The sequence below is a fragment of the Sciurus vulgaris genome (genome assembly GCF_902686455.1).
Source record: "Sciurus vulgaris genome assembly, chromosome: 7".
NCBI classification, from domain to species: domain Eukaryota; kingdom Metazoa; phylum Chordata; class Mammalia; order Rodentia; family Sciuridae; genus Sciurus; species Sciurus vulgaris.
In genome coordinates, this window is record NC_136467.1 from 52,953,264 (window position 1) to 53,214,425 (window position 261,162).

Below are 261,162 nucleotides of genomic sequence, written 5' to 3' on the forward strand. Positions count from 1 at the left end.
TACCTAACAACCCTCCTCCCATTTTATTCAACTATTGACTGCGAGCCTTTGATATCAAGAAAGATAGCAATGGCCACTGGTCCATGGTGAGATGAGCATGTGATTGGATTCTTTCCAAGAAGATGTGAGGGGACATCAACTGGAGAATTCTGCTCCTGATGAGAAGCTATAGGAATGTGAAGGAGAAAGTTCCTTTTCACCCAGCCATCCCTGGTCCCTCCCTCCACTCCTCGCCCCATCATTTTCAGCCTACGAACGCTGTGATGTTTATGGTGTGGAACCACATTGCAACCATGAGGGGGTGAGTCCTCAGGTGAGGAGCCACCCTGCCGTGGATGGTAAAGCAGGAGGACAGAAAGATCCTTGTCTTGATGACCCCACCAAGGTGAGCCAGGGCCAGCAACTGCCTCTCCCTAGACTTCTGGTTATATGAGAGCAATAAATCCCCTTTGTTTTAGAACCTAACTGGTCTCTTATTGTTGGGCTGTTTCAGTTGTTTCCAGCATTTCATTATTTTACATGACACCAAGGCAAAAACACAGCCACATTTTTGCACGCATCCATGATTATTTCCTCGTAGATGTTCATGGAAATGAAATTGCTGAGTCTAAATGGTTAGTACAAAGTCAAGTTTCCAGAAAAGTCGTAAGAATTTGCAATCCCTTTAGAGTAGTGTGTGAAAGAGCACATCCCCCGTCTTTGAACATATACAATATTTTGCCAGTTTAACAGTTTCAGAAAAGATTTTCCCCTTCTACTTTAGCTTGCTTTTCATGAGATACTACTGAGGTGACAAACTTTGTCAATTGTTCATAGACATTTGTGTTTTGGTCTTGTGACATGCCTATTCCAGCATTTCTTCAGGACCAAATTTCTTAAAGAGGGGTACGTTTGGCCTTGTATATCCGCAGATTCAACAACCACAGATCAAAAATATATTTTATAATTGCACCTATTCTGAACAGTGTAGGCTTTTTTTCTTGTCATTATTCCCCAAACAATACAACATAACAACTGTTCACATAGCATCTGCATTATATTAGGTATTATGAATAACTGAGAGATGCCTTAAAGTATACAGGAGAACCTAGATAGGTTCCATGAAACTACTATGCCATTTTAAACAAGGGACTTGAGTAAAGGCAGATTCTGGTATCCATGAGGGACTGGAGCCAGTTCCTGACACTGAGGATGACTCTCTGCTTCCACTTTCTCATCAAATCATGGAGTCCTTTTCCTGATCTTCTTTCTCTAGACCTTTGGGTAGCACAGTATTTGACACCATTTATCACTTCCTCCCCTAAATCATCCTTCTCTTGACTTCCAAGATCTTATATCTTCCTGGTTTTCTCTTTCTCTCCCTGCTGTTCCTTATCAGTATAAGGAACTCTACCCTGACCCTTGTGTCCCAGTCCTGGACCCTCTCTGATGGTGATCTCATTCATTCTCCATGACTTTAATTAACACACTAATTACCATATCTGTATCTCCAAACCTCTGAGCTCCAGACTCATTCATTCAACTGACAGTGCCATCTCTACTTGGATGTATCTCAGGACTCTCAAATTTATCAGGTTCTAAAACAAACATGATTTCTCCCAGTTCTTCTCCCAGATTTCACTATATTGGAAAATGTCACCACCATTTTCAGAACTATAGATCAGAAATGTGAGGGTCATTCCTGATTGTTCTCTGGCCTTCCACTCATAAACAAATTCTGTTGTTTCTCTTTCCAAAACATACCTTGATCCTCTTACTTCTCTCCATCTCCTCTTTAAACCTCAGTCCAAGTTAATTTCACCATACCTAGCCTAAACCACCACTACAACTTCCCTTTTGGTCCTCCAACTTCCAGTCCTCCTCTTCAACCTCTGTATTAGTCAGCTTTTTGTCACTGTTACCAAAATACCCAACAAGAACTCCTTAGAGGAGGAAATTTTTGTTTTGGGTCCATGGTTTCAGAAGTTCAGTGCATGGTCAGCCAATTCCATGCTGAGGTGAGGCAGAACATCGTGGCGGAAAGGAGCAGCGGAGGAAAGCTGTCAGCCAGGAAGGAGAGAGAGAGAGAGAGAGAGAGAGAGAGAGAGAGAGAGAGAGAGAGAGAGAGAGAGAGAGAAGCAAGGAACAAAATATGTACCCCAAAGCATGTCCCCAGTGACCTGTTTCCTCCTGTCATTTCCCACCTGCCTACAGTTACCACCCAGTAATCCATTATTCAATTAATCCATTAAATGAATTAATCCACTGATTATGTTATAGTTCTCAAAATCAAATCATTTCACCTCTGAAATTTCTGTGTCGCCACATGAGCTTTTGGGTGGACACCTCATATCCAAGCCATAAAAGCCTCCCTCCATACCACCCTGCCTGCCCTCTCCCTTGCAGTACTGGCTTCTTTTCTGTTTTCTGTTTCATTAAATGTCTTGCCACTCCTCCCACCTGGTTAAGTTAGCAAGCTGCTTCTTGCACTAAAAGATCTAGTTTATATGCCACTCTTTATAGAGGACTTCCGAGCCCTTTATAGAGGACTTCTGTTAAAGTACTGCCCCTCTGTCTTAATGGTTATTCTGCTCTGATTGGTCTCTTCATAACATATATGACAGTTTATAATTTCATATTTATTTGTCTCTTTATTGCAGTACTGGTGGGTTGAACTCAGGGGTGTTTTATCACTGAGCTACATCTCCAGCCCTTTCTATTTTTATTTCTATTTTGAGAAAGTGTCTCACTAAGTTGCCCAGATCAACCTAGAACTTGCCTCAGCCTCAACCTCTTGAGTCTCTGGGATTACAGGTATGTGCCACTTCAGTTGGCTATATATTTGTCTCTTGTCAATCATGTCTCACCTATTAGACTCTAAGATCCAGGAAAGAGCACAATACATCATTTTATTTGTTAGCATATATCCAATGACTAGCACAACATCTCCCATATAACAGGCTCTTAAAAAATATTGGTTGAATAAGAGATAAATGAATATTTTATCTAGTTTCATTTTATTGGTGTTTTAGTATTTCCTTGTTGACTTTCAAGAAATTTGAGCACACTTTAAATATTAACTATATTAATACTTCCTTTTTTCATTTTTTCTTTGCAGTGTTTTTGGCCTATAGATGTTTTTACTTTTGCGTACTCAATTTTATCCTTTCTTCTACAATTCAATCTGAGGTATCAAGCTTCAGTGGACTTATTCATTTTAAGAACTGAAAAATATTCATTATCATATTCTTCTATCTGGAATTTCAGTACTTTTATTTATTTATACTTCAATCTTATATTCATATAGGATTTCTTATATGACATGATGCAAGATATAACTTATCTAAATAATATTTACTTGATATTCCCTTCATTTATGGCTTTTTTTGAAATGATACATGTAATATATATTACATGCTTATAAATATTTGGTTGTATTCTAATAATCTTCAAATTGTTCCTTTTACTTGTGTTTATTCCTGAATCAATAACACTTGATTTTGTTAACTGTTAAGGCCAATACTCATTGTCTACACTCAAGATTTCAAAAAATTTTACCTCTTCTTATTCATGTTTTTTCCTTCCAGATAAATTTAAAAGAAAAAAAAAGTCTCAGTAGAATTTGAATTGAAATTGCATTTGATTTATAGTTTAATTTGGGGAAATTGAAATCCTAACATTATTAAGTCTTCCCTCCCAGGAACATAGTCTATCTCTCCATTTAATTCTTTTTAATTTATGATTTTCAGTAAAAGTGTGTGGTTTTTACAAATAGATTCCACTCTTTTCAGGTTAACATGATAGACCCAGCCAGTTCCTGCTTCACCTAATGCCCCTGACATTTCCATTTACTTGCCAGGGGCAACTTAGTGGGCATTCCTGCCCCTGTCTGGAGAAATTTTCTGACCCTTGGACCCACTCAGCTTCCCAACAGGACAATCTGGAAATCTGGACTTTATATTCCCCAAGACAATGGTAGCAGGGTCGGGTATAATGGTTAATTTTATGTCAATTTGACTGAGACATGGGGTGCCCAAATTAAATAATATTTCTAAACATGTCTGTGATGGTGCTTCCAAATGAGATTAGCATTTGAATCAGTGGACTGAGTCAAGTACATTTTTCTCCTGAATGTAGCTGGGCATCATCCAATCCATTGAGGGCCTGAATAGAACAAAAAGGCAAAGGAAGGGGACATTCTCTCTCTGCCTGACTGCTTGAGTTGGGACTTCAGTCTTCTGCTCTTGACTGGGACTCACACTTTCAGAACCTCTGGTTCTGAGAACTATGTGACCTGCTCTCCTGAGTCTCCAACTTGCAGAGAACTCATATTCCTCAGTCTCCATATCTGCATGTTCCAGTCTCTATAATAACTCATGTGATTGACAGATATGTACATATGCTCTCTCTCTCTCTCTCTCTCTCTCTCTCTTTTTTTTTCCCTTAAATGGAATGGCCAGTACAGAGCAGGTGCTCTTTTTTTTTTAAATATTTTTAAAATATTTCTTTTTAGTCATCAATGGATCTTTTATTTCATTTATTTATATGTGGAGATGAGCATCAAAGCCAGGACCTCAAACATACCAAGCAAGTGCTCTACCACTGAGACACAACTCCAGCCCCTATATATTCTTTTTTTATAACATATGTATATGTTCTTTTTTGAGGGAGAGAGAGAGATAGAGATACATGTATATGTATGTATGTTCATATACATATATATGAAAATATATATATACTTATTCATATTTATATAATTGCATATCTTATAAGTACTGTTTCTGTGGACTGCCCTGGTTAATATATTGAGTAAACAACCAACTTCTTTGGGCTTCTTTTGGGATGACTCTGAGGTCTACTCACAGTGTCTCCCAGAGTGCACCCAGTTGAGTGGTGTGCCCTACTCTCCCTCCGTTGACTTCTTTTCTTCCCCTTATTCTCAGACTGGGTTACCTGGGATTCTCTTTCAATAAACAAATCTAACACTCCTCCTTGTCTCAGGGTCAGGTACTAGGGGAACCCAAACCAAGACATAAATCCTACTTATTTTTTATGGTTACTATAAATAGAACTTTTAAAAATTTCTAACTAGATATATAAGAAAGTTACTGATTTTTTTCCCTATGGAAGAGATATACCTTATATGCATATAACAACATATTCAAACACAAGTTCTTAGCATGCAAAAATTAAAATTGTTAAATAGTTTTACATATATACCCTTACCTGCAGCAAATTATTGAATATCTTATACATCTGAACAGACAGAGCATCTAGAGTTGTGTACACTCCCATATATATATAGTGTGTATATATATATATATATATATATATATATATATATACACACACACACACACACTACATGTCAGGGACAATTGGGAATTTTCAAGGGTGATTTTGGCTCTGTACAATTTTCACTGCATTCACTGTATTTAGAACCTAACCTAAATGTCTGTGGAAATCATCTCCCACACTGAATTATCTGTTAGTTTTAATAATATTTCAATTGATTCTCTTGGTTTCAGGTAGACAATTACATTAACAGAAAATAATAAAACTTGAGTCTCTTTTTCATCATTTTTACATATGGCTTCTTCTTTTGGTCTTATTGAATTTGCTAGTATTTTCAGAACAATGTTAAGTATTAGTGGTGAGATGAATGTCCTTGTCCAATTTCAGATTTGAACAGAAATAAATAGAATTCTTCTGTTTTTATTGGGAAAGAGAAAGAGGAAGAGTTTAGGGAACAAACACAGCTTCTTAAAAGGAAACTTCTTTTAAAAATGATAAATTAAATGCAGGATGGAATAAATTTTAGTTTTACCCCAGTTTGAATTATTATATTATTTTTTTTTTTTAGTAAACCATTCTTGGTAAACTTGATTTTCTTGACCTAAAATGAGCTTAATTTATATAAACTCATTAGAAAGTTGAAGTCTATTTGAGATCTTCTCTGGCTGCTTTATTTCCATTACGATTTTGATTTCATGGGTCATATGAAGAAGCACTGATTCCTCAGATTATCTAGGACTTTAAACATTTAGGGCATTTAAGTTTGAATTGTAAGCTAAAAAATTAAACCTGCAAAACGTAACAGAGATCTGGGGTTCCATACCCACACTTGCCAAATTCATACACCTCAGGTCGTTTTTTCTACTCTTATTCTTGGTTCTGGTAGTCATAAACAAATAGGTGTATATGTATGTATACAAACAAATATATTTTCACATAGATACATTTCACAAATACACCTATGTGATTTCATCTTGGACTTAGTAAGATATTTCCATATCTATCTCATACATGTTTTCTTATGTTCAAGGTGGTCAGATATGTTTTTATACATGAACAAAATGAAGTATAAAAAAAGAACAATTTCAGCATTTTCATAATCATAAAAGATTGGAAATGTCTTAAATGTTTATCAATAGGTGCTTAAATAAATTGATGTACTTGTATTGTGCCTTAAAATAGACTTAATTTCTTTGGATCTGATAGAAGAGTTCACCCCTCTCCTCCATCTTCCACTTTAGTGCAGCTCACTTAGAACCTGCCTTCAGTAAATTGGAGAAAATAGGGAGTGAGGAAATAAGGTGCACAGAAGGATTTTCAAAGTATAGCCATGAGGAATAAAGCTTGAACATTTCTGAGGGATGGAAATTACATTTAAGATTTCTCAAAGAAGTTTTGCCCTTCACGTACTACCAACAAATGGATGCAGACTTAAAATCAGTACCATCTGACAAGCACCATGGCAAAACATTCTTCGCCCTCTTAGAATCTGCCTTGATAAGGACTGCTGGGTTTAAACAAAACAATATGCTGGCCAAGTTAGTAAAGCAATAACCAAAACAAAATTTATAGGAGGATAGCTGATGTTATTTAAGTTTATTTTAAAAAGTATCTTATGTTTTTATATTCTATATCTATGCAAAGTGTAAACTCTACTTTGCATCTGTGTGAATTGCATATCTATACTGTCTCCCAGAGCGCTGTTTAATTTTACCCATTTCCCAATGTGTTACATGAGGAGATACTCACCCAAACCATTTTCTCTCCTTCCTAGGAACCCACAAGATGCATTTCCAGGCTCCCTTGCATATAGGTGTGGCCATGTGACTAGTTCTGACCAATAGAATTTAAGCAGAAATAATGTGTGTCAAAGTCTGATCCCCAAAACCTGCCATGCAATTCTCTCTCTTCCCTTATTTCCCAGTTGTGTGAACAGAATCCACTGAAATCCTGGTTGAAGAGGGCCTGGGCCTCTGAATCACTTTGTGAACAGTTGCCTATCAAAAACCCAATTTGTCTGCGCTATGACTTGAGAGAGAAATAGATGTTGTATGTAAAGCCATAGGAATCTGGGGATGATGTGTTAAAGCAGTTGGTATTTCTTAAAACACAAAGGTCTGTATATCTGATCCAATTTTTAAATTCTCAATACATAATTCTTGACTCACTCTGGGAAAAGTGTCTAACACTGATCATTTGGCTATAGCTGGGCTGCAATGTTGCAGGATCCCTTCATACAGATGTGGCTCAGGAGTCACTCCTGAGCATTGGGAGCTATTTGTCACAGGGACAAGGAGTCCTGTGAACTGGGAAACCCCAACAAGAATGCCTCCTACATGAGGAAGTATAAAAAAGAAAAGAAACGAAGACTGACAGAACCTCTCATGCCAACCCTCGGGAGTGGGGAGAAAGGGTAAAAATTCCATCAATCTTCCCATTCATAGGAAGCTTCACATCCCTATAAGACCTGTTGTAAATCCTGACATTCACTCTCAGAGACATTTAACCCTCCCTGGGGAAACATAGATAAAATAAAAGTTAAAAGGCCATTCTAACATGTTTGAACATGTTTGAACACTACATTCAAACAGATATTGTGTACCTTGCTAAGAACATAAGGGTGAGACCGAGCCTGTCATCCTCTTGGCAAGGAACAGAATCATGCCTGGAAAGGAAGAAATTCCTGTTTAATAAGTAGCAACACTCAGTCATGGAACACTCGGTATCAGGTGAACAATTTCAATGGACATTTGTCATTTAAAAAATTCTGGCATAGGATCTCATTTCTCTTCCTTTTCAGGAGAGTTCTGCCATCTCAGTTGAGTGGGGGCAAGGATTCATCATTTTCCACAGAAGCTGAAGGAACAAAACTCCTCTCCTACTCCTCTACCTCCTGCTCCCAACTCCCTCCCACTCTAGTTCATATCTGGGGTATGTCAGCCTAGTGGGTGTTGCCAACAAGGAATCTGGGTCTTCAACAGGTGAGACTAGGACGAAGAGAGCTTAGAATGCTCATCCAGTGGTGTTATCCCTTGACAGCAGCAGAAGTCTCTGGCAGTGTGCAGGCCCCTGTAGAGGTATCCTAACCAGTTCTCACATGTGGCCCTGGTCCAGTTCCTGTTTATTGCTTATTCTCTGAGCTTAACTCCCAGTCTTCTGAGTCAGTCAATCGCCTTCCAATAAATTCCTTTTCTGCTTGAATGAGACATAGTAAGTTTGTTTTTTTTTTTTTAAGTAATTTTTATATTTGTTCTAATTTGTTGTACGTGACAGTAGAATGCATGTTGGTAGATCATACATAAATGGAGTGTAATCTCTCATTTTTCTGATTATACATATGATAGGATCACATCAGTCATGCAGTCGTATATGTACTCGAGGTAATGTCTGTTTCACTCAACTATCATTCCTACCCCCATACCCCTTACCCTCCCTTCACTCCCCTCTACCTAATTTTAATGCTCGTGACCAAGAACTTTGACTGATAAAATAATTTCCCCTTCCTTCTGTTTATTTTTACTGTTGACAAACTGACAGAATATTTGAATTCTTGAAAGTAGCAAGATACATGTTATAAGATCCATGTCTCATGCAGATGAAGATCACTCAATTAAAATTTGAGATACCTTTCCTTTTTCTTTAGGACTATCTGAATTATAATATCTGAATTACCAAAGATGATCAAGCCTAACCAACTTGTCCCTGCAAACAGGAGAGTCCCAAGGCAGAGTCTCAAAGACCATCACTGCATAGAGTGGAACCCCAAATAAAGAAGAGCAAGGAATCCAGGGTGAGTGGTATGGCTGCTTAAGATGTAAATGAAAAGGACAGGTCACTTTATGATGGAAGAGCCTCCCTTCCTACAATCCTTTAGAAAGGAGGTCTGTTTGAAGCTAACTCTATGACATTAGAAGGGGTTCCATCTAGATCATCAAGGTTGACTCAGTCCCATTCCCAGACACTTGAATCTCCCCAGATAATAATCCAGGCCTCCCTTAGTAAGTTGGGTAAAGACTCAGAAACAACTATCTTCACTCAGTATACCCCTGTTTGTGGGGACAAGTTGGTTAGGCCTGATCATCTTTGGTGGAACTGAGCCCAACTTTTTGCCACCCCCGTGGGAAGACACTAGAGCCACATTGCAAAGCCAACAGGTGTTTGTGTTTGTCTGTTTTTGCTTTTTGTTGGTTTTGTTTTATTTTGAGCTAATAGAGCTCCAAGAGTATGCCATTGATAATTCAGATATAGGCTTCACTGACCCTGGCTACTTGGTACCACCCCTTTCGAAAGGGAGGAGCAGAGAAGAAGAGAAAGAAAAAAGGAAAAAAAAATTGTAGCAGCAAAGGAAGAAACAAGTTTAAAATTAGTTTTATTGTTTCTTCTAATCACATAATAAATGTACAATTCAAAGAAGTAGAGAAAATTTAAAAATAAAACAAAATAAAGTTGACTTACATTCTGACAAATTGGAGAAAATCATTGTTAGAAATTTTAAGTATGAAAAGCTAGGCACAGTGGCACATGCCTATAATCCCAGCAACTCAGGAGGCTGAAGCAGGAGGACCATAAGTTTGAGGCCAGCCTTAGCAACTTAACAAGGACCTAAGCAATATAGAAAGACTATGTTTCAAAATAAAAAATAAAAAGGATTGGGATGTGGTTCAGTGGTTAAGAGTCCCTGGGTTCAATCCCCAGTACAAAAAAAGGGGGAAAAAAAAAAAAAAGAAATTTTCTGTATGTACTTCTTTCATATTTTTACTATTACAATTTTGAAATATAAATGAGTTTTAAAGTGATGGAGATATGAATGTATATGCACTGTACACATACATACATACATAAATATAATACTAATTCATTGTTAATTTTTTCTTAATTTATGGTGAAAATCCACATAAGTCAATCAATATCATAATCATTTTTATAGCTATATTCTAAAACAATTTGTACATCAAAGCTTACATTAATGGACTTTTTCCAATGTTTCACTATTATAAAGGATATTCTCATTTTTCCAATAATGGGTACAACTTTGCAAATTTATTCCATTCTTTCCTAGAAGTAGAACTGCTGGGTAAAGGTATATACTTCATAACAGTATTTTCACCAATGTTATGAAATTGCTCTCCAGAAATGTACCAATTCATACTCACACTACTAGAGTGTAGGAATCCATCTCCCGCATCTTTTTGTGTTCCATCAATTAGGCAGTTGAAAAAAACTATCTTCACATGGTTTTGCATACAAGTGAAGTTGACTCTCCTACTGCATCCACCAGCTATTTTGACATGCATTTCCCTTGCACATATTTTTCAGTTGGAGTGCTGATTTTTATTTTCTTCATTTGTAAGAACTCTGTATCAAGGGTTCTTAGGTGTGTCGTGTGTTACTATTGAGTTGACACTTAAGATTAAAACTAAAATGATAAGACAAAACTAATAATAAATTTAAAATAAGAAAAATATTACTTTGAAAGCAAGAGAAATTCAGGTGAGACAAAATTAAGATAGAACAGAAGGAAGAAATTTTGGGTGGTGGTACATGCCTGGGAATCGAGCTACTCAGGAAGCGGAGACAGGAGGATTACAAGTTTGAAGGCAGCATGGGCAACTTAGAGAGACCATCTTGAAATAAAAATTTCAAAAAATTTTTGAAAGGAAATTACCCCAGGAAAGTACCCCAGTGGCAGAAACTTGGAGCTTGATCCCCAACGCTACAAAAATAAATAAATAAATAATAATCAAATGAAAGAGAAATGTCTATGTATAATAGAAACTTCCCATAAGAAAACAAAACTGGGACTTGTTAAGGACAACATGACTTGCTTGGGTAGGTCAGGGTAGTGTCTTGGATCTTTAATCAAATTCTCTGTAGGGACCTGCAGAGCAGATCAAAATGGGCAATAGGACCAAAATCTTTTGCAGGGCTCTCTACACTTGTCCAGACTATTAGCAACTTCCCCCCAAGGAGGCCAAATCCACTTAAAGCTACACTTAAGAAGAGCAGCAGATAAAAAGGAAGGTAAGAAAAGGATTACAAAACACAGAAGGAAGTCTTCATGGGAGCTGATTCATCTGTCAATTTAATCATATTGTCTTTTCTCTTTGTTCACTAATTAGATCAATAAGCTGTTAGAGTTGCAGATGCTAAAAAGTGACTCTTCTTGAAGAAACTATAAACAACAGAACAACTTACTGTCTACTCCAGATTTCATGAAAGGATAGATTGACCTGAACGCGGAATTCCAAGGTCTCTATCTAGGAGTGATTTTTCTTAGAGTACATGGAGGTTTATATTTAAAATGAAAAAAGGTGTGTATCAATTACTTCCATGTTCATTTAGTTTTCACAGAAAGAATGTGAGATCAGTTTTGTTATTTCCTGTATTTTATGGAAGGGGGCATGAAAATTCAGAAGGAGAAATGACCTGCCTCATCAATGTGTTCCCAACAGTGCCCCATGGAGACGAAATCAGAGAGAACTCTACACCGGAGTTGTTCAATAAAAATGTAATGCAAGTCACATGTTATTTTGAATACTGTTCTAGCTACATTTATAAAGTCAAAGAAGGGCAGGGAGTGCAGCTCAGTGATAGACCAGTAGGTAGCATGAGCAAGGCCCTGAGTTTGATCCCCAGAACCCCAGAAACACAAAAGAAGAAGAAGGAAGAAGAGGAGGAGGAGGAGAAATATTAAACATAAAACTTTTTAATTTAGCATTATATATCTAACTCTTATAACTTAAACATGAAGTCAATATAAAAATATTTTACATTCCATTTCCCCATGCTAAATATTTGAAATTGAATGTTTTATACTTACCTTCTATTTCAATTTATGAGTACTGAAGTTTCACGTACTTAACAGCCCCCGTATCCAGTGGCTAGTACATTAGATAGTCCAGTTCTTTATCAGTGGTTCTCAAGGTGTAGTACCCAGACCAGTGGCAGCAACAACATAACCTGGCAACTTGTTAGAAGTGCAATCCTTCAGCCCCATCTCAAATTTACTGAATCAGAACCTCTGGGAGTATGGTTAGCAATCTGTGTTTTAACAGCCTCTTCAGGCAGTTTTAATACATGCTCAACTTTGATAACCATTATTCTAGGCAACTGCCTCTCCATTCTAATCTAAATAAATCTAGGACAGGAATGGCAGGCTATCCCTTCTCTCAAGATAAACAATTCTTGGATAGATGAAGTTGGCTTTCTCTGGATGGAAATATACCAGTCCCAGCTATGATTCTGTTTCATGGGACTATGGAACAAAATATCAGACACTCGATTTAAATGTACTTTGATTTATCATTTTGCTTAAAGAGCAAGGGGGGAAAGTTCCAGTAATTACATATACTATTATACTGAGTTAGTTGCTAAACTCCTCATTTCCTCAGTTTCTTCATTTACAAAATGGGGATTATTTAATAAATGTTAGTAATTTGTTTCAAAAAAGTAGGGTGGACAAAAAGAAAAAAGTCAGTAAAAGCGACTGATGTTTTTAAACTACAGTAAAAAAAAAATAGTGGGCAGGAAAGGTAATATTATAGATTTTTAATTTAGAAGCTGAGGCTGATTCACTTATATTTCTTAGAACATTAGATTTGCTGGGAGTGAAGGGTAGGGTTCTTGCCAAAATCATTAAGGAGAATGATCCTGAGCATGCCTTAAAGCAGAACTTTCAGTAAACAGGAATTACCTATAAAGAAAATCAGGAAGCCAAAGTGTTTCTTTTTATGAAGTTACATCCTGCCATAGAAAAGCTGGATAGGAAATAAAGACTGATGCACTTCCAACTGTATACTAAACCGGCAATTATTTCATCAAGGAAAATCTGAGCAAAAACTTAGACTGGTTGTTAGGGGTGTGTGTGTGTGTGTGTGTGTGTGTGTGTGTCCACACATATATATCAAGGGTGGGGGGTGGAATAAGGGGTTTGAAAGTCATAAGAAACCGAGGACAACCAATGGCTAGAATTACAGTGATTTTGAGGGAAAATGTACAAAGAGATCATTACTCTGTGATTTGGAGTTCCTTACTGGCTGCCCAGCCCTTTCATTTCAGTATTCCTCCAGACAATTTGCTCAAAGAGAAATAAATATGTGTGTTTAGGAAAGTAGGAGACTGATAAAATAATAATATTTCCCTCTTCTTTTTCTCCTGGTTACTTGTTGGACGGTTCCAGGGTTCTTTTTAGTCTTTCCAGGGTTCTGTGATGAGGTTCTACTTTGCTCCGCACAGTTTTTCTTTTTCTTTTCTTTTCTTTTAGTTTCACTGGAGGATACATTGCTATCACCACCCTAACCCTTTCCATCTTATCCTACTACCCTCAAATAAAAAAGACAAAATAGCCCTTTATGAGGCAGGATCCCATGGTATGGGGAAAGGCAAATACCAATTTCTAGTAGTAGCTGCAACCTACCGCAAAACAGAAACTGCAGTTCATGCGCTCCCTTCTTTCTCTCGCCCTATCCCACCAACTCACAACTCCACACAATCCTTAACACACACACACACACACACACACACACACACACACACACGCGTCCTCCTCCATCCTAGCATCCTCTCGCACACCCATACACTGCACGCACGCCAGGATGCCCGCTGCCACAGTAACGCTCAACCCACTCGGCGGCACCACCCATGGCCGTCCAGCCCCCGTCCCACCCACCAATGGTTGAGGCCCACACCTCCCAAGAGGCCCTTGGATAGGGCAGAGCGACTTGCCACTCTCCGGTCGCGTCCCGCCCCCTCCTCGCTCCCCTCGGGAGCTGGAGGGGCCCGAGCATCAGCGAGAGTAGCTGCAAGCAGCCGCGGCGGCGGCGGCTCGTCGTTGCAGTTGCGCCATCTGTCAAGAGCTGAGCCGGCGGGGAGGGGGCTGCCGCGGGAGAGGAGGAGGGGTCGCCGCGAGCCCGAGGCCGCCGAGACCCGCCCGCCGGTCGGCCGCGAGAGCAGAGGCGAGGCTGCGCTCCAAGACCGGCGTCCACCGCTGTCCCGGCGCACGGCGCTTCTCCCCGCGCACCGAGCACTCTCCGGGCGCACACAAAGCCGCGGCTCGCGCCAGGGAGGGATCCGGCGGCCAGGCCGGGGACACCCCGGCGCCGCCCCCTCGGCGATCTCGGAGGGCCCACCGGCTCCCGGGCCGGCGGCGGAGCTACTGGACCTGCCTCGGCCGCGCCGTAGGAGGGCGGAGAGAGGACCATGTGAATGGGCTTCGGAGCTTGAGCGCTGCACAGGTAAGCGGCCGGGGATGCGCCTCTGGAGGCCGCGGGGATGCTGCGGAGACGCCCGGCCGCCGGCGCCCCCGCACAGGGCGGCCCCCGCCGCTGGGGCCCCACGCTGCAGTCGCTTGGCCACCGCCGCCTCCGGGGCACCCCGCGGGGCTGCGGGCGAGTTGGCAGCGCTTGGGGTCTTCCCGCCGCTCTGTCGCAGGACACCTTTGTGGGGTGCGGCCCCGAGGTAGCGCAAGGATGGGGGGCTCATTTCCTTGCCTGCTAGCCCGCGCCGGGCGAGAATAGGAATTGGCTTGGGGGCGAGGCTGGCCCAGACTCCGCCCCCGCCCTCCTTTTGGGGCCCCCCCGTGGGGACTGGGGCTGTGTGTGTTGTTTTAATGTCAGGGATGATGTAATCACTTAATAATTGATGCCCCGTGCTGCTTCCCTCCCCACCCAACCCCTGCCCCACTCCTCCACCTCTGGGCCTCCTCCCTCGGCGGCCGTCGCCTTCCCCAGCGCATCCTACTGCCTATTTCTGGCACCTCCCTTGCACTTCCCCCATCCTCCCCTTCACTCTTCCTGTGCCACCACCCACCCACCCTTCCCCTTTCCCCTATGTCGGAGCCTTCCCTCCTCTTCCTCTGTCCCCCGCCCTTGCTGCTCCCTTAAGCTCCTTTCTCCTCCCTTCCCAGTTCACTCGCTGAATTTCCTCTCCACTTCCCCAAATCGATGGCTGTTTTTGTTTGGTCTCCTCCTCTGTCTTATCTCTGCGGCTACAGGCGGAGGGGGACTGGGCCAGAAGAGGCCACCGAGCTTGGGCCCAGGAGGTATTTGCTGGGACACTCAGGGAAGAGGCATAATCAAATCACCCTTCTAGCCTCTCCTTCCCCCAATAAATCACAGAGACTCGCTGTGTGTGTGTGTGTGTGTGTGTGTGTGTGACACAAAGAGCCCTTTCAGTGCATGGCAGGAGACACACAAAGTACCCAAGGATAGGCTCCATGCTTCTTGTTTCTTTTCCCTGGGGTTTCCTTTTCTTTCCTACCAAGCAGTTGATCTCTCAGTCTTTCCTGCCACATTTACCAAAAAATGAAAGGCCCCTAGATGCCCGGTGGCAGGTGCCGGCATTTTGCTGTGTTCATAGACCCAGTAGTGTTGACTGGCAGCTGCTATGTTTCTTAGATTTAAGGGGGAAATTACTCCAGCTGTTTTAAGAGTTTACTTTTAAGGTAACCTCCCCACTCCTTCATTTTACCCCCTCTCTTTTGTGGGATAGGTATGAGTTGGGATAGAATAAATTGGTGTGGGTTCAAAAGAATTTTGTTTCTGAATTAGAATTAAATTGGTGTTTGAGAATAGTGAGAAAACCTGATTTGTTTCTTCTATCTAGTCTAAGGCCTCTTTGCTGGAGTCCTTCGAAATGCAATCTGGTCTGCCCAATGAAGCTGTTACACTTTTTATTTAAATAAGTAACTGGGGACATGGATAATACAGCATTGAATTGGCACTTACAAAACCATGGAGACTGTCTTGTCTGCTTCACAGTAGCCTTCAGATGCCCACACTCTTCCTCTTACCACCCAAGCAACTACAGTACTTTCCATCCTTTGTGCAGTCTTCCTCCCCCAGTCTCTACCCCCTGGGCACTGTGCTTTCAAATGAAAAAACTCACAGACTTTTAGAGGAAGTGGTTTAACTATCTGAGACTTAGGAGCACTTAGTTATGAACAGGAGATGTAGAACTCTGAACCCTGGACTGTCTGATGTTGCTCTTAAAGTAGAAGCGTTAATGAAAAATTTGGGCTTGATGTTCTTTTATAAGCCGGTGACATGCGCTCAATCAGTAATGTCAAAACTTATGTTGGGCCTGTTAATTCCTAAGAGCAGGGCTCCTCAACTATTACAAGTAACAAAACAGTCTCAAGTTTGTTCTTAAAGAATTTTATTAGAAGAGTTGTTATGATTCATTAAACATTTACTTCTGTGCTTTCTAAGGACGTTCATGGTGGAACTTTTTACATAAAAAAAGCAATAGGGTTAATGAGTGTACTGTAAAAACAAAGTCTTGTTTGTTTGATGCCAGACCCAGAAAGGAAAGTCAGTGCACAATAAACTTGTACTCTGTTGACCAAGTTAAAGAGACTTAATGATAAGTTTGTGAACAAATGCACACTCTACTTTCCCCTCAGTTTGGAGTCTCCAACCTCATCTGACTTGCTTAAAATTCTCTTTAACTTTTAGGGTCCATCACAAATAGGGTCCATCACAAATGTCATCTTCCCTCTGACGACTTCATTAATTCTTTTCCAAGCAATTTTGTTTTCAAATATCAGCAGCAGGCATTATGTTTGTCATGCTGCTTCTACCATTAATTTGGTTAGTACATTGAGAAAAGGAAACTAACCTTATTTGTCTCATTTCCTACCAAATGTTACGTTAGTAGGTAGTCCAGTGGTTTCATTTAACAATCAACAAATATGAGTTAGATCCTTGGTATGTACTCAACACCTATTTTAATTAGGATAATGTTAGCAAATGGATAATGTAACAAATGGATCTGCAAACATATAATAGTTCAAAAGCAATATGCATTTATTCTTGTTTATGTAATAGTCCAAAATGGGTGTTTCTGGTCAATGGCTTTCTTCCATGTAGTAATTCTGGGTCCCACACCCCTATCTTGTAGCTGCACAATTACCTGGCTTTTCATGTTTCAGTTGACTGGGCAAAAGAGTGAGGGGATGTGCTCACTTTTAAAATGTCTTGACCTAGAGATGGCCCACATCACTTCCATGTACAGTCTTTACATGAGGACTATGTGTGTGGCCACATTAATTGCATGGGACCCTGAGAAATGTAGGTAAGCCATGTGCCCAGAAAAAAAGACAAGAAATGTATTTTTGATGAACAGCTCTGCCAAACACTACTACTTAACAAGGCATATCCACTGCCCCCAAGAAATTTGTAGGCTGATGGTAATTAAATTAAATGGAAGTCTAAGAGCCGACACCCTTTATATGCTTTTGTTCTTTTGATTTTGTAAGTTCAGATATTTTCATCTTATATTTCTGAAATCTTGCTTTTTGTCATGTTTTAAGGGACCACTTCTCACTCAGTAATCCCTATCATACAGCCCATCTGTTGCTTCCTGTGTTGACTTTGATGTGGTTTACTCCAGAAGCACCTTCTTTGGCCTAGTTCTTTGTCTGGTGATTTTATAGACTTCCACAGTGGCTAGTAGGATCCTTAGAAATCACAGAACTACCTTCTCTTTATCTCCTTAAGAGGAAATTAAGCAGACTAGGAGAGGTGAAGCTAGGCTCTACCACTGGGACACACAGCTTCTTAAGAGAAGGCCAGAGGCTCAGCCAGCCCAGCTCTTCAGCTCCACCTGGTCTCTTCCATCAGCCACTGTCCTGTCTTTGAGCCCTGTGTATTCCATGGAAGTTGTGAGCTTCCAGACCTTCAGGAGCAGGGGAACCTGCTAGTGTTCTGGATAGTCCCTGTTCTCCACAGGTCTCCCAATTATTGGAACATTTCTGAATTCTGTCCATGCCAGTAATCATAGTTAATAATGCTCTTTCTTTCTTTCTTTCTTTTTCTGGCTTTGAACACTTAGTTTTATTCATCTATTCTGCAAACATTAGCCTAATGTGTTATTTTGTGCAAGACAGTGGGGGTGGGCTGTGGAAATGAATACTCCTGCTGTCCTTGCTCTTCAGAAGCTCACAGTGTACTAGAAGAGATAAAAAATAATAAATAATAGCTAACATTTATTGATAATTTACTGTATGTCATGTACTGCTTAAGTTCTAATCTTAACAATATTGATATGAAGTGGTTTCACTTATAATCCCTGTTTTACAAATGGGCATCTGAAGCAAGTTTCAGTAACTTATTAGTAACTAACCCAAGATCATGTAGCTACTAAGTACTGGAGTCAGGATAAGGCTCAATTAGTTTGATTCCAAAGCCCTTCCACCAAGCCACTGGGCAATTCAAAATACTACATATGTTTACCGTCGTGGTAGTAATTAAACATGTATCACAAGGAGGGTGGTGATGGTTAGCATACGTTGGAAACTGAGACTTCTGATTGATGGGAAACAAAACTTTATATCTAATAAAATATCCATTCCCTACCTTCCTTACTTCCATTCAGACCCTCATCTGTTACTCATTTGGGAAACAAAAAATAAAATTTGAAAATGGAAAAGCAGAGTATGTTGATACTGGAAATAATTTCACTCTCCGTGCTTCTTTATTTTAATCTGAGTCTTTCTTTATAGGGCCTTCTATTTAGATAAGTGTGTATGAGTTGGTGAATTGTCTGCATATACCATTTGCCAGACATTGAACTAGTGCTTTAGGAGCAAAAGGGGGGTGATCCTACCCCAAGAAACTTATCCACTGGCTCAGCTGAGAAAGGAAGAAGTCTCTGACCACTGTTATAAATGCTGATTCTAGGGATACACACACAGGACGCAAGAGAGCATGCAGAAGGGATCATAAACCCAGCAAAGAGGTGGGGCAACCAGACAATGAAGGCTGGAGGAAGAGGTGTCTGGGAGTAGGAGTTGGTTGGTTAAATGTGGGAAGGCCACTCCTCCAGAAAGAACAACCCAGAAGGTGAGCACAGACCTTTGAGGATGCTGCAGTTCAGGGCCCAATGGAGTGATTCAGAGATAAAGGAAGAAGACTTGGCTGGAGGAGCAATTGTGAAGATTCTTATAAGTACTCATGAATGTCATTTAAGAGTTATAAGTGGAGATGTGACTTTGACCTGATTTGGATTTTATAAGTGTCACTGGGCCATAGTGTTTGGGCCTTTGGTCAAAAGCAGACCGATTGATGCAGGGAGAGTAGTTACTAGAAACTCAGATGAACTATAGGTGTGGGTCAAAATGGAAGGGATGAAGTGGGGATAGGTGGAGAAAGACAGTTAAAGTAGTTGAGACAGGATATGGAGGTAGACAGAAAAGGGGTCTTGGGAAATGAGGTGGAGAGACAAGGGAGACAGATGGTACAGTAACAGTGCAAAGGGAAGATGTCTTCACAGACACTTTGGACTTGCAGGTGGAGGTGTCTCCTAGGCTGTTACATACATGGATCTGGAGTAAGGGAAGAGGTGAATTCAAATATAAATTTGTTAATAGTAAGTTACAGATCCTTGAAGCCATGGATGTGGCTTGGGTAAGGTCACCCAGGGAGAGTACATCGAGTATAAAGAGCAGACAGGGCCAGAGTGAGCCCAGGAATGCAGGAGGAGCGCAGGCCCTGAGTAGGAGAGGTACAGAGTGTTGGACAGGCCTGGGGGAGTTTGTATCCAGGGCAGCAGACACAATAAAGAATGAAAAGTGCTGTTGGATTTAGCACCAACAATTTCTGAACCTGAGCAGAGTAGCATTAGCGGGATGGAAGTAAATCTAAAACTCTGCTGCTCCCCAGTCCAGGTAGCAGTACATATCAAAACCTGCAGAACATAGAATTGTGAGGGACTCTTGCAGAGGTTTTCAAGAGCCCATGTCGTAGGACCCAGAATCTTAGATATCATATAGTCCAACATGTAAAATGATTTGCTTGTGAGAAGAAATGAGATACAGAGTGTTCAAGTGACTTGTTCAAGATGGCAAAGTCATCAGGTTTGGAGTCTTTTAGCTCAGGTGAGAGGTGAGGTTAAGATCATGGAGTTGGGGCAGGGTCCAGGTTTGACACTTTAAAACTGTGTGAGCTGGCCCAAGTTACCTAATCTCTCTGTGCCTACCCTTCTTCATCTTTAAAATGGTGAGTAGGAACTACTATGAGAAGTCAATAGTTGATCAGTATAAAGCACTCAGAATAGTGTTCCCCATGAGGAAAAGCAATGCATTTGCTTGCTGTGGTAATTATGTACATGCATGTATACAGACGCGCGCACACACACACACACACACACACACACACACACACACACACATATCTATCCTTTAGGGAAGGGAGGATGATATGTTTTGTGTGCATATAAGGAAATTTCGAGTAATTTAGAAAGACATTTGGGTGATTGTCATTTCTGGAGCAAGAATTTTTAGGGAAGGTAGGAACTTCATTTATATGATATGATTGAAAATAGCATTTTTAGTAAGTCTTCTTAAGAAATACTGAATCTTCTGTATTCTTGAGAATAGAAACAGGAAAGCACTCTGAAGTCAGCCCTTTAAAAAGAGTTTCTTTGTTTTAGTCAGACAACCAGAATTTTAACCTATTTACAGTTAAGTCCCTTGAGATTGACTTCACAATGTATCCTGACTTTCTAAAGGTAGAGTGAATTACAGAGTAGGAAAAAAACATGGGTTATGACTGCTGTATACTTGATTGCTGCAAAAAAAGTGATTTGGTTATTTAGAGGAATATAATCATTTTTTTGAGTGTTTCTGATTCAACAAATCTAATTTTTAGCTACTAAAACATGTAAGTAGCCTGAACAGTATTATCCAGATGGACTCGAGTGACATGCAGTATAGACAATTTAGGAATAAGTGACACTCCGGACTTGATTAGAACGCAGTAATCCTAGAAGGATATAAATTGAACTGGATTTATGGCCTAATAAAAACGTGGGAAGCAAAGATAATGCTTACTGACTCATGAAACTTTAACAATGTTTGTAAGACTCCAAGTTGTCGTAATATTTGGATGAGAGCACTTCCCATTTGTCTCCGCCTGCTTCCGAGTGGCCTGCTCTGTGCCTTGCTCTGAATGGAAGGCTGTATTGTGTCTTCTTAGGTATTCTGAGGAAGCAGACTTCATCATGTGCTCTGCCTTGGCAAGCCCATGACCTCAAGCAGCACCTTGCTGGACTGGGCAAATATATATTGAGCACCTATTAACTGTAAGCTTTTGGGAGAAATAAAATAAAATTCATCATTGGGGCTGCGACTGTGGCCCAGTGGTAGAGTGCTTGCCTTGCATGCATGAGGCACTGGGTTCACTCCTCAGCACTACGTAAAAATAAATAAAATAAAGGTATTGTGTCCATCTATAACTGAAAGTTCTAGCCTGTTGATTAATTTTGTTCAGAAAGCTTTTTTGAGGGCTGCGTGTTTCTGGCTTTGTTTCCCCCTATCTCTAATGGTGTCAAAAAGTACACAGTGTAACATCTACTTGCCCATCCCTAAATACACCATACCAATATCAACACTTACCTTTTATTGAACCCCGGAGGCTTATGAGTGCTTTACATACACTAATTTACTAAATCATAACAACTCTGTGGCAGGCGTAGTATTGTTATTCCCATTAGTCACAGGAGGAGACTGAGGCTCAGAGCTGTGAAGTGACTTACCTATCGTCACACAGCTGTAACTAGATCACTCAGCTTGCTCCTGCTTTTTGCTCAGAAATGGAATGCCCCATTCCCTGCTTCCTTGCCTTTGCTTTGCACAGCTAGCTGTATGTTGTACGTTGGGGGGTTCAAAGCCACCTCTGTTCCACTACAACTCCACTCCAGACTTGCCTCCTGGGGAGCCCTCCCTTCACTCCCCATTCCGTGCTCTCAGAGTGCTGAGGTTCCCCTCGTCATCACACTCATCACAGCCTGACTTGTCAAGCAGAGGGAGTCAGCCAGGGCCTGGGGGGTGCTAGCTTTTTACACTGATTTGTGAGCTCTAGAAATCAGTAACTCTGTCTTACCTGTGGTTGACTTGCCCACACCCAGCATTAGGCCATGAGGACTATCTTTATTATTCTCATTGAAAAAATGAGAAAACTGAAGCATAGAGGTTGATTTAGTCAGGGTCACACAGCCAGTATGCTACAGAGTAGGGATCTGAACCCAGGTAGTCAGCTCCAGCATCTAAGCTCTTCAGTCTAAATTCGTTCCAGCTCTCAAAAGAGATTGTGAACTGCGAGGGCAAGATGGTACCCAGCAGCTCCTAGCGCAGAACCTTATAGATCGTGCATGGTAAACTCGGTCCTCTTGTTCTTTCATTCACCCTGGCAGATTGGAAAATGAACATATGGAACCAGGTCTCGTCTCCTGATAAGGGCAGGGGTTGCATGGGAACCTGAGGATCTGCAATGTGAATTCCCAGGCCTCGTTCTGGTTTTAGTAGGGATGGGGCAGGCAGGGTGGAACACTTTGAAATCTTTTCAATGAGGATAGAATCACGAGGAGGCAGCTTCTGGAAGACAGGGAATGAAGCAGGCAGAGGGAGTTCTAGCCACAAGCCATGGGAGCAGGCAGAAGAGAAGTAAAAATCAACTAGCTGGAGTCAGAGGGAGCCCGCAGCCTGCCACAGGAAGACCTCTTAATGTCTTTTAAATATTTGCAAGTACCTGCGCCTTTTGAATGTGCTGGTGGGATTTTATCTGAGGAATTCAAACACTTTCATTTTCTACAGAGCTTCCATCTTTGAGGTACCCAAAAATAGTAGGCTTTTCAGGAGTTGTGTAAGAATTCCATCTGCTTTATATTGAAAAGTAGGCCTTTAATGGAAAATTAAAATTGAGCCAGATCTCCTTCCCCACAACAAAGCCCAGGGAACTTTTCCCATGCCTTCTTTTAATCTCCAGAAAATGTTACTGAATCTGTATTTCTGTGAAATCCTGCCCAGTTTAAGCTCTACTGAAAAGGCAAATAAGCACCAAGTTCTTTCATTTCCACACGTGTTGTTTCTATTTAGAAGCAATAGCAATTTCAAATATTGTCACTTGTGAAATTTGATTTTTGATTTGATTTTATTTTAATTCCAGCCCATATATGGTGTGATGTGTTCCCCATAGTCAGACACATACATATTCACAGGGATACTTGAAAAAGTTCTGATTTCTGTTAATGGTTTCTCTGGTTGCTCTCTCAGAGTTTGGAAGGTATCACCTTGTATTGTCTAGTTTATTTTCTAACCTGGAAATACAAACACAGTGCCTCATTGTTTTCATATCTAAAACTCTGGAGCTGAGTTATCAGTGAACTGTAACATTCTAACATTGTCTAGCCTTTATCATTGTCTCCTCCCTGAAAATGTCCTTGCATGACTGTCTTGTACACCTTTGCTGGATCCTTGTTCTCTTGATGTTCTCTTGATAGGCTGTGCCCTTCAGCCTCTCCCAAGGCTTGCAAATAATAGTTGCTTCACTTTTTCCCATACTTTCTAGATTGAGTGAGGAGGCGTTGATCCGTGTCGAAATGGAGATACTGGCTGATGTACATAGTGATTCTTTTGCCTTTGCCTTTACTAACACAATAAATAGAAGCAGAAAGACCAGATTCCAGAACCAGGCCTTCTGTGCCTTCCCCAGTCTCCACATCCTTCCCCAGTCACACCTGCTCACCTCATCTATCACCACATGAACACTTAATTAGTTGGATATCCACCTGCTACCTCATGAATATGAAATAAGTGTTCTGGTCTTTCTTTTCCTTTCCTGGAATCCCCTAATCCTTCGTTTCCCTTAGAATTCTATCCATTTGTCAAGGCCGCACTCGAATCTCAGTTGTCTCCTTCTCTTTCATTAGATATTTGTATCTCTCCATTGCTTCTAGTAAATGATGATTTGCATTAGTAGTTAATCCTGATAGGAGAAAGCCAAGCTTCAGAAAGTTTTATGACTTGCCCAAGTTCATACATTCGGTAACTGATTTAGCTGAGACTCGAAATCCATATTTATGGGTCCTGCCTTCTCAGGAAACTGAGACTCAGCCCCATGTGTGCCAAATATTGTTTGCAGTGCCACCTTTCTGTCTGTCCACCTGTAACATGTGGACAGACAGTGTAGTGTCAATTCCAAGGTAGGTATGCTGGGCATCTGGATGCTAGGATGTCATCTGCTTAAACATTGAGCTTCTCTATCTTCTGGTGGCTGCAGATTTACTTCCTACTGACCCACATGATTTAGGGTTGGTCATTGTCCTAGACCATTTTAGGAACTACCATTGTATCTTGGAATGGTTTGTGTTTAAAGGTCTTTCGTTCAGAATCTTAATCTTTTTTGTTAAAAATCTAAAGTGATCAGAAAAGTAGTTACTTCTTTGCCCTCTGCTGTCAGATTTACAGCAATACAATTTTAACCAAAAAAAGAAGTTACTCATAATGCAGAATGATTCAAAATCTGGATGACCTCAAAAGAGTACAAGAGTGAATGGTGGGAGAGAGGAGTAGCTGAAGGGGCTGCTGGTATTGAGGCAGAGAAAGCTTATTATGCCCCCACCCATTTCTAGACCTCTGAAAGCACTGTTCACTGAGCCCTCAGCTAGACAGAGCACAACCTGGCTGTGGGATTGCCTTTCTCTCCATGCATTAATGGTGTTTGCTTTGTGGTATGATCTGAAGAATATCCCAGACTTAAGGTCCCCCATCCTGTAAAGTAAGGATTTGACTCTGCAGTCCAACTCCCGCTTTTCTTTGCATATCTTTCAAAAGAATAATAGAAAATAAGCTTTATAGCATGTTTTCCATGGTTGGGGCAGGGACTACTCCAGTCATTTCTGTAACAAAAGACATTTCAACACAAGGGGTGATGTTTGTTAAGCATTTGTTACACAGCTCCTCAGCTTCCTGGGCACAGCATGCTGGGATTCTTCACTAATGACTTTCCCTGGCTGGTCCTCACCTGCATGCCAGGTTCAGTACACTGGGATGGAGACCAGCTGTGGATGCAGGCCAGCCACTGTAGCAAAAGGAAGGAGGCAGGGTACCTGGTGTTTCTCTTTTTTGAAATGCTATTTCGATCTTTGGGAAGTGGCGATAAGGTGATTTTCCTTGCTTAACAGAGCACTGTCTATGATTTAAATGCCCCGCTGGCCCCCTCACTACCACCACAACCACTGCCTTAAATGTAGATCATACATTGCTCTGACTAAAGTACACTTTCCCCTTTGCTAGTACATCATGTTGCCACTTCATGTATTTACCCAGCTTGTTCATGTGTAGATACTTTTGTGCATGTCAGTGTCAATATTGTCCATTTTTAGCACTAGGCTCCTAGACGTCTATGTAATACTAAATTAAGTTATACACTTTTTCAATGCTTGTTGATTATGAGTCTAAGCTTCCAAGTTGGGAGGTCTTACGTGTGTTTTCAGTAGTACTTCTAGGAGGAGATGCATCCCTAGAAAACCTACCTTAGGTCTTCTGTATTGATGGATCCTCAAAGTCATGGTTTAAAATTCAGATTTTGGTTGCATGTAATGTTTCAATCCTACTTAATGTTCCACCACCTTGGTTGAAAATGTAATGAGTCTACCTTTTTATCTTGCCTCTAAGTTAGGGTAAAAGCATAGATAAAATAATATACTACACTTCACCCTTCTTTTCATGAAAGTGTAATGACCATGTAATTCCCACCATCTTATAGTCAGTATTCAGCAGATTTTTGATTTCAGGTTCCAAGAGTTGGAGGTAATTTTCTTAGGGGCTGAGAATTACTTAACAAAGACCATCAAAGGGTGGCTGAGAATAATCTGTAAAGACTATGGTGGAACAAACAGAAGCAGATCTTCTGTGGATACAAGTAGCTCCTGGGAAAGGGATGGGTTCTGCTTGTTTTATTCAGAAATACGATCCAAGCAGGATTGGCACTTGGAAAATTGCAGCCCCCAAAGCTATCTAGCTATACCTCAGCCCAACATGCCATACAGAAAGGGCATAGTACATGAAAGTGTTGGAGTTCCTGATCTGGGGCATCTAAGGCATGCCCCATTGCCTTCCCTGATCCTCACACCTCCAGCTGTGACAGAAGTTCTGTGTTCATTGGATGAAGCTCCCTGGCCAGTCCTCACAACGGAGATCTCATGTAGCTGAGCTCCATAACTGTAACCAGAGTTAGGATCCCCCTAAAGCACCTGGGCTCCAGTGCCCCACTATGCCACCCTGAGCCACTAGAGAGGAAGGTTTTTGGTGAAGTAGGAGAGAGAGATGGTATAATGGACAGAAGGGGCTTAGAGCTTCTAGAAAAGGTCCAAACAAGCACTAAACTATAGGATAGGGTGTTCATAGATGGATAAAATATATTTTGGATTGAGACCTCATTAGAATTTTTGCAGGTTTTTAATGGTTCCCCTTAGCCCAGTGTGATGATTTTGCCTGGTAATTCTTGTCTCTTGAGAATGGAAAATCTGACCTTGTAGTGACATAGGGTAAAGAATTGGCTCAAATAATCAAGTGTATAGGATGTTCTCAAAGACTAAAAAAAAATATCAGCTGAATCAGCTGAAAGTGTTGGGATGAAGACCAGATAGCCCCTGTGTAAGATAAGGTAAAGAAGGACTAGGTGATAGATAAGAAAGAATCTGAGGTCTCAGGGATGTGATGAGTGAACATAGCAGGTTTGGAAGAGAAGAGACAAAGATGACAAGACCCCTGAATGAGGAAGCTCCACTGGGGAGTATCTGTAGGGATCAAGGACACCCGATGTAAAGAAATCAAGAATGGAAAGCCATCAGTCCCTTTTGCCCTTAGTTAAACATGCATAAATGATGTCTTCTGGAAGAAGGACATGTCAGCCTGTGGCTGATTTATGGTTTTTTAAATCCTCGATGAATGTTCTGGACCTCAGAGACCTTGCATCATGAGCAGCTGGTTTAGTGGGAATAATATTTTGAACTGGTATTCAATTTACTTTCCCTTCCTCCTAATTCTTATCACCCAGGGAGTCTCCCCCATTGAGGTTAAGGATTCCACGGGGAGATCAGAACAAGGCCAGGGACAAAGAAGGCATTGTTTAGCTTTTGACATTCAAAATAGGCCCTTCAAGCATATTTCAGAGACCAGAGTTAGCCCAGGCCTTCATTTAAGAGACAGGCTTTGTTAGAAGAAAAATGACTTCTGGATTCCAAGGAACCAGATCCCCGAAAGGGATGGCATGTCTTGCACACTAAGCTGTGCAGGAGGGAGGCTGCAGGATAGTTTCTCTTTGTCCAGGAAGGAGAGAAGCCCTTCCTGGATTAGGGGAGGAACTTGCAGAAATTCTAGAATTAAGAAATGGAAAGGGGAGGAGTCACTGAAATCCAATGCCCCAGTCCCTGGACTTCAGCTTGAGGGACCAGTGAGATGTTAGGAGCCCCAGGAGGCTGGAGGAAGTCCCAAAAGCATAGGGCACTTGTACCCCTCATCCTTGTCAGGAACTCTGGAAGGAAACCACTTTGCAATGCACCTTGCTGTGGGACATTTATAGGCATGGTGTTCCCTCTCAATTCCTCAAAGCCTGTATATGGCATAGGGGAAATCTCAGCAGTCCTGTTTGTCACCTTGGCGAATATGGAGCCAGGGATCAGAATGGAGAGGGCATGGAAGGAAGCATGCTGACCTCACCAGTGGAGACCAGCGGGGGTCATGGCCCCAGATATGCTGAACCCTGATGAGGAGGTGACCAGTTATATCAGTAGAGTTGGCCTACACCCAGAGACAGTGGGACAACACATCTCACACAGGCCATTGAGGGCTTGGAGGGCAGCAGTTGGGCCAGACCTTCAGGCCATCATTGCCTGGTCTGTAATTGTCCCTCTAAGGAGAAGGGAAAGGGAAAGGAACGGCCCTGAGGGGCATTTGGAAGTGAGTAATTTGACTACTTGCCAGAAGCAACTGAGGTTTTAATTCTGAAAACACTAAGTTATCTGGAAATAGCAATATTGTTTTTCTACTATAAGCAGTGTAAGGAAATCTCACGGAACCACGCAGGACATGGGAAATCACATAAGGTTGTTTATTAAGCAAACAGAGTATCTCCCTGCAGGGTAAGAGAGAAAATGAGAGGAAAAGAGAAAGGAAGGAGAAAGGGTGCGCATGCTAGAGAGAGTGTGAAAGCCAGGAGGATAGAGAAAGTGAGGAGGACCGACAGAAGGATGGGAAAAGATGGCAGGGAAGCTGTAGTAAACAGTTGAATTCCGCTGGGCTAACAGGGGACCAATAATGGAGAAGGATACTTGCAAGCTGACTGATGAACCAATAGCTAGCTAGGATGTTCACAGATTGACAGTGGTTGGGAGGCGGGCAAAATGGCTGCACCTGAAAGGGTGGGGGAGCAGCTTTATACATTACAAGCAGGAGCACAGTGATCATAATCAAGTTGAATTCAACCATTAAGAAATAAAGTCACATCTTTTACACGTAGTGGAGTAGGAAGTGTACATTTGGGCTGCATCTGGGCTATATTTCTGTTTGGGGGCAGATTTACTTATACTTTTCCTTTGAGTAGTTCATGGTATAGTTTACCTGCATAAAGCTTATTTTGGACAAGATGTGAGACATTCTGTCCTCTCAAAAGGCAAAGTCCCCACCGGATATTTCAAAGAGTATTGTAGAGATACTGGTGGGGATTCTGGCTGCCCATTGTTTGCCAGTGGCAGTTGTTTCTAGTACTCTGGAAGGAAGGACCTCGGTTGCCTGGAGGCCTCAGGTCACTGGAAAGCATTAGAGCTTCAGGCCTTTATCAGTGAACTTGCTGCCTTGCTAGAGGCCAGAGAAGAAATTTTACTGTGTGGAATTCTTCATTTCCTTATTTTAAAGGTAACATAGTGAAGTCTAGAAATCATGCCCCTAACTTCAAGGGGAAATGCTCTTTGTTTTTATTCAATTTCCATGTACTAAATAAAGCACCAGTTTATGAAAGGATTCATTTCCAAGTATAATTCATACATACTTACCAGAACACTCAAATGAGAGAGGGGAAAACTCTTTTTAATTACATTTCATCTCTCTCTGACATTCATACAAGGATGATGCTACATTTAAGAAGATGTCTTTCAAAACCTACTGTTCCTGGAAATACCTAGTAATTTTGGAAGGGAAATCTTTAGGCCTGCTTTCAAAGTATTCCTTGGCTGGGGGTGTGGTGGGGAGCTGCCTATTGAGACACTGTTGATATATTTTCCTACCAGAAGATTACCGTGATACTGAGCAAATCTCAAAACATAAATGCAGCTCGTGTTTTCCTTGTCTGTCAGTGGTAATCAAGAGAGGTGGAATTAATTTAAATCAGGAAGAGTTCCTAAATAGATAAAATAATAGAATTTTTAAAAATACTCATGTATTAACTGGCAGATTTTTCAAAAAATACTTCTGTTAAATACTTCTATTCAAAATCTATTTAAAATCAAAATTTCTAAAACTTAAAAACATGTTATATACATTAGAGGAAAAAAATGTTCTTAGTATCAGCTAAGCATTAGCAAAAACATAAGATAGTAATTATTTTTTGCTACATATTCATTCACTCAGTACAGTTTTTTAGCCTTATCTCTAGTACCCACATCACCAATAATGTTTTATGAAGAATAAACTGTTTTTAATTTTCTTATAAAGTTGTCTGTGATCCCTTCAGAGTTGTTTAAAGTTAGTATTTGAAGTTAATACCTTCAGTTGACTTTTATGTGTATACCACAGTATTTCTAATTGAGAAAGTAGCTCTGTCTGCAGGTACAAGGTCCCTGGTAAGCTCAGAACAGTTTTACTAAATGGGGGCTCTTCCCAGACAATTTTTTTTTTTTACATGGAAATGTGTAAATATTTTTGCCCATGTATTTTCACAGGTCTTTCCCCCTCATTGAGAATTCTTATCTTCAACCAATGTTTTTACAAGACAAAACTTAGGAAATAAGTTGCTCTATGATCCTTTTGAATGTTTTGTCAGGTTTAGATGATATAAAATCATGGGTTTTCTCAATTTCACACCATTCTGGTACAGATCATAAATGCATCCAATTAAAACTAGGAGCTCCATCAAAAAGTTGTCATGAGTCAAGATATTACAAAACATCATAGTATAATTTCAGAATTAAATCTCGGATAGTATTCAAGTTCTCATCATTTAATGTGTTCAGTTCCTCCTTCCTTTGCTTTCATTGGGATGAATTTCAACATCTTCTGCTCACAAGCCTTATTTTCAACAACTGCAAAGGCTTCAAAAGCTAGACTATTTTGGTGCTTCATTCACTGCTTTGATCAAAGATTTTCAACTGGTTTGGAACAGAATGCCCCCAAACTTCAGAAGACTTGCCTATCATAGTGTTAGGGCACGCCCAGGTCGATTTAGAGAGTGGTTTTTCAAACACTTCTTACAACCCCGGTGAGGATGACAGGTGGCAAAAGGGAGGCATGTCCTGCTGTGCTGAAGTGATTTTTGCATTCAACATTGACTGTCTCAAAAATTTTGTAGTTCAGTTTTTCTAACTGGGCATATATAATACAGATTGTCAATTTCTATGTCTACAATTTTTATTTTGTGTTTGAGAGTATATAGCCACTTGTTTGAAAGTAGTTATGAATTATGCATGTGTCACCCCAAATTCTGTCACTTTCTGCTCCATAAGTTTCTTGAGAAATAAAAACATTATTTTTAGCATCACAAAATTTATATCTGTATCATCACTGCAAAAACAAGTCATTTCATCTCCTGTGTTGACCTTTGTACAATTTACAGCAGCGTTTACAATAACAGGAGATGTTTCACCTGTGACGGAATAAACTTCTCCAAACTTTCTTTTGATCCCAAGAAATAGATGGAGAAAAACCCTATTGTTTGAATTAAATGATTTTGTTTAAAGCACCTGATAATTCTAACATAAAACTGGAATCATCGAGCTGTTGATAAAATTTTTTCTTCTACTAATGAAGCTGATACACTAAAGATATCACTTCACTTTATACACACACACACACACACACACACACAAACACACACACACACAACACACATTTACATATAAACCCTGTCAAAAATAATTAAATCAATTTATGTGATACTGAGTATTGAACTTAGGGGTGCTTTCTTTTAACTGAGCTAAATCCCCAGCCCTGTTTTTTTTTTTTTTTTTTTTTTTTTTTTTTTTTTTTTTGAAAATTTTTAGACAGGGTCTCACTAAATTGGGGAGGCTGGGCCTCAAACTTACAATCCTCCTGCTTCAGCCTTCTGAGTCACTGGTATTACAAGCATGCACCACCATTGCACCTGATGGAAGAGTAGAATCAATTAAGAACAAGTCATTTGGTCTAAGAGTAATATCCCTCCAAGTGCTAATATAGTGAACCTTCTGCAGCTTCATGTGTCAAGTCATTATCAGCACAGTCTTAATATAATAACTATTCACATTTGCCAGTGCCTCTTTAACAGATTTGTGACTTGTGGTTTATGTCATCAGGGACACCCCTGTGGCTCCCATAGTGGATAGTAAATATCAACAAGAATTTTATGCTAATTAACATCCATCATCAACTTTCTTGAAAAACAAAATTGGGTTCTGTGGTGTGACTTGCCTAGCAGCACCAAAAAACCAAAAGGGATATTGCAAAAATAAAATAATATAACCATTCAATAAATAACAAAGGCACTATATGGAGGGCATTCAGGCAATTCCTTAAAAGATCTTCAGCAGGTCTGTTTCCTGCAAATATTCCATGTGCACCTTTCATGTGTAGCATACTGTGTTTTCCTTTCACACATCTGACTTGGTGTTCTGTACCTCTCAGGCTCATCATGGGTCACAGCACAGTGACAACTAATACATGGGAGGGGCGGCAGCATGAAATATTTCTCTCATTAAGCAAACTAGTGTCATTAGCTCTCCTAGATTGCTCATGTTCAAGTGCTCCTGGTTTTTTATTGGTGAGCAGCCTGTGTGTTGCCATTGAAAGAGAGGTGTCATGCCAAGATTGGAAAAGGACGGAAAAAAAGATGGACTGTCATCGATCATCTTTCATATTTAATCACATGCTAAGGTGAATTCCCTTTGCTATAGAGTTGTCTCACTGGTGTGCAAGACCATAGCAGAAGTTGAGCTGCAAAGAGATTACAAAACTCAGTCCTGGTGTGTGTTCATGCAACTAATAGTAACACTTGGTTTACAAAGTGAAACATCTTGGACAAATGCTTACTCTGACAGACTGCTGGGGCAGCAGGGGGGGATGAGCACTGTCACAGACAAGGGAAGGTGTACACTCATCCTAGTTAGACGTCACTGCTCCATCTGCTGTATGTCATCTGGACTGTACTGGTCCTGTAACCTTACTGCCCTGTCCTTCTCTGCTCTTGACCCATCCAATTCTACTTCCCACAATTGCCAAGTGAACTTTTAAAAATGTATCTAGATTACATCACTTCCCTTGGTATCTTCCTATTGCTCTTGAAATCAAGTCTGGTTCTCCACCATGACTCAGGAAGCCCTTTATGCCCTTGCCTTTGGCCATCTGTCCCATTCTGAATATCAAGCTTCCAGAGACAGTTACCTGGCTATTTTCTGTCACTCTGGCTCAGGATAGTTGCTCAGTATGGTTCCTTGATGAAATGAATGTGACTTACTTAGAGTTGAAAAGAGGGAGTATCTTGCTAATTTCCAGGACTAAGGAAATTTGGGCCCTAAATATCATGTCTATCTCTGATCACAAAGTTAGAGAGCACAATGTATTCCAGGACCAGATCTTCTCCATTAGCAGAGGTCTCGTGATGCACACAAACATTCTGATTCCAGTCTCCCAGCCCCTCCTCACCACATGGAAGGAAGCGTGAATTATAGGGAGTCTATTGTTTTCATCAGCATTAGATCAGAGACTTTGGTTTAAGCACACGTGGCCTACATAACTTGGTAAGGTGTTCCTCTGGATGATTGGGGGAAACTGAAACGCAAAAGCGCTCAGGGACATAGGGCAGTGGTGGTAAAGGATTACTTTGAAGTCACGATTTTGAGACCCTGTGTTCTGGCACAACGGCTTTCTGTTGCTTCTCTTTTCAAAACATGCTACTGCTCAGTTTTATCATGAATGCCTTTCCAAGGACAGTAAATGGTTTTACACACTATGACATCGTTTCCATGGCAACTAATGTATTTCGGCAAAGAGAGACTGTGAGAGAAGTAGGCTAAAAAGGACAAATACAGAAATGGCACAGTGTAAAATGTGGGGCAGTGTGTGTTATAGTAAAGATTTCTCATTTTTTCTTCTCCCACCCCTTTCCTTTTTCTGACTTCTTGTTTAGAAAAACCTGAATAACTGGATCCTGGCTTCTTAACTCCAATAAAATTTTTACTGCACCAGCACTGTTTAGTATTTTGCTGACACAATTTTTTTTGGGTGGCACTTGGGGTTTTTGTCTATTTGCTTTAATGTGATAATCATGCAGTGAATGCACGTATAATTTCATCTCTCTTAAAGATATGCTCTCTTTACCCCTGCTCTCCTCTGGCTAGTACCCCACTTCTCTACTGCTCTTTACCGCGGTGCTTTTTGATAGGATCATTACTTTACCTATCTCCATACAGTATTTGACAGCAATTGAAGCCATTCTAGGCAGACTTTCACTCCTCTCTTTGATCCAGGATCACCATTTGTCACTCCTCGTTGTCTAAGTCTACTACAGTTTACCTCTTTTTAAAATTTTTTTAAAAGAGGTTAACGTGCACGAGTATACTTTTAAATATTTCTGCAAAGCACCAAGTCCTATACATGTCAACCCTGGTTTTAAAAAAAAGGGGGGGGGGACTCCTTACCCCTCTGTGAATTGAAATTTATTTACCTTATCTTGCTATATGACAATAAAAACTTTTATGTTCCTAAATAACCCCCTAAGGGTTGAGCAATCAGTTTCTTGTTTAACAGAAAGAGAAACCAAGGCATTATGACTTACAAGGCATATTTAAAAAATGTAAACTAACAGCTTTTAAGAGGGCACTTTTATATAAAAACCGGGGTTTCCAGCTTCTCTTGAAAAAAAATGGCAGGTTTGGCAAAATTCAGTGTGCCTTCTGTAGTGACAGCAGTCTGCCCAGGCAGTGCGTGACTGTCCTCTTGGAAGGGGGCTGGGCTCTTCAGCTGTCCTGCCCCAGCTTACCTGCTTTGCTTTCACTCATGTTATCTCCCTGACCCCTGTGGGTTTTTTGATCTGTGGCCCTTGCTGCACCCTTTCCCACTCAGTCACCAAACTCCTAAGTCACAAAGCTGGAGAGAGAACTTGGTTTCCCAGCCAACTGCTTCCTCCCTGGCTGTGGATCAGAATTCTCTTTTTAGAGAATACTTCAGAGGTCAGTGGTGAGGGGCATCATTAGGTGGTAGAGTCTTCATTTCATCCCTTCCTAATTAAAATAAGCCCTGCAGTGAAGGGCGCTGGTTGTCTCTGTCAGAAGCTGTGTGCGCTTTGCACTGTGGCATGCTAGACAGAGGTGCAGGCAATAAATCTTACATTTATGTGTGCAGAGAAACACTGGCTAAAAAGGAAAAGCTCTGGCATAACATAGGTTTCATGTCTCATAAGTTTTCAGTGAATATATACTACCTTTTAAGGAGGCAAAGTGAATATTTATGTCATTAAGAAAGAGAGCACAGAGCTGGGGATATAGCTCAGTTGGTAGAGTGCTTGCCTTGCAAGCACAAGGCCCTGGGTTCAATCCCCAGCACCGGGGAAAAAAAAAGAGCACATAGAGCAATGACTGAGCCCTGTGCCACCCTCCCTGTGTGGGAGACACAAGGACATCCCCCACCACCTTTGCTGTCCTTTACCAGACTCCACTCTCCCCTGGATGACAGTGTGCTAAGGATGCCCCTGGGGTGGCATTGTTTTACACAGGCCTTTGTCATGCCCTGCATTCACCACTGTTTTGAACACACACTTACTGCTTCACCTGGGCTAGGGGTGGGTGAGACAGGAGAAGATAGTTGCCCCCATCTCTGACTTTGTGGACTCAGGAGAATGAGTTAGTCTGAGGCCAGGATGAATGGGGAGAGGAAAATGCCTTTTTCCTGGGGAAACAGGGCAACAAGAAATGTCCCACAACAAAGAGCCTTGTCTGAGCTGGGCTCTGTCTCTGGGGCCTGACCCAGCTGCGGGGCACACAGGCGATCGTGGTGACCTTGAACGTGGATGGTCCCACACACTGCATGCCTGTCTGCAGCTGCACTGGCCTCGGGGAGCCCACTGTGAAAGTGGGCCTGTTCCTGGGCTTTCAGGCAGAGAGCCAGGGGCCTCCCCTTCACCAGAGAGCATTGAGGAGCTTCTGTGTATGCTCTGTATGTGTCTTAGCTTTCTTTGGAATTATAGCAGCGTCTGGCCCTGCCTGGTCTTTTTTGTGCTTTGGATCCTAAGTTAAGAATAACTGAAGGAACACTTACTTGTCCCTGTTGACAGGCTTGATATGAAAGTTGCTATCAAATGGCTATTTTATCCTCATTCACCACGTACAGTTCTGAGGTTCAATTTCACTTTAGTTGCAATTGAATAGAGCTATGATCCCTGGGACAAAAAGAAACCATTCAGATGTAACTATGTGAAGACAAAGATGTGTCCAGTAACATGCAGATGTTTTTTGGCAGGTCAATGAATACTTTAAATCTTTTGTAAGTAATAAAAGAGGTTGAGTTTAGAATAGAGAATATACTACAGCAAGAGGAAGGCATAGCTCATTTTCTTTTCATCTCCCATTTTTAAACAATCAAGCAAAAACCTGAACAGTGATTTAAATCTGGAATTCATGTATGATCTGTGATTATGACCATGTTGTATTGAATATCAATGTCTCAATCACATTTTTTAAATAACAAGAATTGCTGGTTAATATTAAAAATAATAACAAAATTTCCAGATTTGATCTGTCATTTAATTTTATTTTATTTTATTTTTATTTTTTTGCTGTGCTGGGGATTGAACCAAGGGCCTTATGCTTGTGAGGCAGGCACTCTACCAACTGAGCTATCTCCCCAGCCCGCTATAATTTAATTTGAAGCTAAACATCCAGGATTGAACTTGAGGAAGAAGGTCATCTTCTGGTTAAGGGCCGTGTTGTGTGTGGGATGTGGTCACACTCTGCATTTATACGCTTCCTCGTAATACAGGAAGGAGTGGGCTCCGTTTGACTTAGTGTAGACTCATTAGCTATCTGTCACTGCCCCTTGTCAACCCTTCACTCACCCATCAGCAGAGAAAGCACCAGCCCCTGCATGTTGTAGGCACAGCACTCAGGGCCATCCTGGTCACTGGGAAGCTAGCAGTCTAACAGGGAGGTGGTGAAACAGGCCCCGCATAAAGTACAGGAAGAACATAGCAGAGAGGAAAGCTAATTCTGTAGACAAGTGTGGGCAAAGAAAACAGTGAAAAGATGATTGTGAACTGGGACTGAAGGCTGATGAGGAGAAAATTATACTTACCCAGCAGGGTTGGCGAGATCGGAATGACAGCACTTAGGCATATGCTGGAGGCTGCATCTCTTTTCCTGCCCCTCGGTGAGATAGAGACAGATTGAAAATATAGAGATTGAAAATATAGCGGTACCATACAAAAGTTTGCTCCTACCTCTGACAACTTCTCAGCTGGCATATACCTTTGCCACAATCTGACCTGTGCTTAGCCACTTCTCTGTCCTGTAGCACTACCAAGCCAGTTGCCATTCACTGGACATGTGGCCATTGCTCCTTTGACCATCTGGTTGTCCCTCTGCCTGTACTGTCCTGTTATTGGGTTCGTGGGCCCGTGTACTGTGGGCACTTAGGAGAGCAGGGAAACTGGAGGAATGACTATATCAAATGAGAATTCAAAGTTGTGACTTCCCAGTTTTTATTTTTAGAGCACTTGTATCTTCCCCCAAAATGGGGGGAGGGGGGGGTCTGATCTAAATAGTTGGAACTAATTCATTTTTGTCCTTTGGCTTCAATTCCTGCAGTTGACCAAACATTTGCAGCACTTATGATCAGCCTTTCCACTGGGGTATCTGGGTCATGTTAGTTGTTTGTCAAAGAAAACATTAGCAGGAAGAATAAAAGCATGAAAAATGTTCTAATGTCCCAAAACCCAGAGTTGAACATGAAGGCAACTCTTTGTAATGTCTGTATAACCGCACGTGCAAGACTGTCTGCAGACACGTGCACACAGTGAGTTGGAGGGGCCTCCAGATGTGAAAACTAAAACTTGGATTGTCCAAGAATCAGATTTAGAATATAGATAAATCAGGAAAATGGGTCAATTTTTTGAAGAAATTATTTTTTTAAATGCAATTCATTTAAATAAAAACTGTTTCACTTAAACATTTGATAGCCAGAACTTACTTATTCTCAATTTTTCAGAACATAACTTTTATTTAAGAAAGGTAAGTGGTTTTCTTTTTGTTGTTGCTGTTGGTTTGGTTCTAGGGATTGAACCCAGGGCTGCTTACCCACAGAGCAACATCCACAGCCCTTTTTTTTATATTTTATTTAGAGACAAGGTCTCAAGGCTGGAGAGAGAGCTCAGTTGGTAGAGTGCTTGCCTCACAAGCAGGAGGCCCTGGGTTCAATCCCCAGCACCAAAAAAAAAAAAAAAAAAAAACAAAGACAATGCATACATTGTCTTTGTTGGTTAACTCCAACTGTTTAGTATGTCTCACCAAGTTGCTCAGGGTTTTGCTAAGGTGCTGAAGCTGTCTTTGAACTCATGATTTTCCTGCTTCAGCCTCCTGAGCTGCTGGTGTGCACAACCACGCCCAGCACACCCAGCACTATGCGTGGTTTTCAAGGCCACTGCCACTCTTCATTCCAAATGGTGTTACCATGTAAATTTTACTTTTAGGAAATTCATTTTATCCATTCTTATCCTCTTTCAAACAATGGGACTGGTGCCTGAAAATATCTCAAGCAGTCTTGCTTGGAAGTTGTTTGTGTTAAGGCTGTGGCGTCCCTCTTCAGGTTTGTGGCTACGGAATGATGCATACATTGTCTTTGTTGGTTAACTCCATCTGTTTAGTATGCCTGAAAAAGAAATTGGATGATGCTGTATACACAAATGGAGAATAAGACTGTGCAGTGGTGAGCCAGCAGCTCCAAATGGCCTTCCAGTTTTCCTACTGATATCAGTAGCTGAAGTACTATGGAGCAAAGGCTCATTCCTTCAGAGCCCATTGAGAATTGGGCACCCTGACTTGTTGCAATACTGCCATATGCCTGAGATATGCAATATGCAAGTTTCTTTTCTACCCTGGAAAAGGGTAAAGATTCTTCAAGGGTTTTTTTCTGTAGCAGATGAAGGAATCTTCCACTTTGCAAATAGAATACTTTTTGTCATGACCTATAAATCAGAACAGCTCTTCTAACCTATATTAGAATGTTTGAGAATGGGAGTCAAACTTCCACAGTAAGTATGTTCCCTTTGGTGAAAAGTTCTCAGTGCTGAATTGCCCTTCTCTGGTTATAGGGAGGCAAATTAAAATTTCTGAACAAAGAGAACTTCGGTGTTTTAAAACACAACAGTGTCTAGCACTCTGGTGGGTTAGCCAGAAGAAAGGTCATATGTTGTGGTGTCTCCTTGGTTAGGGCAAGACAGCATGTCTCAGAAGCCAGAAGAGGTGGGTTGCTAAGGTACGGCTTTAGTGGCATGCTTATTAGCACATTCTCTCCCTCCAGCCTCCATAGTGGTCTCTTGCTTGTCTGTAACAAGTTCACAATTTGAATACCCATCTTAGAAAACAATACATGAGTCTCTAATTCTCTTCCCCATGGTCATTTTTATTCCCTTCATTCTGAGTCATCTTTGATTAAACTAAACAAAGATATTACTGTTAATTATATGTCTTTTCAAACAGTGTAAAAATTCTCATGTATGTGTCAGGGGTTGCTTTTGATGAGGATAGTAATTTATAATGGGGGTGTTTTAAACCATGGACCAGGAAGAAAAATGCTGAGAATCATACTGAAAAGTACTTAAGCATCTCTACTAAGTCAGGAGAAATTGTTTCTGCCTTTTTAAAATCTCAGGTTCTCCAACTCAAACTTCACACTTTGCCTTCATATAATTGTTGTCAACATAACTCCATACAACCATTTGTATTATTCCCATTAGATATTTTATTAAAATTGAAGTTTTATTGAAACAGCTAAAATTTCAAATGATAAATTGATGTACCATAATATTGGCAGGTTGTAGGCAAAGTGCATAAACAAACTGGAAATCTGCCATCCTGCCCCTGGCACTTTAAAGATGATGTGAAGTGGGCATGGGTATCCTCAGAATCTGCTCAGCCTTGCCAGGGGGCTGGCATAAAGTTCTAAGAAATCCTGGGCTGGAGTTCCGTGGACAAGCTGGTACTGGTTGGTGGGTTGACAAACCTCCAGCAGAAGGGAACCCCACCTGTGGGAAACAGGCCATCTCAAGAAGGCCGGTGTGACAATAAGGTCTACCTACAGCAAGACAGGAAGTGGGGCATATATGGGCCCTTTCAGAGAGATTTAAGTCAAGAGGTAAGTTGAGTAAGACCTTAAAAGACTTGTTTTTAATGTGCCCACCATGGACAACTTATGGAGACCCTGAAGAAGGCACATAGGCACACTTGTGTACACACTCAGGGATTCCTTCCTTGTTTTCCCTGCCTCCAGAGAGTTGAACTCTCATCCTGGCTTCCTTTGGTGGTGTGGGGCCAGCAGGTCTTTGCAGTTTCAGGCAGGTGTTTGTGGCAACTGTGACTTAGCAACAATTGTGTGAATGAGAAAAAATTCATGGGCAATTTGGTAGTCTGCAACAAATGGAAATTCTGTGGTGGTGCTTTGTGGGTGGTTTACAGGAGCAGAGTGCTTGATTTTCTTCTGATGTCTCACTATTCGTTTTTTCTCCTTCTACAGTTTTTTGAAGAAGCAGGATGCTGCTCTAGACGTGGAAAAAGTAAGTTGACACATTTTGCACCAAAGGCATGTGCCTTGTGAGTTAAGAAGCGTCTCCTGTGGCAACTTAGGTCAAAGTTCACTTTCATCTTGGGGTTGCAGTGAAGTGCCTAAGTTTCTAAGAGAGAAGTTGAGTTGGGGATGGAACTGGTACATGAAATAGAAAGAAAATCTTTGTTCACTTCAATTCTGGTAATTTTGAAAACATATTTATCTATAAATTAGGTCTCTCCACACCCAAAATAGAATGGAACAGCTGTGTTCCATGGCTGTTGACTTGGGGCTGATGAGGGATAGGGAGTACTTTGTCTTCAGACTGGTTAAGGGACTTCCCTTTAGTCCAGTCATGGTTATATTTTCTTTCAATCTCAGATGGCTACTGCTTACCTCTGCCTTAGTGGTACCTTTAAATTGTGGTCACCGTGTAACAGGTCATTTTTTGCTTAACATTTTTGGTGCCTACTGAGTGTTAGACACCGTACTGGACTCTGTTGAGGCAAAAATGAATGTGACAGACAATTACTTTGTAATCATGATACCATCCAATAGAGCTATGCAGATGGGGCTCAGGAAGCTCAGGCTGAGGGCTGGGCTATCCAGAAAGCTCCTTGATGGAGGACTTGAGTGAATGAGCCATGTACTCATCTCTGCTTGCACTTCTTTCATCTCCTAGGCTCCTCAGATTCCTCAGAAAGGCTGACTCGACAGAGGTCTCAGTGGCTACCCAGGGAGTCCTTTCTACCCAGCCACATTGCTTGGGGTGTCATTTTTAGCTTTCTGAGTTACATTCCTCTTTTCCCTGGCCCCTCATGGGCTGACACTTTATCATGGGGTTATTTCTCATTTTGAATTTGAACACAAGAGAGGTTCTTCTCCCTGAACTAGAGCCATTCTGAATGCAGCCAATATAGCTTTAAGTTGAGGAGCATATTGTTTTGTAATAATTATGAGCAGCCCCTGACCTTTGACTGCCTGCAGGCTTCTAGTGTCTACAGAATGGCCTACCCTCTACTTTGAGTCATGGGTTTTTCAGCTCAAACAAACCAGGGGAACTTAGGGAAATAGACAGACTCTTGTCCTGATAAGACAGAGAGAGCCTTTTCAGAATCTCTGTGCAATTAGATTTTGCCCATGAAGGTCAGAGGTTGCAAAGGCTCTGCCCCATGGGAGATCAGCACTGTGACCTTCCTGGGATAGCCCAAGCCCACAGCAGGCTGGGGCATCCAGGTGCCAGGCACCACCTCAGGGCCGTATAGCAGAGAGCAGCTGGGACACCTGGCAGTGACAGTCCAGGAAACAGCTGGTGTTACCCAGGCTGCACAGCTTACCCTGCCTTGTCCAGCTCAGCCAGAATGAATCCTACACCCACAGGAAGGTTAATCTGGGTCCCCAGTACCAGGCCAAAGCCAGGAAAACAGTAGGGCTCAGTAAATGGGATGGGGGCCTGATTGGAAGAAGTTAAACCCTTGCTTCACTTGTGCTGTGAACTTGCTGTAAGACCTTAGGCAAATCATTTCTCCTCTCTGATCCTCATTTTTCTCATCAGGAAAGTGGTCCCTTTTTTCAGGTCCAAGTAAAATTATTCATTTTTTTAACTTGGAAACACAAACCACCACATTTTTTTTTTTTTTTTTTTTTTTTTTTTTTTTTTTTTGGTTTACTGGCTTGGGTCTTGTACCAAATGGAAAAAGGGCCAGTGGCCACCAATTTAAAGAGAATTTGATAAGGCCGGCTATGGAGCAGGAGCTCTGGGAAGGTAGAGTTTCACCAGCTCTACCTCCTGCTGCAACACTGGTAGCAACGAGTGTCCAGCAAAGGAGGGACAGGTGTGACTGACCCTGTCCCGTGGGTATTTGTAAGTACTGGGGGAGTTCAAAATAAGGGAAGCTAAGGAAGGGGTGAAATGTTTCTTGGGAAGAAAAGTGAACTTTGAGCTGCCTGTAAAGGCCTCTGCCTGCTTCCTCTCAGTCAAGCAGTTAGTGACCTGAAAAACACTTGACCATCTTAGGGGCATTCTCTGTTTGAAAAGCTCTGATCCAGAATCTTTATCTAATGTGAATAGAAGGCTATTGAGCATTATGTACCAACTCTTTTTCACAATGTATACCTGCCATAATTTGAATCTCATATAGGAGTGCTTCTGTTGTACGATACCTGTTGGCCAGCCCAAGTGAGAAAAAGCACTGACATCATTGTGTTTTTTAAATGGATTCTTGCATTTCCTGTTATGGTTGAACATTTTTGTAATGACAGAACTTATGCAAAGGGGCTGTATTTGACATGTCAAAGCTCAAACATAAATCAGCACAGTTCTAAATTACTCAGTATCTATTGTTTATTGAAGTAGTGCTTTGTATGTGTTACACTTACCTATTATAACAATCATTGAGGAAACCTTGTCCCTTGCCATGAGTTGCTGGAGGTATTGCAGTTGTAGCTAGGATTCTAATCAGATGTTTTCCCCATACTCCACCTTCCCTTGGAATTGACAGAATGTTTGAAACAATGTATTTGTGCACCCTCTTCTAAAAAGTTTTACCACTAAGTAATGACAAAGCAGTGTCACTTTCTAGACATATCTTCCTTGACGTTTCCCCCTTAGCCTGAATGTGGTTGCCCTATTACTATGTAGTTCTTAAAGTTGACATTGGGGTTGTATGGTTGTATAGTTATTTGTACAATATCTGTCTCATAGCTCTGTTCCCTGTTGAACTTAAGCTTTGTCAGCTCAGAATCCTTATCTGTGCTAATCCTAGCAGACCCTCTAAAATGTTGACCACAGACATGAATGAATGACACGTGACTAAATTAGGGGTGATGAGAGCCACTGAATCCACTTTGGTATGTGGCAAAGTAAAAAATCTCATTTTACACCTTGGAAACCCTGATTTCTTTTCTCCATCTAGGGATTTTATCTGTGAAAACTGTGCTTGTTAATAGCATTATATGGAGATAAGATAATCACTCCTTAACTTTCTCTCCAAAAGTACAAAATTTCAAGCAAATGAAGAGATAATTCTTAAAAATGAAGAAATATGGGCCAATAAAGAGTTCAGAGATAAAAGAGGGAGAAATCTTAAGGGCACAAAGGAAATATTAAATCTTTTTTTTTTTTTTTTGTACTGAATCTTCTAGAATTCTTAAGGGATACAGTCTGAATATGGTCCCCATAAATCACTGCTTGAATGTACAAAGTATATCTTCTAAAAGCAAAATCCATATTCTTTTGAATTATGAAGAATATGTAATTGAGTTATGTCAGAAGAACAAAAATGTACTTTTTTGTATAAAAAGCTGATTAAATTGAGTCATCCTATTTAGTAATTTAAATTATGATTTAAATGGATTTGATTAAAAAGACATCTACTTTGGTCATTACTACTCTCAAAGGACTGAAGAGAGAGGTTTGATTTTCATGTGTCCAGGATGGCCTTTGTTTAGTGTGATTAAAAGTGCTTGCCATGAGAGTCCCTTGTCATTTCTGCAGTTTCAGTGTGACCAAGAATTCTTGTATTGCCATTCCAACTGTTCACAGGGTTTTAGACAGCTGCATTCAGGCCACAAATATGGCCACAAATACTGCTGCCTAGTTGATAGACACAGAGGTCTTCCAAAACAAAACCTGTCATTTAGAAAGAAAAATAAACAGAAAAATTACCTTCTGTTTTAGAAATGTTTCATTTTCCTCTGAGTGAATCCTTCAAAATGTATTTGTCTGTACACATGAAATGTACATTGCAGGTTGCTCCATTTTCCAGTTGTGGTTTGGTTTTAATCTGAAGTCCTAAGAGAAGTGATAAAAAGTAACCTAGAATCTTAATAGTGGGGCTAATAGTCTTATGGGGGGGGGGAGGATACGTAGTTCTAAAGAGTTGAAGGTTTGAAATTTGAGCCTGAGTGTGGAATTAAGCTTTAAAGTCACACATATATGATTCCTACACAGTTGGGCAAGAGGTTGAAAAATTAATTCTACGTATAAGTTTTTCCTTTTGTAGGGGAAATGGGATTCCCTGGGGGTCTGGAGGTCGGTGCATTTATATGGATTTATCCAAAAGCTTCAGAATGCTGCTTGTAGTTGGCATGAGGATGTGTCTCCAGTGTGAATGGGGGAGGAGGGTGGTTTGGGGGTGCACCACCTGCCTGTGTATTCTGATTGCTTTAGGGAGGTGTGAGAGAGAGAAAGGGAAGTTGAGGAAGGAAGAACAGCTGACTGCCACCTGTGTTATCATTCTCCTTCTGATGGGGAGTAAGGGACACTGGGTACTTGTGGTACCTTCTGATGACTAGGAACTGGAGAGGGCAGCTCCTGAGAGCAGGTGAGAGTTGTCTTATAGATTCCCTGATGCATGTGCCTAGGGACTGTAGGAGGTCAGGTTCACATTTGTTTTCCATGCCCCTATCCCAACCTCACACCCAGACTGAATGGCAGGATGATGACTGAGCAATGGAAGGACCCAGCCTCAGTATATAACTGAGTAAGGGCCACATTTTATACAGTCCACATTCCCAGCCACTGGGTTCAGGAAAAGGGAATGGCTTTGGGTTGGGAAAGAGAGAGCATGAGCTAGAAGGAAGGAGCATGCTTAGAGTTCTGTTTTAGACTCAAAGGCAGACATTTTTAGTCATGGACCAAAAATAGTTGTTATGCATCACCCATATTAACTGACCAACTTTCTTTTACATAAATCTCTGGATTGTAAAAGTGCTACTGTCTAAGAAGAAAAAACATGCCCTCTGCCAATTTGAATTTTTTAAGATAATAAAAGGTTCCTCTTTCTAAACATTATAAACTCAGGCAGATATTGATGACAGTTGGAAAAGCTACAAATAAAAATGTTGCCCTTATGAGTCAAGGAAAGAGCTGAAAATTTTGGTGTGGATTGTTGAGTCTTTGATACAGAATAGTTCATTCATTCATTCTTCAAATGTTAAGGAACACCAGTGGCCACATGTTGCCTTAACCACTTGCCCCATTTTGCACACAAGGAGGATGAAGCTGGACAGAAGTGAAATGATTTACTCAAGGACTGACTCTAGGAAGCAGCCAGATCCCAAAGTACTACTCAGACTCCACACATTCTTCTCTTGCCACTTCACAGTGGATGTTCTCCTGCACCGATACTTAGCAGAGCAGAAGACCAATGAATCATTATTAGCCTGTGTAATTTAGCTGGCCTTTTTATACACATCTTTTTGTTTGTTTGTTTGTTTGTTTTGTTTTATTTTGTTTTGTTTGTTTTTGCTTTTGTTTTTTTCTTCACTGAATTTAAAAGAACTTCTCCCTTATTTGTGACTTTTAAAGTAGTAATCATGATATTTTTCAAGAAGCAATTAGAACCTCAGTCAGGAATCATCTCTTTAAACCTGACCTAGCCCTGTGAGATGTTCCCCACTGCTGATGGTATGAGAGGATTTTCCAGGGATGACATTCTTTAGAAAACAGGAGTAGGAGAAGCCTGTGGGATACTCATTCTCTTTTGGGGGCTGTTCCCAGGCGTGGGGATCATTTTGTTACATTCTTTATCTTAGTAGCATTCGTCATTCCAGAAGACAAGAGCTGGGTATAGCCAGGAGTGAGACGGGAGAGACACTGGCCTTGTTACAGTAGAGAATTGAGAGAAGCCTCACCTACATTGTATCATTTGCTTTACAAGGAAGCTTTCTTCTGTAGCTGGGAGTTTCTGTGTGATTTGTTTCTGCAGCCAGGCCTGCTGGGTAGAGGTTGGCATCATTTGGTCATCTGCCTTGCATAGACTTATTGTCTGCTGAAATCACATGTGAAGGAAAGATTATTAATAAAATACATGGATGAATGACTTAAACCACAGTTTTGTCACTGCCCCTGAAAACTTTTAAAAGAAGAGTTGCCCTTGTTCTGAGATTGATATGACATAAAATACACAAAAATTCAACCTTTTCCCTTAAAGAAGGTTATTATTGCCCACTTTAAGACCACAACAAATTTTTATTTAAGCAGTAGATCTCCTTTTACATTTGCTGTGGCTGCCATAACAAATTACCACAAGCTTGGTGGCTTAAGACAACTGAGATTTCTTCCTTCACAACTTTAAGAGCAGAGGTCCAATGTCAAGGTGTCAGTAGGGCTGCACCACCTCTGAGGCTTCGGGATGAATTCATTCCTTCCTCCTTCACTCTGACCGCATTGCTCCAGTCTCTGCTTCTGCCTTCACATTGTCTTCACCCCATCTGTCTCTGTCACATCTCCTTCTGCATCCCCCTCATAGGGACATCTGTGATGGTTTTGGAGTCTGCTAGATAATCCAGAATAAATTCTTCTCTTAAGATCTGAACTTTATTACATTTTGCTACATTAAGTATTATCTACAGGTTGCAGGGATTAGATAGTGAATGTCATTGGAGGGGAAGTTGCTGTTCACCATGCCTTCCATTTAAGAATTTCTATCTTTTTCTTTTGCTAAAATATAAAGCTTGTGACTACTTATTCCATACATTACTTCTGTCAATTTAGTTTTCTTGAAAGTGGGTACTTGTAAGATCTAAAAATTGATCTTTTCTCCCAGGCCTCAGAACAGGTTAAGGCCCTGCTGGTCTTCTTTCTTCAATTGAGATTAATGTAAAGAAAAGAAATCCTGGGCCCTTAGAGCTGGGAGTGGCCTTTGAACTTATACCCTCTCAGTCTTAGGGGGAAACTGAGGCTGAAGATGCAGGGTCACCCCAGTCAGGAGCAGAGATAAGACAAGCACTTCCTACTCCAGTGCAGCCGTCTCTCCTCTGCTGCCCCAGACCTGTAAGCTGTCTCTTGCACAAGCCTCTAGGTCATCATTCTTTTGAGAGCCCTTCAGTACCTGAAAACCTCACCTTGAAAATCCTCCTTTCCTAGGCCAACAGCCCTGCTTCTTACAGCTTCCTTACCTCAGCTAATGTCAGGCTTGTGGTCATTCTGGTCAATTCCTCTTTGATACATTCCTCTTTGAAACCATGGCACTGGGACATGGACACAACACTTCAGAGATGGTTTGACAAGAGCAGAGTGAGGGGTCATTACTAGGTCTCATGAGACGCGCATATTCTCTGCATCAGTATGTGCTATACCAGTGCAGACCAAGGTTGCACTTCTAACTTAGTCACCCTGTCACATCTTCAGCTTGTGTAGAGCTTGTGTTTGATGGAAAAAAAACCTTAGGAATTCTTAAATACAAATTGTTTTATATGCATTCTCTTTCCATTTGCTTCACAGAATATGTGAAGCTGTGTTGGTAGCAGAATGGGATCAACTTGGACTTAGGATGGAGTCCAGACAGGGGTGAAGAGAAGAAATAGCATATGAGCTAGGACATACTCATGGGGGTGGTTTCAGCAGCAGTGGTATATAAGAGGCAGTTTGGATGGTCTGGGGAGGTATAGCACCAGGGAATCTCTTCTACAGATGGCCTTCTAGATGGACAGATATTTGGCAGCAGAATTGTCTGGCTGAGCCAGTCCTGGGCCAGCTGTGGTGAGTGTAGGTATATAGGGACTCCAGTCAGGAAGCTAATCCAGAGTTGAATCCAGCATAACCAGCTCCAGAGTCAACTACTACAGTGACCTGGAGTCCAAGAGAGTAAAACGAAACCCTGGTCAAAGTCAGAGTCATAAAATTGATGCAGTTCTGAATATTTATGGCCTAGAGCCTTATCTATGGCCTAAAGCCCAGGAAAGGGGTTCACTGGTAGAGCTTGTAAGCAGGGTGAGTTGTCCCACCTGAGCAGCTTGGAGAATTTGAGGCAGATGATGATACTGTCCTAATGTGCACACATACCCATGCACACATACAAGAGGTTTTTTACAATTAAAAGCAGGATTTTATCACTTTTATGTGTGTCTTTTATTTGATACTGTGTGTGTCGTTCTGATCAGTTGTGGCTATCATTCTAGCCTATTGAAATTTTTTGGAATCTCTGTTCTTCCAATTAATACATTTGTGAACTCTAAGGACATCTTGATAAAAAACATTACTTGAGGAAAAACGAATGTGCAAAACCCTGAACCAAGGACCTACCTCAGGTCAGTGTTTCTCTTCTGCATTGTTGGTGCCCTTGGCCATTTAGTCAATTCCAAGTCTATCAAACTGAATTATCACTTGGCCCAGATTTTTTTTTTTTTTTTTTTTTTTTTTTTTTGTACTGGGGATTGAACCCAGGGGTGTTTAACCACTGAGCCACATCTCCCAGCCTTTTTTATTTTTCATTTTGAGATATGGTCTCACTAAATTGCTCAGGGTCTCCCTAAGTTGCTGAGGCTGGCTTTGAACTTATGTGTGATCCTCCTGCCTCGGCCTCCTGAGCAGCTGGGATTACAAGCGTGCCACCACTGTGCATGGCCCCGAATAGATTTTTGAGTGACTATCCAATGCTTTGCTGACATCAGGGTATTCTACCTCTATGATCTGTCACTCTGATAGTCCTGTGAAAATGCCCTGAGATGGGGCAGTAACATGGGGAGGGCAAGCTGGCTACTTCTTTGAGCACTGAAGTAGCTGGATGTTCTCAGTGGTGTCAGTAGGTTTAAATCCTAAGCCCCTCTTTCTGTAACATACCCACATGCAAGCCAATGGGTGATTTTTTTTTTTTTTTTTTAAGGAGGGGCTTGAATTCTATATTCAGTTGCAGAGTACTAGTCTGTTTTTTTTTTTTTTTTTGTTTTTTTTTTTTTTTTTTTTTTGCGGTGCTGGGGATTAGAACTCAGGGCCTTGTGCTTGCGAGGCAAGCACTCTACCGACTGAGCTATCTCCCCAGCCCTAGTCTGTGTTTTAACAGTTCACCTCTACTAAAGACTGATTCCTTATGTGTAGTCTGTGGAAAACTGCCCCCACTATCAGGCAAACATAGCTCCTTCCTGGAAGAGGTAGGGGTGTTCATTAAATTGTGAAATGTGCCACTGCTGAATAGAGTCAGAGTGTAGAGTGAAAAGAAAGGAAGCAAGAATATCCATGTGAATCATTTTTGTTAACAGTGGAGACAGAACAGCTTGTTTACATGATCCCTCCAAGTAAGACGGCAAGAGAAGAGTTTCAGAGTCAAACGTGAGGCAGGGTGATGTCCTGGGAAGGTGTGTGGACCCAGGGGCTTCAGGAAGTCCTGACTGGCATTGAAGAGCTGTATGAGGTTGGCTGTGGAAGAAGCAGATGATCAGCAGGTATAAATCCGACCGTGATGAGTGTTGAAAGAGGAGAGTGTGGAGGGTCGTGAAACTGACACAGGGGGACTCCAAGCAGGACATGCCAGTGAGGGGAGAAAATCATAATCGCTTCCAAACTCTGTTGGAGGCCCCCCCTTTCCATGGGCAGTCCAGGCGGGGATTGGTAACTTCCAGCTTTGCTGTGGGGTAGACTTAACAGTTCATGGAAGAACATGCCAGAAGAAAGGTTCCTTTCCCCATCCTAGTTTTTTTTGTTGCTCTGTTAACAGAGATTTAGTGTTGCTATAGTAATTTAGGACAAACAATACCTTTGTGTGGGGAAGATTTTTTTTCCCATCTTTAGAATAGTCTAAAAAGGTAGTCTGAAAGGTAGTCTTCTGGGCTAGGGAAAACAGTAATTAAAAAATAAATAACTGCCACTTTGCCTATTACGCTGTTATCATATGAAGGAAAACCATTATTTTCTCTCTCATGAAAGTACTTGATATACATCCCAGTGTTGCTTATTGTAAAAAAGTATATTTGATAATTAATGGGGAAAGACACTGAGTAGCCCTGAGGTATTGAAAATGACTTAGAAGTTGTTATGGTGATCCATAGTGAGGTTTTAGGTGGGGAGGACTCGCAGGTAAAATATCAAGAGACCTTTTTTCATATATGGTCCATAAATTGGTAGAACAAAACACTTAGAGTTACCATGATATTTGCTATATCTTCTCATAATTGATATTAATTAATATTGACTACCAGCCAATCAAATAACTTTTTTATTATTCAGTTTCTACAGTGGCCATGAGGAAAATATAATTAGGTTTTTGTTTTCTAGATGGTACTATTTTATAATAACAAATCTTGCACAATGTTGTTTCAAAGAAAAAAACCAAAAAGTTTCCAAAACAACCATTTCAGACCCAACAGTGCCAAATGCATCAGTTCAGGAAAGAGCACTTCTTCTTGGTTGGAAAACAGTTTCTCTTTATTTTCTTTGGGAACGTGAAGCCCAGATCCAAGTCTGAGGCCTGTTTGCATGTAAATTTTAGGTAGCCGTCATTCCACCCCTGACATTTAGCCTTGACTACCCATTCCCTATTGCAGTTCAGAAGTAAGACACGAGATTTCTGCTTCCTCTTATATCAGTATATCCCTGTTATCATCGAGACTGTTCTCCATCTGAATGGGAGGAATTGGCCAACTCAGATGCCTTTCTCCTTTTTTTTTTTTTTTTCCTTTCCTTTCCTCATAGAAGGTCCCCGAGTCCAGATTTTGTCACCTTTTGCTTTGGAATTTGCCTGGTATTTCAGACTTGTCTTTCAACTTTTCTGTTTTCTGAATTCAGAATTCTCCACTGGTGGCATCCTAACCTGGCCCAGTGACAGTAGCACAGGGTCTTCTTTTGGGGCTGAGTTTCACATACGCTTCACAATGTCTCATTACCTCTGCATAAGCCTTTTCTTATTTCTCTTGTAATTTTTTCTCACATTCATTCTTCACTTTAGCATGCATGATTTTTTGATTTTTGTGGTTTTTTTTTTTTTTTTTTTTTGATCAGTGAAAATAGACTCATTAGGATGAAAATGGAGATGTGCTGTTCTGTTTTCATGTTATGATGCAGATGGTCTGAAAGAAAATTCAAATCACCCACATCCAAATCTCTAGGGCAGTAGTTATAATTTATGTGTTCACAAGTAGTGTATTAAATTGGGGAGAAATTTTGAAGTAAACTATTTGCTAAATTCATTTACTTTTTTTCTTTTGGGATTGAGAATTGAACACAGAGGTGCTTTACCATAAACTCTATCCCTAGTCCTTTTTTAAAATTTTTGAGAAAGGTTGCTAAGTAGCTGAGGCCGAACTTGAACTTGTGATCCTCCTGCCTCAGCCTCCTAAGTCTCTGAGATTGTACATACCCACCATTGTGCCTGGCTTCATTTGCTTTTGAAATCACTTAAGAATTTTAATTTTTGAGTAGGAGATAGGAGTTTTTTGAATAATCATTTTTGAAATAGAATAAATCCAATGAGAACTCTTACTTTGCCTATTCCTAACTGAGAGTAGAACAGGAAAAAAAAAAAAAAAAAAAAAAAACCTCTGAGTTTACTCTTATGAAAAAGGTTGGGGAAAAGATGGAGAATTGAGCCAAGGCTGAGTCTGAGTCTGAAAGATAGGTGGGTCTAAGACTTCCTATAGGAAGGAAGAGGGATGGTTTGGGAAGTCAGTAGTAATGGGCTGCTACCTGCAGAGACAGTGGTAGCAGGAATGCAGTGGACAAGCTTGACAGGCTTCTTGTGAGCAGAGGCTACCCTGGGGCTGGTTGGGTGGGGGAGACCTGGAGCAACGCAGCTCTTTGGTACAACTCAGCAAATGGCAGTGTACTCTGGGTGGATGAATTGAAAGTGTGTTCCCCTTCCTCCAGGTGGGCTTCAGGTCCCCTTAAGCAAGGTTGGTACCACCTTGGGAGCAAGACATCACTACTACCTTTACTTCCCATCAGTGGTAGGAAGCTGGATAAACCCTGCAGGCAAGTCCCTGTGGAGAACAGAGGACAGTATGTCGGGTCCTCAGGATCAACACATTTGATTGGAGCCAGTGTGCAACCTGAACCAAAGGCCCAAGTAGAGGCTCTGCAGAGTTTCAGAGTCCTGGGAACAAAGTGAGGAGGCAGGGTATCATGGAAAATCATCTTTATTATGATATATACAAAGGAATATATATGTGTATGAAGGAATATATGTGTGTGCATACATACATGCATCTATGTTGTGCACAAGAGAGAATGAGAGAAAAAAAATGCCCCACCCCACCCCCATCCTGCTTCATAAAAACTAGAATATCACCAGTACCTTGGAAGTTCCTATGCACCCCCTAGCCCCAAGCAGCACCCCTCTCCTTCAAAGGAACTGTTGTGAATTTGGTGTTTGTCATTTCCTTATTTTTCAGTGTACTTTATTTCCCTTAGTAATCTAATATTGTTTTATTTACCTTGGAGCTACATATAAATGATACTTGCTTTTTTTTTATTTTTTTATTTTTTTTTTTATTTTTATTTTTTTTATTGTAAACAAATGGGATACATGTTGTTTCTCTGTTTGTACATGGCGTAAAGGCATACCATTTGTGTAATCATAAATTTACATAGAGCAATGTGATACTTGCTTTTTTTAATCAGCATTTTTTTAAAGATTCATCCCTATCGATACATGAAGCACCGTACATGAAATGCACTTACTTTTGCTGCTGTATAGTATTCTATTATATGAGTATACCCCAATTTATTTATCTTTTCTTCCTTCAACAAATAGTTGGGTCATTTCCAGTTTCTTTTTTTTTCTTTTTCTTCTTTTTAGCAGAACTGCTATAAACATTCATGAATGTGTATCCTGCCACAGCTTTTCATTATAGGGAAGAATTTCTGGATCTTGGAGTTTATGCACCTTCAACTTTACTGGATAATACCAAATTGTTTTCCAAAGTGGTTGTACCATTTGACATTCCCATGAGGAACCATTCACTTCTAAGAAGGGGAAGTCTGAAGAAAAGATGAAATGCAGGATTAGCTAATCGTTGGAGAAGAAAAGGATGTCATTTGGTTCTGGTGAAGTATGACTCCCCACCAAAGTATGGGGTAAAACAAGTTGGGGAAATGAAGAGATGGGTGAAGGTTTTAAGCCATCCCTATGAAAAGAATGAAAGGTTACCTTGTGTAGACTGTCACACAGTCATAAGGGAGCAGACTGTATTTTAGTAGGAATGGCAGTACACAGTTTTCTCCATTTTCACTCGGTCCTCTCTGAGCAGCAAGGTCCTTTAGTGCACCAAGGAGCAGATGCTGCCAGGCATGGAAATGTGCTGTTTTCACATCAAACTGATGGTGGCATGGATTCTAAAAAAGCTTTCAGAACAGGTATCCACAAAGAGGCACAAAAATATTTTGGAGATTATTTTTCCCTAAACACAGAGATTTTTCTGCTTCCTTTGTGTCTAATAAATTCAGTGAACTTAGACCAGATTTGACAGTTGCTGTCTCTTTTAATCTCTGGGATACTTAATGAGAAGTCAGAGCTGCTCTGGGGTTGCCCATTCATTCACCTGACCTAAGGAAAAAACAGGTCTAGGGCATTTTGAATAGCAAATTAACTGTGAAATATGACGCAGTCCTTGGTGCGCACATTGGCTTCCTTCCTATGTTCTGACTACGCTGATCTGTAAAGGTTGTGTTTTCTTTTCAAAGAATTTCCATTCCTTCTAATGTAGAATTTAGTAAGGATAACTTCTTTTGTTGGCATTCCTGTGAAACTGAAAGTAGAGCATTAAATCATTAAAAGCACGTGGTCTCTGAAGACTCAGAGGAGCAGCTTTTTTTAACTTGTTATTTTTAGGTCACTCTTCATTAATAACATTCATCAGATTTATTTGATTCCAGGCCAGAGAGATCGCTGATAGTGGCATTTTCAGAGTATTTTAATCACAGGTTGTCGTGATCTGTTGACTAGGATGTCTATTTGAAACTTTCAATGGTGGCCAGTACATATGTGGGGAGGCAGCGTGGTGTTCTGGAAATAACATTTGTGCTTTGCCAAAAAAAATTGAAAAAAAACTTGAGTGTCCCACAATTGAGGTTTCATTATGTAAACTGTGATATTTCACGAACTATCATTTGTTAGTAAAATGGTGATTATCAAAATTTCTAAATAGGTTGGGCAATTGTTTAGGTTGTTAAACAGGAAGAAATCAGATAAAAAACTGTCTGTGGAATGTGAACCTAACTGTGAAGGCAAAATGCCTATGTAGAAAAAACCCACAAAAACTGTACCAAAAGGCTAACAGTTATATCTAGGTTATGAGATGATGGGGATTTTCTTCCCTGTGTTTGTTAATGTGGTTATATAATTTTTATAGTAAATTTAATTAAAAGGGTAGACTTAAGAGAGATCAATCTGGATTCAAATTGCTACCCTACCATTAATCGGCTATTTGACCTTGGGCAAGCTACTTAACTGTGGAGTTGTCTGCCTTAGGAGATGAAAGGTATCTACCCCTTCATGGCCATTGGTAGTTAAAAGGGGTGATATTCTTAAGGCAGTAGCCAGTATGTGGTTACTACCCTTCCCAATCTCCCCTTCTCTGGTAAAACTGACTTCATTATTCATATCCAATGGCCAAGACTGATGCCTGGTTTCTATTTTGTCAGGTTGTGGTCTGACTTTGACCTCAGTAAACACATATGACCTCTTGGAACTTCTGTTTTAGCAATGACAACTGACAGTAATTTTAGAGAAGAGATTGATGAGTAAGAATTCTTGGCCTTATGTGACAAGAAGGGAAATTTGAAGAACTGAACTTCCTAAAAGCCTAGAGTTTCAGCTGTTCCAGTACATGTATTTGATTGACAGAAATATGCTTGATAATTTGAGGACATCCTTGTTAACTTCTTTCATCTAGTGGGGAGGAAATATGTTAAATGTTTGCTAAACAGGCTAGTGATTTTCTTGGCTCTGCCAAATTCTTTGAAGAGAAAGGTACGAATCAGTCAGCCCCAGAGACTGTTTGTGAACCCTGAGATGTTACACTGAGCTTTCAAGACCCTAATAATATTGAGATGATTATGTTTAGCAGTTTGGCGTAAACAGAACAAGAGATACTCAGTGAGATCCTAGTGTCCAACTTATTTCAGGGTGAGTTTACTCAGGGGATGGGGAGAGGAAAATGAGTTTCTGAGATTGTCTAGATGCCCTGGGTAAACTTGTCCTGGATTTAGGGAACACTCTTTAGCAAAGGTTCAGAGAAACAGGCCACATCATCCACACATCATCCACACATCCACATGGCTCACATCATCCCATCTACTTGGACCATATTTAATGCATCTGATTCTTCCCAGACTCTTAAGACCTCTATTCTGTTAAAGGCAGAAGTGCATTCTTGGTCTACTTGGGGCTAGAATCCACATTTCTGCACTCTCAGTTCATGTACTATCCAGATTAACAGACCCTTCCCCTGCCTTGGTCAAGTCACTAGACATGCTGAACCTCAGTTTTGGTATAAATTAAGAGGCTTACTTTCTGAGGGTCCTTCTAACTCTACAGTCCAAAGATTCAGTAAATCCTTTGGGTATTTATTTTTCAAAAGTATTAGTACCTTGAGACAGATAGGGAATTAAAGCAAAGGAAATCAACATCAATCCTCCTCCCTTCAGGTTTGAGGCACTGAATCAGGTCTCTGGTCTTCTGTGGATGGTTTGGAGGAATCAGCACCTTTTCTGCTCAAGGTTATAGTTCCTTTGGCCCTGCACCAGCCCAAACTGTCATGAGGCAACCAGAATGCAGCAATGGGACTTGCCTGTTGATAAAATGGGCAGTTTAAGAAAGGGAAGAAAACATGGAAAAGAAGTAAAAGGTATAACGACTGGACAGGAAGAAGTAAAGCTGTCTTTATTCACAGACAATACGATAGTTTATACAGACAAATTCTAGGCAATATATAAAACATCTACCAGAAAGGACTAAATGAATTTACTAAAGTCACAGGAAGCAAGACAAAAATCAGGTGTATTTCTGTATATGAGCAGCTAATAACTGGAATTAAGTTAAAGAAACAATTCTGTACAGTAGTACCAGGAAAACATAAAATATCGAGGAATAAATGTTACATAAGCCTGTCAGTTGGTGCTGTCCGTGGAGTCACTTGGGTGCAGGGGTTCTTGATGGTCCCAAACAATTCCCCAGGACGTAGACTTTGCTTTTGTGTCCCTTATCTTTTTTCTCTTATATCAAACAGCATAATTATTGTTTACCTTCATCAAGGATGGATTATAATGTCAATTTATATCCAGCAAGCAGCACTCCTGGGGCCACTTTTTGATCTGATATACCACGCCTGTCTTCATGACACTTTGGGGACGTGGAGCATAGTCCTGGGTGATTTATGGGGCCAGATTAGGTCTCAGACCTGTGGTGTTCACTAAGAAGGTTGTGATTTCTCTTTATTCTCTATTCCTCTTTCTTCCTAGGGTGTGATGAGGCATTTAATCTGACAGTAGGAGGACCTACATAATGAATTTTCACATGCCCCAGTCATTTTAATGTAATAGGCCCTCTTTTAAAAGGCTTCATTAAGTCTATTGTTAGGATTGTAAAACTACCTAAGACAGACAGGAGGGCTTTTCCCATTTTCAGAATTCAGACAGTTTTGTTAATTGCACAGCTTTAGGTGAATGGTAATTAAATGGGTTGGAAGAATGTGCGATATTTATTTATAGTAACATGGGCACGTCACAGTTATAGTCATTACTGCACAGTCTACTTGAGAACATCCTTTTGGGCAGGGGTGGAGGAAAGGTCATGACTGTTAAAAGTAACTCCAGTGCCTGTTTTTGGCAGGTTCTTTGAATCTGGTGTGACTACAGGTATTAATAGATCAGGTACCCTTGTATTAAAGAAGAACCACACATATTAAGCTTTTTGCAAGGAATCTACATTTGCAAGGGTTTAAATATAACATTTTAAATTTAAAATATTGTAATTAAATATGTTTGCCAATAGCAATAGTCTTTGGAGTTTTTATACCTTGATTTTGACAAAATGATAGAAATATAACTATTCCCTGGTTCTTAAATTTGGTAGTAAATACAATTTTACTTTTATTCTTAATATGCTCTAATGTAGCAGATTTTTCAAGCCATAGAAGAGAAACCTTCCAAAAACTCTTACACCAAGTGCAACCTCAAAAGATCTCTGGACCCCCTAAATGCCTATTCAAGGGCCCCAAATATGATTCCTTTACCTAAATGCAAATTGTACAAATAGCCCCATCTGTTTTGCACACAGTTCCTTGCCTGTTCTCTCCAGTGCCCATGTGTACATATCTATAAATAGGTCATTTTAACTTGATATCTTCATTACTAATTCAGTTTAAATGTGACAGAAACAGAGATTCCTTTTCCCCTACCAGCAATTTCCAGCACATCCCATTATTTCCTCAGTCATTACAGGTAGTCCTAAGCTTCTCCTTCTGCCTGACCTCCCCCAAACTTTACAGTTTCCTTAGCATAAGCATTCTTTCTGAACATATAGATACCTCTTTATCACATGTTCTTTTGACAGAGATGCCACTTCCGTCCCTGTGCTGTCGTGCAAGCCTTAAACCTCTGGGCCTGAAACGGTTCCATTCTCCTCTCTCCTGGTGGCCTCCACCTCCAGCACCATCCTGTACAGGTTTCCAACTGAGTCTTCCCTACGTGCAGTCTGCCTCACACAGTCACTTTCTTACCTTGAGCCCTGCCTCTTTGGCCGCCTCCGCTGGTTCTCGGTCAACGCACAAAGCAGATTCAGAATCGCCAGTTCTTCCATTGGGGACCAACTCGCCTACTCCCATTTCCACCAGACGCTGTTTCCCAGGCTCCTCACAGATTCCTTTTAAGAACTCTTATCTTGTCTTCCTGCACTGCTGACACTCTGCCCATTTAGGGGGGCAGATTGTCAGTCTGCTAAACAGCAGTGACTGGGCATCTCACATTTTCTGTGTATAAAGTCATGGACTTTGTAGGAGATGGTTCCTCAGGACCAACAGCCTTATTCTTATGGAGGTCTGCCCTTCTGTTCTCTTAGCAACTTTCCTGTGCCATCTACCTGGCTCCATTGAGTCAGTACATCAATAAAGATACTTTGGATACACCTTTTTTAGAAGTGGGGGAGGGAAGGATCAGGAGACTCCTACAGAGGAATTAGGTCCCTGGCAGCCCCACGGGAGCAGTCTCATCTGATGCTGGCAGTGCGGAGGCCAGTGCCTCCATCTTTTGTTCAATAGGGAGCATAGAGACATCTGCTCTTCTCAGATTCTCAGAGTTTAGCACAGAGCCAGGTACCAGGTAGGCCCTCAGGTGTCTGATGAAGGAATCCAGCAGGTATCCAACTTTGTCTGTTTCAATACTTCATAGACTCATATGGCGGGAAGTGACCTTTGGGATTATCTCCTCCAACTACTTCATTTGATGGCTGAGCAAGCTGCAAATCAGGAAGGCTAAATGACTTGTCCGAGGAGGGGCAGCAGTAAAGTCAGCTTCTCAGCCTATGTTTTCTGATTCCTGTTCTCTCTTTTTTCTATACTGCAAGTGTTCAGTCTGTACCTCTTCTTTTCCCTTCTATCTCTATTCTTACTGGTGGTGTCTGTCTGGTGTCTAGTAAGTACTCTAAGCTCTTAACATGAGGGACCCTGCCTGCCTGCTTCCAGTTATCACCTATACCTTAATAAGATTAGTACTTAACAATCATCTTATATTTTGAATAGCCTTTGTGTACTTTTCAGGTTCTTTCACGGAGGTGTTCAATTTGATTTTACCATAAACTGCTTAGATAGGTTGAACAGGAAATATTCTTATATATCAGGTGAGCGATCAGAAGTCCAGAGAGAGTAAGTAATACTTATTGAAGACCATCCAGCCTGTGAGTGACACCATTGTTCTCCTCTATCAGACAATTATGGGGAGTTAAAATTGTCTTGAAAATCTGACTTTAGGCTCTGGAGTCTTACCTTCCTCTATGTAGCCATAAAAAATAATAATAATAATAGGATTTCATATTTTTTAGCAATTTCCCATTTAGTAGTTCACTTTCTCAAGTGTGTTCCAAAGCACACCAGACACTGTAAAAAATTGATTTTTGGCCAGTTCAGTTGGGAAAACTGCATGTTATATTCCTCCTCTTGAGGATTCCCAGTACACATTAGCATTTAAAGTCTCTGAGAAGTCCTGCTGCAAAGAAGACTGTTTGTTGTTTAGTCATGGTGAATTACACATGAAGTAGCATTTACCATCTTAGTCATTTTTAAATGAACGGTTCTGTAGTGTTAGGTATATTCAAAATGCTGTGCAATCAGTCTCCATATCTCTCTTCATTTTGCAAAACTGAAACTCCATCTCCATTAAACAACAACTCTCCATCCCTCCCTGCCACCCTCTGCCCAGTCCCTGGCAACAGCTGTTAGACTTTCTGTATGAATTTGACTTTTCTATTAACAATTAAATGGTAACTAAATTCTCAGTATTGATAATACCAACATAAGATCAGATAGAAGACTCCTGATTCTTTTCATGCTAAATTCTAGCTAGCTCCTCCCTGCAGTTGTATAATTATACTGGCACCTGAAGATGTATGTATTCATAGAACAGATAGCAAAATGCCACAGACCAAATGGGAGAGACTTTTAATAATGACTACATATGTGCACTATCCTATTTCTCTATTTCTTTAAAGACACCTGATTGTATTAGATAAGGAAAGTGGTGAAAAACAATGAAAAATGAATCAACCATCTTTAATTCTCATACAACACAAAAATAAATATTTACAACTTGAAACTAAATAAATAAATTTGACTTTTTAAGGTATTTCATGTAAGTGGATCACATGGTATTTGTCCATCTGCAACTGGCTTATGTCACACAGCATGATGTTCTCTAGGTTAATCCATATTGCAGGATGTACCAGAATTCCTTCATTATTAAGGCTGAATAATATTCCATTCTATGTATAGACCACATTTATTCATTGATTCTTCTTTTGATGCTTGAGACACTTCTAGCTTTTAGCTGTAGTGAATAGTGTTGCTGTGAACCTGAGTGTACAGATGCCTCTTGGAGACCCTGTTTTCATTTCTTTGGGTGTATACCCAGAGGTAGAATTGCTGGATCCTATGGTAATTATATTTATGATTTTTTGAGGAACCACCTGTGTTTAACATATTTTTACACCCAAGTTTCACAAATTTATTTGGTCTCAGAATTCTTTTTCTCCCACATTATATCTTCAAATATTTCACAGAACATTGGTTTCTCAGAACACATTTTGGGAAATCCTGAGCTCAGTAAAGATTTCCTCTTGATCCAAGGGGCCAAAAACCTCAGGATGCTGGCTGGGGAGTTTGGCCGGGAAGCTCTCAGCCCAAGGGCAAGATCAGCAACACAGTCCCGGGAACTGCAGAAGAGGAGGAAGCTCACAGGGTACACAGCCAACTGACTGTAACAAGAGCTCCTCAGCTGGAGATAATGCCATAAACTTGGCATGGGAACAGGAGGTCCCTGTGGTGCTGAAGACAGTTAGGGGTGACTGGCTAGCCTGGCACTGTTGCTGGCCTGTGAAGGAGGGGAGGCCCCCCTGCCTTTCTGCAGCAGGGCTGAGGAAAGCTCAACCACAAGAGTACTCAGGTTGCAGAGTTGTCCTGAGTATCCCAAGAAGAGTTGTCCCAAAGAAAAAGGCCACCCAGTCAGACTATAAAGGTCCCTCTGCAGGGCTTGTTGAGTTAACTGGATCTAATTGACCCTTCATGTAATTCCTAAGTAGTTGAGGGGCAATTGTGAGCACTGTAATTACGTGGGTGGGCCAGAACTCCAATCAAGTGGCTTTGTCTTCCACAGATAGAAAGGGTACGCAGGTCAAAGGACAGTAAACTGAGGAAAGAAAAAAAATTCTTTCTGTCCCCAAAAGCTACCGTGACCTCAGATGTTGCTGCGGTTGGCTTTTCTCTAGGAATTGGCTCAGGAAGTCCCAAGCACTGAGGACCTGACAGGAGGCACGATGTGGTTCAATACTCCAGATGCCCAGTGTCACTTCTCTACACACAGGCTCAAAAGTTAGCAGAGGCCTGAGTGGTTATGGGGACACCTCACAGAGAACAAACTGGAGTGGTGACTGCAGCGGGTGTAGTGTTATTATGCTATTTTTGATGTTGATAAGAACGAGGAGAACTACGGCCAGGACGCCGAGCCCTGAAGTCTTTGAACCAGCCTGCAATCGGGTCACGGAGCACCCAGCTTCTTAGCTCACTTGACTGAGAGCAGATAATGATACCTCCCATTGTGGGGTGAGAATTTCATAAGCTCTCCAAGATTCTCAGATGAAAGCTGCTGCTGCATAAACTATTATTATTCTACAAGGCTCTACTGTTCAGTAAATAAATGTTATAGCCTGCTCTCTCTGACTCTCTTGCTTTTAAATGAGTTCAGCGCTGGCCTCTCTCGTTGGCCACCTACCACCCAGCCCATCTCTTTCCCCAGGATCAGAGCTGTGTACAGAGACACTGAGTGAAGTGGAAGGAGCCCAGTGTGGGCTCAGGAAAGTCTGTGTGTACTTGCAGGCATGCCAGAGGGCCTCAGTTACCTCATCTTTAAACGTCCCTTCTAGCCACATAGATTTATGATTTTTACAGAAGCTTAAACAAAGACTTCAACTCCTAATAGCAAATGCCTATGGAATACGTGGTACCTGGGAGTGAGTTATGCGGGATAAATGGGTGGACAAGGTCACTTATTCTGGTTGGGGAAAAGAGATGATGGACAGTAAGCATTAATACACAGGTCAGTTATGTAGCTGTCAGAAGGTGACATGTCCTGTGTGAAAGCAAAACATTGTGTAAGAAGAATGGAGAATGCTGGAGGATACTTTTGAAATGTAGCAAAGAGAAACTTTCCCATTATTAGAGCTTTGAGAAAAATCAAGCACATTGTTAATGGGGAGGTTATAAACATCTTCCTTGGAATATTTTAGGAAAAGAAATTTACTCATCTTTTTAGATTTGGGTATGTTCTAGTTTGGACATAAAGGGGTTAATCAAACCTGATGATCCAGTTTGAAGGCTTTCTTTTTAAATGATCTAGTGATTTGTGCAGGGGTAGCTCCAGAATTTGTGTCTATGTGTGTGTTCATACACACATCTCTCTCTCTGTGTGTACACATGCACACCCACTCGCCCACACTACTTCTGCTGCTTAAGGAGCAGTGGAAGCCGAAGTTGGGAGGACCAAGCTGCTGGCTTACCTCCAAACAACTTTTAAAAGGCCAACTGGTGTGCCATAATAATCCAGCCCTCCCCTCACGCCGTTTTATAAGGGAAGAAACTGAAACACAGAAATGCTAATGACTCACCAGAATCAGGGTAAAGCAGGCATGGGTCCTGGGCCTGGCGTCCGGCCTCTGACCATGAGTCCCTGCTCCCCAGCCTCCCTACACGCTTTCTTCAAGGAGAGGAAGGTGCAGTTGTTTTCACCTCCTGTTCCAAGCTCTTGCCTGTGGACCACTTCCATTCCCACATTTGGATAATAAATAGTAAACAAACCTGATAGAATACTTACTCTAACTCTTACGGATCTATTTTCATAATGGTTTTAAGAGTCAAGAAAGTACAGCCTAGTTTTACTAATTTCAAAATAGTCAGTTCTTTACTTGTATTTCTCAATGCCACCGAAGGCACACCGAATCTTAGCTATCCTCCTTGAAGTCCCTAAGCTCTACTCACACCCTGCAGCCCTTTCACACCAGTTCCCCAACCTTTCCTAGCCATGGCCCTTGGTTCTCACACCATTGCTTATTGCTGTGCTGTGCTAGACTTCTTTCTTGTTACCCTTTACGATGTAATCATCCCAGAAATCCTACATGGAGGTTTTGATATCTTCAGTTTACTGATGAAGAAAACTGAAGTAGAGAAGTGTAGTAACCTGCCTCAAATCATGTAATGCAATACTAGAATTTGAGCCAAGGTCTGCCTGGTTATAAAAATTGTGCTCTTCCTCCCAAATGATGCTACCCATAAATAACATAAACTCCAGAGTCTCCATGTTATTTCAGATGCTGAATTACAAAACTAACTCTTTTTAGTGTTTGTACTAAAGCAACTAAATCTGTTTTCAGTAAGGATCTTGCAAGTATAATAGCTAAATGGAAAGGAGGAGGTCCCCTGAAACCTTCAGGAGTGGAATTTTTTCTTGTTTGGAAGCAGAAAAAGTTGCCTTGTACTCTGCTTACAGTCAGAGAGATCCCAGCAAGATCTTGGAAGGCCGTTCCAACATGTCAGAGGTGATGACTCTGACCCTTTCAGTCTTTTAGCAAGTAGGTTTTACAAACGATGTGAGGCTAATGTTAGACCTAGCCATCTGAGGTCATGCTTGCAATACACAGAAAAAAATACTATAAACTTTAAGCAGTTCATTTGTCACAGTATAAAATAAAGACACTTTTCCAACAAGCACATTGGTTCCTTGTGTGAGTTTGTGAACTTGATACAAATAAGAACCTTCGGGGTGAGGACATAACAGGGAGACATTCTGTGACTGTCTGATAATACCTTGACTGAAACCTAGTGTTATAATTGGACAGGGAGTGGTAAAGGGGAAAGATATGGAAGAAGAGATAAGAGACGAGAGTGGAGTGGTGAATAGTTAAATCCAACACTAAACAAATATAAAGGGAAGTCCAGAGTAGTGAGTGAGAGTAACTAAGGCCAAATAGACAGGACAGAGTGAGCAGGAAAAGATGAGCTAGAGCAAAACCGTATGTGAGCTGAAGACAAGGGGCTCAGGACAGAAAATGTACCGTAGAGACACAGGAAGCCACCAGAGCAGTGTCACTCATGATCACAGATGCTCCAAAGTTTCTGTTCTCAGGAATGCTTCAAGGTTCTCTTCTCCATTTCAGTAGAAAAGTAGGCTTTTTCTACTCAAAAGGCTAGGTGTAGTGGCACATGCCTGTGATTCCAGGAGTTCAGGAGGCTGAGGCAGGAGGATTGCAAGTTTAAAGCCAGCCTCAGCAACTTAGCAAGGCCCCTAAGCAAGTCAGCAAGACCCTGTCTCTAAAAAATATATATATATATAAAATGGTCTGGGGATGTGGCTCAATGGTTAAGCCCCTCTGAGTTTAATCCCTGGTACAAAAAAAGAAAAGAAGAAAAAGAAAGGTAAGCCTGGTGTACAGAGGGTCTCCCAGGAGTTCTCTTTCCATGTGCCTGAGATTGTATTTGCTGCCTCAGGCAGAAAGTCATTTGGAAAGAGAGGCACTCATTTCCCATCATCCAAATTGCCCCCTAATAAGCTCTGAAGACCAGAGCAAAGTGAAATGAGCTTAAGACAGATCCCATGACTGCAGCCCACCTGGTGATGTTATCATCACACATGAGTCATTACCAAGTTCTCTCCTCACATGTTACACTGGATGTTTTTCAGTTGTTCAAAGTTTGCAGTGAAGATTTTTTTAAAGACCACACACTCACAGAAGATGCAATGCTGGTCAAACTATTAAGATGTTCTTGGACTTCCAAAATGTCCTATATCTCTGGCTGTGACTCTGTACTTCTAGCTTTCTGTTCCTGAGGCACTGTGATATGCCGAGCTGATTAAAAACAGTGTTCTAATGAAATTGCTGGGTGTGTTGTTGTAATATAAGTCAGCAGCAAATGGGAAGGTCTTTCCTGAGGAAATTTGATAAATGGAATGTCAACTTGAGTGTTTATATATTTTCTGTGAGAATTTTTTGTTCTTCCTCCTGGTTTCCTTTTAAAAATCACGAGTTAATTTGTGCTTCCCACCCACACATATTTTAACACTTGCAACAGCAGAGGTCTCTTCCATTCCCATCATACGAGTTTGGGTTAAATGAGTTTGCGTTTACCAGCAGAGCCTGTAAGTGTGTCAAACCTTAAAGGGAAGCAGAGGGAGCACTGCTTTAATTCAGATGTTGGGTATTTTAAAAATAAGGAAGAGCGACATGTGAGAAGCTCTCATTCTTTAAAAGGAAAGGAGGGGCATATCTTCTCTTTTACTTGACATTTTCTCCTTCATACCAGTATTATAGAAAGTCTCAGTGCTAGAGGTGACCCACAGACATATTTTGCTTAGGCTCATTAAATTTTTTTGAGCCAGCATTAAAAATCAAGATATTAAACATTTTTTTTTTTTAAATCCAGATTTATAGCTTCTCTTTAAAAATAGGATGATATGGCAACACTGGGCCAACCTCCTGGCAGCCACTGCTGGGGCTGATGCTGCTAGCCACCTCCCCCACAGGTAGCTTCTGAGCCCTCCGTCTGGTTCCTCGTGGGTCCCCACAGCTAGAGTCTCTGGCCACAAGTATGGGTTGCCATTCACAATCACATTCCCAGTTAGATTTTTGTAAAATGGACGTATATTTTTTCCGTACCCACTGGCAATGTGAAAGAGAAAAAGGGGGTGACCTCTTTTCACTTGCTCCCAGCTCATTCCCTCACAATTCTCACCTATCCTGTGGCATTTGATCTGACCCTGCAACTCATTTCCCTTGCCCCATATTCTCCCTGCTGCATTGTGTGTGTGTGTGTGTGTGTGTGTGTGTGTACACCCGCGCACCTGTGCCAGGGATTGAACCCAGAGGCACTTAACCCCTGAGCCACATCCTCAGTCCTTTGTATTTTTTATTTTGAGACAGGGTCTCACTAAGTTGCTGAGGCTGGCCTCTAACTTATTATCCTCCTGCCTCAGCTTCCTGAGCCACTGGGATTAACAGACATGTGCCACCACACCAGGCTTTCTGCCATCTTATTTCTTCTGCTGCTGTCCCACTGAAACAGCCACATTCCAAGTGAGAGGTAGCTCTTCCTGTGCAACAAGCCCTCTCTTAGGTCCTCCTCCCCCACCTCTAGATGCTGCACTGGTGCCTCTCAGCATCTTCCTCTATGGCGCCCGTGGCTCCACCCTCTTCTGAACTTCCTTCTGCTTCTGGCTTTTCACTCTCACTCTGCTTTACTGCTTCTTCCTCTGCTGTCTACTTCAGTTATTATTTTTTATCCTTATGACTCTCATATTTCCCTATCAGAGTATCTCTCAATCAATATTTATTCAGTAAATTTTGGTATTTTTTTTTGCCCATTAAGTTAGATCATTCTAATTTATATTGTGTGTATAATATTAAATTAAATCATAATTTAAATTCAAACATAAATGTCCTAAGCTTCATAGTAAACCCATTGGTATAATTTTGTGTGTGTGTTGCAGGGTACTCTACCACTGAGCTGTATTCCCAGCCCTTTTAACCCTTTATTTCTGGAGACAGGGCCTCACTAAGTTCATGAGGCTGTCCTTGAACTTGGGATTCTCCTGCCTCAGCCTTGCGAGTAGCTTAGATTACAGGTATTTGCCACTGCACCCAGATTATTGTAATTATTATATGGTAAAATTAATCTGTTTCTCAGATCATTTCCTAGCAATAATATATTAATTTTGCTTTCCTCATCAAGATCACCCTGCTATTCAAAAGAGAAATCTGTATGTCACTTGTCTCAGTCGAGAGAAGTATTGGTGGCTGGTTGTTTTGTTTCGTGTATCTTAAATGAGTTTTGGCATCTTGCCAAGGAATATAGTATTTTGTATGCAATTCATTCTTCATAAAAGTATCATTTATCTTTAAAGGGAATATGAATGCACACTGGTTGTATAAACTGAATCTCCTTAATACAGCATCTCTTCAGTAGGAAAATAGTTGGGGTTTGTGAAGCGAGCTTGTCAGATACAATTTGAGTCTATTGCTGAGGGTCATTCAGTATCATGCCACTTATAGCCCTGATTTAAGAAGAAACCAAAGAAAACATCTAGCATCTGATAGCTGTGGGATGCCCTCCAAGCTTGTGTCATGGTCGTGTAATGTTCTGGGGTTTGTGGGGTGAAGAAAATAACACTTGGGTGTTTGGAATTCATCCTTAAGCTGTTTTTGTCAGGGGTGGATAAGTTTCTCACTCTCAAGTTGAAATGAGACTTTTAACTACTCTTTAATGACTCTCTCATCACCAGACCCTCTGGAGAAGACACAAGGGTGAGTATGTGGGAATATTTTTCCATTTTATTTGGGTGTAAGGTAAGGGTGGGGGGAGGTAGAGCTGCTTTCTTATCAGTAATGAGCTGAAATCTAGCTGGATGCTTAAGGTGACTCAGATTTCAGAAGGATTTACATGTTGGAATAGGAGTTCAAATGACTTCAGCAGAGAATAGAAGTGATGATTATGCCCATATTGGTTCCTTATATTTGTAGAGTGCACTGTAGTTTATGGAGTCCTTGGGGAATGTTATTTTATTTTATCTGCAGTAAACATTGGTGAAAACTGCATCTTTTGAAGACTGAATCTCCAGGATTGCTGGGGGCAACCTGCCTGGATGTGGGAGATTAAGGAGGGAGGAGAGGAGACTTGACTCACTTTGAGTTTCTGGGCTTCCAACCAAAACGAAGAAGAGAGTGGCATGGTTTTGATAATCTAACCTAAGCAAGACCAGCAAGGAGAGCCACTGGGAGTCTTGGAGACTGACAGCAGGGAAGTTAAGAGGCTGCTGGTAAATTTGCAAGTACATTTTTTGTAGCCTGGTGGGGTTAAGAGCCAGAGTCTAGGTGAGGTGGTCCAAGAGGGACATAGTCAGATATTGGAGGAAGCTAAGGGATGGAGGGAGAGAAGTAACAGAAAGGGAAAAGTGAGGGTCAAGTACTACTTGTAAATCCAGGAGCTGCCACCATGCCACAGCTTGGAGAGACAGCAGCACAACAGCATGAGACTGTGTTCTCTGTTGTTTCTTTGCAGTTTGTTGAATTTTATGTCCCTCAGGAAATAGCTATAGCTCAGATGCAGACAGCTCTGGGTAGATGAGACACATGATAGAGTTGCAGAAGGAAACTGGTCACCTATGGCAGCAGCAAGCAAAAGCCCAGTTCCCTGTTGCTGAGGACGGAGACAGGTCCACTAGGTGGCCCATGGTTTGGGCTTGTGTGTCAGGTGGTCCATGCGCATTGGGTCACACAGTGAACTAGATTAGCCAGACAGCTTGCAAATGAATGGTGCTGGTGTCAGACAAGTGTGATTACAAACGATCACTACCACTGGAAACACAACTTGGAGCTCCTGCCAGTAGTTATCTTCATATACAAAGGTGCCTTTAAAAGAAAGACAACGTTAAGTTCATTAATCATCTTGATCAGATCAGGCCAACCACCTCGCGCCTGAGGTACTGAGATTGCTTTGTGTGTTGGACATAAACGGTTAAAAACTTCAGCACACTCCCTGGTTGATGTTGCACCCACAAATTGCAAGAAGGGAGTAGTAGACATGTGTGTTTTCTTCTAACAGTTGTCTGTTTCTCTCAGACCTCTAGCTTTCTCTCTATGCAGAATTATTTTGGGAAAAGGAGAAACCTTATTCTTGGTGTGAACCCAGGCATCAGCATGGCATAGGATAAATTTCTACATATTTCTGTAATTCAGATAAAAAGGGCTTTCAGAGAAGGAGGCTTGCCGGTCATCTGGGTCCTCTTTTCCATTCTCACAGTTGGCCAGTTCTTCTGGGCACATGTGTGTAGATGTGGCATTTGTTGGCCCTGACTCCTGCTTTCAGAAACCGGCCAGAATTGCAGTCCAATGCTATTGTAACCGGACAGTGCCTCAGTGGAGGAATCACATTGCTCTTGTTGGAAATCCAAAGAGGGGCACTATCATTTGTTTATCAAGGAATACTTATATATTTTCTCCTGGATTGAAAACAAAGATTACCAGAAACCATTAGTTAATAATACAAGCTGTCTATTTTTAAACTCAATCCAGCATTCAAGAAAAGCAGTGTCTCTTTGCTAGATAACTTGAGGTCTTTGTATGTGGAGCTGACAGATGGGGATGGTCAGTAGTGAATGCACTGGATGGATAGAGTCCAGGAAAGCATCCTTGGGTAATGAGGGTCTGCCAGAAGGTTAACAAGGTGGGTTCAGGTAGGAACAGAGAAAGTTAAGATAGTGAAATAGCATGTACCAAATCTCTTTTTGGTGAGATGGCTATCAGGGCAGCTGCTGCATCTGTGTGAAGTGGATGTGCCTTGGGTTTATTCTGTGGGGCAAGTTATAAGAGTAACTTGCCAAAAAGATATACTTCTAGTATAGCAATATTTGAGAAATCAAGGGTAAGAAATTGTCTTATTTTATCCTCTTATTTTCACCTGTTACTTAATAGCATTATCATCTGTGTGGGTGTAGTAAAAACTTAAAGGACAGAACTTCCCCCAACCAAGTAGAAAAATATATGGTTAGTGTTGCTGTCGTTTTTAATCCAAATGGTACATAAAAGTGTAAAGAAAAAAGTAAAAATTATCCAAATCCCACCTATATTGTCCCTCTGGAAATCACACACATACAGAAGTAGACATATGTGGTTTTATATAATTGGGATTGTAAACACAGGCTAGTCTTTATTCTGTTTTGATCACTTCATAAAACACTGCGGACTCCTTTCTCTGTTGTTGAATGTAGTTTTACATCAAAAACTTTAAATGCCCACATATAAAATTCAGTTAGTATAACTGTGTTCTATTAATTTATTCATGTTGCCCGTCATTCACCAAATATTTATTTTTAGTCCTTCCACATAGTAGACACTTCACTGAATGTGGGGATACAGCAGCAGGAAACTTCTCTATCCATGAATATTTAGGTTATTATTGGTTTCTCTGTTAGAAGCAACATGCAGTGAACATCAACATATGTCTGCAGCATATGTCTTTGCATACTTACATTTTCTCCTTAAGATGAGTTCCTAGGAGAATTGGCTGGTCAGTGGGTTTGCGCATTTTAATGTTGGATCCATATTTATTGCCTAATCAGTCTCTACTAAAAGTATAAAATGGTGCCAGTTTTTCAGTACTCTTACGATTCTAGTTTTTATTGGTTAACATCTCTGCAATTATGACAGGTGAAGAATGACATTCCACTGTTTAACTTACATTTCTTTGATTTCTAGTGTGCTTGGAATCAAAGTTCTAACTACTAAAAAATAGTGACCTCCAGATAGTCTATTTTTCTTTATGAACTATTATCTTGATTTTTATCCCTCTTAAGGGGGAAGATCTTTTCCACTGTGTTCTGCAAGGTCAGGTTAAAATTAATGGGCGGTTGCCTGTCACCAGTAACTGAAGCCTTACTGAGAGGATGTTATATCAATGTTATCACCACCTCAAACCAAGTCGAGTTTAGCATTGGGTAACTGTTACAAGAGATTTAAATCTAGTAGTCTGTCTTGGGTAAGAATTATTCTTTGAGTTTAATATCTGTTTAAAATTGTACATCTTGATTAGTTTTCTTTTGTACATGCCAGTTTTGAAAATAGAACAAAGTCATTGAGGTGTTTAGGGAGAACCTGATAAAAATCTTAAGAGGTAAATGCCTAGGAGCATTTTATCTCCATTTAGCTTGTCACCTGGTTATGTAGCATTTAGCTGTTTTTAAAAATATGGTTTCCCCCCTGCCATATGTGAAATTCAGCAGTAGCACCATGGTTATGGGGCATATTTGCTTGAGTTCTGGTTCCCTAGCCCTCAAGTGTTAATTCCCTTGGTCTCTGCTTCCACATCTGCAGGAATAATAACACCCACCTTGCAAAGCTAGATTTTCTGTGAGATGAAGAAAGCATGTCACACATTCCTGGCATTATATAGAATAAATGCCACATTTATTATTATAGGAAATTTAAACCAGATTAGAATAATTTAGGGAAGAATGTAACTCCTTTATGGAAATTCTACCATTCAAGAATGACCAAGGTGTCTGGTCTTGGGGATATCTTATTCTAGTACTTTTTCCTCTAGATAATTATTTTATAGAAGCAGAACTATACTAAAACTATACAGCATTTTGCATCTCAGCAAATGTATACCCTTCATTATTAAACAATGAGAGGGAGGGTTCTCTAGATTTACTTTTTTTGCACTGGTTGAATAGAGAATTTTGCTTGTGTTCACATTTGTAATTGTTTGTAAGAGTGAAGATTAAGTGTAATTGAAAGATATTTTGGACAATTAAAACTATAAACACTTCAGTTCCTCTTTTTTCATTGTTCAATCTGCTGCTTATTATGCAATCAGAAATAATATGACTGCTTTCTCTGTTACTTGGGGAAATAATGTTTAAAGAGTTTACAGCTCACAGGAGGCTGTGGCGGGAGCCAGTCCACACTGCTGCGCTTCCAGCGGGCTGTGGAAGTGGTCTTGCACTCACTGTGGACTTCCTGAACATGCAGCTGCTCTGGACCTTTCTCTGCTTTCTAGATCTCTTCCAGTGTGGCTGAACAGGATTTCATGAGACAGTTTGTTAACTGAGTAGTTGAAATTAAAGTTTTGTTTATCGAATTTTTTTAAGGAAAGCCAATTCTTCGAAGATTCCTAACTGTGAAACGTTTTAAAGCACATATGCATGTAAGACTGTGACTTAACCAGTTGGCCTGCCTTGCATGATGAGATTGTCCAGGAATTACATTTCATAAAGTTTACTGAACTCAAATATTCTCACACTCAGGCTTCTATATTCAACAGCAAAATCCTGTTACGTTTCTGTCCCACTACAGTAGGATTTTCGTGTAAATTCATTTTCATTTAGAAAGCATTGTCTTTATTGATATCTTCCAATTTTTGTTATAGAACAAGTATGGGGTTGTTTTGAAGACTTGGATTAACCAGATATTTAAAAATATTTATTGCATTTAGCATTCATTCTTGAAAATATTCTCATCCCTGGGTAAAATTCACAATTGAGGCTTGTATTTTATAACTCTTATTCAATACAGTATGTATTTTTAAATACTGTGTTTATAAAATTTTTTGTATAAGCTTTCTTTCCATTTCAGGTTCTTTGTGTTTTCAACCTTTCATTGAAAGGGAAGATGGACTTTTATTTACCTACTGGAAGATTTGAAAAACTAAAGAAAAAAAATCTCATGCCACCAACGATTTACTTCAACACTATTTCTAGTAAAAAAAAAAAAAAAAAAACAAAAACAAAAAAAAAAACAACCTTCTCCAACGCAAACACTGTGCTTTCTCCTTACAGAATTAATATAAGTCAAGATGCTGTGAAGCACTCAGGACAGGATGAGAAAATAAGGTTTGCTAGTGCTGCTTCAGCTTGTGTCTCAGTGAGACTGATTGGAAGGAAGAGCCATCTCCCTCTAGTTTCTTGGTACTTCTGTCCCTGGGGACTTAGAAATAGCAGGAGCTCCCTACCCATCTTTGACCCACTTTCAAGTTTCAAGGACCATCTCTTTGATGACACTCGGGATCTATGTAGATTCTGAGATTCTGTTAACACTCAGTGAAGGTCTCTGTGACATGCATTGAGAACTTCATGTGCTAAGGCCTTTACTGATGCTTCTTGGAAATCCTGAGAGAGAAGCGAAGTAGCTGACGTAAGTCCATAACTTCGCCCAGAGAGGTGAAGTAGCTGATGTAAGTCCATAACTTGATTATTCTTAGTAGTGCAGGGGTCTGTCTGAGCCCTGCATGCTAACCTTAACCTCTGTACTCACTACCTCCCCTGCACTTCTGATGAAGTTAAAGTTCAAGTTCATAAAAAGTATTTGAGCAATCTTGGAAATTCATTTTATCAAGATTTAACCCATGTTATTTCTGGGGAATCCCAAAGGGATGAAACATGGTTTATAAATGAGATTAATGCAGAAGAATTCTCACAAGGTTGCATTTCATTACCTAGATCATTTGCCCATGCTGGGTTTTATAGGATTTTCCTGGAGTTCTTGGGTTCTGTGCTGAACTTTTTCAACTTGCTAAGTTGTAGAAAAATCCCAGACCTAGAAGAGAAAAATATCAGATATTTAACTTTTGAGAACACAAATCCAACTATATAAATTTGGAAATTTACTTGCAATACACCAAGTCTGTGATTTTACAACACAGCTATACTTGTGGGCATCTTATGATAATATTAGAAATAAATAGCATAGCAAATACTGTTTAATGAATGAACTTGTTATATTATTTACACAACTGTGATGAATTAAAAAAAAAGTGCATTAGCAACCTCACTGAGCACATAAAGGCAATAATTATGAGTTACGCTTGGCACGTGACTACAAAAGTACTTCATACGTTCAAAATGTCTTTTACATAAAGAACGTCATGTTTCAGACATTATTTAATTCTCAAAAACTACTTTGATGAGAATGAGTGACATAACCCTCATTTATAGAGGAAGAATTTGTAGATGAGAATGGTTAAGATGAATAAGTGTGACTAAATCAAGATTGATTAAATCCAGTGGTAGGAGACTTGTCTCTGGCCTCATTCTTTGTCCAGAAACTGCTCTTTAACCTTTAGGAAGCTGTATAGCCTCCTACTGTCTAGTCCACTCTCACTTATTTACAAAAGAGAGAGAGAGACAGAGAGAGAGAGACAGAGAGAGAGAATTTCTGGTTTAATTACTCTTTTAAAAAAGTGTAATGATTTAGCTATGTAAGCATATTTGGTTTCTAAGCATACAACCAAAGCATTTCTAGTCATTTATCTCCACTTCTTTTTCTTCACTCATTTCCACAAAGTACACACCAAGCAGATGGCACAGACAAGCACATGGGTTATTTACAGCCAGTACAGTAGACAAGGCATATGTGCTAAGCCCTCTTATACCCGCTCCATGGGAGCCATTAACACATCCATTTAGATGAAAAGAGTCCCGGGGTTTTGCTGTGGGCATTTCTGCTACACTCCCCTGAAGCATCACCATCTGCCCTGCCTCCTCCCAGAGGCCTGACACCCTCCTCTCCGGCCCAGCCAGTCACAGCCCTGTTCTCCCAGATGCCCCTTGCTCACTTAGACACAGTGCTGATAGCAGCTGCTCTGCTTTCCACTTCAACCAGTTTAGCTCTGTGCCTGCCCAACTTCCACCCAAGGATGTAGGACGCTTTTTGAAAGGCTGTCCCTGGGCCAGGTTCTGTCCAACACAATTCCAGTCATTTCTACTTGCTGTCCTCCTCTCTAAAATTAAAAATGTACGTGTGCACACACACAAACATTTCAACCAGAGATGAATTTTTGGTAGAGTGTTGGGTCCTAGAGTTGAAGAAAACCAAAAATTTCCATTCAGGTAACCTAGTGTGGGAGATTTCTTAATCACATACTAGTTACTAAATGGAATACTATATGAAGCATTGTTGTTTTCACAGTTACTACATGCATTTCTTCATTTGGGCCTCACCATAGTATTCCGAAGTGAACAGAGCAAGCATAACCCCATCTTACTGGTGAGGAGAGAAGTTGTCCAAATATGGTTCAACCAGGACATAGTGACATACTGACCCACTTTCCTGGCTTACCCCTATCCTGTCCTCGTGAAAATGACTTTTTAAATCATACATAAAAGACTTTACATGTAACTCTAAAAATAACACCTAGATTATTCTTTCAAACTGGCCTTCGAGTGTTAATTTTGTCATCCAAAGACTTGAAAGAATTTCCCTCAGTGTTATTTCATATCACTGTGGACATTCTCTCTGTACTCATGAGTGCTTTCGGCCAGCCTCTGTGGGTCAAAAGACATCTTCAGAACTTGTTCTCAGGTGCAAGAACAGAGACCTGTTAGAGATGCTTCAGGTGAAGAGTTTGTTGCTCTTGAATGGAGAGAGCTCCCAGAATTTGAGAACAGGAAATAGCAACCCTCTTGGGAGCCAGAAAGCCATGAAAAATAGAGCCTACTCTCCAGGTCTAGTCTCTACACCTCTGAGTTGTAGTCTCTGTGTCCTCTGTCTACTCCATTCTTCAGACCAACTTCCTCAGCTTTCCCCCAAATGACCCTGCAGCACCCAAGTCTACATGATCTATTAACTTAGCAACCTACAGCTAACTAGTATCAGCCTCTCCATTTTCTAATTCCAAATTCTTGATTGGTTTATCTTTTTAAACCAAGTCATACAACTTGTGTGTTCCTACCCAACAGAAGGGTGAGCCTTCTTGGGTCAGTTTTTCACCCCTGTCCACCCATGTGGTAGGCAAGCTGTGGTCACATGACCACCTGTTAAGCTATAGGCAGAACAGATTTCCATTAAAGGGGACAAAGGTAAGGCAGTGACCCAACAGAATATATAGTATAGATGTGCTTTGAGACACTGTGTTTCCTGTCCCCCTGTTCTATCCTTTGTCCTCAAACAAGTCTCTTTGTGATGCTGTATTCTGTTAAAATTAAAAGTACAGAAGCAATTTCACCCATATTGTCCAGTAATGCCAATACATATATTAATAAGTCTGAACACTATGCTTTATGAACACCTCCCCAAATCACCTAATACCTATTAGGACAGGTGTAAAACCTTTCCTTTTGAATCTATATGACTTAAGTAAAATTAAAGTTTATTTCCTATAATTCTAGCAACTTAGCGAGTTTAAAGAAATTCACAAAAGAAATTATACATCATAAAAAAGCATCCCTCTATCTCATGTGGCTAAAACTGAGGGCCTAGAATTAACAACTACTGACTACTTGCGTGTTCAGCAAGGCCAGAAGCCAAGGACAGCCATGTTTGCAATATACATCAGCTGGTGCTGGGCAAGGCCTGCTCCCAGTGCCAAGCAACTCCAGTTATTCTTTGGTAAACACACTTTTATTCATGGAAGAACAGTTGCTTGCCAATATATCGTGCAATTATAGAGTGAGTGGAAAACAATGAATGCATTGTAGAAATATTTTTGAAACAAGTAAACAACAGACAGTGTATAAGAAAAGGGCACCAGCTCGAGTGAGGTCTGCTGAGATGTGGGATTTAACAAAGCAGGAGCATAATTAAGGGCCAAGGAGGACAGGACATTGTTTCAAACACCTCTTCTTGGTGTGGGCTGGGAAGCATTCCTTTCTTACTCTATCCAAAGGGTGGGTTTGGATTTGGGAGCAGGGAGAGCCAGCAAGGGTGTGCAGGTGGACATGGAAGTGGGCGTGAGTGCACCCAGTCCCTGGGCTTCTTCACTCTCACCTGAGAGAAGAAAAGACACCATGCGTTGGTTAAGCTAGTGTTTCTTGAGATCTTAACGTGAAAGGAACATGAGCATGAATGTAAATTTTTCAAGAGGTTAAAATTTGGAGTTTGAGGTAACTTGAAATGAAACAGCTGAACAAAAATATCAGAGATTAACAGTTCACATGGGAGGTGACTATTCAAAGTGTTTTCCCAGCTCAGCACCAGAGAATATGCAGTATTTTTACCAGACCAACATCAAAAGGATTCACATACCATGACAGATTGCTTTTGTAATTCAGTTCCTCCTATGGCCCTGTAATACCCTCAATGAAGGCCTTATGTGAATCAGGGGTTTTTTTTCTCTTCACATTCCAGTGACAGCCGACGTCCCCCTCGTTAGTCCTGATGTTAGTGAACAAGGAGAGTGACATTTGGCTTCTTCTCATCTCCCTTCATAATTCTGACCCCCTGGTTTTTATCCTACTTAATATCAATCTTCAGACCTTAACTTTAGTCACTTATCACAGGCATCTCTGTTATGCTATGAACAAGATAGGATTCAGATTACAAATTATTTTTACTAAATTTTTATTACTTTCTTTAAGCTGCAGCTCTGTGACCAGAAAAGCAACTACTTTCAATGAAAGAATCATTTCTTTATAAGATAGTAAAATTAGTAATTGTTGCCTATTTAGTGGCAGTTAGAACAAAAACCTAGATGTCCAGGGTACAGTTAGCATTACATCAAATTTCCCAAACTGTAGTCATTTGCACACCACAAATGCCACCTATGTTTTATGTCTTCCCATAAATTTTTTTCTACTAAATTTGATATTTTACAAAACGTCACCTGACCACTTCAAGTAGAACACCAGTGTCATTTAGATAATTCAAACCAGTCAGTGAAATTAAGAGATGCTCTTGCCTACAGAAGATCCCAAGCCTAAATCCACACCTCTCTGATGAAAGAGGGGGCAGGTATTACAGAGAGGTGTCCCAGGCATGCCACCTGAGACTTTGGTCTTTGAGAAAGCATGAAAAGTATTGAAAAACCCATGGGTTCTCAGGCTATGGTTTTACATTATCTAGTACCATTGAACACTTCTGAATGCCTCTGACATCACCTGAGGTAGCCACGGAAGCACACACCATTCTCTGTGCTACCAGGTACCACACAGCCAATTTAGGGAACTCAGGAGACTGCTTTCCTCACTTACACCAGTGGGAAAAAAACACACATACAGAGAAATTTAAAAGTCACTCACGGGATGCCTGCTGAAGGTGACTGTAAAGTGGAGAACGCCAATCAAACATGATGCCTCCTGAGAACTTCTTAAGCTAACGTTAGTGGGATGGACGTTAAAAGATAGGATAAATCTATCCCTTAGCCATTTCTTTCAGGCCACCTGGAAGAACATTATGCATTTGTCTGCTAAGATGGAGGGAAAACCTAACTGGAAAAACATATGTATTAAAAAGAAAACAGTGGCCTCTGTGTGCAATTGAAGCTTACTATTTTTCTCCTTAGAAATCATATAGGCTCCTTTTCTGTAATATATTTATTTTTGCTTCTTTCAGAAAAAGTGGCGGTGGGAGCTTCATAAATCACTTTTCTTAGTGGAAGTCTTATTGAGTTTAATTTAAACATAAAATACTCCAAGACCTTTTCTACATGACTCAAGTAAAATATTATTTCTTTTACAGATTAGTTGCCCCACAAGTATTTTTTAAATTTGTTCTAATTAGTTATACATGACAGTAGAATGTATTTTGCTACATTGTATACAAATGGAGCACAGCTTCTCATGCCTCTGGCTGTACGTGGTGCCAAGTCACACAAGTAGTGTGATCATACATGTACACAGGGTGATAATGCCCGTCTCATCCCACTGTCCTTCCCATTCCCACATCCCCACCCCTCCCCCACTCCCCTCTGGACAATCAAAAGTTCCTTCATTCTTCCCTAACAGCCCCCCCACATTTATGAATCAACATCTGTTTATCAGAGAAAACATTCAGTCTTTGGTTTTGGGGGTTTATCTTATTTCACTTAGCATGATATTCTCCAGCTCAAACCAAATACCTGCAAATGTCATAATTTCATTCTTCTTTAAGGCTGGGTAATATTCCATTGTGTATATGTACCACAGTTTCTTTATCCATTCATCTTTTGAAGGGCATCTAGGTTGGTTCCATAGTTGAGCTGCTATAAACACTGATGTGGCTATGTCACTGTAGTATGATGATTTTAAGCCCTTTGAGAATAAACTGAGGAGTGGGATAGCTGGGTCAAATGGTGGTTCCATTCCAAGTGTTCTGAGGAATCTCCGTACAGCTTTCCAGAGTGGTTGCACCAATTTGCACTTCTACCAGCAATGTATGAATCTTTTTCTCCACATCCTCACCAACAATTATTATTGCTTATATTCTTAATAATTGCCATTCTGACTGGAGTGAGATGAAATCTTAAGAGTAGTTTTAATTTGCATTTCTCTAATTGCTGGAGATGATGAACATTTTTTCATGTTTGTTGATCGATTATATTTCTATGTCTGTGAAGTGTCTATTCAGTTCCTTTGCTCATTTATGATTGGGTTGTTTTGTTTTTTGATGTTAGGTTTTTTGAGTTCTTTATATATCCTGGGAAACTGGAAATCCATATGTAGCAAAGTGAAATTACACTTCTTTCTCTCACCCTGCGCAAAAATCAACTCAAAGTGGAACAAAGACTTGGCACTAAAACAGAGCCCTGCGCCTAATAGAAGAAAAAGTAGGCCCAAATCTTCACCAACTCAGCCGAGGATGACTTCTTTAACAAGACTCTTAAAACACAAGAAGTAAAATCAAGAATCAATAAATGGGATGGATTCAAACTAAAAAGCTTCTTCTTAGCAAAGAAAACAATCAATAACATGAAGAGCGAGCCTACAGAATGGGAGAAAATCTTTACCACACGCTCTTCAGATAGAGCACTAATCTCCAGGATATATAAAGAACTCCAAAAACTTAACACCAAAAAAAAAAAAAAAAAAAAAAAAAAAAAAAAAAACCAAATAATCCAATCAATAAATGGGCTAAGGAACTGAACAGACACCCCATAACTATTTGATGAGTAATTTGTGAATTCATTTTTGAAATACACCTTTGCATGAACAAAATTGTGCCCTTTTGAAATTGTCGTTACCTGTGGCATCAGGTGCTTCGAATGGGCATGGCACAGCTTGCCCCCCACCCCCCGTTGTGTGAGAGATGCTCTTCTCTGTGTGATGGTGAGATCAACACTTCCTGGTGCATTTTCTGTTCAGGTTTTCTATCAGACATCTTCCCTATCACCTGACCCCTTCAGGCCTCAGGGGGTAATAAAGCCTCCCCTGCTTGCTTCTGCCTCATTACTGGACCACTCAAGGCCTGTGATTTTCCTGCCCACTTCATTGTAAATATCCCTTTGTTGAATGCCCCTCAAGTTATCATGATTTGAGGATGCCACCTCTCTCCCTTTGGTACTCTGACAGACAGGGTGCATTTGAAACACAGCAAAGCTAACTGGTTCCAGAGGGACTGACCTCTGATCTCAGCTTTAGCTGCAATGTGTTCTATACCAGTATGTTTCCTAAACTGGGGGGTGTTCCACAATCCCCTACAGAGATGGTGAATATGCAGGCTCTTGGATTTGGGGGCACTGAAGATGGTCCATGCAACCATTGATCTTTGTAAGTCACTGGAAATCACTTAAAGGTACTCACTAGCATTCTGACTAGCATTCTGAACAGTAACTATTAAAGGGCACTAGATCTTCCTTTTTGTGCCATGTGTTAGTGTTACCTAGCAGCGAATGAGTGAGTGATCAAGAGAAGTACCTTCTGGTTGTAAATAAGAATTATCCTGCAAATGTAATGCAAAAAAATAAATAAATAAAGCTAATATGAGAAAGAAGGGAATAATTGCTCTTTCAACTCCTTGTAAACACCAGTGAACTGATACATTGCAGGAGGGACCAGACTCCTGGCTCACTGGCAAGATTTTGAAGAGAAGAGACTGTTTCCTGTTATCCAGGAGCAAAGCCCAGTCAGTGTCTGTCTTGCTGCGAAGTTCCTCACCATCGTCTGCTAAGAAGACATTCTTGTAGACTACCAAAGTATATCCCAAGATATGAAATGTAATTATCTCAATAATGGACACTGTTTTGCTGCAAAAAATGTTATAAATAAGTTCTCTGTTAAAATAAATCGCTTCAGTAGAGCTCTTGTTATAGGCCCATGAAATGCTTAGTCTGTGTCTATGAGTGAGCACGCCTGGGGAAGCAGCAGCCTTGCACTGTCCCAGGGGAAATCAGAGCTCAGTAGCCTGGATGGAACAAATGGGGCATGGTAGACAGACAGCGTGGTGACCCAGAGACACAAGCTCAAATTCTACTTGGACCAAGGGGCCCCTTTCTCCTTGGACTGTTGGGAGGATTAAATGAGAATATAAAGCTCTTAGGGCATGTGACATTCTCAGAGATTGTCAGTCCCTGTCCCCCAGACCCTCCCCATCACCACTAGCACTTTATTGTTACCTGAAAAAAAAAAAAAATTACATCCTAATCTCATGGCAAAGATATAAAGATAATTGGCAGATGTATTTGGCTAAGACAGTGGAGCAGGCCCCCAGGTGTCTCCAGCTACTCTATGGAGCGTGTGCACCACTATAAAACTGAATTTCACAGTCCCAACTTACTCACCTTCAGTAGTGGGCCAGGACATGTGGCAGTTCTGTCTTCCCAAAAGGTCAAGGGAGGGTCACTCTGCTGAGGACCGATTACTTAACTATTTTATTCTGTTTTGCCATTTCATTCATTTTAAGTCTCTTCCTTTTGGTGGTTTTGGTGAAGTGCTTTTAGCTAACAGGTTGTGGATATTAATAGGGAAAGGTACTCTGGCTAGAAGGACTGAGGGACAGGGTCTTCCAGGAGAGCAGCACTGGACCTGAGGAGGATCCACCTGGCCAGGAGGACATGCTTGAGAAATACTGATGGACCTCCTCTGGTTAGCTTTCATCTAGAGCTGTCTACACTGGTATACCCTGGAAAGAGAGACATGACTCTGAATGGCTCCTGGTGGTGTGTGTGTGTGTGTGTGTGTTTTGTTTTGTTTCATTTTTTTTTTTGTAGTTGTAGATGGACAGAGTGCCTTTATTTTATTTGTTTATTTTTATGTGGTGCTGAGGATCAAACCCAGTGCCTTTTCACTGAGCTATAGCCCCAGGCCCTCCAGCCCCAGGCACCAGGGGTTACAAGCTATATAAAATTGTAGTCCATCTCTGAACATAAGTGGTCAAAAAGGAGACAGTCAAGACAGGCTTTGTGTTTTCCACAATCTAAATTAGAGGCTGATGCTAAGGTTCCCTAGGAGCCACGCTGGACCCTAGGAGGTGGCAGCAAGCTGACAGCAGTGGGAAAATCGGTTCATAAGTTGACCCCAACTTCCTTCTTCCTCCCATTCCACTTCCCCTTCCCTTTGTCCCTGATCCATAAGGTCTTCAAACACCGCTGTTGTGAACTCAGAAGAGGAACAGGAAGACGTGAGGAAAAGCAGGAATGCTTTAGGGGACCGCTGTGAGAGCCAACTGGGCCATGGTGCCAGCTGCCCCTCCCTCCCCCAGGACCTTTTGTTCACACAGCCTACATCTTTTCACTTCAATTTTTAGAAGACCTGTAATTTGATCATTTTAATTTGTGGCTGTAAATGACCTTTAAAAAAAAAGACAGTTGCTTCAGAGTGGGTAAATGACTCATCAAGTGATGAGTGACATGTGTCTGTGCATTGGCTCCACCGGCCAAGGTACAGAGGCTGTCGTTGGAAAGTGGTCAGTAGACAATCGGGGGAGGAGGCAACCCTCAATAGGAGGAGCAGAAAGGGTCAGAGGAAGGATGGGGAGGATTAAGAAGAAAAAACTTGAACCCCATAGACCTTTGCTCCTAAGACCCTGGAGTGAGACCAGCAGTGGTTTGATTCAATATGATGGCTGGCTAGGTCAGGAAGGTAGCCTGGTACCCAGCACCAAAAACAGCAGTGTCTATCATGTGCTGGGTCTCCAGACTTAAATAAAAAACATGGGTTGCCCAGTTAAATTTGAATTTTAGATCAGCAGTGAATCATTTTTAAGTACATGTGTGTCTCAAATTGTTCATCTGAAATTGTTTACCCAAACTTCAAATTTAACCTGACATCCTGAATTTTATCTGGTGGTTGAGACAATTGGGTTCACAGTGGCTAAGCCCCTGACATTTGACAGTTCTGCAGAAACTTCAGTGATGGGAAACTAAGGCTAAGAGGGATGGTGGTAGACAGTCTCTTATTCAGGAAAGAAGCCTTCGAAGCTGATCTTCCCACCCCTTGACCATCCACAGAGGTTACATTGTAGGATCAAACTGCTGGGTGGTGTGTCAGGTGGCAGAGAGGGCACAGGACTGAGGCCAGGCCACTCTGAGAAGCCCTTCAGGTGAACTAATGTGGGCTGCAAGACACTCCTGGAGGTTAACCCTGGGGTTAGAGTGAAGGCTGGCCTGGCAGAACCACAGGAATTACTTGGTCTAGTCTTTGTTTTATAAGGAAGCCGAGGACCGATGAGGCTGTGTGACAATTCAAGTCACAAGAAAAATGACCAGTGGAGCCTGGGGTTTCTCAGGTCCGCGCTGAGTTCTTTGTACAGGGTGGTGCTGACACAGCGGGTTCTTATCGAATCCTCCAAGTTTCCACACAGACTTCAGCACCCGTGTGTGCAGGGCCACATTCTGCTTATGAGTCACAGCCCTCATTTCCGTTTCTGCTGGTGTAAGTGCTGCCTGGGTAGCCCCTTGTTACCAAGAGGCTGGGGTTTTTTATATCCAGTTAGCAAAGGCTAGGGCCTGACATGAAGGCAGGCCCCTAGTTAGGTTGGCTGTAATACAGGCCACGTCATGTATGTTTCCCAAACCTAGCCACTGGTAGAATGAAAGAGAAACCTAAAGTTTTGCTATCTTCTGGCTTAAAAAAAAAAAAAAAAATCAGTGGTTTGACCATGTAGTATTCCATTTCTGTATGGAACAGAAATGTGATAGAGCAATCATTCTTTTTTTGAACCCCCAGAGACCCCAACAGAGCCCCGGGGGGGAAGTGAAGGAAGGCGCTGTCCTCAGGGAACGGTTTTGTCCTATTTCTCCAGGGATGAGGGTTTCCTGGTGGCCAGAGATATGGGTGTTTCCCAAGGCATGGCTTTGTCTGTTTTCCTGAAGCCTTCAGTATGGCCCTTCTATACTTTCAGGACCATGATGTCTCTTCTTGGCTTTTAAATTCACAGGAATGAAATGTTCTCTTAAAATGTCCACGTTCAGCATGAACTGTGGTTCTGAGGATGAGAGGACTTCAGTGAAACCAGTGGCCGTGTTCACACTGTCTTATCCCCTTAGTAAATTAGCACGTGGGAAACTATTCAGAGGGGAGAAGGTCATTTCTGGGAAGGAGGATGCTTTCCTTGTTCTCCTTTCATGTGGTTTGCTCCATTCCTGGCTTGACAGATATTGCCTGGTATTTCCTTGGAAAGCAAAATATCCACATAATTGTACCATGGTTTCTTTGGGAAGTGAAATTCTGTGTGTATCTGTCTCCCACAGACTATTTCCTCAGGTGATGCTCCACGTGCACTGTTGGCTACAAAAATGAAAGTATCCTCAACAAGTTGTTTCTTTTCTGTCTCAGGAGTGACAGTGTTCACTGTTAGCTAGTTAAAGCCACAGGCAAGGACACCACATTGTTCAGGGTCCTTATATTGCCCGCTTTGGTGGTCTTTCCCCACCTATCCCCCAGGATTTACTGCACTGGCTCAAAACACTATGAAGTGGGCTGCTTCCTTGGTGACCTTATTAATGTTCATGCTTGACTCCTCTTAACAGGTTGGAGAATATGAAACTAAAAAGCTGAGGACATACAGTGAATAAAACTGGCCAGGACCTGATTGGCCTCATGATTTACCATAAGGTAAATCTCATTTACTACTCAACTCAGTAGCTTGAGAATAAGAAACCCTTTTGGACCTTTATTAATATTATCTCTTGATCTAGGAAAAAAAGATTCATAAGGTGATACCTACCTTATTTCCAGTGTCAAGTCATAAAATTAGCACAGTTTGAAAAAAAAAAATTTTTTTACTGAAGACCAAATATTTAAAGTGATTGAATTAATACTTTTTTGAAGAGACAAATAAATGTATTTACCTGACAGGCATCTGGCTTAGAAAATTTAAAAATATATTATCAATTAGCCAGAAACAGTGTTCAGATTGAAGAAGCAGCATGCTCTGATAACAGCCTAGTGAGGAGCAGCTGTTCTGAGGCAGATGGAGGAGCCTGTGAACAGTCCTCAAAGCCGGTGGGTCTTTTTTACTAGAGAAAAGTGGATAAACAGCAAGGCTGCTGATTTCCATTATTCTCAGAACTGCAGCTGGATTCTGGTCATGTTCTAGTTCCAGATTTTATGATTTCCTAGCCAAGAAAAACATAAACGATTGAGAAATTCGGAAGTTTTACCCTGGTTTCTTCAAGACCCACTCTATGTCCATCTTGGTAAATAGTCAGCCGTTCGGTGTTGCATTGTTGGTTGACTTGGGATGTGTCAACTAACTTAGCTTATCTGCCCCGTACTCGGCAAACATTTTGAATGTTGAGATGGTTCCTTATACTTCTCTGGTGCCTTCATTGACACCTACCCAGTATCTGGGACTCTGTTCTCTCACCTGTTACACAGAGATCTTCTGCTGGAGCCTGATAAATTCATGCCAGGCAAGAAACAGGACCTTTTCTCAAACTCTGCTCATAGGTCTGTTGTCTCCAGAACACTCATATGCTTCTCTAGTACCAGTGAAAGTGAGAGGAAGGAGTAATCCAAAAACAGACACCATTTCTGTCATAGTCTCAGATGCACTTGCTATTTTCTGTAATTGGCTCATGTTTTTCTAGTGTGATCTGGACCCCTGGAAAGAATTTACTGATAATTCAAAGTGAATAATGTATTCCCAGATATGTCTGTGACAAGTATGGAAGTTCTGTTGAATTTTGAAATTCCATCGTTACCCAATTATTTCTTCAACAAGATTCTCTCCCTATAAATATTTGTTTGGTTATGGCTGCATGTCCTAAGAATTAACCATTTATTCTGCTTCATGGTGACAAAGCAAGGGTTACAGGAAAAATACAGAACTCCCCTGAAAAGCCACCTAATTCTTAATAAAACATAGGTGTACGAAGCCCTGCCTTCATTGTGATGGAATGGGTTACATTACACTGTCTAAATGCAGTACCCACTTTACTGCTCTATAATCTGCCAAGTGGGAGGTGACCACTGATCCAAAGGTCTGTCCCTCTACTGCCAGAGGTTGGGGGACTGCTTGATCACTTGTGGCACTGTCAGCGGTATAGGCCATGTTTCCAGATTGCTCAGGAATGAAACTGGGCCCTCAGCAGCTCTGCGCAGACATCTCCTTGCATCTGTCACTGTGTGTCCAGTCCTTAATATTGGTGGTCTTGTTATTTGTTGAACGAGTTCTTTCTACTATCTGTTAAGCATTAGGACAAAATGTAAGGAAGCTTAAGGAGATTAAGTATGAAACAACATACACTGTTTCGAGATTGTTAGATTAAATTTTTGATCTGTTCTCTTTCAAATCGTGGAATTTAGGCATTTGCCACTTGATTCTTGTCTCTGCAGCAGCCCCCCACTGATCCCACTCACTGTCCTCAGAGGATATCGGTGATCTGGCATTTCATTTCCCATAAGAGAATCGTGGGCCTGGGCCGGAGAGGGTTAAACTGAAAGCTGGGTTTCTACCCATTGGAGACAGAACTCTGTACCACTGCAGAATAATCTGTTCATTAGGAATTCTGCTGCATCATCCTTGCAACTTAAATTCCCATTTCGTCTTGGTATTTTTGGAAGTCAGTGAAGTATTAACTTAGGCTTTGAAGCAATGGAAAGGCTGTAACAGATTTGGGAAGCACGGTTGCAGTTGTCCCTGTTTTAGATGATAGTAAATTCCTTCTGCGTCAGTCTCACTCTGTGTTTCTTTCTCCCTTCAGCACGTTTGTTATCCCTCCGGCAAGTGGTATACCTCTTCCCGCCCCCTCTACTCCCACCAGAACCTCCCTGCAGAACCCCCAAAGAACCAGAAAACCTTGTTCTCCCATCCCTGCTGGCCTTTCCTACTCTGGGCTGAGACCTGTGCCTAATTTTTCAGCTCTTCTAGGGTAGTGTATCATTACTTGAAAGAAAATTAAAAAGCATTTTACGTTGCTTATTACAGATCATTAATTGAAGCTCCCCTAAACCCAAGGAATTTATTTTCTCATTGATGTGTGCCTAACTCCTATTAACATTAATAAAGTTGTTTAGAATCAAAGAGCTGGCAGAAACCCATAATAAGAGGATCCATTTTGATCCTGCTTCACAAAGTGACTCATACCCACAGGGCATCAACAAGCCATTTGAAAGATAATTTTTACAACTCCTTTTTAAAAAGTAGAGCAATTACTGAGTCTGTCATAGCACACCCATCGTGTCCTTCAGGATCCGCCTCCTCGGTGGCCATTTGTGCAGTGCAAGCCCCTCCTGATCAGAAGTTGTAAGGTTCCTTCAGATTTAATCAGGTGTCAGTGTTGTAATGCCACCAAGACTGCTGCTCCTGCGCATTTGCACTGGGGGACTGGAGTGTTTGGGAGGCTCAGAAGTAACTCAGGTGGAGAAGGCACAGGAGCCCCAGGATCGAATCAAATCCGCTGCCACCCACAAGGCGGAGCCAAGTAAACAGAGGCGATTGTTCACCTGAGCCTTTCCTGCCCAGCCCGGCCTGGGTGGTTATTCCCATAACATCACAAAACAATAACTGAGGCGGGTGGGTTCTAGACCAGGGATCTGTGAAGCTGTCTGAACAATTCCATTTACCAATTCTTGCTGTGGCAGAACTACAAAAAACCTGAAGATATTATGGAAACAGCTATTTGTTTCTAGAAAATACACTTAATCTTCTCCATCACATGTGACCCTGGGAGTTGGAGCTGGGTCATTTTTTCAGTCACTCGCCCCCTTCTACAGCCAAAAAGGGGGACAGTCTCCCTGAGCACACCTCATCTTCAAGTTTCTGTGTTCCCCCGCCCTCCCCAGCTGTCTCCACCCACTCTTCTGTCTAACAAGGCATTAATTTGTACTGATGTTTCCAATGTTTGGAAAATGAGCTCAATTTGGGAGAGAAGAGGAAATAATTGCACATTTATGTCTGATTTGGACATAATGGTTAGTATCCTTTCAATGCCCCTTAGTCACTTAGAAAAAACTTAGAAATGGCAAGTTTTATAAAACTTTATTTTCAAATATTGTTTTTTTTTAAATTACCTTTATTCAATGAAAGAAAGGGAAAACTGTGAGTTAATCTTATAGATTTTTACAGTGCTGATCATGATGGAATTAGTTCCCTAAAATGACTGACAGTCTCTTGCCTAGCTTTGCCCTTGAATTGTTACTGAACTTCCCTGGAACCTTGAACTCCCTTTATACTCTTTTGGGGGGTTGGGACGGTATATATTTGTTTCTGTGAATCTGAATATTCTGAAGAGGAAAAAGACAAAACATCATCCCCTTAATCACTGAACCTCATTTCCAACCCTTTATTTGCTCTTAAAGAATAAATACACAATTTCCAAAGGAAGGAAATAACACTGCCTATTAACACGGAGAATCCATCCGGCACTGGAAAGATTAAAAACAGGCCTGGAATTCTTTACACTTATTCTTCCCCTCAGTACTTCAAACTGGGTCAGGATTATCCTGGTTTTACAAATGAGGTAGCTGGAGCCAGAGAGGTGAAGCCTGTCTTTCTCAGGGCCACACATCTCCAGAGGGTCAGAGCCCAGAGCCCAGAGTGGGGCGAGGGTGACTGTGGGTGGAACCACCCATTGCTGCCCAGCCCTGCCTTTTGCTGCATCTTGCTGAGGTCCAGAAACATAGGACCAATGTCAGTCCCATGGGTCATTTGTTCCCAGAGACCTAATTTGACCCTCTGGTACCTAACAAGGTGCCTGGAACATGAGAAACACTCAGTAAATATTTGTGAAGTGAATGTCTTGTTGCAGCCAAAGAACTCATTATAATTTATTATTTTGTCCTGATGACTGCCCTTGGCCACTGTTGAATCTATTTTGAAAGTTCTTTGCAAGTGAGTTTAGAAACATATATTTTTAAATAACTTGCCTGAATTTGCCACTCATAGTAAAGTCATCGGAGGCCTCAGGTAGCCAAGTCCTCAGCAAATCACAGATGCACAGTAGGGGTGCTGTAGGTATACTCTCTCTTTGATTGAACTTATTTAAAAGGTTTCTTATGTCTTCCTGACTTTAAAGTTTTCACTGTAGGAAATGTGATAAGCTATAAAGAAGAAAACAAGAATTTCTTTTGATTGAGAGTGTAATGTTATGATGTAAATATTTCCCCTCTTTTGTGTGGCATACATATATATTATATATATCATGTGATTGTGATCTTGCTTCTTTCATTTAGTATTAAATTGTTCTAATTTAGAACCATTGTGTGAACAGACTAATGTAGCCATTTACCATTCTATTACTATACAAATAAATATTCTGATAGTTAATATTATAAATAACCCTGTTGTAAATATTCTGGTTTCAAAATATTTGCTTTTCTGGTTGTACTTTTTTGTGGTCCTAGTGGTTGAAACCAGAGCCTTGTGCATGCTAAGCAAGCGCTCTACCAGTGAGCCACATCCCAAGGTCCCTCTGGTTCTATCTTCATAGACATGACTAAGTAAAAATATAAGCCTTGTATGCATATAAAAGAATCCTAAATAAAATTAAAAGCAAAGAATCCTTAAGAAAAATATGTTTTCCACCAACATGTTAAAATTCATATTTCATGTTCTGGTTTTCTTTCATTCAGCCTAACTTTTTCTCATGTTTTTGTAAACTGGGAACTCATTTTGATTTCTTAAGCACTGTAGTTGTATCTCATTTGACTTAGCCCAAATCCTTCCAGTTAAATGATTATTTCATCGGTCATATCTTTGGTACATGGAACAAGATCTATCCTCCTCTACTGGGATTTCCCAAAAATTGTCTGACTTTTGCCATTAATCTGATAGACCCTGAATAAACAACATAAGTTGGAAACTTTACGTTTAAAAATAAATTAATTAATTAATTAAAATTACTGTACACTATGTCAAACACTGAGGGAGATCTTTTTAAAACATGAACTAGGCCCTGCCATTGAGAAACTTCTGGTTTACTTGGAGACAAGATATGACCACATGATAGGTAAATCTAGATACGAGAGGTATTACATAAAATTACCAGAAATTTCTTCTGACCACTTTCCTCTGTTTTATATAATTTTGACAATTTCTTTGGCTTGTCCCTTCAACACACCTGGATCTTACTTGTCACTACCCTTCCCCAGGAGCTGATTTTCATTCACACAGTACAGTTACATCACTAAGCATTTTTTTTTACCCATGTGATCACCATGATGGGGAGATTTCTATTTTGTTCACCATCGTATCCCCCAGCTCTCAGAAGAGGGTCTGGTACATAGTATATGCTCAGTTAGTACTTATTGGATGTATGAAAGAAGCATGCATTTTTTTTCTTCAAGTGGAGACTACCAGTTGAACAGTTATCTACTTAGATTGGCAATAAATGCTGTCAATTCAAAGGAGAGTTTGTGGTTTGCAGGATCTATATCGCTCAAGTGTCAGACTAGGTGGGATTTGAATCATGGGTCTACAACACACTAGTTTTGCAATCCTGGGCAAGTTAACGAATTTCTTCTTCTAGATTCAATTTTCAGCTGAAAAATGGGAGTCAAACCTATTCCTTTGTGTTGTGGATTAGGACAAAGCAAGGTCATTTATATAAAATTCAGCATAAAACCTGGCTCACATAAATATCCAGGAAACATTAACTACTATTACTTATAAATGTTTTCTTTCATTGTCTAACTACAACCTATTCTCAGGTACATAGAAATAGAAATAGAAATTGATTCTTCATAAGAAATAAAGTATAAGCTTTGGAGTCAGATATACCTGACTCTACCACTTCAGTAACTTACTTAACCCCTCTGTGGTTTAGTTTCTGTACTATGAAACATGGCTCATCACATAGGATTACTGTGAGGTCTAAACAAAATGCTGTATACAAAGTACCTAACATGGGACTGGGGTGTGGCTCAGTGGTAGAGCACTTGCCTAGCATGTGTGGCCCCTGAGTTCCAATTCCCAGTACTGAGGGTAAAAAAGGCCTAATATGTTCGGTAAGTGCTCTTTTCCTCCTCTTTCTTTCAAGGTTCAATGAGACTATCCTTCTTAGTAATTTTGCTACCAGATATTTATGTTGCTCCCTCCAGTACACTATTCTTCAACTTATTTTGGTGTGACACACAGAATTTAATAATTTTTTATATTGTAAGTCTGGCATACACATGTGTGATAGAAAAAAAAATTTCCCATAAAGTAGTGCTATGTGTATGCCTGTGTTAGTTTTCTAGGACTGCCATAGCAAAATATCACAGACCAGGTAACTTAAACAACAGAAATTTATTTCCCCACAGTTGTAGACACTGGACGTCTGAGATCAATGTGTTGGCTAGGTTGGTTTCTCCTGAGGATTCTCTGCAAGTGTCTGTCTCCTCCCTATGTCTTCATGTGCTCTTCCCTTTGTGTTGTCGATGTCCAGATTTCCTCCTCATACTGGATTGGGGCCCACTCTCATGACCTCATTTTAACTTCTTTTCCTCTTAAAAACTGTGTCTCCAAATACTGACAGATTCTAAAGTGTGCTGGGGTTTGGGCTTCAGCATACAAATGCTGGACTGGGGTGATATAAAAATCAACAATGCCCTTGATATTTTTCTCATGTTTCGTTAAAGAAAATTCTGGGTACAACCAACTACATTGAACCTTACAATCCTCTGAACTGATTACAGACCACAGGTTGACACTCAAATGTGTTACCTGGTTGGGGGAAAATTGGCCCCAGCATTAGATCTGGCCTGTGACTGATTAAGGAAACAGATGCAGAGGACAAAACACATGAGAGAGACTCAGAACCCCAGAGTAGACAGCCTTCTGCAAACACAGCAATCACCTTAGCTTGGTGTGGGCCAGATAGTAAATATTTTCATCTTTGCAGGCCTTACAGTCTAGTGAGACAATTCTGCTATTTTCATGTGAAAGCAGCCATAGATAACACTTAAACAAATGGGTATAGCTGTGTGCTGAAAAAACTTCATTTATGGACACTCAAATCTGAATTTCCTCTAACTTCCATGTGTCACAAAATACTTCTTAATTTGTTTTTAAGCATTTAAAAATGTAAAAATCATTCTTAATGTATGAGCTATTTAAAAGCAGGCAGCAGGCCAGGTCTGACCCACAAGTTGTCTTTTGTGACCTCTGCCCTTGATGACTGAGCTCAGTCATCTAGCTAAAAGGCTCTCAAGGAATCCATCTGGGTGACTTTCCTCTGTCCATGTAAATCCTTAACTGCATATCATATTTGACTCTCGTGATTTATCTGTATTTTCAGAGGAAAATCTCTGTGGCACTCATAATAAAAATTATCTAAAAAGCAAATGTCATTTTCTTATTAGGGAGAACTCCTATCTGGTGAGAAGGAAAACCCCTCTTAAAGGATCCACATAATCTTTGTCAGTTAGTGCAATTAGGGGTAGAGTTAGCGTTGGAAACGGCACAGTAACAAAGAGAGCTTGAGTCTAAGATGGGGTCTTCTTTGGGAAGCTTATGTTTAGGGAAATGGAGTAACCAAAGCAAGGCCCAGAATCCCTCACAGTCAATGTGGGAGAGCAGCCCAGCTCCAGGGCCTGGCCCCTGAAGGCAAGCCAAGGGTGAGCTGAGTAAGATTTCTCCTTTGGAATCTCATATCCTCCACAGCCCTTATAGTTCCTCTCCCAGCCCAGAATGTAGGCCCTGGTGTGCATGGCTCCCTCTTGGGCTCTCTCTTGCTTCCTGTGGAGGCTGCCTGTTATCTTAGATTACTGATCTAACTGACCAAATAAATCTCTCTTACCAGAGGGTCCTGAAACAAAGCTACCTGAGAAAGCCAGTCTGACTCCTGTAGTACCTACTAACCAAGGGATTTACTTTGGTGGCCACTAGAACAGTTGCGTCATATACATGTGTAATGATAATGTGTGACCAGAATCAGAAGAACATCTGGCAGAAGGCGGAGGTCAAGCTGTCCCCAAGACTGAAGGACAGAATCCCCCTACCTCTGAGTGAGGTAGGCCAGAATTCTGGCCTGATATCCTGAACATGTATATTCCAGAGTGGGTATTTGAAGAATCTGGAAATTCACAAAGGCAAGAATGGTGTTCTGGGAGTTGTTTTCAGAATTTCAGACTGCCTAATTTTTTTGCAGCAAGTCTGCAAAGGCAGGAATGAGCTATCTCTTTAAGGGAACTATTGAGTGTCTGCTCTGTGCCACAAGGACAAGACACCTTTTCCCAGGGCTTTCCCTTCTAGGGATGTTGCAAACCTTATAGCAAAGTCCCAGGAAACTGTCTCTGATGTTTATGAAAAGATTGGGCTTGAAAATTCAGATCTTCACTTTAAGAAACCAGTAAGATAAAATTAAAGTGATTTGGTTATTTTATTTTGAAACTGTTTGCTTCATGCCATCCTAACATATAATAATAAAACAGCTTTGGCATGACAATCATCTTAAATGAATAAAAAACACAATTTAATGAAATGGCACTTTTAAGCTTTTAGTGCAGCAAATTTTTGAATTATCTTGCTTAAATTAAATTGCTGTGCTCTTTTGCTTTCAGTACTTATAAGAGCTCTGTTTTATTTCTGATTTCACTGGATTAACCCCAAGCTTTCTTTTCTGAGATTTTTAAAAACTGAAGTATAGCATTCATGCAAAAAAAAGTGCACAAATTTTTAAGTGCACTGATAATGAATTTTTCACAAAGTCCTTTGTAAGCAACATCCAGGTGGAGAAAGATCACCCCTGTCCATTCTCTACCCACCCAGCTCCATCAAGGGTAACTAGCAGCATGCCTTTTTAACAACCAAGGTTGGTTTTATCTATTGTGAATTTTATGTAAATAAAACTATACCCATGAGGTTATGACCTACAGTTTGTTCATTTTCACTGCTGTATAATGTGATATGGTTCAACAGACCAAAATTTTGTTAGTCCTTCTATGGTAGGTGGGATTTTGAGTCGTTCCTTTTGGGGGTTGCTACCAGTAGTACTGCTGGGAGCATTTTTGGACTTGTCAGTGGATGAGTGTATGTAATATTTCTGTGTGATAGACTTCTGGGTGGCAAGGTCCTGGGCCACAGGATATGGTTATGTTCAGCTTTTGTGCATGCTGCCAGTTTCCAGTTGACACCTCCACCAGAAGTGTGTGCAGCTTCCATGTGCTCCACATCCTCACCAACTCTTCAAGGTTTTGGTCCCTGTCATTGTAGCCAATCTGTACATATTGGCAGTGCAGTGTCGTTTTAATTTGTTTTTCTTTGATGACTGAGCTAGAATTTTTTTTAATGCTTATTGGCCATTTCTTCTTTAGTCTTCTCAACTGTTTGCCCATTCTTTATTGGATTGTCTGCTTTCCTCGTTGGATCGTAGGAACTGATGGATATACATATTGCTGCTACCACCTCCACTCTGTCTTCCCTTTTGATTCTGTTAGTGTCAATTGATGAAGACATTCTTGATTTTAGTGTAGTCTGAATTAACATATTTTTCTTTCATGGTCAACACTTTTTTGCATCATTATAAAAATCTTGGCCTATTGCACATTATGAAGGTATTCTGTGTGTTGTTTTCTAAAAGTTTTATTATTTTACTTTTCATATTTAGTTCCATTGCCCATCTGGAACTGATTTTTGCCTGATGTGAGATAGTATTAAGAATCTTTTTTTTATATGGATATGAAATGTATTCATTTCCTAGAGCCGTTGTAACGGAACCATAGACTGTGTGGCCTGGAACCACAGAACTTCATTCTCTGCTGGTTCTGAAGGCTGGATGTCCAAAATCAAGGTGTCGGCATAGTTGGGCTCCCTCCAAAGATTCTAGGGAAGGCTTCACCCCTGGCCTTTTCCACACTTCTGGTGGTGGCTGGTTATTCTGCACACTCTCCTTGTCTCCATCCTCAGGTGACTTTCTTCCCCAGGAGTTTCTTTATATCTAAATTTATATCCTTCTTGATTAGGGACAGTAGTCTTACTGGATTCAGGCTCATCCTAACCCAGCATAATCTCGTTTTAACTGCATCTGCAACAAACCTATTTCCTGATAAGGTCAAATTCTAAAGTTCTTGGAGGTTAGGACTTGAACATCTTTTGGGGGAACACAATTCGGCCCTATAACATCTAGTGAATTATATGACTATCTTTGAGGTTCTGATTTTGGACTTTCTGTTTTGTCCTATTGGTCTATTTGTTAATCCTTGCATAAATATTACTCTTACTTACTATTATTGTATAATAAATCAGAATATCTGATAAAGCCTTTTTGGCTTGTTTTTCTCATTCAAGATTTTCTTGGCTTTTGGCCCTTTACATTTCCATATAAATCTTAGAATTTACTAGTTAACTTCCACCAGGAAAAAAACTATCTTTTTAACTTTGCAATCAAATTAAATTATCAAAAAAAAACCCTGACATCTTAGAAATATTGAGACTTCCATTCCACATACATGGCAAAGCCTTTTATTTAATCTAATTTTGTGTTTTATAGATTTTAGTATAAAGGTCTTACATATCCATATACATTTGTGGACTTTTTCCTAGGAATTTGATATTATTTTGACAGAGATTTGTTTTGATGAAATTAAAAGCAGCTGGGTGTGGTGGCACACTCCTGTAATCCCAGCAACTTGGGAGGCTGAGGCAGGAGGATTGCAAGTTCAAAGCCAGCCTCAGTAACTAAATGAGGCCCTAAACTACTCAGCAAGACCCTGTCTCTAAATAAAATACAAAAATGGCTGGGGGTGTTGTTCAGTGGTTAAGAACCCCTGGGTTGAATCCCTGGTACCCCAGTAAAAGATAAAAATTAAAAAAGTAAAAATGCAAAAAGGGAGAAAAGAAAAGTTCCTACTGAGTTTATTCGTTTTATTAAGAAAATTTTCCAAGTTTACCAAGCTTAACATGGCTGGGATTTAAATTGAGATTTCACCAACTCCAAATCAGAGCTGGACAATAAATCAGTAATTACTTCACAAATGCAACTTGGTTCAAAACAAGGTCCTCAGGGATGGTTAAACTATGTTCTTGGTAGAGAAGGCATTGGGTTACCCACACTGCAGCCTGAGAACCTACACACTGCTTGTCCTGCGTGTGCTTGGCTAATATTAATATTATCTCAACTCTCTTTGGCCGTCTATGAGGTCGTACATATGTGGATGAATACTGTATTTAGATCGTAAATGACTGAAGTTAGGAAACAAAACATTCTTTTCTTTTACTTCTTTTCAGAGAGGGAATGCTTAGTCTGTGCTGTGCTGCAGATAGCTGACACACAGGCAGCTGCATGAGATGGTGAGACAAGGTTCAAGTACTGGAGTGAGTAGGGGACTAGGTCTGGGATTGTCTGTGTTCTTAGAACCTTAGAGCTACCCAGAAGTGAGAAATGGGTCAGGTGTATTGCCATCATGGGGAGAATTTGTCTTTTTCCCCCTTAAACCACTACTATCTACTATATTAGAGTTTAGCATAAGCCTTGGAAGGGAAGCGTGTGTGTGTGTGTGTGTGTGTGTGTGTGTGTGTGTGTGTGACAGAGGGAGAGATAAAGTAAGTTCTGGTGCTAAAAAACAAAAAAGCAGCTTCTTAACAACTATCAGACTAGGTATTCTTCACATCCCATCCAGCCCCCAAGATTCTGGGATTCTGATGTTGTAGCCAGCCTGCAGCCCACACTCTAGGGGCTTCGCCCACACCATTGTTAACCTGGATCAAGGCAGCACTGTGACACTAAGTACGTTTCCTGGGTGTCTTGGGAGTAGTGTCTAGTTGGAAGAGACATGTCCAGCAGCTGCATTATAGCAAAGCAGCATTTCTATCCAGACTGGAGTGCAGATCCCTAGAAAAAGCTTAATTTAAAAGGGCAATACAAAATATTTCAAGCGTAGTACAAAAACAGACCTTTTGTTTTATTTTCCTTTTTACCAGATACATAAGTGATATGATCACCCAACAGTAACTCATTACCCAAAAGCAAAGAAGAATGCCATTATTATACATATATACATCATTCTAAAGAATCTTACAGAAGCAAAAATTTTCCCCCACCAGACAGTGAACTTATGATTCAATGGCATTTACTTCATTTTTTTCTTTCCCAAATAAAATGTGTACCCTTGGCCTGCAGAATTCAATGTAGTAATAATAATATAAAATGATATCAATACTACTACTATTGCCTGGAGGTCACCCGCATGCATGACTGAGCTCGTACATTTGTGCCCATGGGCCCACAACAGACCCACGGATGATACCATGTCTGGAGCCCTCACTTGGCCCCACAGCTGACCGAGGAGGAGCTCCTTGCTGGTTTTGTGGGGCCTGGCTCCACAGTGAGCCTCCGACCCCCTCTTGTCCTGGAAATAGCTGATGAAAGGGAGCAGCCAGCTTTTGTAGTTTGACCTTGCCACCCTCTTTGTCTGTGATCAATAATTTCTTTCTGCTGGGTAAGTGACTCCATGCTTGTCTCTTTTCTCTCCCTCTCTCTCTCCTCCTCCTCCTCTCCTCTCTCTGCTGTTTACTTCCACTCCAGCAAACAGCGACAGCCTTCCTTACTTGAGGCCATCCAGCTTGTTGGAGTGAAGCCAGGAGAAGTGACAGAAGGGGAAGATGGATCAGTCATGCCTTCTCAGGGCACCTCGCTAAACCCCAGTGAGGCGACAAGGCCACAGCCAGTCAGAAAGTGGGCTTGGTTTCCTAGGGAACCCTGTATTTCCTAGCCACGCCTCTCCCCCCCCCACACACACACCCATTGTCCCTGGCAATTGGGCTTTGTTTTTGTGCTTGCTTGTTTAATGTATTATCCTACCATTTGGAGCTCTTTAATTTTTCAGACAATTGACTCTAGGCTTACAAAGAATATTGTAACTTGGAAGGAGTCAGGACTGTATTTTAAGTCTCCTGTTGTTTGTGTGCAGAAGTTGCCCAGAGGGGACCTCTTGCTGCACAGGACAGCCATGGCCATAGGACAGCTGTGAAGGAGAGGGAAACTCTTCTTTCTCACCTCACCATTGTTTGCTTCTGAAAATATGACTCAAAAAGACACTCAAAAATATGACATTGCTCCTTAGTGTGATGTGTAGACATGTGCTGGCTGCCTCATTGGCCTTCAGAGACTAGAGGAAGATTTGGAATGTCACTTACCACAACGTGTGTAATTCAGTCACAAAAGTGAACTAAGAAGAAAGAAGCCATTTCAAGGCAACAGGAGAGTCTTTCCTCTGTGCAAGGCATTGAGCCAGGCAAGGTCCCAGTGATTCAAAGATGAATTTAGACTAGGTTCTTGCCCTCAAAGAGTTGGCTGTTTTCCTTGGATCAGGTAGTGTGGTAAAGGCTATCGTAGAAGGACAAATAGAGTGAGACTGATTTTAATGGAGGAAATGGGCAAGCACTTCAAGGAGGGGTTTACATTAGAGTTGACTTGAAGGACAGGTTGGTTCTCCATTCTTGCAGGTGGAGGCAAGGGCATGTAAGGAGGAAGAAACGAAGTAGGAAAAGGCCTAAAGAGGAATGAGTGCTGGGAAAGCAGGTGCTCTGGGAAAGCTGGGTGGCAGAGAGGAAGAAGAAATGGAAAATGAGGCTGAGGAAGTGGGTTTGGAATGATGGTGGCCGGCTTTGTGGGCAAAACTGAAGAATGTCAGTTTGGCTATGTAAGTCTTTGGTTTTCTAGCAGTGTCCTCATGCTCCAGGGCTTCTGAAGGTGGCTTCTTGGACTGTAGGGCAAGAGGAGAGAGAAGCCCCTCACCTCCATTTTGGATCCTAAGGTATTATTATGCTTCTTTTGGAGAGTGTGACACTTGAAGAAAAACAGAAGTTCATTTGTACATGTATGAGACCCATTACTTTATTCAGTCAGTCAACAAATATTTATTGAGTGCCTGTTCCTTACCAGACCTTGTGCTAGGTCTGACTGAAAGACCATTGAAGTTTTTGCACTAGTTATGGCCTGGTAGCTAGAGCACTGAATCTAAACTAAAAATCCTGCCTCTGCCATCCACTAATAGTACAAACTTGGGCAGGCCTCTTGCCTCCATGGACCCAGTTTCTCACTTGGAAAATACAGGGCTGAGTTGCTAAGTCCTTCCCTCCTGAGACATTCTAGAAGGGACCTGAGCAACATTGTGATCCAGGGACTTCATGCGTGTCAATTAAAGGAGAGACCAGATTCAGAGAGGCTACTTAGGAAATGATAGCAGGGACTCTTATGAGGTCCCTAGGAGTCTGAGTGAGGCCTTGAATGTATTCACTCAACAGACCTTTTTACCCAGTGCAGCCACTATACTAGGCCTAGGGAACAGAACAGTGATCAAATCAATTTGCTGTCCTCAGGGTGCTTCCTTGTTAGGGGAAGCAGATGAACTTGGAACATGAGTGATAGGTCTAGCAATGTAGGAGAAGCTCATCACATGGGATGGTAGTTGGAATTATGGGAGTATGAGGTGCCAGGAAAGAAAAAGCAAAAAGGGTTTGAGAGAAACTAACTCTAAGGACATAGGACCTGAGGAAACATTCTGTGGAAACAAATCAGTGAGCCGCCCTTGATAGAAAATACATTCTTCACTGAGCCAACACAACAAACCCAACCTTAGCCCAAACCCAGAATATCCTCTTGTGGCTAGGAAGCTGGGACACACCAGAGAGATAATGTCCATTTAGACATTCAGTTCTTCTTGACATCTCTCCTATATGAAGCTAAATTATACCAAAGCCATGTATGGTTTTGTATAATAGCTGGTCTATTTGTTTCCTCAGAAAGATCTTTAATAACTACCAGTGATGTGTAAAAAAAATGACTCAGGCGGCTGTCCTAGCTGCTGCCCCTCATATTTTTTTCCCAGACCAGCTGGCTCTTTTTTTTTTTTTTTTTTTCTTTTCCCCAAGTAATTGGAGCAGATCCAGAAATGGCTTCTGAGCCTTGAGCTCTTCCTTATTTACCCTGCAGTAATCACATTTCACAGGTTGTCTTCCCTATTGGAGGCTGAGGCCCAGCAATTAGTCTCCCATTGTCCTTGCAGGAAATGACATCCATGTGACTTCTTGGGAAGACAACCGTTAGCCACTCTGGTTAAAATACTTTGGAACATGATCAGTATTTCCTCTGGTTGTTCATTGAGACCAGCAGATTTAGAAGGCTTTGGGAAATGTGCAAAAGAACTATGGTTGTAAGTACCAGAAATAAGGCTGGGTCAGTTCCCTGAGTCTCTGAACTATTGCCCTGGTCTCCGCATGCACTGCCTTGTCTGACTCTTCAGTGTGTGACTGAGCCCAAGGCTTTGGCATTCTGTTCCTTTCTTTGGAAACTGAAAGTTTTCCATCTGCAAATAATTGAAAACCCAACTCAAGGAGGCCAGGACAATAAGAAATTTCTTGGAAGCTCGGAGATACCACAGACTCAGGGTTGACCAGGGCAATAACCTGCACTGTTTCCCTGTGTTTTTCTTGTCTCTGAACAGCTGTATCCTTAGACTGGAGTAATTCACACATCACAACCACACAACATTCGGGAGGAAGGACTTTCTCTCAAGGAGGAGAAACTCCTGGTACAATATTTGTCATGTCTCATTGGCTTTAATTGGGCCATGTGTCTATCCTTGAACCAATCACTAGGAAGAGGATAAGTTTCCTTTGGAACAAGAACCATTCAAACTTCAGTGTGCACACAGATCACCTGGGAATCTTGTAAGCTAGATGGTGATTGGGTTGGTTTGGGTGGAGCCTCAGAACTGCTATTTTTAAGGACCTCTTGAGTGATGCTAATGCTATTAATTGCCATGCTCCAAAACTGTGGACCATTGATTCCCCATTCCCCAGCTCAGAGTGCTGTCACCTGCCCACGAGACACTGAGGCTGGAGAAATGCTGTTAGGAAAAAGGAAGAGGCAGTGACCCCATGGAGATGAGAACTGTAGTTGAGATACTTGTTCCCAGAGTTCAATGAAAATGTTACCTTTAAATCAGGAGCCATGCATCAGTCTGTGGTGTGGATCAGAAACAAAAAGGGCACACAGGGCTACATGTTGGTGTAAGGGACTCATGAAGATGTTATTACTCATCTGTGATGACACGTACGTACATTGTAATTCTAGAAACAGAAGACAAATCAGTCATGCCACCCTCTTCATTATCAGTTATTTTTATTGGTAATTAATACCACATATGCAGCATGTCTCAAAAAGAAACTCAGATGAGATGCATCTACATGTCTTTCAGTCTGAAAAGAGTGCCAAATCCAGCCTTTGTTCTCTGAGCTCATCAGTCTTAGTTGTTATTGGGGAGGGAGCGTATACTCCCACTCACCCTAAGAGTCACTTGACATGATGTCTGGAGTGAGAAATGCTGCCAATGGTGAATTTCTGCCAAAGCAAATGGTCGCAATGTCCTGATGAGTGGTTTTCAGTGGAGAAAATCATTATGCTTTCTTCATTCAAAAAGGAAAGATTATTCTATTTGTTTAATTGATTGATCGACAAAATACACAGAAATCCCAAGCTGCAGCTAATTAGGAAAAAGACTCAGAAGACTGAGGATGTTCCAGTGTCCATCCTGAGGCTGGTCCCTTACAGACTCAGTGGGGACCAAGGATCAAGCTTCCTGAGAGAGTCACTTTGGTGGTTGCTGTCTCTCATCTCATATGCAAAGATAGCATCGTTCATGAGGGTACTTAGAGGGGAGATGGAATTTCACCATTCCAACTATTTACCCCACCAGCCCCACACCATAGGCTCACATCTGTGAGACTAAAGGGTAACTGGGTCTTGGTCTGGTCTCTGGTGGTTGCCAAGCAACTCCAACTAACCTCACCAACTTGGGCCCACATGTAGGAAATCATGACAGTTCCTTGTCTCTGCAAAGATTGTGGAAGGGCGAGGGATCCCCAGCTACTCTGAACAAGCTGGGGACAGCTGTTGGACTTCAATCTCTGAGAAGGCATGAGTATCATACCTGTGTGTCAGCTACCTGCAGCACAGCACAGACGAAGCATTCATTCTCTGAAAAGGAGTAAAAGAAAAGAATGTTTTGTTTCCTAACTTCAGTCATTTATGATTTAAGTATAGTATTCATCTTCATATATAGGACCTCATAGATGGCCAAAGAGAGATGAGAAAATATTAATATTAGCCAAGCACATGTAGGACAAGCAGGATTACACTCTTATCCACTGACTGACTCAAACAGTCCTGGTGAACACATCACTACTGTGCCTGCTACAGGACAGGGCATTATTAACCACAGGAGAAGTGAAAAGATGGAATAAAAAGGGCCTTTTCTTACAAATCTAAAATATAAAGTACAGTAAGTACATCTATTTAAAGTGTCTATATCAAATAGCATGTTAATTTCAAAAAGAAAAACAAAAGAGAATTAAGATTAACACCACGTTAGAAAAATCAAGGTAGAAAAGGTAGAGAGAGACCTTATAGATGGTGACTAGACTGAAGTCCATGGATCAGTGTCAAGGGGGTCTGTGAACTTGTCTGGGAAAAAAATTATCATTTTTGTTAACCCTTCACTGCAGTCTAACATTTCCTATTATTATAGAAGTAGCCTTAGCTTCCAGCCTTACCTAAGTTCTATTCCCAATAGAACTCGTGACTGTTTTTATGTTGTATTACAGTTGCATATATCCTGAAACATCATTTATCATTTAAGGATATTTCAAAATCACAGTAGTTATTAGAGTTTCTCTGGAAATTATTCAAATATTGAAAGAAACCCATTCCAATTTTGTTAAACATTTTGATAACTGTAAACCAATACACTGCTTATTTTGAGTCCTGTGCATTTTATGTGTTAATTCTAAGCATTTAAAAACATTGAGAAACATGTCTGTAGAATGCCATGGTACAAAAAAAGTAAAAAGCTCTTGCCTTAGAAAACAGCTGGACCTCCTCCAGCAGCTCTCAGAGAAGGGACCGGCCAGTTAGAGGCCCAGGGCAGGACAGGTACCTGGAGCTGCATGTGGAAAACAAAGTGATTCATGTGGGAATCAGACTGGGATGAGCTTGAGTCCCAGGCTATCCACCAATAAGTGTGCAGGTGATGCCAGAGCCAGAAGGTGTGTCCACCAAGGAAGAATGCCTTGCAGAGCTGAAGAGGTAGATGGCAAGGGAGGAGACCGGCGGCCCAGGGACTGGTTTCTGCAAGGCTTGATGCAGACCAGATGGGGTATCATGATGAGAAGGGAGAGCAGCAGCCAATCTCAGCCCAGCGGTGGAACTCCAGCAGCATGTTTGGGCCTTGATTTGCAGCAGGCATGAGAAAGGCCACATTAGGTTCCAAGCCTGGGGGACCAGGAGAATGACAACAGAAGCTCATGTTTACTGAGCGCTCACAGTGTGCCAGATGCTGTGTTAAGCCTTTCTGAAGCCTCATTTATATGCCGGTAAATTGATATCATTTGATCCTCATGTCAACCCTGTCGAGGTTAGTTCTGTAATCCCTCTTTTGCAGATAGTAAAATGAAGTCTAAAAATAGGTTAGGGAAATTGCTCAGAATCCCACAGGTAGCTGAAAAGAAGGGAGGATGTTGGCGGGAGGGCAGGGAGGTAGAGATTGTTTTGGGGGGAAATCATTATGAGCTCCACTTTAGATATTTTTCCATTGTTCTTTTGTCTTTGATTATTTTAAGAGGTTAAAAATTCAACTAATTAGTTTTTCTTATAGCTTGATTTTATTTATTTATTTTTATGCAGTGCTGAGGATCAAACTCAGTGCCTCACATGTGCTAGGCAAGTGCTCTATCGCTGAGCTACAACCCCAGCCCCAAAATTCACCTATTTGTGAACAAAGTTTCTGGTTTATTTCACTGTCCAGGTTTTTTATTAGTGTGTACTGAGGTAACTGGTTTCCTCTTCCTGTGAAAAACAAAGAGGAAACTGGTAGGTGGAGTTTGGTAAACTGACGGGTGCCCATCAAAGCAGAGGAGAGAGGTCAACTTTTCCAGAAAAGAAGGGGAATGTATGTTAAATTATGCCCATTGAATGATAATTTTATTTCTTTTTTGGTATTGTTTTTCAGGACCAGTCCTGCTGCTGTTTTAGAAGACATGTGGTGTATATAAAGTTTGTGATAGTTGACGGAAATTTTGGTAAGTGTTGTTGCATTTATTTCTAATACTTTCTGTTGTAAAATGGTGCTCATGAAGGAAAGCCATTGCTCTGTTGTCTGCATCCTCTAAATCTGCACTAAACTTTAGGACAGAATTTTATAATTAAATGCAATGCTGAATTGGTGTTTTCTGACAGTTTGACATTTTCCCCCTAGTTATTACTAATGTTATTGTGCAATATGGGGCTTTCTAAAATACAGCAAGTCTAGATTTAGGAAAGCTTCTGGGTGCAGGATAAAGAACACCATGGCAGCTTAGTGTACGTTCTAAGCCAGCTGTGTAACATGATAATTAACTTGCAGACCAAAAGAATTAAATAGTCTCTGAAGCAGAGAGATGCTTATTACCTGTGTTTTGAAATGAAAGAGAAGCAGACAACTAGCTGGTTTGGGAATAGGAAATTAAAAGAATTTAAGGACCCAGCATGCCTGTAAGCTTACCTACAGACTAGTGTATACAGTGGACCAAGAGACTAAAAACGTTCAATTCAACAACCATCCAGACCTTGCTAGCAGTAATAAAAAGGATAGTCTTTAAGGTCAGGAGGCCTAGGTGAAAGTTCAACTTCTGCACCTATTGGCTGTTATATAACCTTTCTGAGTTTCATTTTCCTCTTCTGTAAAAAGAGGCCTCCAGTGCTACCCACTGGGTTTTTGTGAAAATAAAATGAGCTTGGTATTGCTGGGGCATAGTAGGTGCTCAATAAAGCTGTCATTGTTCATGATAGACAGCCTTTTTTGAAGACTAGACAGTTGTCATTGACAATAAGCCACCACCGAAAAGTGTCTTCCAGCAGGAGGGCTGTTGGGATGGGTTGGTTACACCCATTCAATGTCACAGGGCCCCACATAGCTGCTTGCCACAGATCTCCAGCATTCACTCCATAACCTCTGTGGCATTTACCACCTCGGTAACCCTGGCAGTCCATTCTTAGACAAGTTGAGCTAATTGACCTTCCCTTCCGGTTACCTTTGCAACCAAATGAGGTCACATTGTTTGAGCTTTGTTTGATTTTGGAGTTAATATTATTTTGAAACACAGTAACAATAAGACAAAGAGGGCTTAAGGATAGATAGTACCCTTATTACATATGGTAATACCATATGTAGGCTTTAATTTCCAAACCTTCCTTTGGATTTTTTTTTTTTTTTTTGACCTATGCTTATTGTGTAGCTTCTCAGAGATCCAATTATTGAACTAAAATTTTTGAGTTTTGAATATAAGAATTTGATTTGGGGCTGAGGACCTTTATCCCATCACTGCAGATGGACTGATACTGAAGATCATATGTCTATAGGTGACTCTGCTCCAGTTTCATGGAATCAAAGAGATAGACATGGCCTCGGGAGGTGTCTGTTCCAACCTCCCAATCACCAAAAGTCTCTTCTACAAAATACCTGACAGGGGAATTCAAATTTTCTCAGGGATAAAGAACTTACTGTTATACAAGGCAATTTGTTGGGGCACCAAAACAGAGAGGAGGAATTAGGTCTGACTCTCTGGACCCCAGTAGGGGAACTGTTGGTTACAACACTCTATCCTATATTTCAAAATTGCCAAAAGGTGACTAATTTTTGAGGAGATAGAAGTGCTTATTTCTCTGATTTGATCCTTACACATTGTATACATGGATCAAATCACTATACTGAACCCAATGAATATACAAAGGTTTTGTCTCCATAAGAAAATAAAATAATAAATAAACAAATAATTAGTGGATACAGAGAAATTTGAGTGGGGGGAAAGATAAATATGTTCCAAAGCTTAGTTATGGTAGTATGTGTACAGTTGCAAGCTTTTGTGAAAACCCACGGAACTGAACACACTCAAAAAAGTGAATTTTGCTGTAAAGTAAACCTTAATTATTAAAGTGGAAAAAATAAGCAGTTAGACAAACAACTGGACAATTATCTCAGCTTGTTAAAAAGAAAGAAGGATGGAAAGGAGAGGAGGGAGAATGGGCAGAAAGAAAAACAACCTAGTTCTTAGACAGAACTATAATATGGACAGGGATTTGGTCTTACTCCTTTCTGTCATCCCAATGCCTGGCACATGGAAGGGATGGGATAAACTTTAAAATATTTACTGAGTCATCTGCTGCTCTTAGTCACTTTCTAAGGAAGTCCACTCCCTCTCCCACATGCCAGCTCTCTAGATATTTAGACACTCTCCTTCCTCATTCACCTTCTCTTCTCTTGGTTGAACTTCCCATCTCCCATTCTAGGACTCATTCATCTCCTTCCCCACCCTGCAGAGCTCCTTGAGGAGACTGCTTGACCACATCCCTCCTGTACACATACCCGGTACTCAAAGTGCTGCCTCGTGGGGTCTGGCCCAGACGCATGGCCTCTGTAGACAATGTTAACAGAAACCTGTGCCTAACTCTTGACAGTCACTACCTAGCAATGGGTCAGGAAGGGTTTCTGTTGAGTAGTCTTCTAAGATGGGATATCCAGAAAGCAGGGAGGGTCACATCCAGGAGCTGGGTGGTAGCAAATCTGTCCTCATCCTTGTTCTGACTGAAATGCAGCCAGGTCCTGGCTCCTTTATTTAGAGACAGCAGTAGTGCCGTTTATAAATATTGAGAGGTGGTAGTGTGTCACAGATCCCAATTCTTCATTGTGAGTCAGGGGAAGTTTGAGATTCTTAATACCAAAATTGTAGTTACCTTGAGAAACCTAGACCTTTGTTCTCCTGGCCATGCCAGGGGGTGAGATATAAACACATAAATAGAGAGTGAGCATGATTCTGGAGCAGGGTCAGTTTTGCCCTCCCAGAAGACATTTGGTAGTATATGAAACCACGACTGAGGGCAAGGAGGGTGTTCTAGTGGCGTCCAGTGAGCTGGGTGCTGCTAAATGCCCTACAAGGTCCAGACAGCAACACACACATACAGAATGACCCAGCCCCAAATGTCAAGAGTGCTGAGGCCGAGAAGTTCATACTAGAAGCAGTAACAAAATTTACATGCCTAAAGTACTCATTTCTTTGAATCCTTACAATTTCAGATATTTTAACGTATTATATGTAAAATTTGTAAAAACAAGTTGGTTCGGAATTCAGAGGGCTGAAAGGGTTCCTGAGAAGTTACCTCATCCGTTACCCCTGACTCTAAGCAAAAACTGACCTAAATAAATCCAGATGACGGGCCTCCCATGGCTCATACGGAATGCTGGTCCCTAAACATAAAAGTAAGACTCACGTAGTGTGAGCCCGGCGTTTGCACAGAAGAAGTCTCGTGCTTTCAATTTCAGCCCCAGCCTGCTCAGATGTGCTTGTCTTCAGATGACCTCGGAGATGAAACGGTATTTCAGTCTGGGCTGTCCTTCCTTTTGAATCAAGGGTAGCGATTCTGGTGTGATCAAAATGTGCTTAGGGAGGAGAGAGATCTCATTACAGATGATTGAGATTGAGTATTTTGGTACCCAGGACTATTTATTTGCATCAGTTTGCTAGTGACACCACAATCTGGCTTAAATGTGAGTTGCTGAGAGCTTTTGTAGCCCAATATGGCTACATTTGCTGAAGCAGAGAGATTAAAGCAACATATGTCAAGTTGTGATATAGAACAATCCACTTGAAAAGACTTCACTTAATTATAGGGCCTATTTTGGGAGGGTAACTGTGCTTTTTGTGAGGTGTATTTTGGAATTCACTAACCCAGCTTCTAGGCCCGTAATATCCTCCCAGAAAGGGTGTGGCATGTACTGTGGACATAAATATTTTCTTCCCAAAAGCTTCGGTTTAATATTCTTTCAACTTTATGCCCCTTTATTTTTCTTTTACGGGTAGACTTTCTGCTTCCAAGAATGTGACGAACGTGTATTCTGGAAAGCAGAGAAGGATAAAAGATCTCATTTCAGATGGTCAGGCCCATAGGTTTAGGGACTGGACATTATCAGCCTACTGTGTTTAAGATGAATGGAATTTACCAAAGTTGAATTGGCAAACAGTTGAGTAAGGGTATAAAAAACACCATGTTGGCACTAAACACTGTTGGATCTGTGGAGAAGCTACCCATCCATCACTCTGTGCCCAGTGCCTCTCCGACCCACGAGTAGTCCTCATGAGCCATTTCACTGCTCCTTTCTGCTGGCTTCTGCCCTGGAGTAGACATCTGCTTTCCCTTTTGTTCTTCCAGACATGTGCCTTTTACCCCTTCTGCCTCATTGGTCCCAGCCTTCTGTGGCCTCCTTCATTTCTCTGAGGCTTTGAGCCTTAAAGGAGAGGTCAGAGCTTCCAGAGGGTCAGCACTTCCTAGACCTCATTTAAAAGTGAATAATGGGGGCTGGGGTTGTGGCTCAGTGGTAGCACTTACCTAGCATGTTTGAAGCACTGGGTTCAATTCTCAGCACCACATATAAATAAATAAAAATAAAGTTCCACCCGATTATTAAAAAAAAAAAAAAAAGAAAGAAATATATATATATATATATATATATATATATATATATATATATATATATATAGTGAATGATGGGGCTCAGTGGTGGAGCGCTTGCCTAGCACAGGTGAGGCACTGGGTCCCAGCCTTAGCACCACATGAAAATAAATAAATAAAAATAAAAAATAAGGGTATATGTCCATCTACAACTAAAAAAGATTTTTTTAAAAAATGAATGATAAAGGAGAAATCACATCAGCACAATAAAAGTACCTTCTCATTTACACAGTGACTGGGAAGAGCAGAGATAGACTTAAAAAAAAAAAAAAAACAAGCAATTCTATAAACCCCCCGTCCACAAAAAGCCCAGACCTAGGAGCAGAGAAGCATTTTACCTAAATTCTGAATTATAAAGGCCATGAAATGAGAGCAAGAGTGATCCCTGAGGAGAGCTGAAGACTGTCCTCTACCAGAGAAGTCTCTGGAGAGGCCTCCATGAGTGTCCTGGGAGCAGTCTGTGGCTCCCTGTGTTCAAAACACCCAAACAGCTGGTTTAAAGGTGCAGTCTGGGGAGGGGCACCGCTGAGTGGTAGAGCCTGCACTTAGCATGGGAAAAGCCCTGGGTTCAAAACTCCCAGGTCTCCCCAGGCTCCTAGACCCCAAGGTGGGTGGTCTTCATGCTGACGGGCTCTCCAGGGCTTCTCCAGCACTAAATTGTGAGGGTCCCAGCTCCTTCTCCCACCTCAGCCTCTGGGCTTACAGTCCCACCAGAGGCTGTATTCTAGTCTGCCCCGCCTCCAAGACTCCCTTTCCAAAGCATTGTCTAAAAGTAGAAAACACGTCTCTAAAGTGCATTATTTTGAAAATCAGACCTGTGCACAGGAGGGCGGGGCGTCATCTTCTGTGGCACTTTGTAGTCCCAATCCCCAAAGTCATCCCACCATCCTCTCATCACTTGCTCGCCAAGAGAGGTGTCATTTCCATTCCCGGCCAGTTTGGGTGACATCCTAAACCAGATTCTGTGAAGCCACCTCGAGGGTGCCATGCTGCTCATCTGCTACAGTAGCCCGTGTCTTTGCCATCTGCTTTCACTCTCAAATTCACACTGAGGTGTGGTTTTAATCTGTAGCAACACTTATAAGCCAAAATTTCCCGCTTATCACGGGCAGACATTTTCAGAGTAAGTAGCTGTCGTATATTGTAGTGTATGGCTAGATTGACAAGACTGTAACAGGTCCCACCTGGAATCCAGGTGGCGGCAGGCCCACCCTGCAGGCTGCCTTGTGGATGCATATTAGCATATCATTTGTATAGCTAATTTAAGTTTATAAAGAGTGCAGCACATCTGATCCTGCCCAAACACTTCTTAGATGGTAGAGCTGAAATTATCACCAGATAAATCTGAGGTTCCCGAATTTAGCCTCTAAGGCAGGGGACTTTCAGGAGTGTGTTGACATGCTTCTTCTGGTCCTCCTCTCGGGTCTGGGAGGCACTCTTGGCTTTTGATCCTATAGGGAGTAGGGCAGGGATGGTCCTGCAGTGCCTGGGACGGTCATCATCCCTGGCAGAGCATCCACAGCACACCCACTGAGAAACACAGCCCTGAGCTTGTTCAGTTAATATGCAGCAGAGCCAGACGCACACCCACACTATCTGAATCCAGATCCTTTATAGCTAGCCCTCTACGTTGAAGTCCTCCCAGTCCTGCTTCATTGGGAACTGTAAAAATTGAATTCAGAGTAGCTGTTCTGCAGGTTATGCCATTGGCATTCTGGGTAACAGGACTCAGGCACAGCATACTGCACACAGGAACAGACTCTAGAAACCTCAGTGGCCTGGCTGACCAGCCCCCTGTACCTGTTCTTCCTCCATTGATGCCCAGTGCAGGTAAGAGAGAGCATTCTGTCTTTGTAAAAGATCAGAATCCAATAGGATGCTCTACCCGCCGCCTTTGATCCAATCTTGCCAGCTTAAAACCATCCTGACAGGGATTTAGGTATCAATTTCAGGAGCTTTCTATTTGTTATCTTAGGCTTCATGCCTACCTGGTAGTCTCTTACAGCAGCTTACAATTTGGTTTTGATGTCAACCAACAAAAAAAGTCAACATAGTGGATATGTCAGTTTGAATGAGCGCACATGAAATTAATTTAAGTTGGTAAAAATAAAACCGTATTGAATGAGAAGGCATGCAAGGCAGCTGACCTGAATATCAGTGTCAAGGGGCTTCTCAAAGAGGGAGGTAGTGATATTATCTGATCTTATTTTCCTTTTTTTCCTGACTTTGTGTGTGTGTATGTGTGTGTGTGTGTGTGTGTGTGTGTGTGTGTGTGTGTGTGTGTGCGCGCGCGCGCGCGCATGTGCAGTATGTGTGGGGTTATTTTCTTTTGTTTGCTCTCTCTTCCATTTTTCCCCTGGCCTTTTGTTATGAAAAATTTCAGTCCTACTTGTTGGGAGAAGTATAAAGCAAATACCTAAAGTCCTTTACCTAAATTTACCATTCATTCTAAATTTGTCACTTTTCAAATTCTAAATAAAAATCATACATGTTTCTTACATTTTTGCTGAACCATTAGGAAACAGCAAGTATCTTGACATTTCACCTCTACATAGTTACCATGTACTGTTATCCCATCTAGGAAATTTAATAATAATCCCATGGTATTATATAATATACAAACCATATTCACACCTCCCCACCTATCTCAAACTATCTTTTCTAGCTCAGTTCCTGACCCCCAAGTCCAATATCTGATCAAATTCATTTGATACATGTGATTGAACAACTTTTCTTTTACCCTGTAAAACAATGTATGGCTTTTTTTTTTAATGTTTGTTGTTGTTGTTTGGGGGTTTTTAGAGGGTTTCGTGTATCCTAGGCAAGTGCTTTACCTCTGAGCTACATTCCCAACCTCTTAAATGACTCTGTGAAGACTTCAGGCTGGTTATGGTGGAGAATGTCCTGCACTCTGGGTTTGTTCTTCACAATGTCATTTAACTTGCTCCTCTCTTCCTGAAACACATTTTATGTAGAGGCTTGTTATTAGATGGAGGGTAAACATCTTTTGGCATGAATACTTCGTAAGTGATGTTGTGTGTTAAATAACACATTACATCATGGGGCAGATGATGTCAACTTGTTCCACCGTCCTCCGTGATAGGTTCAATGCCTTGGCCAAAGCAGTAACCAGACTGACCAGATCGAGGTCCACTTTGAGTTGGTTAGAAGCCACATTTGGGCTGGTACAGGGTCCTTTGCGAACTTCCTTTTCCGACCTACCCTTCATCCAGTGGTTTGAGTAGCCATGGATAATCTTGGCTTGGATCACTTATTATTTTGGGACATTGCCTCATATTGTGTGCTCTTGGCTTTCTTTTCCTGAATTCTTTGTTGTGTATGTTCTAGGACTTCCTGTATTTGCAGTAATTTTTTTTTTTTTTTTTTACCACTTCCTTGGTGGTCAGCTCAGTTTTGCTGTAATAATAGATTATGCTAAACATTTTTATTTCTTACCTTTGACATAAGAAAAAATAACTTTAGCAGAACACTTACTACACACCAGGCACCACACAGTTTTCTGATGCAAGTAGAACTTTCTTTTGCTTTTCCCATGTAACAACTCAGACTAGAGAAGTGACTGGCCCAAGGTCACTCGGCCCCTGTGGCGGAACTAAAATTAAGCCAGATGGGTCAATCCCATAGCCAGGGCTTTTCATTTTTTCCCATGTTCCCTACAGTTCTTTCTGTCTATGCCTCCCACCCTGTATTTCTTGCCTCTAGACTGCCTGACTGGGTAGGTTGCTAAACAAGAGAGTCATCCAGGAAGGGGCTGTGTGGCTGGAGGAACACAAGCCACCCACGTCCAAAAGGAGCAGATGCTGCTAGACCTCAGATAAGGGGCCGGATCTGTACATTACCCATCCTGACTTTTTATTGTAGGCGACTAATTTGCACATTCTGAAACTCATCAGCTGAGTCGCCAGTTTTCCCTACCAGCTCTGCTGCTGGCTGAGGCAGCCTTGAGTCAAGCTGCTTATAAAAAAGAAATTCATTGTTTGTTGTTTGCAAGTTTGTTTCTAACATCTTCTTTTACACTTAGGAAACTCACCCGCTTGAGAATGATACTGTTTTGATTTGAGGGTGTTTGATTTTTGAAGGGGAGAGTTGGGTTTCCTGGAATTCTTATTTAACTGGATTTTTAAAATTAATCTAAAGCCTTAGATTTGTTTAAGTAAAAGCCTTAGATTTCATAACTGATAGATCAACAACATAGTCACAGATATTCTTAGTTAGATTTGAAAGAAAACAAGTACATTTCCTCTGAATATCATCCACAGGAGTTTTCTTTTCAAACTGTCTTGAGTCCTTAGAGGACGTGAAGCCTGTTGTATTCATCTTGCAACTGTTTCTTGTGTTTCTACACCTGTGTTGACACACCACAGGGGAATCTATAAACTTGTTCCACGAAAGGGACTGAAGGACAACTAGCAGATAAATAGCGAGGCTTCTCAGGATGGGTCCTGGCTGAGGATAAAGAGCTATGAGGTTCAGTCTAATTGTTTTGTGAGAATCGTATGAATTTGGAGTGATGTCAACAACGCAGACCTAGAGCTTCTTGGATTTCACTTCATTCAGCAAGAACTTTTTTTTTTTTTTTTTTTTTTTTTGAGGCATGGATTAAACCCAGGGGCATTTAACTACTGAGCCTCATCTCCAGCCCTTTTTTAAACTCTATTTAGAGGCAGGGTCTTGATGAGTTGCTTAGGGCCTCACTAAATTGCTGAGGCTGACTTTGAACTCATGATCCTCCTACCTCAGCCTCCCAAACCACTGGGATTCTAGGCATGTGCTACCTCACCCAAAATTCAGCAAGAATTTGATCCTGCCCTCCCATTTGCAGATTGGTCACCTGAGGCACAGAGAGGTGGAGTGGTACTCAGGACAGACCTGACTAGCTTGAGTCTCTTGGAATTGCTCCTCATATTCCCTAAAGATCTCAGTCAACAAGTAGTAACCATAACGCTTTACCCTGGCACGTCACCCCATAGTGTTCCTTCCCATCTGAACCCCCTGTCACCCAGATCTCCACCACCACTCACATTTAACAAGTGCAGAAACAAAGGTATACATCAGCGCGTGTCCAGTGCAAATCCAAGGCAAAGAGCATGGAGCAGTCTTGTAAAAAGGAGGTAAGAAGGCAGTGAAATTAATTTGTATAAAATACTTTACTTCACCCATTATATATTCAAAATATTATTACTTTGCCATGCAATTAGTACTAAAAACTTATTGAAATATTTTCTGTGCTGTATCTTTGAAATCTGGTGTACTTTGCACTTAGAGCATATCTCAGTTTAGTTAAGCCACCTTTCAGGTGCTTATTGTACCCACTGGCTTATTCCCTGGGCAGCATAGCAGTCTGGAAGACAAAGTCCAAGGTCATACCTAGCTAGGTTCTTTAATTTAAATCTCACAGAAACCTCGTCAGCATTCTTGCCCGCCCCCAAATCTGAAGCCACATATTTCTATCCTCTTTTGCCATTTTCCCCCAGCCAACTCTAATTACAGGGAGATGTTTGGTTTGGCCATATCTGCCCCCTCAGCAGTTTCCCTCCAGCCCTGGCAGCTGGCAAGACCAATACACACTGCCTGCAAATGATAGTGCAGAGCATCCTTCCAAATTTCTCCACAGCCAGTTTCCATGATTTTCTTTCTCTTAGGAGTAACCCAGTAGCATTTTTCAAAACCAGGATGATTTTTGTAGTTCATTCCTTTTTAAAAGATCCATCCTAATGTGTAGTTTCTTAACATCCTAATCTATAGATTGTTAACTTACTCTAATCTTTTTAAATGCCAAATATATCTCTGTTTTCATTAGTTGATTTTTTTTTTTTTTTGGAGGGGGACTGGTCAACACTCCCCAGCAATCTATCTCATTATTTGGAATAATGAGACATTAGTAAAGGTTGGATTCCATTCCACTGCTTGTCAAGTCTCCAGCCACTGACCCCATTACTTGAATTATTAAACTATAATCCCAGCGGGGGAGTGGGGAATGACAAAAGAATGGTGATAGACACCTGCAGTTTGTGTAGTGAGCTTCACCCAAATACAAACCCTGATCTCTAGGAATTGAGGTTTGAATAGGGAAAAGATTGTCTCATATTCTTAATCACATCTTCCAGCCTTCTCAGTTAAGTGACACAGGAGGTAATACCTCTGCGCTGTCTTCCAGCAATTGAAGAAAGGATGGCACCACGCAAGTCTCCCTCTCCTGGAAGATTAATGAGTTTTCCCTGATTCTCTTGAGAACTGTGTTCTTTAGTCTGAGACTTGATATCAACTTTACAATTCACAGATCCCCTAAAATCTGCCATTTAAAAGCTCTAGGTATAAGGTTGTGTTTGGAACCAGAACAGTACAGTGGGAGGGCTGGTTTTCCTCTCTCACTCGATCACCTCCCTAAAGCAATGTTCACTTAGACACCCCCAAACCACAACCCTTTTATCTGTTCTGATACTAAGCCATTTTTATTTTCTTGAGTGGATGTTATGTGTGCATCTCACAGTGTCATTTTAGTAACTGTATTTCTGCTTAAGAGCCAGAAATTATACTTGACTTCAGCCTAGTGTCTCGAGTTTCGGGGTTTTGTTTCCAAGGAGGGTGCTGAGTAGACTTGATGTGGATTCTTCTTCAGTCCTAATCGTTGACTGAGAGAAGTGGCTGGGCCTGGAGATGAAGCGAGGAAAGGAAATGTGACATGCAATGGCAAAACGTCACCTACTCCTGGATCCTTCACCTGGGGCTTTTATCAGATTCACCTGAAGAGAAGTAAAAACCCCAGTGCCCAGGCCCTACTGCACCTCACTCGACTGGAGCACCAAGGGACAGGATCTGGGCAGGTGTGTAAGGACCACCTACTCTAATTGGACCCACTTATCAAAACTTAGAATTTTACTATGTGTAAATTAAACCTTACTCAACTTGTCCTGAAGTCTATTTATATGCATGTATTGAAATTTTTCAAAATTTGACACCCACTGCCATGAAGAATATTTTGACTATCAGACACTCTGAAGTCTGAAGATAAAGCTCATAGTTGAAACACTCATCATTCACTAAGTAAGCAGAAAAGGAGCAGCATTAGACATTGTTCCTACCTGGAAAATCAGGGTAGTGAGACTTGGTACAGAGGGGTTCGGTTGATGGATAAGAATAATATCCAGCAATCAGAATGAAGTGTGAAAAGTGTAATATACTTCTTTGCTACAAAGCAAAGAAGAAGGAGACCCATACATACCTGTGTAATGCACACCTTCCCGCTTCCACCCCACATGCCTTCGTGAAGGTGGAAGGTAGTTGACCCGGTTGAGAAAACTTAATAGAGAAACCACAGAACATGACTCTTAAGGCATGAATAGGCAAAGAAGTGAAGCATATGCTGTCCGTTTTTCAAAGGAATAGGTATCAGAATTTGATTTTAAAGTTAAAAAAAAAATAGCTTCTCTATGATACCATTTATTTTTTAAGGGAAGGTCAGCAACCCCTGATATGATTCAATTTGTTTATCCTGACCGATTATCTAGCCTTAGCACAGCCCTGATGCTGGCACATAGTACGTGTGTGGCACAGTAGGAATGCTGAATTGAAATGATGCCTTCCATAGTTTAATCTCACCTCTGACAAACTATTAGACCTAGCTGTGTCTTAGAGTGGATGTCATTGCAAATAATTTTCAAAATAGCATTTATGTTACCTCTGTAAGAACTGCTAGCAAAATTCTAAAAGTCTCTGCCCTTGAAGGAGAGCACATTTAAGAATATGTGAGTTGTTCTGCAGGAACATGCTGTGGAATGATTTGATCATTTTTTCTCCTCCTTCCCTATGATTTGATCTTTATATTTTAGGAGCATTAGCCCTTCTAACCTAAGTTTCACTCTTCCTCATTTTCAGTGCATTGGAGGTTTTAGAAGAGCAGCTAGACAAAATCATCAAGTCTGGAATCCCTTATTGCATCTGTTATTTGTAGACGCAGAAAACAGCATTGTTTTCATGGATATTGGATGTTCATTTTGATATGATACGGTTTATCCCTAACAAAACTTATGTTGAGACTGGGTGCCCAGAGTTACCATGTTGAGAGGTGGGGCCTTTAAGAGGTAATTAGGTTGTAGAGAGAGATTCAGTCCTTTCTCCCAGAAATGGGTTCATCATCATGTTGGGCTTAAGCTTGCTCTTGCTTCCTTTCATACTTTTGCTCTTGCTTCCTTGTATACTTTTTTGTATGTCCTCACTTGCCTCTTCATTATGAGACCCTCACCAGAAACCATGAGGCCAAACAGATGCCCAGTACCTTGCTGTTGGACTTCTAGAACAGTGAGGCAAAATGAATCTCTTTCCTTTATTAATTACCCAGTCTACAGAAAATGAACTAAGATAGATGGTCTTGCAGAATTTGTGGAGTACAGAGTATTTGAAAGTGGCTGCTAATATTGCCTTGTAAACAGTTAATGTGGGGTGGCCCCTCACCTGAGACCACTATTCTCCCTACACATTCCTGCAACTTTCTATTCAAGTTACCATTGTTGGTTACTTTGATGCTACAGTATATAACAGGAAATTCTTCATCTTGACACTTTCTTACTATGTTGTGATAGAAAAGGAAAGCAAGGACCTGTCTTTACCTATTGCTTTGTTTGACTGAATGATATTTCTAGAGGTTCCTCATGCATTACAAGCTTTTGCAGTTAGTTTTTCTGCTTCCCAACCCAAAAAGCAATCTGAATTATAGGCCTTGTTCCTTAAAATAGCCATTCTGATTGGAAGGGGAGGAGATGATGATGTGTGAGTTGGCTTGGGGCTTTAAATGGTAGGATGGATTGGGCATTTGATTTGACACTGGGCACATGCTTGAAGCTGAGCAGCACACTGACCAGCAGGGGGATCAAAGGCAAGTGACTTTCCCTCTGTGAATCTCAGTTTTCTCATGGTCAAAATGGCACTTGATTTGAGGACTAAAAGAGATTTAAAACAAAAATGTGCTAACATGATGCCTGGCACTGATAAATGCTTAGTGTCAGGTCTCTTCACTTTTCTCTTTTTAGCATATATATCGTTTCGTTATTCCCTTGTTTCAAACCTTTTCAAGGCTCCACTTACCCCCTGAGAATGTCATAGACACCATAACCTGGCTTTCAAGGACTTTGAGATCTCTCTCTCTCTTCAACATGTAACACTTTTGCTTGGTATTCAATCCCATAGCAAAACCAAACCATCTCTGTGCCCTGAGCAGACTTCAGACACTCACTTCCTCTAGGGATCCTTCCTCCCATCTCTTAGAGTCTAAATCCAACTGCTGCAAGGCTTGTCTAAATGCTACTTCATCCTCAACCCTCAGGCTGGAAAATTCACCTCTCTGTCCTACTGTCTTTCTCATTATAAGTGCTTAAAACATACGCACGCACTTGCGCGCACACACACACACACACACACACACACACACACACACACACAAGGAAAGGGCTGGTTATGTTCTGGAACAGAGAGCACAAACCAGAGCAACAGGTAAAGGTTAATTTTTCAGGCAAGCATTTCTATCAGGAAGAGGTCCTTGGTGTATTAGTCAGCCCAGGTCACCCAATAAAATACCACAGACTTGGACATTTTAAACAACAGAAATACATTTTCTCACATCCTGAGGTCAAGGTGCTGGCAGGGTTGGTTTCTGGTGAGACCTGTTCCCTTGGCTTGCAGGTGACTTGCCTTTTCCCCAGAGTCTTCACATGGCCTTTTCTACATGCACACTCCTGGTGTCTCTTCCTTTTCTTTTAAGGACAAGAGTCCTTATTTAACCATTATTACTTCCTTAAAGGCCCTGTCTCCAAATACAGTCACATTGGGGGCCTGAACTTCAAGACATGAATTGTCAGTGTGGTGAGGGGGACACACTTTAGTCCATAAACCCATGTATATAAAAATTCTGCCAGATCATCTGAGAGTGTGGTGTGTACGTGCGCGTATGTGTGCGCACACGTGTGTGTCCTCAGGTGTGCACATGTCTCCTGTGTGCAGGGGTCCCCTCTTTCAGGAACTTTCTTCTTCCTCCCTGACCTCATTCAGAAAGCCTGCAGAATTGCAAATAACTTTGCTCCCCTGTGGTGGCCTGGCTTGGACTGCCCAATCAAGCTGCCTCTGTGGGATCTCACCCCACAAAGACAGTGTTCCACCCCCACAGAGAGGGCTCCTGACATGTTGTCTCACCCAGTGGTTCCATCACAGCCCCCGCCTTACCTCCAGCTGCCAATAAAGGGAATTTCGCCTCAGCAGGGAAGGGAAGGAATTAAGGTACTAGAACAGGAGGGTGACACTTTTGTTGTAAAAGAAAAAAATGAAGTCTTTCCTTTTACTTCTCTGTTTAACATTGTCCACAGGATTTTTTCCTGCATATTTCTCAAGGTCCCTAATTCTGAAAACCACTGCAGGAACCCCTCTGCTCTACAAGTTGATAAGTGATGTTAGAGAATGCAGTCTAATTGGGTCCTTAGTTAACCCACCCCTGACTTAACAGAGGGAGGCTGTTCAGTTACAAATAGATTTTATTCTGCTAAATCAGAGACTCTTCATGCTGTGTCATCTGCCTGCAAATTAGCTAGAGGCACAAGGTTTGCATTATGCAAAGTATTTATTCTCACAATTAATATGCTGGAAAGTGTGGTTTCTCACTTTTCTGCCAGTATAGGGGTTCTCACCCAGGAGCAAGTCAAATCACCTGGGGAGCTTTTATAAAATACCCAGGCCTTGTTCTTCCTCTTCCCCACCCTGCCTCCACACTCAGGAGAGTAAGAGGATGTGGGACTCCCCAACCCTGCACCCTTAACCCCAACATCACCACATCTTATTACTTCCCCAGGGGCTTCTTTTAAATTTTTTAAGTATGAAAAATATAGTATTCCTTTTTTTTTTTCTTGATGAAATCTAGTGACTAATTAGTTTTTTAGGCATATTATCATTTTATGATGGAAAATTTCAAATTTATAGATGCAAACAGTATAGTATAAGGAACCCCCACACGCCCTTCAGCAGTAACCAGAACCCTTCCGTTCTTGCTTCATCTCAGTCTGGATGATGCTATTGCTTGTTAGCTAATTCATTGTTTTATAGGTAAGAGAGAGCATTGTCTGAGAACTAAAATCAGTTACATGGCCCTATCATGTACCAAGTTCACTGTATGCCAGGTGCTTCCCTTGCCATACTGCATCCTCACAGCAACCTGAGGCCCTGGTACCCACATTTTATAACCATGAAAACCAAAGTTCTACAAAATCACACACCTGCCAGGTCTCCCCGCTAGCAAGTGCTCATGCAGCTATTCACACCCAGAGGGGGCAGAAAGTGTACTTGCCCCTTAAGCTATGCTTTAGAAGAATAGAGACCCTGAAAACAAATGTGTAGTTGGAAGCTTTGTAGTACAGATGACAGCCATGTGCAGAGGCAAACACATTAGAATGTTAATGTTAAAAACCAGGTGGTAAATATAGGTGTTACAGAGCTGGGCCTTCCAAGAAACTCAGGCAGCTTGAAGACGGCCCCCACTTCAAAATCCAGTTCTTATAATTGAGTCAGAAAGATTTCAGACATGTCGCTCAGAGTAACAGAAATAAGTCTATTGAAGAAACAGGAAAAGGGAAAGGGGATATCCTCAAGGGACAGAGTGGGTCCTCTCAGAGAGGAGAGGGATAATATACCTGTCCTGCACTCCAGTTTTATTGGGGATCCCAGAGAAGTTTCCAGAGTCCCACCCAGGTCCACCCAGGTCCAGACTTTTGACTGACAGCAGGATGACGTCAGACTTTTAAGTCCTCACTGCCCTGCCTCTTCTAGGTCACCTTGGCCCATGCTGACTTGTTCTAATTGGATTCTTAACCATAAATGCTTACAGATTTTATGGTTAGAAGGAATTATTCTTATCTCCCTGAGGTTTGGGATCTGGGTCTATGAAAAAGATCACAAAAGTCTCCCCGTCAGGGTAACTTGGGTTTCTCTTATCATCATTATTTCAGCCTGCATTTCTGCTGCAGGTAGTTTGTTGAGGAATGTGACATATCTTGTCCACTTCTGCCAGGTAGGGCTGCAGGTAAATTGCTTCTTAAAAAAGAGAGAATGTGGGAGTCGGTACAGTGGGCTCATTTTATAGACTTATTCTCTTAAACTCATGTTCCCACCACTCACATCTGTCTATTCCCTAACATTGGGATGTTTAATGTAACACTGTTAAAACTTTGAGTGAAATTATTCACAATAAAATGTTGGGAGTACATGGAGTTTCAATAGAAGCAAAGTTTGTCTTCACCATCAAGCAGTGGATAAGAGAGATTCACAAGCTATTTTCAGATATCTATCCTGTTGATATCTGCTTCAAACAGATTTGAGACTTCATTGAATTTTAACCTTAAAAATCACAAGCCAGGGATAGAGATTACTTGGAAATGAAAGTAATAAACATGGACTGAAGAGGTCTTAAGAGATCTGTGCCTGATGCCAAAACAGAGCCTCTCCCAGGGAGGCCCCTCAGCTGTAGGCCCACAACTCAGTAAGCATCCTCACGGTCACTGCTGGCTGCAGGTGGAAAACCAGAGGCAGATGAAATGAGAGGCAATTATTTGTTTCCAGGTAGGATTTCATAGTGATTTCTTTTAAAAATCTATTCAGAGGTAAACACACATAGCCTGCATTTTGATGCTATTTCTTTCCATGAAAGAACATAGGCAAACTTTTTTACATGACACAGAAAAAAACACCATGGTGTAATGCAGGTCCTGCTTTGGTGTGAGCTGGCCTGACCTGTGACTGCTGAGCAGTCTCAGCTTGGTGAGGAGGTCATGGGATTCTTGGGGGCATTTTCTTGCTGAAGGTACAAGGACTCCCAAGTAGGCAGCCTATACACCCCCCACCCCCAACTCTTCAGAGACCTCCATGTATCTCAGCAATCAGTGTTCTTCCCAAGCTTGCTGCCATTGACACTACCCAGCCCACCCTGCAGTTCTTAAAGCCAAGTGTTTCTGGCCAGGGGCAGCTCTACCCTTCAGCCTGCTCTGGAGATATAAAAGCCAACTCTCCAGAATCCTCCAGGGTCCCCACAAATTACAAAATGTTGTCCACACCAGGAAACGGAGAAGTTTTCAATATCAACCCTCTCCACTGATTTCTAGCTTTACCTTCCAAAATTCCAACTGAATCCTGAGCCCATGTAAACCTGTGATACTCAGACCCTTATATACTGTTCTTTCACTATACCATGAGCAGAACATAAAGCCCCAAAGAGCAACATATCTCTCCACCAACCTCCTTCCTTCTGAAATCTCTAGGCAGTATAAGCCAGATTGCTTTGTAATCAGACTTGGATAGTGAATCCCAATTTCACTATTCGGAATTTAGGAAAGTTGCTTAACCTCTTTGTGAGTCTAGCTCATAGGATAATTAAATTTTGAACTCACAGAAAGTATGTAAAGACACCTGACCTTGTCTCTGCTTCATATCAAGTGCCACTAAATGCTGGTTTCCTTTTTCCCCCAATATGTGACATGTAGGTGAGATATGAGGCCCTATCCCTGTCACCAGCTGGTGGTGTGAACACATCTCATTTCTGCATCTCTGCATTACATTTTCATCATCTGAAAAGGAATTGTCTGTTCTTCAAAATGCTGTATTATTAACTTTAAAATATATATATATATTACCTAGTTACTTTTTAGGGGTCCCTGTCAGATCATGGAGGCACAGGGAGGTCCCGAGCACAGGGCACAGGTAGGCCCCTAGAAAAGGGGTGAAAGCTGAGGGTAGACGGGAGACTGTGTGATTGGTGATATTCATGTAGGGAGAGCAGGTGAGAAATGATCAAAGTAAAACAGAAATTAAAAGTAAAACTAGGATTGCCATTTGAATATTTTGCCGAGGGAGACTTATTGCACCACACTAAGGAGTGCAGATGCCTGTACTTCCAGTCATTTATCCAGACCCAATTGCAGCCTGGGCTCCCTGCAAACACTGCAGACTTTCTGCCCACGTGGGCTACTGCCACCATCCTCCCAGGATGATTGCAGTTGTTATTTCACATGGCCTCACTACCAGGGGAGCTTGTTGACTCAGTTTTGCACAACACACATTAAATTTGTTGTTGGCTTTGCAGTTGAGCTTGCGTATGATCTTCCATCCTTCTCGTTGGCCCCTGCCTGCCGCAGCCATCCAGACACTTGGGATGCATATCCTTTCTTTTCTGCAGCTGCCAGGAGCCCAGTAGTTGGGTTTCCTTAAATGCAAACAGATGGAAGTAAGCAGGAGGGATGTGGAGGCAATTAGAGGGTTTCTCTCTGCAACAGTGTGGGTTTGCTCTCTTTGAGTATGTGGCTGTTCTTGCTCGTTTTTATTTTCCATTTGGGTTTTGTGAGACTGTAGACTTTTTTTCTGGCTGTATTTTGCTGCTGGTTGCAGGAACTTGCAAAATGGGGTGACATGGTTGCCTGTTGTTTGACTCCAACTTTTCATAGCGAGATATGCAATGCATGATGTTCAGCATGAGGATGGTGACATGGTGACACTTCATGTTTGTAAAATATTCTGCAACTTAGAAGAATGTTTTCCCATTCATCACGTCTCATTTGATCTGAACAGAGTCTCAGAAAAAGGAGAAAATGAAGGCTGTATACTCATTCTTCTAAAGCCAGAGTTTTTCCTTTTATTTTACACCATCTCTAATCAAACCACACAGGGGAGAGTAATCAAATGAAAACTGCAGCCTTCTCTTTATTTCTTTTCTTTCTGTCATTTCAGTCAGTCAGTTAAATATTTCCCAAACACATTTTGAGGACACTGTTAGATTCTCTGGTGATGATTAAATAATCGTAGCAGACAACCTTTGCTATAGGGATCTTGCACTGTAGTTGTAGATGTAAGACACAACTGTGAGTAGTATTTGGTGCACGGCATGTAGAAGATGCTAGATAACTAGATATTGAAGTGAATTAGTGGGTAAATAAATGAATGTTTACTGTAGCCCACAAAAGTCCTGAAAAGCAAGAACTCAAGAGAAACAGAAAGGTTCCCTGTCCTTAGTGTGATGCAACACCCTGAGTGCCTGGGTCCCTGGGAATGAGAGGCAGGAGGACCAGGCACCCTTGCAGTTTGTCTGCATTCAGGATTTGCCATCCATTCACATAGATAAATGGGGGTTGAAGACATCAGAGGAAATCTTATAGAAAGAGAGAGAGAGAGGAGTGAGCAATACAAATATCATTCTTTGCTCTTAAGGATGGGATGAACAGAAGGAGGGATGCAAACAGATAGACAAACTGGTAGGGAAAGAGTGTTTATAAAATTATGAGAAAGTGCCATAAAAATTACTCCTCCTTGAAACATCTGTCTCCTGGACCCTTGAGAACTTACTATATTGCAGTCCCATGGAAGAAGTGGGAAAAGGCGAGGGGAGAATCCAAGAGATTCACAGCCCCAACCCTTCCAAGACCTGCCATGCAGAGGAAATAGTGAAATATGTAAATGCCCCACCTACAGATGATGAAGTGCTGGGGATAAGCCCAGAAACTGAGAGAGGGGCAAACCAGTGTGGGCGCTAAGAGGGAGGCTTCCTGGAGGATAAGACTTGAGTGGGGCCCAGCCGGTGGTTACTGTGTGGGCGCTGTGCATTCAGTGGTGTGGACGCAGCCATCCTGGCTGAAGGTTGTATGGGGGCAGTGGGAGATTGGTGAAGGAGATGCAGGGGCAGCAGGGTAGAAGGCGTGGAAGCTACACTTAGAGAAAGAAAGCTGTTGAGCAGGGAACAGACAGAGGAAGGATGTATATGGAATTTTTGTTCATGCCCAGAATTCTCCTTTCTGTCCTACTGCCCCAGATCCTGGACAGGGCTCTGCACCATCTCCCACTGATGATGTGAGAGTGAATGAGGGAAGTAAGCGCCCTCTTAAGATGACATCGAACCTTTTCAGTGTCCTCTGAGGCCACTGGTGGACCCCAGGCCAAACGCCACTGGAAAACAGGAGATTAAAAAATATAACCTCCAGTACAACTGTCAGTAGGACCCTTTCTTTCTTGATTGTTTTGACCACCATGAAACTATGCCTTATTTGCCAATGGTTTGGAGACCTCTAAAAGTTCTTGCTATATAAACTCTAGGTATTTTCATTATGGTAGATTTTTTAAAATTTCCACATCCATATCCAACCCCAGTGTAGAGTGCTTAGAAATACAGAAACACAAAGGACAAAACAAAAGTCGGCTGCTATCCCATAATACAAAGGTAATCACGCAAATTACTTATTCAGTCAATGTCCTTTCTCAATGTAAACTTAAAATATTTTTAATGATTTTGAATTGCACTTAATGTTTTATACTCTTTTATGCACAAATAGTTTTTTCTGTGTAAGTTTATTGCACAGTATGATTTTAGTGCTATATTATCATTTTATTTTAAGAATGTACCAATTAATCCATTAAGAAGTCAATCAAATAGTAAGTCAATCTCCTAGTTTTGCTTATTTTGGTTTGTTTCCAGTGAATTTTTTTTAACGTGTTTTAAAAAGCAGCATTATAACATAGTATTTTCATTGTTTTCATTGAGTAAATTGCCACGTCAGATCCAAGTAAATACAGAAAGTTCACGGTTTTATCTCATTTGTATTATCATTTCATCAAAAATGATAATCAAGCCCTCAGTGGAAGAATATTGTAGGTGATGTAGCACATTTCTTTAATGAGACCATTAAAAATGTGGGCAGGCCTGGCCCCATATTGATGGGTGTACCTGAATTCGGAAAAAGAGTATAGAGGTTGCCATCAAATCAATTCAAATGTCACCCTGTGCTTGATTGTAGTGAAATTGCAACAGATTCTAAGGAAACCCTCAACATATTCACGAAGATGAGGGAACCAAGTGTTGTAGAACTTTCTTAACGCCCCTCCCTGCCCTCATCTTAACCAGACCTCTCTCTTCACAATGACACCTGTCTCCTTGATGTGGGTGCCAATTTGGAGGGCCAGTTCCTGCTGGCTTTATTATAAGCTGAGTAGAAGAAAAAGTGTCAACCTTATTTTTCATTTGAGGCAGGGTTTGCTTCGCAGAGCCTAGAACTTCCTGCTTGTGTTTCCAGTAATAGTGTGATTCACCACAGTTCAAGGTAGCACCTATGCCTCATTTTTTTCAAAGTGGAATTTTTCCATGGGAACCACAGAATAGAAAGGACTCTTTTAAGACTCCCACAAAAGCCCGGTCCCTGCCTCTCAGTGTGTTGCAATATAATTAGGTTACTTGTTTTCTTTAATTATTTTTTATCATCCTGTGCTTATCTGGGTGAGGTGCCTGTTAAGCAGGAGATGAAGGTCAAGAAAAATAAGCACAGTGTTCTATTTTTTAAAATTACTTTGTCTAACTTTTACCAGTGCATAGGAATACAATTTTCCATATTGAAGTAATACTTGGCAGTTAACTGAAACTTATCAATTCCAAAATAATATCTATATTTCTCTTGGGTTTTCTGTTTACCCAATCATTTAATCTATAAATAATTGTAAGTTTTAGTTCTTCCTTTTTTAGTCTTTGATTTTTCTTGTTCTGTAATCCCGACTGGGATCGTAATACAGTGTTAAAAAGAAACAGAGATAACACACATCCTTGGGCTGTTACTGACTTTAAAAGGAAGGCTCCTGGCATTTCACCCTTGTGTATGATGTCTACTATTGAGTTTTTATAAATACTTTTTCTTAAATTAAGAGAGTTCCCTTTCGATCCTAGTTTCCTAAGAGTTTCTGTTTTTGAAAAATCATAATCGTAAGTTAAAGAAGTTTCTTTTTGATTCCTTTAGTAAGGCCCTAAGCAACTTAGTGAGACCCTGTCTTGAAATAAAAAATAAAAAGGACTGGGGATGTGGCTCAGTGTTAAAGTACCCCTGGATTCAATCCTGGGTACAAAAAAAAAAAAAGATCCTAGGGTTTTTGGTTTTTAATCAGATAATGGTAGAATTATTATCATCAGTTTTCTAAGATTAAACCATTTTTGTGGCTGGGGATCATAGCTGAGTGGTAGAGTGCTTGCCTAGCATGCAAAGAGTCCCTGGATATAATACCAAGTACTGACAAAAAAGAAAGCACATTTTTTGCATTATTGGTAAAACTCAGATTAGTTATGATATAAATCTGTACACTATTGGATTCAGTTTACTAACATTTTATTTAGGATTTTACATTTGTAAAAAAAAACATTTTGGGGGGGGAGTGGGGAGATGTTTGGTTTGTTTTTTGTTTGTTTTTGTCTAAAAATAGTTTTTCTCTGACTTTATCTCTAAAACCCTCTGAACCCGATGTTTATTGATTTGATTTCCTTTGGTGAGGAATCAGTAGATTTTTAACCAATTTCTTTAGTGGGTACAGACTTCGGGCTTTTCACTTTGCCTCAATAGTAAGTTCAATTTTTCTGTGAAATTCTTCATGTCATGGAAGTCTTCAAACTTAATGGCATAACACTTTTCATAGTGTACTCTTATATTTAAATCTCTTCTAAATTCATACATTCTCTCTCTCATTTCTAATATTATGTGTACCCTCTCTGTTTTTCTTGTTCAGTTTTTGTGAGTTAGCATATTAATCTTTTCAAGTAAATAGCTTTTCCTTTGTTATTCTCTCTAGTATATCTTTGTTTTCTGATTTTCTTAATTTGTCTTTTATTTCTTCTCTACTTTCTTTGAATTTACTCTTGTTTACTTTCTGACTTCTTGAGTTGGGTATTCACTCATTAATATTTCATCTTTTTTTCCTTTCTAAAGGATAAGATTTAAGTGTTTTCTTCTAAGTACAACTCTAGTGGAATCTGACGTGTTCTCATATGAAATATTTTTATCTTCACTCAGTTGTTAAAGTGTTGTAATTACCATAATTGTTTCTTCTTGGATTCATAAATCATTAGCAAGTGTCATTATAAATTCCCAAATGAATTATAGTTTTTAATAATCATTTTGTTATGGATTTCTAACTCAAAATCTCTGGTGGCCCAAGAATGTTGTTTTATACCAGTTCCGTAAAATTTATTGAAACTTGGATCATGGCCTAGCAATGGTCTATTTTTTAAAAATGCTCCATGGATTTTTTTAATGCATATTCCTTGATGGGGCTAAGGAAACAGAGTTCTAGATGCGACCATTATATTCAACCTCTTAATTGTGTTGTTCAGATCTTCTCTATTCTTAGTCCACCCCTCTCTAAGCAGGGTGTTGTTAATCTCTTGCACTGTTTTGTCAGTTTCACCTTGTAATTCTGATGGTTTGTTTTATAAGTGGTTATATCCTTTGCCCAGGAAGTGTATGGAAGACATTTTCATTGGCATTATCCTCTTCCCAGAACTTGAATTCTTTCCTTTGGCTTCTAAGCAACTAGGAATCCAGTTTCTCAGAAGCCCTTGTCTCAATGCATTCATTTTCAGATTACCTTGTTAGTTTCTACACCGTGGGCTTTTAGAAAGAAAAAAAAAAAAAAAAAACTATCAAAATCATAGAGTTTGTGAGTTTTAAAACTTATCTGGTCCCACCAGTATCTATTCATTAAATTCTACCAGGACATCTTTAGTGTCAAGATACTCTCTACCACCTTTGGAATGTTCTTATTACAAATGAGTCGTAACAAAATATTCTTCCATATAATAACCCATCAGTTTTTGTTTGTGTTTTTCTTTAAAGACAGCTTAAATGTCTTCTCTAAGCAAATGTCTTCAGTTTTTGTATTTGTTTTTCCCAGCTTAAGTCCAAGTCCTTTCAACATTATAATTATTCTTTTCTGAATAAGTTTTAGATTGTATGTAGTCAAGAATTGAAACAAGACTGTCAAATTATAAATATATACACACACCTAAATATGTTTTAAGAAATGCTTTATTGCATAATTATTAAGGAAGACACTCAGGAAAATATCCTACCTTGAGGCTAAAACCAATCAATCTCAATCTCATCATATGATTTCTCTAAAAAAAAAAAAAAAAAAAAAAAAGATAAAACAAGACAACAGTCTGACTCTTGCCTGTTGTTCTTAAACGTGTGCACCAGGATCCATGTTTATTTTTTCCTGAAGATAAACAACATTCTGCACAAGGAAAGAGAACAATATATAACAATAAATCTTCTGTTTAAAAAAAAAAAAAATCCAACTTCATTTAGAAATTTTGTTGACTTACTTTGTTTCTCATAGAGAATAAGGAGAAACTTGGCCTTTGTTTGCCAACACGAGGTAAGTGTTGTGTTTGGAAGTAATGGTTTATACACTTAGGGACAGTAGTAGTAAGTGGTGTCAGAAGACCCCCTTCCCGTGGGAACGGCACCCTACTGTGCTTGCAAGGTCTTGGCTATAGGTCATGGATACACCACTCTCACCCTCATTATCCTCTCCAACCAACAAGCAAGCAAACTCCAGCCTGGGGCCCAGAAGTACTCAGATGATTGAAGGGTACCATCTTCAGACACAGAATGCAAATTGTATCTTCATATTACTTAGCATTATATGTGATGAGGGATAGACAGAAATAATGTCCTTTGGTGTCCGTCTCTTAGTGCCTAGAGTATTGTTATCATTGCCATTTAAAGAATCAAAGCTAAGTTTTCAGAATGTGCATGTGCAGCCTCTAGTTTGTGGATTGCTCATCGTTCTTCCAGTGAACCTCACCAGCTCGGCCTGGTAAGGGGAGGCCCTCCATGCTGACCAGCAGACCCTGTCTTTGATTAAGCCTAGCTGGGTATGTTAAGCAACTTTGCCCAACACGTTTATATCAAAAGATCCACGTTTCTCAGTCTTTCTGGAACTAATGCTGCATTTCAGTAAATACCACATTAGAGCATGCTATTGAGCAGCCATGTTAAACCATTGACTCAAAATGAAATCACTTTTGGCTAATTCCCCCCAGATCCTTTTCACACTTGCTGCTGCTAAACCACGAGCAAGTGCAAGCGAGCGAGCGTCCCCCTCACTTCTGCCCTGTACTTATGCACTTCTTTTGTTCAAACCCTCACATTTTCCTTTACCAGTTTTTTCCCTCTCAGTTGGAGCCTATTACTCCAGCCTCTCAGGACGCTTTTGTATCTTGAGATTGTCACTTAAAGCTTTGCCTACCTCCCACAAATTTTGTTCCATCTGAACATTTTACAAAGCTAGTTTTCTGTATCTTCCAACTGAGATGTTGGGAAACGGGTTGACAAACCCAGAGCCCCATTTTATAATCCACTTCCCAGATGGACAGGACCTCACCCATCAGCCTTACTTAAATATTCTCATTCACTTCTGACCTAGTACCCAGCCCACATTTTCCTGTCTTCTTTCTGAAGATATTATTACAGGCCTTTTTGGATGATGGCATGGCTTGAAGTCTGTAAAGAAACATATCTCTGATCCCTGTCAAAATAGTAGGATAAACAAAAAAAAAAAAAAAAAAAAAAAAAGCATCCTATTAGAGGGATCAGACCACATGCTGAAACACTTTAGAAGGATTACTCAAATATAGCTTATTTTTTCATATATCACACCTTGACACTTTTTCCATAAGATAACCTTGTTTTTTTTTTTTTTTTTTCCTGTAAGACCAAACTATGGCTGAGATTTCAAATATAAAAATGGGACTGAATGTCAACCAAAATTGTTTTACAAACCTCTGTAATCAGTTAACATTTTCCTTCAGTTATGCTAAACTATCAAATATTAGAATGTGTCAAATACTAGAAATGTTAGAGATAAACTTAAGTCCCCCAGTCCCATTCGACTGTCAAAATATCTCTGTCTTTCTCTCCGTCCTCACCATCACCTCTCTAAATCAAGGCTAATTTGCATGGCCTCGGGCTGCTAAAACATCTTTCTAACTGCGTGGCCCTCTTCCAGGTGCTCCTTTGACTGGGCCACCCTGCATGGAGCTGCCAGACCATGTCAGTCTTGCTCAAAACCTTCAGGGTCTCCCCTCCAAGCTCCAGATGAAGTTCACTCCTCTTTTCTTGGCTGTCTGCTTAGAGTAAGAGTTGCCTCATTCTTCAGACCCTATGCCACCTGGTAGATTTATCTGTCTTCCTGAAATGTTCCCCAGGCCTCTTGACACCCATCTTTGTTGTGACTTATCCTGCAGCCAAGAATGTACCCACCCACCTTATTCCTCTTTCAGACGACAAACTAAGTGTTTCTCCTCAATGAAACCTTGACTGTCTCTCCATTGGAAGAGATTTCTTTCTTTGATAAGTTCTTGTTAGCACCCTGCAACTTCCTAGTCACAGTTGTCTCATTAGAATTATTTATATGATTCTCTTATCAAAAGCCACTCTGGTACTAGAATGATAGCTTATTTATATTTTGATTTTACCAATGACCTGTCACTTAGTGGTAATGAGGACATACTGGATGGGTAGGTAATTGGGTAGATAGATGAATTGACTCAAGAGAGGATAAATAACTTGCTAACATCACAAAGTTAGTCTAATAGAGTTAACGATAGAATCAGTTACCAAATTCAATGTTAAAATATTTGTCTAACATCTCTCCACAGTCTCTTCCATGGTTTTACTTTGGTCTTTTCTTGGAAATATTAATAATGAACATCTGGTTTTACAAATTAAACCAAAAGTCTTATTTGTTTGGTATATTATTTAAAAAATATATATACCAGGGCTCTAACCCAGGATCTTTTTCTTGCTAAGCAAGCATTATACCACTGAACTACATCCCCAGCCCTTTTTATTTATTTTTTTTAAATTTTGAGTCAGAGTCTCACTCAGTTGCCCAGGCTAGACTCAAATTTGTGACCCTGCTACCTCAGCCCCCAGAATAGCAGTGATTACAGACATGCACCACCCACCCAGCTTGTCTGCTACATTATAAACATATCACTCTTCAGTTTTACACACTTAGGAATATGTATTTGGGGAAAAGGTAGGGTGGGCTTTTCTTACCACATTCTTCAAGTTTCAGAAATAATTCAAAAAGAGATCCCGTCACTTTGAAGAATTCGTCCTACACAATTTAAAACATCTGTGAATACTTGGAAATGTTGATCATTTCAACACTAAAAAACTGAATTCTCATAATAAAGTAGTTCACTCTAGTTATACTATGCCCATAGGGGGTTTTATTTGTTTGTCCTTTGTTGTTGTTTTAGTGAGATGTGAGATTAAGGATCTGATGTTGGGAAAAAAAAAAAAAAGGATTAAGACCCAGGTTGAACCAGTCACCTTACCTGCAGAGGATGGCTCTGGTGTTCCCAGGCTACAGGGTAACATTAAGCAAGAGGCCATCAACCCCAACCTGAGATAGGGCCCAGGGCCCATTTGCCTCATTTGAATCTGAAAGGAACCCACATCCTTCCTGTTGCTACACAAAGATGCTGAAAAGAATTCACAGAGAAAACTGACAGATTAATAAGTGTTATATTTCCCAGACATCCTACCCCTTTGTACACCCAAAAAAGTAGAATAGTAGAGAACACTCTTAAGCAAGAAAATGATAAAGGAATAAAATGAGGGAAAAGTCAGTAGAAGCTATTCATTTTGACCCTCTTCTTTCAGTTTTAGTTTATGTGTGTGTTTTCAAATGTGGTTCTGTAGATAATGGCAAAGAGAGAGAAATGCAGGAATATTATTTTTCATTTTCAAAACAGTTCTCTTGCACAATAGACCCACGAGAACTGCTCTCATTCATGGGTTAACCAACTCTCACCCCAGAAGTGGCCAGTTTATCCCTTCATTGTGCTGTGACTTTAAAACTCCCTTCCTTGCTTTTCTGAACTAAGTTCCCCAAAAGTAGGGAATGGCAGTATGGAAATACATGCCATTTTTTCCAGTAATTGAGTCAAAGTTTCCAGTTTGCCTTCAATGTTAATAATAACACATGAATTATATTGGCATGATGTAAGTGGGCTAAGCAAAACAGAAAAGAAATGAGGAGAGGAAGAGAGAGGAGGAAACCTACATCCCTAAAATTTCTTTTGTCATCAAATATTTCTTGGGCTACCTCTGGTACAGGCAGGGCTTCTCAGGATTCGTGATATTCTGGCCATGTTGCAGACAGCCACAGCAAAAGCCATCTGCAGCAGAGTAGATGAAGGCAAGGGCTACCTCACTCTGGACACACTGATTGGCAGCACTTGTGTGCACTTTGCTGTATGGTCAGAAGTTAAAGATGAGGGACTTAAACTAGATACAATAGGGACAGTCTACGGACCTGGAGTTATGAATGGTGGCACTCCCTCCAAGAGAAGTCATGCGGTTTTTCTGCAGGTCTTCACAATAAGCCAGCTTTCCATTCTGTGGGTCACTTATCCTTATAGCCTCTTCATTCCATATCTGTTTTCATGCTCAGATTTTGAGCCTACATTTATGCAAAATCTGTATGGGGACATGAACGTTATTTATCTAGTGTTGTGCTAAAACTTTACCCTATTAGTTGTAATTGAGTTATCTAAATTTAAGTTTTGTACCTTTTAAGAAGAAGAAAAGGAGAAACTCGGGAATAATTGAATTTTTTAAAAGGTGCTTAATTTGCCTGGAAGATGCAGAATAACTTCCAGCAGATAATTAAATGCTTCAAAAAGGAAAAGAAACAGGCTGGATCCCTGAACTTAAAAAACAACTGATTCTGTTTTCCTTCCCAAAGGGCAGATATGGTAGACTATTTTGAATTCATGTACAAGGCCCTGTGTTCAATCCCCAGCCCTAGTACCACCATCAAAAAACAAAAACACTCATGAGTTTTTCCATACTACAAGCATAACTTTGTCACATAAAGCCCACTTATTTGGGTACATAGATCTATAGATCTGAGAGTATCTCCTTCCTTTAGGATAACCCAATCTGTGTATCATAAGCATGATTATTATTGCCATTCAAGTTTTGCTGTTGCTCCATAAAGACTTCATCAAAGACATATCACATGTGAGAGATCAGCAGGCAACATTTGTGGCTGCAAATATTAGTTTATTTATTTATCAATGTTTTTATTAGTGCATTATAGTTATACATAATAGTAGAGTTCATTTTGACATGACAGTTCCCACTACAGCTTATTTTTTTAAATTCACTTTAACCCATGAATTACCAGCCTTTAGGAATTTGCCATAGACTCAAAACATCAGCACTAGAAGAAATGTTAACAATTATTCAGGCCAACCACTGTGGAGGCTGAGACCTAGGAATGGTGAGTGGTTGACCTGAGGTCACCAGCAGGTCAGGGAAGAATTGCAGTGTGTATGCTTGTCCCCTGTGAAATCATTTTTTCACCTCCTAGGGAACCCATTTCACTGCAGATGCCTCACCCCTTTTGATTAAATGCACCAAATCTTCAACTTGGGCTAATCTTTTCAGTTACTGAGTATCTATACCAGTGCTGTCCTATAGATATAATGCAAAACACAGATGCAGACAACAGGGGTAGTTTTAAATATCTTAGTAACCACACTGAAAAAGCAAAAACAAAAAACAAAAACAGGTGAAAGCAGTGTTAATAATATAACTGAAGACAGCAGATCCAAAACATTATCATTTCAGCATGTAACCATATTTTGAAATTTATTAGTGACATGTTTTGCATTCTTTTGTTCATACTGTCTTTGGAATCTGGCCATGTGCTCTGCATTACTTCCCATCTCAGTTTGGCCAGCCACATGTGGTCAGTGCTCACTCACCATATTACACAGTTGCGGGTCTGTAAGGCAGATTAGGCCCAAGCTGTGCACCAAACCACAGGCCCCTACACCTTGAAAGCATAAATGTCTCTGAGAACCAATTCACACTACTTTGAACTTTTGTTTTAATATGCCATGTTTGTCTCCTGAAAACCTACTGAGGTAAGCCAAGCATGAATTGCTGTAAAGTGAGTATATCTACTAAAAACATGATTAAGCTCTTGCTAAGATAGTGTTCCTATATGATATATTACTCCTGCCTTCCTCTAATTCCATGAAATTCTGCCTTTCCTTAATGTCAAAAGTTCCCTCCCCAGCTACAGCTGTTTCCTGTGGATAATGTTCAAAAAAGCTTTTATTTATGAGCTGTCTTGTACTGTAACTGCTATCAAAATGAATACATACCCCAAAGCCTGTGTCCCAAGTCAATCTAATTAGCAATCTTCTATGAAATAATTGTTAGACTTTAGCTGTAGCTCTCACTTTGACCTAATTACAGAATGTAATGTTAAAATATGTAAGGGGGGAGATGCAAGAGGAAAGTCACTTTGCTTTCTATTTGTTCATGCACCATTTTTCACGTCTCCCAACCTCCACCTCAGTCCAACTAGGGAAAAGCAACACATAGAATAGTAATGAATGACTGACTGACTGTAAAAGCTGAGGCTAGGTCTTATTTTGCTTGTCCTGGAAATTGGAATAATAATAGTGCCTGACTCAGAGTCTTATGAGAATAAAGCATAAAAGCGCAATATTTGACCCATAATTGATACTCAACAAATATTTTAAAGTTGTTTCAGAAAAACACAGAACTAATGTATACATCTAGTCTGGAAAACAGAAAGGAAGCCTATTAGATTTTTGTCAGGACATTATCCACACGATTCTTGGAATCAAATCAGACTCCACCTGGAGCTGAGAGCTGCGTGTTCCCAGGTGTCTTCAGCATGCCGTCATGAACCAACATCTCTTCCAACAGTAATGGGAATGTTGGAGTCAACACGACTAGTTCATTTCAAAGCACAGACAATGTCAGAATGTCAGTGTACAATGTCAGAGGGAAGAACCAACGCAAGCAAGTGCTTCAAATCATCAGAACACATCTATGTCTAGTTTTCATAGTAAATTGTGACAGCTAGACAGAATATGCTTTGGGAATGTCATTTGGGATCTTTTCTGATGCTTCTTTGAACAGTTCTACAGAGTAAGGAAATAGAGCTTATAGAATATAAGACTTTTAAGATTAACTTCCTTCTTTCCCTAACTTGCCTCTTGACTCTGTCCAATAAACCCTCTTAGCTGGAGTCAGCTTTCCTCAAAGTTTCCAGGTATTATCTCTTGGTTGAACACAAATCAAATCACACAAAGTGGTTACCTGACACTCTTAAGTGCAGCTCTCATAGGATGCTTGAGAATTCTTTCATGTTTTTGAATGGCTTCCTTTCTCTGCTGCACCCCTTTAAAGTGCTACTTGGACAAGAAAATAGTGGGAGAATATAAAATATCAAGTCACATAAAAGCCTATGTGGGCACATTTTAATTTTTTAAAGAGCATTTATATACCTAAATTCTTTGTCTAAACATTCACCCTGATTGTCTGAATTCTCAGTAAGTTGACATTTTTCTTTTCAGGAACATTTTTCATCTGCTACTGTGGTCTAAACATATAGCACCAAGACAGTACAGAGGGTGGTCTCTCTCTTGTCCTGATTTATCTGGCGTTTTAACCCCTCTTGCTTCTAGACGATTCTGAGAGTGAAGTTGTTGCCTGACAATGAAGAGAACAGTTGCAACGTCACCTGAGCTTGCACATCCATGCCTTTTCTTTTTTGCATGGACAGTTGCATACTTTATTTAGCAAAAGAGAGAACTATTAAAAACCTATCAAATATATTGTGTGCATGTACAAATACATAACAATAAATCCCATCACTATGTACAACTCTCATGCACCAAATATGTGCAAATATTATGCATCAATTAAATATATGAATAAAAAATTATTTATATGAAAAAAACTATGAAATAGTGATGTATCCATACCAGGGAATACTACTAAGCAGTAAAAACTTCTATAAGGAATAAAGTAATAAAAGCTACTGTTCTAGTCAGTAATAATAAGCTACTGAATGTGCAATATTCATGGATAAGTGTCAAAAGTTTCATGCTGAGTACAATAAGAAGCTCCCTGGGATGTTCCTTGCTCTTTCCTGAATGCACTCAAAAACAGTGCATGCTGTTTGATGACATTTATATAAATTTCTGTACAGAGAAAACTTATCCGTGATGGAAATCTCAGACTTGTAGTAGAAATCACAATTTGCTTACCTGGGATGGACTGACTACAAGGCAGGTACCAATGGATCTTTCTAGGGTGATGAAATGCTCTGTATCTTGATGGGGTTCAGGCTGCATGGAAGTTCATTGGATGGTGCCCTTAAGGTCTGGACATTGCACTGTATATAAATTATCCTAAACTTGGAAGAGAAGGAAGAGGAAGGGGGTGCAAAAGGAGATGGAGAAGGGAGGAAATGAGAAGTGGAGGAGGAAAAAAGAGGGAGGAGGGAACTGAAAACCCATGTCTTACTAAACCTCTCTAAATTATTATAAATTACCTTTCATTTTTGAGATATTTTCTTCAGTGATAGCTACCAGGTCACTAACACTTGAGAAACAGAGAGTATCTTCCTTTTCATGTGCGATTGTCCTAGAGTCCTATGGGAAGTCAATGTTTCATAAGTTGTGTAAGGGAAACTTATTACTATAAATTTATTATTGGTGTGTGTTTATTCAGAATATGAAAGAAAATGCTTGTAAACCAGGACTTTTTGTAACACATTCTGTATTAAAACATGTGGATGTTTATCTTGAATTTTAAATCTTCTACTCTCTTACCTTCCCCCTCTAGACCATCCTGTTAAGTAATTTATTTTATTTTATTTTATTTTATTTTATTTTATTTTATGGGGTGCCAGGGATTGAACCCTGGGGTGCTTAACCCCTGGGCCACATCCCCAGCTCTTTTTTATATTTTATTTAGAGACAGAATCTCACTGAGTTGCTTAGGGCCTCACTAAATTGCTGAGATTGGCTTTGAACTCATGATCCTCCTGCCTCAGCCTCCCCAGCCACTGGGACTATAGGCATGAGCCACTGTGCCTGACTAAGCAATCTTTTTTAAAATACAAGTGCCCTGTGTAACTCCTGCTTAGAAATCTCAATGGCCTGCTCTCTCTTTTAGGTCCTGCCTAACTCCAGTTGCCTTCATTCAGTCATTTTTGGGTTTTGTCACAGCAAACAAAGCTACTCCTTAGGGTGCTCCTTGCTTGTTCCTGATTCTGTGCCTTCAGAAGCAGCCTAGGTAGCAGTTCACCCACCCAACCCTACTCCCTCCAGTCCTGCCTTCACCAGTCTGTGAGACAGGTCCAGCTCAGATTCTGTATTAGTTGGCTTTTCATCAGTATAACAAGACACCTGAGACAGGCTACTTTTATGAAGAAAACAGTTTTATTTTGCTCACATTTCAGAGTCTGAAAGCCCAAATGGCATAGCACAGGCTTGATGACGGTCTCCCCTTGACTGCATCACCTCACGGCACAGATAGCAATGGCAGGAGACAGCATGTGATTACATCCCAAACCTGGAACAGAGAGGACAGGGTAGGGCTTTTATAACAACCTTCTCAAGAAAACTACCAAATAATACGATACCCCCAGTTACCTAAGGACCTGCCACTAAGCCCACATCCCAAACATTCCACTACTGCCCAGTAGACCAAATCTTCAATCACAGTGGACCTTAGGGATCACTGAAACCACACCCAAACCATAGCAGATTCCCGTTCTCTGAGAAACTGACCTAGCTTCCTCGGACCAGATGGTGGCCTTGCACCTGAGCTCCCGGAGCACTGTGCCTGAGTGTCCCTGTAGATGGACATGGGTAAACACTGGTGCAGAACAGATCCTTTCCACTGTCTCTGCCTGGCCACTATACAACAGTGGAGACGCATTCTGCCCCTTTGTATTCCATGCACGCTACTGGGATGCATCAGGCCCGTCCACAAGTGGTGGGCAGGTGAGTAGGTGGATGGTTCATTCATTCAGCACTGCAACAGTCGCCTTCTTTGTGGGGCCTCTGAAGATGAGACAAATAAGAACCAGAATGTTCTGTGACCCTAGCAAAAGCAGACTTTCTAGGATGGTGTTACAAGATTCTGGTCCTATTTGCTTTACTTATTTTTCCAAGTCGTAATGAGACCATGACAATATTCTTTGCCTGGGTTGCACTACCTCCCCTCTACAGGGGGAAATTCCTACCCAGGCCTAAGAAGAAAATGAAAACATACCACTAATAATGTCAACCAGGCAAGGGAAGAAAATAATACCAACATCGCCTAACAATAAATTAGCCATTTACGTTTTCTAAATACCTTACCACATACTCCTTAGTTTTGTCTTCACAAAAATCCCATGAACCAAGCAGGGGAGTTAAGTGTCCCCACCACACAAATGAGAAAACTCTGGTGAAGTAAAAGTGAGATGATTTTTCCAAAGTCACACGTCTGGTTAGTGACGAGGCTGAGACCAGACTAGGAGTCCCTGTGTTCCCAGCAGCCCAGCAGATTGTTCAAAAGAACAGGCTCCCTGGAAAAATCAAATAATTGCAGGAAAAACACTTCCCATCTCCAGCAAAAACAGATTCTTCCAGCTGAGTGCCCTCTGGAAGGCGTGAAGTGTATTATCTGTCAAGTAGCTCTTCTTTTGTCTTCTGCAAAACCACCCCAGGCTGAAAGCCACTGCAAAATCTGTGAGATTCAAGAGCAGCCATTCTCTGCAGAAATATATGTGAAACTTAGGGAGTAAACAACTGTCCGTCCATTCAGATAGAAACTAGAGAATGCCTTTTCTTAAATCCCTGCCGGGACACAGGTGTGGGCACTAATGCAGATAAGGAGCTTTGTCCCTGGTGCTGGGTGTGTGTGACGAGACAGCTATTTTTGCTAGGCCAGTGTAATATTTAAAAGCAAACATTTAACAGTAGGACAACGGCTGCTGAGGCTGCATTTGCAGCTGCAGCTGTATAATTCCTCTGGGGAAGGCAAGATGGCTCTTCTCCAACTCTTCATAAAGGGCAGAAATCAGGAGTAAAGAGAACTCGCTCAGAGTGCGCAATCCAGCCCCGCATTCCACATTAGCTGCCTCATGCAGAAGCTCACTGAGAGACGACTCTCTGGCTTTGACATCCAGGCTCATTCTACAAAATCTCTCAGACCTTCTCTTTTTCTATAATAAATCAAACTCTGAACCTTTTGCTGGGAGTGCGATAGTTGGACCTTTTCAGCGTTAGCAAATGAGAGCTATGAATTCGGTCCACCTTACAGATTCACTGCCTCAAGGAGACCACAGTCACTCCAAAACTTAAATACATCCATAATTGTTTTGAGCAAAGTCACCAGGAGAATCCAATCTTTTTTTATTATTATTATACCAGGAATTGAACCCAGGGGCACCCAATTACTGAGCCACATTCCCCATCCCCAGCCCTTTTTGATATTTTATTGAGAGACAGGGTCTCACTGAGTTGTTCATGGCCTCCTACATTGCTGAGACTGGCTTTGAATTTGAGATCCTCCTGCCTCAGCCTCCTGGGATTACAGGCGTGCAACACTGCATCCTGTGGAATCCATTTTAACAGCTCTCAGATACCCATCTCTGGGGTCTTCTTGTCGTTTTTTTCATCTACCCGGTCCAATTCCTTCTTCCCACTTATCTTCCTTTCAACATCTCTACTGTCTTTTTAGCTAAAATGCCATGGTTAGAAAATGAGCTTCCTGGAGAAGAGGCACCAGGCCCTCAGCAGAGAGCACGAGAAGGGACTGACCACGTGACTCACCCGTGATGCTATCGCCATAGTTACTCAGAACGGACCTCTTTTATTTTCATGTAAAACCTACTTATCAGCTTCTTTTGGATCTGGACTAAATCATGTGAAAGTAAAGCATGACATGAAGAAAGAAATACAGAGAAAACCACATCTTTGTTTTCATTGTTCCTGTAATAACCCACTGATACTTAACCTTGTTCTTAATTTGGAATTCTGGTCAAAACTACAATGTTAGAGAATGTCACAAGCCCCTTTGCTATATCAATATTTACAGAACCTTCTCAAACTCGAGGCCGTGTGTGACCAAAGTGTAGGACAAATTGTAGCTCATTAATTGTGTGGGTGTTTGTAGGTGCGGGGACCTTGTCACCTAGTTATCCCTTCTTATCCCTTGTTCACTTCTCCTTGGTAAATAGAAAGGGAGCAACAACTAGTTCCCAGTTTATTTTTGCCTCAAATGGTAAAGGTTACATTCCTATCTTTATGTTTGGTTTTTGGCTTTTAAATTCAAACTTTGTTCCTTAGAAAAGTGGGGTAGTTCTATTCAACTACAAAGCCCATTAAGGCTTTTCCCTCTTGAAATGCATGAGAATCTTCCTTTGTAACAGGCTGAGATCTGTGATAAATTCTTGCTCTCTCCCTTACCCCAAAGAAGACTGGCAGTAATAAACTAGCCTCCTCAGCCTCCTCACCTCTGAAAGGAGAAGTGGGATCGAACCAACATCCTCTGAATTCTTTTCCAGTTCTGGCGTCTGGTGGTTCTAGTCTCAAGTCAGCTATGGTGTCATTTTCTTAATGTGATAACATACTAACACATCATCTTTACTCCTGGGGACACAAGTTGCTGAATATCAGCTGAATGATCCAGACCTTCACCCCCAGAGAAAGGCTGGATATTAACATGAGCATATCATTAAGGGCATGACATCATATTAAAATTTCTTGGGAGTATTTATTTCTTCATTGGGTACATTGATTTACCACCCCCAATGCCACAGTGACAGCTTTCCGTTCTAAAGGGTGGAGAATAAGCATGGACATTATTGGCAAATAGATGTAGATTTGAACTCTTGATTCCACCACTTCCTGTTTGCTTTGAGTTCCTTAATCTCACTGAGTTAGATTTTTCTATGGTAAAAAGGTTTAAACAAATAAACTCATTCAGCCCAATGCCCAGGGTAGAGTAGGCTCTCAAAAAATTTTTATCCCTGTTCCCTTTCCTCCTTTTCAGTAGGAACATCTGAAAGGGAGCCTATTAGGCAGGGTTTTCTATGAATACTTCAACTTGGGCTGTTGTTTTAATCATTGCCATTTCTACACAAAGAAATGTGTAGAATTTCACTACCTGCAGCTGCGTCTTCCCAAGAGAATCCCATAAAGCGATTCTCACATGGGTGAAGTTTGCGAACCACTAGTGTAGTGAAAGGTAGCCTGAGCCACTTTCTCGCATCTCCCATGCTGTTCCTCAGCCTCCTCGCCTCTGAAAGGAGAGGAGGGATTGAACCAACATTCTCTGAGTTCTTTTCCAGTTCTGGCATCTGGTGGTTCTAGTCTCAAGTCAGCTATGGTGTCATTTTCTTAGTGTGATGACATGCTAAGAAATAAACAAAAGGAAAAAAAAATCTTATTATTTCAAAGTTAATACATTATTGTTGTGGAAAATGAATATAAAGAGAAAGAAGAAACTTAGCACCATCCAGAATTTCACTATCCAAAGAGACTTTTGTGCTGCACTCTTCCAGCACTTTATTTGTATGTGAAGACACACGTGCACAGTCATCTTTGTGTCTCTGTAGAACATCTCACCATAGCCATTCAGCCTTCACCCTCTGTCTGCTCCGTGCCAGGCATGGTTTGGGGCATGTTGGGTAGACTGTGGGTAGACAGTCAGGCAAAGTCTCTTCTTCTTTCATTCTTCATTTTATTCTTTCATTCTTCAATAGAGCTTTCATTCTCATGGAGGATAGTAGATAATAAATAAGAAAATAACCAACTGAATAAGATCATTTCTAAGGGCGCTAAGTGCTAGGAGTAAATGAAACAAGGATATGATAGAGTGCCGGGGCACTGGCCACTTGAGATTTGATGCCAGGAAAGTCCTCTCTGAGGAGGTGACATTTGAACTGCAAGACGTGAGCAGGAGCCAGCTGCCTGAGTATTTTGAGGAAGGATATTTCAGGCAAAGGAAGAAGTTGGTGCAGTCGCCCTAGAGTACGTTCAAGTGGTGTCTGTTCAAAGAACAGAAAGCAACCCAATATGGTGGGAGAGAAGGTGCAAAGTAGGAGCTGGAGACAGAGGCAGGGGCCAGAGCAGGATCGCCAAATGGTTTCAATTTATTTCAAATACATTAGGAAACCATTTTAAACCTGAGAGTAACTTGAAGAAGGACCACTCTGTCAGGTAGAGGATGGATCATGGAGAAAGGAAGGCAAACCAGAAAAGTAGTCATATTTCCATGAAGTGTTTTGTAATTTGCGTTTATCTCCCATAAGCATATCGTGAATATCTTATTATCTACCACATTATCACTTTAATAGCTGCAGAGGAATCAGTTCAATGATGTATTTTGTTAATCCTCTGTGGTGAGTACCTAGATTATTTTCAGTTTTTCTATTATCATGAATGGCACTGAAGTGAGTTTTAAATCTTTGCACACATTTTTGTTCTTTTCTTTGGATAGTTTCTATCAGGGAAAGTCCTTGCCCAAGAATAGCATACATTTGGAGACTTTCCTGAGTCTATTAGTAACACTGGATGTATTTCCATTATCATCTTCATTCTCAAGTCATTAGAAAGCACAGATTTACAACAGGTGATGGGCCTTAGATCCATGTTCTTCAGGTACACGTGTGCTGTGGTCTGTGCTCTCAGGCGTCCTCCCATGTGGGACTCCCCAAGAACCCACCAGAGGTGTCACTACCTACTCCTGTGTCCCAACAGTGACCAGTTATTTTCTCCATTCGGCTCAGACTTTAATTCTGTGCCTTCCCAGGAAAACTGGAGGACTAAACGTCATACAACACTTTTTTTACTTAACAGAAAAGAGAAGTTGGCCGAAATCAAAAAGAGAAAACTTTTCAAGTGACCAAATTGGTTTTCAGTTCTGTCTTTTGGTTTCCTTCTCTGTGTGTCATCACTCCCAGCACTTGACCTGCACTCAGAAGTTGGAAGCATTTTAGACTTTTCTCAACAGATAATTGAAGACAAAGACAGAACTTTATATGTCGTAGGAGCCACTGCCCCCCACTCATGACTTCACAGCACCATTCTTGTTGGATATGCAGACCTTCAATCCCATGGCCAGGGATCAGCTCACATTGTTCCAGGACAGGACAGCCTATCCCATCACAGAGCCAGGGTCATCCTTGACACGCTGGAGATTCTCCAGAAACTTCTAAATGAATTGTGTTCCCTCTGTCACTTCCTCCTTTACATTACTGAATCTAGTGAGCCTGTTTATAGCCAAGATATAACATAGGTCAGTAGGTAAATGGTTAGTAAGAACTATTATCCTCAGAAAAGCCACAGTCCAAACACTTGTTATGGGTCTGGATAAGAGGCATCCCTCAAAAAGCTTGTGCTCAGGAATGATCAGTGGTGAAATGATTTGATTGTGAGTACTGCAACCTCATCAGTGGATTAATCCACTTGATGGATTAGTAACTTGAATGGACTACTGAATGGTAACTGTAGGCAGGTGGGGCATGACTGGAAGAAGGTCACTGGTGGCATGCCCTTGAGGATTATATCTTGTCCCTAACTCCTTGCTCACTGTTTCCTCACTGCCATGAGCAGAGCAGCTTTCCTCCACCAAGCCGTTTCACTTCACGATCTGCCTTACTTTGACCCAGAGCAATGGAGTTGGCCAACAGTGGACTGAACCCTTGAAACTGTGAGCCCCAAATAAACTTTTATTCCCCTATGTTATTCCTGTCAGGTATTTTGATCACAGCAATGAAAAACAACTGACACCACTCTTAGCCCAAAAAGCTGCAGAACACATCCCTCCGATTGTCCAGTTCTGGCCAGAGAGTCCGTGTCTAATCTAATAAAAGAATCCCCTTATCTCAGCATAGGTCAAGACAGCCAAGTGACCTTGCTTTGACAATTCTAAGATGTCTCAGCATCTAGTAACTGATTAGATTTAGCAGCTTCACTGGTCTTTGAAGGTCTTTTGGAGTCTCTTCTCCCAAAGCCTCAAGAAGAGATCCTATAGTGATATCACCCTACTCTCTGGGGGAACAATGCTGTGGGAGAGGCCAAGAATACTTCATGGGACCACAGAAGTGATCACTGAGGACTCTGAATGTGGCTGCCCCAAACCTTACTCCTTTTGAGTTTCTGATTTGGAACCATACCAGGCCATGAGTACTCTGCCTAAAATGCTAAATGCTAGGATTTCAAAACTATCTTTTCATAGTTTTAAGGAAGTAATGGAGCTAAATACAATCATTTCTGTCTTGAGATCTATTGGCCCTTTTCTGCACTGTCCATCATGAGAGTAGTAAAATCAATGCTAGAACATTGATGTTTAGGTGAAAATTAGCTTATTACATGCAGAAATGCTGTCCAGTCCTGGTGCCTTGGTTATAGTGACCCTTGAAATTTTCCCTTTGATTATGTGATTCAGACTGAGATTTTTAAACCAAGAGTTACGGTAAAAGCTTTGTTCTTCAAAAATGATAAACAACCCTCTCTCCCCACCTTCCAACTAATACATTTAAAAATGTGAGTCTCACAGGACTGTTAGGGTTCCTTTTGCAAGGGAAATATTCTTTCCTAAGTATAAATCAGATAAGTTAGGCAGAAATGTAATTTTTCCCTTTTTCATTTTCATTTAACTTTTATCACAATAATTCATTTTGTTGTCTCCTCAGTTAACACATTTGATGTTATCTCTGATTCACAGTGATTAGTTGGGTGGGGTGGCTGGATGCCTGTGGGTGGACTGGCTGTCTCCTGGGCAACTAGGAAGTCACTGGGTCTCAATTGTGCCTGGAACAGAAAGGCCAGCCATGGAAAAGAGAAAACTCCCAGGCCCCAACCTGAATCCTGTCCTCACAGACACAACCCTTGTCATTTGTGCAGTTTGCTTGAGCACCTATTGTGTGGCCTAATGATGGTCTAGGCGTTTTCAGTTACTGTAAACTGCATAAAGTTGTTCTTTCAACTTTGTTTTTGATCAAAAATGGTCATGCACCAGTAACTTCCTATCAGTAATTGATAGCAGACCCCTGCAGTTGGCATAATTCACATTTTACAGGGAAGAAGTCAGAGCAGTATTAACCACCTACCCACAATAGAAACCCTTCCCCTCACTCTTGGCTTTCTAACCTTCTGACACCATGGGGGAATGAGAATGGAGGAGAAAAAATGGAAGGAAACCTGTCTCCAAACTGAAGGAATAGAATTGAAACCATTAAAAAAAAAAAAAAAAAAAAAAAAAAAAAAATCACTCCTACCCTTCTCCCACATACTCGTTCCCTCAAACAATGAGCCACCTGGCCAGGGTCTCTCTTGAGACACTGAGCTGGGCAGACATCAGCTGGCTCCAGCAGAACTCCAGCAACACCATGTGGAGGCAGAGCCCTGGCAGGCTGTGGGAATGGAGCCAGGATGTTGGAAGACAGGCTCTGCATGTCCTCCTTGAAACCCATTCCAAACTCCATTTGTATTTATATCATGGCATCTCCATTTCCTCTCAACATAACTCCAATGTCTCCCACACACACGCATCTTGCCAGAACCCTGCACTGAGTTAATAATTTAAACCAAACAAATTGTCTCCACCCTCAGTACATTACTAGTGTTGAATGACAGGGCGGGTGCCAGGTGCCCAGTGGAATCTGTAGAGCTTTTGACACCCTGAAGATAATTTTAAACTCAAAAGAACAATAGTTTCATAGTAATCGGCGCTTTGCCTTAAGGATATTTCAGTTTCAAAATAGGAGGATTATGGGAACAGATCAACAGAGGGAGCCTGTCTGGCCAAGCCAGGCACTTCCCCACTTGTCCTCTTAGAGATGGGGAGAGAGGGAAAGTGGAGCAATGGATGGAAGTGAAGGTGACAGGGAGCCACCTATACACAATTCCCCTGAACAAGAACAGAAAGAGCAAGGGGCAGGGCGCACACAGGGAGCAAATCACACAGGAAGACAGAAAGTTTCTTCACTGAATTTAGAAAAGGTTCACTATGTCACTTGATCATGGTCATTTGGACGTGTTTATTGAAGGCAGAAGGAAGAGCACATTCAGAGCACACCCAGTCTGTGCAAGCAATTTAGGGCTTTGTGTTGAAAAGGGAACAATACCAGTTCGACTCCAAGCACCTCACTAAATGAGGTAGGGTGGAGTGAAGGAACACACAGGCCAAACCTTGCCCCTGCGGCGCAGGGACACCAAGAAGGAAGAGCAGGAAACAGAAGGATACTGAGCTGTATTTTCCCAGATCCTCAGGTGTCTCTACTGAGAGATCAGCAGCCCCCAGGGATGTGCCTGTCCCCATTACTCATCCCCAGTGAGCTTTCCTGTGGTTGTAACCCTGGACTTTGGGGGCATCTGACTTCAAAGACTGATTTGAGTTGAAATTATATGCTTTAGATTTCAGATCCCTGCAGCGAAGTGAGACCATAGCATCACCTGTAAATCTGTGAAAAATGAAGATTCCTTAGACAGCTGAGCCTTGCTGTAGACCTTCAGGGTACACAGTATTCCCTGGTGCACTAGGCATGTGTGTTAATCAGCTTTGGGTCACTGTGACCAAAATACCTGACAAGGACAACTTAGAGGAGTTTATTTTAGCTCATGGTTTCAGAGGTTCTGTCCATGGTTGATTGCATTGCTCTGGGTTCAAGGTGAGGCAGAACCTCATGGTAGAAGGGCATGGTGGAGAAGCACTGATTCTTCCATGGCAGTCAGGAAGCAGAGAGATCAAGATCAAGGGGTAGGGGTCACAGGGAAGATGAACCCTTCGAAGACACACCCCAGTGACCCACCTGCTCTAGCCGTGCCCCACCTGCCTATGGTTACCACCCAGTTAATCCATTCAAACTAGGATGGACTGATTAGGTTATAATTCCCACGATCCAATCATTTCACCTTCAAACATCCCTGCATTAACACAGGAGCCTTGCAGGGAGAGGGGACACCTCATAGCCAAACCATAACAGCATGCTGCTTTTTTTTTTTTTTTTTTTTTTTTTCTCATGGAGAAATGGTCAAAATAAAGATGAGAGATTTGAGATCTTTATTTTAACTTAAACAAGAGCCAAACGTTTGAAGTGCAAAAGAAATAGTAAAAAGAATGGAAGATAAGATTAACCAGCAAGTGTATCAGAATAGAAACAAATTTTAAAAGTTGAGGTATAGTTAAGGAAAAGAAGTCAGAAAACAATTCAGTGGGTTCGAAAAAGCAGGAATTGGTATAAATAGTCCATCAGTTCCATGAGAGTTATGCAGATCCACTATTTTTAGCATTATTTTTATTTTAACAGTGAAGCCTATGGAGAAAATGCAAATCTTAACAGAGAAAGAAGATAACTAGGAAATGGAAGGTTCTTGAGGGGAGTGTGTCTGGGGACTGCATGTCCAGATGAAAGATGAAACTGGTGGGATAGTGTGTAGGCTGGTTTTGCACAGGACCAATTTTTCCACCCCAAGCTGATAATCAGCTTGTAGAGTCAGCCTTTGTCAAAGTGAATTATGGCAGAGCTGTTGCCTGGGTTTATTCCAAGCGTGTACCATTGTTACTTACTGAGTCAATTTGGGTTGTATTGCACCAGGACTGGCACAGAGCACAAAGCCATTCTCCGGTCATCGTCACCTGGAGTCTTATAAGGCAGCTTCACAGGACCTCAGCATGAGAGCTCAGGGACAGGCCAATTCTGCTCAGTGCTGGGACAAAGTGCTTCCTTCTACTCGGAGCTGCTGCCTGATGACTCTTGCTAGCAGATGAGCAAGAGTTTCCATCCTCTGTGCTGAACCTATATATGTAAGCAGAGCTGCCAGGGCTGAAAAATAGGCTACATATTTCATGCAGAACTGAAGTGTAACCGCCATGTGTTCATCACGATAAAGATGTTCCTGTTTGACTTGACAGAGCAAACTCTCTGCAGTTGGAGGAGAAACATTCATCTGTATCTCTAACCCCAGCCATTCTTTTAGGTTCCTCTGTGACAGCAGGCTGTTGTTGGATATTATCTACTGTGTGCTTTTTTCATGGGCATTGCTGTCCCCCTGATGTTCTGCCTTGCAGATGTCTTATCTCTGTTGTTATCTGTCCTTGTCATGTTTAGGCAGCCACCTACACAGCTGCACAACAAGCTTCTATCTCCCACTCCTATCAGGTCCAAAAGATCCTGGGGTTCTTTTTGTGCCAGGGCTCTCAATAATGCAATTCATATAGTCTGGTAGTCTGCGGACATCGATGTTTTCAGATCTTAATGCTCACATGCAACAAAAGCTACCAATTTTCTATCATTGGGGAATGATTTATGAGTATGAATTATGCATAGACAGGTAGCCAATATGGATAGAGTTGTTTGTCCAGCCTAGGAAGTCTCGTCTTACCTAGATGCCTCTCCCTCTAGCCACCTGATGCAATCTCCTCCCACTCCTGGCCACTCTGGCTCCCCATGTTCCTCCTCTCTCCTTGGTTTCAGTATGTGTCTGTCAAGACCCAGTTTCACTCCCACTTAATAATGGATAAGCATCAGCTGGGGAATGTACAAATGCTTTAGCATATCAGCACACAATTAAGAGTATAGGTCTTAGATTCAGCCAGATCTGAGTTTAAATCCAGTTCTGCCTAGCTGTGAGGCCTGAGGCAAGTAAGTTGACCTCCCTACACTTAATTCCTCCATCTGTAAAATAACACCATTGGTAGGTAATAGTAATAATCATACCCAGCTCACAAGGCTATTGATGGAGCACCAGAGATGATTTGCATATTTCACAAAGCAAAGCTCCAGTCTCCACACTAAGTACTCAGCGGAAGGGACACATATCTAGTTGTTTATGATCTGGCTTCTACCTGCTTCTCAGGTTCATGTGCAGCCACTTTCACAGCTGTGCAGATAGGCTCCTGTAGATAAGACGCCTTTCTTCTTAACCCTTAGCACCCAGAAACTCACAATGTGCTTGGCACATTGAGTACTCCATACATATGGACAGAAATCAAATGAGCAGCAGGACCCCTTACTGTTCTTGGAAAGCACATGCTGTCCCATGTGCCCTCAGAGGTGCTGCTAACCTGCCTGCAGCACCCACCCTTCCTTATCTAGGCCAGTGTCTAATCACCTTCCTGACTCCTGACCTGAAGAATTAGAACCCCCTCTGTGTTCCCTCCCTGTCCTGAGACCATTGATTTACTTGCCTGTCCCCTTTTAAGTATATATAAGCAAGGCAGGGGCCACGGTTACTTGACATTATATCCAAAGCCCTTTGCACAGTGCCTGTCACTTAGAGGGGATGAAAATACATTGGCTGAATAAGGACTGGAGGCAGGGCTGAATATAAATTAAAGATATGTGCAGAGAGACAAAACACAAGGGAAGTGAAGCAGTTGAAAAGGGGTGATTTGTCGCCATGGTGATCTCTGAGTAACTTTTACGCAAGGGGTAGGGGGAAATTTCTTTGATCTTCCTAATGTTTTCTTTCTTCCTACTGCCCAGCAGCTTAGAAGGAGATCTACTATTGCTAGCAAACCCTAGGCAAGAACCAGAGAAAGTTGGGACCTTCTTGTGATCAGGGAGGAGGTGGTTCAAGACCAAAACTTGTCACAAGCACCTGAGCTGGTTGAGCAAGATCACAAGTTGTTCTCCATTTTAGCAACATGGAGGACATAGTCAGGCCTTCTGAAAACTGCAGTAAAAAAAAAAAAAAAAAAAACACTTTAAACCACAGTGCAAAAATAAAATAAAATAAAAACTGTAAGATATAGCAGTGCTCAGCTCTTCTTGCATCATTAAGAGTTTCATATGTCATGGTCAAGGTTTTGGCCATGGCAGGGGGCATGTGAGCATTTTTAACCAAACCTGATCATGTGGTCAGGTCCCTGCATGGCTCTTCATGATTCCTAAGATTCCACTAAGGGACACTAAGATACGCGCTGGGCCAACCTGCAGGCTTAGTGGTTCTGCTTGAATATGCACAGAGGGTTCTGCACCTTCTGGAGTCCTGGCCTTAGTATGAATGTTGGAGAACTCCTTGTTGAACCCATTGATCAACTGATGAGGAAACCAGGCTCCAGACCACAGAGGTACTCAGCAGTCTTGCTCCAGGACACTACTACTTCCAGGACTTCTCTCAAGTGAGAGCTCAATATCAAAACTAATAAGCTCTGGACACCTGGGGACCAACCTAGTTGGACCTAGAAAATAGAAAGGAACAGAGCATGCCTCTCAAAGATAATGTGGTCTGACAGGTAGAATATGTGATTGCAATAGGTGTGAATTTAGATTCAAATCTCTCAGACTGGGTAAAGGCAAATTACTTAAATTCTGTGATTCCCAAGCTTCCTTAACTGTGAAAAACACTTGCAAGGTTGCTCTGAGGATGACATGAAATACCCTGTATAAAATACCAAGTAGAAAATAAGTTCCCAATGAGCAGCAAGTTCTATTATTTAGTAGCGGTGGTGTTACTTTATTAACGTGCCTTAATGCAGGTTTAACTGTTGGTGTCAAAACAGGTCTATAGAAATGGGGGTGGATGCAGGAATACATGCCCAACACAGGTAGCCTTTGATCTCTGTTGCATTCATGCCCTTCTTGTGTCTAGGTGCAGGCTGCCTCTTACAACAAAGAAGACCCCACCACACACAGGCCCACAACTCCCAAAATACACAGTTCACATAGGATACATGTCCATGCCTCTCTCATGTGAGGGTCAGAGACTGGCTCTTCAGGGTGAATGAGCAGTTGTGTTCCACAAGGCCCTCCAGGACACGGGTCCCTTCTGTCCTGTGACTGCACCATTCCTTACCGGGGTCATCATCCTCAGCCTATTAAGCCAGTTACGGAAGTATAATAGAAGACACCCATTCCCACTTGCAGGATGCAGCAGTTGGATTTATCACATCCACTTACAACCCCTACAGATTAAGTGACATAGCCAAACCTGGCTGCAAGAGAGGCCGAAGGTGCAGTCTTCAGCTACACAGCCCTAGCCCAGCTGAAGCTCCATTGCTGTGGAAGGGGCAAGGATGGGGTTTGTGGGAAAACAAGCAGGCTGCCACACTGCTTACTACCTGTGTCCCCCACAGTTTTCTGTTTTGTTTTGTTTGTTTTGTTTTGTTTCAGTGATATGGTTTTGGGTCTCAAGGTTGTCCAGGCTGTGTGCCTTCATGTTTCAGGCCCAGGACAACCCTGATACCAGAATCCTACACACTTCTAGAAGAAAAGAGAAGATCATGCTATCTTTAAGGTGATACTTCAAATCTAAGCATTATGCAAGACAGCACTAAAAAAAATAATAATAATTCATGTGCTTTTTCTGTAAGTTTTATAAGCAACAGTGTTTACAAAATGTATGCTATTCATAAACCATCTGTTCCCTCTTCCAGATTCATTAATTTTTTTTTTTTAATTGAAACCTGACTGGATTTTATCAGGGTTAGGTAGGTCATCTACAAGTGGTGTGGTCCATGTAACAGTGTTCATCCCACACAAGTAGCCATTTTGTCATCCCAAAGCCTGTTTCAGATGTGACCTGGGGATAGTGTCACTGAGGCCTTCCGGTAGCTCCATGTTCTCTTCCTCTCACTTATCTCCCTCCTTTCACTTCCTCTGTGTCTTTGTGCACAACTTGGCTTCCACAAGTGTGCACCCTTTGGGAAACCTACACTGAGGCAGACACCCCATTGTCTACCAACCTGGGCTCACCAGCCTGATGGGGCAGGCGGGGGATCAGGTAACTCAAGGATGGCAGAAGTCCTCTTTTCTCTTGAGGCCCAGCATTAGAGAGGACCATGTGTATTTTCTACTGCCTGATTTACCAGCATTCCCACCACAACAGCCATCCAAAAACTTTGAAATTCTAAACCACTCTAGGGTTGCAAATGCAGCAGCTGCTGGTGCTGCTGGTTCCTTGAAGCTTGCATAAGGTACCCAGGTGGACACCAGAGACCAGGGGCTGGAGGGCCCTTCTTCAAAGAAAAGATGGTCCAGAACAACGGTTTCGCGTTCCAAAACACATGACTTTATGACAAGTTCTCAGATTTTGATTGGGCTCTGACTTATAACCAGGCAAACCGTCAGTGAAAAGGGACCACAAACACCCTTCTATGAATTTGCTGGGGAAAAAAAAAGAGAGAGAGAGAGAGTGAGAGAGAGAAAAGAAAAGCCACATTTCCTTACTTAAAGTCCATCGTTTGCTATAAAGGAGTTGATCTTCATGACTAGAAATAATAACTTAAAGAAACAGAAAAGGAATTCCTCTTTCTTTAAAAGACTATGGGGTCTCCTGGCCAAGAACCTGTGTGGAGACTGGAGAGATCAGAGCAGGGTTGGATAGGGAACCTCTGTTCCGACAGCCACTTTGTGCTAATGTGTTTACTGGTGGCTGCACCAGGTGCCACCCTGATCCCTGGCCCTCAGCCAGTTCTGCCACAACTGTTCCTAAAACAGGCTGAGCCCAGAAAGCCAGGCTCTTCTGCCTCTGTGACCAGATGTGGCACTGACTTTCCTCTCTCTCTTTGCTGGTTCATGAACAGACGCCCACATTTTTGTTTTTGTTTTTATTTTTGTTTTCCTGTGACAGTCTTCACAGAACAGGCCCAATGAGGGTGGAAAAGAATTTGACTGAACATCAACATTAGAGTGAAATGTTTCTATTAAACCTTTTGTGCTCCTGGAGAATTTCAGGTCAGGAAAACCCATGTTCTTATTGTCCTCTGGCCTGCTGGCATTGCCCCAAGTTCTAGGGATAGTGTGTCAAAAGTCGAAGCATCAAAATGCCGAGCTGAATGTTCCAGCAAGAAAGAGTGAAGGCAGCAAGCATGAGGACAAGTCGCCTGCCTCTACCATGAACTGGAATCCAAAGAGCAAAAGTGCTTTGCAACCCCTCTGCACCTTCCTGGAGCTGAGCCATTGCCTAGAGCTCAGACCTTGTTCACAGAGAGGCCTGCAGACACCTCAAGACCAGATACCTTGCTCAGCTTCCAGGCTGACTTGCATGAACACTGCCATTCTGAGTTTGGTGGGTTTACCCAAATACCTAAGACTGAGACTCAAAGCTTCTCAAAAACCCACTAATCCAGCCACCCCACTGTCGGTTCTATTATCCCAGATTCTGCACTCCTGCAGGGGTCTCCTGCAGGGGTCTCCGTATGTGGCTTCTCTTTATATCTGTCCTTAATTAGATTATGTGTGTGCTCACTATCTGCTCCCTGCTCTGCCCCTCACTGCCCACTTCAGAAGAGGTCTGGAAAACACGCTTAGAAGTCTCACACCTTCCAGAAGGAGAAGTTGCCTCTTAGCAGGCTCTGGAATCAATCGCTCTCTCTCCCTCCCTTAACTTTTCAGTTCACAAAGTACACGTCATCAGTGTATGATTGTTTCAACTTCTATATAAATTCAATCAGGAACTAAAACAAAAGGGAGATTTCTTGTGAAAAAATAAAGATAATATTCTCATTATGAAAACGGTGCATTCTCAGTGTAGACAATCTGAGAAATAAATAGCAAAGAAATAACAGTCTCCCTTTATGTATTATCTATACATCACCAGTAATTTGGTATATTTCCCTCTGAATCACTTTTTAGACATTTGTTCTATATTTGCAATCATGCAACCCTTCTTAATAGAACATGGACTTTTTTGTATTACTGATAATTTCTGTAACCCTAAGTTGTAAATTCTTTTCTAAATTTTTTTAAAAAATTTTTTGTAGCTATAGATAGACAGCATGCCTTTATTTTATTTGCTTATTTTTGTATGCAGTGCTAAGGATCAAACCCAGTGCCTCACACTTGCTAGGCAAGTGCTCTGCCACTGAGTCACAGATCTGGCCCCTAAATTGTAGTTTCTGCTTAACTTTCCATTATGGGCATGCCTTACAGTTTGCTTAGCCACCCTCTTGTTAAACAACTAGCAAGTTTTCTAATTTCTCAAATGGTAAATAACACTTTGGAGAACTTTGTCATTTTTTAAGATATCTCTTCAGCACAATTGACAGGTCAAAGAGCATGCCCAGTTTTAAGGATTTTGATAATGACCAAGTTGTTTTACCAAAATCTCCAGGCTTTATCAACATGGTAGGAGAATATTCATTTCCAGGGGCCTCCATTACCACTGGGTAGACTTTTAAAAATATTATTTGTGAATTTAAAGGTGAAAGATAATGCTTCTCTGAGTACTCCTGAAGGGAGTATTTTTCCCCTAAGTTTCACAATAGGTATAGGTTTTTGGGGGGAGTGACGAAAATGTTGTAAAACTAGCAATGATTGGTTTCCTTTGTAAATGTACTGAAAACCACCACACTATTTGCTTTAAGAGGGTAACTTTCACAGTTTGTGAAATACATCTTCAAGATGGAAAAATAAAAATAAAAATATTAACCACAAGGGGATTTCTGTGGACCAAAAAGTTTGCAGGGGCAGAAAGGTGGAAACTGAAAAACTTCACAGCCTGTGCCCTCTTCCTTCTGAACTCTTTGGCACCAACAGGGTTAAAACATATCACCCTTATTTCTATCACCATTTGGCTCTCGTCTTCACCCTGAAATTCAAAGCAAAATGAATGTAAGAAGAAAATGTTCTCACTCTCTTTTTGGAGCCTTCCCATAGTTTAGTGTTAAAACGTCTTTGGCCATTTAGGCTTGGGACCAGTTCCAGCATTCACTTGATGGCAGTGTTAAGTCTCCCATTGGGGTCTAATGCTTCCATCTCTATTTTATTAAGTGTTTTTGAATTTCCAGGCACTGGGGAAGGGAAAGCTGTGCAGGAGGGAGAGGAGAACATATTTATAGGGACAGGAGCTACTGCTTCTCAGCCTGGGGGCCATTTGAACAAGAAAAGCTAAAGGTGGGGAGCCACAAAATTATTCTAGTTCTAGGAATGGGGCTTTTTCTTAAAGTAATATGATATTTTATGAGTGACTTATATTAGCTCAGTACCCTTGCTGTGCTGCATAGGACAAGATCTACCCTCCAGAGGGCCTTTGCAAAATAATGCATAAATGATGGAATGGTCCAACTCTTAATAATAAGAGGTCCAACCTCTTATTATTTCTAAAGCAAAGCTTTGGCTTGATTTTTAAATGGGCTCTGTTTTCCCATTGCTGAATGTGGCCAGTGTCTGCAGTTTACACATTACCCAGTCTTCTCACCTCAGAGACTGCTTATCTTATGGCTCGTGACTGGGGAGAAAGGTTCTCCCTCACAGAACGCTAATTGAGAGTAGAAACCTGTTATTTTTGTGCTTAATGGGGGCAGTATATGAATATTTTCATTTATGCAGTAAATATGTTCCAGAAAATTTTGCCTGCAAAGCAAATCATCTTTTAAGTGTTCCAAGAAAGAAATTTTTTTATACCAAGAAAGCCAAAGCTGACTCCTTTGGGGTGTATAAACACCCTTGCCACGACCAGGAAAGGTCAGGAAATTGAAGGCTGCTTTAGTGTCATTGACTCAAACGTTCATTAAGGTGCCAAACCACACCGAGGAAGAGGTGACTCACTACACCTGGCATACTCCAACACCTCCACAGGAGCCTGTCTAGGAGGTGGAGTGTGAGTAGAAGACTGAGGTCCAGTCCCTGAAATCAGGGCCTCTGTTAGTCTGCACATGAAGGTGAGTCCTTCTCTATGTGTGTTTCTCTCAACACCCCCACCCTTATACCCACATCCTTGCACATACTGGCCAGGATGCAGGAGGAACTCTGGTACAGAGGTTCTCTGTACCAACCATGGACTTAGACTATGTGGCTGAACATCCTATCTTCACCTGACTTAGCTGCAGACACCTTACTCAGATTGCTCCTCCCTTGTAAAGCGCAGAAAAATAAGAATACCTGCGTTTTAGGGTTGTGAGAATTTAGTGAGATAGCATGCTTGAGTGCACAGCTCAGGGCCTGGCCTGCAGGGAGCCCTGCCCAGATGTTGGTTATTACTGTGGAGATTGGAGACTTCATCTCCATGGTGCCCCATCCCACCTAAGTATGTATTCACTTTCTGCTACTGCATAACAAAGCACCACAGAGTTAGCGGCTTAAAACAACATCCGCTGACTTTCCCAGTTCTGCATGGTGTGGCTGCGTTCTCTGCTCAACAAGGCTGAAATCGCAGCAGCTAACTGTTCTGTCATCTGGAGGCTTCAGTAGGAAGAATCCATTTCCAAGCACCGAGCAGATGTAAAAACATGACAGTTGAGCCACACACATCATCGACCAATTCAGGCTCTTGACCAAACTCAGATCTTTGTGATTACAGGACTGAGATCTCCTTCCTTGCTTTCTGCCATTTCTGAGCTCTCAGCTCCCAGGGCCGTCACATGTATAGTAGCCCATGGCCACTCCATCTTTAAGCTCCCTCACACTTAATGCCTCTCACACTTTGAATCTACATCTCCAAGAAGAGCCATCCCTTTCAAGGGCTCACTTGATTAGGTCGGTCCACCTAGAATAATCTCCCTCTCTTAAAGTCGATTGTGTCAAATTACATAATCTAATCATGGGAGTGACCATTCTGTCATTCACAAATCTTAAGGGATCACACAGGGCATGCTCACTAGGGACAGGAATCTTGGGGGATTCTGCCTCTCGCCACACTGTCTTGGCATTCCTTCCCTCGGGCTCACAGCAAAAAGAGGATTTCCCACACAGGAAGAGCCCTGCATGCTCATCTTTCCATAGCTGGGGTGGAGCCCTTGGCTGGGCCCAGCAACTATGTGTATGTAGCTCAGCCCTCACATTTTTACCTCTGTACAGATATTAGCACAGTGCTAACCCAGCTGTGCCTCCCCAACCCATCCTTTTTTTTTTTTTTTTTTGCCTCAGGACTTCAGGGAGTGTTCGTGCTGTCAACAGTGGTCAGTGCAGTCCTTCCTTCTTCCTAGCTGCCCCAGGCACCCCTGGCTCTTCTGTCTGGGTGTCCCACAGAGCAGCAGTGCCTGGACTCACTTATAGACTGGTCAGGATCAGGAGCCCCATGCCCTACAAAGGAGGAAAGTCCCTTTGCAAAGAATTGAAAGGTGCTGGGAAATCTGGAAATTTGGGTGGCATGTTCTGTGGCCCAACTCCCATTGCTACCAGCATGGTGTTCAGCAGTCTCTAAATATCCTGCTCCAAATAGTGAGAACTCAGGAAAAAGGCTTCCATAGACTCTCAGGGATTAACTTTCTCCACTGAGAATGTAGCAAAATACATCAGGTCAATTCTTGTGGGTGTTGCCAATTTTGTAAGGATCAAGAGCCCCCTGCCTTGAACCTTCTGTCCTGAAGTCAGCTGATTTCTGATGTGCCTTTGCCACATCTTATCCTTTCCCTTCGGCCATTGCCACTGACTGGAAAATGATATTTGCCCAGGAAGCTGCCGATTTGTGCCTTTCTCCCAGAGAAGTGTATGAAACTGCAGTTGATCTACAACTCTGCTTTAAATTCAATGGTGCTCCTTTCATTTCCTTGACTTTGTTTCTAGGTTCTCAGTTTACTCTCTTTCCTTGTTCTCTTATTTTCATTTTTAATACTTGCCCAGTAAAGGAGAGACCAGAGCTAGAGGGTTAGAAGATGGGAACACCAGGAACATGTCACCTCAGAGTATTGGCCATACGTTGCTTTGCCTGTCATCCTCCAAAGCCTGTGTCACCCACTGGGCTGTCAGGAGCAGGGATGGCGAGTTATGCTAAGGACTTTGGGTTGGTTTCTGAGCATAAGTACTCACGCTGCTAAAATCAGAGTCACCTGTCAGTTTCACCTTTCCTCCTCCTGCACTCACTCCCGCCTACAAGTGTATGTGTCTTGGGAGAAAGTTCTCTGCTGTGCAAAAGACTGCCAGTGGCCTTTTTCCCTTTTTAGCACCCAGCTCAAGTATACACCTAAAACCTCACAAGTCCTGTGACATGAGAACTGGAGCATATGAGCATTATTCTTTGATCGGCTTATTAGGAAATATGAGTACTATCTGTGTTTAATGTACATCTGGAAGACCAGACTGTGGTCTAAGGCCTCAGTAGGAGTGAATATGTATTCAATTTACCTGGGTCGAAGGACCCTATGCCCATACTAGCAAAGTGACCCAACCCTCCAGATCAGCTTAAGTTGATCACTGGAGAGCTATGTGAAGTTTACAGAGACTAACCAAGACATAGCTGCAGGAAGCACTGTGATCGGTTGATAATGTCTGCCATGCTCATGGGAGCAGGATGTGGCCATCCTTAAATTCTGAATCTGGCAACTCTTCCCAGTTGCATAATGCTGTTGGCAAAGAGCCACAGAACTAAGGAAAATTTAAGTAAATCAGGTTTTATTTTCACAGTAGAAGCATGGCCTCTTAGTTGGCAAAAAGTTTGAAGAACAGAGGCCTCATAGCCATAATCCACATACCTTGACCACAGGCATATTGAAATGTTCTTCTACTGGCTTTTCTAGGCATGACAACCTGCAGAGGACTACAGCCACGAGGTCATGTGATATTTCACCACTCAAAGACACTCTAGTGTCCCATTTCCAGACAGGTATTATTCAGTGTTTCCCAGTGACCCACAGATGTAGAGCAAGCATATTAGTACATTCTGTGTTGATGGTGGACTTAACAGCATTGGACATAAAAGCCACAGCACATAATTGTATATAATAGCAGTAGCCTTACTTTAGCACCCAAATCCAGAAGTTTGCCCCATGGATAAGGAGCCTTATCATGTTGAGTACAACTCAGCACTTCCCCTGACTCTTCCATAGGAAATGGTTAGTCTGACCGCCCCATGTGGGAGGAGGAAGACCACAAATTCTTACACAAATATTTTCATTGTGATTAACTTTTAATGACTCAAGCTTGTCTTTACTGGCTTATTTCTGTTCCTTCATGTGTGTCAATAAAGATGAGATTAAACAAGATCTGTATAGAAACATTACTTAATTTAAAATTTTGGATGCATGACATGCTATTCCTTCTATAAAAGAGGATTGTTTTTTCTAAAATTATTTTGGTTGAGTTTTTTTTTTTTTTCTTTTTTTTAATTCACTAAACAAACATTTATTGAGTATTCCTGTGTGCCCAACACTATTCTGGGCACTGGGGATACAGCTGTGAAACAAAAACCACAAAATAATCCCTGCCTTAAGGGGTTGATGATTTTCCCCTCCATTACTTCATAAAATTATATGTAAGCTGTTGGTCGTTTATTACAGTGTATTTCTTTTTTTCAGTGGATTCTGGAAGATTATCTTCTTAGTTTGATCAGATGTGAGGTCCTGTTTTCCGCAGGGTTTCCAATGTGTTTATTTTACTTGGTTGGAGTTGGAAGACTAGTTTGTAATGAGAGGTTTCTTTGGTTTTAGGTTCTGTTTCTCTATCACGGTGAACAAACTTCTAAAGAAAAATCAGAACCTTTCATGTCAATTTTTTAAACTGCCTCTTTTTCCCTAACATGCCTGCTCTCCTAAGGAAAGCACTCTGGGTTACATGTTAATCACATGCACACAAGGAAAAAGAGCTGTTGTACTGTTTCAAAGATGTAGGTATAAAGTCTTTCCTCTCTGTAAATCAGGATTTCTCAACCTTGACCATATTAATATTTGGGACTGGGTATTGATTTGTCGTGAGAAGCCCTCTGTACATCGTAGGATGTTTAGCTGCATGCCTATCCTCTGCCCACTGGGTGCCAGTGCTACCCCTCCCCACCTGCATTATGACAGCCAAAACTATCTCCAAACAGTGCCTAAATGTCCCTTGGTGGGAAACCACTGGTATAAATGATGTGATTCTGGGATCCAGGTATACATCCTCTAATTACAGCTCAGTGAAATCCCTGGGACTGGGGGAGCACTTGAGATAAGAATGTTTTCTCTCTGACCTTTGTAGAAGCTCAGAGCAACTTTCCACCATGAAAAGAGTTCATATAGAGTTTGCAAGATATTTAGCAGTCTAAATTAGCAATATTTAGCAATATTAACAACAAATGATGGAAGGCCTTGGAGATATTTTGTGTTTCCTATTGGAAACTTGTTCAAATCCTTTATTTACCGTAAGTTAGAAAGCGTGTTGGACACAGTAGACTCTTAAGTTAATTTCAAATGATTTATTAGGAAATGTGTTCCAGATTTGGTGATCTCAGCTCCAGCAGTAGGCGGCTCATTTGCAAACATTCCCATTCTCAAGAACTGACTCTCAATTCAATAAGCATGTATTACTTCACAAGGGCTTCAGAAGGGTCTGATATTTGCGTCTATGACCTGGTCCAGCAGAACAGTAGTGCTCAGAATAGTGCCTTTGGGAGTCTCCCTGTCCTGTCTGGCAGCCCCCACATTGGTTTGCAAGATAGAATAGAAAAACTTCACAGCCCCAAATTTTTTCCTGTCCTGTGCCAGCTCTGCCCTCCCCAGGGGCTACATGTTATTACCCATGATGTCATGCATTTCTTATTTGACTCTGTGGTCCCAAATGGGCTGCTTCTCAGAGTTTGAGAAGGGACGTCCACTGCAAGTTCTACCTACCCATCTGTCTACAGTTCAAAGTGGACCATTTAACCACCTTACCTTGTTTTTCTGAATTTTCTTCACTTCTCACATACATGCCAGTAGATTAGAAAATGTAGGGCACCCTGCGAGGTCACTGTCAGAAAGATTGGCCTTGATGCAAAGAGAAAGAGTGAAAGAGAAACATAATGAGCTGCAGAATCTTTACTTATTTGGTTATGATTTATTAAGCATGTACTGTATGCCAGGCACTGGCAAAAGAGCAGTGAGGGGAATGGACAGGCCCTGCTTTCCTGCAACTTGCAGTCCATTGGGCAATGGGACAAGTGACCAGGCCATATTTTAATAGGGCACCATAGGTGCCATGATAAGGGAAATCAAGACACTGTGGGAGCACTTAGGAAAAACACTATCCCAGCCTGGGAGAAGTCTGGGGAGTCAGAGAAGGCTTTGGAGAGGAAGTGATGCATTCACTGGGAATGAAAGATCCCCTGCATATCAAAGAGGAGGGGGAAAGTGTTCAAGGTATATTCCAAGGCCTGAAGGTAAATGAGGGGAAAGAATGGAATCCTGGAGGAACTGAAATATTGGGCATGTTTGAGCAGTAACATGTGAGACAGGAAGAGCAAAAACAAACAAGGAGGAAGGAAGAAGGATGTTCTCCAGATTCTGAGTCAAGGAGGCTGGTCTTTGGAAGTGCCATTTCCTGGGAATGGGGATTCTGGGAGAAATGGGTTTGAGGAGGGGAGGGTGACAGTGATTCAAGTTTTTAATCTACCACTGGCTCTAGAGCATAGGGGTGGGTTTTTTAAAAATGTTTTTGAAGAATGTCAAAAGCTAATGGAAATTTGAAAAGTTAATTAGCAGCTTTAAACGATTGTATGACTGTGGGCTATCTTGGGCCTCTTAGGTTCTGGCAATTTTATTTCCCATTCAGTAACTAGTTCTTCATTTTGATTCTTATTATTACTTTGTGCCTGAACAATGGGCACCCATGAGTGAAGAGGGTCTGGTGAGTTTTAGGGACCCTGTTTTGTCTTTTCCAGTATTCCTGGGCCCTCTTTATGTTTCCTTTGCCATGATGGAAGTTTTTATTCTAGAATTGTTTTATAGAGTATACATTATTTTTAAGATGACTAAAGAGAAGCATAATAAGAATCATTTGTGTGTAATGTTACAGAATTTGAAATGGTACAGGCCTCATTTGAGGAAGATTGCTGCCCGGTGGGCACTGTCCCCTGTGATGATCCTGTCTTCTGGGTACATGGGGAACAAATGTGAGTGGGGACTGAGATTCCTGCTCACCATCAATCCTGGCTACTACTTTTCTTCACATCCTTCATAGACCTAAAATATCCAAGGACCAGCTTGATAAATTATTTCTCTGTAGCAATAAAGCAACCCAGCAACTAACGAGCATCCAAGTTCATGCATCTCCTTCCTGTTTTTTTTTTTTTTTTTTTTTTCAGGAATTTAGATAATGGGCTGTGTGCAATGTAAGGATAAAGAAGCAACAAAACTGACAGAGGAGAGGGATGGCAGCCTGAACCAGAGCTCCGGGTACCGCTATGGCACAGACCCCACTCCTCAGCACTACCCCAGCTTCGGCGTGACCTCCATCCCAAACTACAACAACTTCCACGCAGCCGGGGGCCAAGGACTCACTGTCTTTGGGGGTGTGAACTCTTCCTCTCACACTGGGACCTTGCGTACGAGAGGAGGAACAGGTAAGTACCCACTGTCTGTGAGGCAGGCAGGAGGACTGAGGGAAGGGAGGGGACAGCTGTCCTTAATTCTTTTGTCAACTGAACATGCATTCAGCTCCCTCAGACCAACATTGAAGACTGGTCAGTTTCCACCTATCCTCTACCAGATGAAGGGTCTTTATTAAAAAAAAAAAAAAAAACATGAAGCTCAATGTACAGATCAAAATGCCTGACTACAGGAGGGCGGCAATCCCAAGTTGCTGCTCTGCAGGGATTCTGCATGAGTTAGTGAGTGGTGATACTCTAGGCCCTATAGGCCAAGGGCTTTCACCTCGGCCTGCCCAGAATAGTCAAGGCAGGTTTTTTTATAATATAGTTGCCTGAGCACCATCCCAGATCTTGGGTATCAGAAGTCCCAGGACCAGGTCTGTGTGTATCTTGAGTTCTCCAAAATAAATACACTTCCTCCTACCTCCCTCCACCACTTCTGGTGGGATGCATCTTCTCTCTCCCCTTCCTGATCTTCAACTTGCCTGTCATTTCCTGGCAGAGGGGGTCATTTGGCCACATGATAGTTAATCATTCATCACTGGTTCTCCCTCTGATATTTCCATTATCTTTTGTATGACTGAGACTATCAACCCTCAGATTTTCCCATGTATCATTTTTTTAAATATTTTTTTAAGTTGCCGATGGCCCTTTATTTTTTTATTTGTGTAGCTATGTATGTATGTATTTATATGTGGTGCTAAGGATCAAACCCAAGGTGTCACACATGCCAGGCAAGTGCTCTACTCTGAGCCACAACCCCCACCCTCCATGTATCTTTTTTATTTTATTCTAAGTTTCTTTGTCTTTCACACCACATAGCTATATTTTACTGCCATGTGTATTTGCTGACTTAGCTAATACTTTGTTAAATATCTGGCACACATTCTCAGACATATGTTTTCTGAAATATTTGTAAGTTATCTCATGCATCCTTAGCCTTCCAGATCCTTTCCCAGTATATGAACCATGGTAACTAGATACTTGACATTATTTGTTCCAAAATTGTTTTATTACAGAAGTTTAAAAGAATGTAGCATCTCATCTGGGAGCAGATGTCTTTGCCTTATATAATGACTCATTGTGCCTTTTTACCAGGGGAGTTGCCACTAACAAGGCATCCGCAGGACTTTCCCCCTCTGCACCCAATACATGGCAGGGTAGTTATTTCAGGGCACCTGACCCAGAGCCTCTGGACAGTGTCTGCTTCTCTTACACTAGCATGTGCTACTCCACCTGATAAAAAAACATCTGTGTTCACCCGTGTTCTACAGTGGCTCTTGCTTTCCCTTTCCTCCAGGCTTTGTGTGATACACTCACCCATCCCTCCTGCCTTCCTGGAAAGTCTCTAGAAAGGAGAGAAGAGTGGCAGACTGGCAGTCTAGGGCCCTATATCTTTTGAGGATGCACAAGAAAGGAAGAGTCAAAAGTGCACCCAGCACGTACAGACAGACACACACATACACATACACACACACCTCGACAGTGAGAAGCATGAGTGCTTTGCCAGGGCAGACTTGTTTAATTCTGCTGACACAGGCACCAACCCTGTTCACTCATTCATGAATGCTCGACATGAACCCCTTAGTCTGCAGGTATCAATCATTAGGTTCACAAGAGAGGGCTACTTGCCTCTAATATGTGCGTGTGCACTGTAGCCAGGGACAACCTTAGTGGAAGAGGCCATCTGATCCCTCATAATATAATATCCCCAGACATGGCATATTTTTCTGCTTTTTATTAACTGGTTTTACTGTATGTGCAGTTCTTTCTCCCAATGCTACTTTTGATCCCTTAAGGCCAAGAACAGTGTCTGCGTTTCTCAGTAACCTCTTTCAATACCGCCCTCAGTCCCTCATTAAGAACTTGTCAGCTGATGCAAGGAGAGAGCAGGAGGGTCCAGCTTCATGGGCCTTCTTTGCCTTCCACACAGCAGAATGGTTTGGCTCTGTTGTTTTGTTTTGTTTTTTTCCCTCCACATTTTTTAACTGCTGCATTATAGTTGTACACAACAATGGGATTTGTTGTTACATATTTGTACGTGATTGCACACAGTATAACAATATAATTCGGTCAATATCTATCCCCAGCACTTCACCCCTTCCTTCTCCCCTCCCACCCCTTGATCTCTTTCTTCCACTGATGTCCCTTTGATTTCCATGAGATCCACCCCCATCTTTCTTTTTCTCTTTCCTCTCTAGCTTCTGCATCTGAAAGAAAACATATGTCCCCTGACCTTGTGGGTTTGATTCATCTCACATAACATAATAGTCTCTAGTTCCATCTATTTTCCTGAAAATGGCATAATTTCTTTTTGCTTTATGGATGAATGAAACTCCATTGGGTATATATACTACATTTTCTTTTTCCCCATTCATCCATTGATGGACAGCTAGGCTGGTTCAATAGTTTGGCTATTGTGAACTGTGCTGCTATAAATATGGGTATGCATGTATCACCGTAGTATGATCTTGGCTCTGTTTTTAAATTATATACTGAAGAGAATCTGTTAAGAGAATATGAAATAAGAATAGGCATGAACTTAGGCACCCACATATTTGTTTTAAGTCAATCTCTTTTCTAGGCAATCTCTTTACCACTGAGCTACATCCCCAACCCCCACACCTATCTCTTTTCTAATCTTTTGAAAAAATCCAAACAAAGAAACCAATTGCCCAGTAAGACCTTCTCTGTATGGTCAGGTCATCTGAATGCCAACTTTCCTGCAGTTAGTCCCACTTGGTATGAGGTGGAAAGATAAGTCCTTCCACTCTTTCTGACTCTTGTAAGTCCCATGGACATATCTGTTCCTTGGAACAACCTGCACAGCAACATGGCAGCTTGGTGAAAGAGCAGGTGCATGCTGTCAGGCCATAGCAGGCACTTCAAAGTATTTGGAGATCCAAGTGAGAAAACAGGTCTCAGAGAAATGAAATGTTTTAGTTATCAATTCTTGAATAATGAATTACCACAAAACTTAGCAACTTACAGCAATGTACATTCATTATCTCACAGTTCCTGGGGGTCAGGAATCCAGGAATGACCTACTGGGGTCCCCTGCCTCAGCATCTCACCCTGGCTGCAGGCACAGTGTGTGGGCCAGGCTGCAGTCAGCTCACAGTTACCTGAGAATGGTCTGCTTCTGAAGTCATGCGGTGTGGTGTTGACAGGGTTCTGTTCCCTGGCTGCTAGCCAGTTCTTTGTCAGATGGGTCTTGCCAACATGGAAACTTGCTTCATCAAAGTGTACAAGCTGATGTAGAAAGAGAGACAGACTTCCAGGAAGATGGAGTCACCATCTTCTCAACCCTGATCACTTAAAGGGCATCCCATCACCTTTGTGTATTCTCTTGGTGAGAAGCAAACCAGTAGGTTCAGGCCACACTCAAGGGAAGGGGATGGCACAAGGGAGTGACCACCAGTGGCAGGAGCCACCTTAGATTCTGCCTATTGTGTAAAGTAAGTTTTGGGACAGATGGAAGTCTGGACCTTTTTTTTGCTGTTGTTTGTAAACTTCTGCAAGGCAGACTGGGCCTCTGGGGACCGACCGCTAGCTAAGAAGACAGAGTGGGTATAAGGAAGAGTGAGTTCTATAAGACTGTGGGAAGGAGAGGTGAGTGTGAGGAAGGAGGCGGCCAGGGAGAGGACAGTGGGGCCAAGCAGCTCAAATCCACAGAAGCAACCACAGATGCCAGGGGCAGTGCACCCTCCAATTGGGGTGAGCATTACAGACCCTTCTCTAAGTTTCCCCAAGCCACAGAAAGAGTTTCCTGTTACATTCCACATGACCGTTGTGCCATGGGAAAGAGTGACCCAGTTTACACAGAGGAGAATGTGGGTGAGATAAAGGGTGCTGGTCCCTGCTGCAGGGTCCTGCTAATCTGAACCATAGTGCTGCTGCTGCCCTGGGACATGATGTTAGTCTGTCTCTTCCCCGGGACTCATTCAAAGGTATACAGAGAGAAGTCCTCCAGCTCCAGGTTTTTGTCACATAAAATAATGATCCCCTACAACAACCAAGGCACTAATTTGGTCCTGTGCCTCTTGGTTTTCCCACATTATTTATAACACTTCATCATGTTATTGGGCTGACAAAACATAGATTTTAGGAACGAGATTTTAGCAAAGACTTCGTTTCTTAGCATTAATGTCCCCTTGTGTAATAATCTCTCTCTCCTTGTTTTGTCAGGAGTGACACTATTTGTGGCTCTTTATGACTATGAAGCACGGACAGAAGATGACCTGAGTTTTCACAAAGGAGAAAAATTTCAAATATTGAACAGCTCGTAAGTGTGGGGCAGGGGGGAAGCATGCATGCCTTTCAGACTGGGAAAGGGCTGTCATGTGTAGCCTGTGCCTTGTCAAGTGCCTGGAAAGATAGAAGAATGCTTGTGAAATTCACTAGTTCAGAGTCATGTAATTGAGAGAAGAGTCACTGGCACAGCGCAGTGGTGTATAATGCTGTTTGTTCAAGGGGCTTTTTAGAGGATACCAGAGTAGCAGAGTCCATGTTTTGGGGCATGGGTTTTATTTAGTTTATAGGTCGTAGAAGCAGCAGCATTACCCTCCACTGTCCCAGCACTTCTCTCTCAAATGGTTGGCACATGGCTTGACCGCCCACGTTACATACTCTCTGCCTTGAGATTTTCTTCACATTTTGGATATCATACTAGCTAAGCCCTCACTTAGGGCCAGCAACAAGTTCCTTCTGTTTTCACAACTGCTGAACAGATCCAGTGGGTGAGGCCCACGGGGGCGTTTCCCCATAATGAAAATCTTTGTGAGGCCAAAGAAGCAGCAGTTTCACCTGTTCAGTGAATGACTACAAGGCAGTCCTCTAGAACAACAGTTAAACAGGGAGTGGGGAAAATTAAGTGACACTTCTCAGATTCTACCCTTATTACTTCTACAAGCAAGAGTAAATATGGGTCACATTTTCCTATGGTTTTTAAATATTACCTCTATTAGCTGAAGGCAGTGTGCACAGCTGAGGGCCCTCCAGAAAAATCCAGGCTCCCAGGAAAATGGTGGTGTCCTTCTGGCATCAGCAAGCCAGGCAACTCAAGTGTTCCCATGAGCGCTTTCCAGTGGTTGGGAAAGATTGCCACGGTGCGGGTGGGCGCTGAGGGGCAGACACACTGGGAGCTTTTTCCATGCCATCTTGTCTGGTTGCTTTCAAGTCTTCTGTGCTCTCTGAGCAAGCTGGATTTCATGGTGGTAGAAGGACTCGGGAGGAAAGAGGGAGCCCCGCTTACCCTCACCTCCCCCAAGAGGAGGGCTCCTTGTAACAGAACTCCCCTTAGACCTGAAAACACCCTTTCGACCTCCTTGGGAAAACCCACCCCTCCCTGGGTTGTGCCCCAGCTCTGAGAACACCAAGAACATGCTGCCTTTCAGTAACAAGAACGGAGTCCCTGCATGAGCCGCCAATAGCTCCCGTCTAGACATCAGAAGACACTATCTACATAGCCACTAGCTACAGAGGTTTTCTTAATTACTATTATTGACATCATTCACAAAGGTGTGGGTAGATTTGTTTGTTTTTAACTTAATGATATACATGCAGAAAAGTACACAGATGGACAACGCACTTGGCAATAGTTATTCGACAATGTGAATGTACTCACTGACACACAGCTTTACACTTAAAAATGGTTAAAGGGATACATTTTATGTGTCCCACATTGTTTCACCACAATTTCTTAAAAGCATAGTTTGCTGAATCTTCACAAAGGGAGCTTGCCTGTGCAACCAGCATCCAGTCGAAAACATTACCTGCCCCTCCTCCCCCAGGAGACCTCCTCCTGTAGCCACAGGAATTTGTTTAAAATAGTAAGCAGCTGCCATTTACTGAAGGCACCTTATGTGCAGGCCATGTGCTGAGTTATAAATGCTCTCATTTATTCTTCAGAACAACTGTCTGAGGTATGTGTCATAGTCATCGTGACATCTGAGGAGTCAGAGGCCCAGGTTAGGGAACTGCCCAAGCTAGCTGGTGGCAAAGCCCAGGCTGGGATGTGGAGGCCACATCCTGAGTACAAGTTCAGGTGTGACCTTGGAAGGACCTACATACCCCCACCAAAGGCAACTCAACCAACCAAGTTACATGAAGGTTTGGAAAGTTGTCTGGGAGGTGAAGAGGAGGGAGTTTGGCCTTGATTTCTTATGACTTCTGATTCCTTATTGTTAGTTTGATTCTCAGATGAATGCTTCTTGTCAGAGTCTATTAACTTTAAATTCTGAAATACACACCACTTCCCCTCCCCAGTTTATACAATAGTCCCTAAATGGCAAGGCCAATTACAAACTTAAAACTATTTGAAAGTTTTAAATGGTAAGAACTAGGAGTATTAGGAAGTACCGTGCACAGCTCTGCTTGAGGGGAGTTCTGCACAGTGCTGGCGGGTCTGCATCAGGTTGTAGGGCACTTGCAAAATCAGTGCCTGTCAAAGTCAAACCCTTGTCTTCTTCCTTTATTAACCCAGAAAGGATCTACTATGTCATCAAACTGAATTTTGGAGACACATTTAAGGCAGGGGAGGGAATCCAGTCTGTATTTTGTGATTTTCACACAGACCTTTGACCCTGTTCTCCTGGAAGAAACCATTACAAAGCTTCCCCCACCCCCTGTAATGTTCTTCCCTTTTACTAGTGAAACTCCTCATCTTACATGCCACTTAAAGGCCCTTTTGAAAGGTTATGGAAAAGGAAAATAAGGTTTGTGTAACAGATACAATACCCTGAGTCAAGGGTAATAACAGGGAAAATCGTGAAGGCAGTGGGCGCCCCTCCCCTGCAGCCTCCCTGCCTCTGGCCCCCTCTCTGACAGCAGAGGGACAGATGGGAGGCTCCCTGGACAGTTGCCACACATCCCACTCCCTATCCCTATCAAGACTGGAGGCCACACAGTTTGGAATGTTGTTTGTGTTTTTTTTGTTGTTGTTGTTTGGGATTTTTGCAGTACTGGGGATGGAATCCAGGGTCTCACTCTCAGTAGGCAGGTGTTCTCCACTGAGCCACACTCCCAGCCGAGGGTTCTTTTACTGTGCAGTGTCCACCATGGAATATGAGTGTGCAGATGTGCCCAGAGGCAGAGGCACTGCCACTCAACCCTGGCAGGGGCACGTCATTGACCTACTGTTAAAGCTCAGTGTGGTGTGTCAGCACATTGTTAAACTTGAACTCGTTTGGCAAAATACTTAAGTTCATCCATTTTATTCCCTTTTTTCATATTTCATGACTACTGACATACCATCGCAGAACAATGACTCTTTAAAATATGTATTGTATTTTACACAGAGTGAAGTAGTGGTCATTGTCTGGGGCCTCTTTACAAGTGTTTTCTGTTGCGATCAGAAGAAATCCTGGCTTGAAGCCACCTGCCAGAACATTTGATAAAATTATTATGTCCTCTGAAAGTAAGATGGGCAGTGCCCAAATTTAGAAAGAGTTCAGCATTTATAATAAAAATTCTCAATAGTTGAGCAGATCACACTGACTGCTGTTGGCAAATACCAATTCCTGACTCCATCAGGGTTCCAGGGTACCTGAGCTCCCAGCTGCTAGGACCACAAGCCCTGTTAGCATCTTTGAGGATTTAAATCAGAGAAATTGGGGGCTATTATGAAAAGCCATTCTAAACCAGCACCAGGGTTTAAGTAATACATTTGAATCAAAGCAATATAACCATTAAAGAATAACTCACCAAGTATGAATTAATTTTAAAAAATCTGAACTGTAAAAATAGTTTGAAGAAATGCAGTTTTAATAATGCTAATACCCAAAATCACCCAAATAAAGAAATAAAAGTGTATTAGAGATCCTATTCTCCTAAATCAATGCAATTTGTGAGTGTATTATTCATTTGTAGGTGAACTGGTATTTATTCACTTGTTCCATAACTTGTGGTAGACATTTTTGAGTCTGTACCAGACTCTGGGCCTTATGTGAGCAAACTGTGAAGTGAATGTAATAAAATGTGAGGTTCTCTTTTCATAATACATTGTGAGGTTCATTTTGTAATACATTGAGTCTTGTGTCTCTTTTGATGGAGAAAGTGACCCTGATGGTCTAGAAAGAGAGAAATCAAGTATTGGTATCTTTCTCCTTAGTAACTGAAAACTCTTGTGAGATTAATGGGGTCACGTAAGAAAGTCAAAAACTCTTGATCTATGGCTTTAGAATGAGCAAATAGTTGGATTCTAATCTATGTTAAACTATTTAGGTACCTAGACCAAAATGAGATAGTTAATGCTGAATCTAAATTGGAAATTACTTCATTATTGCCAAATCACCTGAATAAGACTGGACTTGTCCCAGTTTGCAAGGAAATATATTGGCCTCTTGTCCCCATTGATATTCCCACATACCCTGAAATTGATGCTAGCCTTTTTTTTTTTTTTTTCTTAATTTAATTAGAACTAACTTGATGAAAGTTATTGTGCATTGAAAACTAAGCCTGTGCTACAAGCACTTAATTTTTTCCTCGCCATTTTGGTGCATTTCCCAGGTTGAAGAATTGGGGGGGTTGGGGGGGGATGATGGGTGTTGTTGGTTTTTTTGTGATGAAATGTCTCCATCTGGTGGAATTTCAGAGCAGTAAACATTGTCACTATATTAGAAGAGAAACTATCTCCAGAAACCATTTCTTTATCCATGTAGTATTAAAAGAAGAAAATAAATATCTGCATATGTTCTAAGATGATAAACTTATAATTGTGTGTATTTCAAGACATAGGGATGCATCAGAAAGAGAAGTAGCCTGGTATAGAGTTCACACATTGGTAATGATCTCCAATTCTTAAGTTGGGCAGTGACTTCACATATTCTTTGATATGTATAAAATTTCATAATAAAAATCTGGACATGAGCTGAATTTAAGGTTATGATTTTAAAGGAATTTCTGGATGTGAGAATTATAATCTCCCTCTTTTGATTCATCTATTTATTTAATAGAGTTAAAAAGAAGAGATTGAGAAACTAATTAAAACATACATTTTAGAAATCCTTGCCAGCACCCTGGTTTTCCATAAGCTGTTCTGTAATTTATGCAAGCAACATTTTCCCACATGTTCACCTGGGTTGGCTTGTTCTATGGCTTTATGACATCCTGCCTGGCATTGTTGATCCCTGATCACTTTGCTTAGGGGTTCATCTTTAGAGAACACTGAAGGAAAACTCAGGTCTAATATGGAGGCTGGTTAGTTTTCTACCGGAGTCAGTCTGGGGAAGATCTTTACCCCAGCTCAGTCAAAACATGTTCTTCCTTGACTAAGAGCTTTGACACAAAGCCTAGCCAAAAGTAATTAAAAGAGAGAAAAAAATCAGTGTGAGAGGTCTGATGTGCTCACAGGCTATCATGTCCCCCCCTCTGCCCTCACTTGCTTGACAACAGGCTCGTGGGGGGACACTCCACCAGTCAGAGCTGCAGCCCACACACATGACCTGCCACCTACCCATTGTTTGTTTATTTGTTTTGCGGTACTGAAGGTTGATCCCAAGGCCCCTCTACCACTGAGCTACATCCCCATTCCTTTTTACTATTTTTTTTTTATTGTTTGTTCTATTTAGTTATACATGACAGAATGCATTTTGATTCATTGTATACAAATGAAGTACAACTTTTCATTTCTCTGGTTGTACCCATGTAGAGTCACACCATTCCTGTAATCATACATGTCCAAAGGGTGATGATGTTTGTTTCATTCCAGCACCTTTCCTTCCCCCTGTGGGCTCCACTCCCCTCATTTCCCTCTACACAATCCAATGTTCCTCCATTCTTCCCTTACCCCCCCATCATTAAGTATCAGCATCCACTTATCAGAAAAAGAATTCGGCCTTTAGTTTTTTGGGATTGGCTTATTTCACTTAGCATGATATTCTCCAACTTCATCCATTTATCTGCAAATGCCATAACTTTATTCTTCTTTATTACTGAGTAATATTCCATTGTGTTTATATATCAGTTTCTTTATCCATTCATCTATTGAAAGGTATCTAGGTTGGTTCCACAATCTCGCTATTGTGAATTGAGCTGCTATAAACATTGATGTGACTGCATCACTGTCATATGCTGATTTTAAGTCCTTTGTGTATAAACCAAAGAGTGGGACAGCTGAGTCAAATGGTGGATCCATTCCAAGTTTTCTAAGGAATCTCCATACTGCTTTCCAAAGTGATTGCACCAATCTGCATTTCCACCTACCATGTATGAGTGGACCTTTTTCCCCTCATCCTTGCCAACACTTTTATATTGCCATTCTGACTAGAGTAAGATGAAATCTTAGGGCAGTTTTGATTTGCATTTCTCAAATTGCAAAAGATGAAACATTTTTCCATTTGTTTGTTGATCACTTGTATTTCTTCTTCTGTGTAGTGTCCATCCAATTCCTTTTGAGCCAGATTGTCACTAAGTTGCCCAGCCTGTCCTCAGACTTGGGATCCTCCTGCCTCAGCCTCCTGAGTAACTGGGATTACAGGCATGGCCACACCCAGCTTACCTACTCACTGTTAACAAGAAGAGGCACACACTTCATCCCTGTTCTTGGTCTCATGTAAACCTGTGTGAATCTAAGCATATGAATGAAGCTGCTTCATTTACTCAGTGACTTTAAACTAATAGTAGTATCCTCTGAGAGCTCCTAGAACAAAAGTTTGTTCCTCACTATGGTGGGAAACAAACTGATATGACCAAAAATCTCACTCCTCTTGAAGTGGTGTTCTTTGTCTGCTTGTGCCCATACGGCTGCACCCACCTGCCCTCACTCACCAATCAGACTCAGGCCTTGCTGTGAATATTAGATAGAATAACCTACAATAGAAAATGCCTGGGGATGCGCCTGGGGGGGGGGGGGGGGGACTCTTTGGGGCTTGGGGCTGGGGATATAGCTCAGTTGGTAGAGTGCTTGCCTCGCATGCACAAGGCCCTGGGTTCAATCCCCAGCACCACAAAAAAAAGAAAGAAAGAAAGAAAAGAAAAAGAAAATGCCTGGGAAAGGCCTGTCCTATTGCAGTCTTGATCATTCTACCTGCAGAAAGATGTGTGTCCTCATTTTCTAGAGAGTGGCAAGACAGGTATCCAGAGCACACATGCAACACAGGCTAGGCCTCCTCCCGCTCTTCCCTCCCCAGACCATTCGCAACTAAAATGCTTTTATAGAGTAGGCTCAGACTGGGTTCCCTTCCTTCTGTCCAGCTGTGCCTCCTCCCAGGCAAAATGCCTTCCCCACAAAAGAGCCATCTCATGGCCAGAACCTACATTCTTTTTTATTATTTTTATTTTATTTTATTTTTATTTATTTGTGTGTATGTGTGTGTGCTAGGGATCAACCCAGGGCCTCATGCACTTTAGACTGAGCTCTCTACCTCTGAGCTCCACCGCTACCCCTGAGCCCCACATTCTTAATTCACAAACACAGCAGGAGAACACAGGTTTCAACCTCTGGGTGACTGAGATGGTAAACCTTCATGGGGAGGGGCTGTGTTGGAGTCCAGAGAAAAGGAACAGGCTGGAGAAAGGGGCGGGACAGAAGGACTAGGTAATAGACTTCTTTCTTTTTTTAATACTTTCTAGTTGTAGATAGATGAACACAACACCTTTGTTTTATTCATTTATTTTTAAGGGTGCTGAGGCTCGAACCCATCGCCTCACACATGCCAGGCAAGCACTCCATCACTGAGCCACAGCCCCAGCCCTGGTAATAGACTTCTTCGATCATCAAGTCTACCTGCAAAATATTGAAACGTATTCACCTCTTTCTCTCTGTTTCTTTTACAGGGAAGGAGACTGGTGGGAAGCCCGTTCCTTGACAACTGGAGAGACGGGGTACATTCCCAGCAATTATGTGGCTCCAGTTGACTCTATCCAGGCAGAAGAGTATGTTTTGTTTGGTTTTGTTTTACTTAAATACTTGCTTTAAAAAAGTTGCTGCATGAAAAACCATTGACTTTGCGCAGAATGGAGAAGAAATTCACTATAGCAATTAAGCCTTGAGAGAATATGGTAACACTGTATTTCCCAAGCTTTATGCCCTGGTTTTTGTCATAGCTATATAATACTTGTATTATTATTAGCTTAATATTTTCCTTTAAGCCTGCCTACTTTTTAGCTTACATCTAGTTTGAAAGGAAACTTTTTATCTACCCCCTAGATGAAAACCCACTATAACTTGTTATGGATTTTTAAATAACCATAAAAATAGGATGAAATTCTAGCCACAGCATATATTATTGACAGCACAAGGTTGTCCTATAGTTGACTTCCTGGGACAGGGAGAGATAAGTAATTATTAAAGATTAAACTAAGATATTTTTGTCCTCAATGTAATCAGAACTATTAAAAGCATGCTAAAAAGATATATCTTCCACGCATCTCAGGCAGAACATCCCATAGCTTGGGAAATACTTTGGTGACGGATTTCAAATATTCCTTTCCTTTGACTGGGATCTCAGTTGTTTTCATTGATAGTAAATGATGACAGTTACTTGGCTTTAAATAGTCCAGTGGTAGGAGTTTAGGAAGACGGTCCGTAGGCTGACAGGTCAGTAGGAAGAAGGGATGACTACTGTTCTCCTGATCTGTGGAGGCGAATGGGCAGTTGTGAAGGGGAGACCTGCCAGAGTGGCTGTGTGCCAACCATAGCTTCCAAACTGAGTGAAAGGAGGTGGGGCCGTGATTCCTCACATGGGGAACTTGGTCTCCTCCCCAACACCTTGGGGACTTGCCTCTCCAGAAGAGGAGTGGAGAAAAGTCAGTCACTGAGCCCAACCTTTGGCTCTGATATTTAATTTTGCTGTAGGTTTGTTTAAGAGCTGCAAGGAGGATGAAACTCTACACCCTAGCCAAATCCCCAACTGGATCATTCTCTTGTCTTTAATTCCTTTGTATCTCCCTTATGAAGATCTGTTTTGTTTTCCACTTTCAAATACTCAATGGTTCTGAGCTGGGATTTTTTTTTTTTGTTTTATTTTGTTTTGTTTTCTCCTAGTAAGTGTTTCATCATTGGTGAATAAAGGTATTTTATTGAATTTTTGTTTTAGGCAGATTTGCAAACATCTTTGTGTTCATTCAGAATAAAAAGAACTACTAAAATGTAGCATTACTTTGATTTAACTGGGAATCTACTGGCTATAAATTTAAAGTGTTCTTATAATGCTCAGGTTTTTTAAATATTTTGTTTTTAAAGAATAATTTTTAAATATTATTTTTAAAATATTTTGTTTTTAAAGAATAATTTTTTTAAATTTTTTTGATTCATAGTACACAAATGGGGTACATTTCTCTGGTTGTGCACGATGTAGAGACACACCATTTGTATAATCATGCATGTACATAGGGTTAAAGAACAAATTTTTTTTTTTTAAAAATGGCCATGGTTTTGCATGTGCAATTAATTAGCGTTATCCTAAAGTACTACTGTTTAGGTGCAATCCATTGTTCTAACAAGTCCCTTTTTTACCACTATTTTAGACAGCATTTTAATTGGGTTATTGATAAAAACCCAGAAAGACATTTCTCAGAAACGATTGGTATGATACTCTTCACACGAACTAGTGCTCGGTTAGGGATTGTCACACATTGGTACCTCTGAAGTCACTGAGAAGCTCACATGTGTTGCGTGTCTTATCTTCAGTGAAGCACTCTCCTTCACCAAAGAATTTGACAGTGAACATATAACAGCCATGTTCAGGTATAATGAGTTAAAACTTCATTTTAAAAACTGGGTCCTGGCTGGAGTTGTAGCTCAGTTGGCAGAGCACTTGACTCCCATGCACAAGGCCCTGGGTTCAATCCCCAGCACCGCAAAAAAAAGAAAAAAAAAAAAAAAAAAAAAGCAACTGGGTCTTTTCACAGTCAAATAGTCTAAAAGGAAATGCTCCAGAATCCTCCCTTGGGTTCTTGGAACACCCACTGCTGTTTTAGCACCTCATGTTAATGAACTCATTGCCAGGCTTGGGAGTCCTAGGGGAAGAGAGAAGACAGGAAACTGAGGTCCTGAGGTGCCTTGAGGTGGTGCCTCCTAAAATGGCACAGAAGTGTCGTTAATTGGTTTCCAGGGAGTATTCAAGTGTCTACGTCACCAAGTCATCTTTAAGGACAGGCTTGCTGTACATTCACCATCCCTGTAGCTGTGCCAAGGGGAGCTGTGCAGCAGATCACAGAACAGGTGTTCAGGGGGACTCCTTTCCCTTATCCAAGTCCTCACACCTGCTTGATAGGAAGAGAAAGTCAAAATGAGCATATAAGGGCAGCAGTCATCTTAAATCAGGGACAGACTTGACAATTTTTTCAGAGTTCCTGTAGGTAAGAAGTTATTGAAAGTATCGTTCATTTTTATTCTTTGTTCTTTCTGAGTCATTTTCTTAAAAAAAAAAAAAAAAAAAAAAAAAAAAACCCCACTTGATTAACAATCTTTCTCTACACCAAGACCGTGTTTTGTTATTTCCCAGGGGTTGTAATTATGCTCTGAAATCAAGGGTCTTGTAACTGAGCGTGGGAAGCATCTCCTGCAGTTGCCATTTCAAAACAAGGTTTTAGATTTCTCTTTCTGTGCACGCAGGTGGCAGTTTTAACACAAGCCAGTTCCTGTCATCCTGGAGGGAAGGAAAACAACTCACAATTCACATCTGACTTTTTTAGAGTAAAAGAGATGGAGTAGAGATAGAATGAGAAATAGATGGAAAAAGAACTTAATAAAGCTAGAAAAATATATACAGGGAAAGGCTGAGGGTATAATTGCAGGTGAGGGGCTTCATGGGGAAATAAAGACCACATTGTCCATCTTGTAGACGACCATTAGAAAGTATGTCCTCTCCTTTGATTTCATTTAAAGGTGGTACTTTGGAAAACTTGGCCGAAAAGATGCTGAGCGACAGCTTTTGTCCTTTGGAAACCCAAGAGGTACCTTTCTTATCCGGGAGAGCGAAACCACCAAAGGTAAGATAACAAGTCGAAGAAGCTGGCTTGTCATTCACATCTGCAGATTAGTCAGAAGGGATGAAAGGCTTATCTCTAATGTACAAGGATTTTTAAATGGCACATATCCTCCCTGCCTCATGAGTGGAGTCCTGCTTCCCCTTTCCCCTCTAGGCTCTGGAACTACAGATAGCTCCAAAAGAACTGCAGAAGCTCAGGATCAAGACTTGCTCCTGAAGCAGGTGCCGGGCAGCTTTCCTGCTCCAGGCCCATAGATCACAGGGTTTCAGAAGTCTTTTAGAATTATGATTTTCTGAAATTCTTAGTTCCCCGGGTGCCAATCATACAGGTTGTTTTTGCTTTCCCTTGTGGTTTTTGTTTTTGTTTTTCATTATTGGGGTTTTATTTTGTTTTTTTTTTTTTCTTGGGGGGACGGGGGCCTCTTATGAGTTCTAATGAGTTGTTAAATAATAAAAAGGAAGAGAAGTCCTCAGTTATATACAGGGGTCACACAGAAAACTCCCTTGGTTAGTAAGTGTATCCCACTGTTTAGTACATTCACCTGATATAAATACAGGCGTGCAAATACATATCTTTGTCTATACACCTCTAATTGTACCTCTCTACATCCCATTGAGCCCAGGAGTTTTCTGTGTGACCCATGTAATTAACTGAGAACTTCTCTTCCTTTTTATTATTTAACAACTCATTAGAACCCATAAGAGATAGGTCAAGGAGAAAAGAGTAGTGGGCGTTCAAGCTTGGTCTTTCAGTTGCTGGTTATTTGTCCCTGTCAACTGCTGTGAAGCAGAACTTTGAAGCTCCTTCTAGAGAAACAGCTCTTCAATTCCTTTTATACAAACTTTCCCTGTCTTCCACCATACTCCCTGGGAAAGGATCCCCAGGAGGCAGACTCAGCTGGAAGTCCTTGTTCTCTGCATCTTGCCTGAGGAGTCTGCGAGGTGTGAGGCAACACAAGGGTACCAAATAGAGTATGTTAGAAAAGCATCCAGGAAGTTTCCAGCCTCCAGGGCAAAATCAGTTTATTTGCTAGAATCTTCTGACATTTGCCAGACACCAAAAGTTATCTTTCTCCTGTTACTTAATGGAGGTGTCATGTGTGTATGGATGTATATGTGTGTTCCCTTAATAATTATTAATTGCAATATTCGAGTAAATAAGACCTAAAAAAAAAATCTAGTACTCAAAGTGATTGGCACTGCTAACTCTTTGCGTATTTGCCAGGTGCCTATTCACTTTCTATCCGTGATTGGGATGATATGAAAGGAGACCATGTCAAACATTATAAAATTCGCAAACTTGACAATGGTGGGTACTACATCACCACCCGGGCCCAGTTTGAGACACTTCAGCAGCTTGTACAGCATTACTCAGGTAACTTTAATTATAACTACCTGCTAACCTTCGGGCACTGAGGGTGTGGGAGGCACGCAGCTCAAAGGAAGAGCAGCAAGGGGAAAGGAATGACAACTATACAAAGTCACTGGCAAACCGGTCTTCATCCCCAGCCCTATAGAGTGGGGCTTGACTGAGTGGCTCTGCTGTTGTCCTAGAGCAGTTATTATGAGTTTTGTGTGCCTGTCTGAAGATTTCGGAACATTCTGATTCCACAAGTAGAAGCAGTAGGTTAAATCTCAAAAGTTGTCTGTGTATTCATCTTCATTTTCAAACCCTTGTAAGTTATCTTTTTCCCATTCCCTGCATTACGTGATTCAGAACCATGAAAAGAAGAGGGTGTGGTGGCCAGGAGGGCACTTTCATGGGGACTAAGGCAGGGAGCACTGGGTTCCTACTGTGGGACAGCTGCACACACATTTCATGCTCCTGAATCTCCAGTCCATTTATCACGTTTTGCTTCCCCACAGTCTGTTTCCTAACTAGATTTGGACTTATGTGACCCATGGTTCTTAGACCTATTACATCTACTGCATTGAACTTTTCAAAAGTACATTAGGGGTTGAGGTTGTGGCTCAGTGGTAGAGCACTTGCCTCGCACATTTGAGGCCCTGGGTTCGATCCCTCAGCTCCACATAAAAATAAATAAATAAAATAAAGGTATTAAAAAATACATTAGTCTCTGTCCTAACACCCAGGTGTCACCATTACTTCGTTCTCCTTTATTTATTGTTCTTCCTTAATTATGTGTATTTAGGTGTGCAGCTTGTACATTTTATTCAAGAATGTGGCTTTTATGTGCAATTGTTAAAATGCTTTCCTCGCTTGGTTAGTAAGTGAATCCCACCGTTTAGTACATTCACCTGATATAGATACAGGTATACAAATACATATCTCCATCTGTATGTACATCTCTATCTGTACCTCTCTATATCCCATTGAGCCCAGGAGTTTTCTGTGTGACCCCTGTATGCATTTTGTATTGTTCTTCACAACAATGGCATGATTCCAGAATGTATGACCTGACCTCTGCTGTTGCTCTATGCACATTCATTGAAAAGTATATTTCTTAGCACAAAATAGCAATCTTTTGAAAATGACTGTAAGAAGTGTCTATATATTGATCCTGGTCACTAATGAGCAATTGAAAAAATTAACACCACCTGGAGCACCGGTTGATTCGGGCCTTGGCTTACTTGGTTTATGTGGATTCTAGTGAAATATTTGAGAGAAATGGAGCAGAATATCTCCCTGAGCTTAAGTGATATACTCAAAATGCCTGCATGTTGTAAGGATTTCAAATGCTAAAATATATTTCATTACAGCGAAACATCAGCAGGATCCCTAGGGTTTGGATCATTTGAAAATACTGTATTGGAAAGGGCACCTTAATAACATCGTAAAGCTGGAAGGAGAGAAGGGATATGAAGAACAATAGACATTTTTTAATCTCAGAGAAAAAAAAAACCCATCTCAAGTTAGATTTGTTTTTATATTGGCTTTTCCTCTCCCTCCTCTCTCTCACATAAAATGCCTTGAAATATTGACACATAAATAATTTCCTGCCTAAATATCTCAGAACCTGATTCCATCGAGAAGAAAGGAGTAGAACGTTACAGTTAGTTTCCAGAGAAAAAGCAACACTGTGTTTGCGTTTCCTGGACCTCAGGGGCTTCCAGGGGACGTGAGGGGCTCTCTCGCAAGCCAGGCTCTATGCAGCTCCTATCGCTTCCCCGAGTTCTTGTTCCTTGCTGTCTCTTCTCACCTGACTGATTTTTAACATGGAGTTTAGTCAATTTCCCCTTAACATTGCTAGATTTTAAAAGGTATATTATTTAAAAACAAAAAAGCAAGAAGAAGAAGAAAAAAAAAAAAAAAGGAAAAGAAAAAGAAGCCAGGAACGGTGGCCATGCCAGTGGCTCTCAGGAGGCTGAGGCAGGAGGATCACTGAGGCCCTCAGCAACTCAGTGAGACCCTGTCTCTAAATAAAATACAAAATAGGGCTGGGAATTTGGCTCAGTGACCGAGTGCCCCGGAATTCAATCCCTGGTACCCCCACCCCAAAAAAGAAAAAGAAAGAAGAGAGAAAAGAGCTCCCAGTAACATCTGAGTGATACAGTTTCCTTCCTCTTTTATACCATTGAGTTGCTGTGAATGTTAGTTTCCATTCTTTCTCCTTTCAATCCCCTAAATTGTACAGAGGAGACTTATAAGTGTTTTGGGGGCTGGGGTTATAGCTCAGTTGGTAGAAGGTCCTGGGTTCAATCCCCAGCACTACAATTTTTTAAAAAATTTCAAAATAGAAAACAGCAAAGAAGCAGTGATAGCATATCTGACTGGTAGAATGGAGTCAGAAATCTCTGGACATGTGGCAGCCTCTCCCCGCCAGCTGCAGCCTTCAGCCTTGCCAGTGTTCTGTAGGAGGATCCTGTACTAAAGTTATAATTTTAAATGTATTCATATCAGAGAGCTCTCCAGTCCCCTAGGTAATCAAGACATTAGCAAGGGAAAGAGGTGGCCATGCTGACATTCTTTAGTCTAACTATACTCTGAAATCAGGGAGAGGATTTTTAGGATCCCAGAAGACATGTTATGAGCCCTTTGGGCTGACAGTGATTTTCTTACTCCTGAGTACAGAGACCAAAACGGTTTGTCTCTATGGATAGACTGTATCACACCTGGGGGCATGGAGTAGTTCAAATTTAGTTCATCCCCTATCCTACCTGCAATGAGTATGTTTCACCGTGTGGCTTCGGATCTTCCAAGGCGTGTGCTGTCCTGTGCTGAGCAGCCCTGTCCGAGCCCTGCTGGGCCACGCTGAGCGTGGATTTGCACCTGTGCGTGTCATTGTTACATGTGTTCTGCTCTTCTCTCCCTCTCTGCCGCTGCCCCTGCTCCTGCATCAGAGAGAGCCGCAGGTCTCTGCTGCCGCCTCGTAGTTCCTTGTCACAAAGGGATGCCAAGGCTTACCGATCTGTCTGTCAAAACCAAAGATGTCTGGGAAATCCCTCGAGAATCCCTGCAGTTGATCAAGAGACTGGGAAATGGGCAGTTTGGGGAAGTATGGATGGGTATGCTGAGATTCAATTACTCTATTATTAGCTTCCTCATTTGGGAAATCCCAAATCGCAAAGATGGAAGGTGGAAATAAAGACTGTATGACCCGAAAGTATTACTCTGAATAGAGAATGATAATTTTTATTTTAACTTCAAGATTCTGGAATTTCTAGAAAAGAGAGAGTAAGTGGGCTAGACGGATAGATGACTCAGGTTGTGCTATTATATGCACCTTAGTTCATAAACCAACAAACAGTAGAGGAAATGTTCCAGCCTGCATAAAATGTCTTGCCCTTCATTTCCAGCTGCAAATATTTGTTGAGTGTCGCCCTAAAGGGCAAGTCACCTTCCATCTTTCCTGTTGCATGCATGATTATGGATTGTAAGGACTGTGTTTTCTTTATTAATTTCCTTTCCTGTAGAGAAAGCTGATGGTTTGTGTTTTAACTTAACTGTGATTTCATCGAGTGGTGCCCCACAAACTTCTGGATTGGCTAAAGATGCTTGGGAAGTTGCACGTGACTCCTTGTTTCTGGAGAAGAAGCTGGGTCAGGGGTGTTTCGCAGAGGTGTGGCGTGGTAAGGCAGAGGGCACATTTCATTTTGGCTGTATCTCAGAGCCATTGAAAGGACAGTGTCGAACAAAAACACATATACGGTCATTGGGACAATGACAACGTAAATAACTAGATGGGCACAGGCCATCCAGATTTTCAGGATGTGGTGATGATACCTTGCAGTGCTCACCTGTCCTCCTCCATGTGGTTAATCAAACACCTGCAGAACAGAAACCGACACACTATGAATGGGGTGTTTTTCTAAAATTATGGAAAGGTAAGATTATATATATATGGCCATAAAGGAAGAACGTGGGTTTTTTACTCAAAAGGCCTGAGTTTAATTTCTGACCAGCTGACTAACAACAAACAAGGGGCTTATTTAACATCTTTGAGCTTCAGTTTTCTCATCTGTAAAATTAGAGTGATACCCACTACATATGTATGGTTGTTTGGAATATTACCTGGAACAATATGTTTAAAGTCCCTTGCAGGTTGTATGTGTTTAGTAGACACGCCTACTTCAATTTTGTTGTCACTGATAAAGCCAACTGCATTGGGCCCTAGAAATTGCTTTTATAACCCCTTTGGGTCAGTTGCAGCTTTGCTTATAGGCAATCCATACACTTAAACCCCACCCAAAAGTGACTGTCAGTAAAACAAGATTAAAGCTTAGAGAATTCTTCCTTCCTTAGAGTCTGTTAAAAATGACATAGATAGGTATCTGTGGCTACATGCAATATGGGTCTTGTTAATCTGCATTTTAAAAGTCAATGCAGATGGTCATAGTGTCACATACCTGTAATCCCAGCAATTTAGGAGGCTGAGTCAGGAGGATCATGAGTTCAAAGCTAGTCTCAGCAAAAGCGAGTCTCTAAGCAACTCAGAGACCGTGTCTCTAAATAAGATACAAAATAGCACTGGGGATGTGGCTCAGTTGTTGAGTACCCCTGAGTTCAATCTCCCATATCCCCCCATAAAAAGTCAATGCAGTTAGCTGGGCATGGTGGTACACGCCTATAATCCCAGCAACTTGGGAGGCTAAGGCAGGAAGATTGTGAGTTCCAAGCCAGCCTCAGAAACTTAGGGAGGCCCTAAGCAACTTAGTGAGACCCTAACTCAAAATTAAAAGTAAAAAGAGCTGGAGATGTAGTTTAGTGGTGGTTGAGCGCCCCTGGGTTCAATCTTCAGTACCCCCCCAAAAAAATGTTAATGCAGATAAAACGGACTTGGTAAATAATAAGTACTACACAGATATACTTACATAGATAGATAGAGGATAATAGAAATACTTTGACATACTAGTATGTATATTTCTATTATCCATCTGTCTATCCATCTCCTGAGTCACTGGGAACCCTTATTATTGTATCCATCTCTCTCTGGACTCTATCTCAAGTATTGTAAGACACATTGATATGATCTTCTCCCTCATCTACCCAATTCACAATTGAAGTCATGGACCCTAATGGGACCCTATAAGAAAATTTATTTTCAAACTTTATAATTATCAACTTTAAATCATTACTCAGACCACTAAGATTTTGTTGCCCATGAAACATAAAACAGCATGTCATCAAAAGCCAAATGGATGCGTATGTAGTTACCTAGGTGTTATTAGAGAGGAAGACCTCACTGTATTTAAATTTAGGGGGCGGAACCATTTAAATCTCAAAGATCACTTACAAATTGTCAAGTTTTCCATTTATACTTATTGGCAAATATTTTGTGAGATTTAATTAAATGAACTCTTCTTTAAGCCACTGTTTTTTCCATAACGCATTTTTTTAGGTCTCATGTTATAATTATATGAAGCACATTTTTAACAGGCTAAGAAGAATTGTTCCAGTTTACAGAATTCTTAGATCCTAAAGTCATAAATTAAATACAAAAATAAATCTTAATATAAACCTGTCTTTCAAATAGAGAATAGCAATCTAAATTAGCAGATTTTTATTTTCCCTTTATAAAATCACCCTTCAGAGTCATAGGACTAACAATGGAATGCACATAAAACCCAGCATTTTGTTTTATTTTTTAATTTGGGAGCTGAAAGACACTCAAAAGATAATCCAGTTCTATACCTGTGTTTTACAGATGAGGCAACAGATCTCAATCATAAACCAGGCCTTACCCTGGATCGGCTAGGGATTTTAACATGGGAAATTTAAGTATTTCTGTTCCTTGTTAGCTGCTGTTTAAGTTCTCTAGTCTGCTGGATAGAAATCATCAATCCTATTGTGGCTGGCCATCAGTATACCTGAAGAATTTGTCTTACCTGGCAAAGTATTGGCAAGGAGACCTTGAGCTCCTTTCTAATGCTTATGTGCATGCTTGCTCAGCAGTTCCAGGACTCAGTCAAGTAGCTTATCCATTGTAGACAGTCAAAAGTCTGTCTTGAGTCAATTTCCAAACATCCTCAGTGTGTTGCCACACTTTTTAATGGTATACCCATAAAATGGAACTTAATCAATTTTCTTCCACATTTACAAACTCAGGGATAGCTATTAGATGGCTAGACCTGTTTTAAACCCTGGACTTTCATCATTGTAAACAAGGGTCCAGAGCTATGGTATACATTTGTAATTATATGCCTGAGTGAGAAAAAGAGAATGATATACATCAATAGGAAAAAAATTAGATGAATAATTTGGTATATCCATAGCCACAAAAAAAACTGATTTTTTTTTTGTTGTTGTTGTTAAAATATTTGACTGAGTCCTTGCAATTGACCGTCTTTATCACAAAAACAATATTAGGTTTTTTAAAACTTAAAATCTAACTTTATACAAGTAGCTATTAGTCAGAATCTTTTTTTCCCAGCAAAAGAAGATTTGGGGTTTGACTTAATATTGTGGGATGTTCATAGGTACCTGGAATGGAAACACAAAAGTAGCCATAAAGACTCTTAAACCAGGCACAATGTCCCCGGAATCATTCCTCGAGGAAGCACAGATCATGAAGAAGTTGAAGCATGACAAGTTGGTCCAGCTGTACGCAGTGGTGTCTGAGGAGCCCATCTACATTGTCACGGAATATATGAACAAAGGTCAGCAACGCGCTGTCTCCAGCTCACAGTTACTTACAGGGGATGTTTTAAAGAGGAAGCTGGATCTGCCTTTCTGCTTTATCCCCTGGTTTTTGCACTATCAGGTGTTCTGGCCAGGAAACACCAGTGGTGTCCTTATTAAGGGAAATGTTTTTAAAACAGACTAACCTTGAGTTGCCCCCAAGTCTTGGTGAAATACAGAGCCTTTTGTGTTGCACATGTCGGTAATCGAAGTTCTTCTCCATAATGACATCATTTGCTTTAATATCAGGAGCAATATAGAGGCCTATGATAATTTGCAGTGATTTGCAGTGATTTTGAGTAGCTTCAGTTAAATTTCCTTTTTGTAGGTCTAAACAATTAATATCAGACACAGGTCTCTGGGCTAAGTGTAGTCTCCATCATTTCAACATCTTTTTTTTTTTTTTTTTTTTCCATTTCTCCTCTCAAATAGCAGATGAAGAAACAGCATACATTTTATTCTCCCTTTTTCTCCATACACCCCCCCACCATCGTGTGTGTGTGTGTGTGTGTGTGTGTGTGTGTGTGTGTGTGTGTGTGTCTTTATAATCAAACCAACGTTGCTGGGGATAAGGCCAGAGATCACTTTGTTTTGGAAAAACAGATGAATCAAACAAGAAACAGCCTTAAAAGGCTATGCATTGTACAACAGAGGACACCAGTGTAATTTTTCTTTTCCATGTAGTTTCTTTTAAAATATAATTGGAATTTTTTCCTGGCAGATTGTTTGTCCTTTGTATCCAGGGTTATTTTGTAAATAACTTTGTGATTAAAGCATTAAAAAAATCACTGACGGCCATCATGAGCCTCCAGCTTCTGCAAATGATTATTTCTGCCTTAGTGTTAGTTCTGAGCCTCCCCAGGCTGTTTCAATAGCAGCTCTGAAGCTCCAGCTATTTTGTTTCAGATGTCTGATTTAAGGCTTGGACTGCTGTGATCTAACAAGGAGGAGCTACCTGCTCCACCCATGTTCCTCACATATTCTTTTCCTGATTTACAATCTATACATAAGATAGGTCAGTGATTCTCATCCTTTACCCTATACTAGAATCTCCTGGAAGACTTCTTAAGGCATAGGTTTCTATACCCAGCCTTCAGAACTTCTGATGTGCTAGATCTGGAACAGGGCCTGAGAATCTGCATTTCTACAAGTTTCCTGGTAATGTTATTGCCGCTGGTCCCAGGGCTGTGGTTTTGAACTGCTCGACAGGACTGCATTTTCCCCACATCACTCCTCTGTGCAAGGCTGATTGGGGAATGAGCATGCATGTGTGCCTTTTTGTGACATAAAGGGAGATTGAGTTCCCTGTCTTCTGGTTTTAGCAAATTTTTGCTGTCCTTAGAAATGAAATCATTGCTATTTGTTTTCAAAAGGTAAAACCTGCTTCTCAATGCATAGAATTTTTTTTCACCCTAGTTTTTAATATTTAACTTTTTTGTATTGAGGGCATCATTCCAATCAACTGCCACTTACTTATAGTAAACTTCTGTCTTTTAAAGTAAACTGAAATGATTTTATGTTTGTTCACAGGAAGTTTACTTGATTTCTTAAAAGATGGTGAAGGAAGAGCTCTGAAATTACCAAATCTTGTGGACATGGCAGCACAGGTAGGCCCACGGGACTTGATTTCTTGTGGTGGATGTGGTTACATGGACGTGGCATCATGTCACATGGTGTGACGTGTGTGCCTCTTCTCTGGGTTCCCACAGGTTGCTGCAGGAATGGCTTACATTGAGCGCATGAATTATATTCACAGAGATCTGCGGTCAGCAAACATTCTAGTAGGGAATGGACTCATTTGCAAGATTGCTGACTTTGGATTGGCCCGGTTGATTGAAGACAACGAGTACACAGCGAGACAAGGTGGGCACTCAGATGACAGCAGCTCCTGATCACACCTTTGCAAACACTCACTTCCTGCACAACCCTTCCTCCTTGCCATCTTTTCCTCCAGAAAATATTTGAAATGTCATCCTGAAGCTGGATTTTTGACCTCTTTGATCTGGCAGGAATTTGATAGCTCTGCTAGTGGGAGACTGTAGTAGGTTCAGGAAATTGATGAGATATTGCTTTTCAGTTAGCAAATGTCCACTCCTGTGGTCCTCTTGGTTCATGCCACCCTCCTCACAGCATCCAAGTCTGGGATACTCTGCTTTCAGAGAAAGAGGGCTATGGAAAGCCAAAGGGTCAGTCAATTTATAGCTCATTCCTCAGCTGTCGAAATCCCAACAGAAAACAGGAAGCACACTCAATAATAATAAAGGTGTCTTTTACAAAGGAAAAGGCAGGATGGAGGAAAACCAAGAGCCAGGTGAGGTGCCTCGGAGTTTCAGCAGCAGAGCCAAGGCCTGAGAGGCAAGAGGCAGGGAGTGGGCAGCAGAGGTCAGAGGGAGAGCCTCCTAGTAGAGAGGCAGCAGGGACACATCAAGAGATTAATACCTGCTTTCAGGGCTCCTGCCAGGCCCAGCCAGAAGCCAGAGGTCAAAGGAGACTATTCATGAATCCTTATGGGTCCAGAGCAGGGAGGGGAAGGGTGGAAAGAAGGTCTGAAGGGACTGTGGAAGGTAACAGCATAGTCCCTCCAAAAGCCCCACCTCTTTCATCATTTGCCTCCCCCAATCCTCTGCAAAAATTCATAGAAATTAACCTGTAAGGAAAATACATCCCAAACCAGCAGCCACACCAGTGGGGCAGCATTTCAGTTGCTATTAGAGCACCAGATGCCAGGAAGGAGTTCCCAGGGATATTTTCTGTCATCTCAATCTTCACCTATGCACCACCAGGAAAATGTGTGGAAATAAGTAGACAATTTGCAATTGGATGAAGGCTCCTATGTAGATGATAATGCTTGTAATGGGGGAAGGGGCAGCTTGCACTGTCATCGTTAGGCAAAGCCTGATCATTCTGAGCAAGACTGGGCAGTGACCAGAAAATGTTATACCAGGGTGATGCTTTCTACTGAATTTCATAGTCCCTGTCCCTGGAGTTCTTCCTTTCCTTCTCCTTCTCCTCTTCCTTATTTTTTTTTTTTAATTTTAATATTTTTTTTTTGGTACTGGGGATTGAACCCAGGGGCACTCAACCACTGAGCTACATCCCCAGCCCTTTTTTGTATTTTACTTAGAGACCCAGTCTCCCTGAGTTGCTTAGGACCTTGCTACATTGCTGAAGCTAGCTTTGAACTCATGATCCTCCTGCCTCAGCCTCCGGAGCTGCTGGGATTACAGGCATGCTCACCAGTACCGGGCTTCCTTTTGATTCTTCACACCAGTTCCTTCCTCTCTTTATTTGACTCTGAGGATGGAAATATTTTCAGCAGTCTCAAGTGACAAGGGGAAATGTTAAACTAAGACCCTGCCTGGTACAGACACAGTCCAAATGCTAAGTTATATGTCAGTCAGATAGCTGGGCTATTTGAATTTCCCCTGCACGCAGCAGTTCTTGTCCTGGAGCCAAATGCCCACACAGCGAGCACACACACAGATGGCGTGCCATATCTCTAATGAAAGGTACCCGCAGCCTTGACTGGCACTGGCAGAGCAGAGAGGAATGCTGGTGTGATTGTGAGGCAAGGTGAGCTGAGAGAGGGTCTGAGTGACCATCGTCTGAGAGCTGATCCTGAATGAGCCCTCAGCTAGAAGGACAGTGGGCCCAGGTTGTGGGACCTGAACATTTGGTTTAGGAAAGCAGTAGAATGGAGTCCGGTAAGCTCCTGAGAGTGAATGGAGTTCCAGGGCCAGATCTGTTTCTTCCCTTTAATCAGGCTTTAGACTCCACAGTTTGTGATTAACACCCTGGAACCATCAAAAAATGAGAAGGTTCAGGAACAGGAAAGCACAGATGCTGGCAGAGGACTATGGACAGGGCCTGGATAAAGATCCTCAAGCTGTGGCCCTGGGTTGGCGCCCCTCATGGCTTTCCCTCCACCAAGCTGCTGCTCTGGAGTGGGTGCAGAGCTCTTGCCCTCAGCCGTGGCCCCACAGCCTTCCTCCCCACGTCTCTGCCCCATTGCGTTCCTGCCCTTCCTCACCTCCACCATCTGGCCCTCAGGGCCCTATGAACTCCCTCACAAAGCCCAGCCTCAACCCCTTTGTTTCCCATTTCCTTTACATGACTTCCAAATAGAAGGTTCCATCCTTCCCTCTTAGAACATCTTTTTTTCTTTCTTTCCTGTCCCAAACATCTTCAAATCCATGCAAAACACTGGAAAGAGAAAAGTAAAAAGAATTTAAAGAACTGGAGAACTGAACTGGGGGCAAAAAGTACAGCCCATGAAGTTCCAGGATTTCCAGAGAACAGAAGTGCTCTCCTGCAGTTGAGGGAAAGGAAGAGCAGGGGCATGTGTGGAACACCTCCAGCCCAGACTGCAAGGGGAAGGGTGTGGAACCCGGAAGAAAGCAAGAAAAATAAATAGATTTGGAGGGGTTCAGTCATTTGCGCAAAGTCACATAGCGGCAGCGCCAGGTAGGACCCGCCTTACTGCATCCATCCTCTTAAGCTACGCTTACGACAATGATTAAAAAAAGTAGAAAGTAGAAATGGAAAGGATTAGTTTTAAGTTCCCTTTTCCCCTTATTTTATAGGAAAGTTTTAAGGGGCACCTTCTAATGTGCATGTGTCTGGGGATTGGAGAGACTCGTTTTCCAGCACTGGGACAACCCAGCTATTTATAAATTTCCTCCTGAGGGTCTGCTTTACCCGACCTCTTCAGGAGCCAGAAAGGGTCTGGTGTGTATCTGCTGGTGTGCTCTGCAGATGGCATTCGTGCTGCGTGCTGAAGCTTTTACCAGGGATTAATCAGCTCCTCCGGACAGCTGGTCCGTGTGCCTAATAATATTTGCAAGTCGGGTTTTATGTTACCCGCAGGCCACGGCCCCGCCGCATCTTATGGGAGTGCAGGCAGTGTTCAGAAACATGTGCCAAACTCAGATATTTTAGGACTGCGAATGACAATTGTTTGCAAAACAGTTGTGAGTTTTCCATCTCAGGGTGCACTGAAATGTCTGTCACCCCCACCCCCACCCCCAGGCGAAAGTATAACAGCACAGGGTACATTGTGGTTAGAATTTGAAGCTGTTATGCAGTCTTTCATGTGCTCCTTTCCTCCTGTCACTCCTTCCAGCCCCTGACTGTGAGCAGAAGGCCCATGTCAGGGAGGAGGTCATTGACAGCATTATAGAAACAACTAGAAATTATTTGAGACTGCTTGTTCTCAGTTACCTGGATATCCCACCCAATTAGAGCAGATAGTTCTTCTTTAGCCCCCATACACTCTTTGCTAAATTCTGTCTATTCAGAGTCTTTTGTCATTTGAGTGTTATCTGTAAAAAGAATGTGCTAGTAGCTGCTGATAGAAAGAGGCCTAAGCCAGGCACAGTGGTACCGGCCCATAGTTCCAACTGTGAGGGAGGCTGAGGCAGGAGGATCACTTGAGCTCAGCCAGGGCAACAGAGCAATAACCTATCTCAAAAAAATAAAATAAAATAAAGAAGCCTAAGACCACACAGGGGCAGTCAGCCAGTGCATGGAGGAGCATATCAAAGCCATAAAGCCAGACAGAACAGATTTTTAAACCCAGCTCTACCATCTACTGACCTGAGGCTTTGGGCAAGTTATTTAACTTCTCCACTCCACAGTCGGTTTGCATATGTGTAAAATGGAAATACCGTCTTACTTGCTTTGTGCATTTTTGCCAAGATTAAGTAAAAGAATGCATGTGAAGTGTTTAGCCCAGTGCCCAGCACAGAGAGAGTGGTAAATAATGTTACTTGTCAAATACTACTTAGAAAAGAGGAGTCAGATAATTCCCAGGTGATCAAATGAAGGTAGTGGTGAGGATGGAATGACTAACAACAGAAATGAGCAAGTTGGAAGAAGATCTTACTTTCAGAGGATGAGTCTGGTTTGGGGTGTGTTTAGCTCGAGGTGACCATGGTGGTACATACAAGCCCAGAGGGGTCAGCAGGGTGTCCTCACCTGATCCCACTGCCACAGCTGGGTCCTCCACCTCCAGGACCTCCCGTCTGTGCCACCCTCACCTCCCCTGGGCCTGTTCACAGCTGCATCCCTGCCAGCACTCCCAGAACCCTTGCAGAGCTAACCAAAGCCCCCAACTGGGCCACGGGCACGGGGGCTGCCGTTCCTGCTGTTGCCCTCACATTCCACACATCCCCTGTGGCCACCAGCATGCTGCTCCCCCAACTCCAGGCCACCATCAGTTCCCTCCCATAGCATCTGAGAAGCAGTGGCGAGACTTGCTCTTTCCCCCAGGGCTTTCCTGCAGCTCAGTGCTGATGAGCCTCGCTTTAAACCTAACAAGTTCGGACAGACCCGGCTCCTGTGTAGGAACTCCTGGCCTTTGTGGGCACTTCCACATCTTTACTGAGCCTCGACATTCATATGGTACAAGGAACAAATCCGAAGTTCGCAGCTGGGTGCATTTTCACATACGTCCGTGCGCCCCAGCTGCAGAGGAAGACGCGCCCCAGCAGGCCCTCAGTCCCACGGGCAGCCAGTAGCCGCCCCCAGAGGGAGCCTGTTTTCCCTCGATTGCTGTAGATTTCGTTTTGCTATAACGATCTCCATCTGCACGAATCAAGTAGTGTTCCTCTCTCCTTGGGCTTCTTTCCCACCCGTATGTTGTGAGATTCAGCCATGTTGCCGCATGCCACAGCATCTCCTTCCCCTTCCCAACACAGACACAGTGCACACAGCTCACCCATCCTGCTGCGGGTGACCATGGGGGCCCTCTCCCTCTGGGGCCATGCTCAACAGAGAGGGGACACTCGCCTTCCTGTCTTGGGGTCTGCTCCTGGGGGTGGAAGCGCTAGTCTCGAGCAGGCCACGGTGAGTGGGTGTGGTTACCGCCTGACAGACACGGAGGACACACAGTTCCTGTGCCACTTAGCAATGTGGTGCTTCCCTCCCAGATGCTGAGGAACCGGGGTTGGAAGTTAGGAGCTCTGGGTTTGCACCAGCTCTGTCGCTTTCAAGTCTGGTGTCCCTGGGCAAATCACTTAAGTTTTAGGACCGTATTTTTTCTCATTTGTTAGATGGAGATAACAAAAATAATTACCTCAAACAATTAGTGTGACGATTAAAGTTCTATAAAAGTTCTGTGTTATGAAATATAAAAATCATTCTGATAACCTTAATTTTTGTGATTGACATGTTTTCCTTTAAAAAGGTCTTAATTAGGGCTGGGGTTGTGGCTCAGTGGTAGAGCACTTGCCTGGCAGGTGTGTGGCACTGGGTTCAATTCTCAGCACCACATTTAAATAAATAAATAAAATAAAAATCCATCGCCAGCTAAAAAAATGTATTAAAAAAAAGGGGGGGGTCTCACTGGGTGCTGCAATGCATGCTTATAATCCCAGTGGTTCAGGAGGCTGAGGCCAGGAGGATATCAAATTCAGAGCCAGCCTCAGCAAAAGCAAGGTGCTAAGCAATTCAGTGAGACCCTGTCTCTAAATAAAATACACAATAGGGCTGGGGATGTGGCTCAGTGGTCAAGTGCCTTGAGTTCAATCCCCAGTGCCAAAAAAAAGTCTTAATTACCTAAAAAAGTTTTTTTAAGAAAGACTATTAGTAATTAATAGAGAAGAACCAATCTTTTAAGAGAAAAAAGTGTGTGTGTGTGTGTGTGTGTGTATGTGTGTGTAATTTTATCACTTGGGCTTCTTTATCTGGACAGTCACCTCTCTGATGTTGTTTTATATGTCCTGAAGGACCCCACACCCTGAACACAGCTGTGAATCACTTTTTGGGCAGACCTTCTTTATCCCCCAGTTTCCCTTCTCTATTGAGCCCTATTCCTACCTCTGTGCTGCTTGTGTTGATTTTAATCTTGTCAGCTCTGAGTATCAGGCAGGCATTCTCAGCATTTCCTCATATCAACACACACACACACACACACACACACATGCATGAGTGCTGTGGTGGTAATCATCCCGATTATCCGTGGAGCCAGTCTTACTGCTTCTTTATAGGGATGATGTGGCCTGAAGTCCAGCACAGAGCACACAGCAGCTGTTCAGTGAATATTTGTGTACAGCAGTGGAAGCAGCCACAGTCACTCTCCCTTTCCTGCACTCTCCTTAGACATGCTCTCGTGCTCTCTGTGCAATGTGCACAGCACTCCCCAGAAATCAAATGCAAGAACCTTCAGAAGGGCGTGTTTGTTAGGTCACTCACTGTACCTTGCACACTGCAAAATTGTCTTTGGGGTAAGCACAGAAGCTTTGGAGCTACATGAGTCTGTGCTCAAATGCTGACTCTGCCATATGCCTAGAGTGTGAAGTCTAGCCTCTCTGAGCCTCATCCTTCTCATCTATAAAACAGGGTTGACGTCAGTTACCTTCAAGTTGGTTCTAAGGATTAGAGCAGAAGTTGTGGGTATTCACTCCCCCCTGCTCCTCCCAGCAGTGCTTTGCTTGGTGACTTTTTGGGTAGCCAACCCTCTTTCCTTCTTCCCACACCCACCCTATTCCCAAACCCAAGATGACAGGGATGAATTGGATAGGGGTGTGGCCCATGAAATCAAAGTATCTTGGTATGAATGTTATCATTGCTGGTAATTTGCTATATAACACCTTGGACAAATTATTCAACCTCTCTGAGCCTTCATTTTCTCCACTGAAAAAAGGTCTGATCATTATTATCTGCATCATAGAATTGTTGAATGGCTTTCCTAGGAATAGACATAAAAGCTCATAGCACAAAGCAAATGCCAAGTTAGTTGTAAGGAGTAGTAACTAGTTGTAGTTGGTGGTAGTAGTAAGAGTAACATTATCATCATTACTGATCTTATGCATGCTAATAGCCATACTGTGTCATGGGCTATGCAAATAGCCATACTGTGTCTCACACACACACACACACACACACACACACACACACACATACATACACACACAGAGGCATGTACCCACAAACAGGTACTGCATTGGATTTCCTGACCTCCCCGCCATGGCCCCTCCCATCCATAGGAACTGCCCTACAAGCCTCTGTGATTGTGAAAAACAGAACATGGAGTTGCCCTGTGGTTTTGGTTGGTTGTTTGTTTGGGAGTTCCAAATTAGTGACAGAATCGTTGCTGGGGAAGCAAATGTCAAGACAATGTAGTCTTTGATCTTTAGAATATCTGAAGAACAGGGGCATTTGGAACTTTGTATAAGACTGCTGGTTTGTGTATTAAACAGGAGAAGAAAAATGTGTCTGTTCAAATGCTCCCTGTATTGAGGGTTTAAATTGAATAGATTATTGTCTGGAGGAAAATTCACATAGAAATTAGACTACGAAGAATTCATAACTGTTACAGTTTTCATGTTAATTATTTCATGTTAAAAAATTGTTACCGCATAAATTAACACATTCGTTCATGGAGAACATATTTTAGAAAGATTTGTTACTTTAATAACTCTTTGTGTATTAGAAATCCCAGATGCCGGTACTAATTAAATATAATCAGATTTTGGATTCAAAAAGCACAGTAGCCATTTAACACAAACAAGCAGGCAGCTAGGTTGACAAACAGTCAGGAAGAAGTGGATCCTGTGCCTTTCAAATTCTGGATTTTACAATTCAGAACTGAGAATTCAATTCCTGTCCTTCCTTTGTATTACAACGGCTGGGGATTATTAGACTCAGAGCGCCAGCTTTCCAGCTCAAGGGCTCCTGCAGAATTATTAATCAGCCACCTCTGAGGCCCCTGTAATCCAGTGGCAGATCAAGGCTGATCTCGCCATGAGATGCCCTCCCTCTGCCCTCCTCAGCACATGAATTTCTTGTTCTCTGTCAACAACGGCATTGCCATTCCTGCACAGTGGGCTGTGACCTGAACTGCAAAAGTCAGGGGAGGGGGGGGGGGGGGAACCCTCTTAATTATTGAGCATAATCTAATTCTTTCCATGCTGGAGAAGCAAACCATCCTTTGATGAAAAGCAAACCCTTTCCAATGCAAGCCATTGTTTTAAGAACAGAGCAGGAAACTTGCTTGTTCCCAGCCATGAAAAGCCGCCATGAAATGACCACACCACGCCCTGTGCCCAGTTGGGAGTTTGTCATCCCAGGGCCATCTGGGGAGAGGCCAGCCCCAGCAGCCCCTGCTCTCCCACTGCCCCCACAGCCTGGGGCACTCCTGCTGAGCTGAGCTGCATGCCTGAACCACACTGCTCGTAATCAAGCCTCCTAGAGCCAGAGTTCCGTACACTTCCATCACCAGGCAGAAATCGCCTTCATTTGTATTCCACCGCTTCAAGCTGCAGGCTTCTACTGGCATTTCTGGGAGGGACTGCTTTGTTTATCTGCCGAGCCACTGCGGAGCTTCAGGCCCAGATTGATAGTCAGGGGTGCAGGTCAGACTGGCAGGAAAATGGAGATGAACTGTAGAGAGCATTCATATTTCCCTCCTAGGAAGGATGTGTTGAAAGCCAGATAACAGTGCAAAGAAAAGGGACTTCAAATCACCCTTTCCTACTCCAGTCTCTCTTTTAAGATTATAAATGTTTGAGGGAAGGAAGGAGACTGATTTCCTCCACTTTCACCCTGGGGCAGCTTTTGGGGTCTGCCCCAGGGAATAGAGGAACTTGATACCGACCAGGTCACCCTTCCCTTCCCTAACACCTCTTTATCTGCAGCCTCTGGGCAGTCCAGCTTTGTGTTCTGTGTGAGCATCTCTTTCTGCTTTGTGCTGTTTGGGGCAGAGCTGTTCGGTGGTTGTTGATGAATGGTCAGGAGCAAGCCCTGGGTCTGTGCATCCCACGTTTCTTGGTAATCGTCAAGAAGGAAGCAGATGGTCACCCTCTGTGATTTTAAAGTGTGTAAATAGGAACTGCAGACTGCCATCAAACATCAAAAATGTCATTTGGCTTCCTTGTCTTGCTTTGCTGGCAGAAGGAACCCGGCATTTGCATCATCTGGATAATCAGGGACAGGCAGTGCACATGAAAACTGCCCACGCCAAAGCCTCTGTTTTTTCTAACCAAAGGAAGGTGCTTGGCACATCATGCCAGTCTCCCCAGTGGGGGTCCCAAAGGCATAGACATGGTGCCAGATTGCACAGGTGGGGGGACAGTTTGAAAAATAAAAACCAAACTCCCAACCAGCCCCCAGCATGACCAGCATGTTCCCAACAGTGTCCCCAAACCCAGTGCTGTCCATACTGCACATCCACACAGCATGGCCTGAAATACGACCGACTCAGGCCCACTGCCCCTTCTGGGTTGGCTGGATTCTTAAACTCAATTCTATGTTGAACTCCATTTGTTACTTAAGTGAGTTCTTTTTACCTCCCAGAACAGGAGCATAGAGAAGGTTACAGCAATCTACATGCGGCTTTCTTGCCCTTTATTCTCGGTTGAAAATCACAGAAGCAGTTCCCATCCTGTTAGGGCCACAAATCAGAACTGTGTTCTGGCATTGTTTCCTTTTTGGTTCTTGGAAAGCTGGAAGGAAAACTGGAATCTTTCAGAGTCTTGGAGTTCTAGAATAGCAAGCAGGGTTCCTCTTTCCCTGAGACCACACAGGGCAGCCTCCTGATCAGCCCCCCAGCAGTTGGCACTTCAAGGAAGGTTTCCTTGGAGGTTCTCACAGTTCCTTTGTAAGAGTAAAAGGACCAAATATCCATGCTTTCAGATGTCCATTCATTTCACTCTTTACTCTTGTGGGACCAGTGAGAATTATCCTGGTCATAATGGTGAGGAGCATGATGGGGAAACAGGTGGTCCAGAGCATCCTCTTGTCCCCTTCTGGCTCCCCCTAGATGTTTAGGAGGAACGTCACAGCCTGCTTGCCATCGGAATGTGCTCCCTTCTACCTTCCTGCTGTCCTTGCCTCCCTGCAAGAGCCCAGCATGACCAGCCTAGACTCCAGTCTCGTCCCCATCTCCCCACTGACTGAGTGACTCCCCTCTGTCCTCGAGTTGTCCTGGGCCTTCCTCACCTTCTCTATTCACTCCTCAACTCTGGGTTCAACTTGCTGGCCTCCCCTTCCCTGAGTATTCCTTCCATGGACTCCTCCCAAACTGACTTTGGCTCTGTGCCTCATTAATCAACCTTTGTCTTTGCAGTATGGTCAGGCCCGACTTCTGGCCCTTGGGTCTTGCCTTCCTTGGCACTTTCTTAGTCCTTGGAACTTGCCCTTTCTCCAGCCACATCCCCATGGAACAGCACTCCTCCTTACTACCTATCTCCTTCCTTCCCAAACTCCCTGCCCACTATTATGTGAAATTTCAGATGGAATACACTCTCCATCTATGGTACCATTGGCTTTTCGTTTATTTTTATTTTTAAAACATGGTGTGAAACTCTTACGGACTTAAAGTAGAAATTTCAACAGAATGTGTCACCCGGGATAACTGGAAACACACAGTTGTATTACTTCAGAAGCATTTGGGAAATTTGAAAGTCATTCCCTCGGCCTAGTGTGAAAATTCTGAGTTGTGCTTTGCCAAGTTTCCCTGGGTTTGAAATCATTGTTGTGTTTGAGTAACCACAAAGTTCCAGATCAGGTCAACTTTGATTTTGTTTTTTTCACAGGATTTCCTGGCCTAGTCCTGCCTTGCCCTCCTCCCCCGCCCCACACCGTGTAATCAGCTTCCTGTTACTGGCATAGTTCGTGATTTCTCTTATCCCCCAGGGTAACTTGAAAGTCAGAGGACTGCACATTATTTAATATTGAATATAATAATTTGCAGAGTTTGTGGCTTCCTAATTAAAGAGGGCTCTGGGTGGCTCTTGGCCCAGAAAAACAGTGTCTATTGTTGAAGCTAATGCCTTTCCTCCTTGAAAATGCTGCAGGGGACAACTTGTATTCTCTGCAGGGACGTTCTGGCTTCTGTCATTCTGCATTGGCTTTACCTTCTCCACTGTGGCCAGTGTTTTTTTGCCAGGGGGGATATTCTCTGAGACAGAGTTGTGGAATTGGCTTGGTCACCAGAAAACAAAAGACCACAGTCCAGTTCTCCGCTAAGCTGGTCCTGTGAGCTGGGACCTACCAGGCCTGTCCTGGCTCCTGTGCTGAACCTCCCTGTCTCAGGCAAAGCCATGGGTCCTGCTGGGTCATTTCTCTATATCCATCTCTCCCTGGAGCCCTCTCCCTTTCTTTTCTCCTCTCTTTTATGAGCTTCCTTCTTCCTAAAGCTAGTGCCCCATATGGTTTAGCTTTCTATCAAGTTTGTCATGAGTTCTGTGCCTGGGGATTCCTAGGGCAGGAAGAGCCCTGTACTTGGCTTTCCCAAGAGTTGCTCACGCTATGCTGGGAACTTAATGGACACTATAAATTCTGAATGGTTGATTGATGAGTGAGTTGGATTTCTTTCATTCTCTTTCTGCCTCTAGAGTGAAGAAAACTTTGGCTTTGCCAGTGGCATTTGCCAGTGCACCTCAGTGCATATTGAGGGTTCTGTCACGTCCAGCATGGTTGAGGGAAAGGGTTTCTGTTGGAGGAAGGTGCCAGCTGTAGATTAATCACTAAGAAACTTATTTAATAGAATACACAGGAGCCAATTATCTTTTTAAATGGAAGAGGGTGTGACAGATTGAGACATACCAAGATCTGACCTCTGACAACATGGAGAAGCCCACCTTCCCTTTATTTATAGTCATACAGGTAAAGGGGGACCAGGAGGTACTTCTGTGGGGAACAGAATGGGGTGGGGTTAGGGAAGCCACTTGCTTTAGTGGGCAATCCCAGTAGAATTAGCATTTCCTCAGGCGGTGAGCCTCTCTGCACAGTCACCTACCCCAGGCTATCTGAAACAGTCTCTCATGACTGCCAGTTCCTGGGAGTCAGACTTTTGTGTCCCATGGCTCAACCAAGCCTTATTCTGCTAGTCATGGTCAGCTTCCCACAGGTGCCTTTGCATGATTATTCAAATGTAGCAAGAGCTGGCATTTACTTAGCTATTAACAGGTCCCAGACACTGTGCCAAGCCTCTTACATCTATAGTCATTCTCACCACAATCTTAAGAGGTTGATGTCATCTCTGACTTATAGACAAGGAGACTGAGACTCAGGGAGATTGTAAAAGGTCACTCAGCAAATCCAGCATAATAGCCCAGTTCTTCCTGACTCTGAAACTCCTTTCCTAAATGATCATGCTGGCCCTTCTGCAAGTCACCACTCAATCCCAACTCAGCCCATAGTTTGACCTCTTTGCATTGTCACTGAGAGCTTTCACTCCCTGGCTCCTGGCTGACCTACGTACACTTAGTGCAGAGAGGGGACTTGAGAGCAGAAGTAGCTGCTGTCTTCTTTTGAGAATTTGAAACACCACTGCTATTGTCTTAATGCATGAAGATGTATGAACTATGGGAAGTTATCCAGTCAAGAGCTGTGTCTATCTGAGGCAGAAGTGAAAAGCAGATCACCTGGTCACTTGACACAGAGGGCCTCCGTTAAACAGAATGTGACCTGCAGTCAGGATGGGCCATCCTAACATAACACTTTTGGCTACCCATCATATTTTTATTTAAAAACTGAGATAATCAGTCAGGCAGGCCTAGAGCATAGTGAGGATATTCCTAATAACTCCAAGAGTGAAAAATGATTAGTTTGTCATACCACTGTACTGTCACTCTGTGTTTAGTTTGGAAAATTCTGTGTAAAGGGAGATAATTTCCTTGACCCTCAGGGTGTTCAATACCTGAGTTGACCCTTTATTCAGTTAAAGCATTTATTAGGCAACTGTCATTTAACCAGCAAGGTACTCGGGAGCAATATAAGCATAGTACATGGTCTCCAATCTTTAAGAAGATAAAATGTAACACATGCAAGAATGATTAGAGAGCCCTGGAGAAGCACAGACATGGCAGAATATTATATAATGTTAAGCTCCCTGGCTCTGGCTTTCAAATGTCAGTTCCACCATTTACACATGTGCCTTGGCACCTCATTGTATTCGGTGTTCTCTTTTGTAGAACAGAACTGTTACTGGCATCTTCCTCATGTGTGTGAGGCTCTTGGCACGATGCCTGACACTTAGGGAGCACCCAGTATCTGTTTAGTTATTCCAGTAACTGGTGTTATCAAGCATGAAACTGTTGTTTACAGGATTGTTACGGTTTGGATCTGGAATCCTCCAAAGGCTTGGTCCCCAATGCAGCAGTGTTTGGAGGTAGGACCTTCAAGGAGGTGATTGAATCATGGCCTCTAACCTTACCCATGGATTAATCCATTCATTGTTGGGGATGATGGAAATGATGCCCAGTTGGAGGAAGTAGGTTATAGTGGGTATGGACACATCCTGGAAGTTGTATCTTATTCTGGCCCCTTCCTTGCACAGGTGTGCACACTCACTCGCTCACTCTCTCTCTCTCTCTCCCCCTCCCTCCCTCTCTCTTCTCTTCTCTCTCCTTCCTGGATTTATGAGCTGAGCCACTTTCCACCACCACACCCTTCCACCGCCATGTTCTGCCTCACCTCAGGCCCAAAGCAATACAGCCAGCCAGACATGGACTGAAACCATGAGCCAAAATAAATCTTTTGTCTTTCAAGTTGTTTATGTCAGGCATTTAGGTCATAGCAACAAAAGCCAAGTAACACAAGCATTGACTCTAGTGCACTGATAAACCAGCAAAGACTGGAGTGATCACAGGGGACTTCATGAAGGAGGGAGGATTTCAACTGAGTAGGTTTAGCCAAGCAGATGGAGGGAGAGACGGCATTTCAAATAAGGTAATGGGAAAGAAGCAAGTATGATCGTGCCAGGTACAGGGAAGAGGTTATAGGAAAGCAAACTAAACTAAATTAACTGTGTTTGAAGTATAAAAAGCACAAAAGATAGGTTGGTTCTTCGAAACCAAGTGGTGGATTTCGACTTAATACTATAGAAACCCCAATAGTATTGGGGAGGGAGGAATAAGAAATTGCAGTTTAAAGTGGTTAATCAGAAAGACAGTGAATGAGCTGAAGTCAGGGTGCCACAGCAGTAGGACTTAACAGAGGGGTTGATCCAGAGCAGTTTTTGTCAGCGAGCTTAAAGAGCAAAGGACAAATTTGAGAGACTTGTCAAAGAAAGAAGCAAGATATCTTGTTGATGGATTAGACCTGGAGATTTCAGGCCCAGAAGAAGTCCCAGATGGCTTTTAGGTTTTCCACCTTGAAGCCTGACAGAATGGTGATCTGACCCCCAGAAAGGAAATAATGGGGAAAAACAGGTAGACTCCATTTGCATCTTAGGATATCAAAGTAAGAATTAACTTGTAAGGCAGTAAAATTTTCCACCCAGTACAGGAATCTCCTGTGTAATCTTGCACATGATAAGATTATTTGTCAAAAAATGAAATGCAGATTTTCAGTCACCATATTCGAAGTATAGGTAGGACACCCTGAAGGCTTCATCCCTTAACTATTTGGAGATAAGGAATCAAGACTTCAGATGAGAGATGTGAATGGTGTACCCCATTCCCTTTACACAGCGATGGTAAGCAGGGTTAGTCAGAGACAGTGTGTCCCCAAGGGAGAGAAGAGACTCTGGAACATTAAGGCCTCAAAGATGCTTGTACTTAGAGAGCGGGAGAATAAAGAAGAGCTTACAGTGGAGACAAAAGAAATGCTTGGAAAGAAAGGAAGAACATCAGGAAAGAATAAACTCAGAAGAATGAGTTCATTTCTCATAGAAATGTTGGAATTTTCCAGCAGTTGGTGTATGCTATGCTAAGTATTATTCCTTTGTTCCTCAGATTATTGGTATCATTCAAATGTGAGAAGTGTGCTAAAATAGCAAAAATGTGATAAGAGCCTCTAGTCACACAAACATGATGAAGACATGACAGTGGAGGCATAATCTACCCAATGGCTAATTGCTTACAGACACACATGGGCCTTGATATGTCCTGTTGTCTTTTTAGGAGTTTTTGAAAAAGTCAAAATACTTTTCACTTTGTGTCTCTTCACAAGTCATTTCTCAAGGTAGTGACATACTATCTTCCATGTTTTTAAGACTAAGAGAAAAATGAAGTGGGATGTTTTGACATTCAGCTCACAAGCTCAGTGGCCCTTTCCCCCAGTAGAATGGAAGCCAGTGTCTTTAGGGGAGCTTGAAGAGCCCCACTAAGTATGTCCTTGTTTCCCATTTTATTATTCTTTATAGTACTGTGTTATAGTTCACTGTACATAATAGCCATTCTTTTTTCTCTTTTTTTCTTTGTGGTTCTAGAAGTGGAACCCAGGGCCTCATACATGCCAGGCAAGCATTTGACCACTGAGCTACACTCCCAGCCTCATCTTTATTTTATCTTCTCCAAGATAAAATATTTATTTTATCTGGCTCCAAGAGCCAGAGGTTGTGTTTGCATTGTGAACCAAGAACAGCACCAAGCACATGGGGAAAACTCTAAAACTATTTATGGAAGCCAACCAGCTTACCATAGTGGATTTTTGTTGCTGTTTTTGTTGACAAACTGATAATTGGATAAATGTACAACCCTCCCCTTTCCCTTACGTGAAGGTTATTAACCCTACTTCAAATAGGAAATACCAGGACTCCATGAGGTAAAAATGATTGGCATCCAGGCACTGACTTTCACTCCAGTGTTTAAGAAAAGACTTTCCTCTTTCTGTTGCTTTGAGTACCCCAAGGCCTCTTGCCACCTTGTCTTTCTGCTGCCACCCCCTGAGCTGGGCCCCATGCTTCTCTCAAAGCAATCTGGGTGGACCTTCCTCTACATCCTTCCTTTCCATCACTCAGATGGAAAGGGGATCTGTCACACTGCATTAGGCAGTAAAAATGCAGGTTCCTCTGGTGTTTTTAAGATTCTTCAGTGTTTAGCGGTGCTTTTCCTTTGCAGCTGGCAGTCATTAGACCCAGCAGGTGACAGACCATGATCCTTATACTGTCACCAAGGACAAGAAGGACAAGGACTCATGGGAGAGCAAGGGACAACTGATAATAAACCCCATAAGGAAGCATGGAAGCCAAGACTGGGAGGGCTGGTCAGTTATCCATTCAATGCACGATCATCAGGTGTCTTCTGTGCACCAGGCACTAGGCTCAGTCCTGGAGGCGCAGTGGTCATCCAGAAAAACACACTCCATTCCTCAAGAATCGGTTCTGTCAAGAGAGACAGGCTTCAGACAATTCGTGTATTCATTGCACTTTAATAGTCATGGCTATCGCTGGGCACCATGGTGCCCACCTGAGTCTCAGCTACTCAGGAAGTTGAGACAAGAGGATTGGAAGTTTGAGGTCATCCTGGGAAATTGCCTCCAAATAAAATTGAAGGGCTGGGAATGCAGCTCAGTGACAGAGCACCCCTGGATTCAATTCAAAAATAAATAATAACTACAAAGAACAAGTCGCTTTGGCATCATGGGGCTAGGAAACCTGCCTTAGTCTTCATCAGGTAGAGGTTCCCTGTGCAAGTAACACTTAGGTCAAGAGTAAAAGAGGGCAGGAGTTACCACAGAGTAGCAGTGGGTGGACTAAGATGACACCCTGTCCTGTGGCATTTGCAAAGTAGTCAAAGAAGCCCATTGGGGGTGGGGAGGTAAAGAGGAGAACAGGCGAAAGAAACTCTGGAATAAGAAGAGGCTCAAGAAGTAGGTGGGACCCAATTAAACACATGGATCCAGTTGGACAGCTGTGACAGGAATCCAGGCAGGTGGCGATGAGGACTTGAGGTGGTGAGTGAGGACTTCAGCAATGAAGATGAAAAGGACACATTGAAGAGCAGCAACTGGATAGGGTTTAAGGATGTCATCCGTATGGAGAGGGATGGTGCGGAAAGGTCCAGAGACCATTCAGTGAAGATTCACTGAGCTCCTTCTCCACAGGCACCGTGCAGTGATGAAGAATTTCCAGGATGATTCTCAGGATCCTGGTATCATTTCCTGGGCAGTTTTTAAAGACAACAAAGACTAGAAGGAAGGAAAGAGAGAGAGAGAAAGAGAGAGAGAGAGAGAGAGAAAGAAAGAAGTCAAATTGTGGGGAGGATAAATGTTGGATGTTTTATTTTATTTGAGGGCTTTTTGAGACCTCCCAGTGGAGATATTGGAGAGGAAAGTGCTTATATGAGTCAGGAGAGAGGTTCTGTCCTGCCACACAAACTCCAGCACCATGGAGTCAAATGATCACTGAAGCCACCAGAGTAGATAAGATCCACATTGTTACACAGAGCTTCCGATTGCTCATTTCATATCTCAGCAGGATTTAGAGATACAGGATTGACATGTACATAAGAAGTTGTTTGAAACACTGACCAATTTACTCACCACAGGAAATGATTCAACCCAAGGCTGACTAGTCCTACGTACTGTTCAAGGAGTTCAAGGGTTAAAGTACAAAGACATTCTTTTTGGTTCCAGGACTTGACCCCAGTGACAGCATTAGGTGCAGGTTTCAGGAATGAGTTTACCCTGGGAGGTTGGTAGAATTTGCAAGAGCTACCTGGAAAACAATTGGGTAGGAAACATGCTTCCAAGTCATACATAGACCTTTATGTCCTTTGTGTATTGACTTAAGTGAATCTTAAATCATTACATTAATTCAGTACAAATTCGTGTCAGCATTCAACAAGTACACTGTTACCGTGTCCCCCAAGCTCCCGGTATCAGTGACATGGATGATCATTACCTGAATAGTTTGCTGGTTTTCCTCCAATAAAATATTAAGGAGAGAAATTTGGGTTGACATCTGAATCCTGCTCCCAAACAGAAGAATTTCAAAGAAGAGTGAATCAGCTTGTTGTGTAACAACACCTGGTGGTGTAACTTTTCATTTTTCAAAATGTTGCATTTTTCAAAATGTGTCCTGACATTTTCTCCATATTTCTTAGAAGAAAACTTTGATCCTGACTTTGTGCCTTCCGTGGTATCTGTGAAAAACTCTCCAGGCAAACCTTGGTTTTCAAGCAAAGGCAATGTTTACATCCAGGAGTTCCTTCCCTCCAGGCGTGGGAGCTCTTCTAATGTCACCCAAGAAAAGAACCATGCAGCCCCAGCAGGGTCACCTGTGGAATTGCATTAGTTCAGTCCTGGACACCCTGAGCAGCACGGTTCTCACAGACGAAGTTTTGCATTGTGCTGCTTGCAGGGCCTTTTGCAAAAATCACTGGTTAACATGACCCATTTTAGGGCCAGTAGCTTCATACCCTCACAAGGTAGGAAACCAAGACAAGGGGAAACCGAGGTCATGAGATAGCTAGAAGAATGGGTCTCCATTATTTCTTTTCAGGCAGAACCTCAGTTAATCATTAATCGTTTTTCACTTCTTGAATTTAACCTTTTTTTTTAACCTTGAAAAAAGAAAATATGAGTTATCTTTAGAGAAACATTTTTGTCAAAAGAGGCTGCTATTCTAAGAGGGAGAAAGTTGGGCAAAGACATTCTTTATTTTCTTGTCTCTCCAGATACATTGCAAGTACTTTGCTTGGCATAAAAGTATTATTTGCATTAGAAAGAAAATTAATGCAAAATAAATTTATGAAAGCTCCTACTAGTAATTCAAAGAACATATCTACAAATGACTTCCTATTAAAGATCCATATTATACAGCCTTTGTTTTAACCTTCTTTCAAAAGTTTACATATTATTACTCTTATCATAGATTATACACTGAAAAAACAATAAAACAGACCAATGAAACTGGCTGATGCGTTGGCTTTTTTTAAAGCCTGAAATTATGAAATCTTCTCTCAGAAAATCCAAAATTTCTTTATCCAAATTGTAAACAGTTTGCTTTCTACACCCTGCACACCTTTCCAAATGTCACAGGAGGTGAGGAAGAGAAAGGCTCTTTTGGCTTGTCATTTTATTTGCAGGGTTTGTCTGCACTTTGGAGAAGAAAGTTCCATGGTTTCAGAGACAGAGATTTCCAAGCCATTTGGCTTGAGAGATGGTTTAAATAGGAATGAATTTAATATACCTTTAATTCTCTGAAGTAAGGAACTCCAACTGAGGTTTGGTCCAGGGCAGAGTTTGCTATCAACACTGAAGAAAAACTATCACATTAGTCCCAGTAGGTCAGAGTCCAAAGCTGCACAAACAGAATACTCAAGTGTAGGAAGTGTGAGAAGAATGCTCTGGAAAAAAACTTTAAGATAAAATGGCTGTTCAGAGAATACCAGGTCTTATGTGGAACCATCACCAGTTAAGGAAAAATGTAAATAATTATGCCTGAGAAATACAGCCAATTAAAAATAACTTAATGCATAAAAGCAGAACACTATAGAATAACTTTTCTGTACCAGTGTTAATGCGAGATGCCACATAATAAAATAGTTGATTTTTTTTTAATTTCATTTCACACTGGCATAGAAAAGATGGAGAGGAAAATTATATTGCCACAAAATGCCAGGGTAGATTTGCTAAAGTTGTTATCGTGTACTGTATTTAAAACAAAAATCTAATTGCTGTAATTTATCATATGTCTGGGTATTGAAACCTTGCTAATTTTAAAATTTTAATCATTTGCCACTTTTGTGTGTAGTGACTATTTATGGAAGATACCATGAAGATTTCTGATTCCATCAGTCTTATGATTTTTAGGAGTTCCTACACATAATTAACATATATTAAACATATAATTGTGTTTACATCATTTATAAAAAAATTCCTTATGTTTTTCTTTTAGTCTGTTCAATGAAATATCTGGAGCTGCTTTATCATTGCCGAGAACACTGGCTGCTGAGCCCATTTGAATTCTCTGAGCACATCTAGCACTATAAAGAGCAGGGTGGAGCCCACCTTACTTTTTGGTTTGGAGAGAGGATTCTTTTAACGATCAGAGAAATTTAAGGTCCTGATTCTACAATTTCTGCATGAATACGCTTCTTGCGAATTCCTAAATCAGTGATTCCTAGTCAAAGAGGCAAGACCTCGCTTATAAAAAACAAGCATGCAGTTGTCCCTTCTCTGACAGATAGGAGAAAGGTAGGAGGAAAGAAAGGGATTGTACAGTGCAGAAGAAGATGCTATCCAGGCATAAAGATGACTGCTAGAGGGAGAAAAGATGGAGGGAAGAATGAACTTATAAGGAGGGAGGTAGCCAGAAGCAAAATCATTTCTCTGTTGTGAGTGTGGGAGGCCTTGGGGAAATATAGCCTATTTCAACACAACATATGGGCTGTGTCCAATTGTCTCCACCCTGGGAGAAGCATAGTGGTTTGATGGTTTTTGTGCATTTTGTAAAAGCAAACTTTGATCTTATATACCAGAGGATTCATGAGCGTAGCATGTATGTGTGTTTATTAAAATACAGCATGCGTTCAAAACAAAGAAACAATATGTAAATCAGTTTCCTAAATCACAAGTCAGGAAACCTACTCCAGACCAAACCTACATTCAGTGTAGTCATAGGTTCAAGTTCAAGAAGCCAGTACCCACAGGCCCACTTTATTGAGTTGTTGAAGAACTTTGAAGTCCAGCTCTTTGATGGTAAAAATTAAAATTAGACTCACTTAAGGTCACAGGGCTAGGCACAGACCACACAAAGAGATGTTGCCTGGATGACAGGAATCTCTTCTCAAACCCAAACCATTCCTACATCACCTCCTTTCTGTCCTCACAACCTGCTCCCCTGAAAGGAACTTCTACATGCTTTTCCTTCCTTCCCTACACCAAGGGTGGGCTCTCTACCTGATGAATAACCAGGTCTTTACTCTGCAGGTGCAAAGTTCCCCATTAAGTGGACGGCCCCTGAAGCAGCCCTGTATGGGAGGTTCACGATCAAGTCTGATGTATGGTCTTTTGGAATCTTACTCACAGAGCTGGTCACCAAAGGAAGAGTGCCATACCCAGGTAAGGGCAGGACCCTCAGAAATGAGCCTTTGATGTGTTCTCTTTTGATATCCTTGGGGAGGCCACACCCATTTGCCTTTCTAAGCTCCATGTTCAGTTTTCTGGCAAGCAGGAGTTTAAAGAATATGAACAGGTATTTAGCCTGTGGAAAGCAGAACTGAGAGCCACTGTAGCATACAGACAAGCCGCCACCGTGACCTGTGTGCCAGAATTAATGTAATTAGCAGCTGGAATGAATGCTTCAGTTCATGGAATCTCTCCTCTGTCAGTCGGAGCATGCGTCTGCGTCTCCCAGAGCAGAAATGTCACTGGCAGAGCCTCCACCCAAATGGAGTTTGCAGACATGTCTGGGAAAGAGAAGGAGAAAAACCCCTACAGCTTTTTGATCATTCTATAGCACTGACCCATGGAGCAAACCTGGAAAGAAGGTGCCAGGACTTGCCTCCTCCGTATGCCTGAGCTCCACATAGCCAGAGAGCACAGGCACATGGAAAGCAACTTAGCGGCCATTCACTGCCTGTTGCTGTACGTCTAAATATCCTTTACAAAAACAAGGGTAATATAAAGGAACTGGAGCATCTGAGTCTCTGAAATTTTTTTGGATTATCAGATTCATGCTCTCCAAAGAAACCATGGGTTGAGGTTACCCATGCTTAAATTCATTAATTTAGACAGATGGAGACATAAAGGACATTCGTGCCATTTCACCTCCACGCTTTAGTGGTTATATCGCAGGGACGATCTGCTTTTTGAAATGTTAAGGACATATTTTTCAGTTACTGCTGAGCGAAGAAAGAACATAACTCTCCCTCATTCCCTGCCTAAAAAGGGAGCTTAAGAAAAAAGAAACACACACACACACACACACACAGATAGAAATGATAGTGGAGATTAATGAGGAATGTAGGTCTCTTGCAAATCCTGGGTTTGTAATCGTGTCTTTGCAGTCAGAGGAGCCAGAGAGAGGCAATTAATTTGTAATCCCTTTGTTCATTTTCTATGATTGTTTCTGGTCATCTTCAGAGAATGTAGAGAAATGCATATAAAGAGGATCTCTTCCTGGGTTGGTATAGCCTCGAGACCCCTCAGGGAGAGCCAGGTTGGCACCAATGTGAAATTGACAAAATCCCGGTCTCTGAAGTGCCAGCACCAGGCATTTGGAAAGGCGGGTGTAAGTCAGTTTTATTGATGCTGCAGTGGCTGCTGCTCCCGGCATGCACAAGTGGGCAGACACTCCGGGAATAGCCAACCAGCTCAGAAGAAAGGGCTGCCCTGGAGGGGGCTGGAGCACAGCATGGGAGCTTTTGAATTGCTTCTCAAGGGGAAAAATGTGCCGGTCTCGGGATTTTGAAGATGTGAAGGCACCTCTTTTTTTATTGTCTGCATTTTGAACTAATTTCTTCCTGATCCCCCCAGGTTTATAGTCACCCAGTGTGTTAAATGCAATCAGGGGAAAAGGTTAATGTTGTTTTGCGTTTCTGTGAAGCCTTTACTTTCAGTGATACAAAGCTGCTTTTTGTTTCTGGGGGTGGCACACAGAAGCCAAGACAAAGAGGTGGAGATGGGGCCCTGGAGAAGGAAGGCAGGTGTGTTTCTAAGGGAGTCTTTTGTCAGGTTGGATTTTAGCATAAAGAAAATGGCCTCATTTTACAACTTAGACTAGGTCTATTCATTCAGCATCACTTCAGTCAGTGTGAACTGTGCCAGGCATTTATTCTACCTGGGAAATAATACAAAGAAGACATCCTCCTCAGCTGAGATTGATTAGCGTCTGCCTCAGGCAATGATCTAGGTGCTGGAGGGAGAACAGTGAGCAAGTACATGGAGCCCCTGCACTCAAGGAGCTTACACTCAGAGCATCCAGAGAGAGAGCCAGAAGAAGTCAGCCTCATTTATTATTAAAGAAAGGCTTCCTAAGGCATGGATTCCTTGAACTCACCCACTGTGCACTCCAAGCCTAAATTCTCATACAGAGACAGGGGTAGCTGCTGCAAGTATCTCCATACAAGAGATGCTGAGAAGGGCCTTTCACTGAGAATCCCCAATGCTGCCAAAGGAGTCTGAAGTAAGAATTATACCCAGCATATTATGCACAGCTATGAGCATCTGCTGGTCCACTGGGGGCTTTGATAACTGGCCCTCATCTTGGGGGCAGGAGGGTGTGGAAAAGACAGGTAAACCAGATCTTGGAAGACATGCTGTGCTTCCTCACATCCAGGGAGCCAAAAGTCCAAAAGCCTGGCACGTAGGGAGGCCCCAGGACCTCAGGAAGAGTCTGACAAGAGGGCTGCAAGGTGAAGCACCTACCTGGAGGTGCACCTGGAGAGATCTGCAAGAGCCGGCTGTGAGGAGCCTGGTCCACTACCCCAGGGAGACGTGAGGCTATTGGCAGCAGTGGTCAGGGAGAGTTGTATCAGGGCTGCAGGGTTGGGGTGGGGGTGGGGGTATACGAACTGTTCTTCACCACAAAGAGCCTCAGAAAAGTGTCCCCAGGACTGTTCTCCTAACTGTGGGTCTTCTTAGTTTTATTTTTTAACTTAGCTGTAATCATATTTAATTGGACTTCTGAGTGTGACAGAAAACTCTTCTTGAGGGAGAAGCTTCTACAGAGGGATTGCAATTATGAGCTTATTCCCTTAATGAAGGATAACAGTTCCAAGAAACAGTTTCATTAAGCATCAGCTAGCTGTCACCATGAAAGGAAAGACCTTCCTCCACGTCCTTGCTGATTGTGGGTGTGGCCAATTCAGTGTGTATGCTGAGGGGTCCCCTCTCCCCAACTCTCTGAGTTGAGCCTTGATGCCTGTTGGTGCTGCCCCAGGACAGACTCCCAGGCCCTGCTCCTCAGGGGCTTCTGTTCTGTATTTGGATGTAATAATTTCTCAGTAGGATAGAATGTATTTTCAAGTAATTCTTTTTTAAGAAATGATAGGTAGTGATACATTTTTCTGAGTTCTTCCATACCTGAGGGATGGCCTCTGTCACTCTGTCACCCTGTCACATAGGAAAGGTATTTTGGTGGGTGAGAATGAAGGTGGGGGAGGAAGGTTGACATATGAATGAGACTTGTAAATGTTTCTCACGCTTTTTGGGGCAACATGCAAACGAGTAGAGAAATAAGCATCGGAGAAGGCGCTTAGAATGGGGTGTGTGAGCTGTGACCAAATGAAGGGCAAACAGGTCGGCAGCCCGTAAAGCACTGGATTGGTTGGTTAGGCAGCATATTTCTTAAAGGAATGTAATCCGTAATAAAAGGAAGGAAAGAAGGACAATTGGAAACTGAACCGAGAGCCCTGAAACCAAAGGAGTGTGGAAATAGGATGCTGAGATTAACAGGGAGGAGGTGACAAGGCTCAGTACCTTACCATGGTGGTGGGGGTGGATGCTGCTTCCCAGCAATGTGACAAAGATGGACCCTGTTCTGAAGGACGGCTCCATTTTGTCCCTTCCCCGCCAGCAGCCTGACCTGGGTCCATTCTCGGAGTTGCACTCCAGCATGCTTTTCTGTAATCCAGGGCTTTGAACCATTCTTTGCATCAAGATTAGACTTGCTACTGTCATGTATAGCTAATTAGAACAAATTTAAAAATGAAATTAAAAAAAAAAATTAGATCTGATTTTATGCGGGTGCATTGTTGTACACAAGAAATGAAAACACTTGTAAAAGCAATTTCTGGGGTTGATACATACAATCAGAGTTAGGCATTTTAGCCTGAAATTCACTTTCGAAACCTCACTCAAATCTTTTCCTCTCTGCCTTCACTACCCATGTGGGGTAGTGACCTCCAAATGGGACTTGCTGCCTCCAGTCTTTCCCTGCCTCCTCTCCGTCACCACCACTCTATCATTGTCACCAGCAGAATTGTTAACCCAATTACCTCATGCTCCTGGTTAAAAACACCAGGGCTTCCTGTTGCCCCCTAGATAAATTCCAGAAGCCTTCTTTTTTCATAGTATTTCAGAACTCTTTTCCTTCACTCATTCCATAAATATTTATTGAACAGCTACTATATGCCAGGTGCGGTTCTAGGCACCGGGACTATAGCAACAACCAACATGAAAACCCCTGCCCTCATGAACTAGCTGCTTGAAGAAGAGCAACAATAAACAAAGAAAAATAAGCAAAATATATTGAATGTTGGCTGGTAGTAATGGGTAGGGAGAAAATAAAATGGGGAAGGGGAAAGAAGATGTCAGGAAAGGGTGACAGGAGGCTTGAGCCTGAAGGAGGTCAGGCTCAAAACAGGTGATCAGAGAGAAGGAAGAGGAGCAGACACACAGAACCAACTGCAGAAGACCAAGTAGCTAAGCACAGATAGCAAGAGGCCCCTGGAGTCATTGTTAGGACTTCTGCTTTTACAGAAGTGCAGTGGGCAGTGAGGGCTCCTGAGCTGAAGAGTGACATGATCTAACTTAATGATTTTACTCTTGCGTTCCCCCACCTTCACCGTCTACTTAGGACATGTCGAGAAATCTCTCTTAAACATGCAAGTCTCCCTTCTGCCCAGAATCTTTCAAACCCTACTAAATATCACTGCCTTTGTGAAACGTTCCCCTTGTCCAGGCCAAGTGGGCTGCCCTCTGCTTGCTGCCGTGACACCCAGCACATTTCTGCTGAACACCTGTTGTGTCTACACTTCCTAGTAGCTCCACCTTCTTTGAAGGGAATTCCTTTTATGCTTTACCAATACTCAGCACAGACTCTGCCCCATAGTCGACTCTATAAGCAAATGAATGAACGAGAGAGGGGAGAGAGAGTAGGAAAAACTGTGACGATTCTGAAACAAAATTTTTAAATTTGGCCCATAACTTGCAAAGCCTTTCAACTGTTCCATGATCTTCACACGTAATACTTTCCCAACCACAAGGTAGCCTCTGTCCTCAGAGTTGTTCTGGGAAATTGACCCTGCAGTCAGTTCAAACATCATGTTCCAGTACCCCCCTAGGCAGAATGTCCTGGCCATTCTGTGCCCTGGCCCTTAACTGAACACCTGCTTTGACTATTTGGCAGGATCTGGCAGAGCAGGAATGTTCTCTTAAGCAAATCACATTTATTCATGCATTTGAAGCACTTTCAAATCTTTCAGCAAGTGACAGCTGCTTGACTTTCTTGAATGCATCTAGTCACTTGATAATGATTTGAAGAGGTAAGGGAAATTAGTGAAACTAGTAGCACCTTCCTTAAAGAATTGCAAATCCCACTCTGCTCATCTCCCTGCCTTAGAGTCCTTGAACTGTAGACTAGATTCCTGGGTTCAACTTGTTGGCAGGGGCAGATTTCCTACCAGGTGGATTGAGGTTCTCCCTCCCCAGGCAGGAGGTGAATGGGGAGCAGACTGAACCTCTAACACCAGACAGTGGGCAGATGCCCAGCCCTCCCTGCCCTTCCACATTCCCTGGGGCCTTGCCCTCCAGTTCATGGTACCCCCAGAGAGGGACTCCAGCCTGGGTGCCCAGAAGTCACGTCGTCACTTTCCCAAGGTTTCTCTTGGCGGGTCTGTCTAGGGAGAGGAGAGAGGACAGGAGAATGTGCGTGAAGAGGCAGCCAGGGAGGGACTTCTGCTCTGAGCCCTGGGTTCCACTGCTCTTCATTCTTGGTTGTGCTGGTTCCTGACCTTCCCCAGGGGCATCTCACCCTCTGTTCACGTCTCTCTTTCCGTAACAGAGGGCTTTTTTATGACGCTGTGTTATCAACTTCCAATACCTTTGTGTACCATGGCACCTGCAGCAGTAACTTCTGTATGAGTGAGCACAGTGGACTTACAAAGCTCGCCTGAGGTTTTCTGGTTAGATAGGCAAACAGATACAAAGCCAGTAATCATTGCGCCTTCTCAAGACCAGCCCTTGATTTTCAACTGCCATCTTTGATCAGCATCTCTCTCCTGAAATGTTTACTTTGATCCTATACCCAAATCCAACTCGAAGCCTCCTGGCTGTTGCTCTGGGATAACCAGAGCGCCTGATAATCTGGTAATACGAGCACACACGAAGCAGGCTCGTGCTAAGCAAGCACCATCAACTCAGCCCACCCCCCTCAGCACCCGCGCAGCAGTGCTCAACAGGCAAGTAAACAGAAGGAGCTTTTTACAGGGTTTATGCAGAGAATCAAGATGCCACTCAAATTCAATACAGCGTCATTTCCTTTGAACAGAAAGCTCAGTTGGCAAAAGAAATTCGATGTCTGATAACCTGAATATCATTCCCATTGTCAAAGGATTTCATTACATGACACAAAAACCCAGGTTCGTGCAGCCTATAGTCCAATCCAGATGCAAACATGAATAGAAAACAGTTGAGACCCCTGATTATGCAGATAGAGCCCCTCTTAAGTCCATATTGGCAAGCTATACAAATGGAAAGCTATAAAATACAAAAGCTCTTCTTTCATACAAGACATTTTTCTCAAACAGCTGAAATACTGTGAATGTCGAGCTGTTTGGTTGACAAATGAAGAAACTGAGTCCAGGGGAAGTCAGGTAACCTGCAGAGATGCAGTCAGAAGTCAACAAGTGACATCTCCTTCAGTGCTCTGTCAATGAAAGACATTTTTATTCCTTTCCTAAAGAAACTGGAAAAAAAGGGGGAGGTTCTACAGCTCAAAGAAGAGGAATAGGGGCGTTTATAAGAAAAGGAACAACAAGAAGGAGATAAGGGGAAAGAACAGATGTGTGCATGTGAGAGACCATGATTTTTTTGGCAGCCATGTAGAGTAAGGGTTTAAAAGTGTGAATTGGAAACTTGTCCTCTCAAGTTTGCTGGAGGAAACCAGCAAAATGTTCAGGAAGGATGACATCATCATACTGGCAGCAGGTGTGTCCATGTGGTCACAGTGCTCTGGGTAGACCAACTGGAAATGATACTCTGGCCCAACCATGTTTGAAGGTCTAAAATCCAAGGAGGCTCCCATGGAGGACCTAGGTAAGGGAATTTGCAGGGAGACCCCTGAACAGCAAACTGTGGAGGTTCTCTGTGAACTGAGTGCCTGTTGACTTGCATCCTGTGAGTGTCCCTCAGAAATGGCCCACTCTCCAATGAGATAGGGGCAGGCTGCTCCCTTGGGGCTGGAGGACAGATGAAGGGGTTGGGACCAACCCAGGCAGGAGTCTCTATGCTTGCTGGCTGCCCAACCCTGAGCCTCTTCTCTGACCAGGAGGCTGGAAAACAGAATGGCACCAGGCACTGTGTAAGTGTGGTGCTTCCCAGCCAGGCATCCCTGGCTGGTGGAGACTGCCCCTCCTGTTCAGAAACAGTCTCTATTTCAGCCCCCTGTAGGACACCTCGAGGCCCAAACTGCTGATGGCAGTGTCCCTAAAATGTGCGGATGCTATATTTCAGAGTTTGTCTCTTGTGTGTTTCCCCTGACATTCTTCCCACTAAATATTGAAAAAGAGGAAAGACATTCCCCAGCACCCTCTTTCCTACCTCTCTCCTGACCACCCAGGGCCCAGACTCATTTGTGTACCCTTCCCATTCACTGCCCTTCACTTCCTAGTTATGAGGTAAAGGTAGCATCTTGAGAAAGATGACTAAAAGAGAGGAAATAACAGTTTCTAACAAAACTATGAAACCATCTTTTGAAAAATGAAATAGACCTATCTTTATTGTAGTATGAAGAGCAAAGCCTGTTTTGCTGAAATTCTCGAGATAAACAAGGCTTTCAAAGTTCTTCTAGCAGAGAATACTATTATTTTTTAAATATTAACAATCCATTTCATTAAGCTACTATTGATAAAATAAAAAGTAACCCAGGCTTTGCAGAGTGGGCATATCTTGATTGCTGCAGGTCAGCCCATGTGGGTTCTGGCCTCTGCACAATAAGAAGAAATCAAGTCCCACTCCAGTTGTCACTGTCAGCCAAGTGCAGTGTCGAATATCCCACTTTTCTGGCAATGCTGTCACTGGTATGCTTCGACTTGGCGCAGTGCATGGAATTGCTTACATATGCTCCCCATGCTTTGAGGGGCCTGGGGAGAAGAAGGCTTGAAAAGGGGGGGGGGGGGGGGGGGGGAAGAGGAGAGGGATACAGCCAGGAGAGGAGGTGGAGAGTGAGGACCATGCACGGGAGCTGACAGCATGACTCCAGCCTCCTACACGGACCAGGTACCTAGAGTCCCCATCCTGGCTGCAGCTGCCCTGGAAGCAGGCTGCCTCAGGAGATGCTGCATGCCGAGATTCAAGTTGCCACATCTGCTGTGTCCTAGTCTTGGGCCGAGCACTGGAAAAACAGGCTTGACCCAAGTGGCCAATTAAACTTTCCATTGGCAGAGATTGAATTAAGAGTTTTGGGGGGTTTTTTGTTTCTTTTTTTTTTTTTTTAATAATGGGAGGAGGGAATATTTCCATTTGACTAGTTTGTTTTTTAGTGAAATGAAACATTTACTGACATCACCTCCACAGAGCAATGGAGGGTGATTAATTAAACTCCGTGGTGCATTTTGAATGGAGAATCTCAGTGCCAGATTAAAGCCTCAAGAAGCGTTTTGGGGGGTTGTAGCCACCTCCAGGATCACCTGTCAACCCATCTAAGCTTCAGGCCTTCTGCCTGTTTTTCCTCCCATTCCTGCAGACTCCTGGCAGGAGTGCAGACAAGGGGGATTCCTGCAGGCCCAGGCTCTGTGGATTCCGAAACATTATGTAACCAAGGATTCTGCTAAAATATGCAGCAAAAGCAAATGCTTCGGAGAACACCTATCCTCCCAGCTGCCCGGGATGTCAAAGCTGTCGTTACTCATGCCAAGGCTTCCCGACTAAACCCTTGGGAGCAGATATGCTTTGAAATCAGACATTTTTAAGAAAACCAGTGCAGTGCAGAGAGGATGCATTATATAACACCCTCAGAGCGTCTGGGGCAGCAGTACACACCAGGAAATGAAAACAGTCAAGTGCCTCAGATCAGGGCAGGTTTTGTGGCCAGTTCAGATCAGTTTTGCTGCCAAGTAAGTTACGAAAACTTTCTGGTTTTCAGAGCTTGTAGGACTTGGAGTCATGGATAACGAAATGTTGGCTTGTGTCCCTGACCCCATTTGGCTGGAATGCTTCCAGCAGCTCCAGGAGCCGCCCCTTGCCTCCAGCACCCCGCCCCAGATCCTCCGTTTTTAGCTATTGGAGGAGGATTTAAGCTAATTAGCTGCAGGGCTGCTGTCTGTCCCTCAACAGCCACATGAAGAAGACAGTGTGGAGGCAGGTGTTGCGCCACACAGTCCCACTCCTACACTATTGCTCTCTCCCTAAAGCAAGGGGCTGCCCTGATGTGGGGGTCGGGCTATTTGACAACACTGACATTGAAGGCCCACTTCAACACAGCAGAAATAATATATGGGATTTATCACCCCAAGAAATTATTAATGGGGTATAAATTATTAATTATTAATAAGGTATAAGAAACATCCTAAAAGGGTTTGGACAAACAGGTGACTGACAGGGCCATGGTTGACAGCCAGGAGGAACCAGGATACACCAAGCTCCAAAAGTAACAATAACAATAAAGGGAACTAACTAATCCAAAAGCCTGAGTGTCCTCTACCCAGCAGGACAGAGTTGTGCTCTGGACCCAGTACCTCTGGCCAAGCTGATGGTTCTGGTCATGGGTTGCCTTCTCCCCCAGAAATCTCAAAGGGAGCTCTATGCATCTGCTGTGTTCCCCTGCTGGTGACAGCCCTCAAAGGTATGGGAAGAAGTCTACTGTGTGGCTTAGAATCAGATTTTTACTTTTGTAAGTTAACTGGGTCAGAAGTTGGAGAAGATTCCAGTTCGCAGGCTCATGGCCAAAACATACAAGGTCTTGGCAGAGAGAGGGAAGAAAGTGATATGGCAAAAAAAAAAAAAAAGGGAAGGAAAACTGGCGAGTGGTATCCGGCAGTAGTTGGGAAAGGGTCATAGCATTTATCTCACTCTGAGAGTGGCATTTCTCGAGTTGTCAAAAAGGTCAACACGGGGGAAGCTACGTTCTGTACAGGGTAGTGCTCTCCTTCAGTGTCTTCTTTGAAGGCTGTGTGTCCCGATTTTTTAACATTAGTCAGCTCCCCTAGAGAGTCAAAAAGGTCTCAAATAATAGAGGTACTGTGGGGTCACCAGGCCAGGCAGTGCCCAGCAATACTGGTATGATGGCAGATTTTCGGAGCACTAAAAGTTTGCCCAGATATGAGATAAACTAACTTATGAAATTCCATAAGTGAGGCTTACAGATGCTATAAACACAAGGGCAGTATGCTTTCAATCCATGGCGTAATTATTTTTTTTTTTTTTTTTGGTCTGTTCAACTGAAGTATAATTTTCATACAATAAAATTCAATTTTAAAAATGCACTTCAGTGAGTTTCAACAAACAGCTTCATTATCAAATACATACTGTAGAACAGGGGTTGGTGGACTTTGGGCCAAATCTGGCTCGCAGACTGGTTCGATTTTTGTGCTTTTTTTCAAGCCACTGATACAGAGCACCTCCCTCACCCCAGAGTTCCCTCTGACCCTTTGCAGGCACCCCCGCCCCACAACCACTGATCTGCTTTCCATCCATGTAGGGTTTTGCCTTTTCTAGAATGTGATATAAATGAAAGCATGCAGTATGTTGCCCTTTGTGTCTGGCTTCTTTTACTTACGATGCTTTTGAGATTCATCGTCTGGGTTTTTGCCCACGTGAGCTCTGCATTGCTTTGTTGTTCCTGCATGGTATGATAGCCCATTAAAGGCAGGATCTGACTCCTGGTTGGGGCGGGTGCCCTCCCCATGTTTTAAACACATGCAGGATCAAAGCAGAAAAAAGGGGAGCGCCGGCCGCGGGGTCAGGGCCTGAGCCCAGGAGGTGCCCGCTCTCACTGCCCTTGTCTTTGCAGGCATGAACAACCGGGAGGTGCTGGAGCAGGTGGAGCGGGGCTACAGGATGCCCTGTCCGCAGGACTGCCCCATCTCTCTGCATGAGCTCATGATCCACTGCTGGAAAAAGGACCCTGAAGAACGTCCCACTTTTGAGTACTTGCAGGGCTTCCTGGAAGACTACTTTACCGCCACAGAGCCCCAGTATCAACCTGGTGAAAACCTGTGAGAGCCAGCTCTGCAGAGAGAGGCCTTGTCCCAGAGGCTTCCCCACCCCTCCCCATTAGCTTTCAATTCCGTAGCCAGCTGCCCAAGCAGCGAGAACCGTCCAGGATCAGATTGCATGTGACTTTGAAGCTGATGAACTTCCATGGCCCTCATTAATGACACTTGTCCCCAAATCCGAACCTCCTCTGTGAAGCATACGAGACAGAACCTTGTTATTTCTCAGACTTTGGAAAATGCATTGTATCGATGTTATGTAAAAGGCCAAACCTCTGTTCAGTGTAAATAGTTACTCCAGTGCCAACAATCCTAGTGCTTTCCTTTTTTTAAAATGCAAATCCTATGTGATTTTAACTCTGTCTTCACCTGATTCAACTAAAAAAAAAAGTATTATTTTCCAAAAGTGGCCTCTTTGTCTAAAACAATAAAATTTTTTTTCATGTTTTAACAAAAACCAATCAGGACAGGTGTTTGTTTTTTTCTTTTTTATAAATATGAATATATATAATATATGTCCCTGTACATATACCATGTGGGTGCTAACATGGGGACCGTGGCCAGCCTGGGCCACAAAGCTGTGGGACCCAGAGTGAGGATTTTACTACAAAATCTGCATCAAAGCACTGGTGTTATTCTGAAAACCAATGGCCTCATTTTTGGCTTTTTCAAAGCATGATTCCTTTTTTTCCTTCCTTCATTTGGATTGCATTTTTTTGGTTCATGACTGTACCTATAGATGGTTGTTACTTTGACTCTCTTCAGGACCACCCCCCAAGCTGAGTTCACAAGTTCTATTACCAGTATTTGCTCCAACTTACAGCGATTTGTTCTTGAAACTTAGAAGTGAGCATATTTAAGCAAGCCAACAGCCAATTCTACCAAGAGAACTGGAAGATGGATACCATACAACCTTCTTGTATAAAAATATGGATGCTGAAATGTTTCAAATGTTTTTAATTTAATAAATCTTGTAACCACATTTAAATGATCTAAAACCCATAGCATTGTAGTCATGGCAACCTACTAAACTTTCTCATGCAACTAAAATTTATGGGGAAGGTGAGGGTGGGGGGTTGTACATGTCCCGTTGTAAAATAAGTGTTTTAAATGTCCTGTACTGCTAATGAATGACTCTATATGTCCAAGAGTTCTCCAGTGGAATAACTATGCACTACTTTACATTTCATGGGGATGCACAAAAAAAAAAAAAAAAAAAGTATGACATTTTTAGTTGCTGTTTGTACCAGCCTTGAATGACATATGTTTAACAACAACAAATCAAAAATCCTATTTCTATTGAGTTTTTAATACTGAGTAGCAACTCTGAAGTCTTAATTCCTTTTTTGTTATGATTTATTGTGAGTTTACATTTTTAAATTGTTTAACTTTCTTAATTTAGTAATTAAAAAGAGAGCATTTTACATTTGAAAAAAAAATTTTTTTGTTCATTTGTTTAAATCACAGAAGGAACTCTAGTAGTTCTGTAACATATCTGTCCCACACCAGATGGTAAGGAGTCACCTGGTGAATTTAGCCATTGTGCAATGATTTCCAAATGACAGAAACATTCAGAACATCTGGAGATCCCTTCCCCCACCCCAGGCTAGCTAATTCAGAGTATGTTAAAACAAGACTAGGCATACCTTAACATTTTAATTTGTTAGACATTTCTTCTAACTGAAATTTGCTATGTCCCACTAGAAGGAGAAAGAGATAATTATAAGAAGAGTTTTTCTTGCCTTGGAGTCAGTAAACATATTTCCAAGTGTCAGTCCACTTCCATAATGAAATTGCTAATCAGGGAAACAGCCTGGTATGATAGAAGGGGCAGTGGGTGGACCCAGGCTAGATGTCCTGGCTTGGCTCTGGGATCCTTCAGCTACCGGACCTTGAGTGATCACCAGCATTCCCTCCTCAGGATGTCTTGCAAGTGAGGGGGCAGGATAAGATTCACTGTCAGTTCCCCATAGCTCCACCTGCTCCAGAAGCCTGTAATTCTAAAGTCACTGATGTCATCATGTAAGGGGATTTTTGTTGTTGTTGAAATAACCTTTACATTTAGAAAGGGTCTCCAACACTGGGTTAAAAACAAAAGAAGAAGAAAAGAAAAAAATTATTTTGAACAACCAAACTTAATGGTTTTGTTTTTGGTATCAATGCAATTGCTAAATTAATACAATTTCAAAGATCTCATTACACATGACTTTTATCACATGGGGCAGTTCATGAATACATTCTATATATTTTTAAAGATAACTTTATTTTAATCTTCACATCCCACCTGGATGGAAAACTTGCAAATATTCTCTGGAGGATTTTTGTTTATGTTCTGACTCGTTAAAAAAAAAAAAAAAAAACTGAAGAAAAAAACCTGATTCTTTAAAAAAGCAGTCTTTAAGAAAAAGCAGTCTGTTCAAGTCAAACTATGACCTTTAATCCATCAGTTGAGTTCATTGTGGATTCTCTTATATGGAGTAAAACTAAGGACTTAGGTCAGCTTAGGTCACTCTTATGAAACGCTGACACCAGGGTTGCAAGAATAAAAGTAAAAGTAGCTGTAAGTGTGAAGAAATCAGAGATGTGTCAGGGTTTTACTTGCAAGAGGATACTGTGCTTTCAAGAGATATTCCTGAGGTCACCTCTAGGGAGGCCCGACACCCGCCCAGGGAGCCTCTCTCCCTCACAAGTTGTAGAAATTTGGGGTGAGGAAACTGAATCTCCAGACCAGAAAGTTCTCTTGTTAAGAAAGAAAAGTATCACCCTGGTTTCAAGTGGTGGTGAAACTGTTTTGCCTTCAGTAACCTGGTAATGAAAGCACACCCTCTCCATCCCTCAAGAGAGCTACCATCTGGCTTTGCTCTGCAGGACAGGGAGGCTTTCTAGTAAAGCATTTCTTTTTACTTTTTTTTTTTTTTTTTTTAAACTAAATAATAGACCTGCTGGAGAAGACCATTGCAAACTGGGACAAAAGGATTCCTGTTCACTCCTTTCTCCTTGCAGCCCACTCTTGAGGCTGCTGTGTTCTTGGTGCCCTGATGGACAGGGAGGACTGAGAGCCCTTGTAGACACAAGGTCCCTCGTGTTAGGGCACCAGGGGGTAGCCTGGGCAAACAATGCCTTTGGCTCTGCCAGGTGTGGGGATACAGTTGTTTTCATGAGGAAAGTTAAGGTTATACGTGATCCCTCAAACACAACCACACTATTAAAGATTTCCTGACATGCACCAGAGGGTGTTTAACCACCTTGAGAAAAACAGGAATCCTCCTGTGACTAAATCTTGGCAGCAGAGGATTTTTCTAGTAACATTGCTGCTACAAAATTTAATCTGCCATTTCCCCGGTGACCTTACCAATTTCTACCATTATTAATTGGCTTAGTTCCTTCCTGAGTCTTGAAAGAAGGTAAGATTTTCCACAGAATGCAGAGAATTATACTGAAATTCGATGCAAAAGGACTGTCATCTGCATATTTGTCACGATTCAGGACAAGAGAACCTCTTTGGGCAAGGCAGGCATTTACCTAACAAGTTGTATTTGAGTAAAATGGCGTCTGCTCAATTTGTTCCTGGAATGTATTTTTAATAACTTTATATGATTTTTGTTGACTTTCCTACCATATACATTATACTGTTGGAATTCAGTCAGGTTGGAATTCAATCAAATAATTGCAGGAAGGAAGCTAGAGAGTAAGGGAGGAAGACTGGCTTTGATTTTTGGAGGGAAAAATAAAGGAAGCTTAAACAAATTCCAAAACAATATTGTGGGATATAGGTTACTAAAGCATTAGCAATTATGCTTGTTTATTTTATTTAATTCTTAGAAAGACTTTATAATTCCATAGAAGAACATAATAAAAAGATAGAACCTTTAATATCTTTGAAATATCAAATCAACTTTTCAACCATTCCTTGAAAGTTTTCATAATATACTCCTAAATCATACTTCATTCTTTCCTAACTGCAAAATATTGAGAATCTCATAGAGCTGGGACAGAGGACAAATAGACCTTTTTTTTTTTTTTTTAAATTAAGGTCTGGGAATATAGATCAGTGGTACAAAGCTTGCCTAGCATGTGTGAGGACTTGGGTTTGATCCCTGGCACCACAATAAAGAAAAAATTCTGAATTAGTGGTTTTCCAGTATTGTAGGAACTAATCAGTGACAACAGCCAGAACACTACGCTCCTCTCTCAAATACTTATGACACTTCTACCCGTGTGTTAATACCATCTGTGGTTAATAACATTGCTCTTTTTTTTAGTGTGTTCTACTTGCCAGTTTATGCACTCTTTGAGAACAGAACTGCTGACTCCATCCCTCGTTATCCTCACTGCACCTAGAACAGTGGTGAGTTTATGGCGGATGTTGGATGGATGGAAGGATGGTTAGATAGACGATGCCCCCATCAATTGAGGTGAATGGTTCACCTTCAAATGATGCACTTACCTAAGAACTTGCTAAGCACACAGGACATACTGCATGCTGCCCTTGGCACTAACCTGCCAATTATGAATGTGTGGTCGCCAGTCTTTGAAATATGATGTTAAGGTCCAATCCATACCCTTGGTGCTACCCAAGCCTTTCCCCAGAACTTGTACCAACACGTAGGAGGATAAATTTGTATCTCTTAGAAACTAGGGGCAGCACAAAGTAAATGGCACCAAGGGATACATAGTCCTAAAGTACTTTCCAGGTCTCATTTAACTTAATAATTCTATAAAAACTTGATATTCCACTCCCTAAGACATCTTCATCTTTGTATAAAATTATTTTCCAGATCATCCAGTCGTACAATGTACTCAGCCTGTGACCTGGAGGATCCCTGGCACACCTCTGGGTGACCACAGGAGCTCCTACAGCCCAGGTGAGCAACATAGCATGAAGTAGTTCGTGAAAACTTCATTGGATGCATTGACATGGTACATGGGAAAGGTAATACTGGTCCCCATTAATTGGGAATTCTCTTACCTGATTTCATTTTTTCACCCATCGAAGAACAACTCCATGACTGAAAATGGGAGAGAAGATAGGGGATTTGATGGGAAGAAAGAGGAAAACCACCCAGAGCCACCTGGAAGTAAAGGTCCAGTCCAGTCAACCTCCTTGGCCCACATACAGCAAGGAGGAGGAGGAGGAGGAGGGACGGAGACATTGGATAGGGAGGAAGAAACCACAGCCAGAATGAGAGGAGCCCTTGAAAGGCTGTTCAACGTAGTGAAATAAAAGTGGCCATGACTGTGGGCACAGGTAAGGACTCATCAGTCATTCCTTCTTGAAACTTGTGTTGCCTGCTTACTATGGGCTAGACTCTGTGCTTGGTGGCAGAAATCCAAAGTCAGGTGATTAGCATTCGCAGTTCAGTGAGGATGGAGACCCATAAAAATAGCTGCAATGGACTTTCAATAGATGGAAGCACAGAAATTAGTACAGGAGTGACATCCAGCTCAGTACGGGGAGTGCAGGGGAGGCTTCCTGGGAGACGTGGCAGCTGAATTCCCACTTAAAGACAAGTGCCTAAAAGCAGGGGTCCAACGTTGCTCATCTTTGAACGTGTTACCTTCTGACCCCAGCCCACATTAGGGGCTACCTCATGCTTTACATTCAGAAGGTAGTCAGCAAATGGTCTTAAATGAAGAAAAAAATAGAACCATCTCCCCCCCCCCAAAATCCCTCCCTTCCCCTCTTCCTCTCCAATTAAAAAGTATACAAGACCATCATTTATTCTGATTTATGGGCTGCAAAATGGAAGGGAACAACAAATAATAGTTAAATTTTAGACAGGTTGTTGACTCCAATGTCCCAGCTGGAATATAGGTGGAAATATATCTCTTGGGTATGGAAATAAAATAGTTACTAGGAAAAAGTTTCATAATAACCCCTCACTACCTCTCTTAACAACAACTAGTAGAGCCGGGTGCGGTGGCACACACCTGTATTCCCAGAGGCTTAGGAGGCTGAGGCAGGAAGATTGGGAGTTCAGAGCCAGCCTCAGCAATTTATCAAGGCCCTAAACAACTTAGTGAGACTCTGTCTCTAAACAAAATAAGGGCTGGGCACCATGTACAGCCAGAGGAATGAGAGGTAAGGCTCCGTTTGTGTACAATGTGTCAAAATGCATGCTACTGTCATGTATAACCAATCAGAACAAATTTTTAAAAATTAAAAGTGGGGGGTGGGACTGGGAATGTGGCTCAGTGGTTAAGCACCCTTCTGTTCAATCCTTGGTGCAAAAATAAATAAATAAATAAAATAACGATTAGTGGAGGGGTTTTCCTATTTATAAGTCCACTATTAGTTTTCCTCTTGTCCTCTTACAAGCTAGACCGTTTTGCTTGAATCATCATGCAGTATGTAAATCCATGAAGGAAGATGTATGCTAGCAATCGCAAGGTATTCTAGCTGTTTTGTTCAGGATATTTTTCCTTTGGTTAATTATCAAGTGCTTGCTATGTAATAATCAATGGGTGGCTAATTGGAAGCAAGAGAGAATGAAATGGGTATTACTCAGATAGAGTTTTTAATGAAAAGCATACACATAATACTGTGGGGAAATATCACAAGAGATTTTATCTTTTTTTTTTTTTTTTTTTTTTTTTTTTTGATGTGTGTTTACCAAAGGATTCGTTTAAACCACTCATAAACTAAAATCCAAGTGTGTGAATCCTTTCATTTTTTTAGGCCCCCTCCCAAGGGATGAGCACTGAAAGATGCCAGGAGGGTAGCCACGCCTCCAGAGGTGGGTGGGGAAACCAAACCTTGCTAAATGGAGCCGGAAGGTCTGTCAATTCCCAGAGAGCAAGGAAATGGTAAGCAAATGACAGCAGTTGCCTAGAGAATTAGGGAATGAATAACAATGCTTTCTGGTAAATTAACCATATTACATTGTGCACAGGAAAGGGATAGAAAAAAAGCCCTTTTAAAAATTGAATAATAATTTGCCCACATCATTTACGTAAAACGCATGATTTTCCTACTTCAGTGGACTTTAGTTTGATTTAAAATATTAGCAGCTCCAGGACTGTTCACCAAAGCATAATTGGTGAGATAATTAGGAAGGGGAAGAGAAATCAGACTGTAATCAGCACAATCCTTTGCGAGTCACTTCACCTCCCTCCTCTTACCTGTGAATTTCAGAAAATATTTGTTTATACATTCCTGAAGGTCTCTAAGTGAAAGTGCAAAACATTAATCATTGTCATTGCTATCACTAAACCATGACCTCACCATGTTTGAGAGGAAGAAAGCAATGCTTCATTCTCTTCTGTATTTTTCTGCTCTGATTCAAATAAGTACTTGTTTTTGAATAGGAGGGGGAAAATGGAAATGTAGCAAAGCTACACTTAAAATAGCAAGCTGAGAACAAAAGCAGCCTGCACACAGCCAAGGGAGACCTTGGAGATCCATAGATAAAAACAAAAAAAGCTGCGCTTGGCTGGGATTCTGTTTCAAAATCAAATGCAAAATGGAGAACGTCGTTCCAACTGTAAAGGTTTTTGTAGTCGACAATCGTCTGAAATAAAAAGGCATCATGTAATCTCCTTTGACAGTCAGAAGCTGCACGATTGGTATGAATTATGACATTCGCTCATGATGGATGTAAATTTTCCTGAACCAGACTGGTCAGGGGGGAGTGGAACTGGCAGGTCTAGCAGATATCCTTCCCTGCAACAGGGCGTACCCGCATGGACCGGCGTCCCTGGCCTTTCCTCTCCTCCTTCTCCCATCCCCTGCGCCCTGTGCCTCATTCCATTAGAATCATAAAATTTTCACTTAACTATTCCTTTGTTTTCTCCATCCTCATCTCTCCTCACAGGGTCATTATTTATTAAAGTCAGTCCTTAGATTTCTACCTTTCAGGTCAAAATTGTGGCCGATCGTCCACCTCTCTGAGTAGTCATGCTTTATTGCCTGCTTCTGTCTCCACTGTAACCTTGCTGGCCTGATAACTCTGAACTTTGAACCCCACAAATCTCCACACTTCTTACCTCCCAGGTGCCCCTTCTGCTTGGGTAAAAAGGCCTTCTCTGATCCTAATGCTCCTTCCCCCACCCTGCCCCATTCTTTCCATGTCTCCCCCTGCTCCTGCCGTTGGTCTGAGATTGATCAGATAATAGTTTTGTGCCTCTACCTCCTGCCACTTGCTATAAATCACCTTCATGCAAATAGAGAAGGCAATCCTACCCCAAGACACTTTGTTGCCATCTGCCAGAAAATTGCCATAATAAATATGCAAAGGGATAATGACTTGAATGTGAATGGTGCCCCCTAGAATTGTGCAGTGCACAACTGATACACCTATATGTGACAACCCTGTAGTTTGAAATCACTCAAGTCATCCTGGAGCCCTGCATAAAAATCATAGCCACACTAGATCAGCATTACCTTTTTATAACAATTTGCAATATAAAAATTAAAATCTTTTGGTCATAATCAGAAATTACTGAGGGGCAGTTGCTAGAAAAATGGAGTCCCCAGGCAGCAATACCTGTAAGAATAAAAGACTCCCAGCATCTAGCTCAAGTTTGACTTGCTATCTGGGCAAACAGCCCAAACCACGCTGAGTTGATTTTTCAGGAAGCATCAAAGTTAGAAAGTTGGTAAGTCTGGGTACAGTGGGGGAGGTCTTGACCTGTATTTAGGTCAACCATTACCCCTCTCTGACTGCTTCCTTTCTTGTCGATTGCCCCATCTGTCCCCCCTCCCTGTTTCCCATTCAGCACAACCTGCACATTCTTGTGATCTCTTACTACATAAAAAAAAATTTTAAAAAATCCAAATATCTCATGGCAGAAGGAGAAGCAGTCATTTTTTTTCCTCTCAAATTAGTAATTTGGGCAGGGCTCATCAGGGACAGCTTGTCTCTACTCTGTGCAGCCACAGCTGAAGGAGCTCAGATGTGGCTGGGATCTGCTCTCACAATGACTGGGGACATGGCTGCTGAGCCGGTGCTGGCTGCTGAGCAGGGCTCAGCTGGGGCTGTGGGTGAGGACTTGGGTCCCACTTGGGCTCCCACATGGCTGTGTGGGCTTGCTCCCACAGATGAGCCCACCTTGAACAACTCCAGCTGACTAATAAAGCAGAGGAGACAAGCTGCCCCCACCAAGCCCGGCCCAAATTTCCAACTTCTCAACAAAATAAATGATTGTGGTTGTAAGCCACTAAGATTTGGGGTAGCTTGTTTTGCAGCCACCAATCACCAGAATATATATGCTAGATGTGATATGAATCCATTTCCCCATCATTCTAGGATGCCTCCCTATACTTCAAAGTCGAGGAAACTCAAAACTACATTTCCCAGATGCCTTTACTGTTAGGATCATGATTGTGAATTAGGCTACAACAATTAGACCTGTTTGCACAAAGTGTGAAAGGCAGAATTGAGACAATTTCTTGCATCTTGTGGCTCTTTCCTGATGGGAAGCAAGGTCAAGAGCCAGTGATATCCTGTCTCCTGATTCATCGGGGTCAAGAGGCAGTTGCAGTTGCCAAGGGGACAGCAGCTGGGCTCCACATTCCAACAGGGGCAAATGTTGCTGGCAGCACACACTGTTGCTGGCCTTTTGACCTTTCTGGCCTCATTTTGCAGCTACAGCATTCTTAAGGTCAACAGCTCCAAAGGCAGCTTCCCACCTACCTTCTTGTGGCAGAGGTGGGGGCTCCCTGGCAGATTGGGTCTACCACTTGCTGGGAGTCATCCCAAGAGCCTAGCTTTGAGCCCTGTCTTCCAGCCCCTCCAACAGGTTCATAATTTATAACGAATCCCTTTTTGCTGAAAAACTCTAGTATGTTTGTATTTCCCACGCTGACCCCTGCAACTGATACCCAGGTTATCCCCAAGGCTTTGTCCCTTTTCAGTCTCTTGTTCTTGCTTCCTCCCATCTAATCATTCTTTCAACCAATATTTATGGACTTTCTACCTTGTGACAGGCATTATGCTGTATGTGGAGAAAAAAAATCTATGAACAAAACAGACATGGCTCTGCCCTCATGGGAAGAGGCAGGACAAAGACCAGGCATCAGCAACAGACACCTGCAAGGCCAGGCATCCCCAGCTTGTTTTGGTGGGTCAAGTTTTCTGTGAACGCAGCCATGCCTCCTCAGTTCTCTCTTGTCCGTGGCTGGCTCTGCCCAGCGCTAACCAGTTGAGCCACTGCAGTAGAGACTGAGTGAATGCCCCTCGAAGCGAAAATATTAACCGCCTGGACCTTGAGAGACAGTTTGTCGACTCCTCAGTTAGACAAATCGAACTCCAAGTCACCCTCCTGTGGTCCCTCTCATCTGATGGATTGTTCTTTCTATGGATTCTGCAGATGCCATGGTTCAACCCCCAGCTCCGTGGTAAGTGCTTCAGGAGAATCTTCTCAGCTCATTCTCACAACCACCTCAGGGACCCGTTATTATTATCCCTATTTTACAGACAAGGAAATGGAGATTTACAGAGATTTGTGCTTATGTGACTGGGTAGATGCTGACACCATTAATAAAGATTTTTAAAAGACACAGGAAGAGGAAGAATAGGAAGAGGAAAGAATAGAGAGAATAGAGGCCCATGGGCTCCTGGCACCTGCAGACATCTGCAGGAGGTTGTCGCGACTGATTTCCTGCTGGATGTGGTGAGAAGGGGAGGACTTCAATTCTAAATGGATCTTAGGTTCAAATCACAATTCTGTCACTCACTAGCTGAGTGAATTTGGGCAACTTACTTCACCTCTCCAAGCCTCCTAACCTCAGTATCCTCATAAGGAAAATGGGCTCTTGTGAAAATCTAAGAAAGAAAACCAAAGTACGCACATCCAGTACCTACCATAGTGCTTGATACACAGTAGAAGTTGGATACGTTTGTAACTTTCCCTTCATCTTTAGTCTTATCTTTCACATAGGGGAGAATATCTTCCACAATTATTCTTTGATTATGTCATTCTCTTCCTCAAAAATGCAATGTGTCCCTCTGACCCCCCACTACTGGAAGGAGACCTGTTTATGGAAGATCCACCTGGCTCATGCCCCTTTCTTTATACTCCTGCAAACTCTGTGTCTCTATAAGAGGTGGATCCAGGCATATTTTACATGCAATACCTCCCTGATCTGCGACCAGAACAGCTGGGCCATGGGTCTAACCAGGGGAAGAGCTCCATTGCCCACTGGCTATCAAATTGTCTCCCTTGAGCAAGAACTAAGAATAAAGAGACTATGTGATTGAGGCTTGGCCTCCAGTTCACATTGAGTTAGGGCCAGAGTTGGCCCCATCGGGGAGCAGAGGATACAATCTGCAGCAAAACGGTGGCTTGAGACCATGGACCATCAGAGAGAGTGACTGAATCAGCTGCTGTCCCCATCCTCACATCTGCAGGCCAATCATGCTGCCTGAGCACAATTTCTTTGAGATTCCTGAACCATTTCAGTACATCATCGTTTCACTTGAGCTAATTCAAGGACGTTTCATTCACTACAGTCTGACTCTACTGTCTGGCCAGCCTCACAGTCTTGTCACCTCCACCATATCCCTTCCCTATGCCCTGGCTCCACAGAATGACCCACAACTGCTCATACGTGCTCCACCCTACTCCAGTCTTTGTGGTGTTTCTTTGCTCTCTCTCCTCTTCTTAAAGGCTTCTCCATCCTTCAAGACCCAATTCGAACATCCCATAATGGCTGCCTCCTCCTTTGATGGCGTTCACCATGCAACTCCATTATGGACATTAGTATATGTCTTTGAGATCCTCTCCTTCACTCTAGGCTCACTGAGGTTAGGAACTTGGCACACTTTAGGCACTCAGATATTTCACTAAATTTAATCCAAGGGTTAGAATACTAAAAGGCAATTCTGAGCTTCTTCAATAGAGAATATTTGTGCCAGTATAAGCCATTTTTTGTTAAAATGGAAATGCATTTAGAGAATGCTTCAGATTAAAGGCATGAAGATCAAAGGGCATATTTTTGGCCAGGAGTTCTGAGTCTTAGAGATCCAAATAAATCGTTGACTTTTTATTTCCTAAATTGATTAGAACCATAACACTGGATTTGGTGCTATAATAGAAAACTTTCTGGAACTTTTAGCCTGGTAAAAATGCTGTTGCCTCTTTACTATAAGTGTTAGAATTGCTCTTGTCTCAAAGCATCCACACCCACTGCTGAAATGGCCAAGTACATCTGGAAAGCCTGATTCAGAAAAAGACCAGGGAGCCTGCAGAACCCCATCCTTCGTTGGAGTTAGGGGCACACCAGCTTCAGGCTCATCAAGAGAGGGGGTTGTGTATCACATACAAACACATGTCCATTCAGGTTCAAGATCCTGTGGCCCCAGGTGAAGAACAGAAAACCGTTGCTCAGACAGTGCCTGAAACATTAACTGCATCCTACAAACACGTGAGAATTTCCCAATGAGTATCTTGACTGCAGATGTGAGCCTGGCAGCTGGTCCTGGGCCCTGTGCCTGAGGTTCAGTGTGGGGATGCTCTTCCAGCTGCATACCCCCCAAACCTGGCAACTACTTGGTGCCCAATTCCCCAATCTCCCTCTGTGCTATGGAACTGGGCTTAGGGTCCTAGGTCATGGAGTGCATCAAGCACTTTCCCAGAGCACAGGGAGGGAGAGACTCCCAACAACTAAAGGAAAGTCTGCTTTCTCACACTGACCTTTGACACTTGCCAGGCTTTCTGAGAAAACTCCAACCAGGTTAACCTAAAATCACAGTTCCTACACCTGCCTATGCATGACCTCAGAGAAGCTTTTAAAAGCCAGATGTCTAGGCCACTGCCCAGACTTACTGAATCAGCTTTCTTAGAGAACCGGGAATTTGTCACTGAACGCGTATCTTGATATGTCTGGTTGCTGTTATGGAAATACCACAGACTGGGGGGCTTATAATTTATTTCTCAGTCCTGGTGGCTGGGAAGCCCAAGATCAAGGCATTGGTAGATTTGGTCTAAGGAGCGCCTGCCTCCTGGTTCAGAGAGGGCCATCTCCTCACTGTGTTCTCACAAGGCAGAAGGGAAGAAGGAACTCTCTGGGGTTCCTTTTATAAAAGCACTATTCACAATATAAAGGTCTCTGCTGTCATGACCCAACCACCTTCCAAAGGCCCTAACACCATCACCTTGGTGTTAGGATCTCCACATATGGATGTGGGGACCACCACGTCAGTCCAGAGCAGACTGCTTCCCCTTTTCTCCTCTCTCCATCCTCCTGCTGGAAATGTGTGGCTGCAGAACAATCACGCAACATACTTCACTCGTTCCTTTTAAGTCCCATTCACCCCAGCCCCAGTGACCCAGCCATGACAGGGCCTGGGCAGTCCTGACAACCATCTCAGAATCTGCCCCTACTACTGAGAGGCTGGTGACCAGAGCACCCCAGGGCACCACTGCAAGTGTTCCTTCCAGCAAGGACAGAGGGCCGTCTCAGTCTGGGGCCTTCAGCTTTTGGAGAAGGCAACTGACCCAGGCAGGCCAAGTGGGCTTGGTATAACTCAGCTCCTGAGAAAGCAAGTCCCTGATACAACTGGGACAAGTGACCAGTGATGAGTCTCCTGGGGAGCAGCTGTGAAACCAGACTGGGAAAGCAGGGAGCAAGACCACCTGACCAGTGAGCACGTCTGGCTCACAGCTCTTCTCCTGCTTGGCTGGGGCCACAACAAGCTTCCAGCTGGACACACCAGCACTTCACAGAGGTGTCGCCCTATTGCACTGAATGAGCCTGATCTCCAGCAGAGAGTCCCAGAAGATCACAGACTTACAGGGCACAAGGGACTGACTTTCAAGGCAAACCCCTGGTTTTATAGATGAAACTGTTCAAACACTATATAAAACTGGCTTTACTCCTGCATCCCGTCTTTTCATTCAGGTCTCCACACAGAGTGGCGTTCCTGGAACTGGCCACACTTCAGGGTGTCTTTCCTCACTTCTCAAGCCTGATTTTGATAAATGTGACCACCTCAAGCACCTCCCTTTACTCTTCCAAGATGCAGACAGGCTCCCGGGGGGTGGAGATGAGGCCAGGGTGGGCTGGAGATGCTCTCTAGAAGGCACCTTGCCCACTGCTCCTGGACTTTGTCTAGGAGCTAAAGGACTCTAAAAGCCCCATTTGGTTTTCTCAAAACCAAAAAACCCTCAGGTGGAATCATCCTCCACCTCCTGCTCGCAGGGGAAATCCTGCCTGTGTCTCCTGCCCTGGTGTAGTCAAGTTATCAGTTCTTCCCCTTCCTTCTGAGCTGATTGCTGACTCAGGCAGCCAGGGAACAGAGGCTGAAACTGGTTAACTGCAGATTCTTGAACTCCTCTGGTGTGTGGGTGAGACCCAGAAATCTACATTTTAAATACATGAACCTTTTTTTTCTTCTTAGCAAAAGTAATTTATGTGCACACGTCTAGTCTTAGTGTAAAAACAACAAACATCAGCAATAAGACAGTGCTTTCCCCTTCCGAACACGACACCTCCCCAAAGTGCTCATCAACTCTGGGCTGGAGGAAGGCATCCTGAGGCGGCCTGCCCAGGGACAGGACACTGGACACCATCCTACGTGGACATTATCATCATGAACAGATGAGGTAGGGACAGGACTTAGGCCAGGGGAATTTTACAAATGTTTTCTGAAGTATTTGAACTTGGTGGTTACTTTGCAACCTTTTGAATACATTTGCATACAGAGGGCTTTATCTTTACATAAGTGCACATCTTGTTCTCAACTTTTCACCACATACTGTATCTCAGAGAGCTTCCCAGTCTCACATTTTTACTTTCTCCCCACCCCCACTCCACGCGTCCCCTGCTACGGGGATTGAGCTCAGGGGCGCTCTACCACTGAGTCACATCCCCAGCCCTTTTTATTTTTTATTTTGGAACAGGGTCTCGCTAAGTTGTTGAAACTGGCCAAAACTTTACCATCCTCCTGCCTCTGATTCCCGCGCCACTGTCCCTAGCCTTTACCTTTTTAATGAATGATGTTTAGTAGTGTTCCTTAGAATGGGAATCTTGTCATTCATGTCACTACTCTTCTGTTGGTGGATATTTAGATTATTTCCAGATTTTCAGTGTTACAATCAACTTTATGTCCTCGTGCTTTTTTAAATGGACATCTGCCAGGATTTCTCTTGGAGAACTATCCAGAAATAGAAGAACTGTTTCAATATTGATTTTGATATTTTCTTAAATTTAATATCTACTGCTGAATTATCCCATCAAACTGCTTAAAGAGCATGCATTTCCCTGGAATCTTCGTTTTTTAAAAGGGTCCAAGTGATTTGGATACAGGTATCCAAGGAACATACTTTGAGAACGTGAAGAAACAGTTGTGTTAGTTGACTGTTGCTACAGTAAACCAAGCTTACAGAAATTGTCCCAAACTCAGTGGCTTAAAATTATGGGTTTTGTTGCTGTTGTTGTTGTTGTTTTCTTTCCCTCAGGGAGCTACAATAGTCTATAGCCCTGCTTTGCTTGACCTTCTCCAGGCCCAGAGCTCCAACTTGCCTACTTCAGGACTTAGCTGAAGACTTCAGGTCAGGTTTAGGTCTGTTCTGGGGCCCTTTGTCCTGGGCCCCAGGCTTAAGGGACCAGTGGATCCCTAGAGGACTCATAAGTGTCTTATGGTTAGGGCAGAAGCATCCATGGCAAGCTAAACCTCTCAAACTCTTAAGATTTCTGATTGTGCTGAATTAGAACAAGATATAGTCCATGCGTTTATAATTGTGCCAAAATGGATTTTACTGTCAGGTATAACTAAAAAAAAAAAAAAAAAAAGATTTCTGATCGCATCATGGTTGCTAACATTGCATTGGCCTAAGTCACAGGGCAGCGTGGCACAAGTGCTGGCAGTAAACCCTGTCTTTGGTGCCTGGACTCTGCAAAGTGATGGCAAAGGGAAGTACAGGGTCAGGACCAAGTCTTTCAACCCCTCTACCATCACGATAAGGGTTCGGGCTTTGGCATCAGGAAGATTCAGGTTTGTCTCCCTGCCTATTTGATGTTGGGGAAATGATCAAATATGGAGTGATTGCTGTCCATTGTCACATTGAAATTGAGTCTCACCAAAACATTTTTTGATTGATTTAAATATTTGGTTTAAAAGAAACCAGTGATGGAGTGTCACATGTCTATTAGAACATCTAATTTATTAATTAGATTTCAAAACTGCTTTGCAGCTGCACCGTACTTCAGTTCCCCTGTGAACACACACATTCCTCCAAGTTAGAAAATCAAGCCCCGGCCCCCAGCGTGCTCTTGTTAAAGTGCCATTCACACCTTCCTTTATGTTCATTCATATTTAGGATTTAAAGTGATTCTCCTATTTCTCAATTGTTTTTTCAAAGAAAAAAATACAGTTAATTACTATAACTCCTTAAAAGATTTAAATTTCAAGTATAGCCCAAAATATAGTAATAGGGTTTTCAAATAATTCTGTAATTCTGTTTCCATGTTGTTTTTAAACTTTTCATTGAACTATAAAACAGAAACATTTTTAATTGAATAGGATCAAGGATTTTGATCCTAATTAATTACTTACTACTTAAGATTCAGCTTGAGAAATTTTAATGTCAAGAATTTTTACAATACTATTTCAAAATTGTATTTCTCGGTGATTTTCTTTCTCCCCCAAATTTAGAGAATCTCATTTACCTAGAATTAAAAAAAAAAAAAAAAAAAAAAAACAGGAATATCAAAATGCTGTTTACCATCAAAATGTTTTCAAAAAACACAACTCCTCAACTGCTGAGAATATGGTCTGATTTGGAAGGTTTTATACTGATAGGTTTTAGACTAAATTTGTCATTGAAGATTATAAAACTCGCCAGAGATGTGTTAGTTTCTTGGGACTACGGCATATCAAAGCACCCACAGAGGCCAGACAAGGTGGCGCATGCCTGTAATCCCAGTGACTCGGATGGCTGAGGCAGGAGGATCACAAGTTCAAAGCCAGCCTCAGCAACTTAGTGATATCCTAAGCAACTCAGTGAAACCCTATGTCTAAATAATATACAAAATAGGGCTGGAGATGTGGCTCAGAGGTTGAGTGCTCCTGAGTTTGATCACCAGTACAAAAAAAAAAACCTACCACAGAGCAGGTGGCTTAAAGGATAGAACTCCTTTTCACAGTCTGGAGTCTGGAAGTCAAGGTCAATGTCCAGCAGGCTGGGTGTCTCCTGAGGCCTCACTTCTTGGCTTACACGTGGTAGCCTCTGGTTGCATCCTCAGATGACTTTTTCTCTGTGTGAACACTTAGCTAGTATTTGTCAGTCTGTCTTAACTTCTCTTATAAGGACACCAGTCAGATTGGATGGAGGCTCACCAAAGGCCTTGTTTTTTTTTTTTTTGTTTTTTTTTTTTTTAATTTTAACTAAAAATCATAAATTTACATAGGGCAATGTTGTTTGATTCATTGTTATTTTTTCCCTTCCCCCCCACCCCTCCCACCCCTCTTCTCCCTCTATACAGTCCTTCCTTCCTCCATTCTTACCACCCTCCTTATCCCTAATCCTAAACCTAACCCTAACCCTAACGCTAACCCCTCCTACCCCCCCTTATATGTCCTCATCTGCTTATCAGCGAGATCATTCGTCCTTTAGTTTTTTGAGATTGGCTTATCTCACTTAGCATGATATCCTCCAATTTCATCCATTTGCCTGCAAATGCCATAATTTTATCATTCTTCATGGCAGAGTAATATTCCATTGTATATATATGCCACATTTCTTTATCCATTCATCAACTGAAGGGCATCTAGGTTGGTTCCACAATCTGGCTATAGTGAATTGAGCAGTATGAACATTGATGTGGCTGTATCTCTGTAGTATGCTGATTTTAAGTCCTTTGGGTATAGGAAAGGCCTTGTTTTAACTTACTCTCCCTTTAACAATCCTGTCTTCAAATTCTGGAGTTAGAACTTTCACATATACATCTTGAGGGAACACAATTCGGTCCACAAAAATAGATTATGGACAAAATGACTTTAAAAATTATCAAAGACACTACTGAGATATACCTCACATGAGATTCACTCATTACATTTTTTTAAAATTATATATATATGTGTGTGTGTGTGTATATATATATATATATATATATATATATATATATATATCTACTGGGAACTGGACTGGACACCGGGGCACTTTATCACTGAGTTACATCTCCCAGCCCTTTTTATTTTGAGACACACGGTCTTGCTAAGTTAGCCAGGCTGAACTCAAATTTGCCATTATCTTGTCTCAGTTTTCTGAGTCACTAGGATTATAAGCATGTGCCACCATACCAGGCTAAAATGTATAATTTGTCTGATTTATTATTATTATTTTTTTACCGTTCATTGAGTTGTGCTACCATCACCACAATAAATTTTTAGAACATTTCCATTACCCTGAAGGAAAACCCACAATCTTAGCTATCACTCCCTTAACCCCACCCCCCCCTCCAGTGCTGGGCAAGCACTAATCTCTCTGTTTCTGTAGATTTACCTATTCTGGATATTTTTAAAAAATGGAATCATACAATATGTGGTTATTTGGCTTTTTTTCACTTAATCTAATGTTTCCAAATTTCATTCATATTATAGTATATATTGATACTTCATTTTTTATTGCTGAATAATATTCCATTATATTGATATACTGATTTTTTTTAATCCATTCATCAGTTGATGGAGATTTGGGTTGTTTCCACTTTTTGACTGTTAAAAATAATGCAGCTCTGAACATTCATGTACACCTCTTTGTGTAGACATATGTTTTTAATTCTCTTTGTATGTGGAATAGAATTACCAGATCATGTGCTAACTATGTATAACCATTTGAAAATAAAATTTTACTCAAATTATTGTTTTTACAACTAAATAATCAAGAAGAGGTATACTATCTTCATGAATTAATATATTTAATATATTAAGATAGCACTTTTTTTCAAATTGACCTGTATAATCAAGACTGTTCCAGTTAAAATCCTAGCACAGGTAAGGAAATTGACAAAATTATGAAACATATAAAGATACACCAAGGACTTAGAATAACCAAACCATTTTGAAGTATAACAAAGTTTGAGGATTCACACTACCAGATTTAATGATTTGCTATAAAACTATAAAAGAGAGTTTGGTGTTAGGACAGGGATAAACACATAGGCCAGTAAACAGAATAGAAATCCCAGAGAGACCCACACATACATAGTTATTTGATTTGCACAAATGCACTATTTCATTTCAATAGGAAAAGTGTGATCTTTTTAATATTCGAAGCCAAATCATTCACATGTTCATATGGTAAAAAATGGACCTTCACTTACCTCACACCATACACAAAAATTAATCTGAAGTTGAATCATATCCCTAACTGTGGAAGGTAAAGCACTAAGGAAAACATAGGAGAGTATCTTCATAACTTTGCGTTAAACAGAGATTTCTCAAAAAGATTCAGTCATAAAAATAAAGCATCATAAATTCAACCTGTTGAAAAGAAAAGCTGTAAAATAAGACCATGGACCTTATTTTGAAATAAGAATGTATGTTCATCAAATATATCATTAATCAAGTGAACAGGCTCAGACTTGGAGAAGATATTCACAATACATATTTCTTATAAAACACTCTTACCCAGGATATATTAAGAGAATTTACAAGAAGCATTTGAAAATGGACAAAAGACTTCAACAGACCCAACACGAGAAAAGCTGTTCTGATGGCCGACAGGCATACTAAAATGTATTCAGTGATAGGACTCATGGAATGAGTGTGAATTTAAATCACTGTGGAACAACACTGAACGACTAATAGCAAAAAGAATGACAATCCCGACATTGGGTAAGGATGTGAAGCCACTAAAAGGTTATTCGATGGGTGTATCAATGTATTCCATCACTTTGGAAGACTGGTGTTAAACTTAAGCATATACTTACAACTCTGTTTTTCAGCAATTCCACTCTTGGGTATCCATCCAAGAAAAATTAGTGCATAAGCCTACAAAAGAGTTGTACATGAATATTCAGAGCAACTTTACTCATCATAGCCCCGAACTGGAAACTATGCAAACATTTGTCGATAGAAGGATGGGTCAATGTGTTAACGATAAATTCACATGGTGGAATACTTCACAGTCACAAAAAAGAACAAAGTATTGAGACACATCACAATATGGATCTCAAATTTTTACTTTGAGTGAAAGAAACCAGACATAAGACAGTAAATTCTGTTTGATTCCATTTATGCGAAGTTCAAAAGCAAGCCAGAACCAATCAATGGTGATAGAAGTCAGACTAGTAGTTATCTTAGGATTGGGGGTAGTGACTGGGAGAAGGCATGCATAGGGGAATCTTCCAGAGTGAAGGAAATGTTCTAAATCTTGATCAGGTTGGTGGTTACGTTAGTATATATATGTAAGGGAAAACCTACTTAGCTACCCGCTGAGCCCACTTAAGATTGGTGCACATTATTGAAATAGAAGCTATTCCTCAACAAAAACAAAATAATTGAAGGAGACGACTCATATTGAGAGAAGCTTCATAAGGATTTACACATAAGTCTACTATTCCCTCTTTGGGGAGGAGGTAGAATGTTTAATTTCTCTGAGCCCCAGTTTCTCATCTGTAATTAGAAATAATACCCTACCTCACATGTATTAATTTGATAATGAGGTAAAGTTCATAAAATATGACATTTAATGGCTTGTCCTAAGTATTGGCATCAGATCTACCATTTCGTTGCTGCCAGTATTCTGCCCCCCCATACCATTTTATAACCCAGATGGTCAGTCTGTGAACATCTCAGCCAGCCATTGATCCCCCGTGAGGCTGTGAACATTCTCAGCAGTCATTGGTCCAGACTGTTAGCCTGCAAACTTCCTAGCCAGTCATTGGTCTGTTGTTATTAGCCCACAAAATTCCACTACTTAAGAATAGCTCCCCTGCCATTCTCTCTCTCTCTCTCCTACTCACTTTCACTCTTTCTCTCTCTCTCTCACACTGCGGGCAGACACTCTGCCTATCCACTTAATAAAATTTCTTGCATGAGTTCCTGCATCTGGAGTGGTTTCTGGGTGCTTTCACTGAGTTTTACCATCTGTCAAATGGGTACAAACATAGTGACTGTTTCATATCCAAAGGTAATTCTGAGCCAATTCACTAAGTATAGGGCATTAAAAGTGTCTGGCTCAGAAACTCTCAATAAATGCTAATATTGACTTTATGCATATGAACTAGATTAACCTCAAGGCCTCACCCATTTGCTGTAAGAGTCTCTAGAAGCCTAGATGATTGGGTATATATGGCTCCTATTCCCTGCAACAGAGCTGAAATGAGAAAAGCTAGGTCCCTGACTCTGTCTTTCCCCCACCCCTGCTGCCTGAACAAAGGGGAGGAATTCATAATTCAGGAAAACATTCATTCTGCATTTTTTTCTTGTGCCTGACCCCCTGTGTCTGCCAACACATTTCTATGCTTAGGGAGCATATGACAGCCCAAGCAAGGAAAAGGACTTTCATTTCCTTCTTTTTCCTGCCTGTGGGTGCTAAGACTACTACTAACAGGTTACCCATTATACACCAGCTTCTGTTCTAAACAGTGACACACATTAAGGCTTAGTATCCCCATTTCATGGAGATAACTGAAAAACAAAGTGCCTTGGTGACTTGCCCAGGGTCACAGAGCTCATTCTTGGGTGGAGTCAGGAACCGAAAGCAGACAGCCGGGTGCCAGAATCGACTCTGCTAATCTAGGCACTGTGCTGCCTCCTTTATGGGGCTTGATTTTTGCTGAAAACTTTCTGGTCATAAATCATTCCCCAAAGCCCTTTGTCTCCTCTGTCCCTTTCTCAGGATTGAAAGAGCTAAAGTAGCCTTAGTATTCCAGGTCTTCACTAGAGCAGGGTTCGCTGCTCCAAATGTCACTCAGTTTTCTCTGTGGCACTGTTGAGTTACAAACCTGTTTCACCAGCTTCACCAGGAGTCCCTGCAGGCTGGCTTTTTTTCAGAATGTTTCAGGTCTGAACTGGAAGTGCCCATTTTATGTTTCTCCAAGATGGCGCGCCTTTCCTCCAAGCTCTACCCCACTCCTGGGGTCTCACACTCACACTTCCAAGTCTAACATTCACCTTTTTCTGGGGAGTAATGATCTGTAACATCTTGGATTGCCTACCAGGTGCCACAAGCAAGTCTGCTTTGGGGCTTAAGTCTGTGCAAATTCTCAGCCCTTTACCTCCAGGTTCCCTTTTGTCCACAAATGTCAACCTATGCAATCCCACTGAAGCAACACAAAGCCAAAATGTGGATCCTGAGGACAAATCTGGGGGAGGGGACTAATAACAATTTCAGAGTGTAGACCCCCTAAAAATGTAGACTCAGTGAGTTCTTTTGGAGAGCTTTTGTCCCCAAACAGAATTCTAAAGTAGAACTATGTAGTCACATGTTGGGAGACAGAAGACTAAAATATTTTCTATCTTTTGCCCCATGCCTACTTTCCATGGAGCCCACGGAAAAGGACTTTGAGGGTGCTGCCTTCAGTGCAATCCATTTCCTATATCAAGCAAACTCCATAGTGTGAAAAGCAGTTCGTGAGTTTGGATGTGGATGCCAGGTGCTAGTGTCCCCCTGGCTTCCCTCTGCAGACTCTCATTTTGTGTTCTGCTGCTGAGGCCTCCAGCTGATATCATTTGCAGCCCAATAAAGCGGGTGAGGGTGTTAAAACACACCAACCTGGCTGCCTGTCACCACAGGAAACTGTGCTCTTTCCAGACCCAAATTTATGTCCATCCTCCATAAACTTTATTCTGCACCGTGCTGCTGTGAAAAGTGATTTACTCATGAGGTGTCGGCTCACAGGATGCAGACCTTCAAGAGATCCATGCTAACCCCGCTGGCGTCACATAAAGAAACCCCCACAAGGACGGAGCACTTCCCCAGAGGGCCTCAAATTGCAGAGGTCGGGGCGATAGGCTCTCCCCAGCTGTGATCTCAGAGGTGTCTCCTGGTCAACCTCAAAGCCTGACAGCCATAAAATCCCAGGAGGCTGCAGCAAGAGACCTCACTAGGTTTTGCAGATAGGAAAAAACCCATGTGCAATGTCTTTCTTTGGTGGCCCATAAATACCCAAAAAGAGTCCATACATACTGAGAGGTTTGCCAGGAGGGAAAGTGTGTGTGTGTGTGTACTCGTGCATGTGTAGACGTGTGGGTATAAAATACATGGTTAATAAAAATATGCATACCTAACATGGGAAATGATGCATTTCCTAAATATAAGTAGAAGGGGATCAAGTCCGTTTCTGCACATCAGAGAATGATGGAGAAAAGGGCCCATGGGGCTCCTCCGGTGGGCACCTGGCATGGACCAGGAGTGCAGCCACCTGCTGCAGCAAGACCAAGAGATGACAGGGAAAGCGGCCTCCTTCTCCTTCGCTAGGTTAGATTGTCCTGTGCATTCGAATGTGTGCCCACCTGTCCAGTCTGTTTGTACCAATGACTAACTCCCCGAAGCGAGAAAAGAACATGCCCTGATGTTTACTTTCAGGAAGTCCTGGCTCCGTCAAGTAACCAGCTTGTCATGTTTCATGCTCCACATTGGGCCACAGGAAATTATCTGTGGACTCAGGTAGTCCATACTTAGAAGACATAAAACCAAAGAAAATATATGACCAACTTCCTTGTTTTAACAAGCTCAAACAGAAGGAATGATGGGTACTATCTCTCTGTTATTTAAGATTTAAAAAGTCCTAAGGTTCTTAATTTGTCCAGTGTATCAGTCAGGTTAATTTTCTATAGCTTCAGTAACAAAGATCCCAGAGGTCTCAGACTTAATACAATTCAGTCATGTCCAGTGTGGGCTAAGCAACTCTACTGAGTGTCTCTCCTCTGAACTGTGATGCAGGCTCTTTCCACCCTTCTACCATTCCCTAGAGCTTCACTGGAGTCCTCCACTGGATCTTCTGCCTTCATCTAGCCTTCAGTGAACTGACCAGCTAGTGGGACATTTTAGGGGCCACATCTGGACATGGCATTTATTATTACCTCTGCTCACATTTATTTATTTATTATTACCTCTGCTCACATGGCATTTATTATCACCTCTGCTCACACATCACCAACAACCTGTTGCATGTTCGGCCTAAGGACAGAAGTCTGGAGAATGTTTCCTCCTCATGTGCTTGAAATCAGAAATGAAATTGATGGGAATGTAGTCAGTCCTAGACACATCTCAGAATGGAGGTGAACCTGAACTAAGATGTTTTAGCCAACTTTACATGTTTGTGACCAAAAGACCTGACAAAAACAATTTAGAGAAGGAAAAGTTTGTTCTGGCTCTTTGTTTCAGTCCTTTGTCAGTAACTACATAGCTCTGGGCCCAAGGTGAGGCTGACATCATGGCAGAAGGGCATGGTGGAAGAAGCAACTCAGAGTATGGCAACCAGGAAGCAGAGAGAGAGAGAGAGAGAGAAAGAGAGAGAGAGAGAGACAGCTCTGCTTACCAAGGACAAAATAGGAACCCCATAGACACACCCTCAAGTTACCTACTTACTCCAGCTACACCCTACCTGCCTACAGTTGCCACCCAGTTAATCCACCCCACAGATTAGGTCACACATCATAATCTAATCAATTCACTTATGAAAATTCTTGTATTGTTTTACACGTGGAGATTTTGGGGAACACCTCCTATCTAAACCACAGCATAAGAATTCAAGGCCTGTTCTGCCTTGAAAGCAACACTTAATAATTCCATTTAATTCTAATATACATGTATGTCACCTACACAGTGTGATTTATGGACCTTTTGCAGCTCTCCTACTGCAAAATACCTCCTCTAGTCCACCTATTCTGAAACCTTGCTGTTAGAATTCAACATTGTCTTTTCTTTCTCCTCTAAAAGGGTACCAGTGTTCAATTCTCAGCTCCAAATTCATCCTTCATTGCATGCTCCTCGAACATGAATCTGTGCCCTTGACTTTTCCCTTGCCATTGGTGTAATGTTGGGCTTGGCAGTAGAGGGCGCTGGAGAGACCCTACATGAGGAAGGGGTTTCTGTGCTGGTGCCCTTATGCTGGTTTGGTAGTCACGTGCCACTTACAGGGCTCCTAGCACAGGCTGCTTCTCCAGCACCTGACTTCTATGGGATACATAGTGGCCAGCACCAGTCAAGGGCCAGCGGTTACCCTGGCGCTTCCCACACCTCAGTGATTTTATAGTCTAGTACCTATAGTGAGATATCTCACCAATTTTTTCTGACCCACTAGAGGGCCAATTTCCAGCATATTCACCAGTGTGGCATCCCAGTGTTCTCTGTGCCATGCAGTATGCCCTCTTCGACAAGGTCCAGATCTTAGCCCTGGGGGACTCTTCCTTAGCATCTATTTCAGCCCTGAGGGTAGTGGTTGCTTCTTACGTCTGCCACTCCTGTATTCTTTGGAGTTCTTTTTATTTCTTACTAACCAATTGTTACTTTAATCCCCTGTTACAGTTTATAATTCTTTATATTACCCTTTCCCTGTTCAAATTATAGTATAGTGTATTCCTCTTAATTGGATCCAGATTGATGTAGAATGCAAATGTCCTTGGGATAGGATTCACAGGGAGTCAATGACACTTTAGTATAAAATAGCTCGTTGTGTTTTCCTGGCACTTAGGGAGCAGTATGTGCCTTGGGGCTGAACCAAAGGAGGGTAAGAAAAAAGACCTCCCACCACCCCAAAAAAAAGGAGGATGGGAAAATCCTAAGAACAAACTTTGCCTATTTCACAATTTTTCTGTGGGCTGACTAGAGCTGTTAAATGTTATTCTTCATTTCAGTGCAAAATGTCTTTGGTTCCCCAGGGTCAGCCTAACAGCACCAGAAATAGAATGAAAGCACTAGCTTTTCTCACCAAGCAGCAACTATTGTCCTTTGATGAGCTCAGTACAGTCTCCACTTTGTTGTTTTGTTTCTTAATCACACATAAAATGTGTTGCCACATGAAACATCCAGAGGACAGTTCTGGACATTTTATTTCATTGAACGGAGCTGGGCTGCTCCCTGAGTGTGCATTAGCTCCTTCAGGCAGGGCGTCACCACCTTCAGCTGTGCGTGGATCATCAGAGGAGGAAACGCCCGGTTTCTGAAGGGGCTCCTGTTGCTAGTGTTGCCTTCCTCTGGGACTGTTGAAAATAGGGCGGCAGCTTCTCTCCTGCAGAGAAAGTCTTCTTATTGTGTTTTGTTTTTCTCCAGACAGGATCTCAATATGTTGCCCAGGCTGGCCTTAAACTCCTGGGCTTATGTAATCCCTTTGCCTCAGCTGGGACTACAGGTGTGTGCCACCATGCCCAGTTAGAACTCATGGTCTTCATTAAAAACTGGAATAGGAACAGGACAACAAAGTCCCTTCCTACTTGAAAATAAACTTTTTATTGAATATATGTACATGATTTAAAAGCGAATGGCACAGAAGGACTTATTTAGAAAGTCCTTCTCCCGCAACCTGCTGATTCCCCTATCAATTCTCTTCATGTTTCAGGGTTTTACCTTGTTTATGTCTTTGTCATCATTTCAATGGGTCCTTGAGAAGTAGTGCATAGAAACCCATGTGCCCAATCCACCATCTTGAAAAATGATGAGCTTTTCTCTCAACATAGATTCATTTTCTTTCTTAGGCAAAAACATAAGAAAAAGAATCCAATATTCTGAAAATACTCTCAGCTTATTAAGTAAAAATACCTGTACTTGTGCCATTTGAGTTTGTAATGAAAACATATTTCTCCCATCTAGTTCTGTTTTTTTGACCTGGGGATGTCTCTCCTACAGGTTACTTGAGGGTCAGAACCTAGGCTTCTTCTCCTTATCTAGCTGGTGCTGTTGACACAAGCATTACTTCGAAAAGCTACATCTTAGTGAAAACTTTTCATAAGAGTACTAGGTATGGTGACATGCACCTGCAGTCCCAACTACTCAGGAGGCTGAAGTGGGAAGGATCACTTGAGCCCATGAGTTGGAGACCAGCCTGGGCAACATAGTTAAACTTCGTCTCAAAAAAAAAAAAAAAAAAGTTTTTTCTTTTCAGTATATTGATCTTCATCCCAATCTATTTCCACTGAATCCGTCTACACTTCATCTCAGTTCCCATTTCTCCCCTACTTCTGGGACACCTCAGAAGGCCCTGCCCAACAGGCCTGAGTGGGCTAAAGCTGTGTTGGCTTGTTTCCTTGAGGTATTAGTGATAGAACCCCGGGCCTCAAGCATGCTGGGCAAGTACTTTATCACTGTACTACGTCCCAAGCCCTTTTTTAAGAATTTTTTCAATTTTGAAACAGGGTCTCACTAAGTTGCCTGTGCTGGCCTCAAACGTGTGATCCTCCTGCCTCAGCTCCCCAAGTCACTGGGATTACAGGCAGGTGCCCCAGTGCCTGGCTAACGCTGTATTTTAATTAGTCAACAGCACCACACTTAAGCTCATATAATCTCATGGCTATTAGCCTATCACTTTGGTTATTAAGAATTGTTTGAAAGAGGGCTAAGTATAAAACACTCACAGAATGAGCCGTTATCTGGACTGGTGTTTGTCACAGGGAAAGAGCTGGGACATCTACTTTTCAAAAACAATACTATCAAAGCTCCTTAGCACGTAATACATTTTAGCAATCAGAGCCAGAATCCAAAAGCATAATAAAGAAAGGCAAGTGAAAAATGCTTATAATTGTCATATTCTAAATGCCTTACTTCCTGCCAATCTTATATCTGTTCCCAGAGAAGCCAAAGCTGCCCACTCTGCCAGCGCCTTTGTCAGCTGCCAGCTGTTACTTCCCTGGAAAAAGGGTCAGGAGGCTGCTGGTAGCTAATAGCCAGCCAGAAGCTGCAAGTAAGAACTGTCCCTCGTGGGCTTTAGCTGCTGGCTGATTGTCAGCTGAGAGCTACAAGTTCTGGTTTGATAAAAGCCAGCTATAGATTTCAAGGCTTTTTTTTTTTTTTTTTTTTTTTTTTTCCATTTTCCATTTGTGCACTGAAATTGTCATGCACTCCAAATGGAACTCCATGAACACGTGGGCCTTTGTTCTGCCTTGTTAGGCACCAGTAAGTCAGAGTCTTCTCTAGACAGTCACTTCACAGGGTGGGGGAGTGGGGCGAGGTGAGGCAAGGTGAGGCAGGGAGGGTTTCATGGCACATGTGCAGCCCTGAATTCAGATGAACACCACACAGGGTGTTTCCTGCTCAGTTTGAGAGACAGCCTCAGACTCCTTGGCTGTTTCTGTGACAGCCGGGAAGTGGGGGTGGGGTGTGCGTGTAAGTTAGAGTCAGAATTTATTGACTGAAGCCCCCTGAAAAGAAATGAGTCACCAGCTCCATGCACCGAGCATGAGACTCCAGACTCCCAGCTATTCCCAGAAGCCATCAATCAAGAATTACCTTTCCTGAGACTCAGTGTGGACCTCAAATTTCTGTAGATTTCAGGGGGCCAGGCCAGAGGAAGAGGGTGCGCCATTGTGCACCCTGTACAATGGTGGGTGTGCTTTAAATTCAGATGCTCGGGGCTGTCGTGTGCAATGCATCAGCAGTGAAAAATAAACACCCAGCAGAAGCTGGCTCTGAATTAGGGGTGAGCACACAATAAATTTCAACTGCTTAAATTAATCGCTCACTGCTTGTTGTGAATATTAATCCCAGGGAGGGAGCCGGCTTCTCCTCCATCAAGTCAGGTGAAAACTAAAAGCAGCAAAACATTTGGGATCTTTTGAAGGCAGGCTTACCTGTGAGCCAAGGCTATATGCAGAGTGTGGAAGGGAAGAGGAATCTGAAAAACAGCCCCGCCCACTCCCCAGGCACAGCTGTGTGTGTAATAGCCAGAGCACCCTGCCCTTGGCCCCTACCTGTCCCTTCTGGGACTCTCCAGGGACATGAGGGGAGGGCCTTGCTTGAGGGTGTAGAAGATGAAAGAGCCAAGACTCTTAATTTGTGGGTTTTAAATTTGGAACAAAATGGACATAGCATGCTGGGCTTGGTGGCACACACTTGTAGTCCAAACAGCTCAGGAGGCTGAGCCAGGAGGATCACGAGTTCAAAGACAGCTTCAGCAACTTAGTGAGGCCCTAAGCAACTCAGTAAGACCCTGTCCCTAAATAAAATATAAACAAAAGACTGGGGATGTGTCTCAGTGGTTAAGTGCCCCTGGTTTCAATTCCCAGTGCCCCTAGTTTCAATCCCCCGTCCTAGCAGTACCAAAAAAAAAAAAAAAAAGACATAGCATAAATTTACCTTTTAACCATTTCTTTTTTTTTTTTTTTTTTTTTTTTTTTGGTCACTAGGTGTACGACTCTGTGGCATTAAGTACATTAGTGTTGTGTGACTATCAATTTCCGGAACTTTTCTATTACCCAAACTGAAATTGTGTATCTATCCATTCAACCATGACTTCTCAATTGCCCCTCCCCCATCTCCTGAAAAGCACCCCTCCCTCCATTCTGTCCCTATGAATTTGGTGGCTCTGATACCTTATATAACTGGAATCACACAACTGTCCTGAGGTGTCTGGCTTATTTTACTTTACATGATGTTACCAAGATTCATCCAAGATATAGTATGTGTTGGCATTAGAGTTCTTTCTAAGGTCGTATCATATTCCATTGTATAAATACACCACATTTTGTTTTTCCACTGTTGATGGTGGACATTTGGGTCGTTGGCACCTTTTAACTGCTGTGAACCATGCTGCTGTGAACGTGGGTGTACAAACATCTGTTCAAGTCTCTGCTTTCAAGGTTTTCAGGTCTCTACCCAGAAATGGAACTGCTGGATCATGTTGTCTTTCTGTTTAACTTTCTGAAGAACCACCAAACTAACTGTTGCCTGATGTTTAATTACTCCCAAGGTTTCTGAAGTAAGAAAAAGAAAAAAACATTATGAAAAGACAAAACAATGGCTTCTTTTGGCCTTTGGTGGACAGTGTTTACTTCAGTGGTAGAGGCTGCTTATGGAATTACTGTACCTTTACGAGATGTGGCTGTTATGAGGACAAGATGGCCAGCAATGGTCAGGAAGGAGAGATTTCCCCCCACAAAGAGGCACTGGATGGGACTTTCTCATAAAATTGAAAGAATCTTGTCTTGCCCAGGTGGTGCTGACACAGGTCTAAAGTTCTGAAAGGAGGGAGAAGGGTGTCTCTGAAGAGAGGGGACCCCACCCAGAGGTGAAAGATAAGTAGAGAGCCCTGGGATTGTGGCTGAGTGGTGGAGCACTTGCCTGGCAAGACACTGGGTTCGATCCTTAGTACCACGTATAAATAAATGAATAAAATAAAGGTCTTTCAACATCTAAAAGATATTTTTTAAAAACTTTATTAAAAAAAAAAAAAGGTAAGCAGTGAGATATTTGCCAAGGCAAAGATGGCCAGTGAAGCTTAGACTGCCTCAGACTCCATTTTAAACTGTTTCTTCATCTGCCATGAGCCATGATGCCCCTCTATTGCCTCTAAACTTTCAATTAAAGTCTGTAATGTGCAACAGGATTGTGACCTTGGTCCTTTAGGCAAATGCAGAGAATAGGAGGAACAGTCAGAAGAGGGGATCTCTAAATGTGGGGAAGATGAGCTGCACCCATATTCCGTGGGAGCATGTACTCAGAGTGTAAGGCGACTGTGAGGCACTTCAGAAATCTTACAGGAAATGAGGCGGGGGCTGCAGCTATTTCTGGTGGAGATTAATAGAAAAGGTGATTCCAGGACAACATGAGGACATGAGGCTCTCCAGTTACCTTGGGAATATCATGCCTTTGTATAGGAAAACCAGTGCCAGTGACTGCAGCCCCTGACCTGAAGCAAAGCTGTTGTTATGTCAAATGCTGGACAGAAAATCCCTGCTTAATGAATGCTCCAACTTGGCCCATAACCAAGACTCTCTCTCTTCAAGCCAAGTTTTGGTAAAATGTACGGCCTGTAAAACAGAACTCTGCGGGTGTCAGGGCACTGGGAGACAACCCAGGAGCTTAGGTTAGCTCTAACTTCCCATCAGTATGAGCTACATCCCCAAACAGGTCTCTCCTGGGCGAGGCCAACCTGCAACATTGCATAGCAGGGACTGGCCTTGAATTTGAACTTGCTGAGACAGACACCTCTCACTGCAGCAGATCCATTTAAAGTGCTACCAGTCTCAGGAAGCCTCTGCGTGCATCTGAAATATAATCCTGGGAATCAGGTAGGGTCACTTCTGTCCAGATCTCCATCTATATAAACCCCGGGGAGATTTCTTTAACTCAAGACTTTCAGTAGTACAAGACTTGAACCCACGGTCTCTAGGAAGAATTAGGTGTAGTCTCATTAGTCTCCAGTTGTGCTTTTACACAATAAACAATGAAAGATTTAGTGTCAATGTTTGTTCTGAGTTAAGCCCTCTGTTTCTCTTTGCTGAGGGTCTGGTGATGATTCTCAGTCTGCATGAAGGAAGGATTCTGTACTGGCCCCTTGGCCCGGCCCCTCTTCTGCACATCCTGGTTCGTTCTCATCCCACATGGGTGCTGGGTGCAGGTCCTTCACACTGGCGCAGGGACCTCATCACTAAGCTTCCGTCTTTGCCAATGTAACGAGAAAGAAAACAACAGATTTTTTAATTTTATTTTTTGGTGGTGCTTGTGCATATATGGCAAGCACTCTACCAACTGAGCTATATCCACTAATAATAAACAACATCTACTGATAGCTTAGGGAAAAAAAGAAAAAGAAAAACAACAGATATAAAATATGAATGACCATAGTTGTGTATCTGAATTCTGGATGTCTAGGGTGGGTGGGTAGGGGGAACAAGAGGAAAATAGATCGATTGTTTAGAAAAATACCGACTTGGTTATGAAAGTGAGGTTTCCTTCCACCACCTCCCTTCCTTCCCCCCACCCCACTCCCAGCCTTGTAATAATCTGGGAGAACTGATCTGCTTATGGGATGGCAGGAAATGGGTGACGTTCCCTTTATTTCCAGGGATAATGTTGCCCCATAACCCAGATAGGGAAAAAGGGGTCAGAGTAGTCTCCTGAAAATTGCTGAGACTAGAGCTTAAGGAAAAATTCCAGTGAGAAATCCCCCATGATCGGCAAAGCTGAGGGTCCTCAGAATAGCAGAACCCCCTTGGGAACTATGTGTTAGACCCCTGCTACTCAGATTGTGGTCCACAGAAGAGCAACCTTGTGAGCACCCGAGAGTTTGTTAGAAATGGAGTCCCAACTGGGTGCCGCAGTGCACCACTGTAACCCAGCAGCTCCACAGGATGAGGTAGGAGGATTGGAAGTTCAAGACCAGCCTCAGGACTTAGCAAAGACCTAAGCAGTTCAGTGAGATCCTGTCTCAAAATAAAAAGGGCTGGGAATGTGGCTCAGTGGTTAAGTGCTCCTGGGTTCAATCCCTGATATTAAGAAAGAAAGAAAGAAATGAAGGAAGGAAGGAAGGAAGGAAGGAAGGAAGGAAGGAAGGAAGGAAGGAAGGAAGGAAGGAAGGAAGGCAGGCGGAGTCCCCAGCCCAGCCCAAACTTACTGAACCAGAATCTGTCATTTAAAAGATCCCCAAGCAATTTACATGTACACTAATTTTTTTTTCAAACCCAGACTCTGACACAGATAGACAAGAGTTATACCACTGCACTATACCCCCAACCCACACATGCTAATTTTTTTAACTTTGTTTTTAGCTGTTGATGGACCTTTATTTTATTCATTTATTTATATGCACTGCTGAGAATCGAACCCAGTGCCTCACACATGCCAGGCAAGCATTCTACCACTGAGCCACAACCTGCATGCTGTATTTTGATAAGAGATATTTTAGAGTATTAGTCTATAACTTAGGGTATGTATTGGAATTATTTGGGAAGTATTTTAAAATACCCATTTCCCAACCACCAGAGCTCTCAGGAGATTCTAAAATGTAGCAAAATTTGGAAACCACTGGCTTCAAGGGCCCTGCCTGGCCTTTCTCTGGCTATGCCCCATGCCTGCAGTGAGGCATTCATGGGGCAGTGGATGTATACCAGCTCTTTAGGAAATCAAAAATCTGATTTGAGGGTTTGCCAATTTCCAAAGTGTAAATATTCCCACCGTAGCTGATTTCAAACTACCAGAGCAATGTCACCAGAGGTGGAGTTGAGAAGAGACAGGCAGAGTTGCTCTCAAGAGCCTGCCCTAGCCAGCACCACTGCATGGGCCACTCAGTGCATCCACAATGAGCTTCTGTCTTGCCAGAGCCATGGAATTTCCTGGTTCTCTACAGGGAAAACACAGAGTTCAAACATAGGTCTGGGTAGTCACACACAAGGTCCTTCACGTATAGGATGAAATCAGTGTTAGGAAGAGAAGGAAGTGAAGAATAGGGATCTCCATTTGAACTCTTGCCCCATCCCTACAAATGTAGGAGGGGCTTTATGGAATTGCAATGCCCCATCTGAAATTTTCACCTCTTTTCCGAGCCTTGCTTACAGACGATGACTCACTGTTACCATCAATTACTCCCAATCCTTAAGAACAGGATTACAGGGGCTGGGGAGATAGCTCAGTCGGTAGAAGCTTGCCTTGTAAGCATAAGGCCCTGGGTTCCATCCCCAGCAACCCCCGCCCCCGCAAAAAAAACGGGGTTACACCTTCCAACCTTAGTTAGGGGTGCTTGGGGGACTGGAGGAGGGGAACAAATGCTCTTAAACTGGGTGAGGGAAGAGGAGAGCGGAGATTCAATCTTGGTGGGAAAATCCCAATAGGATAATCAAGTCAGTGTCAAATAGGAGTTTTGTATAAAATTATAGAGCTAGGATACAGGGCCTGGTGTTTTCAGGGACTTAGACTCCTTCTACTTTGTTGCTCTGTCATCCCTGGGGTGTTACCATCAACCACATGATCCCAACCAGCTCACCACCAACACTAAGTCCATATTCTAGCCAACGAAAAAGAGGATGGTGTGGCTAAAGAGTCGCACATTCTTGGTGGACAGGAGCTTAGCCGCATGGCTGTAACTACTACAGGGAAGGTTGAGTAATGCAGTCTTTCTCTGGGTAGCCATTTACCCAACTAAAATTCTATTACTATGGCAGAAGAAGAGAATGGACATTAGGGTTCAACACAACCCAACAACCTGAACAGGACTGAGCTACACCAAGCTGTTTTGGTTTCTTGAAAGTCTCATGGGAAAGTTGAGGAACAAGTCAGCTTACCTTCCTGGAAAGCCCAGGTAAGCTCAGAAGGGGACCAGCTACATCACTGACTGTCACATCTTCAGAGGGCAGGGGGCCACCAAGACTATTCCCACAGAGGTCAGAAAAGCCCCATATGGACCTGAGGCCTTGTGCTCACTAACAGGAAGCCTTGCAGACTTTCCCCCACATCCAGATCCTAGTCAGAGAAGGAGGGACAGAAGCCAGAAGACTGAGTAATTACCAGCAAGAATGAACTGAAAGACACTGAACTAACTTTTTCAGAATAAAGGGGTTGTTGGGTTTTTGGTTTTGTTTTTTGAGGTTTTGTGCATAATCTAAACATGAAATCTCTCTCTCTCACACACACAGAGTACACTACACTTCCTGGCCTTATGTTTTTAAGCTGCAATTCTAAGAACCTCTTTCTTATATATAGCATCACCACTCATTCACACTTAGCGGTTATATACATTCTGCCATCTTGGCAAAGCTGAAAGAGGAAATCTTTTAAATTATTAGAATACATTATTTTTTCTCATGTCAGGAGGGTGTCAGTGTGGAGGCAGCAAGCTTAGAATGACAGCCATTCTGCTGCTGCCAGAGATCTCCTGTGGTGAGACCAGCCTGTTCCCCAGAGCAGAGGGCAGGGCCCGCAAAACTCTCCAGAGATTCAGAGATTCGTGCTTCCACCTTTGGTCCCTCCGTTGCATCCTCCCATGTAATTGGAATCTCTGATTTGTAGTAAATGCCCTGACATACAATCAATTCTTATTCAATTGTTAGCATGGAGATTCATCTTATTGCAACATATGAATATTTTAGTATTATCCCCTGTTTTGTTGAAGTTTTTCCCTTATGGTATTGACTGAGAACTGATTCTTAGTACACTAATGGAGTTCTGCATTTATTTAATATTTATTATTACGATAGTAGCTAATATTTATTGAGCACAATGCAGACACAACCCATAGGTCATTTTATCTAATCCTCATAATAACCCCACAGGGGCAGCTGGGTGCAGTTGTGCAGTGTGTGCTGCTGAGGAGGGCACAGGAGACTTAGAGGGAATAAAACATACCCAGGCCTGGTGCACTGGTGCATGCCTGTAATCCCAGTGGCTAGGGAGCCTGAGAGAGGAGGATCTCAAGTTCAAAGCCAGACTCAGCAAGAGCAAGGCACTAAGCAACTCAGTGAGACCCTCTCTCTAAATAAAATACAAACTAGGGCTGGGGATGTGGCTCAGTGGTTAAATGCCCCTGAGTTCAATCCCTGGTACCAAAAAAAAAACCAAACATATATATATATATATATATATATATATATATATATATATATATCTGGTCCCCACCCACCAAGCTGTGAGCTGGGAAGAGGCTTCATCCCCATGAAACAGTCACCTTACTATCCCCATTATACAGATTAAGAAGCTGGAGTTCTGAGAAGTTGAGAAATTTCCCTGAGGTCCCTCAATTGGCAGGAGGTGGTGGTCCCAAACCAGGAAGCCTACCTCAGAGCCTAGGCTTTCAACCTGGATGCTGTCAGCAGTGTCTTTTCCAGCCCGTGGGACTGCTCTGATTTGCCTCTGTTCCACACAGCACACTATGCCAACCAGTGAGTACAAAAAATACCTTCTTTTTTGGGGATTTGAGGGGAGAGTACCAGGGATTGAAACCAGTGGTGCTTAACCACTGAGCCACATCCCCAGCCCTTTTTATTTTGGGACAGAATCTCACCGAGCTGCTTAGGTTCTCTCTAAGTTGCTGAGGCGGGTCTCAAACTGGCAATCCTCCTGTCTCAACCTCCCCAGCTGCTGGGATTACAATGCCACCACGCCCAGTGAAAATGCATTTTTTTGGTAGTGGGGATTGAACTCAGGGGCACTCAATCACTAAGCCACATCCCCAGCCCTATTTTGTATTTTTATTTAGAGACAGGGTCTCTCTGAGTTGCTTAGTGCCTCACCATTGCTGAGGCTAGTTTTGAACTCCAGATCCTCCTGTGTCAGCCTCCCCAGTCCCTGGGATTACAGGCATGGGAGAAAATGCATTCTTGTTGCTAAAGGAATCTTCATTGCTCAGACTTATGGACAGGGATCTCTAGCTGCCACACCCTGCTGCTTGGGATTTTACAATGGAACAAGTAGAGAAGAGGTACTGAGAAATGCCAGGGACACGACACCCTGAGGAAATCAACCCTCCACATTCTCTTTTCCAGAGTGCACATAGTTCTGAGGATGAACAAGAGTTTGGAGGCTGGAAATCAAGCAGCCCTGCTTGCTCAAGAGAAGAGTTGGACATGAACTGTGCAGCTATGGAACTCCTTCCACCCACACTTGGTATCTTTGTACAACCCTGAAGATCTGCCTGCCTACTAAATATACCTCCTGTTTAACTTTGTGCCTGAAGTTTCCACCTCTTAATGCATTTCTTGGGTTATTTCTGCCCTACTGCTACCACTGCCCCTGGTTCCTCCCCACTTGCTCCCCGACTCTTGGAAGTCCTTAAATATGGAACAAAGCTCTTCCTGTCATACAGGTGATGCAGCTTAAAATGCTAGCATCCCTCAGAGAGGTAGTGCCTGATTTGAATTCACAACATGTAATTTAGGTATAAATGAGGGATCAGTTTTTTGTTTTGGTTTTCTTGAGAGCACAGTTTGATGAGGGAAAGGCAGATGAGGGGATTTGAAGAGGAGGAAAATCAGCGTCAGAGGAAGGTAGTCTCAAAAGGGAAAGGGCACAGAAAGGAGAGGCGCAGGCTGCCCAAGGTCAATCTCTGTGACACTGGCATGTGCCTGGTGCCCTCTGTTGCTCCTTGAGTGGCGGGTACCTCACCGCACAGTGCAGAAACAGCATGGTACACTGGGAGTCAGATCCGACTTGAAACCCAGCCCTGACAAGCTACCTGACTGCTCTGCACCTTAATCTCACCGTAAAGTGAAAATAACACAACCAACCTCCCAGGGCAGGGATTCCTTTTTAAATTGTGCTGAAATACATATAATGCTTACCATCTTCACCAGTTGGAGTATGTAGTTCAGTGGCATTAGGTTCATTCACATGACCACCTCCATCATCCTGCTCCAGAAGTCTTTTTATCTTGCAGAACCAAAACTCTGTACTCCAAAAACAACTCCTTGTTTCCCCTCCCCAATCCCCAAGCAACCACCAGTCCAATTTCTGTCTCTGTAAATTTGACTGCTCTAGGTAGCTCATATAAGTGGATCACAGTGTTTGTCTTTTTGTGACTGGCTTATTTTATTAAGTATACATCCTCAGGTTCATCCATGTTATACCATGTGTCAGGACTTGACTCCAATGTAAGGTTGAATAATATTCCAGTCTATGTATGTACCATATTTTATTTAGGTGTCTATCTCTTGATAGACATCTGGGTTGTTTCTACATCTCAACTATGGACACAAGGATACAGAGACCTATTCAAGTCCCCACTTCTCCTAAAGTGGACTTGCTGGGTCATATGGTAATTCTGTGTTTGATTTTTGAGGAACTATCATGCTGCTTTCCACAGCAGTGGTACCATTTTCCATCTTCATCAACAACGCACAAGAGTTCCGATTTTTTCGTATCTTCACCAACAGTTGTTAATTTCTGCTGTTTTTTCATGGTAACCATCTGACTTTTTAAACAAAATAAAGCTGCTCATGAACATACCTAAAAGCCAAATAATTGAGTAAATGCAACTAGATAAGACTTGAAGAATGGGGTAGATTTTACTGCACATTTTCTAAGTAGACACAGGAACTTACATAATGATTGGTCACAGAGCAAAGGAGTTGAAGTTCCTCCCTGTCCCTCCCACTCTCTTGCTGTCACACTGTTTCAAAAAGGCCCTTGCTGCCACACTGCAACACACTGCAATGTCTCTTCCACCTCTTCTGCTGGAGTCCAGGCTACTTTGTCATTGTCCCTTTGACCCTTTCCCAACACTCCACTCTCCTCTGCCCTGCCCTGCTGTGTTCAGGCCCCACAGAAAGCAGATTCTGATCTCTACTTGTTTTTTTTTTTTTTTTTTTTTAATAATTTTTTAGCCGTCAATGGGCCCTCATTTTATTTATTTATTTATCTATCTATCTGTATGCGGTGCTGAAAATGGAACTCAGGGCCTCACACATGCCAGGCAAGCACTCCACTTTTGAGCCACAACCCCAGCCCCTCTATCTGCTTTTTTGTTTTTGAGGGAAGCAGCTGTCTGAAATAAATATCTCTACCATATTATATAGATAATAAAATTACCTGGCACATAATAGATACTCAATAAAGGGTAGCCAATCTTATAGAGCCTACCTCACAGAGGTGCTGTGAACATTAAATGAACAATGCAGACAAAGTGCTGAGAACATTGCTGGCACATTAGTAAGTACTATCTGAAGGTCAGTTGCTATTACTGGATAGTAACATGGATTCCAATGTACAGGATTTAATAAGTTTTAGAGTTCAGGTGACCATGGAGAGTCACTTTGGAACCAGTAAGTAATCTTTGACTTTCCCCAGAACTTTGGAATGCTCCTCTTTAAATATGCAAATGTAAAGTGAGTAGGTACCCATTGTCCCTGGGTAAAGGTTTAACAGAATATTTTGTAGCTTGATAAATCTGCTGCTCCCAATATCCCCTTTCTGGGGGAAGGAGCTAAACAAATTTGTACTTAATAAGGGAAGGAAACTTCTTAGTCTGTTCCTGCATGTGTAACAAAATATAGTAGTCCCCTCTTATCTGTGGCTTCATTACATGAAGTCAGCTGTGCTTCAAAAATATTAAATAGAAAATTCCAGAAATAAATAGTTGTTAAGTTTTAAATTGCACATCATTCTGAGTAGCGACATGAAATTTTGCACTGTCCACTCCATCTACCCACGAAGCATACTTCTGTCCAGCATATCCTGGCTGTATATTCTACACACCCATTAGTTACTTGACAGTCATCTCAGATATCAGATTGACAGTTGCAGTATGGTGTGTCCATATAACCCTTGTTTTACTGAATGACCATCTCAAAGTGCAAGAGTAGTGATGCCAATAATTTTATGGTATATTGTCATGATCTTTCTATTATGTTAGTGGTAACTATTGTTACTCTCTTACTGTGACTGATTTAACTTAATCATATGCATGAATGGAGAGTTCTGAGCATTAGGTCTCATGGTTTTATTTAGTTTTACTTAAAGGTTTGGGGGACTGACCTTTATCTAATTATGTCTTCTGCAAAAACTACAGTTATGGACTGAATTTTTGTGTCTCTGGCCAAGTCATATGTTGAAATACTTTTTTGTGGGGGGTGTTACCAGAGATTGAACCCAGAGATTGAACCCCCATTAGCTCTCAACCACTGAACCACATTCCTTGCCCCCACCTGTTTTATTTTTTAAATTTTGAGACAGGGTCTCACTGAGTTGCTTAGAGCCTCGCTAAGATGCTGAGGCTGACTTTGAACTTGTGATCCTCCTGCTTCAGCCTCCACTGGGATTATAGGCATGCACCACAGCGCCTAGTTATATGTTGAAATCTAAACCCCTGGTACATGGCATTGAGAGGTGGCGCCTTTGGAGGGGACTGAGTCGTGACTGTGGAGCCTTCATGAATGGGATTAGCACCCCTAGAGAAGGGATCCCAGCCAGCACTCCTCCCTTCTGCTGCCATATGAAGACACACCAAGAAGAAGGCTTTGTACCAAGAAGTGGGTTTTCCACACACCAAATCTGCTGGTGCTTTGATCTTGGTTGGACTTCCCAACGTCCTGAACTATTAAAAAAAAAATGAATGTTTTTTGCTTCAGCCCCCCAGTCTATGGTATTGTTATAGCTTCCCAAACTAATGAAGATGTAGCAAACTCTAGAATCTAGCAGACACAAATTCTCCCCTCCTGGATTTTTGGCCAGAGGGAGGGCTGACCCACCCACACCTTAGCTGCTCTACCTGTTAATTCTGCAGCTGTCACAGTATAAACAGCACCAGAGAGACTGGCACTGTCACAGCCCCACCCTTTTATTGCCTACACCTTTCGTTCTCCTCTTGAGTGTTGTCAAGAGTTGTGCAAAGAAAACAAATTCCCTGTGCTCCACCTGGACACAGGAAACAGACTGCAAGTGAGTAATGGAGGGAGCTGGTGTGAGATGCTCAGGATCAGTCCTTCTCCACCAGGTAGTTGTGTGTCCTTGGAGAAGTTACCCAATGCCTTTGAGCCTCGGTTTCCTCAGATGTAAAGAGGGATGATGGCAAATGCACCTCACAGGACTGTTTGGAGGATTAAATGTGCGAACAGGTCCTCAATGAAGCCTCGCTCCCCTGCGATGGAAACTACAAGGCAGGATGTGTTAGCCTGAAAGCCAGCGAGAAGTCCCTGGGGCCAGAGGTGTTTGTATCCCAGTCTCCCTGACATTCCCCCTGCACCCACATTTCACTGTAACTGCCATAGGGATGTTCAGACAGAAATTTCTTAGGTCCAGAACATGCTAAGCCATTTATATCCTCAGTCAGCTTTTCGGGAGGGGCCTCTGCCGAGGCCATTCTCCCAAGTGTCTGCCTTCCTGCTCAGGATAAATTTGGAGAGAAGAAAGGCCCAGCTAACAGCAGTTAAGAGCAGCACTTCAGCACTGATGCTCTTCCCACAGAGTCCTTAGATCCTTCATCCCTGGAAACAGTTGGTAGAGAACTAGAAGAAAAGGTTCCCTTTTTTCTTCCTGATGGATGGTGTTCCAGAGGTGGCCCTTGACAGAAGCATGTTCCAGGTTTTTCCCAGTCCATTCAAGGACATCTAAGAGAAATGAAAGATCTTCTCATCTCTCCCCTTCCCTTGCTTTCCCGCCTGTTTCCTCCCCATGTTATTCTTGTCTGTTCTCATCTCTCAAAACTGATAGCTTTTTCAAACTACCCTGGTACCAACTATTCCACAAAGAATGATATTTTCCCCTACACCCAACAGATAATTCTAGTGATTTTTTTTTTTCTTATAGTGCTGTCAGCCAAACCAGGTGTCAGATATCTTAAGCAAGCACTCCACCGCTCAGTTGTAATCCCAGCTGCCACACCTCCAAAGATTGTTCTGATAATAATTTTGAAATAGAGTTCAAGGACAAGGTAATAAATACCTTATAAAATTTTTAAAACTATTTTTAATGAAAAATTACTACATGCTTGTGGAAAAAAAGCAATCAACCCAGATGTGTGCATAGAATAAATCCCTCCATTCTCACTTATTTCCCTCAATCTTGCTCTCTTGAAGTGACCACCACTAGTCTGGCATCCTTCTAGACGTTTGTGATTTGATCACGTAACAGATATATAGTAATTGCCTGCAATGTTCTGGGCAGCACCCTAGGTGCTAGGGTCCAGTGGTGAATAAAACAAATCTATGTGTGTGTCTGTGCTTCTGTCATATACATTGGCAAGAATAAGATAATATTTTTCACCAAATGACATCTCAGGTGACTTTTCCAGGCTAGCTTGTAGAAATAATAAACATAAATATTTGTGATTTTTAACAGCAACAGTGTTCTGTTGTAAACAGACACACCAAAACATGTATTGCCTTTGTTATACTATTTTTAAAAAGCCACACTTTCTCTGTAGAATGTTGAACGACCTGCTTCAGGTGTCATACTCAAGCAGAACCGGGCACAATCTGGATGGGGATGCTCTGGGGCCTGAACCTTGCACGAGGGTGGAGAGACAGCCAGCATAATGGGCTGACCTTGGACTTCTTCAGCAAGCAGCCAAGTCTAGCAGGAGCACTGTGTGGGGAGCCCAGCCAGCCAGTGGAATGGCTGGTTCATACCCAGGCCCTCTGGCTCCAAAACTCCCACTGATGTGACTCCCATCATCCTCTGCTGCATCTATATACGTACATGCTGCTGTGGTATAATCCTGCCTCCAGCATGCCCTTCTGCAGTGATTCTGTAGGCTACTGATTAAACAATGGAAAGGGGAGGAAGTTAACCTGAGGTCAAGAAATGGGAAGTCAGAGGAGGACAGTGGCGGGGGGCGGGTATGGAGGGGACCATGGGCAGTACCTGGCCCCTCCACGGTCATGGGCAGCAAATGTTTTAAGCAGTTAGGGGAGACAATCAGAAGCTCTTATTTGCCATTCCTCCCCATCACCTGTCCCCAGTCTCCCTGTTAGAAGCTGCAAATGCATTAGCAACCTTAATACCCAAGTTGTCTCCTCCCAGTCACCTTCCCAGGGAGGGCACTAGTCTAACCCCACAGCCCAGAGCATTCCTCCGAAGTTTCATAGCTGGGTGGTGAAAACAAAAATACAGCCTAATTGGTCACTGGCTTTTTCTAGTGAATGAAGGAGGTTTCTGTTTTAAGAAATAAAGTGACTTAGCCGTTGATTCACTGCCCACAGGGAGATTTCTGAGCAGAGGCTTCCTAGCCTCTGTAGAGATTTGCATACAACTTCCACTTCCTGCTTCAGAGCCTGTTCTACAACTTACCTGGGCCTGGAGAAGGCGAGAGAGAGACCCAAGACACCCAAGAGGGAGAGAGAAGCAGAGAGCGTGACCACCCCTTGGGCCCCAGTCTGTCTGTCCGTAGTGGACCTAAGGTAAGTGCTGCCTGCCTCCTCTGATTTCTTAACCACTGACCCATTTTCCAAAACGCTGTTTTCTCCTTTGTTGAAATGTTCTGCCCCTACGTTTCCTCACTTTCTCCGCCCTCCTCTCTCCACCTTTAACTTGGTAGGGAGACGAGCTTGGACCGAGAAGATGACAGTAAGTTTCTGCAGCCAGTATGTGTTGCTGGTTTAGTGTTTCAGACAGGCGAGCTGAGATTAACT

General features: G+C 42.1%; 2 protein-coding genes and 1 long non-coding RNA gene across 6 annotated transcripts in view; all 3 read left to right on the forward strand.

The window, feature by feature from the left end:
- Nucleotides 1-14,026: 14,026 nt before the first annotated feature.
- Nucleotides 14,027-218,745, forward strand: FYN (FYN proto-oncogene, Src family tyrosine kinase). Of its 4 annotated transcripts, none has more exons than XM_079149149.1 (14): nt 14,027-14,507; nt 40,019-40,058; nt 103,071-103,140; nt 161,217-161,474; nt 165,690-165,786; nt 173,277-173,375; nt 176,332-176,435; nt 177,660-177,809; nt 181,310-181,465; nt 184,313-184,492; nt 186,045-186,121; nt 186,224-186,377; nt 207,120-207,251; nt 218,083-218,745. In XM_079149149.1, exons 4-14 carry the CDS (start codon nt 161,228-161,230, stop codon nt 218,289-218,291), a joined length of 1,605 nt encoding a protein of 534 aa, XP_079005275.1. In that variant the 5' UTR covers nt 14,027-14,507; nt 40,019-40,058; nt 103,071-103,140; nt 161,217-161,227; the 3' UTR covers nt 218,292-218,745. The 4 variants fall into 4 exon arrangements, with proteins under 4 accessions (XP_079005275.1, XP_079005273.1, XP_079005276.1 ...); XM_079149147.1 differs by lacking the exon at nt 181,310-181,465 and adding an exon at nt 180,737-180,901 and having other exon boundaries at nt 14,028-14,507; XM_079149150.1 differs by lacking the exon at nt 181,310-181,465 and having other exon boundaries at nt 14,028-14,507.
- A 3,520-nt stretch (nt 218,746-222,265) lies between these two features.
- On the forward strand, nt 222,266-224,915 carry LOC306665927. The gene is made up of 2 exons (XR_013765145.1): nt 222,266-223,149; nt 223,281-224,915. It is a non-coding gene; the product is annotated as an uncharacterized lncRNA (long non-coding RNA).
- A 35,647-nt stretch (nt 224,916-260,562) lies between these two features.
- Nucleotides 260,563-261,162, forward strand: part of TRAF3IP2 (TRAF3 interacting protein 2) — a 40,694-nt gene continuing 40,094 nt past the window's right edge. The window contains exon 1 of the mRNA XM_079149135.1: nt 260,563-260,931. The gene's annotated coding sequence lies outside the window, so the exon portion shown is untranslated. The remainder of the gene's footprint in view (nt 260,932-261,162) is intronic.

Coding starts and splice junctions, on each gene's coding strand:
- FYN (XM_079149147.1), top strand. CDS start 161,228: ATGGGCTGTGTGCAATGTAAGGATAAAGAAGCAACAAAACTGACAGAG. Junction 176,436..177,659: donor GGAGAGCGAAACCACCAAAG/GTAAGATAACAA, acceptor CGTATTTGCCAG/GTGCCTATTCACTTTCTATC. Junction 207,252..218,082: donor AGGAAGAGTGCCATACCCAG/GTAAGGGCAGGA, acceptor TTGTCTTTGCAG/GCATGAACAACCGGGAGGTG.